Consider the following 283,391-nt stretch of genomic DNA (forward strand, 5'->3'; position numbering starts at 1 on the left):
AAGTCTTTTTATAACAGGCTTAAGTCAAGATTTTTATATATTTTTATGATACATTTTTAACAGGAGCATTTCTTTTACTTAACTTATCAACCTCTAGAAGAGCCTATTATGCCCTTTTTGAGTCACATCTTCGTTGTGCCCTTCCATTCTGGGGTACTTGCTGCGCAACAAAATTTGATCGTATTTTCAGACTTCAAAAGAGGGCAGTTCGATATTTATTGGGTCTGAGCAATAGAACTCACTGCCAGAATTTCTTTAAAAAATTCAAAATACTGACTCTTCCTTCTTTATTCATTTTTGAATCCGTTTGCTTAATCCGCAAGCACATATCTGCTATTCCCGAAAGGCCATCTCATAACTATCCACTTAGGAATGCGGAGCACCCTCTTTATCTGCCAACCCCGAGCTCAGAACTAGTTAAAGGTTCAATACTATACAATGACAAAAAAATGTACAATCATCGGCCTTTGAATATCAAGTCGTTTTCATTCTCTCCCGCAATTCGCAAAGCTCTGAAATCATACTTACTGGAGAGATATGCTACTTACTGAGAGAAATCATACTTACTGGAGACTATATGCGGTAAACGACTTTTTGTTGATGTTTAACCATGAACAATTTTGAATTTTAAAATTTTGATCATCTCACACACTGGTGAAAGGTCAAGTATTTAATATTTTATAACTCTTAAAATTATATCTATTTACAATCTTCCTATTGTAAAATTTTATTGATACGCCTTATTTTTGTGTTCTGCCATTTTGTGTCCATGTATGTTCTATTTGTAATTTTAATGACTTAATTTTTTTGAATTGTATGATTTGTATTGTATATTTTTTATTATTTGTATATTTTTTTTGTGCTTTTATTTGTTTTGTAAATGCTAGAAGAAGATAGAATTTTGTAAAATAATAGTGATGGGATAACTCGAGCGAAAATTCGCTCGAGTACTCGATTATTGATATGTTAGTATATGACATAAATTAGGATTGATTGACGTATTCAATTGTTTTCTGTCACTTCCTGTTTCACCGGACATGACTACAATTTTTGATTTTTAAATGGCACCCTCGATATTTTTTTTACTTTATTCGATAGAAAATGACTTTCTAAATAGAATGACGTATCATATGTCAACTTTTGACATATTCGCTTAAAAACAAATTGTATTTTAAATTTCAATCTACAGTGCCATGGCTGAATTAAAAACACTAATTTTTAATCAAGGAGCCTTGGAAAAATAGATTTGATCGTCTAATGTTTTTAGTGTCTTGCCCTGGCCGGTTAAAAGATGCCCAAATCGTATTTTTGATCATATCTCAATTTTTTTCAAATGGAACAAGGGTGGCTCATTAGCATATTTGGAAAAAGCATTTTTTAGGAATAATTTGATACCACACACTTGGTATTTCGAGTCAAATTTTCGTTCGAACTGCAAGTTATAATTTCAAATAAACCATATGCGAACATGTCAAAAGTTGACATATGATATGTCATTCTATTCAGAGTGTTTTTTTCTATCCAATAAAGAAAAAAAAATATCGAGGGTGCCATATAAAAATCAAAAGTTGTAGTCATTTCCGGTGAAACAGGAAGTTACCAAAAACAATTGAATGTGTCAATCAATCCTAATTTATGTCATATACTAACATACCAAATCTCGTTTTCTTATCTGAAAAAATACAAAAGTTATAGGGGTGAGCCACTTTTGAGACGCACCCAGTATATTTTTATAGCTTCGGTTGAGGAAACCCTCATTGTCGCCAAAGATTAGGTCAGTACACCAAATTTCATCCCAATCGAACGTTAGGAAGGGTTTCCAATTCAGCTTGCAAGATTTAAACCAAACGAACACGGCAAATTTAGTAAAAGATTATAAAAAATCTTCATTACAGCAAATTATACTAATTCTTCTCTTTGTTCGTACCGCCTCCACGTAGAGGGCACTTACCGGCAACAAGTGGCCGAAATAGAAAAAAATAATTACGTCGTCAAACAAAGCCTAACCATTTCCGCTGTTTAGAGCAATTAGACCTGTTGAGGGTCGATATATATATATGTTCCTGTACCCTCCTTAAAACCCCATTTAAGTTCTTCATTTGCCCGTTTCCGGTGAGAGTTACTGACCGACGCGTACAAACGGGCTTTAATTATTACAAAAGGTTTATGGCAATTAACATTTTACCAACCCCAATGTAAGTTGGTGCAGAGAGTTAAATATATTAGTTTTATTTAATCGATTCAGCCGATATTTCGCTTGTACTTATTTTAATTTCTACAATATATTGTCAAAAATATTTACTACATTTTTTGCTGTATCATAGCTTTTCGGTAACAAAAAAAACTGAATTAAGCTAATATGTCAAAAAAAAAACTCGAAAAAAATCCTCAGAACTTACGACCGAGAAAAATCAAAGATTTTTCTTGATTTAAGTAAAAACAATTTTCGGATTGTCACGAGGTTTCTAACACTGTCTGTTCAATGAACACCTCAGTAAGCTGAAGCTGAGAAATAACGGCGAATGCAGATTCTGTCGGGAAAATGGGGAAACTCCAGAACACCTTATTACTGAGTGCGCTGAGACGACGACTGTTCGTGCTATGAACTTTGGTACGGCTGATGTCGAGGATGGAGAGCTGGCCTCTGTGGAGCCGTCTCAGATAATGGCTTTTGTTAAAGCCTTGAGACTGTAGGATAAGTTATAACTCGTTATAAGTCAAGAAAGGGGAACACATAATAGATCTGTAAGATCGCGGTGATTAACCCCCCTTCTAAACATTCTACAAGCTAATATGTCGAAGGCATAGTGCCTAATTTAGGCAAATAATTATTTGCCTAGACATTTTCTAGGTAATTCCTAGACATAATAATAATAATAGCTTCCGTATATAGCGTTTAACGCCTTGGGAGTAGCAAGGTACAGCTTGCTACTACTACTAGAGCCGTTCGGTATACAAGGAAGGTAATGTGGCTAGCACAAGTACTCATTTAAAGCTGAGTCGACCTAGGTACCCAAAGTATTTTTATTTTAATAAAAATAGTCGGCTGATGAAATGCCGGGTGTGGGAATCGAACCCACACCTTGAGATTGGTAGACGAGAGCCAGTACCTCTACGCCACCGGGCACCTTCATTTTCCAAGTGCCGTGGAAAAGTGCCATTAAATGCTTAGATTAGATTCCGGCATTGTCTATTTGCCCGGTTCTACGTAGATTATCTCGAGTTGCAAGGCCAGGATGTGTGTACCTGCCCTGCAGGGAGCAGGACTAGGTTTGAGGTGTTTGGTATAACCATGCTAGACCTATCAAACCTTTGAGACATATTACCCTCGGACATAACAGTCTATGTTAAAAGGTTGGGTCGTGAGGGTGGACTTTAATGCTCTTTTTATATTAAAGAGCTTGCAGAAACTGAGCCCTCGCGCCCGCAGTGGACGGTCTCATCTGGGACCCACTCTTAATAAATACAATACAAATACAAGGCCAGGACGTACACTAACGTCTCTTTGGAGGAATCGTTAGACATTGAGGCTAGAATAGGGGCAGATATAATAGTTACGGAAAGAACTTCTCTGCTTCTTTAAAGAGTCATGAAACTCTTGAGATAATATACCGGGTGTTATTTATTATTTTTATTACGGTAGGTAATAGGAAAAATACCACTACACGCAGATATATTCCTAATGAATCATATCATAGTATTGAACATAAAATGGCTAATTTAAATTTCTTAGTTCATACATTACTTAGTTTTCCACTGTCCAACGAAAGATATGAAATAGAAAGAGATTACATTAGGAATGTAGCTGAGTGTAATGGATATTCTCCTTCACTAGTTGATAAAATAATTAGAAAACGTAGGTATAGGTTAATGATTTCTGAAAATTCGACTTTTCAAGTGGAGAAAGATACGTCAAAATATTTGTCATTACCGTTTGATAGACAGTTATCCCGTGGTCTAAAAGGAATTTTTAAGAGTGTCAATTATAAACTTGTGTATAGTGCTAATAATAAATTACAACAATTATTAGGTAATCCAAAGGATAAAACACCTCTACTGGAAAGGTCGGGTATTTATGAAATTTCTTGTAAAGATTGTGATCAGAAATATGTTGGGCAAACTAGAAGATCATTATTAACTAGATTTAAAGAACATTTAGCTCAGATAAGATATGGTAGACCTTATAAATCTTGCGTTGCCGAACATATTGGTGATAAGGAACATTGTATAGATCTTAATAACTTAAAATTACTTAAACAAGTCTCAAATTACAGGCAATTAGATGCATATGAAAGCATCAGAATTAATAAATGTAAAGATAGTATGAACAGAGCATAGATTTAGTAAGAACAGATATCACATTGTGCATTTTAACCCGATCAAACAATCGGAGGTTGACTACGTACTGTAAAAAACAACTGAGATAGAGAAGGCGACATTGCCACATCTCAAATCTACTTAGTTTGATTTGCAGAAAAGGTGACTTTAAAACCTTCACCGGATATCAATAAATCTCAATTTCTTAATAAAATTAATAGTTTATTTTTAAAGAAGCATGCGTAATAATATGTTATTAACCAGAGGATATATGCGTTACTATTAAAGAACATGTTTACTGTTTAAAGTGCTGAAACGTCTAGAACTATTGGCAACGTCGCTGCTAGTCTTCCAGAATGAAATGAGCCGTCCGTCCCACCACCCCTCGCGACGGCCCTTGGTCCGTTATAGCGTACTACGTTTAGCTTACGGTGTGTTTGAAGTCGGAATCAAGTCCGAAGTGAACTTTTCAGTGGTTTTCAGTAGTTTTTGATTTTGTTTAACATACTTTTGAATCTGCGAATTTTCAATATGGTAGGACAGTGTCAAATGTGTGGAAAATTAAGCTCAAATTACCCGAATTTGTCTTTTCACAGGTAGGTATTGTTTCCGCCGTAATCGTACATAGGCGTCCCACAGGGAGCCTCTCACAATTAAAATAATTTCTAATTATATTTGTTGAATTTTGATCTATTAAAACAAGAACGTAGTAGCCGGTAATTGAATTATAATTCGTCTCAATTACTACCCAACTGTTGTAGATCATAACAAATTTGAATATAAACGTTGCAAATATTTGAAACTTTATTATATGCCAGAAAGTGACATTTTTTTTAAATTGCGTCATATTTTGGTCATTATATACGATATTTTAAAGGATTTTGCTCAACAAATAAACAAAGGTGTTTACCCGTCCTTTTTACATTTTATTGCTTTATTATATCTTATATCTGCCCCTTCGGTCTTGTTTAGACAAGTTTTTACCACCGTACAATACAAATACCTCTTCCTAGAGTTATTTTTTACGGTGTGTTTACCTTTTTTAGAATGGGACGAACTGTAAATAATTCTTAGGCTACTAGTTTTATACATACCTATATACAGAGTGACCCAGGCCTCCAAAAAAAGCTTTTTACCTATTACGTTTTTGGTTTGTGATTTTTATTTCAATCTTTACATAAGATCGGGGCCATTGTAACGCACATTTTCAAAATATTTTTTGTCAACATACAGGGGTGATTCAAACCGCAATACATATGCTTAATACAGTTCATGAAGATTGGGACGTTTAACTAAAATTTGATTGTCTGATTAAGCTACCTAAGTAATGGATTTGTAAATAAACGTAATATTCATTATTATGCGACAGAAATCCCATACTGTAGCACACAGATTTGATACTTTTAATGATAAATGTCCTCTATTGAGAGACTAAAAGGTAATTGCCTCGTATCAGAGCCATCATAATACGAGAAGAAGACCGAAAGTCAAATCTTGTCTTATATTTTCAAAAAAACACAATTTTCTCATTAAAATAAATATTGATTTTAGGTATAGGAAGTTATTAATAATACAAGATTAAACAACTATTACACAGTACTTCACAGGAAGCTATCGATTGCGAACTAACTAAATCGTTACTAATTACTAATTTTGAAAAGTTCTTTTTAAGATAAAAAAAGGTAAAACTAAAACCTAAACTATCATTGAGATTAAACGGGAAGTTAATAATATAATAAAATAATGTTGCCTATTCTAAACAAGAAAAATTTATTTATAAGTTTTATAACACCTCTAATTAAATTTGGACGAAAAGAATATTTCTGTTTGCTGTAGGTAATTTTCTCAGAGATTAAACGGGAAGTTCTAAGTTCTCTTCTTCTCCCAGGGAAAATACGTAAATAAAAAATGACTTTTAAGTCAAAAAAGTCAAAAGGACAAGTTATTCCAAAAAGGACTGCCCTTTTCAAAAAGGACAGGTGGCAACCCTAGGTATTTCTGGAATGGAAATTTAATGGCAAATCTGCAACTTTAGTTTGAAAATATGTTCCGGCCACCTATGATTACAAAAATGTCTAAAATGTGCTTTACTATTGCCTCCATGTTCTAAAAAACAAATTGAAAGAAAAGTCACCAACCACAAACCTAATATAGAACTGTTTCAGAAGCCTGAGTCACCCTGTAAATATTCAAAAGTAACTGAAAGTTTATATAGAAGTAACTGAAAGTTTAAATTGAATATCGACGTTGGAGCGATTTTCGAAAACTACCTACTAACGTTTCAACATAAGTATATGTGGGATATTAATTATATCATTATATTAGACCTTATAACAAAACTCATCTAACGAAAAAGTGTTAATGTAGTATATTAATATGGAGTAAAAATTTTACTAATTACTTTACTTTTACTTTACTAATTAAATTCGTTCTAAAAAACGATACGCCACTGGCCATGAGAACAATCCAAATGCGCCTAGTTGCCGGCTCGGTTGCCGGGGTCGGAAATTTTAGACTTCTCTGTCTCTTCTGTCTTTGTTTGACACATTGGAATGTTTGATACACTACCAACGAGTCTTTATGAATGAGATGTTCGGTCTATCTTTATAATGTCTTTGGAACAGAGACAACGGCCCAATTCCTTTTAGTTCTTTGTTCCTACTACTCTAGTGGCGGAAATCTAACTGTTACGCTCGGTGGGTTCTGACTCGGTTGGCTAGATCTTGCCACGCCCACTCTGTGCCCACTGAGCGAGTATATAAACGCTCCAATTGTAGATTGTATTTTAGTTTATAATCATATGCTGATGATGCTAACATGGTTAGCGAAACGCGCGTCCAGTGTAAAAATAAAAGTGTTTGGTATATTGTGGTGATTTAGTGTTTTATTTTGCTGTGTAATACCAAAGGTTCCAACCCTCAACTGTAACAATAACCATCAATTTGAAGTTGGTGCAAAGAATGCCTAGAGAAGCTGATCAAATTACGCAAAAAAATAAAGCTTTCCAATCCGGGTGCCAAGGAATAGAAGGTAATGAAAAAGCAAATGATCTAGCTAGAAAAAAAGCGAACACTCCACTGAGTGGACCAGAACCGTTCTGTTTCTCAAGTGGGAACCAACTTAAACCGGAACTCAAGAACCTGGAAGACTCTGTCCGTAATCTAGAATGGGAAGACTTCTTGATTTAAGGAAGGACAATCTTTGCATTGTCACCCGTTTTTAACAGGACACTGTCTTCTCAATGAACACCTCGGTAGATTGAAGCTAAGAAGCAACGCCAAAATCCGGTTCTGTAGTAGGAATATCGAAACAAGAAAAAAAGAGTATTAGAGTATTTACCATGCAGGTACTACTACGAGGTGAATGCGGTCGCATATTGGAGAAACAAACCATCCCTAAATGTATGACGTTCGTTAAGAACACAAAAATTGTGTACAAAGATATGGAACAATGAAGTCAGGTGTTGCAAACCATGTGTAGCCCTAGTAGCAAAATATCAAGTGGTCAGAAGCTCGAGTCGTCCACCAGGAACTTCATTAGAGAGTAAACTTAAAGAAGCCGTTTTTATATCAACTAACAATAACATCTTTAGTAATCTAACTGTGGACATTTCCACAATTTGACGAACACTTATAAAACAGACCAATGCTCGATCAATGGGGTTGGAAATACAGGGTGCTACAAATTTGAGGTACGAGCATTGGTATCTCGGTAACCTTAATAGATACAAACATGGTTAAATTGGGGCAAAGTTGCGTATTGGGGTGTTCACCAAGATGCCATCAAAAAAAAATTAAAAATGTCAAGGATTGCTGAGTTTTTTGGAAAAAACTGATTTTTTAAAAATCAATTTTATTTTTTCCTGTCGTTAGTTTATAGAAAATCAAAAAACGAATTGCACATTCTCATAGCCATTTTATTCTCATAGGCACGCGCAATATGAGAGTATTTTTAGATTTTCAAATTAGCTGACAATTTGTGAGATACAGAAACCAACTTAATTTTTTTAAATACGGACCTGCCCTTTTTATTTCAGATTTTGAAAGAACTCAGTCTCCTGAATACAATGATATGCCACACTTTATACTTTTATTTTGTTCTGGATACCTTAACAGCAACAAAACTATTTAATTATTATTTAAAATAATTTAAGTCCGACTCTGGTTTCTTAAATTATTTAATCTTATTATATTCATCGCAACAATATTAAGCAGCGCTAATTAACATTGAATAAGGAAAATTGAGCCAATTGGAAGATTCAAATAAATAATATCCAGGTCAGAAATTTAAAGATATTATTTTTAATTTTTTTTATTGTGAATTTGAAATCTCAGTGTGAGATCTAATAATATACATAATATTAATCGTAGTTATTATAAATAAATCAACTTCTACAAACTAGTTTCTAATGTTCTACATGTTCGAAAGGGCCTCCCTATTGCACAAATTTATTTTTCGCTCAATTATATTTATAGCTCTTTGACCTTTTTTCTTATATTTCTGAAAGCATTTTGTACTCTTTATTGTAAATGTTGAGATAAATTGATTTCACTTTTACAGATGATGTCAAATAAAGTAGCCACTTGGCGATAGGTCCAGGAACCTCGTTGGACATTATACTGCTCTACCATTTCCAATACAACTTCCGGGAAAATGATTTGATTGTTTATATTATAATGTTATATTTATATTAATTATATTTTATATTATTTTATTGCATTTGATTTTCCGTATTCAATGTTTTACACCACGTCATTGTTAAGTTTGAAAGTTTATCAATATTGTAACGATGAATAGAATAAATATATTAAAAAAACAGAGCCGGACTTGAAATTAGTTTAAATAAATTGTGTTCAAATGTCAAAACAAAAAAAATATATTAAGTGTGGCATATCATTGTACTCAGAAGACTGAGTTCTTTCAAAATATAAAATCAAAAATGCAGGTCCGCATTTAAAAAAATTAAGTTTGCCTCTGTATCTCAAAAATTATCAGCTAATTTGAAAATCTAAAAATACTGTCAGATAGCCCTAATAAAGTGGCTATGAGAATGTGCAATTAGTTTTTTGATTTTCTAAAAGGTAACGACAGAAAAAAATAAATTTGATTTTCAAAAAAATCAGTTTTTCCCAAAAAACTCAGCAATCCTTGAAATTTTTAAAACTTTTTTGATGGCATCTTGGTGAACATCCCAAAGCACAACTTTGCCCCAATTTAACCATGTTCGTATCTATTACGGTTACCGAGATATCAAAGCTCGTACCTCGAATTTGTAGCACCCTGTATACGATGTCAAGAATATTAAAACTTGAAATATAAATATGTTTAGTTTTCGTTGGTTTTAAAGCCGATCATTTTTAACTTTCAGCATATTTTGTATGTTAATTATGGAATGTACATGAGAAAATAAAAAAATCAAATAAGTTTACTGTAGGTGCACCTGTTTATCCTTTTTACCTAGAAACACCTAGAAATGAAAGAAAACTACGACACGTCATGCCTTATGTTTGACAGTGACATACATCAAAAGTCGAATAATATGAAGAAAAAGACGCTGCTATTGAAGAAATTTTGTAATTCGTCTACTCAAACAGAACCTCGTAAACAGATTGCTAAAGACGATATTGATTGCAACACTAGGCATACTGAAGATATGGAAATTCCAGTTCGTAATAGTATTATAATTCAGCCAAAGGTGGCCACAATATCAAAACTACCCGAGTCTTATAATATGTTTGTTAATAAACTAGCTGAAAAAATGAAGGCGAATTCTACTTTAGTATTGGATCAACCAAACCAATCAATTATTAAACCAAATGACAAAGTTGAGCAAGTGATATCACTTAAAAGAAAGGTAAATTTATACAATAAAAATTCAGATCCAACGATTACAAATAAACTGTTATTCTAGCTAATACTCGTTAGCATAGACATGTACAGGGTGGGTCAAATTCGACGCTTTTAAATGGAAACACCCTTTTCTATAGGAGATAGACAAAAACTAATATCGGTGTCTGGAGCTCAATTTTTGTCAAAAGCATGGTGAAAACCGCATATCGATATCTGTTACCGTTTCTGAGTTACGGGGTGTTTTTCAAAAATATGCATTTTTAACAAATCGCTGTAACTTTTTTGTTATGGAAAATTTTGTATTTTTATGAAAACATTTCCAAAGCACATTTTTACGTAGAATTTAATGGTTTAAGTATAATTTTTTTTAAATTAATAATTCAAGAATTATCAACAGAAAATTTGATTTTTTATATGGGACACCTTGTATATTTTTAATTTATAGAAAAGAATATAAAATTACCTTTCCAAAAATATAACACACTTGATATTTTGCTCGATGCCTCTTCGAGATATAGAGTATATAAAAATTCGCCCGCTTTAAGTAAGTAGGCTTTAAACGGCACCGGCTGTAATGCAAAAAAATTCTAGCTGTGAGCATCAATTAAAACGAAAATAATATTTGCTATGAGAGATGCGGAATTTTATAACAATTTAAAATATATTTAACCAACATCAACACATTTAAACTATATCTAATAACAATAAAAATAAATAGCAAACCAAAACATGAAATTTTGCTACAGGTGTTCGACATATCGACCGTCTTCTGTTATGGACAGACGGGACAGTTTTTCAACATTTCTCGCGGATTTCAACTCAGTGGGGGTAAAAGATACCCTCTCATAACTGCTAAGTATTTCTAATTGTTGTCTAGATTATACGGAAGAATAAGGAACCTTTATTCTTCCGCAAATATATCCATAGGATTAGATCCATGGGCACTAAGTAAGGCGGCCTCGACGGCCAACGGCTGGGATCTTGGTTATCTATTCAATTATTCTTGAAATTGGCTGCAAAAATTTGCTGATAACTTCAGCGTTCAGAGGCGGTGCGTCGTCTTGCTGGAAAAATATGTTTTCGAGTTCCATTAAGGGCATATCATCAATGAGTGATCCAAAGCCTACTAGTTAAAAGTGGCGAACTTTTAAAAATTCTGTATTTCGAAAGGGATTATAACAAAATATCAAGTATGCTATATTTTTGGAAAGGTAATTTTAAATTCTTTTCAGTTAATTAAAAATATAGAGGGTGTCCCAAATAAAAAATCAATTTTTCTGTTGATAACTTTTAAATTATTAATTTTGAAAAAAATATACTTAAACCATTAAATTCTACGTAAAAAGTTACTTTGGAAAAGTTTTCATAGAAATACAAAATTTTCCATAGCAAAAAAGTTACAGCGATTTGTTAAAAATGCACATTTTTGAAAAAACACCCCGTAACTCCGAAACGGTAACAGATATTGATGTGCGGTTTTCACCATCATGTTTTTGATGAAAATTGAGCTCCAGACACCGATATTAGTTTTCGTCTATCTCCTATAGAAAAGGGTGTTTCCATTTAAAAGCGTCGAATTTGATCCACCCTGTACAGGGCCGGCGGAAGGGAAATATTGAGACCAAACGAGTACCCTATCTCGCGCCCCCCCCCCTTAGTTTTTAAAACCAAATAATTATTATAACTCTCTCTTTCCTTCAATACTATACTTTAACTACAACTAAGCATATTTATATAAATATGCTTAGCAGGATAACAATATACTTTCACTTAAAGATTCTTCAAAATTCTCCTCTTCGTTCAATCTTATTCGGCGGTTGTTGTTTTTTTCTACATCGTGTGCGTCTCGAAAGTGACTTACCACTATTATTTTAGATAAAAGAACAAGATTTGGTATGTTAGTATATGACATAAATTAGGATTGATTGACGGGTTCAGTTGTTTTTGGTCCCTTCCTGTTTCACCGGAAATTACTAAAACTTTTGATTTTTAAACGGCACCCTCGGTATGTTTCTACTTTATTCGATAAAAAATGACATTCTGAGTAGAATGGTATATCATATGTCAACTTTTGATATTTTTGCTTAAAAAATCGTATTTTAAATTTCAATCTAGAATGCCATCATGGCTGTGTTAAAAACACTAATTTTTAAACAAGGAGACTTGGAAAAATAGATTTGATAGTTTAATGTTTTTCGTGTCTTGTTCTGGCCGGTTAAAAGATTCTCAAATCGTATTTTTAATTATATATCAATTTTTTCATACGGAACAAGGGTGGCTCATTAGCATATTTGGAAAAAACATTTTTTACGAATAATTTGATACTACACACTTGGTATTTCGAGTCAAATTGTTATGAACCGCATGTTACAATTTCAAATAAGCCATAATCGAAAATGTCAAAAGTTGACATATAATATGTCATTCTATTCAGAGTGTCATTTTCTATCGCATAAAATAGAAATATACCGAAAGTGCCATTTAAAAATCAAAAGTTGTAGTAATTTCCGGTGAAACAGGAAGTGACAAAAAACAAATGAATATGTCAATTAATCCTAATGTCGTATACTCACATACCAAGTCTCGATTTTTCTTCTGAAAAAATATACAATTTATAGGGGTGAGCCACTTTTGAGATGCACCCGGTATATAGAGCTATAAGAAATAGGATTGCAACTTCGGCAGTCTCGTTCTGGTTCTGGTATAAGTGATCTTTGAAAACATTAGTATTTAGTTGCAAGCAGTTGCATTATTTTTCTATAAGAACTTTTCTTTTCTTTTTCACAATCAATTATTTCGTGCAGAATAAGTATATAATCATATTATACAGTTTTTTCGGCTTCAAAATTAGGATCAGCTAGTGTTTGAGATGCATTTCTTTGTGTTTTTTTGTGTGATTCCTTTAATGAGAAAATTCTACGATTCTGCTACCATTTTCCGTGTATTATAACATATTCAATCCGGAACAATCAAAATCACCAAAAGATTGATATCTTTCCCACTACTGTGAATAAATTAATTTAATTAATGAGGCAAGCTTTTTTTGATAATAAGAATATCGGGATCCTCTTCAGCTTCTTGCGATTGAATATTTGGCTCATATAATTTTAGGGCATATCAGCCATTAATAACAATTAAAGGGTGTGGGTAGGAGAAAGAAGAAAAAGTGCGATTTTAAGCGGTCAGTCTATAACTGTCAATTAGATATGCTGGCTGTTGGCCCACCGTTTGTTTAAAAACTTATAAAAACAAGAATTATAGAAAGAAGGGTTGTTATTTACAAAAAGTTATTAGCTTTTGAGTTATAACCAAAATACCACGAACAAATCATGTTTTTATTTTACAATCATGTTTTTATTTTATTTTGTTTAATATTCTTCCACGAAAAAATAGAGCACCCAAAAACATATAGAATAGAAGAAATCAAAACTATGACAAAGCTTTCGCGCCAAGGATTTTTTGAGCATAATTTCAGTAAACTATAATAGGATATGTCTAAGATATTGTAGTGTTTATAATGTTTAGTCAGATATTTCTTCCCTATGTGGTGTGGTAATTGCTACTATTTTAATGTGGAAATTGATAGTATCGATTAATTAATTATTGATCTGGTTATTCGTTACTACTTGTTTAGATTACTGTTTTTAAATATTTTAGTTACTGTCGTGGCGCCCCCCGCATCCGGCGCCCGGGCGGCCGCCCGGGTCGCCCAGCCCTTCCGCCGGCCCTGGACATGTAGTAATACCCCGCTTTACGTGGTAGATGTGTTCTGTAGAAAATTGGGCCCATGGTTGTGTGTTTGTTGGCTACGCGCAAATTATCTCTGCTTATTTCCTAATATCGTAGTCCCATTTCAGGTTTGGTCTTCTTCTAGGTCTGTTAATTCCTCGTGGGTACCAATTGATTTGTGGTACCATGCTGTAATTTTTGTGGTACATCTGTGATCCTTTCTTCTTGCCAGGTATCCTGCCCATTGCCATTTGAGGGATTTGACTCTGTGGATGACATTTATTACCTGGGTCTTTGGTCGTATCCACTATATTCTTTTACGGTCTCTCTTGGTTGTTCCTAGCATATTTCGTTCCATTGAGCGTGTACGACCTGCAGTTTCCTAATAATGTCCGTTTTAAGTGTCCAGGTTTCGCATGCATAAGTCATGACTGTTAGTACACATTGGTCGAATGTTTTCTTCTTTAGATAGAGTGGCATTTTAGATTTGAATATGATTGAGTTTCTTTCATAAGTACTCCATGCTAACTTAATTCTTCTGTTGATTTCTGATATAGTAGAGTTCACGAGCTGTGTATTAGTTGTCTCAAATATAAATATTCTTCTATACCCAGTGTTGTGTTATTTATTAGAATGCCTTTTCTTTCCACTAGTTCGTTGTACATTACTTTAGTTTTTGCTAAATTCATTTTGAGACTGACTCCATTGCTGGCTGTATTTAGTTCGATAATTTGCGCTTGTAGTTCTTCAGGACTATTGGCAATTAGGACTATGTCATCAGCGAATCTCAGATTGTTAAGATATTCTCCATCAGAGAATCCCGTATACCGGGGTTCAAATAAATGTGTATGTAATCTTTATAAGTTACATACTTTTCCAAAGAAGTGACAGTTAAAACCATAAAATATATTTTATTTCTCAAAAAACATATTCGTTATAACTAACATATTAATTATACAGTCTGTTGCATCGCTGACTCGGACATAGGAAATCTCATGTAAATTTTAAAAATGATAATAAGTTTTCTACAATAAAATGATTGTCCAAAAAAAATTATTTGAAACTTTTTAAAAAATTCCAAATCAAAATCGAAATTTTCAAAATAAATTCTATATCGCCGGTTCTCCATAAACATCTAACGTACAAGTGCTTTTATGTAGAAATCTAAATATTAAAAAAACCGGTGTTTTAAAAATAAAAAATAGAAGATAAAGGTCTAACACGTACTATCGTCATGAACCACCCTATATAAATAGCAAATACTAACCGCAACAGTATTTTCCCCATGACACCACTTCAAAAACACATTTTAAATTTCAATTTAGAGTGCCATGGTCATAAATCTAACGACAATTTGACTAGAAATACCAAGTGTGGTACCAATTATTCACAAAAAAATGCTTTTTTCAAATATGCTATGTAATAATTGAGATACGATTAAAAATACGATTTGGGTGTCTTTTACCCGGCTAGGACAATACACGAAAAACATTAGACGATCAAATCTATTATTCCAAGGCTCCTTGATTAAAAATTAGTGTTTTTAACACACCCATTGCACTCTAGATTGAAATTTAAAATACGATTTTTAAGCGAAAATGTCAAAAGTTGACATTATGATATGACATTCTATTAGAGTGGCATTTTCTATCGAATAAAGTAAAAAAAAATACGGATGGTGTCATTTGAAAATCAAAAGTGGCAGTCATTTCCGGTGAAACAGGAAGTGACCGAAAACAATTATTGGATACGTCAATCAATCCTGATTTATGGTGAGCTACTTTTGAGAAACACCCGGTATATGATTTTTCAATCCTTTTCAATCCAATTTTTCAATCCAGCTTTTATGAATTATTGATACATAGACAAATTAATAAAAATCCATCGATATATAAAAATCCATACCTATTTGTAAATATTATGTAATAATAGTGACAAAATCATCTTTTTATAATTTAATGAAATACTATAATAATATATTATAATATAATAACACTTTTTATAAATAAATGACAACCTAGCATTTTGCTCTTTTTATGTCTGGTTTGTGTATTTTGGGTTTAACAAGGTTTCCCAAATTAATAGGCATTTGTTTTGCATTTATCAAAGTAACATTTATTGTGCTGAATTTTGTTTTTATTTATATAAAATATTGTTTTTTTTTCAGTTTGTGAAACCAGGACCTTTATGTTACAAGAAAAAAATTCTTAATAAATATAACAATCAAGAGAGTGCTAAAGATGGCAATTCTAAATCAGGCAGTAATGTAGAAAATGTTTTGATTCAAAAGGAATTCACAGTTCCCGGGAATTTGGGAAATTTAATTGCAGATGAAAGATTTTCTCAAAATTCAGTGATAAACAAAGGTGATAAACAAACCGAAGAAAGAAGGTCTAAAGAAACTGATAAAAAATTTACAAGAAACACTTCTAGTTTGCATAATATAAAAATTACTCATTTGACATGTTCAAAATCATCTGATTCACGCGAATCACAGCATTCTGAACGGAACAGTGATTCGAATCACGCAAAAGAACAGAATTATCAAGAATATCTGCATTTTGAAGATGAAAAGTCGTTTATAATAAAAGCAGACAAGATTTATATTTATAATCACTTTTATAATAAGCAGTGATAATAATTATATTATTGAATGATATAATTGCAAGTTCTGTGCAGTGTTCTACTTCGCTATTACTTGTTTTATTGTGATTATAGCAGTATATATTATGTAGTTAAAATTATATAAAAAATTAATTATAATTTAATATCTAATAGGTGATGTTTTTCTGGTTGCATACGTTCAAATACGATAAATTAATTTATTTTGTAACGTACAAACATCACAGTTTAATATATAAAAAAATAAAAAACTAATAAAAACTATAAAGTAATACTTTTTGTAAAAAAAATCAGTATTTTTCATTTTTAAAACTTTAGACCCTCTAAATATTTGTTTAATTAATAGGTACTATAATGTCCCTGGTTACACGGTAAAAAGAGGCAATTGTTTATAATACTTTTTCTTTTTTAATTTCTAACATTATTATAAAAATGCCTGTTCAAAAATCTGTAATTTCTCTTTTTGTGATTGCTAGATAATAATTATCTACGATAAATTAAACTTAATTTTAAAGTAGTTTATTGTAAATGACAGAATATATTCAATAAACTATAAAAAATTGTGCAGGTAATTTAACAGTAGGTAGCTATTTTTGTCAGCTAAAGATTTTGAAAATGAAATTGGGACTGGGAAAAAATAAAAATATTATTAAAGATTCTTGACAATATTACGAAGGTTCTTAACTCAGTTTAAAATATGTAAAGGCATAGATAAAAAGACTAAAAAGCGATTCCTATTATCTTTCTCTTTGTGTAAAGGGTGATTAATAATTTCATTTATTTTGAGAATTACTAGGAAGTTAAATAGAAAAGTTCTCGGGAATCTTAAGACATCTAGTTTAAAATTATTTTTCAACACCCAATAAGGTGCCTCAAAAAAATGTAGCGAATATAACATTCTTTTAATATAATTAATATACTATTTTTTTATTTATTTTATTCTGCATAAAATTCTTTATTTTATTCTCCTCTTTTATATACAGGGTCCGGTAAAAGTGCGTCGGGCATAAAAAACTAGCTCCTAGAATAAAAAACTTGGGAATTCTGTTTAAATGCAAACCTCAAGTATGCACTTGGATGTATTTCAGGAAAATATTTTAACTTCTATAGGATGGCTCAAAAAACTATGAGTGGATCGGGATAATTTTTTTTAATCGGGCACCCTGTATATTATTGCATTTTTGGCTTTCTTTGAGATCACTTTACATAATCCTAAGATATGAGTAAAAATATTTCGTTAGTTCGAGAGGCATTAATAAATAAATTAAAAAAATCTATTTTTCAGACTTTCTTAAAAAAATTATTAAAAATACAAGATGAAAGCAAATCTATATTAGGTATTTACTTTAGATGGTCTGTTCTTATTTTGTTTTAAATATGGTAATTGTAAATCATACAGGATGTTCAAAATTCCATGCCAAACTTTCTAAAATGTAAAATAATTTTTTCTTCGTTTTTTTTAATGGAACACCCTGTATATCATTTATTGAATAGATGGAGAATTAAATAATGAACATTTTTTTGTATCTAGAGTGTTTCAAAATTTTTAACGGTTTCGCAGATATTCGCGCTTTTATATTTCATATGGTTCCACAGTAAAATCAAAGCCACCTAATGATTATACATATACAGGGTAGCCCATCGAAAACGTTCCGCAAGGGATAACGGCCAGGGTAATTTTTTTTTTCAGAAAATTCAAAAACACGTCAATTTTGTTTGTGAGGGGGACAATTTTTGCCCCAAAAATGATTGCAAAATCTTCAACCCTCTAAGCGGGGGTGTCATCCCCCATTTTTTTTCAAATGGGAAGGGGGGTCAAGTGGTACCGCATTGAAAAGGGCTTTCTATTCTCTATACTTTCCCGCTTCGTTTTTGAAAATCGGTCGAGCCATTGAGAAAATATGAAGGATTGAAATTTGAAAAGTTTATTTAAACATTTATCAGAGTAAATGATAAGGATAAATTCCTACGACCAATTTGCTGTTTTTTCTTATTATTTCTAGATATTTACGCATTTTTTCACTTGCCACAAGGATGAACGGGTTAGGTAGAGTGTACTTTCTTTTTGAAAGGTGTAGTTAATCGGCACAACTGTCGGTACTGGGCTGAGGACAACCCCAGGGATTTTCACGAGGTGCACACACAAAACCCTAAGAAATTGAATGTGTGGGCTGGTATTTTTAGAAATTATATTGTGAGTCCTTTTTTTCTTCCTGGAAATCTAACAGGTGATATGTAAGGTAAGTGCACTAAAAGCGGACATTTTAAGGATATATTTTATTGTTACAGCCTATTAAACGCCAGGAAAAATATTTTGAGCATGGTAATGGACAGTTTCAAGGCCTGTTTTTATGAAAAAATATTCACTATTGATTAAGTAGTATTTATACACTAAGAAATTAAAAACTAGTGAGCCACTGCGGGTTACCCAGTAATGAACATAGCATTTTCATGTTTGTCCATTAGTGGACCCACCAATAGTGAACATTATTAATGCCAACCATTAATCAACAAAAACAATAATTAATAAAATCAATAAGTTTATTTTAAAAAAATTCTAAGTATATAAAATACAATCAAAAACCTTTTTTAAAAAATATTATTACATTACATCTCTTTAACATTTAATGGATGTTTAAAAATATATCTAAATCTTTCTCCTTTAAGTAATATTTCCGGGTGTGAAACAATGCCGAGAATTTGGTTAAAAAGAATATTTGAAACATCTTTTTCATCTACCACAAATTCCTTGTTAGCGGTATCAACTCTCTTTAAACCCATCACTTGTACCATGTCGTCAACTAAATCATCTAAATTTTCTACTACGCATAAGTAAATAAATTCGGTTGTATTTCTTTTTCCTCCCATAAATTTAACTAATAATAAATCACCCTCTTTTAAATCATCTTTATTAACATTTCTAATATCTTGCGTTATTTCTTCATTATGATCATTAACATTAATTTCCTCTATTTCAGAATCATTGCTTCATCCATTGAGATAATTGATTCACTGGAACTGGATAGCTGTCTTTTACGTTTTTTCTTTTCTTCTGCAGCCATTTTCTTTTTTTCTTCTATGACAAGTTTTTTAGCTTCTCGTAGCTGCTTCCATTTTTGTTTCTCTTCTTCCTTTTTCTTTTTTAGTTCCTTTTTTTTATGCAGATATTGAATCATTTGAGGTGAAGTTACAACCGCGGGTATTTTTACCTTAACTCTTTTATTCTTAGGATATGTGTGAGCTAATGGCCAGGTTAAGTTTTTTTTAAATGGTGTTGGTATATAAACATCAGATTACACAAGACAATCTAACACTATCCCAGTGTTAGATTGTGTTATTCCAGTCGAGGTGGATGGAAAGCTTGGTGGCGTATGAGAAGAATTGGTGGAGAAGTTTTGACAAATCTGCTTTACTGGTGTATGTTGGTTGTGCAATTCATCACTATTTCGATTTTGCGGAGATGCATTTGGATGGATTTTTTGTGGTGGTTCTTCTATATCGTTGTTCTTTTTAGAATTTACTTTCATATTAGATTTTTTCCACAGTTCATATAATGATTTATCTTCTATTGCACCTTCCCAATTTTCGTTAGTTTCTTAAAAAGCCTGAACTTTCTCTACTCCAATTTGTTTTTCTAATAAATTAAGGAACGTTTCCAGTTCCAAATTGTTTGGCGCATGAGTAGTTTTCGGATTATTATTAGATGGGAACGGAAGCTTAACTTGGTTGGGTCCCAAGGAACCAACCCACATTTCTTAAATCCATTTTCTATTATTTTTGGTGTAACATAAGGTAAAATTTTTCGTAACATGAGGTAAAATTCATTTCTTAATATTTTTGGGAACTCTGCATTGTCTACCTGTTTTCCCCCATTTTGCATCCTGCAATTTTGCAATTGTTGTCGCCATACAGTTTTCATTGTATGAAAAACTGCAACATCCATAGGCTGTAAGATATGCGTAGCGTTAGGGTAGAGTGCAATCAGTTCTATTCCATTTTTGTGACAAAATTTACTTAAAGGAAGAGATACATGGGAGGAGTGTCCATCCGTAAAAAAAATTACCGGAAGGGATATATTTTCTTTTTTGACCCACGGCAAGAAAATATTGCATATATATTCGAAAAATATTTCCTGAATCATCCAACCATTTTCAGATTTCCCTATCGCCCATTCGCTAGGCATTACAGCTGCGATGTTTTATGGTATTCTGACAAAACGCTAAACTATCATAGGTGGTGCTAACTGACCAGCTGCAATAGCAGTGAGCAGCACTGTAATGTTTTCCTTCTCATCAGTTCCTGCTGAAGTATAGATATTTTTACTTCCTTTTTGAGCTAGTACTTTACTTGGTTTAGGATTTAAAAAGAAAGCAGTCTCGTCAGTATTAAAGACCCGCCTCGGGTTGTCTAAAATAGTGGTTAGTTTATTTTGATCAATATAACTTTTTACTTCCTGAAACCAGTTTGATATTTCTGCCTCTGATACTAAACGTCTACTTGTAGTTAAATTTTGACTTGTTCTTAGGGAAATATTTGGATGTCTTGCACAAAATAAATTATACCATTTTCTACCTGGAGTTGTTTTCCCGCCAAACTTAATGTTATATTCAGTTGCCAGTTTTTTAACGCTATACATAAAGGTTTCTTTGGAAAGAGGAAAACCAGCTTTTGACATAGTAAGAATCCAGTAAGCTAACATATTCTCTTGCTCTTCACTAAATGATGTTTTAGGGCCCATTTTAGTTTTAGCAGGTAAGTTTCTCTTATGTTTCCGCATAAGTGTTATTCGGGGAATCCCATGTTTTAGACACGCAGCCCTATATGACATTCCGCTTCTAACGTCCGATAAAGCATTTGTCATGCTTTCTTCGGAGTATTTTAGATTTTTTTTTAACCTTACTGGAAAATACCATCGACCCAGCCCTAACTGAAATCATAGAGAACAATCCTGGATACGTTGAAGCGGAACTAATATTTCAAGAAAACGGTGCACCTCCACATTACTCTCAAAATGTACGTAATTATTTAAACAATAACTTTCCCGTTCGGTGTATAGGACGAACGGGTGCAATTGAGTGGCCTCCCCGGTCACCCGACTTGACTCCTTTAAACATTTTTCTATGGGGACACATAAAAAGTAAAGTGTATTCACCACCCGCCTCATTAGAAGACCTGCGAAAACGAATTATTGATGTTTGTTGCGAAGTGACCCCGCAAGTTCTTCAGAATGTTATAGAACGGGTTGAAAATAATTTGTATTACTGTATGGAGGTTGACGGGCAACATTTTCAGCATTTTCTTCATTAATAAGATAAGTTTTTTTTAATTAATTCAATTTATGCGTTTTTTGCAAAAACAGTACTTTTCAAATTTCAGTCTTTCATATTTTTAAAATGACTAGACCGATTTTTAAAAACGAAGCGGGGAAATATAGAGAATAGAAAGCCCTTTTCATTGCGACGTCACTTGACCCCCCTTCCCATTTGAAAAAAGTTGGGGGATGACACCCCCGCTTAGAGGGTTGAAGATTTTGCAATCATTTATGGGGCAAAAGTTGTCCCCCTCACAAACAAAATTGACGTGTTTTTGGATTTTTCGAAAAAAAAATACCCTGGCTGTTATGCCTTGCGGAACGTTTTCGATGGGCCACCCTGTATTATTATTCTCTTATTTTACTGTTGAAAGAGCCATATGATATATTATTACGTGTATCTGCGAAACCATTAAAAATTTTGAAATACTTTAAACACACAACAATGTTCATTTTTTAACTCTCCATCTAATAAAAAAATAATATACAGGGTGTTCCATTTAAAAAACACAAAGGAAAATTATTTTATACTTCAGAAAGTTTGGAGTAGAATTTTGACCACCCTGTATGATTTAAAATAACGATATTTATAGCACAGTAAGTATAGACTATCTAATTTCAGGATAATCGTAAAAAGTAAACAAAAAATATAATATTTGTTTTATGGCGGACATCAAGGACTGTATATTATATTCTAAAGGACTGTTCGATCGCGTCAAATCGCCGCTATCGTAGTCACCGTGGATGCTTACGTCACGCAGGGACCAACGCTCCACAGTGCGGCGGTTGGTTATTCTAGCGGGACAAGATCATAGGAGCGATATTATATGGTTGGTTGATAAAAATGTATCGAAATACAAAGAATATATACGACTAAAAAATATAATTCATGCATTTTCATATCAATTGGAATGTCTATTCTTATCAGTACACATTTTTGGCTTATTTCTAACCAAACGGTTTTGTCCCGATAGATTTATCTTCCGCCGCACTGTGCGCTCGTCCGTTAAACGCAAAAATAACTGTCACTGTCTAAAATCTTTAGCGCGAACTTCAACTCGGTCCCTAGAAAACGTAAAAAAACTGACAGTACAGGAAGATAGGAATTGAACTATCCTTATCTCTATAGTATCCTTGGGCGGACATAACATTTAAAAAAAATGTTATATCGGTCACACTTTTTTGAAACACTTTGTATATTCAAAAAACATATTCTAATATTCCCTAAAACTTTTCTATTTTAAATGTTTTCATAATTCTCAAAAAACGAAGTACCTAATAAACTTTATCGTTGACTCACCCTGTAGCATACCTATACATTACATTTAATGCAAGGCAACTGCAATAAAAGTAAAAATTCAAATTGCTTGTCAATAAGATCACTGACTTATTATTATTACTACACTGTGTTTCTGTTGTATGTGGATGTGGACCTACCTACCTTTAATTCCAACCATGATTGTGATTTATGACGATGAGGTTAAATAGCAAATTGTAACTAACTTGGATTCACCTTTCATGTAAGTTAATAAATAAGGAATTAAGTACCGTGAATACATATTATATTAATGTATATAAAGTAAAAGTACTATACATATTGATATTTTTTACGTATGAGTTGCATAGGAAAAGTGAATAAGTTGAAATAGAATTTGGATACCAAGCATCGACCTAAAACCCTTCTAAAACAAAATTAATAGGAATTATTACTAAATTGGTTTAAATGTATCTTAAACTAAACTAAATTTGTTATATTATATACAGGGTGGCCCTCCTCATTCGCCTCGGTTGATTATACGAAAACGGAAAGATGTAGAAACAAAATATTTTATGGGTATATGTGGGGAGGTAATGTGCACAATTTAAAATTATTTTGAAATATGGGTGTTTCAGAACTAAGATTCCTACCAAAGTTATATTTTTTCCTATGGAATACCCGGTATTTTATTTCATTTTTGGATTCTTGGTCACAAAAAAGGTATTTATTATAAGGGTTAATATAGGATATAAGGGTATTATAGGATATGTTAGTAGTGATTTTATTTTGTGAGGAATATTGTTTCTTGGTCTGAAGGTCTTATGCTCAAAGATATTCAGAAAGGAATCTTCCTGATAGGCGTTCCTTCGAAAAATTACTTGTCCTATTTCGCAGAGCTGGTAGTGTGGTTTATAAAAAAACCTATTAGGCAGAAGTCTGTCGTTGAAAGTTAAGAAAATGAATTTGCCGTAATGAGCTCGTTAATAGAAAATCCATATATCTACAAGTAATCGTAGAATAAGTCAAATAACTACTTCCCCGCTTTACTTGATAGAAAAATGCATACTGCTATAAATCTAAATAAAATCCATAAACTAATTTCGATTTTGAAAATATACATTAACTGTCATTAGAAACTTACCATAACGACGCGCGACGTCAGCCTTCTTGGTTGCTATTTTATTGAAAAATTGCTCTTTATTCAAAATCTGAGCTAGATAGGTATAGGAGACCCTAAGTCCTAATATAGTTTGAAAGAGCATTTAAATCTGCTTCGGCTTATTTAAAAAAATACAGGGTGTTGTATTTGAAATAACAAAGTTTTTATGTAAAATAAATATTTATAATAGACCAGCAATTTTTTATACTCCTGTATACATTACACGAAGCAATCAAATTTTTCAGTAAAGTTTAGTTTTCTGGCTTAATAGGCAGCATATGAATTAATTCTCAAAACAATGTACAGGGTGTTGATATTTTTTTTTATTATAGCATGCATATTTAAATATTTTTAAATATCTCAAAAACTGAAGCCTGTAAACATATTTAACCCTTATAATAAATACCTTATTTTTTGTCCAAGGATCCAAATATGAAATAAAATACTGGTTGCCCCATAAGAAAAAAATATAACTTGGTGTGGATATTGGTTCTGTAACTGTATATTTCAAAATAATTTTAAATTGTGCGCATTGCCTTCCCACGTGTAGGTACCCATAAAATATTTTGTTTCTACATCTTTCCGTTTTCGTATAATCAACCGAGGCGAATGAGGTGCGCCACCCTGTATATTAGTCTAAAATGTCATCAAACTAAACGTTTGAAATTATTCAGGTAGGATAATAACATTTTTGTATATAAAAAAAGACAGGGAAAGGCTAAGAGAAATACCTTACCTTATTTACGATAGTGATTACTACTACCACTACTACCATTACTCGCCCAGGAGTATTTGACACGCATCAGAAGATGGTTACGCAAGGCGTTTTTTTTCATGAGCTTTTCTGTGACTGAAAAGTCCGAAACGTGATTTTATCTCTATTCCGTACTTCGGACATTCAAACATCTCATTGCTTCGTCGCCTCTTTACTTTTTGGTTGTCGCTGTAACTGAATTTACATTTTTTCTATTGTGCGTTGCTTCTTCCCACTGATTCTAGATGCTTATCCCCTTTAAGTTTTCGAGGAAAATATCCTTGTACTTTTTGAGTTGTCCACCCGGTTTCCTCCTATCGTCTACAAGCTCACCGTAAAGATATTTTGGTAGATAGAAGAGATTTGGGTATATATATACATAATGCATGCTTACTGTCGAGACGGCGCGGCGCACAGTGCTTCGTCCCATGGACAAAAATCTAAAAAAAAGTTAAAATTTACTAATATCTGAATATGTAATTTTATACTTATAGCAATGTTCAACCATCCTGTATATTATTTTTCATAAACAGCGTTATTTGTTAGCAAATATTTTCACCAAAAATAAATTTTGCGATCATTATCTTATATCAATGAAAAGAATAACATTCATAGTAGTTCTGTATATGGAGTTAAACAGTACGTACTTAGTTGACAGCCACTATGGATATTGTTAAAGAAGGTACGTACTTTAAATTTATTTCTAAACAAGTTCGTGATTGTTTAGTTTTTATTTATTTTTTAAGATGATTCTTAAATGGGTATAAAAATTTTACGTTTTCAAACTTCAAAAAGGCACTAAAAAAACATATCAAAACATATCGTATTTATTGAATATTTTTGTTGTCATATTCATACACTTTTAATTTTTGTATAGTTCACCTGCGTCTGCTTGCGACGAACTTTTTATAATACTTTTCAGATGGAGTAAAATTGATAAGCAATGCCGATCTGGTTAATACTTGGCTTGATCATAAGGACAAGAACTCAAAATTATTTGTATTTCAAAAAAGGTGTTCCTTATTAGATATTGATGAACCTTCCAGTCCAATGAAACAACCACTTGTGCCCGAAAAAGCCCATAATGTTGGAGCGAAACGTGGCATAAAAAAAGTTTCCATCTTTCAATTTATTATAAAACCTCATACCCAAGAAAACGAAAAAATAATATATGGATGTGGTCTATTAAAGAGGTAACTATTAACATCCGAACCCCTCATACCAACAAAAAGAACAGTAACAACGCGAAAAAGTAACATATTAGAAAATGATGTAGAGAAATATCTTATATGTGAGGATATTTCATCTACTTGTGATTTGGATACTATAAATTTGGAAGATTCTGTCAGCAGTGATTCTTCTGAATCAGAGTAGTGAGATCTATGCATTTTGTTGGCCTAAAGTAAATTTATAGTATCTTAAGTTTTTTTTAAAAATAAATATAGCATTAATGTTTCTTTTTCATTAAAGAAAAACATGTTTATCTTATATTAGGTTTATATTGTAGGAATCATGTTCTAATGTTATTCCAATTCTTTTTTATCACAAGGATTTATTTAATACTTACACCGTTTTCATTCTATAAATTATTATTTCCTTAGATGGAACACAGCTCCAACATTTTTATTATTTATAAGATTTTTTTTCATAAACGTGGGACTAAGAACATCATCATTTAGTACAATGAGAGTACTCATCATTTGTGTCAAATAAACCTAGTTTGAATAAATTGCCTACAATAAAAGAGAAGTTTTGCATTTTTGTCCTCTAGAGCCATATTATGTTCGAAGCACTGGCACTGTGCGGCGGCTCAACATGACAGTAAAGCCCCGTTCTCAGAACAGCGACTATCGCCAGCGACACATCAAAAGAACCAATGAGATTTGTACAAAATTCAAACAGCTGTCAATTTTAAATTTAGTACAGCTCCCATTGGTCGTTTGAAGTGTCAATCAGTGTAACTGGCGACACGACGTCGTTCTGGGAACGGGGTTTGACGGTACGTTGTTATAGTGAGAATCGCACCTAACTCAATTCAAAATTTGGACTGCCGATGCCGTTCCTTGCATAAAGATCTTGTTTTTTGTGATTTAATTAAACATATACGGCTTTCAGATTTTTCTCTTCTGTACAAATTAAGAAAGGTTTAAAAATCAACAAAAAGATTTGATATTATGACCGCGCATACTGTTGCTTAACCTTGATGATATGATTACGAACTTCAAATAATGACTATATTTTTTATCATTTAATTACAAATGTATATTATTCAGATTTTTTCCTATACTTGTAGTGTAAGAAGGTATTACTTGCCAAATTTCATAGTTCTGGGTCAAAAAAATTATTTCACAGGTTAAAAACCTGTAAATTTTGATTCCCTTGAGAGTGTAGAAATATATGTTTTTTTTCAACATAAACGCCCATTTTAATAAATACACGTCATTTTTTACGTAAACTTCAAGGGACTATACAGGGTGAGTCTTTCTTAAATTTCCAAATCTTCCAAAAGTCCAAATTTCTGGGATTTCTTTCTTGTAAATTTAATTTACTACCTATATTGCCATATTATGAAGATACTATATTTTTTGACTAAAATTAAAAAAATCTAAACATTTTTCAAAAATATTTTCAAATAATTGCAAATTTTCAATTTTTTTTCGCAAAAACCCTCATGTGTGTTTCTAGGGTCGAAATATACAACTTCTAAAAATATGTGCACTTATTTAAGACTCACCCTGTATATGTAGACCTGAGTATATGGTTTTAATTTGAACTCGATACCCTCAGGCGTTCCCGAGAATAAAGGGTCTTGACCAAAGAATATACCTAGCTAGAAAAAGAATGGACTCTGCCATACTGAAAAATGGTCCTACAGAAGTGGCGCCATCTATTGAGTAGGGCTTGTTTTAAATGGATCGAAGCGCGGGTGTTTTAAATGAGCGTATTTATTGAATTTTACTCTAAAATAATTAAATTTGATTATTAAATCTTATTTTTTACACAAATTCAACAATACTAATAACAAGTATCGTTGTGATGTGTAAAAAATAAGATTTAACAGTATAATTTATACAATTATTAAATAAAATTAAAGCCAAACATGTGTAAATATTATTTATTATTTTAAGTTTTAAGTCAAATATTTAAACATCGTTTATTATAATAAAACAAGATAAATGTAATACGCCCAAAGTTTTGTAAATGGAGTAAATATAAATAGGTACTTAATTGATAGCAAAAATAAAAGACTTACATTATATTTTTAGGGACACATACAAAAGGAATTGTCTAATAAAAACACATATAACAAATTATAGTTTGAAAAACGTTTTGATCATAGATAAAAGAAAATAATCTTCTATTAAGATAGATATGAAACTTAATAGTAAAATTTTGGGTCAAAGCGCCCCTCCGTGTTCTTAGTAGAGACTACGTTTAACCCAGCGCCTTCGCCTTTTCTGCTGTAAATATTTTTTATGTTTATATTTGATTTCAAAGGATTTAGTTTTAAAGTTCACTGATATATTAGTATATCAGAGTAATTTTAATAAAACATAAGAATATATATATTTTACAGTTTATTAAATATAAATTTTGACTACAAGGTAGAAAGTAAATCACAATATTTGATAAAACCTATAAGTATACCATTTTTACAGTTAATAAATAATAAAACTATTTCTGACTATGATATTTAAAATTTAGATAGACAGAATATTAAACAACATACCGGGTATTTGCAGACGCAGGCCCAAATTCAATAAAAACCAAAATTTTTCCTGCGAAAATCGGGCTTTTTTCACAGAAAAGATATTTTTTGATTTATCAACAATCATTGTCAAGTTGACAATATACAGGGTGTTTCCTAATTAGTCTAAAAAATTGTGGTGTGATTCCTCATCTGTTCTTAAAATAATTTTTATATAACCATTGGGTCTAAAGTACTTCCTTTCTGATCTACAGGGTGTTAAAAATTAAAAAAAAATCGATATTTTGCTTAACATAAATAGTACACTACTGCTTTTTTAAAGAAAATATATTTTTTTTCTTGACTGGCCATCCTTTTTCAACAAAATGATCTTTTGAGTTTTCTTGTTCATCAAACTGTTGCCGAGAAAAAAATAAATATACTTATTAAGAGCCCGCCTTAAGCCGTTTTCTAACGATTTTTTATTTTTTAGATTAATTAGGAAACACCCTGTATATGCATATCACAGGCAACCAAATAAACTAGTAACCTCTAAAAATTATTTTTCCTACCACTAGCGACATACCGTGTTTTTAGTGAGTACAAAATTATTTTATCAAAATTTCACCATATAAGTTTCCAGGCAATGGTTTTGATAATCATTTTTGATGATTGGCGCTATGACAACGACAATATTTATTGAGAATTTGACAATACTATGACAATGGCCGTTGGAAACTATGGAAACTACAAAAAAAATCTGATTGAACGCCATCTGGCAATAAGTAGTAGCAACTTCTTAACCTAAAAATTAATTGCACTACCACCTAGCGTCCGAGGCTGGAACTATTTTATTTGAAATTTCCGTGGAAACGGTGGAACCGTTTTTGCTATTTCACTTTCCGGCCCCTGGTCTTGACAGACAGTCGAACTGACAGACAACAAAGTGACAAGTGACCCTACAAGAGTTAACCCTAAAAACATTTTTTTATATAGAGAAAAATCCAAAAATATTGTTTAAAACTTAAGTAAGATATAAAAAAATATTAAAAACGGTAGACTACCTTTGTTGTTGCATATTTTTTTCTTGATTTGATACATCTTAAGAAATATAATACTATCTAAAAAAACGACACCAGAGTTGGCTTGAAAATAAAGATCGTTGCCATTATCTGCCATTATATGCCATATATCACACACAAAAATAATTATATGACGATGTCCTCGATAATCATTTTCAAGCCAACTTGACGTCGTTTTTTTTTCGATCGTAGGTATAGTACATATAAAGAGATTTTTTGGAGTTTATGTGCGTTTTATTGCTAAGCGGACAGCAGTCAGATAACAAATACAGAAAACATCTTAATCATCTTCACCCAATTTGGCAACAAAGAACCTGAAAAAGTCTATTACGCATCTGTAACATTAATGGAAAGGTGATCTTCGCCTACCTTGACATTTCTTCCTGCCCGATATTAATAAACCAGATCTGAAGATCTAAAAATGTCGTTCACTTTGATACGGTATGTGTTTTTTTCAACACAATAGGATGGTTTAAACGGGCCGGCATCACGTGCCGCCATTCGTTTAAGAGCGAATCCGTTCTAGCTGGGATTCACCTTGAGATGCGCGACTTTGCAATTCGAAAAATACGGATGGAAGACATCATGTGCATAACTCGGACACACCTCTAAGCAGTCGGTTCAAGAAGCTAGGTCAAATGGAATATTTGAACTTCTTCGATGGAGCTATTATTTAAAACAAGAATAAATATAGAAATGGAAAATTAAAAAACTGTTTATTTACAACCACATATATGTAATACTGACATTACTGACTTTTAAAAAATTTGAAAGTGTCAAAATATCTACATTTCTTCTCTCTTCCATTTCCCTCACCAATTTCCCTCACTCACTGTAATATCTTTATTAAATACTTATCTAACATCAACAAAAATAAACAAGAAGATTAACAATAATAATTAAAGATTTTAATACATTTATTTGTTGAAATTAATGGTCAAATTTAACTTATTGTACGCGTTAATCGATATTGTTAAGGGGCCGCCCTGATGATGAGTTTCACTCATTGAGGTTTCACTGCTGCAAAAGCTTAACTCTTGACTTGTGCCAGGTCTTCTAATGTCAACGAAAGAAGGTAAAGAGTTTGAATTGCTACAGGAAGACGATGGCAACGATGTCGTTGAAGATATCATATTTGCGTTTTTTTTTGGCCACAGATACATCCACATAACCCTCAGCCACAGCACTGGATTTCTATCCCCCTAGATGCTTCAGCTGTAAAATATCAGCTCCGCTATTTACCAGCAACGTAGCCGCTGTTCGTCTAAAAGCATGACCTGTGTAGGTTTTCGCATTGGGAAGTTTAAAAAAGCTAGCAATTTTGTACGGAAATTTAGATATATAATTGTATCCAAAGGGTTGATTTCGAGCTTTTCCTAATCGATATTGAACAAAAAATCTCTCATTTTCAATATATTTTCGTCACTGTATAAATTCTTTCACAATTTCTATCCAACTTGTGTTAGTTATCATAAATGATCTGCTCATATAAGTTTTTGAATCGGGAATTTCTATGCAAATTTTGTTTTCTAAAATATGAATATGCGTAGTTTTCATCTTCAGTAACAACAGAAAAATAAAACATTTAAAAAAGCCTTACTTTAATAGAAAGGAATTCTTGAGGTGTTTTCGTGAGAAAATCCTCCAAGTTTTGCCTGGTAAAAATGCTAGACTTCTTTGGCTTAAAACCTACATTCTGGCGTTTTAAAAAAGCGACCAGTTTGTGATATTTTGATATGTCAGTCTTTTCCCTTAATTCTAGCATTTTCCGTATCATGCTGTACGTAGCCCAAAGAGTAGATGGCTTTTTCTGCCTTGCCATGTCGCTAAAATATTCCATCAAGACTGTCTCCGATGCAATATTCTTAGCATTTCTTTCTGCACACCATTTTTCGTATACTTTCAATGCTATTTCATATCGCCCCTACTTTTCTCTGGAAGTAAACTGGCTTCTGCTCTTTTTGCAGCTTCTGTAAGTTCTGGTGGAGTACCTTTATATTGTTAATCTAAGGGAGTACCAATATTAAAGTAGTCTTCATTATCAGAACTTTTCGACAACGTTCTGGCTTTCTATGTTATATAAATTCGAAAAAATCAAAACTGTGAATGTTTGCGCCATAACAACCACTGGTACCGGTAACTATAGATATGGAAATGTCAAAACGACAAATTTTTGCATATTTATTTTTTTTTCAAAATAAAATACTGTCTCTATTTTTTAATTAATGATGTGGTTGTAAATAAAATAGTATACAAACCTCAAAGGAAAGTTCATTATTGTCCCGAGATTTAGTTAATCTCAACGCTACGTCTCGATTAACAATATCAATCTCTCGACAGTAATGAAACACTTCCCTTCTCGGTATTTAATATACTATTAATAAGTTCCACTAAATTGTGTCTGTACATTTGTGGTGGGTTTATTTACTTTCAGTTACTTCTGGGTTTTTCGCCACTAGAAGAAAATCTACAAAATAAAACGATGCTGGATGGGACTACCCCGTCCGTCATATCAGGCACCCTCTACTGTTTGTGGCCTGTGATCATATACCAGGGGAAGAGGGTGCAGGGGGGGTCTTGGCTTAACCGCCCGAATCAAAAAGAGACAACCTCACCGAAAACCTAAATCCTTTGATGGCGGGACCAGGTCAAAAGAAAGCGTGGCTGGGTAGAAGACTAGCATCTGTTGGTCTCAACCTTGGAGCACCAGGGGGCACCCCGTTGTATTCTCGTCTCCCTTACATGCGGGGCTCTGTAGAAGTGTACCGAATAACTTCTGCGGTAAAGCTGGAGAAAAACCCCCTAACAACACTGTAAACATTAATAGTGCAAGTTCCAAGAGATCAACCCCAAAGCGAACTACAGGAGAGGCAGCTGACACGCGAGACCAGTCTCCACAAGTGGAACAAAAGCTAACACCTCCTCTAGTAATGATCGAGAGCCTACCTCTAGAACCAATAGGCTACACAAGCTATCGTTTCCTCCGACTGATTCATGAAAGATTTACTCCAGAGATAGGAAAAGCAAAAACAATCCTACAAAAAAGGGGAGAGTAAACGAACCAAGAAACAGCCTGGTGTATCTCGACCAAGAGAGAGAGAGAGAGAGAGAGAGTGAGAACCTCTCATCTCTGCCCAGGCAAGAAGAGAAAAAGCCAGAATGGAAAGCCTTCCAACACCGGGAGGCAAGCCGGGACGTATCACTAGCTTTGCCAGAACTTCAATGTAAGGACAACGAGTTGGCGAGTCATCAACTCAAGGCAAGAGAGCCATTGTCAGGTCCTCACAATAGGAATTGACCTCAAATCCAAGCAGTGGTAGCTGGCGGCTGGTTCTAAAGGGCACACGGCACGTTCCGACCCACTCCAAATAAATCAGAAGATATATATATATATATATATATATATATATATATATATATATATATATATATATATATATATATATATATATATATATATATATATATATATATATATATATATATATATATATATATATATATATATATATATATATAAAAATAACATAAAAAGAAATTTATTGGGCAAGTCCACAGAAAGATTAGTCATGATACATGACTAAAACATGACTACGTAGACACTCAGTGTTTCTGCCTTCCGGCTTCATCAATACGGGAGGAATCAGCAACGATGAACTAGCGATCCTGAAAAAAGAGAAAGAAAAGGAGAAGCAAACGAGGCACAAAGGCGCCATTTGCAGCTGGTCCGGCAGTAGCTTACAATTTGAAGCGTTACTACCGAAACCGCCGCGGAGGCGTTCCAACACACCTCGCCGCTATCACCCTGGCCCCTTTGTGCCTCGTTTGCTTCTCCTTTTCTTTCTCTTTTTTCAGGATCGCTAGTTCATCGTTGCTGATTCCTCCCGTATTGATGAAGCCGGAAGGCAGAAACACTGAGTGTCTACGGGTAGTCATGTTTTAGTCATGTATCATGACTAATCTTTCTGTGGACTTGCCCAATAAATTTCTTTTTTCGTTTTTTTATAGTTTCCACGATAACTTCCTTTGTTTATTGTTTTCTCTGGGCCAGGGTGATAGCGGCGAGGTGTGTTGGAACGCCTCCGCGGCGGTTTCGGTAGTAACGCTTCAAATTGTAAGCTACTGCCGGACCAGCTGCAAATGGCGCCTTTGTGCCCGTTTGCTTCTCCTTTTCTTTCTCTTTTTTCAGGATCGCTAGTTCATCGTTGCTGATTCCTCCCGTATTGATGAAGCCGGAAGGCAGAAACACTGAGTGTCTACGGGTAGTCATGTTTTAGTCATGTATCATGACTAATCTTTCTGTGGACTTGCCCAATAAATTTCTTTCTTCGTTTTTTTATAGTTTCCACGATAACTTCCTTGTTTATTGTTTTCTCTGGGCCAGGGTGATAGCGGCGAGGTGTGTTGGAACGCCTCCGCGGCGGTTTCGGTAGTAACGCTTCAAATTGTAAGCTACTGCCGGACCAGCTGCAAATGGCGCCTTTGTGCCTCGTTTGCTTCTCCTTTTCTTTCTCTTTTTTCAGGATCGCTAGTTCATCGTTGCTGATTCCTCCCGTATTGATGAAGCCGGAAGGCAGAAACACTGAGTGTCTACGGGTAGTCATGTTTTAGTCATGTATCATGACTAATCTTTCTGTGGACTTGCCCAATAAATTTCTTTCTTCGTTTTTTTATAGTTTCCACGATAACTTCCTTGTTTATTGTTTTCTCTGGGCCAGGGTGATAGCGGCGAGGTGTGTTGAACGCCTCCGCGGCGGTTTGGTTTGGTTTTTTATAGTTTCCACGATAACTTCCTTTGTTTATATATATATATATATATATATATATATATATATATATATATATATATATATATATATATATATATATATATATATATATATAATAGCTCCCGTATATAGCGTTTAATGCCTTGGGAATAGCAAGGTACAGCTTACAGCTTGCCATACTAGAGCCGTTCGGTATACAAGGAAGGTATTGTGGCTAGCACTACGCTTCAACCGCCTATTATTACCTAAGGATTGTGAATCCCAAGTACTAATTTAAGGCTGAGTCGACCTAGGTACCCAAACTATTTTCTATTTTTATTTTTTAAAAAATAGTCGGCTGATGAACTGCCGGCTGTAGAGCTGTAACAGCTGTAGGAGTTGCAGGGCTGTAGAGCTGTACCTCTACGCCACCGGGCACCCTATACAGGGTGTCCCAGAAATAAGTGCAAGTATTTTAAGGGGTGGTAGATCTCGATAAAAGAAACATATTTTCTCTTTATCGTTTTTCAAATAAGTCCAAAACAACGGAGTTATTTTACTTTGAAAATTTCCAAAAAAATGATTTTTTGCTAAAATTTTTAGAACCACTGGATCTTTTCTGGATTTTCTTTCTTGTAAATTTAATCTAATACCTATGTTACCATATTACCAAGAAATTATGTTTTTTAACTAAAAACTAAAAAAAAAAATTTAAAAAAAATTTCGAATTTTCAAAAAAATTTTTTTTTCGCGAAAAAACCCTCATAGGCGTGTTTCTGGGATTGAACTATACTACCAGTTAAAATACTTGCACTTATTTCTGGGACACCCTGTATATCGAAAGAAATAAGTATATTATAATTGAGTGCATTATGATACTTTTATTATCATATTGCACTAATTATCATAATAAACTTTATATACAAAATATGGAAGATAATTTTTTTCTCAATGTATTATGTATGCTCACCCTCCTTCAAAACTCACGAGTCGCCACTGTAAAAAAGTAATTTTCAGTAATATTGAATATAAAACCTTGCTACATTGATCTTTCTTTGATATTGTTTATTTATTTAAAACTTTTACTATACATAATGTCTTCATAATCACGACGAGAATCCATAATAATTCACCAGATAATAATGATCTCTTCTTCTCGAGATAATCTGTCAAAAAAATCAGCCTAATTACATTATAGCCAGAAGGTCATTAAATTTTCTGTCTAGTGTCATGTGTGTACTTGCTCCAATTTTATTTAAAACAACCTTTACCTTTCTGAACTTGTATATGTACTATATGAATAACAAGATAATGGGTATCAAGGATAAAAAATATTATTACAATACCGATGACAGTGACATTTAAAAATTTGATGATGCCAGATGACGCTAAAGGTATAGAGAATGATGGTATTGTATACATGTAATAGGTTTGTTATTTGGTGATAAAGATGATGGCTTTAATTAATTCACTTCATTTACGTCGTTATGTTTGTTTAGATTCTATAGGTTACTTAATTTATTAATTTATAATTGTTGCTGTATATATTATTTTGAATTATTTTTTTTACTTTTAAAATAAAGCAATTATTATTTAATATTGATATAACATTTTCTTCTTAAATTTAATCTTGTGCATTTATTTACCGTGTATACTCATAAACAAGGCTAAAAGGATCGAAAAAAAAAACGGTGTCAGCGATGAGTATAAAATGAACATCGCTGTCATTTTATATGTAAAATCGATCGTTATTTCCAAGCTAACTGGGCGCCGTTTTTTTTTATTATACGTTAATATAATGCCATGTCAGGGTGAGTCTTAAATAAGAGCAAATATTTTCAGAGCTGGTAGCTCTAAATAAAAGAGACATATTTTCTCTTTATCGTTTTTTTCAAATAAGTCCAAAATAATCGCGTTCTTTTACTTTGCAAATTTCCAAAAAAAATGATTTTTTGCTTAAATTTTTAGAACCACTGGACTAGTGATGTAAAATTTCCAGAAACATATTTTCGGAAATATTGGAAATATATGAAATATTTAAAAAAAAATAAGAAAAACTGAAATATTTATTTATAAAAATCATAACAAAACATCGCAAAACACAAAATGAGTTATTCTTCAAAGTAAAAAATAAATTAAGGTTAAATTTGTACAAAAAAAATATTTTTGACACACTAGTCGAGCAAGAGGCATATCTTCATCGCTGTCATCAGCATCACACATAACATCTTCTTGCCAGTCTACTTCCTCAAAATCTTCAATAGTATCGGAAATAAAAATTCATCTATTGCCGTTTCCTATTTTCTTCAGCAAGTTTTCATTGTAGGATACATAGAGTAGCTTAGCGGCTCTATATCATTAGTAAGCCTGTTTCTCTTTTTTGAATGAATATGACTATAAAAGCTAAAACTGCGTTCCGTGGCAGCCGAAGGTGCTGGCATCATCAAAATTCGTGAAGCTATACTTGTGATAATGAAGATGAAGAACACAATCCTTTCCAACAGGAGATTGGGTTATCAAAACTACTTTTCCATATGAAGTTATTTCCAAATAACTTGCCACTTCTACAACGGTAATCTGCTATTTCATCTATTATTTCTTGCCCTTTTATATTGTGTTTATTTTTTGATATATTAAGTATGCAGTCTATGACAGAAAGAATTTGGGTTCACAAGATTTTTCTTTATCGTCAAGTGAGGACAATGCAAGATTATTCTGAATTAACCTTCTAATATCACAAAATGCTTTTACAGCAAAATGAATGTCGATCAGGGATTCCCCTACGCTACGACCTACAAGCTCGGTACTTCCCCGTCGAAATGCGAGGTTGCAAATAAGTAGGTGAATGCTCAAACTCGATATATTCACCATATTACATATATGTTTGTAAAACTGTTCTATAGTAAGTTTAATGTTTATAGGGTTACAAAATATGAAAGACATATTAATAAACATCGGATTCGAATCGTTGAATGACAAGATTTAAGTATTTCTAAAAATATTTCCAATATTCCCAATATTTCCAATATTTCCGAGACACGATTGGAAATTTCCAATATTTCCATTTCCATGGAAATATTTCCAACGCAAATATTGAACGGAATAAGTTTTTCATTAATTAGTTTTTAATTAAAAAACATAATTTGTTGATAATATGGCAACATAGGTAGTAGATTGTAGATTAAATTTACAAGACAGAAAACACAGAAAAGATAAAGTGGTTCTCAAAATTAAGCAAAACATATTTTTTCAAATTTTCAAAGTAAAATTACTTGGTTATTTTGGACTTAGGTATGTATTTGAAAAACAATAAAAGCAAAAATATGTTTCTTTTATCGAGATCTACCGGCCCGGAAAATACCCTGTATAGGGTTTGTAGGTATATACAGGGTAAATATATATATACAGGATGAGTCAAAATTTTGAGTCACATACATTTAAATTTTTGCTAATAAAATTGAAATATAAAATACAATAATAATTAGCGTAAAGGAACAAAATAGGATTGAATAAAATTTTGGTCAAATTAAATGTAACAGAATAAAATCATTCAGATCCACATTTTTGAAATAATTGAGGATAATCGTGGGAGTCTTTATTTATTGCTTTTAAACATCTCCGATAAATTTACATGCAAAATATAAAGGTTAAGGTTAAAAATTAGTCTTTTAAAGTTTATCTTATTTAATTATTGCGTGAGAAATATTTGCTATATAAGGGAAACCATATATCATCGATATAATCCACTTCCTATTACATTAGTATTAAAATTAAAGTGTCTTATCCTTTCAATCAAAAGTTGTTTTGTATTTATTAACTTTATCTCGTGACTAGAATGCACTTAATTATGTATTAATATATTCAAGTGTTTATATACTAATTATTCAAAATTATTTAAAATCTCAGACATCATATATTTCTCAAAATCGAATATTTAAATTAAATGTATATTTATGTTTTATAAGTATAATCCTGGGATGAGATTATGTAAATTACTGTTATAAAAGAACATTAAATTTAAACCGCTATGTGGTTTATGGCTTATAACTTTTTTCTGAGATGAAACAAGTACAGTTAATAAAAATCAGCATTCTTCAAATGTTGATATAATTTATTTTAGTATTATTTCTCCATTTAGTAGGTGTAGTAGTATCTTCTGTAATAAATTATTTGTTTCTGGTTTTACATTGCTCTTATTTTTAATTATTAATATTATTAGTATTTACTTGTTTAGTTACTATCGTAGAGCTACCACCTTCTTTTATTATTCAAAAATCCCATACCAGAAAATAAGAATCTTAAAAAAACATTTCATAAATAATGTCTACCGGGTGAGCCTCAAAAGTGGCTCACCCCTTAACTTTTTTATTTTTTTTCAGATAAAAAACGAGATTTGGTTTGTTAGTATGTGACATAAATCAGGATTGATTGACGTATCAATTGTTTTTGGTCACTTCCTGTTTCACCGGAAATGACTACAACTTTTGATTTTTAAATGACACCCTCGGTATTGCTTTACTTTATTCTGTAGGAAATGACACTCTGAATAGAATGACATATCATATGTCAACCTTTGACATTAGGTTTATTTGAAATTGTAACTTGCTGCTCTTAACGACAATTTGAGTCAAAATACCAAGTGTGTGGTCCCAAATTATTCGTAAAAAAATGCCTTTTCCATATATGCTAATGAGCTACCCTTGTTCCATTTGATTCAAACTTGAGATATGATTAAAATACGATTTGGGCGTCTTTTAACCAGCCAGGACAAGACACAAAAACATTTAGCAATGAAATCTAATTTCCCAAGGCTCCATGATTAAGAATTATTGTTTTTAACACAGCCACTCTCATGATATGTCATGAAAAATGCCTGAGTATTAACATCATTAAAAAGCACACAGATCTGTTTTACCACACACAAAACCAATGAACACTGATCAACCAACAAAAATGTGATATACAAAATACTACGTGAATGTGAGAAATTTTATATTCCACTCCCAAGTCAGTAGACCATTGACAATGATATGGCCGAGGACCGCGGTTTGGATTCCGCGTAACCGAATAGGCCCCGTCCAGATTAGCCTTAGCATGAAAAAGGAGACATAACTTAAAATATTTACGTTTGCTTTTATTTTTTTATTACTGACCGTTCTTAATTGATTCCGCATAGACTGTTTTTTCAGTACACACTGTATAGGGAAATATAAATCCTTTTTGGTGAAATCATAACAAGGCTCAAACTCATCATAAAACGAAGATACAAAAATTCGGAGAGGAATGTAATTTTAAAACCAGGAAGCGATTTGAATTTTAAGACATTTACATTTAGTATCGTGATATAAAGATTGTTATTGATTCTTTTCAAGCTCTGAAGAAAGAATGTCGTCAGTTGAGCACGAGAACGGATGTCAAAAGGTCGTTCTGTCGCAATATCGAAATTCGGAACGAATTTTAACAATAACGGATTGAGGATTACATAAAAACTATAAATAGATATGTACCAGAAATCGATGCTGAAAGCTTGTTCGGAATAAGTTATGTAAAGAGAGAAGAACAATAATATAACTTTTTTCTGAACCATTTCTTCGATGTTGGTATTTCTATTAAGATACATTTATGTAGCAGTGGCGCACATCAGATGTTTTTAGGGGAAGTATGCTAATTTCTAAATATTTTATTAAAAATATTGGTCTTATTGATTAGTGATAACCACTGCTTATTCAGTAACCAGCTACTGAATAAGCAGTGGTTATCTTAGTTTTTTTTTTGAATATTTCCGATTCTCATGTTCGGTCTTCTTTTCATACACATGTTGCTACACGTGGCACCAGTTTTGATCGTTTTTATAAACAAAGCTTCCTCCTTCATTTTGTGTTCCTCACCAAGGGATAGAAGGCAATGAAAAAGCAAATAATCTAACTAGAAAAGGGGCGAACACTGACTGGTCCAAAACCGTTCTGTTTTCCAAGGGGAAACCAACTAAAAGCGGAACTGCAGAACCTGGAAGATTTCATCCGTAACTTGGAATGGGAGCTCTCCAACGGTCTAAGACACTTGAAAAAGTTCTTCAGAACTTACGGCCGAGAAAAATCAAAGATTTTCCTTGATTTAAGTAAAAACAAACTTCGAATTATCACGGGGTTTTCTAACAGGACACTGTCTCCTCAACGAACAGCTCAGTAGGCTGAAGCTGAGAAACAACGGCGAATGCAGATTCTGTGTGGAAAATGGGAAAACACCAGAATACCTTATCACTGAGTGTGCCGAGACGACGACCGTTCGTGCTATGAACTTTGGTAAGGCGCCGGCGCAGCGCGGCGATGTCGAGGATGGAGAGCTGGAGCCGCTGTGGAGCCGTCTCAGATACTGGCTTTTGTTAAAGCTCTGAGACTGTATGATGAGTTATAACTCGTTATAACTCAAGAAAGGGGAACACACCCGCGGGGTGATTAATTACACTATAGATATTAATAGACACATTTCTCATTAGTTTTTAATTAATTCTAGCTAATTTGTCGTCCATAAAGATTGACATTTCAGTCCTAATACGTTAGGTACATGCGTTAATTTATTTACACATGAAATTATAGGGTAAAGAATATTTGAAAGGGAAAAATGGATTTAAATTGATAAGTAGTAAGAAATAAATAAACGTATAGACTTTAATAATTAAAAGGACAAGGGGAAGAAGTCAAATACTATTTTTTTAAAACTCATCCAATTCAACCAATCGATTTGCTAGTTACGGATGCAAAATAAAAACACTAAATCACCACAATACACCAAAACACTTTTACTCTGGACGCGCGTTTCGCTAACCATGTTAGCATCATCAGCAGATGATTATAAACTAAAGTACAATCTACAAGTTGAGCGTTTATATACTCGCCCAGTGGGCACCGAGTGGGCGTGGCAAAAACTAGCCAACCGAGTCAGAGCCAACTGAGCGTAACAGTTAGATTTCCGCCACTAGAGTAGTAGGAACAAAGAACTTGAAGGAATTGGACCGTTGTCTCTGTTCATACTATCTTTACATTTATTAATTCTGATGCTTTCATATGCATCTAATTGCCTGTAATTTGAGACTTGTTTAATTAATTTTAAATTATTAAGATCTATACAATGTTCTTTATTAACAATATGTTCGGCAACGCAAGATTTATCCGGTCTACCATATCTTATCTGAGCTAAATGTTCTTTAAATCTAGTTAATATTGATCTTCTAGTTTGCCCAACATATTTCTGATTACAATCTTTACAAGAAATTTCATAAATACCCGACCTTTCCAGTGGAGATGTTTTATCCTTTGGATTACCTAACAATTGTTGTAATTTATTATTAGCACTATACACAAGTTTATAATTGACATTCTTAAAAATTCCTTTTAGACCACGGGTTAACTCTCTATCAAACGGTATCGAAAAATATTTAGACGTATCTTTCTCCACTTGAAAAGTCGAATTTTCAGAAATCATTAACCTATACCTACGTTTTCTAATTAATTTATCAACTAGTGAAGGAGAATATCCATTACACTCAGCTACATTCCTGTATGTAATCTCTTTCTATTTCATATCTTTCGTTGGAAAGTGGGAAACTAAGTAATCTATGAACTAAGAAATTTAAACTAGCCATTTTATGTTCAACACTATGATGTAATTCATTAGGAATATATCTGAGTGTGGTCGTATTTTTCCTATAGATATCAAATTCCAGGCAATTATTAGCATTTCTAATAACTAATACATCTAGAAATGGTAATCTGTCGTTGTTCTCAATTTCATGCGTAAATTTAATGGAAGGAAAACGATTATTTAACTTAGAAATAAAATTATCTATGGTGTCTGAATGTGTGTCAAAAACCGCAAAAATATCATCCACATACCTAAACCAAACTCTTGGAAAATACTCAAACTGATTCTTAGCCTCCACTTCAAACCTGCTCATGAATAAATTAGCCAAAAATGGAGACAATGGATTACCCATTGCTGTACCTTCCCGCTGGTCAAAAAAGTTGTTATTAAATTGAAAACAATTTTGTTTCATACATAACGACGTAAGCTCAATATATTCAGTCACAGTTTTGTTGTCGAGACCATTTGCGTTCAGTAATTCTTTCAAGTAGCCTAAAGTATGTGGAATTGGAACACTTGGGAACAACGAAGATACATCAAAGGAGACCAAAATTTCACCTTCATGCAATGTTATATCTTTAATTTTGTTAATGAATTCAATATTATTTTTAACTGAGAAAGAAGGTTCATGATCAGGTAAATTTTCGAACTCCCTTGATAACCATTTTGCCAAATTATAAGTCGGAGAACCTACAGCCGAAACAATTGGGCGCATAGACTTGTCCGGTTTATGAAATTTTGGCAAAGCATACAATTTTGGTAATGAGGGATTGGATACTTGCAATTTCCTCTTTAAAGAAAGATCAATAAGGGTGTTACATTCTTTTAGAGTCTTTTTAACGTCTGCTACCATCTTAAACAAAGGATTCCTTTTCAAATTTATGTAGGGGCCATTATCGATTAAGTTGTTAACCTTATCGTAATAGTCTTTTTTATCTAATATAACAACCTTATTTCCCTTATCAGCTTTTAGGTACAAACAATCTTTGTTACGCAAACTCTTGACAATATTGTGCTCCTTGTTAGATTTTAATGATTTACTTGAAACGATATTTTTTGATAACTGATTTCTACAAGCCTCTCTTGTAAATACTTTAGAAGTCTCGGGCAAGTGCTGAATAGCAGATTCAACACCAACGACGATTTCCTCCAAAGCGCTACCAGAGTTGGGCAATGCAAACTTTAAACTTTTGTTTAATAAACTGAGCTCTTGTTTATCAAAAGTCTGCGAAGAAAGAATCTCTACTATGTTTATGTCACTTTGGAAAACATGTTTGTTTTTAGAGCTTTTTAATTTTTTAAACTTACTATTCAAAATGGACATTTTTTTAACAAATTTTGAATTAATAACCACAAACATATTTCTCTGAAAGAGACACCAACATTCATACTCTACATTAGTTAGCTTATAAGTAAGTTTTTTGTAAAGTCCATAGGCTTCAATTTCAAAAATTGATGGAATGATTAAGACCAATAGTTTGTTTTCTATATTTTTGCTTACATTTCGATTCAAGCATTTTCTTTATAACAGAGGGTGGCGCCGAAGTTGTGTTTTTTTAATGGACCACCCTATATATTAATTGATTTTCGGATTCTAAGAGAAAAATAAACGTGAGTTTCATTAGACAGGTATATGTCTAAAATGGTTTTAAAGTTTTTTGATATATTTATCATTTTCTAAAAATGAAGAAAAAATTTTAAATTTCAATAAAAGCTACCTAAATTGGAATTTATTCGGTACAGACTAGTATGTAGTTAAAACAACTATTGTATTTTAAATTAAGTTACAACTTGACCTTGAAAAGTTATACAACCTAACCAAATCAGACTACATAAATCATGAAGTATTCTATTAATTGGAACTAATGGAATCATGTCAATTCATTCTGATGTAGGATTAGTTCCCATTTTCGGCAAGTTACCGTTAAAAGTTTTGAAATATTCTTATACAAAAAATGTTAATTTTTTAATTCTCCATCTCTTGAACAAATAATATACAGGGTGTTTCATTTAAAAACAAAGAAAAATTATCTTATACTTTAGAAAGTTATTCTTTATACTAGGCTATATAGTATTAAGTATAATAGTAATATAGTATAATCAAAATTACCAAAGATAAATACCTTCCCATTATTGTTACGTAATTATTTAATGGGGACAACGTGTGCTTCTTGCATTAAGGATATCGGCATCCTCCTCAGCTTGATGTGATACAATTTCTGCCTTTTTTGTGTGACAGTAGGCACTATGAAATCAGTAAATAATATTGCAGCAGATTGCTTTCCTTCAATACTTGTCGATCTTTCTATGTCCTTGTTGCTTCCACAATCTTATCACAGTTGTAAAATCGCTTATTTCTAGGGCTTACTCAACCGGGTCTCACAATGCAAATTCACCTCAAATATCCATTTAGTTGGTCATTGGCAAGCACTCTCTCATTGTACATGAAAATAACAAAACAAACATTTACTGATCAGGATAAAATTGATAATTAAATACTAAGACTCACCAGGGGGTACTCCGCCCCTAACCACTGACATGACTGACATTCTATTCAATATAATATCACATTTCATATCTTCCATCTAATTCAAATATTATTCGGATCCGAGTTCGGATCTATTGGTTAGTAATCTTCAACAACTAGCTAGTGTCACCTGAAATAGTATAGGGGCTTCCCCCGGACCGGACGCAATTCTGCCGCTAAACAGATTCGCATTCCAATCGAATAAGCTAATTGGGGTAGCTCACTACCCCAACGCCGCATCGTGTCAATCGAGAAGACAAGGGGGGCCTATCAACTACTGATTCGCCTCAGGCAAGCTAAGCCTCCTCTTACATCATAATTTTACCGGATCGTAAATATTTACATTACTTGCCAATGAATCATACTATTTTTTCTAATCGACTTTAAAATAGAGTGTTTTAGCATTACTAGATAAATAAATAGAGAGTTTCCGAAGGAATGCATATTGTTTATTAGAATAGTGAATAAATAAAAGCATTATTATGACGAACTTATTTTCCAAGTTTTACACAGTAGGCATTAAAATGACAAGAGAGAAAGCGAATAGTATCTAAGCTTGAACCACAAAAATGTATTGTATGTATGTTTTATCAATTCGATGGAAAAATGTGGTTGGATTGTAATTATAGTTCTGATTTCTATTTGTACAGAGTTGTTCATTATTGCTAGGGGTTTTACTCATTAAAATTTCATATTGTAAGAATTACCACCCATAATGTGCTCTATACTATAGCTGTACTTGTACCTACACGTATTTTATATACAGAAAGGTCCACAGACTTCGAGACATAGGAAAAATCAAGTCCATTTAGCGTGTGTCGCAATTTTCACACCTTAAAAAATTAGCTTTTTATAGCTATAGCCACTGCAGCGACTATGAAAAAAGCTGTGTGGTTTTCATAGTAAATAAGGGCACATGTAATTCATTTGAGAATGTTATATATCGCTAAAAGAGGTTTCAAATCTCTTGGATTTCTATTAATATTAAATAAATTTGATTAAAAATTGGACTAAAATTGTTAGTATCATTCAAAACAATTCAAATTCTAAAATTGTATCAGTCATATTCCTTCATTTAAGGTGAATATTAAAGTAAATATAAATACAGCTCATTCTAAGCTCTACTTATCTTTAAGAAAAATTTAAATCATTGGTGCAATTGGGCCTTAATGCCATTTCGAATGAATAATAGTATTAATAATGTACATTATAATAATAATAAATTTTATATCATAGTGTGTATTAAAACTACTAAAACACTTTTAAATTGGTATTATATTAACAACTTTTGTTTTTTTAATCCAAAGAAATAAAAGTAACAAATTTTTCAATCAAAATATTTGTGGTCCTGAAAAGGACCTCTGTTCGTCAAGGTAGGTAATAGGTAAATGGTAAAAAACAGGATTGGTCAAAAATGCTTCCCTCTTGCATTAAACAATAACCCAAACGATCATAAAATCCCCTCCTCACATTGGATAACATATCAGGGGTGACAGTGTCAAAGGCATTAAATATTTTCTGCCTTAACTGCTCCAAGTTTTGAATTCCTTCATGGCCGTAAATTTTAGATTTTATGTACCCCCATAAAAAGAAATCATTCACCGAGAGGTCAGGTGAAATTAAACGTCAGTCTAAACAAAACTGTAATTTTTGAAAACTTGTCAAAATTTGGACACACGCTAAATGGACTTGATTTTCCTATGTCTCGAAGTTTGTGGACTTTTCTGTAATATAATATAAATTTGATTTTTTTTATTATCGGGGGTAATATAGTTGTTGAAATCACTGTCTATACGACATTTAATTTAAAACTAAAAAAAACACATACTAGACTTTAATAATAAATTAACAGTATTGGAATACGAAAAGTAGGTATTAAGATTGATTCTCACTATACCTTCCGTTTCACTTCCGTTTACCATAAAATATTATATCATGTAAATGAATAGGACAATGCACACTATCCGTTCCGTTTCCCTTCCATTCCATATCCTTTCCTTCCATACATTTTTTTGGCGGACGGACTGAACCGTATCAGAAACAGCGTTGTCAAATTCTTGTTTGTACCAGCTCTGTTAAAATTTTGCTGATATTTATTTATTCTTTCACCTCTTAATTAAAACTACTACCTTTTTCAAAAGATCCAAATTTTTAAAATAAAACTTTCGTAATGATATAAATTGTACAATAAAAGTGTGGAAGTGATATGGAACGGAAGCTTACGTATAGCGTAGATACAATAAAAATACGGAACGAATATGGAATGGATATGGAATGGAAACGGAAGGTATAGTGAGAATCAACCTTTAGGTGGAGATAACCTTAAAACGCTAATTTTCAACTGGCTGTTGAGGCCGAACAGTTCTTTAGAGAAAAAAACTTAATTAACAAAAATTAGAGGAAATTATATTTACTTTAATTTTCAGTAAAAAGATTATTTCCGAAAAGTTGATATTTTTAAAGTTTTAAACAAAAAAAACGCCAAACATCCAGTTTTTTTTCGACTTTTTTGCATTTTTCTCCATGTTCTGTCACGAAATTTTGTTAGCAAACATCAGATTCGAATTCAGCACCCCAAAAAACATAATAAACAGAAGAAATGAGGACTATCCCAAAACTCTCCTCCAAAAGGCTTTTTTGCGATGGATGTTTCACTTGGGTGAAAAATGTACATGTACTGCCAAAATATAATTTTACTGCCAAGCGACTTTCAATGACTTTAAAGAAGATTGCCTATGACTGCCATGTAATTATTATGGATGACTGCCGTAAGACTGCCAGCGACTGCCAAGAAAATGTACATGCAATTGCAATAGTGAAGCACCCCTCGCTTTTTTGAGTTACTCACAATGTGACCAGATTATAGCCGATAGATCATTGCCAATGATATGGTTGAGGTTTGCGATTCAGATTTTGTGTAAAAAAAAGTATGTTCTGTTCAGATTAGTCTTAGAAACAAAAAGGAGACGTTAACTGCAAATACTTTTTTTACTTTTATTTAACTCCTAACTGTTTTTAAACCAGGCACTATAGTCTATAAAATGAATAACTATGAATTTTGACCGTTATTTTTTACCAACATGGCAAATATAAAAGCCCTCTATCCAAAAAGTTACTGATATTCTTTAAAATGAGTGCCTGATCGAATCAGATAGGTAACTCTTTTTACTTTCGTGAAATAGAAAAGGAAAATAATAAAACAGGTGACAGTTCTTCCTCTTCTTGCAAAAATCAACGCCAAATGTCATAATTGACAAAAGTAAAATGTCATCAGCCTTTGACATTTCTAAATATAAGACCAATGCCGTCTCTAATAGAACAGCCTCGGAGCGAGATTTATGACGTCACGCTAGTTAGATACCACGGATTAATAAATTAAGAATACACGGAAAACATAATTATTCCTCGTATTTTTGGTTTGTATTTTAAAAATTATATAGTTTACATGAAATATATAATATACAGTTAATAAATTCAATATATATACCTATTTATAGTAATAAATACCTTGACAAATAAACCATCAAATGCATCAAATGTTTTACAATATACAAATAATGAATAGGTACATAAGATAATGGGTAAAATGTAAAATATATTTTAAATTTTGAAAATCGATCTAATTTAACAAAAAACATTCAATATCTACTAATAGTGATGTATTATTATTTGCATTCACAAAATTTATATGTATATTTTGCAAGCATCAATGTTCGAAAAATTATATTTGCACATAATACAATATCATAGAAAAAAAGGCGTCAGCGATGGCTATGCAATAAAGATCGCTGTCATTTTATATGTAAAATTGTTCTAAATTTTTTTTGGGATTTAGGTTCGGGAAAAACGCTGATTAAGTTTTTATTTGGTTTTTCATTATTTTTTTTTATTTAAAAAAACGTTATAGCTAACGTTTATAGCTTTCATCAGTATTGTGTCATATGAAAAAATAGTGTCGAATATAGTCCAAAAAATTACATATACGAGGAATAATTATGTTTTCCATGCATTCTACAACATAACTAATCCGTAGTATCTAACTAGCGTGACGTCATAAATCTCGCTCCGTGGCTGTTCTATTAGAGACGGCATTGCATCAGCATGGCCGCAAGTTGCTAACCTAATAAAATTAACACTAGAAAAGCCCGCGGGAACTGTCAGATTCAAAGTTATTCGTTTCACAGACTATACAAATAACTTAAACTTAACGTAATGTCGTTAGTAGTACAACACAGAGTATAGTTTGTTTTTTAGCTCAATTTGTTTAAATGATCAAAGCTTTATTTGAAACTAACTTAACCAGAACTATTTATATCTAACTCTTTATATTTTACAATGACCATTAGTTTGTCGTTATGTCTATTTAAGTTTTAAATCTTGCATTTTTTTTCTTTTTCATACGCAGTAATAGTAAGTCCTTTATAGGAGAAACCACTGTCGTCACTGTAAAACCATTAGATGGTAGAGGTCACATTTCTTCAAAATGGGTTTAATTAAAATTACCAATGAAAATTCCGCTGGTCTGCAGTCATCTTTTTGTTATAAATCCTTTCTTTATAGTTAACTTTCACAATAGGGCAATTTATTTAGCATTTTACGATACAAAATATGGTATTTACGATATTTAGAAGAAGAAGAATGGACCCCCGATGGGTTTTGTTTTTGCGATATTTCAATTAAAGAAAATAATCATCGTTGGAATGTTAATGTTCATCTATTAAAATTTGCCCAACGGGTCAGAGAAAATTTCGACTGACGGCCATAGATAAAAGAAACAAGTTTAGATTGAAAAGTACCCTAAAGAACAATGTAAGTACTATTTGGCGCTGTTACAACGGTCGCTCTCCAAAGCTTTTGATAATTTCGGAGCGGTTCGGCTTTTTCCAGAATTATGTCGCCAAATATTATTTATTTATTCAAATTTATTATTTTCTTTTATTTTTTTAAATAAAATAAAATGTGTTGCATATAAGAAACTTTATTTTATATAAGGACATGTATGAAATACCTATGAAACATTGGAAACCGACGTTATGCCACGATCCACGATGGTTTTTGCAGTTCACACAGCTATTTAAGTTTTTAATCCCACTTTTTCACAATTATCACGAGTTTGAGTAAATAAAACTTAAACTCACAAGATAGCAATAATTACTTAGAAAATGGACGCTTTTTTTTAAAGGCTGTATAATTTTTGAAGATTCTGACTTTGACAAGAGAAAATTATTTCTATTCTTCTTTGCACTTCTTAGCAACCGCTATAGCAGCGCCCTACAGCGTATGCGCTCCAAAACAATTATAAGGTTTGGCGGCAAGCCGAGTATTCCGATCTAAACTTGTTTCCTTTATCTATGAGTAAAGATAGATAATGTGACACTTTCAAAATTTTAAAAATTCAGTAATGTCAACAGTATACGGCGGGGTTATAAACAAAGTAATAATCTTGAGAATATTTTATCAATTTTTTTAGCAAGCAGCTTCGAATCGTTTTTAGAGAAGTTTTAAATTAAATTAAAAATTTAAATATACAGGGTTGTTCACCACATACGACACGGAGTATTGTAGCTAAACGATTAGATTTTTACAATTCGTAAGTTTTGGGTTCGTTGGAGGACTATTAGAGCTAAAATTTAAAAATATTTTTACAAGATACTGAGTGTCCCAAATAAGTAAAAAATATTATAGTTGTACTTTTTTAAATGGAACATTTGGTATGGTACTTTTTTAATTGGATTGTACGATTGAAATAAAGGTAAATTTGATTAAGGTTAATCACACTTAAACCTTACCGTTTTTGAAATATTTTCAATTTTATGAAATAGCAGTAAAAATTTTAAGGCTTTATTTCTCCAAGGGTATCAAAGTTTTAAATACTAAATATTTACTGAAGATTATTTATTGATCAGATATTGTGTTGCAATAATAAACATTTTGCTACCTTATACAGAGTGTCCAAAAATTTATATTAAATAATTACTAGTTTTAAACGGCAATAACTTGTTTAATTTAAATGGAACACCCTATATATTTTACGTAAATCAGATGCACAATGTAATTGTCTATCAAATTGTAGTATACCATGTTTTACCCATCTCTTCAAATTTTCGTAGGAAATGCATTCTCTTATAATTTAGACCTCATTTATCACTATACCCATGGAATATTGACATTTCAGATTTTTTTATAGCACTATATATGTACAAAATGCACAGGTGGTAAATATTGCAATCCCATTGGTATACAAAAAAAACTATTTAAATCTTTGTAAAAGAGTATATCAATTAAATATACCACCATTATTTCCAACCAAAAATTAGTTAATTACATACTTTTAAATTGTTTTTATTAATAAAGTATTCTACATAAATTTGGATTTGGCTCAGAAATCAATATAATAATAAGTTATGAAAATGAACGTCTCTGTTTTTATAAATAAGCATTCGTCAAAATGAAATAAAATTGGGACTTTTACCATACCGTCTAATACACCCACAAAATTCAGTTTTTTAGTATTTGGAGCAATTATTAATAGTCAACGTAAACAGTCAATTAATGTAGTTTGAATACTGGGATCATATTATTGGTCATCTTTAACAAAAAATATTTAAACAGTTTATTTTTTATTTTTTAATTGAATAAGCGACAATATTGGTATCTGTACCCTTTAGAAATTTGTTACATCTTTAAAAATAAGCTAAAATGTCAATATTCCATGGGTATAGTGATAAATAAGTTCTAAATTATAAGAAAATGCATTTTATACGAAAACTTGAAGAGATGAGTAAAAAATGGTATAATACAATTTGATAGACAATTACATTGTGCATCTGATTTCCGTAAAAAATATAGGGCGTTCTATTTAAATTAAACAAGTTATTGCCGTTTAAAGCTAGTAATTATTTAATATAAATTTTTGGACATTCTGTATAAGGTAGTAAAATTTTTATTTTTGCAACACAATATCTAATGAATAAATAATCTTCAGTAAATATTTAGTATTAAAAACTTACATACCCTTGGAGAAATAAAGCCTTAAAATTTTTACTGCAATTTCATAAAATTGAAAATATTTCAAAAACGGTAAGGTTTAAGTGTGATAAACCTTAATCAAATTTACCTTTATTTCAATCGTAAAATCCAAAAATAGAACAATATACAGGGTGTTCCATTTAAAAAAATACAACTATAATATTTTTTACTTATTTGGGACACTCTGTATTTTGTAAAAATATTTTTAAATTGTAGCTCTAATAGTGCTTCAACGAACCCAAAACTTACAATTCGTAAAAATCTAATCGTTTAGCTACAATACTCCGTGTCGTACGTGGTGAACAACCCTGTATAATGCATACACATTTGAACATTTATTTATTATTTAATAACTTAGAATGAACAACTACTTTAATAACTATGAAAAACAATTTTTTTGTTAATGTAAATAGTTAATGATTATTTTCTCCTTTCCCTCAAGATCGTTATAGGTGTAACCCATAGAATATAATATATCCCAAGCACTATAAAGTAGTAAACGATGGAAACAAAAAAAAAAAGCATTAAGTGGTTTTAATAAATGGTGTTGTACGGTAGGTGTGTTAGACAGTTAGCTCTTTACGGAACAAATCATGAGGTTTACCATGCCCCGATACCATAGAAATGTCGAATGCATATTGTGTAACTTTTAACATTGAACGGGATTCCACTACCATTTCTAAGGACGTTCGGGTAATTCAAACACAGGCAATTTAGGTGTTCATTTTCTTTTATAACAATAAGTTAAATAATATGTGGGTACATAACCTTTGTGCCGGGTATATTACTGGAGATTAACTAGTATTTTGCCAATAAAATTAAGAACTAAAAAACAAATAATACTTTTTGAAAAACACTAATATTTAGAATGCAACAGACTTAATGTCTTCTTCAGTGTAAAATCAAGTGAACTCTCTACACAAACAAAATTGAGAATATGCGATTCCAACGTCATACCAGTTTTACTATATGGCTGTGAGACATGAAGAGTGACAAAAATATATATTTATCAACTAGCGTGTACAGCGACTTCGAATTAATAATTTGGAATGGTGATGATAAAGCAAAGCAAGAATTTCCATTAACATACAAACTGGATAAAATTTTCTCACATTTATGTCAGCATGAGAAAAAACAATATGGCGATATTATTATATAACTTGGTAATATTTGAGGAGTTTCATCTCGTTGGAATTTGACTTTCGAAAAATCCGTTTGCCAAAAATAAGCTTTTTACGTCAAGCAGTTTAAGCAGAATCGTGGTTAAGAAATTGCCCCACTTTTTGGAAATGTATGATTTTTTAAAAAATGTCAAAATATGTAAAAAAAAACAAATACATTATGCTTGTCCAAGCGTTTTCCCGAAAGACTAACCGTTTTTTAAATAACAAATATTGTAATATTTGAGGGGCGTTTTCACCCTCTTGGAATTTGAGATTCGAGAAACCCCTCCTTATCGAACCTCTACACTCCACAGTCGATTCGTTTGCCAAAAATCAGCTTTAAACGTCAAGCAGTTTAAGCAGAATCGTGATTACTCAATGGTCATATTTTATGAAACACCCTGTATAAATTTATAAAAAATCTTAAAACATGTAAAACGACAAAATAAAATATACGTGTTTAAGCGTTTTTTCGGAAACTTGGCCGTTTTTTAAATAAAAAATATTGTAATATTTGAGGGGTGGTTTCGCCCTCTTAGAACTGGAATTTCGAAAAATCCCTTCTTATCGAACCTCTACACACTAGAATCAACCTGTATGCCAAAATTGAGCTTCTTACGTTGAGTGGTTTGAGCAGGATCGTGATTATTCAGTATGTCAGTCCCTCAAGGATTTTATATATTAGTATAGATATAGCCCACAGGTGTTTATCAATCGCTGCTTGAGAAAAATACTAAAATTTTTTGGCCGGACACTATACGCAATACCGACTTGCTTCATCTTACAAACCAACAAGAATTACTTAGGCACTGAAATTCGCAAAAGAAAATGGGGTTGGATAGGTCACACTTTGCGGAAACCTGATGGAAACATAGCGAAATCAGCATAGACAAGGCAAAAGAAAACAAGGATGACATGCGTTCCATACTGGATGAGCTTCAACAAATAGGTTCAAAATGGAAGGAGATAAAAACAACTGCCAGAAGTAGAACCCGATGGAGAGCTTTCACTGAAACCCTTTGCTCCGCGTAGGAGATCATCTCCTCTATATTACGTTAGCTTGAGTATTGGTGTACGAAGGTCCCAAGCTCATAATAAAACCTTCGCCAATATTCACGGCAGACCTGGTAAGCAAAGACAGAAAGACAGTCAAAGCTATAGTCTATAAGGGTATATAAAGCTATAGGGTCTACTAGCACGGCATTGCAAGCAGAATAGGCATCTAAAACTAATGGGATCGGTAGACAACTCCATATGCAACTACATGTGTCTACTCAAAACTCATCAATATTTCTCAAGACTGTGGTTTGGACAGGGGTACATTGTCATAAGCATTTTAGAAATCTACAAATAATGGTTGATTCTTACTATACCTTCCATATCAGCCCCCTTCCGTTTCCCTTCTGATTACCATAAAATATGTTATCATGTAAATGAATAGGACAATGCACACTATCCGTTCCGTTTTCTTTCCGTTCCATATCCTTTCCTTCCATACATTTTTTTGGCGGACGGACGAAGCGTATCGGAAACAGCTTGATATGTTCTTACATTTGTACCAGCTCTGTTAAAGTTTTGCTGATATTTATTTATTCTTTCACCTCTTAATTAAGTCTATTGCCTTTTACAAAAGATACAAAATTTAAAATAAAACTTTCGCAATGACATAAATCGTACAATAAAAAATACAGAACGGAATGGAAATGGAAGATATAGTGAGAATCAACTTTAATAAGGAGATCCTTAAGTTTGTTGTCATTTTTTTCTCTATAGACTGTCTTAACGTAAAGATTTTATTTAAGCACAATCTCTCTATCAGTTCTAAAATCGCTCTGCTCTTGAGTATCCCCCAGATATAGGTAGTTCTATCCATTTTTTGATAATTCGACCACACATCCTTCCAGCAGTAAATTCATAAGTTGTGTCAATATATTTTTCTTTGAGTATAAGTTAATGTGTTCTACAGGTTCTAGTGAGTTGTCTCCTTGTCCCGCAGATTTGGCATTTTTGATCTTGTATGAGTGATGAATACATGAAGTACTTATGAAAGAAACTCCATCATATTAAAATCTAGAAAGCCACTTTATCTAAAGAAGACAACATTCGACCAATGTGTACTACCAGTTATGACCTATGCATAAGAAACCTGCACACTTAAAACGGACGTTATAAGGAAGTTAGGGGATACGACAAAAGACCCAGGTAATAGATGTCATCCACAGAATCAAATCCCTCAAGTGGCAATGGGCAGGATACCTGGAAAGAAGGACGGACAACAGATGGACCACAATAATTACAGCATGGTACCCACGAGGAATTAAGAGACCTAGAAGAAGACCAAACCTGAAATGGGACCATGGTATGAGGAAATTAGCAGGGGCAACTTGGGCCCGCATAGCCAATAATAGACATTAATGGGCTCAACTACAAAGAGAGTATCTAAATAGGGAGGCTACACCATAATCACAAGATTAAACGAACTTACCTGAAGTGAAGTTCAATCTTGATTATATGAAGGTCTCGTCGAAATAAATAAGTACAATGTAGTTCCCTTTTCTCCGTGCGGCGACCACACATTTTAAAGCCTAAACAAACAAATTTCAACATGCCCCTCGCTTCCCTGCTCCCTTACCTCATTACATGCCCTTGCATCATTTCTTATTTAGTCAATTTTAAAGATACTTATTATGTTGTTGTAAATTGAGGTTGAGGGTGGGAGGGAGGGATTTATTTCGACGAGACCTTCATATAATCAAGATTGAACTTCACTTCAGGTAAGTTCGTTTAATCTTGTGATTATATAGGTCTCGTCTCCATAAATAAGTACAATGTAGATTTTAAAGTAATAACAACAACATAATCTTTTCTCCCATTTCTATATTGAAAATATATAAAGATTAATTTCTCAGCAAAACTATTCTCATTATCCATCAAGGATCTATTGTAAACAGTAGCGAGCATTCTAGAATTTTTAGACCAACCAGCAGCGAGTCTGATGGTATCAAAATTTAACCCTTTCCTGGCAGCTGCTGAAGTTACAGCATGCCGTGTACTATGAGCGGTAAAATGATCCGTATCAATCCTACTCTTATTTAGGACAATTTTAATCCAGCTCCCCAAGGTTTGAGTGGATGTTTTCTTATGCGGTTTCTTGATTGTTACGAAAACAGAAGTTATACTTCCTCTAATGCTCTCTGTTCGTTTTAGATACTCTACTAACGTGCTAGCTACGCATAAATTAGCGTCTTTCTTGAAATAAGGTAAGCGTAAAAAGGGTTGCGGCTTATTTCTACCGAATGTTTTTAATCTTGCGCTAATTTTTATATGTATTTCCCCTAACTTCCGAAAAATTTCCCTTATATCAATAAGCGATAGTGTTTGTAAACGTTGACCCGATGCTAAGGCCAGTAATGTCACTAATTTATGCGTAAGCCCCTCCAAGGTTAACTCATAATTATTTTTTATTTTTAAATAATTAAGTACTACGTACGTAGGATCCCAGGTATTTTCGGACTTGGGCTTATTAGGTCTCAACATATATATTCCCTTAAAAAACCTTTGCATACGAAAATCTTGTAAGAGGTCTGGGCCCGCTATCTGTGCTATGGCTGCTCTATAAGAACTTAATGAGCTAAAAGATGCGCCTTCGTTAAAGAGTTGAGTCAAAATATTAGAACGTTGGAACCCGAAACCGAGAAGGGATCTAAGTTCTTAACGCTACAAAATTCCCACCATTATTTAAGCCCTGAGTTAGACTGTTTTAAGGTGTTACTTGTTATTGAAGACATGCAAATTTCCAGCGCTTCTTCTGGAACATTCCCTAAGAGCAAGGCTTGCCTGATAGCCGGACCTCCCGTCAGAGAAAGATGTTGGCTAACGGGTGGGGAGATCCGCTAAAAGAAGTAAATATTTATTAATTTAAAAAAATAATCGGCTCATCTATTAACATCGCCCTTAAAACCGAATACCAAGGTTGCGAAACCCAGTTGGGTACAACCATTATACCTTCTGCCTGATCAGAAATAATTTTTTTTCTTTTTGCAGAGCCTTTGGGACCATTGAAAATGGAGGGAAAGCAAAAAATAAAATGTTTCCCAGTTTGTTGTAAAGGCATCAATGGCGTACATATCTGGGTCCCTGTGCCACGATATGTATTTCTTGCATTTAGCATTTATATGCGTAGCAAACAAATCTATTTCCGGTAAACCCCACTTATAGTGACCAATTTCCCAAATGCCCAGCTCGCTAAACTCCATTCTGTCTCGACCTTAAATTCCCTGGAAGCCCTGTCAGCTTCCTTATTCTCTTGAGATCTAATATAAGAGGCTACGATAAATAATCTCCTTTCCTCACACCATTGCCAAATTATTCGAGGGATATTGTTTAACTTGGAAATTGAACACATTATGTTCTATGTAATATAGGTATATGCCAGTGCAGTAACACTACTGCACTGGCATATAGGGTAGACAACACTGTCTACCTTGCACAAGCTAGAAACGTTAGATAAGTCATTAGCAAAGCCTTTCAAGCCAAAATAAACAGCTTGTAACTCCCTAAAATTTATGTGTTCTTCTCATTCGTAGGTAGGCCAGAGACCTTGAGAACTTATGTTATTGCAACAAACACCCCATCCAATATCTGATGCGTCAGAGAATATTTCCATAGAGTATTTACTATATGATAATAAGTTTTTGCTAATAGGTATGTTTCGAATCCACCAATCGGTATCAACACATAACTTCTTAGAAATTTTCATAGTTCCGTTATAATTTCCTTTATTACTCTTTAACGCTAAATTTTTTTCTCTCTCGAAACAATTTGGTATATAAATAACCGTACTTATGGCTGGACATATGGATATCAACTTCCCTGTTAGCCTTACAAACTCCCTTGTAGTGCATTTCTTCCATCTTAAAAACTTTTTTAAATGCAAAATTATTTTTGTGATTTTTTCCTCTTGAACAGAAATAGTCATATCCATAGAGTTTAATTTAAACCCCAAAAACGTCACAATTTTTTGTGGAGATAATACTCTTTTTATAGTTTACAATAAACCCCATATTCGAGTAGTCCAATTGTTTCTAATACATTTGCTAAACATGCATCATAAGAATCTCCTAGTAATTAAAAATCATCTAAATAAACAACTGAAACGTGAATATCTCTGTAATAAACTGATTTTTACATGGCTGTGCCTTAGAAATAGCCCCTATACTAAGCAATCTCCGAACGTTGCCCTCAATTGTCTTATGTTGTTGCACCGACCATTTATGTCTACCTGAGATTATGTTATGTGATGGTCTCGTCACAAACGGAATTTTAAAACCTTGCAACCATGCCATAATACATCTATTATCCCTATACATCTTCCCTGAGAACGCGACCTTACGCCGAAGTGTTGTATTCGGTTCCAGGTCCGCCTTTGACGTGGGCGGTTGTAGGAAGTTTCTCGAACATTGAGTCTGTCCCGTTTCCCTCCCTGCTGATGTTGAGGCAGACTTTTGAAGTTTAAATGCGGCGTGGACCGAGATCTGGCTGCATTTGATACGATTCTTCCTGGAGTACTTCTGACAGTCTTTAACTGACTGGATGACAGTTAAAGGCGGACAACTCTTTGGCCGCCTTTAATCTTCCTTCCAAATCCTCACCAAACAACCAGGTATCCAAAGGGGATTCCGTTAGAGTGGTTTTCATTTTTATTTAAATCGAACGACACTAGTTCCCTCCTCGATATTGACTCGGAATGGATAACACCAGTTATAAGACGTTCTGTGTCGTTTAGGGTCTCTATATAATGCTTTATATTCCTTTCTCCCCCCCCCCTCCTTTTTCCTCTAAAATTTTTGCCATTACTTGGCCTATAGCCGACAAACTGGCTGCTAATCTTGATATATGGCCTCTATATATGGCCTGTTTCCGCATTAAATTTAACTATGGTGGTGGCGTTCTCTGGAGAGGGGTACTTCTCCATTAATAGGTTAAGAACGGGTTCTTCAAGGCCGGTTTTTGCAATGTGTATCCATCTTTCTGCAATTTCCGGTTGAATCGGTGGTGTCGTGGTATTTTTCCCGTCTACCTTATCTCCTAAAACCGCTAATAAACCTTCCTACAAAGGTTTAGGTAGGCTCTTTCCAATACCTTTTTTAATAAGTGTACTAGCGCTTTCACCTATAAGAAAATATCATGATATGTACCAAACCAAACCAAACCAAACCAAACACATATTGGGGCTAACTCATGCTTAAGGAGTTTATAAATCTTATACAGCTAGCTTAGCAAAACGTCACTCCATAAGGACAACCACCAACGTGCCCTTATGGGACTACCAACTTTGAAAATAAAAGCAAGACAGCCATGCGATAAGTATTCACCAATAATACTAGAATAGACCATAATAGAATATACCAAGCTAGAGTAACCACCAACGTACTCTGCTGTATTAATGTAATAAGTGGGAAAAACTAGGTAATATAAGCATTCACTGAGGTATTCGCCAACAATACCTACACACCAAGCTAGAGTAACCACCACTGTACTCCGCTACAATTAACTTGAATAAATTTAATGTCCTATAAACCAAGCTAGAGTAACCACCAACGTACTCTGCCATATTATTGAAGCATAGTAATAAATTTAATGTCCTATAAACCAAGCTAGAGTAACCACCAACGTACTCTGCCATATTATTGTAGTAAGACAACCATGCGATAAATATTCACCAATAATACATATATACCAAGCTAGAGTAACCACCAACGTACTCTGCTGTATTACTGTAAAAAGTGGGAAAAACTAGATAATATAAGCATTCACTGAGGTATTCACCAACAATACATACCCACCAAGCTAGAGTAACCACCACTGTACTCCGCTACAATTAACGTGAATAAATTTAATGTCCTATAAACCAAGCTAGAGTAACCACCAACGTACTCTGCTGTATTACTGTAAAAAGTGGGAAAAACTAGATAATATAAGCATTCACTGAGGTATTCACCAACAATACCTACCCATCAAGCTAGAGTAACCACCACTGTACTCCGCTACAATTAACGTGAATAAATTTAATGTCCTATAAACCAAGCTAGAGTAACCACTCAACGTAATCTGCCATATTAGTATAATAAGACAGCCATGCGATAAGTATTCATCAATAATTCATATATGCCAAGCTAGAGTAACCACCAACGTACTCTGCTGTATTAATGTAATAAGTGGGAAAAAACTAGGTAATATAAGCATTCACTGAGGTATTCACCAACAATACCTACACACCAAGCTAGAGTAACCACCACTGTACTCCGCTACAATTAACGTGAATAAATTTAATGTCCTATAAACCAAGCTAGAGTAACCACCAACGTAATCTGCCATATTAGTATAATAAGACAGCCATGCGATAAGTATTCATCAATAATTCATATATGCCAAGCTAGAGTAACCACCAACGTACTCTGCTGTATTAATGTAATAAGTGGGAAAAAACTAGGTAATATAAGCATTCACTGAGGTATTCACCAACAATACCTACACATCAAGCTAGAGTAACCACCACTGTACTCCGCTACAATTAACGTGAATAAATTTAATGTCCTATAAACCAAGCTAGAGTAACCACCAACGTACTCTGCCATATTAGTGTAATATAAGCATAAGTGGAAAAATCTAGATAATATAAGCATTCACTAAGGTATTCACCCACAATACCTATATACCCAGCTTAGAAGAAATTTCCTACTATTCAGGTATTGTATATGTATATGTTATATGTTTATTTACCTTTATTTCTAACATCTCAAACACTGCTTCTAATCTCGTCCTCAGAATCTTGCGAATAATCACTACTATTCACCTGCCTCTCAAAACTTGTTACACTTTCCTCTTCCAAACTTGTCACTAATCTTTTTCTTTACGCGCATGTTTTTATTTTCTAATAACTTTAATCGCTTATCCATCCGTTTAAGACAATCTAAAACACTCCGCTCTACGGAGCGAGAGCCGATCGATATCTTTTTTACGCGATATTCGATGTGGGTCGTACCGCACACAAAAAAAGACTAAATAAGAAATGATGCAAGGGCATGTAATGAGGTAAGGGAGCAGGGAAGCGAGGGGCATGTTGAAATTTGTTTGTTTAGGCTTTAAAATGTGTGGTCGCCGCACGGAGAAAAGGGAACTACATTGTACTTATTTATGGAGACGAGACCTATATAATTGGAAATGATTGAATGAACTGAAAATGATTATATTATATACTATACGACATTTTTTTATTTTCAAAACATGCATACATACATACATGTTATTTTTTTTCAAAACAAATTATTGTACAGGGTGTCCCACTAAGAATAGCTCTCGGCTGTATCTCGGAAAGTATTAGTCGTAGAACTTGCGGAAAAAATAATTGTAACTAAAGAGAGCATGAGAAATTGCTGAAAATTATTTTCAAGGTTGTAGAGCGGCCGCTAGAGGGCGCAACTGCTATTAAAAATAAGAAAAAGGAGTTTTTACACAATTTTGCCTAGATAACCGATACTATAAATAATAGATTCATAATCTTCAGTAATTTTTGCATATTTTTTATTAGAACCATTTTCCCCTATCTGCTAAAATAAAGTGGTGGGGGAAGGTTAGATTTGTTTTTATTTAAACGTTAATAACTCCGGACTGGTTTATCAGAATTCAACAAGTTAGGGCTCGTTTAAAAGAGCGTTTCTTATTCTATATTATACCATATAAACAATAGAAATAAGCTTTTAACCGTAGACGCTAGGGGGCGCTGTCTTACAATTTAACAAACAACGGCGTTTTTTCGAAAAAGTTAAATGTGATAGTATATGTAATTTTAGCTGATCCTAAAGAGTAATAAAAGTTTAAAAATTCAGCGAAAACCGCATCTTGATATCTTTTTTCAAACCAAAGTTATTAGCAAAACTATAATAAATACGAAAAAATAAGCCCTTAATTACCTTTTCTTTCTAACACGGTTTCCCTAGCCCTCTTTTTTATGACCATTCTAATAAAAAATGAGATAGAAAAGATTATTTCATTCAAAAAATCGACAATGTACCAGAATACCATAATATTAGGTGTATTAATATCTAATAATTAAGATATCAATGAAAGTGACTAAGAAACGACGCCTCAGTGAATTCATGGTAGGCTTTGGAAAAAGTTGCTTTTAAAGAGATAGTTTAAACTCAAAATATTATTATATCAACAATTTATATATATTATAGTCTCAAGAGCGTTTTTTATCTTTTGATTGCTTTTCTAAAAATGCCTTTCTTAAAAAGAAAAAAAACGCTGCTAAAACTATCAAAATGTTGATTTAATAACTCTTTGACGTTTATACTATTACGTTAAAAGCATCTTTTTCCAAAGCCTACCATGACTTCACTGAGGCGTCGTTTCTTATTCACTGTCATTGATATCTCAATCATTAGATTTTAATACATCTGGTATCATCATGTTCTGGTATATTGTCGATTTTAGAATAAAGCAATCATTTCTATCTTATTTTTTATTAGAATGGTCATAATCAAGAGGGCTACTGTAACCGTGTTAAAAAATAAGGTAATTAAGGGCCTATTTTTTCGTATTTATTATAATTTTGCTAATATCTTCGGTTTGAAAGAGAATATTCATATGCGCTTTTCGCTGACTTTTTCAGCTTTTATTACTCTTTAGTATCAGCTAAAATTACATATACTATCGCATTTATTTTTTTTGAAAAAATGTGCAATGTTTGTTAAATTGTAAGACAATGCCTCCTAGCGTCTACGTTCAAAAGCTTATTATTATTTTTTATATGGTACAATATAGAGTAAGAAACGCTCTTTTAAACGAGCCCTCGCTTGTTGGATTCCGATCATCCAGTCCGGAGTTATTAATACTTATATAAAAACAGATCTAACCTCCCCCCACCACTTTATTTTGGTAGATAGGGGAAAATGGTTCGAACAAAAAATATAAAAAATTTACTGAAGATTATGAATCTATTATTTATAGTACCCGTTATCTAGGCAAAATTGTGTAATAACTCCTTTTTCTTATTTTTAATAGCAGTTGCGCCCTCTAGCGGCCGCTATACAAACTTGAAAATAATTTCCAGCAATTTCTTGCGCTCTCTTTAGTTATAAATATTTTTTTCCGCAAGCTCTACGACTAATACTTTCCGAGATACAGCCGAGAGCTATTCTTAGTGGGACACCCTGTACATACTATTTAATTATTGGCGTTGACTGTAAATAAAATAGTATAAAAATATCGGTGAAAAGTTTTCATTACTGTCTTGAAAGTTAATCTCTCCACAGTAATGACACTTCCCTACTTGGTATGAAATAGCTATTAATTTGATATTGGATAATGAAATTTAAATTCAAGCTAATAAATCTTTTGATCACTATATAAACAAACAATTATTTACGTTGCTAAATTGATGAAAATAATTTAATTTTAAGCCTTTTAAATCCTTTAACAGTGGGATAAAGAATCTATTTGAATTGGTTAGTCAAAATATCACTAAATCTAATTTTAATGAGAGATGATGTGTAGTTTAACTTAAATAAGTTTATTCTTGTGTACATTATGTTTGATTTAATTTCAATGATGATTGCATTCCTTAATTCACGTATCATATTAATGTGTTATATTATTAATAGTCTCTATTTTGCTAAAATGTTAATGGCTGTAACTCTTCACATATTAATCATATTCCTTAGAATACTAGGTATTCTATAAAAAATTCGTTTTGTATAAAGAAAGTCAAAACTGGCTTCAACAATTAAAACATCATTTAAATGATTTATCGTAGTTTATTGTTACAGTATTAATGTTAATTTACATTCATTTTTCTCTAAATGTCAATGTTTAGTATGTCTATACTTTTGTTGTAGGTTCATTTTTGCTTTCTTTGTAATATCGCCAATAATACAAAAATTTAAACTCAAAAATTTATAAAAAAATGTTTACATTATTATTTATTAGAGTCATCAAATAAAAATATAATCTTAATGCTTTAACTCTACGCTTTTATGATATTTCAATTTTACACATAACGTTTTAATTTAGATGACATTGACTAAACAGTGGTCACAATAGCAAAACCAATTATACATATTCTATTGTTACGCTAGACTAATAAGTAATATTGAATAATACTATAAAATATATGCTTTAAAACAATACGGTAGGTCATTCTCGATTCAAGAACACAATTAACAATAAAGATAGAATACTATTTATAGTATTGGTAATAAACTATGGAATATATCATGGGTCATAGTGATTTACCTATTACACTTATTACAGATTATACTGGACAACAATTTTTAGTTCATTTGTTGTAGCTACCTAATATAAAAATTTCATTTTTCTTGTTTTTTCATCACTTTTCTGATCCCTTAGGTTACAGTATTCAGTCCTATCCCTTTTGAAAAAGACTAGCAACTTGGAGACTGAACCCTTCATATAGCTGAACCCTTCTATTATAGCTCTCTGTCAATGGTCTATCATTACCGATTACCGAGAACCGCACATTAGCCAGGCTATCGCACTGACATACAATATATTCTGACATTTCTTCTTGTGATTGACAAAATACAGGGTGGCGCACCTCATTCGCTTCGGTTGATTATACGAAAACGAAAAGATGGAGAAACAAAATATTTTATGGGTATATGTGGGGAGGCAATGTGTACAATTTAAAATTGTTTTGAAATATATAGGGTGTTTCAGAACTAAGATCCATACCAAAGTTATATTTTTTCTTATGGATCACCTGGTATTTTATTTCATTTTTGGATTCTTGGGCCCAAAAAAAGGCATTTATTATAAGGGTTAAATATGTTTAAAATCTTTGGTTTTTGAGATATTTAAAAATATTTAAATTTGCATGCTACAATAATAGTAGAATTAATTTATTTTTTTAATTTAATTTAATTATAATAAGAGATATTATAATAAAGTAATAAGTAAATAATAAGAAATATTAATTAATTTTTAATTTAATTATAATAAGAATTAATTTTTGAAAATTAATCTACAGGGTGTTAATAATCTATTCAATAATTTATTATTCAATTATTAAATAATATATTATTCATTGAATATATTATTCAATTATTGAATAGATTATTAACACCCTGTAGATTAATTTTCAAAAATTAATTCTTATGCCGAGTTTAAAGGTAGAGAAATAAACTTTACTGAAAAAAGATATTTCTTCCTTAAATTTATACAGGGCTATCAAAAGTTGCTGATCTATTTTTAGGATATATCTTAAATAAGAACTTTGTTATTTCAAATGCAACACTATGTATTTTTTAAAATAAATCGAAGCAGATTCAAATGTTCTTTCATACTATATTAGGGTTTCTTATACCTATCTAGCTCAGATTTTGAATAAAAAGCAATTTTTAAATTAAATTGCAATCAAGATGGGTGGTGTCGCCATGGCAATTTTCTAGTGACAGTTAGTAACTATTTTCAAAGTCGACATTAGTTTATGGAGATTTATAACAGTTAATTTAAATTTACCTACAATAGTTTAATAAGTAAGTATTCATTATTTTATCAAGAAAAATAAAGTAGTATCTGCTGACAGAACGAATAGATATAGTAGTGATTTACTACTGATTTTATTTTGTGAGGAAAATTGCTTCCTGGCCACAAGGGTTTATGCTCAAAGATATCCAAATAGGAATCTTCCTAAAAAGCGTTCCTTTGAAAAACTACTTGTCCGATTTCGCAGAGCTGGTAGTGTGGTTTATTAAAAGCCTATTAGGCAGATATCTGTCGTTGGAAGTGAAAAAAAATGAATTTGCCGTAATTCGCTCTTTTATAGAAAGTATCTACCAGTCATCGTAAAATAAATCAAAGATCTACTTCTTCGTTTTTTTTGATAGAATAATAAATACATATTTAATAAATATTATTTATTAAACTATTGTATGTAAATTAAATAAAAGTAAACTAGTATAAATAAAAAAGCCCATAAATTAATTTCGATTTTGAAAATAGCTAGTAACTGTCACTAGAAACTTGCCAGGACGACACTAACCCTCTTGGTTGCCATTTTATTGAAAAAATGCTCTTTATTCAAAATCTGAGCTAGATAGGTATAGGAAACCGCGTAATATAGTTTGAAAGAGTATTTGAATCTGCTTCGATTTATTTAAAAAAAACACAGGGTGTTGTATTTGAAATAACGAAGTTTATATGTAAAGTAAATTCTTAAAATAGATCTTCAATTTTTGATACCCCTGTATACATTTAAGGAAGCAATAACACTTTTCTGTAAAGTTTATTTCTCTACCTTTAAACTCAGCACAAGAATTAATTCTGAAAAGTAATGTATAGAGTGTTAATAATTAATAATCTATTCTATTGTAGCATGCAAATTTGGATATCTTTAAATATCTCAAATACCAAAGATTTTGAACATATTTAACTCTTATAATAAATGTCTTTTTTTGGGCCCAAGACTCCAAAAATAAAATAAAATACCGGGTGCTCCATAAGAAAAAATATAACTTTGGTATGGATATTAGTTCTGAAACACCCTGTATATTTCTAAATAATTTTAAATTGTGCACGTTGCCGCCCCATATATACCCATAAATTATTTTGTTTTTACATCTTTCCGTTTTCGTATAATCAACCGAGGCGAATGAGGTGCGTCACCCTGTATGCAGATAACTTCGTCCGTCAATCAGATCAACTTTAGATGCCTATTGAGCTTGCAATACCACAGTTTTGCCAGATTTCTTGCCTTTCCGTATCAGGCATGCCGTTAATTTGGAAGAAAGTTCTAATATAAAAAATAAATTTTGCCTGTCTTTGTCCTGGTCAATTTTTACACTGTTCTAAATTTTTGTTTTTTTGCTCATCCTTGGCCAATAACTGCTTTTGCAACGCCGCAGAGAGGTTCTGGAGCTTTGAATGAGCCTTGAGCCACCTGAAGCAAAAGTATAGATAATGCATTATATATTATTATGTGGCTGTAAATAAATAATGCGTATTTTATAGCGCTGTAAAATGTATTTCTTATAAAACAATTTAAAAATAATTCTGCCATTTTGTATATAATCAACCACGAACCTTTATTTGATAAACAGGAATTTAAAAAAGAAATTCTAATGAAGCTATGCATAAAACCTTCCTATTATGCTAATTTAGATAATGAGATAATTATGTATGTATTATATAATAAAATTGATAATAAAGAACTATATTACGCTAAATATGGGAAAGTGTTAGATCATTAATAAATAATAAAATGACCGAAGATTTGGTTAAATAATTTAAATAACAAGTAAACAAATTATACGATATTTGCATTTATTACTGACGATAAAATCTGCTTCTGCTTTTATTGTTGTTATAAGCGCCAGTTTCACAATAATTGTTGAAAATGTAATAGGATTAACTTTTATACACTTTCCTTTCTCAACGAATATTAGTTGCCGAGTTGGGCGACGTCGAGAATGTCACGTCGACAATTGAATTGTTGACGTATCAATTATGGCGCCGATGTCCACTTCCTAAGTGACGTCGTCAATGTTGACGGCCAATACTTTGATACAAAAATTATAGCTATATTTAAAGTAAAAACTTATACGATTCAAACTTGAGACAATGGAATAAACATTCTCAGCTAAGCACACTCCACCTCGCTGAGTGACTCGAATGCTGAATCAGAATCACAAATACCAGTATCAAGATTCCTTTCAGTATTCTTACTCTGGGGAGTAAAATACAGGTTGAGTCTTAAAATAGTGCAAATATTTTCAGGGCTGGTAGATCTCGATAAAAGAAACATATTTTCTTTTTACCGTTCTTCATATAAGTCCAAAACACCGAGTTATTTTACTTTGAAAATTAAGAAAAAAATTGCTTAAATTTTGAGAACCTGTGGATCCTTTCTGGGGGGGGGGGATTAATGACTTCTCTTCTAATGACAAATCGAACCTCAAATCTGTGCATATGACATTCTCGATAATGTCGACTTCATAGATAAGATATTATAACCACATTTACTTATAGTTCTGAATTATTGTTACTAAATTTTAAATATAATTATTTATCCTAATATTTATCAATATCATCATTTTCAGCTTATTCAACCATTTCCAATTATGGTGTAGGTAGTCTCCCCCACATATTTAGATACTCTTTTTGTAGTTGAGTCCATTGTTGTCTATAGTTGGCTATGCGGGCCCAAGTTATTCCTGCCAATTTCCTAATATCATGGTTCCAACTAGGGAATGCAATCCCGCACCAAAATCTCAATCCCGCAAACCCGCGGGATTAAAGCAATCAATCCCGCGGATCAGCAAAATTGCGGGATTGTAAACAATAGTCATACATTTGGTCCTAAATGGTACAAAAGTCATTGTACATTTTGCATAGACCCACAATACATTGATATAGCGTGTATCTTAAACTAGCTGTACAGAAATTTGGACCGATGTATATAGGGTGTTCAAAAAATATATTTAATATTAAATAAACTTAAATTTTATTATAATTTACTTACAAATTAAAAATAAATAAATAAAAATATTATTCTGATGTTGAAGTTTTTTTTAAACATGTGTTAGTTATCTGCTTTTAGATACACTCTATATCAATAATTTTTTGGCATATGTAGAATGTACAAAGCTTTTTCTACCATTTAGACGTATGGCCCTAAATGCATAATTTTCGAAAAAACGTCGTATTTTCCTTAAAACAAAAAATAAATTTTAATACAGATTAAGTACGACTACTTGGTAAAGTACAACTACTTGGTAAAAATTTCGATTTTTTAAAAATTGTAAATTTGCGGTAAAAAAGATTCTTAACCAAATTTTCACACTCTCATAAAACACCCTGTATACGAGAATTTTCTAAATATATTTTCGAAAACCACATAGCATCTTAATCACAACAGATGCATCTAAAACCTGGTCCAAACCGCATCCCAAAATCTTTTTTAGTTCAAGAGATATTCAACTTCAAATTTACCCTAAAATTTTGCTTATCCCGATCACGATCCCGATAATTATGTCCGGCAGTTTATTTGACGAAATTGTCCACAAGTACTAGTTAAATGCTTTTCTTCACTTACGCACATACGCCAGAAAGAAATCTAACAACTAACCCGTTTGTTTCACTTATTTTTAATGGCTAAGCCTTAAGGGGAATCCCCCGGGTTTCTAGTGTCGGTGCATCGGCCCGGAACGAAGCGGATGACCTTAATCGAGATCGATTCGGTTACCCAGTACTAATGTGTCGATCCCGCAGATCCCGCACGGTAAATCCCGCAACTCAAGACGCCGCGGAATCACAAAGGGATACCGCATTTGCGGGATCCAGTATTTGCGGGATTGCATTCCCTAGTTCCAACTCATGTTTGGTTTTCTTCTAGGTCTCTTAATTCCTCGTGGGTACCATGCTGTAATTTTTGTGCTGTCCATCTGTTGTCCGTCCTTCTTGCCAGGTGTCCTGTCCATTATCATTTGAGAGATTTGATTCTGTGGATAACAGCAATTACCTAGGTCTTTTGTCGTATCCACTCTATTCTTTTACGGTCTCTCTTGGTTATTCCCAGTACATTTCGTTGCATTGAGCATTGCCAGACCTGCAGTATCCTGTAACCTAATATTATTTTATCCAATAAAGTTTATAATTAAAATTCTTAAGCGAATTACTTCAATAAATTTTATAATAAGCTAATTTAATTAGATTTCGTCTATTATTTACTTTTTTACTCTGAACTTTACTGCATAGTATCAGCAGTAATCCATGAAGAATTTTAATTAAATTGTGGAAGAAAAAATATTTCAAGGATCTTAAGTTTGATTTTACATAATACATGCAATTAAAGTTAACTAATGCAAAATACAAATGTTTAGATATACGTATCTAAATTTTGAGGTTTGTTAGATTTATTGAAATACAAGTACATGTAAGGCAGAAATATTGATGTATTGAAAAATTATATGTATAGCAATTAATATATGATGTGAGCAAAAACATATGTCACCTTATCGGATGTTATTTAGCTAAAAAAGTTTTAAAAAATATTCAGGGTGTTTTGGAGGTAGTACGTAATACTGAAAAGGTTGGATCAGTGGATCGATTGATTGGGAGGTTATTTAAATTTATCAATTAAAAGTGGCCGGCCGTAGCGCAAGCAGTAGTGTGTCGATCTGCGGTGCGAGAGATGGGATGGTACTGGGTTCGATCCTCAACCAGTACTGTCGCTTTCTTTATTTAAATAAAAATACGGATTTATCTAAAAAGAGCGACCAGTGAGCCGCCACCTCAAGGAAGGCAATGGCAAACCACCTTGAGTATATTTGCCTCGTACAGCCTCTCAAATAATGCCGTTCGGATTCGGCGATAAACTGTAGGTCCCGTGTACTTGTGAAACCCTGACGAGACACATCACAAGTACATGCGAGAGGTAGCCGACGCTCTGTATAGAGTATGGCCCTGTAAGAAGAAGATCAATCAAAAATCAAAACTGTAAGTAAATAAACGGGTTTTCTACATTTTCTTACATTTATTACATTTTATTCGTTTGTTATATCGTGCATGAAATACAACACCCTGTAATTTTTAAAATAAATCGAAGTAGATTCAAATGCTCTTTCGAACGATATTAGGGTTTCCTATACCTATCTAGCTCATATTTTGAATAAAGAGCAATTTTTCACTAAAATGGCAACCAAGAGGGCTGGTGTCGTCATGGCAAGTTTCTAATGACAGTTAGTAGATATTTTCAAAATCGAAATTAGTTTATGGACTTTATTTAAATTTATACCAGTTTACTTTTATTCAATTTACCTATAATAGTATAATAAAAAAATATTTATTCAATTTGTATTTATTTATTCTATCAAGAAAAACGAAGTAGTTCTGTGATTTATTTTACGATGACTTGCAGATAAATGGATTTTCTATAAAAAAAGATTTGTGTTGCCAATTACAGCAAATTCATTTTCTTCACTTTCAACGATAGCTTTTTGCCTAATAGTATTTTATAAACCACACTACCAGCTCTGCGAAATAGGACAAGTAGTTTTTCAAAGAAACGGTTATCAGGAAGATTCCTATTTGGATATCTTTGAGCATAAGCCCTTGAGGCCAAGAAGCAATTTTCCTCACAAAATAAAATCACTAGTAACATAGATATCCATTCGTTCCGCTAGCAGATACTGCTTTATTTTTCTTGATAAAATAATGAATACTTACTTATTAAACTATTGTAGGTAAATTTAAGTAAACTATTATAAATCTAAATAAAAATGTCCATAAACTACTGTCGACTTTAAAAATAGATACTAAATGTCACTAGAAAATTGCCATGCCGACACCAGCCATCTTAATTGCGATTTTATTGAAAAATCGCTTTTTATTCAAAATCTCAGCTAGATAGGTATAGGAAACCCTAATATAGTTTGAAAGAGCATTTGAATTTGCTTCGATTTATTTTAAAAAATACAGGGTGTTGCATTTGAAATAACAAAGTGTTTATATAAAATAAATACTTAAAATAGATCAGCAATTTTTGGTATCCCTGTATAAATTTAAGTAAACAATAACATTTTTCAGTAAAGTTTATTTCCTCACATTTAAACTTACACAAGAATTAATTGTGAAAAGTAATGTACAGGGTGTTAATAATCTATTCTATTGTAGCATGCGTATTTAAATATTTTTAAATATCTCAAAAACCAAAGATTTTAAACATATTTAAGTCTTATAATATATACCTTTTTTGCGTCCAAGAATCCAAAAATGAAATTAAAATACAGGGTGTTTCATAAGAAAAAATATAACTTTGGTAGGGATCTTAGTTCTGAAACACCCTGTATATTTCAAAATAATTTTAAATTGAGCACATTGCCTCCTCATGCACATATATCTATAAAATATTTTGTTTCTACATTTTTCCGTTTTCGTATAATCAACCGAAGCGAATGAGGTGCGCCACCCTGTATAGATAATCAATAGTATGTCAAAAAATAACTTTTCCTGAGTATACCATACAAGTAAATAAATGACGTAAGACCAAGTTATGAGGCTGTAAGTACGTTTACACGCCCTCCTTCACAGCAAATTTAATTTTCTTTATACATGCCATCACTAAATACTTGGGTGAAAAATATTATTTACTGCCTGTACTGCAGTATTTTATCCGTAATAAGGTTACGAGGTGCGATTTACATTTCGTACGCCCGCGTATGTGTATTATCTCGCACTGCCGCTGCTTTGTTATTGTAATTTACGAATACGAATTGCATTCAAAAGGAAAGAAACGCTCGTTCCCTGGAGGTGACTGGAATAGCAAATTCGGTACCTTGACATACAATAGCAGAGTGCATCTCTCGATTTGTTTTGTTTTATTTTAAACAAGATATCCTTAAACACTTCAAAAACCTATATTGTATAAATAAACCGTATAAAAGTCCGTAAGTGGGCATATTAACACAGTCCTCAAATTCACAAACATTTTTAATGGATATATTCAAATTAAAAGCCACTAGTTTTTAGATTATGCTATATTAGAACACATAATTAATAATACAGTAAGGTCCCAGAGCGATCTGACATAACTTATTTTCAAAAGGATGAAACCTTCTCGGAGGTTCTCAGTAGTGCTGTCATGTGCTTCGAATACCGGCGTGTTTGGGGAGTTCGCCCTGTGACACCTTGGCAGATACAGGGTGAGAAAGGTAACTAAAATTAAGAGTTACTTAACTTAAATGTGCATGGCTGATTTTTGTATAAATATAACTTTTTAATAGCTGTCTTAATAACATATGTAAAAATCAGACATGTAAAAATAAGTAAAGTTCATTTATTTTTTGTTGAGCTTTGATAAAGTATATCTTTATTAAAGATCCACTTTTTGATTTGCTATCGTCTGATAAAAGTTCAGATCCATGGAAAGTGTCTGATACTTTTGATACTACTTCACAGTAATATTCTACAATATTTATACAAAAATCAGCCATACAAATTTAAGTTAAGTAACTCTTATTTTTAGTTATCTTTCTCATCCGGTATCTGCCAAGGTGTTACAGGGCGAACTCCCCAAACACGTCGGTATTCAAAGCACATGAGAGCACTACTCAGAGCCTAAGGTTTCATCCTTGTGAAAATAAGTTATGTCAGATCGATCTGGGATCTTGGACTATAAAGAGAATTATCGGTTGATAATGGTTCAATAGATATACAGAGTGACTCAAATATAAAATCAAATATTTTTGCACTAAAGCTGTAGTTTTTTTTTTAAATTTAACTCGAAATACCAGGTGTGTGGTACCAAATTATTCGTAAAAAATGCTTTTTCCAAATATGCTAATGGGCCACCCTCGTTCCATTTGAAAAAAGTGAGTTACCTATAATTAAAAATACGATGTGGGCATCTTTTAACCGACCAGGACAAGACACCAAATCATTAAACGATCCAATTTCCAAAAATCCAAAAAATCCAAAAACTATCGAATGCGTCAATCAATCCTGATTTATATCATATACTGATGTACCAAATCTCGTTTATTTATATTGTTGCGAACCCGTGCAGACGTGTGGCATAACCTAACTAGCTAAAATGTCCCGCCCCCATAAACTGCATTAAAGAATAGACACCGTAATGATTCATTCGAACGTTCGAGAACAATCGAGTTCCACTCAAATGGAGTAGTACATACGAGAACATTCGAAACCTTCTCTATGCACCTAATGATCTATGGATTATTCGAGAATTCTTTAGCTGTGGGTATAAAAGCCGACGGCTGTGGCTTGAAGAGGACAGAAATAAATAGACGAGTACAGTTGACGGGCTAAATTCAAAATAAATTCTTTCTAGATAAATAGTTATAAATCGTTTGTCAATAGTTCTTTAAGTCTTTTATCGTTATTGTTTTTGTTAATTAGTGTTAAATAAATTGTGTTTAAATAAATTGTGACTTTCTATCTACACGGAACCGACGAAAAACGTAACAATATGAAAAAATAAAAAACTTATAGGGTTAAGCGACTTTGTGAAACACCCGGTAGAAATTCTTAAAAAGTGTTAATAATAATTTTTCCATTTATATCATTGTGACATTAGTAGAATTTTTGTAATTTTCATTGTATAATAGTATTTAGAAGTACTTAGTACTAAAGTAAATAAATCTATACAGAAAAAAGTGAAAATATTGCTTGACGACAATCAGTGCAAATCCGCCTGACCTCAACAAAATAAATATTGATGCAATTCTTTTTTCGCATGAGAACATACTTTCTTAAACGGTTAAAATAGTATAGGTACTACTTGAATATCATACTACATACAACACCTTTAAGAAGCACAGTGTGTTTAAGTATATTTAGCCCATAGCTATCTCCATAAATATGGCTTTTAGAAAAAAAATGTGTGTGTACTTTACACATATTTGAAGTGAGACTTCTTGCTCCCATCCGTCTGTCTCTGCGTCTGTGAAATCCATTCGGGTACCTCTATCCACGTGCCGATTCTGGTTCCAATCGACCCATAATTAAGAAAAATACTGATGACCCTGTGAACCGTCGCTTAAATAGCCTACCCACCAAATCTGGTCGCGATAGGACGACATCAAATTTTGACGTCTCTTACGTCATAACTAACTGTCACAGTGACAGTACGTGTCGTACACGGCCAAGTTGGCCTCGTCCAATCTATCGACATACTAAATTTCATTTAAATCGGACGATTTTTTAATTTGATTCATTGATGATGGGGTTTCGTAGTGCACGAAACGTCGTCAAAATATCACGAAAAGATGGGGCTCTTACAAGATGCTGCAGATTTGATTGAACATAACATTAATAAATATAACATAAATAAAAATTAAAATCAAATTAAAAAATAATCATACAAAAAGTTTAAAGGTTTCTGGTTTTACCTTACTAAGTAATTGTTATCAGGTAGTAATTGTGTGTGTGTTAATTTTGAAGTTTAACTTGATATAATGTCATTTTAACAGAACGTCAATGGTTCTTATAGACGTATCTGTTTGAAAAAAATAGTTTTTTCTTTGTTCTTTGCCTTTTTTGCTTCCGACGACGGGAAGAGATATACTTCCCGAAACGTTAAGCATTTGTCCGTTAGTTGTCATAAGCGTTTTGTCCGTTAGGCAAATTTGTTTCCCCAAAAAATCTTTTTTGAAGCAACTGATTTAAAATCGGATGGTACGCGCGCAGTTTCCAAGTGTATTTAATCCAAATATACTGTTACGTTTTTCGTCGGTTCCGTGTGGATAGAAAGTCACAATTTATTTAAACACTATTTATTTAACACTATTTAACAAAAACAATAACGATAAAAAACTTATAGAACTATTTACAAACGATTTATAACTAAGAATTTATTTTGAATTTTAGCGCGTCAACTGCACTCGTCTATTTATAACTGCCCTCTCTAGGCCACAGCCGCTGGCTTTTATACCTACAGTTAAAGTTTACTAGAATAGTCCATAGATCGTTAGGTGTATAGAGCAGGTTTCGAATGTTCTCGTATGTACTACTCCATTCTAGTGGGACTCGATTCTTCTCGAATCTTCGAATAAATCATTACGGTGTCTATTCTTTAATGCGATGTTAAGGTCATCCGAGGGCGGGCCATATAGTTCTTGTTAAGCCACACCTAAAATTCCAAACACACGTGCTTTAATTAAGGTTTGATTAAGATTTGCAGAGCTTCAGCATTTGCCATAAAATAGCGAGCAATTTGTTACAAAACCATATAAATTATATATTACTGTAATCACAAAACTTCAATCTATTTCCGTATTGTAACCGAATTTAAAATTATGTCTTTCTTTTCGAGAAAATTTAGTCCAAACAAAATAAGGAATATTTTGTTGATGTTTGACCATCAAAAAGTTAAAAATAAAGAAGTTGTCTAAAAATGTGCTGAGTAGTGAAATGGACTCTTAAGAGGAAAAAAAGCATAATATAAATAAATCTATAAAAACAATTATAATAAGGTCATCATGCATTCTTAGTCGATGTGTTACGCTCAATAGTCGAATTCGGGCAATGCCCGAAAAAAACACGCAAATCTAGTTTTGAGCAAGGAATATTTCTCAAACCTGGAAAACCAACCCTAACCAATGAATTAACACCCTCCAAATAACACGCTAACCAACTCGCCAAATAACTAAACCAATTCAACCAAAAAGAGTGAAACCAATGCAATCAAATTACACTATAAGCAAAAAATAATAATCGAATAATAGTACGAGCCCTAACAACTATATGTTGGGACAAGGTCATATTTTGGAATCATTGCCCTGGTTTTTCAAAATGACTGAAATATATATGTTTAATTTTTTAAATATAAACATAGCCATATATCCTAAATAACTTGACAATATTTTTATAAATTTCTAAATCAATCCATATTTACAGTAGCGGATTTTGTTCATAAAAGGACAAATTTGCTGACAACTTAATGTTGGGGTAAGTATTTTTAAATAATTAATATCATCATTGGCGGCTTTGCTATAAACGTCACAAATGTCGTAAACTGTTTACTTCAGCATTTGCAGCTTGTAAGTGACTCGATACTTTGAGTAGTGAGATTTACTATAAATAATTTTTTTTTTGAATTTTCAATTTTGTTAATTTAATTCAAAGTAATGGTCCGTGGAAAAACTACAAATCAAAAACTACGCTAAATTATCATTCGTCAATACAGTACGGAAAAAACAATTCGAAAAATTTCTGATGATTTAAGTATTCCTAAAACCACGGTCTCTAATATAACAAAAAGGCCAAAAGTTGTATCTCAGAGAGATTTGAATACGAAATTTAGTAAAAAATTGCTAGTCTGTGAGAACTGGTTTAAATATATCAAGAGAATGTTATAATATATCCATAAATGCGGTCTGGGGTTTTACAAGGTAAACTTTATTTTGTGTGGATAATCAATTACCTGAAGATTATTGATACAAATTCTTATTTAGGCCAAAGAAAAACCGCTACTGACAGAAATTCAAAAGAAAAATCGCTATAAATGGGCAAAATCTAAATTATCGTGGACACAAAATGATTGGAATAAGGTCATATTTAGCGATGAGTCTAAATATGATGTTTGCGGTGGAGATCACCGAAAACGAATAATACGAAATAAAGAAGAAGTCTTTCATAAAGATTGCTTACAGAGGGTTGTGAAATTTCCTAAGGGGATTATGGTTTGGGGTTGCATGTCAGCAAGAGGTTTGGGCAAATTAAATTTTATAGATGTCACTGTTAACGCCCAAAAATATCAACATATACTTTGAAACCTCAAACCTTTGCCTAGTGCTCAAGAATTGTTTCCAAACGAAGACTATATTATCCAACAAGATGGAGCATCGTGCCATTCAGCAAAATCAACTAAAAATTGGTTCGGTAATAATAATATAAAAGTTCTACCCCATCCTGCAAGTAGTCCGGACCTCAATGTTATAGAAACTGTGTGGCATATAATGAAGCAATATTTAAGAAACACCCTCTTTTTTTACACCCTCAACGAACAATTTTTGATTTTCGGACAAAACTGCAGGAAATTTGGAATAATTTTTCTCCTCAAATGTGCCAATCTTTGGTAAATACAATGCCATTAAGAGTTCAGGTAGTTGTTAAGGCGAAAGGTGATGTAACTCCGTATTAAACAAATTTCTTGTTGTGCTGTCCCAATATATAGTTATCAGCAAATTTGACTTGATTTTGGCAAAATAAGGTATTATCAACAGTGATTTGTTTGCAAAGTTATAAAAATATAGTAAAATTGTCTAGATCATATTGTAATGTTTGAATTTAGAATAATAAACAAAATAAATTGAGTCGTTTTAACAAATTACTATTTTTATTGCAAAAAAAGACCTTGGCCCAACATATAGTTGTTAGGGCTCGTATATTAAACGAGTTTTGAAAACGACGTTTTGCACACGAGTTCGACAGTTTGTTGGCTCGAGCCCCAGGCAAGAGCCACAAATCGAACGAGTGTACAAAGAAGTTTTTGAACGAGTTTTTACGCTATTTTTTCTACGACTACAAATTAGCAGCAAACTCACTCAGTTTTTGTCAGTTTTGTGGAATCATTTGCGATGTAATGATGACACTTTTCTGATGGCTGCGTTGCGTTTGGCGTTTCAGCTAAACATTTTGGAGGTTAAAAATGTTAAAATTGACACATCATGTCGTGTGCACTAAGACACATGTCGTGCGCTAAATCCTTAACACACGACAGTTTGCAAAACGCCAATTTCAGATCGAGTTTTCCGTGTGTCAAACTGCATTTTCTAGGCTAGTCGTAGAAAAATTAATTTTTCGGGTTTGGGAAATATTCCTTGCTCAAAACTAGATTTGCATATTTTCCTCGGGCATTGCCCGAATTCGACTATTGGGCGTAGTAGATATATCGTCGTAATCCTGCCACACAATGCCGCGCGACAACTGGCGAGTCACATACCCGACACCGCGTTCCCATATCGCACCGCGACCTTTTTGCCGATTGCCGGCGCCTCGAGCCCCACGCAAGCTGACCGTCTTCTTCTTTCTGCAGCATCTTCGAGAGTCACTTCCACTGGTAGTACCGAAGTAGTGCCAGTACCATCGTTTGTCGCGACGAACCCGGAGCGGTCTAAGTGCGAGAAGTACGAGAACGACTGTGGCGTTCGTGAATAGGACTGGAGTAAATAATCGGTGGAAAAAATGTCGTTTGGAGTTGTTTTTAAGCTGGTGGTTTTAGGGATGATGGTTGTTTTAAGAACAGCAGGGCAAAAGGTATTTTGACTTATTTTTCTTTTGAAAACAAATATAATATCGTCCCCTATCTCGTCCTTTAACTCGCATTTAGTACATTTTCTGTCAAGATAGAAGAAAATTTTAGAAAGATACGTCGAATCAAAATACTATATCACTGCCTTGATTACCATGAGAGATACAGTCACAGCACTTCGTGAGATAAAAGTTGTGCCTGTAGGGAAGTCTCAAGTGTTTTCGATTTTTTGTTACGCCTTTACGTGAGATAGGGGACGATGTTTTTGGAAATGTTGAATAATGTACAGTCTGATAAAGATGTATGCAGGGTGTTTCAAAAGAAATTCCTCACGTAAAAATAAGATTTATTTTGTTTATCAACATTGGTCCGATTCTGCTTTGTTTTGTAGCTCTACAGGGGCTTAAATTTTTTTTTCGATTTATTATAATTTTCTTCTAAAGTGCTTTTGGCGATTCGAATTAAATTTTGAGGGTAAAAGTTACTATAACTGCATCATATTTTAATGCTAAAAAAGTGTCGACATATTCATGAGGGACGTGCATATGGGTTATCACTGGAATATCTTTCTAAAAAAAACATGTGCGCCACTGACTTTCTCCATTTTCTTAACAAAATTTTGAGGACCGATTAATGCCGATTAAAAGTTGTCTTTTGATATTTTGTCGATTTTGGTCTCCTTGAGTTAAACGCAATTTTATTAATTTGCCTTAACCCAAACTCTAATAGGAACCCTTAAAAGTTTATTGTCATTAACTGGCGAAAGTGTTAAATATGTACTCATTGATTCCTCATCAAAAAATATAAAAAAAGCTCTTATAAACATGGGTGCGAAAATGCACAGTTTTAAAGTTTAAACTTTTAAAAAATAGGTCTTTTTTATTTATCTTAGGTACCATTATTAATTTGCTGTAGATAGCACCGAAAATCAGTTTTATAAATTTTATTTAATAATAAATTAGATTAAATAAATAAATCAGTAATTATAATTTTATTAATTAGGATTAATAAAATTGCATTTGTCTTATCAAGGAGATTATAACTGACAAAATATCAAGATAAACCTTTTTAAAATATGCACTTTTAGTAACTTTTACCCTCAAAATTTTATATTTATCACTAAAATCATTTGAAAGAAAATTATAATAAATCGAAAAAAAAATGAGGACGTTAACTTCCTGTAGCTACGAAACAAAGCAGAATCGGACCTATCTTCATATAAAAAATAAATCTTATTTTTATGTGAGGAATCTCCATACGAGAGATGGCACATGTTTTTTGAAACACCCTGTCTAGGCTTCCGATTTATAATTTTCAAATAAATATTTTTATCCAGTATTAATTGATACTTGCCCACATTACTGTGTACAAAAATTTTGGAACGATACAATAATTTTTTATATCTCTTGGAATAATGGTATAATATAATATACATTTTTCGCTCTATTATTTTGAAATTTCGAAATACAATTTTAAAGTAACTATCTGTGCTTTCTTACATTTTTTCAATTTTTTAAGATATTTTACTCAGTTTTCAAGCGTTACTTCTAGGTTTACCAACATATTTATAAAAATATAATTTTTAAATCTTACCCTTATTAAACTACCTAAACGAATTGATTTTTTTATATAACATCGTTCAGATAAGTAATACGAATATTGAAACTTTTCTTTTCTACGCCAAAATTCCTACTTTATTATGAAATTTTATTATCATCGTCCTGTATAAAGGAAGAACAATACACATAAAGAAGGAGACAAACACATAAAGGTTCTGAGGGTTGTTTTAGTCAGTAAGAGTCTGACACTACTTCGATTGTCTTACCAAATGATGGTTTTTTTTCCCTCAAAAAAAAACATATTTCTTTTCTATACATATTTTTTAGATATTATACTCAATTTTTGATTTTCGGACAAAACTGCAGGAAATTTGGAATAATTTTTCTCCTCAAATGTGCCAATCTTTGGTAAATACAATGCCATTAAGAGTTCAGGCAGTTGTTAAGGCGAAAGGTGATGTAACTCCGTATTAAACAAATTTCTTGTTGTGCTGTCCCAATATATAGTTATCAGCAAATTTGGCTTGATTTTGGCAAAATAAGCTATTATCTAAAGTGATTTGTTTGCAAACTTATAAAAATATAGTAAAATTGTCTAGATCATATTGTAATGTTTGAATTTAGAATAATAAACAAAATAAATTGAGTCGTTTTAACAAATTACTATTTTATTGCAAAAAGACCTTGGCCCAACATATAGTTGTTAGGGCTCGTATATTAAACGAGTTTTGAAAACGACGTTTTGCACACGAGTTCGACAGTTTGTTGGCTCGAGCCCCAGGCAAGAGCCACAAATCGAACGAGTGTACAAAGAAGTTTTGAACGAGTTTTACGCTATTTTTCTACGACTACAAATTAGCAGCAAACTCACTCAGTTTTTGTCAGTTTTGTGGAATCATTTGCGATGTAATGATGACACTTTTCTGATGGCTGCGTTGCGTTTGGCGTTTCAGCTAAACATTTTGGAGGTTAAAAATGTTAAAATTGACACATCATGTCGTGTGCACTAAGACACATGTCGTGCGCTAAATCCTTAACACACGACAGTTTGCAAAACGCCAATTTCAGATCGAGTTTTCCGTGTGTCAAACTGCATTTTCTAGGCTAGTCGTAGAAAAATTAATTTTTCGGGTTTGGGAAATATTCCTTGCTCAAAACTAGATTTGCATATTTTCCTCGGGCATTGCCCGAATTCGACTCTTGGGCGTAGTAGATATATCGTCGTTTTTACGAACATATTTATAAAAATATAATTTTTAAATCTTACCCTTATTAAACTACCTAAACGAATTGATTTTTTTATATAACATCGTTCAGATAAGTAATACGAATATTGAAACTTTTCTTTTCTACGCCAAAATTCCTACTTTATTATGAAATTTTATTATCATCGTCCTGTATAAAGGAAGAACAATACACATAAAGAAGGAGACAAACACATAAAGGTTCTGAGGGTTGTTTTAGTCAGTAAGAGTCTGACACTACTTCGATTGTCTTACCAAATGATGGTTTTTTTTCCCTCAAAAAAAAACATATTTCTTTTCTATACATATTTTTTAGATATTATACTCAATTTTTAAGTATCTAATACCTCTGAATTCTTTATTTCTACATATTATTCGTAAAATGCATTTTTAAAACTTCCCCTTAAACTTCCCTCTATTAAACTATTGAAACTAAATGTATTTATTTATTTTATTAAACTTCGTTCAGTTAAATCAATGTTGAAATGTTTTCTTTTTTGCGCTAAAATTAAAAATGATTTTAAAGTTTTATCATCGTCTGACATTTTTATATTGGGATTACAAAACATTTATTTACAATTTTCCGAATAATATTAAATAAATAAGCTTTGAACGGAATTTGACCAAAATCCTTTGTTAGTCAGTGCTTACATCAAACCAGGAGTAACTCCTACAAATTTCATCTGAATCTAGCGTATAATTTTGGAGATACCGGTATAAATAAGTGGTAAATCTTTTTTATATAGCTACTTGACGACACTTGCCTATTTCGCTGTTCACTGTCGCTGACACTGTGCCTATTTCACTTGCCTATTTCGCTGTTGAATAATATTAAATAAATAAGCTTTGAACGGGATTTGACCAAAATCCTTTGTTAGTCAGTGCTTACATCAAGCCAGGAGTAACTCCTACATCAAATTTCAACTGAATCTAGCGTATAATTTTGGAGATACCGGTATAAATAAGTGGTAAATCTTTTTTATATAGCTACTTGACGACACTTGCCTATTTCGCTGTTCACAAACATTCGCAGCAATTTATTTCTTTCTTTTGCTATATTTTGCCAGTGTTGGTGAATATTTAATTATAATATTAACAATTCATTTTCACCCTATTGCTTTAAAATCTCGAAAAATAATTTTGAAATAATTATCTGTCACTTTTGACGTCATTTACAAAAATTCCATCTGTAAAAAAATATTTTTTCTGGAATTTTAAACAACACACCACATAAAAAATTATTTTTACTCTATATAAAAATAAATTAAACTTTGTTAAGGCCAACTGGCAGTACGCAACTTTAAAAATAAAGAAGAGTATTGGTTAAATAATGACATCTAATAGTGCTTGACATCGCCAAAATAATCGATTGTCATGTGGTATGTTACTGAGTTTTTAAGCAATACATTTGGATTTAGTTGCATATTGGTAAACATGTTCTTATTTTTAAATTTTCTCCTTAAAATGGGGTCAAAATAGTGTCAACTGCGGTACTCTATATTATTTAGAGATTAACGAATTATCCTAAAATCATAATGGTAAATTTTGAATAAAATGAATTTTAGCAAGAATGATAAAATAATGATTAAAAGTACCAACAATAAGCAAAAGGAAATTAAGTGCCATTTTGTCTGATAACATCAAAAACTAGTAAAATTAACACAAACTAATTTTTTGTCTCTCTTAATTTATTTAAACAGATCATTATAGCCGTTAAAAGCAAAAACTTTAATTTACAAACCGTATAACCAAATCGGAAACGTTTTTAGAAAGGTGTTAAAATGTGCTTAATTTATTAGCGTAAAATCGAAGAATAAAAACGACAATTTTATGTAAAGAAAAAAACCTATTTGTGTCTGTCTATTATAAAATAATACGTAGTTTAAAAATAAATAATTTAGTTGTTATTTTATTGATAATTATCGGAATACTCGTAAGTCAATTCTCGTGACATTAGTATTCTACATGAGGTGAATCTCATACACTGCGTTACATGTTTCCGTTTGATGTTAACATCTCACTCATGAAAAGCAAATTAATTCAATGTAATTGTTTTCCAATTAGATAATTATAGGCAATAAATATACTTCTATAAACAACCAGAATACAAACAAGATGTTAAATAGTTTAGAACTACATTTACTATTATTTTTTTAAGTATATTTAATGAAAATTATAATCAACTATTATTATTAAAGTATTTAATAGTAAAAGTAGTCATTATTCTATTCTGCAAAAGTGAATGTTTTCATAAATTCAAGAGAATATGTCTAAAGTCTTACTAAACGGTTCATCCGATTGTATCGCACTGTTTGACATGCTTATTGCATCATATCCTATTATACCGGCTGCTGATAACTTTCCTATTTCACCTGAGGTAATAATAAAATATACTATGTAAATGTTTAGTCATACATGTTTGAATAAAACTGGACTTCTCTGTATTCACGCAATAAGAAAAAAAATTGTTGATTGCATCGTTAAGCTTTATTATAATTTCGGATTCTTACTGTCAGTTTCACTGACGCAGTTCGGCTGGTTTGTTATTAATAAAAGATGGAATAAGACGTTTGTATTCACACTTGTCATTGAGTGTTAGTTGTTGAATGCAATTGTGTATTCGGTTGGTCCAAACATCTTCATCTCGGTGATCTTGTACTAAAACATCTAGATCGGAAGTTTTTTGCAAATTCGTCTTTTATAATGCGAATTCTTGATTAAAAGTATTTTTAATATAGCGGTGCTTCAGGAAGTATCGGAAAATTTTATCAATTTTGAAATCATTTATTCTACAAGGTGATCCAAATTGTATTCGGGAAACTTCGGCAGCATATTCTGCAGATGAAAATAAATAAAAAAGTTCGTATAAATTTATGTTCTAAAATGGCTTCGTTTCGGTGATACAGGGTGTAGAAATTTCATTTTTATTTCGATTTCTTTCAAATAATTTGTGAACTATAGTCGATATTTGGATAAAAATTGGTGTCAGTATGCCTCCTACTTGTAAGATTCGCCACCTATATGTGTTTCAACTGTTTTGAAGAGTAATAACTTTTCGTCCGTACCTGTATAAACCTACCGAGAATGAAAAAATATACATATCTGTCATTTTTTACGTAAAAAAGGTCTTTTGGTAAAAATTTCTACGAGGAACAGTTTTCCAGATATTTAGCATGGCTAGGTACTGCTTGCTACTTAGCGTGCTTAGATAAATAGTCAAGATATGTCATTACACAAAATAAATATGTTGAGTAGATAGTTATTTAACTGAAATGATAAATTTGTCAAATTTTTATATTTTAAATTAATCATAAATTTTCGTCATAGAGAAGAAGAATACTCAACAGAAGTTATTATTGTTTGTCATTTCAAAAACTGCAGCAGCAATTATTTTTTTTAATAATAGCGTTTTAATTGCATATATAATTATAAATAATATTAATCCAATGCATGAGTAGGCGAATCATATTAAACATATCCTTTTTCTGAATATGTCCAGTGCAATTGCGACCACTGCAGGCCAGCTTACTTTAGAAAAATATCAAGCGTGGGTTACATAGAAATCACGACACCCACATACAGTTCAATTTCTTCAAATTCGCATAGCAATAAAGTTTACATTACACCGAACAGCATATTATAAAACGCGTATGTTTAGAGTATAAGTCTCTCAATGCTATAGTATTTAATAGGAATACAAACAAAGCTTTGCAATATTATGATATACTTACAATATAGAATCAATATTTTGTATTTTATGAAGTTCTCATATTGTAGGTTATTATGGTATAAGAGATATAGTTTCGTATACAAAATTGAATAATTATATTTTTTAGTTAACAAATTGCCCCCACTCAGTAAATAAGAAGTATTTTTTATAACACACAGGGCGTCAAAAAATAGTGTATCTAACTTCCTTGGGTGATTCTACAGATAAAAATGAGACAAAAAGTTCTTATGAATATATGCCCTAAAATGCATCTCAAGAAAGTTACAGCACTCGAAAGTAGTGATAGGATTGGAACTCGAGCGAAAATTCGATCGAGTACCCGATTATTGAAATAACCGACATCGCTCGATTATGAACGAGCGATGCAAGTGAAGAGTTACGAGCGACGAAAGCAAGCGATCCTAGAATGAAATAAATTGAAGTCCGATTTAATGTGACATACTTGATAAAAAGCTGAGCGAAATTTCTACATACATTGCAGGTAGCAAATTTATACGACGTTATCCGTTGCGTATCTGAGTAACAAAATGTTACAACGTACATCGACAATGCTTTGAAATAAACTAAATCAAGCGAATTACTCATCGCTCGTCGCTTGCCATTCATCACCGAAAGAATAGGTGCTCTGCACACGAAACTTTCTGCTTGGCGTTACGAGTACAAGCGACTGCGACGGGCGAAAAACCGTATTGTTAAATACGAGCGATATTTCGCTCGAGCAATCGCTCGATTATTGAGATCGCTTGAATCTCGAGTAAAGTACAGTACGTCTGCTGGATCTGTGTGTATGAAAGGAATGCGGACAAAGAACATTTAAATAAACAGTAATATATTTTATACGTCGACTTGACGAGTACGTCACCGCTAATCGCCCCGCCCACTCATTTTATTGGCTACTTGCAAATTTGTCGAATTTTTATTGATGGGACGCGTCGTCCAATTTTTTACGAAAAAACATCGAAAGATTATCGTTTCCCCTCTCACAGATACCCCGTAGCTACAGAACGGACAGACGTACTGTACAATTCTTTTAAAAGTTTCTCAATATGGCCGACCTAGTTACGAAAATTGGTAATTTTTTTTTAATGAAAAATAAGTCGGCGTAGGCGAATTCAGAAATTGATTTACTCTTTGGTTAGCAATAACATTTTTCAGGATTGTCAAGTTGCCGTTAAAGTTAGGTTATTAGGTGGTTGTCATAAATCATAAATAAAAACATAGATTATTGAAATTATTTAATAAGAATAAAGGTATTTTACCGCAGATCCAAAGAGATTTTACTTAAAGGTATTTTATAAACTTTCTTAGTCAGAATATTAACTCCCCTAATATTTCAGTTAAAGGGACGTAAGAACTACAGGAAGTGAATTTTTGTTTTCATGTTTTGACGATATCTGAGAGTTCCTAGAATTATCAAGATTATTGAATAATTATAGTTGTTTAATAAGTGAAATTAATAGAAGACTTGGAAATAGGATGATGCGTTTCATGTTATAGTTGATAGATCACCCATTTCTCTTAATTTGTTTTTATTTCAGTACAGTTAATCACAAATTCAATTGATGTGTGCAAAAACAGCTATATTTTCAAACATCTTATTTAAATAGTTCTTTTATATACTGTTAAACTGTATCAACTACAAAGTCTTTAGCAAAAAGTTATAAGGTAATAAATTTTGTAGATATAATTTGTGAAAATTTATATATAGAGATTAGAACACAATCCTCTGAGGGAAAAAAATACTGAAAAAATCATTAAATATACTTTATTAAAAATAACAACATATAAAAACAGTCATCCATGCAAACTGTAATAATCAGAACATTATCCACATTATACCTTTATTAAATTTGTGTTCACACTCCTGTCAGGAAAGCCAGAAATGTTTGTTTAAATATTAACTTATTTTAAATTGCCAGAAACACATCAGAATATGTCACAACCACAACTATAGGTTTGGAATCAGTACTAAATTTTATATCTAACAAGTATAGGATAAAAAAGAATTATTAATATAGAGTGTACTCATAAGATGTCCTTCTGCTTATTTATGAAATTACTTTCCTTTCAAATGTGAGGAATACCAGTAAAATATAAATTATATAAACATAATTTTTGGTTTGGTTTGGTGTTTGATATTCTAACTACATCTATTACAAACCTTAAGTGCTTTTAGTGAGTAACTGTATTTTTTATTATTGTTTGTGTATCCTGTAAAGTAAAAAAATATATATTTCAAGAAATATAAAAAACAATGCAATAGATATCAAACAGATTCATAAAAACTACTTACAATTAGTACATATTATATATTTCAAGTGTTATTTGATCTTTGGTCCCATTACCAACATTACCTTATTTAGGTCTTCTCTACTAGCTCAACTTTTAAACCTGTTTTAAACCTTCTTTATATTTTAAAACTAATTTACAACAATCTGTAATGCCCGCGCTGTTTCCTGAAATTAATATAAGTTTTAATCTATTTATTATCATATACATCTTACAAACCTGAAAATTACTGATACGAGGAAACTTCTCAAAATAATTAGAGACCTTTTTACAAACATCTGGACTAATTTATTTTCACGAATTTGTGGACGAGTCAATGTTTTCTAATACGTTTTTATGCGTTTTACACATTTTTTGAATATCTTCCAGCCTATTCCTTAGTTCTTGATCGGTGAAAAGATTATTTATAAGTATATAATTAGTACTGCAGGCTGCAGGTTAAATAAAAGAACAAAATCAGTAGAATTTGTGAATAAAAACTCAAAAAATAATGAAAATATTTAGAAAAAGGAACCGTAAACGTCAGTCAGCCAAGTGTCAGAGTTCAATTAGATTTACCACAGATTATCAATTTGAACGATTTGAACTACAGTAAGACTACAGTCAATTCCAGTCTAGAGATGAGATTTTCGTTTTTAAGCCTCCCATACTGAAGTCCGCCATATTGGGAAGTTTTAGGTAAAAACAAGTATACTCGATTATTGAAATTAATCGGTTTTCCCCATCACTACTCAAAAGGTTAAATAAAAATAATATATTTTGTTTATTTTTGAGAACATTGGTAGATCTTTTTCTTGAAATTTGGCATTCTTACACAAATTTTAATGCCAAAGCGAATGGCGATAATGTAAAATTCCGTAAAAATTACTTTTTATTAGGGTAAAGAGTGCTACTGGTGGTACTTCTTTTGTCATATACATAGTTTTGCATTGAAAAAAATTGAAATATAGTATTTTAAATATTCCGATTTTGGTGATGCTATTAAAAATACCCTTTATAGATTAATGTAAATTTTTCTACGCGGATTTGTCCTGTTGTCCTTGTTGTTTAGTAAAATATAGCTAAGTGTTAATAAAGTTATATTCACTCTAGTTAATTAACCTAACCTAACCAATGTTTTAGTAAAGAAGTAATAGAATGGCAACATCCTAGTGATTCAAATAAAAATAGTGTACTATATGCAGAATTTTATGCCGAATTCGATTATCTACAGAAAAATGGGGAGTGCAATTTAAAAAAATTAAAACTTTATCATAACTTTTTTATGTGACACCCTGTATATAACAAAATATTTTTAGGATACGCCCCTTTATAAACTTTGCAATATATGCATAAAACTTTTTCCATATCTTCGACAACGACGACGATATTGGACTTCCTCGCACTAATGGGTCACCTTGTATAAACAATATGTTATTTTATTTACCATTTTGGGAACCGTAACTTCCTCGGGAAGCATTTTAGGGCATATGTTCCTAGGAACTTTTTTCAATCACCCACCGAAGTTAGATACACTGTTTTTTTGACAGCCTGTATAGAGAAAATTCTCACTAAAATGAGTTTGAACATCTACTTAGAAAAACCGTGAAGTGTCTATTACTACATCGAATTTCACCTCGCGGAACCTATTGTGTAGGCTGCAAAAATCACGAGGTTCTAATAGTGATAATTATATTTCTGTTCTCTAGCGGATATAAATATTTATGTATATGTGAATTAATTGATGTAATTTTATACGACGTAGGGTTTTGACTTTTTAGGAGAGCGTTACATTCCGCACTTCTTGAATTAATTATAATTTTTTTAATTACTAGACTTTGTTGTTAGGTGCAAAAAAATAAAAGCAGGAACTAATTTACATAATATCAGTACGTTTGTGGCTGGTTCATTTCTTTTTCTTTCACCGTTGGAATAGTCTATCAGAATGCCAACGGCTTTAATAGAAATTTTAGTTTGTACCTAAAATATTAATATTTTCGTAGTAGTTACACTTAGATATTTTAAATAATTTTTCTGTATTCCTTTTGCTTCTCTTACCTAAGAAGAAGACGTGAGCAGATATGCAAACGTGAGCAGATATGCAGATATACCCCCCGAAACTTTAAGAATTTTTGTTTGTTAGTCAAATTTCTTTACAAGTAGGGTTTCGGAACCGGGATCCCAAATTCCCTATATTAAATCCCGGGATAGATTTTAGTCATTCAAAAATTTATGTTTTATTTATACTAAGCAGAACGTCAATATCTAAAAGTTATATTTCCATGTTTGCTATTTTTTTGCAAACAGAATTGTGTTTTTTTTTACTTACTAAATATAAATATTACTTTTTTTTGTCTATTACTTTGTTTTGTCTTTGTTTTCTATTTTCTTTTTGATATATAGCTGCATTTTTATTAAGTATTTTTTAAGATTAAATTTCTCTCATTCTGATAAGCAATCCCGGGATTTCTGAATCCCGGGATTTGAGGCTCTTATTGGGGATTTTCGAGACGTAATTCCGATCCCGAAAACTGGAATCCCAATCTACGAGTAAAAAGCCACCAACAGACTGCTTTCCTTTTGGATTCTAAATGATAGATTTTTACAAAAAATAATTTTACTTTTTTAGATTTCTGCTATAAGGATTTTGTACTTTTTTAAGGAACTACTTTGTTTATTCTAGTTCATTCATATAAAGATATCCAGCAGTATTTTGCTCTGCTAAGTTATACGTGAATAACTAACTCATCTTTACTATTAATATTAGTTCTCGTATTAGTTATTACCTAAAATATTCTGATAATTCGGGAAAACCGAATAAAACAATTATGAAAAGCCAAAAATTCACATAATGTATTTGTATAATCCCCGGTGTTCTTTGATATTTTACACAATTTTCTGAATATTTGGTTTTATTATAAGCTGACTCACGTTTAAGAAAATAGATACTCATATTCTCATACTAGTGAAGTCCTTAAATGTTATTGTTATTTATTTACAAATTTCTTTTTTCTCGTAAACTTTTACATGGAAAATACATAAAATCCGGAATAATTGCTTGACGATTTTCCAATAAATAAGTAAATAAGACATAATTGAGATACGAAAGATTTGTAATTTATAAAACTAATAGCCAACTAATCTTTGTTTTGTGTGGGTTTCTTTTAATTCTTTTTTCAGAATTATTGAAATGTTTTATTAATTTTTTTCTCTTTTTTCAGGTATGTCAGAGTGGAAAATTAAAATTATAGTTTTCTTAGATATTTTAAATAATTTTTTCTGTATCTTTGCTTCTCTTGCCTAAGAAGAAGACGTGAGCAGATATGCAGACGTGAGCAGATATGCAGATATACCCCCCGAAACTTTAAGAATTTTTGTTTGTTAGTCGTAAATTTCTTTACAAGTAGGGTTTCGGAACCGGGATCCCAAATTCCCTATATTAAATCCCGGGATAGATTTTAGTCATTCAAAAATTATGTTTTATTTATACTAAGTAGAACGTCAATATCTAAAAGTTATATTTCCATGTTTGCTATTTTTTTGCAAACAGAATTGTGTTTTTTTTACTTACTAAATATAAATAATACTACTTTTTGGTTCATTACTTTGTTTTGTCTTTGTTTTCTATTTTCTTTTTGAGAGAGAAGTTTTTGCATTTTTATTAAGTATTTTTTAAGATTAAATTTCTCTCATTCTGATAAGCAATCCCGGGATTTGGGGCACTTATTGGGGATTTTCGAGACGTAATTCCGATCCCGAAAACTGGAATCCCAATCTACGAGTAAAAAGCCACCGACAGACTGCTTTCCTTTTGGATTCTAAATGATAGATTTTTACAAAAAATAATTTTACTTTTTTAGATTTCTGCTATAAGGATTTTGTACTTTTTTAAGGAACTACTTTGTTTATTCTAGTTCATTTATATAAAGATATCCAGCAGTATTTTGCTCTGCTGAGTTATACGTGAATAACTAACTCATATTTACTATTAATATTAGTTCTCGTATTAGTTATTACATAAAATATTCTGATAATTCGGGAAAACCGAATAAAACAATTATGAAAAGCAAAAAATTCGCATAATGTATTTGTATAATCCCCGGTGTTCTTTGATACTTTACACAATTTTCTGAATATTTGGTTTTATTATAAGCTGACTCACGTTTAAGAAAATAGATACTCATATTCTCATACTAGTGAAGTCCTTAAATGTTATTGTTATTTATTTACAAATTTCTTTTTTCTCGTAAACAAAATAATTGCTTGACGATTTTCCAATAAATAAGTAAATAAGTCATAATTGAGATACGAAAGATTTGTAATTTATAAAACTAATAGCCAACTAATCTTTGTTTTGTGTGGGTTTCTTTTAATTCTTTTTTCAGAATTATTGAAATGTTTTATTAATTTTTTTCTCTTTTTTCAGGTATGTCAGAGTGGAAAATTAAAATTATAGTTTTCTTAAAAAAAACCGCAACTGCAAAACTGATACCAGACTCTGGAATAAGACTTATTCCAGTGGGTATATCCATTTATCAGGTATTTAAATATCTTATTTTATATACTCACAGATACTGTATGATTAAATAAAAATAGCGTCAGCGATGGCTATGAAATGAAGATCGCTGTCACTTTATAGATAGATAGATAGATAAAAATCTTTATTAGTTCCAAGTAATACAATTACATAAATTGACCCAAGATGGGCGTGGAACATGTTAATAAAAAACTCAAGATACTAAAACACTCAAATACTACTAAATGTATCGTAATATAAACATGATTCCTAAAATACTTTTCTGAAGAGTCTTTATACTGTATTGCATAACTATAATTTACTAGTTTCAATATTTATATAATTTTTAACAAGAAAATAAATTGAAAACACAATAATACTTACTACAAATAATATTAAATGCTATATTAACAGCTTACCCTTGTCTGCATAGAATTCATCTAGCGTATAAAATGCCTTGTCTAATAGATAATTTTTTAGGGTTAACCGTAATCTTGGTCTAGGTAAATCAGTAACTGAGAGTGGGAAAGTATGATATAACTTTACAATGCTGTGCTTTACATTCTTCTGTACATACGTGTAGTTGCTCTTGTTGGTTTGTAACATATCCCTATTTCTAGTAGAGTATTGATGTTTTAACTCTGGTTCTTTAAAGAGACTTTTATTGTCGTAAACAAATACTACCGAATCCAGAATATACATAGAGATTATTGTTAGTATTTTCCTTTCTATGAAAAATTTGCGACAACTTTCACGATAACTTAATTTGAAAATGTTTCGAATACAGCGCTTCTGTACAATCATTATCCTATTAACATCCGATGAGTTCCCCCAGAAGATCAAGCCATAGCGTATTACAGAGTTTATGTAGGCATAATATGCTGTTATTGCAACGTCTTCAGATATATTTTCAGAGATAATTTTCATTGCGTAACTAAAACGAGCTATATTAGAAACAACACATGCTATGTGATATTTCCAATCTAACCTTCTATCTACATTAATTCCCAGAAGTGATACATTTTCGGCAGAAACAATTTCGTTGTCATTATAGAGCAATTTAATAATCTCCCTTGTTCTGTTTCCGAATAATAATAGCTGTGTTTTTGAAACATTCAGTAAAAGGTCATTAGCCAAAAAGTAATCATTTAGGGTTTCCAAAGTATTAACAGCCTTTAACTCCAGTTCATAATTATCTTTCTCACTAAAAACGATGTTTGCATCATCGGCATAAAGTGTAATATATTCAGAGGATACCAGTGGGAGTTCGTTAGTATATACTATATATAAAAAAGGACCGAGAATAGAGCCTTGTGGAACTCCATGACTTACAGAAAGTTTTTTTGACCTCCATAATGTACCATGGTCGTTATATTCTATTACTTGCTGAGTTCTACCTTCTAAATAACTTCTAATCAAATCCAAAGCCACCCCCCTAACACCGTAGATTTCCAACTTTTTGCATAGAATTTGATGGTTCACTCTATCAAAAGCTTTAGAAAGGTCAATGCACATTGCTAAAGTCCTGTTGTTATTATTTAATGAATTTAATATTTTTTCTAAAGCTTGGTAAATTGCACGTATCGTAGACTTGCCCTTTCTAAAGCCATTCTGTCTGTCTGAGAGTAGTGAGTGTCGCTCAAAGAATTCAATAAACCTGCTAGATATGATTTTTTCAAAAAATTTACTGACATTTGAGAGTAAGGATATTGGTCTGTAGTTTTCCTCATGGTTTTTTTCTCCCTTTTTGTATAGAGCCCTGACATGGGCATTCTTTAACACATCAGGAAAATATCCGGTAGTAAAACAAAGATTTATCACATATGCTATAGGTGTTGAAATAATATTCGATACTTTTTAAAACTTTAATCGGTATTTCATCATCACCAACCGATGTTTTATTATTTAAGCTGAGGATAGTTTTTGAATTTCTGTTGGATTTGTAGGAAGTAAGAAATAAAGAATTGTTATTTATTTTAATCTGAAATTCTGTTTTTGTTACTATTTAATACTGTATGAGAGGAAGAAACAAAATATTCGTTTAGTTTATTTAAGATAAGGTCTTCATTATATTTTTCCGAAAAAATTTGCGAATACACTAGGTGATTTATATTCCTGCTGTGTTATACTTTTAACTAACTCCAAGTTGCCTTGGTCTTGTTATGGGCATTCAAAATAAAAGTTTTATTGAATATGCTCTTTGCCTTAACAATAACCTCTTTAAGAATTTTACAATATTTTTATAATATTCTTCTGATATTTGTCCGTTAATTTGTTTTGCATATAATTTCTTTTTAGTTTTACATGATATTTTAATACCAGATGTAATCCAATTATTATGCCTCTTATTAGAAACATTAACTTTTTTCTTTACAAATATTTGATTAAATGGAATCATAAATTCCCGAAAGAAAACTGTATAGGCTGCGTTTACCTCGTCACATTCATATACTGACACCCAAGTGGTCTGTGAGAGCTCATCATAAAAATGATTTAGTTTTGATTGGGAATATATTCTTTTAACTTGAAAGTTTATTTTATTATCTGGTTGTAAATATCTATCAATTACTAGAATTTGACCATGATGATCAGATAGCGCTGTATCAATAACAAACCCCTGAAAATCTTTGTCGTTATTGTAAAAAAAATTATCAATTAGTGTAGAAGAATACTTTCCCATTCTAGTTGGTTGAAAGATACACTGATTTAAATTAAAACTATTTACTAGATCCAAAAAACTTATTGACTGATTATCATTGGCAAGCAGATTAACATTAAAGTCACCTCCTATGACTAATTTATAATTTAAAAAAACTGTACATAAGTGTTTTAAAATTTGCTATATGTAAAATTATATGAATAATGTCATCGATCGTCATTTCCAAGCCAACTGGACGCTGTTTTTTTTCGTTCATACGGTATTTGTAAGTACATATTTAATTTTAAATCTTTTTTTATTTAATATTTGTGATAGTTGTTTAAATACGCGTTTGTCGGATATCTCGTGTGAGTAAGAGTCGATTTAGACACTCCCCAAGTCGGTAGGCCATTGACAATGGTATGGCTGAGGACAGCGGTTCCAATTCCTCGTAAACAAAGTAGGTCCCGTCCCGATTAGTCTTAGAAGCAAAAAGGAGACGTTAACTTTGAAATATTTTTTTATAAATTATAATTATGCAAGCTAGCTCTCTAGAAATATAGAAATACGTTAAAAACATAAGACAGTGTTAATTAAATTTACCAATTATTTATTCTTTGCATTGATTCAAGTAAAAATTATTATTTATTTAAAAACCCCAAAAGATATTTCAATCTAACTAGGTCCTTCTATAACATAAAATAATATGAAATATCAAGTCTTAATTCTCATTATTGCTTCCTTCCGGATATTTTTATTAAGGTGCGTATTCATTATCCGAACGAACGAACGAACAAACGAACGAATGAAAGTGCGGTATATTTAGACGGGGACCGAACGCATGCGGCCGTTCGTTCGTTCGTTCGCTCGACCATCCATTTCGAGTCGGTACATCAAAGGCGTTCGCCAACAAATGCCTCCGGTCTTCTCGTGCGGTTCTATCGTACGGTCCCCGTCCATACCACTAGCGAACATTCGTTCGTTAGTTCGTTCGGATAATGAATACGCACCTTTACACATTAATGTGTTAATCATCGATACTTATTTTTCTATTTGGGAACGTGTATTTAAATTTGAGATGATATGGTAATATTATTTATTCCGATAATTACTACGATGTTTCGAAAATAAAATAGAATTTCGATATATTATTAGATTTTATTGATAAACATTTTGTAAATAATTCTCATGCTCAAGGTTGAATGTGGGAGATACTGTGAAAATTGACAATAAAATATTTTCCTTAATTATAAACTTTACACCTTTTCCTAATTTTATTACCTATAGAATACTAATTGCTTAAAGGTACATTCAGGCTGAGAGCGTCGAGCGTCGCGTCCGTGTCGCCACGAAAAATGGAATCAATTCCTTGAAGCGTCCAGCGATTATTATTCCAGAAAGCGTCGCGTTCGGCATTGTTCTAGCGTCCGTTGAGGGTCGAGCGTCGAGCGAGATTTCTAGCGTTCAGCGGTTGTTATGGCGTCTGAGGACCAGCACCAGAGGTGCTAATCGCCGAAATACAGGCAAGATCTGCACTGTGGAATGCAAAATTGCCTCAATATAAAAATAGAAATCTGCGTGATCGACTACTTGAAGAAATAGCTACAATTCTAGGTATTTCTAGTAAGTATTTTTTTACACTACGAGTAAATATATGAGAGCTTTCGAAATTTCTTTGTGTGGGTTTTGTATACCCGCTAAAAGTATCACAAATGAAAAGGATTAATCAGGATGTTCTCTCAATTAAAAATATAAGTGATGACATTCTCCATGCAGATATCGTCTTCTGTTTATAGGGCGAATTCGTACTTTTTTGTCCATTCTTTTGAATGTAAAATATGGTGTTTCCAATAGTAACATTAGAAAACTGCTCTCCTTGAAGCCATTTCACAAACTGAAAACCTAAAGAACAAGCTCATATGACGCTCCCAGCCTGAATGTACCTTAATGAAAAAATGTCTAAAAAAGAATCTGTTCTAGGACTTCTAGGACGCTGTTTTTGGAAATTCGCTCTTGAAGGGGGTAAAATGAGGGGTGAAATTTATATACAAAGAAATTAAAATATGTCCTAGGAGTACGAAATTGTGCACAGACGTGTCTTATCTTAAGTAGCGTAATTGAACAGTTAGAAGTGATTTTCGGAAATTTATCTCCTAAGGGTTTAAAACTGGGGTGAAATTTTGTCTAATTTTTTTTTAAATTAGTCCTAGGAATGTTTTGTACAAAAGTTTTTTAAGTGACGAAAGTAACTTGTTATTATAAACGCCACGAATGATTGGGAGTGATTCATCGCTTGTTGAAATTAGAATCGACACGCGCGCTATCATTTTTACATTAACCCCTTCCGCTCCAGGCTGTTTTTTCATGTATAGGGTTCTATACCACATATTTTTTTTTATCAAAAAATGGTTTGAAGGAAGCTGTGGTTTGGAATAAATGAGATATTATCATTATTATCACCAAATTAATATTTTAAACAATATAAATTTGTTGTGCTTGCAGTGCGATTATTTATAACCAAATATATGTTTTGACAAGACTTTGACAAGTTAAAACAACAAATTACATCAGATTATATATTGATTATTATATGACTTGAAATACCACGGCACTGGAATTAAGTTTTATGTGACCTTGAGCAGATTAGTTCACATGGTAGCGACCGATGAATCACTACCAAACATTCGTGGCGTTTACTATAGAAGCGAATTTTGGACATTAAGAAATAGGGGATGAAAATTTGTTCAAAAAAATTATAAAATCAGTTTTAGATGTATGAAATTCTACCCAGACGCTCCTTATATAACGTAATTTAGCACTAAGAAGCAATTTTTGGAAATTCGCCCTCTAAAGGGGTAAAATAAGGGGTAAACTTTCTGAAAAAAATCTATCCTAGGAGTATGTAGTACATTTTAAAATGAAAAATTGAAGTATTCTATTTTTTTCTAAATTAATTCTGTATAGACAATATTTTTCGATGATATTTACAATTTTTCATTTTTCAATTCTAATTCGAAAAAGAAATCAATAAATTGTCTGGAAACTCTGTCGTGCTATTGTTCCAAGACAAGAGTGTAAAAATCTATTGACACACATTGCTCATTCACGCCGGTTCAAGGCCGGATCAGATCGATTATCTCATGATATCACCTCAATGATATTCCATATCATTTTCAATGATATGCCCGAGGACCGCGGTTCGGATTCCGCGTAAACCCAGTAGACCCTGCCCAGATTAGCCTTTGCACACAGCAGCAAAATTGAGATGTCTTAAAATAGTAGAACATCCTGTTTTATATTCTAAACATATTTTTGTCTAATTTATATTCTAAACATTGTTTTTGAATAAAAAAAGACAAAAACAACACTTAAAAATACTTAAAAAGAGGCATTAAATATAGTTACTTATGCGGTGAATAAAAGCATGCAAAATAATAGAAAATAAGTTTGCCCTAATTAGTAAATCTTAAATTAATGCAACAAATAGAAAACCAAACATTTGTTTTATTTTTGCATTTAGTGCTAAATGTGAAAAATTAATTTATGTATATTTATATATTCCTTTTTTTTATTTTTTATTCAATGCTAAATTCTTGTACCTAATTTACTAATTTAATTGTTTTATTTAATAAGGTTTATAAGAAGCTTCTTGTTTGATTGCCTGTTGATGTCTTTCCGACAATTTTAAAATTAAATTTTAAAGAAAATAAAAATTATATAAAAATCATATCGCTCTCTTAAAATAAAAGGAAGCATTAAACATTTTTGTTGGATTCCATTGTTCTCCGTTGGATGTTGGATTCTACACTGTGACATGATTTCTTTTACAGTGGCGAAATAAGCAGGCTTCTTTCAAGATGTATCTTCCAAGTCTTTACCATGTTCGAAATTTTATATTTTATAATGTAATACCCAAATAAATAAAAAGAAAGTGAAAATCTGCAAAACGAATATGTAAGATATAATATTAAATTTACACAAAAGGGAATATTTATTTTTGTTTTATTTTGTGATTTCAAAGACACCACTCTGAAGGTATACTAAACACATTTACAATAGCCTAAGCATAGGTTTGTTTATCTTATTCATTGAAATAAAAAACAATAGGAAAATTAATATTACCTTTAAAAATACCATTTTTGAGCTATTGTGTGCAAATACAACAATTTTTTTCTTAAATGTAAAATTTAAATAAAATCTCTATTTTTATACGTATTATTTTCTAGAGATGATTAGCAAGTCGGTTTACTGCTATTGGTATTATGAAGTTATCATTAACTGAATATTTTAATATGTGTTAAAATTTGCATATAAAAGTAATCAAATAAACTTCATAAAACGTAAGATAAAACGTTCATATTTTAAAAAAATATATTAAAATGTCTGTTTTGATAATCTTTTATGTTTATTGCTATTTTGTAGTTATTTTTTACACAAATAATATTTTTTTATTGAATAACTGTTTCTTTGTCAATAAAATATTCTTTTAACCCTTTATAGGATGATGGTCGCTAAATCGATCACTTTAAACTAACTAATCAGTCGCGTGGAAGCGTATTATCGCCTAGTTTGTTTACTAGGCTTATTTCTATGCGCGCCTTGGCCATTTAATCAACCATATCTATACGTTGGTTGGCACGAAAAGTTAACGTAAGCGGTTGAATTTTCGACCAGTGAGTATTAATGACACTGAGTTCGCTGTGTATCATAAAGGTAATAATTGTCGTCTAAGCATTTTCTATGCAAATTTTGTGCGATAAAAATTATAAAATGTATCTGTGACGTTTATTTCTTTTTATTTGATGTACCAAAATTACGGCTCGGATGATATTTTATAAAATCATTAAAATATCCTGTATATTTTCGATAATTTCTCATAGGATGCGAGTTTCTCAAAAAACTTTGATTTACTAGATATGGGCATATTTTTGAGTAGAGAGCTAACAGAAACAATCAAAATAAACTTACTCTTTTTTCTTACATTAGATGATACATACAGTTTATACATTATTTACATTAGATCATAACATATTATCTGTTTGCTTTAACAGTCTCTGGTTGAAAAATCGACTACCGCCACCCCACTCCCTTATTAGTTAACTTTTTGAAAAATGTTATTAAAAAGATATGCTCACTTTGTGCTAGCTTATACATTTTTGAAGTCGCTTCGATAAAACTAGAAAATAATTAGTACTACCCTATAAAGGGCTTTAAAATACTATCAAATAATATTATAGTGATTATAATAAAAGTGAATGAGAAAATCCCCAAATATTGAATTGAATAAAAAACGTCACAAAAGACACAAAGTTTCTTCTACGACAGGATCCCTGACAGTGACAGTTGTGTCTGTCATTTTAATTTACAGGCAAATAATATTATTTCTGTCATTTTCTGGATGTCGTCTGTCAAAATCTTCGCTGAATCGTTGGATACACTATACGTCTATTAAAAACCTAAACCTAAAAAAAGTATGAACATTAACATATCATAGGTGTTGGTAAATCAGTTATTTATTTTACCATCTTGTATTAAGGCAGTGCAGGGGGGGGGGACTCGGGACGACTCGCGTACTTCACAAACGTTTGTTATTGGGATACTTGCCATGTTGTGTGATTGGTTTCCTCGTGCAATTATTTGTCACTTGTAGCGCCATGTGAGCGCCAAGCTTGTTGCAAAAAAATGTTGTTTACAAAAATATACAAAATTGAAGATTACTACTTTAATTAACGAGTCATTCCAAAAAGGCGTTTTTCCAAAATGCCTTAAGACAACAATAATTATTCCTCTGCATAAAGGAGGAGATAAAGATCAAGCTTCGAACTATCGCCCAATTGCTTTCCTGCCCACATTATCTAAGATCATTGAAAGATTGATAAAAAAGGGCTTCTATCTTTTCTCCTTAAATATAAAGTACTTACTATCCATCAATTTGGATTTCTAAGTAACAGTTGCACAAATGATGCTATATGTTCAACCTTTTTAATAATGTATATTCTAGCCTGAATAACCATCACTCTACAGCTACAATTTTCTGTGATTTCTCTAAAGCTCTCTAAGCCTATAGAATATGGTGTCCTCAGGGTACAGTAGTTGGCCCCATTTTATTTCTAGTGTTTATCAACGACATTGCAATTCTAGACATTAGCGGTAAAATCTGCCTCTTTGCGGACGATACTAGTTCCACTTGGAACGGCCCAGATGTCACGGCACTATATAATACTATATCCAGTGACTTACGCACCATTAAATCTTGGTGCGATTCTAATCTCCTATGCCTCAACCTTTCAAAAACTAAAGTTTTGTCATATAAAAGTACTATACAACCTTTTGTAATTAATAACACCACTATTGACGTCGTGGTCTCTGTGAAATTCTTAGGACTTGTTGTAGACAACTCGTTAAAATGGGGCTTGCACATCGAAGCTTTATCAAAGAAACTAAGCGCTGCCTGTTTTGCGCTAAGATCAGTTTCTAAGGAACTTAACATATCAACCTCTAGAATAGTCTATTATGCCCTTTTTGAGTCGCATCTTCGTTATGCCCTTCCATTCTGGGGTACTTGCTGTGCGACAAAATTTGATCATATTTTCAAACTTGAAAAGAGAACAGTTCGATATTTATTGGGACTGAACAGTAGAACTCACTGCCAGAATTTCTTTAAAAATTTCAAAATACTGACTCTTCCTTCTTTATTCATTTTTTAATCCGTTTGCTTAATCCGCAAGCACAATAATATATGCTATTCCCGAAAGGCCATCTCACAACTATCCACTTAGGAATGCGGAGCACGATCTTTATCTGCTAACCCCGAGCTCAGAACTAGTTAAAGGCTCAATACTGTACAATACCAAAAAAATTTAGAATCATCTGCCTTTGAATATCAAGTCACTTTCATAGAAATCGAAACATCACTTGCATTGAAAAAACAAAAATGGAAAAAAAATAAGATTTTAACCTCCTGTAGCTACGGAAGGTTGATATGAAGAATCGGACCCAGGTTGATATGAAGAATTTCCCACGAGAGATTGCACACGCTTTTTGAAACATCCTGTATATTGTTTATAATAAAGTAAAAATTAGATAAATTATCAAGTAAATCGTGATAAGTTCCGTATCCTGTAAAGCTAAAAATCATTTGAGTGAAATTCCCAAAAAATAGTTACCACTTTACTGCTAATCACTTATGATTGATAAATTACTCTAATCATTTTAAAACGCCTAGATATTTTATAGACACTGAACAGCTGTCTGTTAAAAAGAAGATTCATTATTATATAAGATTATTTTATACACACATTTAATTCGTTTGTCTAAATAAATTATGCACATAATATCTTTTATTTCAACTCAATTAGAATAGAAGCGAATCTTCAGTGATGGAATATTTGCAGAAATTTTTTTTATAATCTTATTTATTTAAAAAATACTTTCTCTTATTATACAATCTCATTAAAAGGAATTAGCTGGTTATTGCATGGCGCCCAAAATTTTTCAATCATATGGATTATTTCTGTTGAATACCGGTTAATTTATATTCGTTCAACTTTGAACTGGATAAAAGACTCGTTAACATTCTTTTAAAATGGCAAAATTGCATGTCGAATGTCGTTGCATTGCGTATTGTGGTTGTAAGTATATAAATCTTTGTGATAAGTTTCCTTATTACGGAACAAGGTTTCTGAAAAATTCGGTTATAACTGTCACCAAACTAACCAGCGCGAGAAGGCTGGTTTTTCTGGTTTTGTTTGTCAATCAATGTCATTTATGTGACAGAAATCAAGGAAATATTGGAAGTTTGAGTGAAATTCTCATTTAATTTCTAAAATTTGTAATAATATTTTGTATTTACATCCAAAACCAATGGAGGTAGGCAGTAAAGGTAAATAAATTTCATTAACTAAATACAGACACCGGAAAAATCTAGGGATATAATTTTATTAAAGTTAAAAATAAATGTTTTGAATAAACAACCACATATTTGTAGGCCGATTCTTTCTACTTCGATTGAAACGAAGTAGTCACACTAGTTATTTCTAAATTTGGGATATTTGCAGAAGTGTTTGTGCATTTTTTGTCAAATTTATAAAAAGTACCTAGCATCAATTGTTCCAATTTAACATGTACTGGCTATGTTTTTATGATAACTGACCAGAATTCATTCAAATAACTCTGTTTAGTATTAAACGACATTATGGAGCGTAGGCATCTTAACAGAGACGAAATGCTAAGGGCCATGGGTATGCTCGAAGCTGGAATGCGCCAAATCGACATAGCTAGAGAATTAAATACAACGCAAAGTGTAATATCGCGATTAAGTGCACGCTACCGTGAAAGTGGTGATGTTGCTGAAAGGCACACAGGGCGACATCGCATTACTACCCCTCAGCAAGATCATTTTTTACAATTAAATGCTCGACGCCGACCAACTCTTACAGCACCAGAGCTTAGTTTAATTCTCCAGGAAACACATAATGTAACCGTTAGTCCTGACACTGTTCGCAATAGATTAAGATAGGACAACTTAAGAAGCAGACGCCCCTTGAGAGCTCAACCCTTAACGAGAGGAAATCGAGAGGTACGATATTTGTGGGCTCAAGATCATGTTCAGTGGTCGAATGAACAATGGGCCAATGTTCTCTTCACGGCTGAGGAATTCTGCTTTGGAATTCATCCGGATTCGAGAAGGCTTAGGGTATGGAGAGAACCGGGAAATCTTATTCGGTTGGATCATGTTCAGGAAGTGCACTCTTATCAAGGTGGAACAGTTATGGTCTGGGGAGGAGTCCAGTTAGGCCGAAAAACCGATCTCGTTTTTCTTGAAAGGTTTCTAAGAGGAATCACATATCGTGATTTAATTCTTGAGCCTGTCGTGTTTCCATATGCCAACGATTTTGGGAGAAACTTCATTCTCATGCATGACAATGCACGGCCTCATACAGCCAGAGTGGTAAGTGAGTTTATCAATGCTCATCAATTAAACATCTTACCCTGGCTGGCACAATCTCCTGACCTCAACGGTCCAAAGAAGAATTTTGAGAACGGGTATGCCTCGTGAAACTCGTAGGGATCTGGTTCGAGCCGTTAATGCAGCATGGCAGGCTGTACCTCAAGAAGAGATCGACAACCTGATCAGGAGCATGGAGAGACGATGTAGGGCTGTAAAGAACAGTAGAGGAGGCCATACCCTTTATTATGTAAAAATGTTTTTTTCTTTTTTTTTTCCTAATTCACAGTTTAGAATAAAAAAAATGTGTGTATTTTTTTTGAGTTCAATAAAAATCAAGGTAAATTTGAAAAATTCGGTAAATTTCGCATTTTTATTTCCAATACGCACTGTAAACTATTTGTTTATTTTAATTTTATTATATTAGAAATGCAAATAATAAAATTACTGACGATGGCTGGATAAAATTGTAATATCCCTAGACTTTTCCGGTGTGTGTAGAATGACTTTTTAGGACCATTTAAACTTATCATACAGTCTTTGTCTTTGTCTCTTAAAGTCAGGAACATTTAAAGAAAACACGAAAAACAAGACAACAAGTAATCGTGAATATTTTGTAAGCTATAAAAATACATATTGAACATATTTGTTTATTTATTATTGATCTGTTTTAATATTGGACCGTTAAATCTTCACTTAGGTTGTCTAACAAGTTTAACAGTTTATTAATAAAGTACATTTCAATATTAAACTCCATTGAAAAGAAGAAGCAAACGTAAAAGCAGAGAATAGGTACATTAAAAATGCACAAAAGATAAATTTTTTAATAGAGGTATTGAAATTTAGAAAAAGTCAAGATTTGACGTTTCCAGTGTTTTACTAAACTGTTCCGTATCAAACCGATGATTTTCAGGAACCGCTCTTTACCGTAGTTTGGTTTGGTTTGGTCTGGTTCGCCTGGTTTTGCAACGGAATACAGCCTAAAGCCGCGTCCAAGCTACTCGAACAAAACGTTCGCGAACATATATAATTCACACTATATACTCGTAGCAGCAGGTCGTAAATGACGGCACAGCACAACGCATCGGTCCCGAGGACTGAGGTGCGGGGAAGAATGCGACAACCAGTTTGCTCTATAGATCTAGGATGCACTTGGTAGTCGCTGCTTTTTCGAGTGCCCGGATTTCGAGTGCAAGCATTTTATTAAATAGATTAACCGGTAAACAGTTTAAGAACTTTTGTCGTTGAAGAATTAATATTTAGCAGGCGGAGGGTTACAGGGGTCTTTTGGTAGTTTATTCGTTATAGTGTATTTTTAAGACCTGTATTCATTTTCAGCCGATTCTACCAGGTGTTTCTCAAAAGGGGCTCACTTTTTTACTTTTTTATTTTTTCAGATAATACAACGATATACAAAGATAATACAAATATAACATAAATCGGGATTGAATGACGTATTCAATTACCTTCGGTCGCTTCCTGTTTCACCGGAAATGACTACAACTTTGTATTTTTAGATTGTATCCTAAGTACTTTTTTACTTTATTTGATAGAAAATGACATTCTGAATAGAATGACATACCATACGTCAATTTTAGACAATTCCAATTAAATAAAAATAGCATTTTAAATTTCAGTCTACAGTAACTGAGTTAAAACTATTAATTTGTAATCAAAGAACTTTGGAAACATATATTTGATCGTGTAATTTTTTTTGTATCCTTTCATGACCGCTTAAAAGATGCCCAAATCGTATTTTTAATGAGAACTCAAATTTTTCAAATGGTACGAGGCTGGCTCAGCATATTTGGAAAAAGCATTTTTTACGAATAATTTGTTACCACATACTTGGTATTTGGAGTAAAATTGTCGTTACGTTTATTTATGGCAATTTTTAAATTGAAAATGTCAAAAGTTGACATATAATATATCATTCTATTTAGAATGTCATTTTCTATCATATACGGTAAAAAAATACCGAGGGTACCATTTATATCAAAAGTTGTTGTCATTTCCGGTGAAATAGGTAGTGACCGAAAATAAATGAAAACGTCGATCAATCCTGATTTATGTCCTATACTAACATACCAAATCTCTTTTTTTATCTAAAAAATTAAAAAAGTTATAGAAGTGAACCAATTTTCAGAAACACCTGGTATATTTATTTCTAAAAATGTAATGGTAAAATTTCATTTCCGGTGTAAAACTTCCTATTAAGTAGTAATTTTTAATTTCAGAATCCCATAATAATTCCGGTTTTTAATAAAAATAATCATAAAGGTCTTTATTAACAAAAATGAAATTATATGGACGAAGTCTAGCTACATAGCTATTCACACTCAACCCATAATAAAATTAAAATTATACAATCTTTTCTTTGTGTAAACAAATTAGTTGTAAATGTTTTTCACGATCCTAGTCAATAACTGCCCCCCATTGTCGAATACTCGGTAAAAAATAAAAATCACAGATAGACGCCCGAAATTAAATGAGACCCTTCCAAGTGTCCGGTACAATGTCCGCCGAAATGCACGCCGTTCGCTCCTTTTGATTTACCGACACCCGTCGGAAAAAGAACGCGCGCGCTCTAGCAAAGGCAGACGCACGCTCTGGCGTACAAGCTAGCCGTTCGGCGCTCCGCGCTCCTTAATAGGCCTAGGCTAGCTGTACTTGTTGGCTTTATTATTTATAAATCTACCTATGTCACAATTTTCACTTAGTATCTGTTTAGTTATATATGTTCGCGAACATTTTGTTCGAGTAGCTTGGACGCGGCTTAAGGGCGTTTATACACACGCCCGCAAAATCGGTGCCGGTGCCGGACCTGAAGTCGATTGCAATATAAATAAATTAGATCTTTCACATATACTCCGATCCGGTAAAATAGTCGGGGACCGGCAAATACAATAGAATTAAATACAACTGTCGTAACGGGTGCAAAGCCGGCGCCGACTCCGGCACCGATTTTGCCGGTGTGTGTGCAAGCGCTTTTAGGGATTTATTTCATTAATATTTTAAGAAGTAAATACTAGTAGTGGGAACTATCGAATGAATACTATCGAAACATTCGATAGTTGCAATTCATTCGAATAATTCGATAGCTAGTAAGAAAACATTCGTTGAAAACTATTCGAATAAAAATATCGAATAGATGCGTCATCTGCCTTGAAATATATTAATTCGGCAGCAAAAACCATTCATTTATAAAATTCATTCATTTGTAAAATTCATTTATTCGTCAGGATCGTTTTTTTATTAATATGCTGTTGTTACACTGCAATAATACTTTTTATTTTGGATGTAGGAAAATGATTTTTAATGTTTTTAAGCAAAACTGGTTTAATAAATAATAATAACAGTAATAATTTGTTATACCTATTAAGACCAAAATTTAAAATCATTTAATATAAACATTTTTTTAAGTAGTAGCAAAATATAAACAACAAATTAGAAATAAAAATTATTTATATTAGATCCTATTTAAAAATAATATAGTCTCTAATTTTTTTGGCAACGTTGGTTTATTAAATAATAATAATTACAGAACTATTTTGTTATATTAACAACAAATTCTAAAATCATGAAATATAAACATTTATTAATTTTTTAAGCATGCAGTGTAATAGAAGAAAAATATAAATAAAAAATTAGAAATCAAAATTATATATGTTTATTACTTTTTATTACTTTGTATTAGTATTTAAAAATAATATTTGCTTTTAGTGGCATTTACTTTCAAAAATAAATGAAATATTTCTTCGCAAAAATCTACATGTAAGAGAATTAGCATAAACAAAATACAAATATCGTTAACTTTTTTTTTAAATTGGCACGTGTAGAACTTTAATCAATCAATTTAATTTTCTCATCCCAAAATTTGAGTTCGATAACCATTTACTTAACCACATTATCACATTACTTAAATATGATTATTAAGTTCAACTAATTCATATTACTAAAACATCTATAATACAAATACATATGTATTTTTAAAATTAATTGTAAGTTCACCTCATCTCTCTTAAAAATTGTTACTTCTCAAAATTTCCCATTAAAAAAATAGACCATATACCGTATAAAATTAAATAATTGAAAGATCGGAAGATCACACAAATTTTCGGAAAATTTTGACCACCTGCACACGTACACAATCGTCAATTTAAAAAAAACACTACTACTTTAGTATTTTAAATATTTTAATAAACGCAAAAATAAGCACACAGTATTTAGAAGGCAAGTTATAAAATTTGGAAGAACTAATAATGCACTGACGCAGACAAAAATCAAACGAATACTAAATTTCATTTATCTAAAGCATTCGATAGTCGTGGCTTAACGATAACCATTTAGTCGCACGGCGAGGTTGTCACATATGCTTTAGTATACAAATGAATGAATGATTTTATTCGAATGAAACCATTCGATAGTTGAAATCATTCATTCAGTAACCATTCGATAGTTCCCATCGCTAGTAAATACATATGTTTTCCATAGCAACTGTTAAAATTGCCTTATGTCTATCAAAAATAGTAGATAAAATAGTACTTTAAGCGCAAGGGTAGATTAAATGATACAGCGAGGATAGGTTAAAAACTTTATTTCTTCTAACACGTTTTTTAATTGCTTTCATTTTTCAAAATTTTGGAATTCCTTTTCATAAGTTATTCGGGATTTTAATGGAAGTAGTTTGGATATGGCGTTTGTCGCCTCAGCCTGAATATCTGTTGGTAATTTACTTATTTCGTTTTGAGCCCTTTTTCTGGCTCCAATTCAATCAGCAATCGACACGAAAGAGAATTAAAAAATATTGACCCAGAACTGACAACTAAAGAGACAGCTTTATTTATTTGTCAAATTACATAGAAACCAACGCGAACCCAGCACAATATTTTTTCTACTCGTAATAAATTCGTTGAAATAATAATTTCTGAATATATTTTAAAACGTAACTCGCTATGGAAAAAAATATTGTTTTATATACGACGATAAAATTGCATTCTCGTCTCCCGAAATTAATTCACTCGCGATTTCATCGCTCGTGAATTAATAGAAATACCAAAGTATAAATAAAATAATAAAAACTATCATTTATCTAGTATAAAAAATTTATAAGACTATTTTTGGTTTGGTTTGATTTGGTTTGGTTACTTTAACCTAGGTACTCTGCAGAGAATAATACAATGTCATCAAAAACATAAATAATTGTAAAAAAGTCTTTTCCAGTACAAAAAGTTGTCAGACCTCATATAAATTAAAAATTTGAAGTTTGTGAGATTTCTAGATGTATATGGTGGTCGAAATTCGTCTGTTTTAACAGAGAAAACTTATTTCCTGACTAGATATACCTACCTAGTCCGGTCGAACCACCAAAATCCGTGTGTTTTTAGAAGGAGGCCTATTTTTATGATTCTAAATAATTTTTAAGGTGTTAACGTTGAAATTAAGCGTGGAAATCACTTCGAAAATTTTGGCATTTGGTCGCTACACTAAATTATACCAGCAAAAAAAAGGTGTAAATAAAAATAAGATGTTTCCCCTCGAAAACGGTAAGTAGCTAAACGAGCAGTGTCGTCGAAATCGGTTTTTATTTTTTTTTCTCACACAATTTAACTAATCCACCTGCATCGATCCACGCCCAAAAATCTTTCAAATCGGAATCAGTGAAAAAAAAATTGACTGAGAAGATTTTTGGAAATTTTCGAAACACATTTAAACTTTGGGCCGATTATTGGGATCCACTAGCGGAATTCGTTGATGCCTCACTGATCGTTTAGCTAGTTACCGTTTCCGAGATATTTGCGTTTTTCGATTTTGGCAAAATTTCAACTTTAAATCGTTTACTACGAGTCTAAGTAACGAACTACTAATATAAGCAACGAAAAATAGGCCATGACAGGGAGCAAACCAAACCAAACCAAACTAAAAAAAAAACTTGTTGAAGATTAATATATATATATATAAAACCGGGTTCATAGCGTCCTACGCCTTCCGGTACCCAGTTGCCAGCCTTTCCTATTCTCCCAATCCCCTGGATGAAGGTTTCTCTCCGACATAGCTTTATGTATTCCTCCGATCCATGTTGCTTTCGGCTTTCCCTTTTTTCTCCTTTCTGATGGTATCCATTTCAGAACTTTCTTCGGTATTCGGTCCTCACTCATTCTTTCTACATGCCCATACCATACCAGCTGTCTTTTGTCTATTTCATTTATTATGGTTTGCTGGACATAATTTCCCTTATCTTTATATTCGCTACTCTTTTCATTCTTGATATTCCCGCAGATCTTCGCCAGAAGTCCATCTCGAGTGCTAATAGTCTTTGATCCATTCTACTAGTGAGCTGCCATGTTTCACATCCATATAAAACTATACTTTTAAAGATGGAATTATAACTAGTGTGTTTTTTCTCATACGAGATGTGTTTGGACCATAATACTGAGTTTAGGCACCCGATGACTTTTTTGCCTTTCAGTATTCTTTCCTCGATCTCGCTCTCTGTTCGCCCGGTATAATCTATCTGAGTTCCAAGGTAGGTGTATTTAACGCATGACCCTATCTCTATATTTCCATCCAGATGTAAAGTTTCTGCTGCTTGGCCTATACATAAGTACTTAGTCTTCGACAATGACTAAAGAATCCAAGGACAAATAACACCCGAGAGCAAATTGTGACGCTGTCACCAAACAGTGCCGTTGCACATATTTTTCTTAACCTAGCTGTTTGAAGCAATATTTATATTTTTTGATAATTGTTTTGACTACGCCTATGGTGTATCATCCTTATTAATTACGAAAAAAACGTATTAAAATGTTAACAAAAGGTACAAAACTGGTATCGACGTATAGCACATATCAAGTACATATAGATGTTAATTGAAATTGAAGAATAAATAATTATCGAATTCAATAAGAAAACGCTAAAAAGTTGGAGTGGACTGTTTATTTACCTATGAAACGTAACTCCTGGCTCTTTCTTATCGCTGCTGCTTTTACACTTGAAAGCTGAACAACTAATCACCATTGTAATAAAGTTTATATAAAGTTTACTACACACAAACTATTAAAAATCGCTAAAATTGTCGCTGGTGACCAAATGATGAGTCATTGTTTGCCACCAAAACAAAAAAAAGGTCACAAATTCTGCTGCAGCCCGTATAGGGGCGTTACATGTCCTTATATTCTTTAGTCATTGATCTTCGACGTATTTACCGACAACCCCCACTTTTCATACTCGCATAATAATAAATATTTTTATTTTGTCATGGCAACTATGATGTTTTAGCGGATAAAAAGTAAGAGTGAAAATTCAAAAATTCAGAATACCTGGCAAACTAATAGAAAAAATAAAATAGGTATATGATATACTTAATAAAAGTTGAAGAAGTTTGTAAAATCTGTCTCGAAAATATGATAATATATAGGGTGTACCATTTAAAAAAAATTGTTTTTTTTTTAATTTTAAGTAGTTGAAATTCATAAATATATTTTAAACACCCTGTAGCATTTAACTAAAATATCTTTGCATATATATTTTTCTTCATCTCTATAAAACTCTCCTACCAAATTTTAGTAGTCCATCATTAAAAACAATGGTATCCCTGACAATCGTTTGACAAACACTGAAATCTGACATTTGTTTTAAAAAAAAAACAAACCAAATTCAAATATTTCAAAAACTATTTATTTTAGGCATATAACTTTATATATAAAAAAGTTTTACAATTTTACGCAGAATCTCAAAATTAAATAAAAAATAGTGTTGTTGCAGGGAAAAATAGAGTATTGTTGCTCGTTGTCACCCTGTACTTTCTAAAATTGCCCTTTAAATTTTAATAACAAATAAATTTTAACATTCTATTTAAACACTCACTTATCTGTTACATCTTCATATTTTAGCAGATACTATAATAGAACGTACTACAAAAACATTTATAGTGTGCATTGTGCATTAGGTAGATATGTTTGTTATGCAGTACTGTCGCAACTTGCAACCCACTGGAGTCTCAACTGCACTTCGCGTTTCTTACGATCTTTAACAATCACTTTTTTGCAAAAACTAGTACCTGGTTACCCGTTTACCATTACTAAATAACAAATGGGCCTATCAATAATTTAAACGGTGTGCTAAATAGCGAACATAATAAACTAGGTAGTTTTTTGTACTGATTATCTAAACGGGTTTGGAGAATTGGTAAAACAATATAACATATTATTTTGCGCCACTTTATTGAGTAATCATTAACACATATTTGTTTTTTTGTATATTGTCGTTAATTATTTATAAAAAATGTGTGCCTTTTTTAAAACGTGTATATGGTGAATTCAGCTATATTAGCAATTTTAATGACATATCTTAAATCTTAACAAACTTCTAATAAATTTAAATTTCAGTCCTTTGTAGACTATAAGAGACACAATTATACAAGGTGAGTCTTAAATAAGTGCAAATATTTTCACAGGGCTGGTAAATCTTGATAAAAGAAACATATTTTCTCTTTGCCGTTTTTCAAATAAGTCCAAAATAACCGAGTTATTTCACTTTGAAAATTTCCAAAAAAAAATTATTTTTATATTTTGCTTAAATTTTAAGAACCACTTTTCAGGGTTTTCTTTCTTGTAAATTTAATCTACTACATATGTTGCCATATTATCAAGAAATTATGTTTTTTAACTAAGAACTAAAAAAAAATCCAAAATTATTTTCAAAAAATTCCAAATTTAAAAAAAAAATATTTCGGAAAAAAAATATATCATAATCGTGTTTCTGGGGTCGAAATATACTACCCTAAAAATATTTGCACTTATTTAAGACTCGTCCTGTATAAGTTTTACTAATTTGTGAAGTTATTGTTCTTCTGATATAGCTGTCTTTTGTTACCCTCCTGGCTAGGTCTGTTCCATAAACCGGAACACCGCTTTAACACCGGTCTCTAAATATGGGCTATCCGGTGTACCGGTGTCGACACCGGTACCGGTGTTAATTTCGACACCGGTGTTCATGTCACTACCGGTTTTTACTACGACACCAATTTTGATTTCGACACTAGTATTGATCTCAACACCGGTCTTGACTAAGACACCGGTTTTGATATCGACAACGGCGTTTGGTAAACGGGTTAAATAAGAAATAGTCTTAATTGATAAAATCTGATAATAATAATAATGACGCATCGGTGTTTTGTGCAAACTTTTATCGTTTAGTGAAGCGCACTGACTTACTTATGCTTTCAAATTTAAATATACTTTTTTTGCCAGATTAATTATTATAATAAAGTTCAATCGCTAGATAAAGAACTATAAAGTAAAAAAAACACAAAGTATTAAAATACAACAGTCGGATAGTCGGTGTCGTAAATGAACACCGGTGTCGATATAAACGCCGATGTCGATATGAACACCGGTGTCGAGATGAACACCGGTGTCGATATGAAGACCGGTGTGGAAATGAATACCGGTGTCGATATAAACACTGGTGTCGATATAAACGCCGGTTTCGATATGAACACCGGTGTGGAAATGAACACCGGTGTGGAAATGAACACCGGTGTCGATATGAAGACCGGTGTGGAAATGAACACCGGTATCGATATAAACACCGGTGTCGATATAAACGCCGGTTTTGATATGAACACCGGTGTCGATATGAACACCGGTGTGGAAATGAACACCGGTGTGTAAATGAGCAACGGTGTCGATATGATCATCACTGTCGAGATGAACACCGGTGACATATGAACACCGGTGTGGAAATGAACACCGGTGTGGAAATGAACATCGGTGTGGAAATGAACACCGGTGTGGAAATGAACACCGGTGTGGAAATGAACACCGGTGTGGAAATGAACACCGGTGTCGATATGATCATCAGTATCGAGATGAACACCAGTGTCGATATGAAGACCGGTGTGGAAATGAACATCGGTATCGATATAAACACCGGTGTCGATATAAACGCCGGTTTTGATATGAACACCGGTGTGGAAATGAACACCGGTGTGGAAATGAACACCGGTGTGGAAATGAACAACGGTGTCGAGATGAACAGCGGACACCATCTGAAACACCGGTTGTCATCTATACCTTAAACCGATGTTCAAATCTCAACACCAAAAAAGTCCAGAGTTTGCACTGTTTTTCCTGCCTCTCTGCTTATCTCCGCTCATCCATGCTGAAATAATGTTTTCACTTTTTTTATTCTATATTTTAATTTATATTCTTCATACAATTTTTTTTTATTATAAGTTTTGTAATTTTATTTATTTTTATTTTGTTTTTCGGTTTTTTAATGGGCGGTGCGATCCTTTTAGACATTCGCACTTTTATTGATAATTTATTTAATGTAATTAATTTGGGCCTAATAAACATTTGAATTTGAACAAATTCAAATTTAATTTCACTATTTTTCGTAAATACTATTATAAAACTTGTGTACATGTTTTCATTCAGGTATGTGAGTAGTAATCAAATAATAGATACAGCAGGTTTCTGTGGCTTAAAATACATTTACTTCTCATATTAAACTTTACAGTTCACTCTTATATCACTATTTTTGGGGCTTTTCTATCCCTATAATATACTGAAATTTTGAGTTATTGAATTTTGAAGAAGGTTACTTGAAATGCAGAGGCATATCAAAAAAATAAAAATAAAACTTTCGGATAAAGTTAAGATACACATTTTTAGGTATGCTCTAAATATCTGTAACACACTGTATATATATATATATATATATATATATATATATATATATATATATATATATATATATATATATATATATATATATATATATATATATATATATATATATATATATATATATATATTTAAATATCAATAATACAGCCTCTTTTAGTAAGTTCGCAGTATTCTAGTTTCATAATCGAGGTAATAACTTTTATAATTATTTACGCAATATTGTTGGTCCTTAATAGCATTAAATTGTCTTGTAAGTTGTAAGCGCCTGGCTTTATTTTTTTTGTCTTAACTCGACATCAATTAGCTAATGTAAATGTCATCTAGAGTGTGTTAAGATCACTGGGTCAATCTCAAACTCGTTATATTTTTATTTTTTATAACTAAACACTAATTTCTTTTACAAAACCTTATGTTAATAATGTCTATATTTTTTGTCTCTTGTAAAAGACGCCACCGCGCAAACTTTTTGACCAAAAAAAATATTTTTCCGAACCTGATTTGTAAAAAATGTTTTTTGTCATATCAAACTATGGAGGCGCATAAAATTTATTATGCTCTAGTAATCTAGTTGGCGAAAATACGGAATTTTATGTTAGTATCACATATTATATTTCACAATAAGCTTCATAAAGAAGTTTTAAAAAGTTAATACATTTTAAATTAACCAACTTTATTGTTGATTGATGCTTTCTAACGGACCAACTAAGTACTTTTGTATAGAGGTAAGTTCTGTCCAATGAACTTATTTTTATTCCAAAAATATGTAGCAGTTCAAAGTCCACGGAATACTGGGACGCCCTATATTTAAATAAAAAATTTTGTTTCTTTCAAAAGCAATTTTATTATTATTATATTATTATTATATTATTATATATTATATTATTTGAAGGTTATTTGAAGGAATTTATTACGAGTAGAAAAAATATTGTGCTGGTTTCTATGTAATTTAACAAATAAATAAAGCTGTCTCTTTAGTTGTCAGTTTTGAGTCAATATTTTTTAATTCTCTTTCGTGTCAATTGCTGATTGAATTGGAGCCAGAAATGGCTCAAAACGAAATAAGTAAATTACCAACAGATATTCAGGCTGAGGCGACAAGCGCCATATCCAAACTACTTTCATTTAAATCCCGAATAACTTATGAAAAGAAATACAAAAATTTTCAAAAATGGAAGCAACTAAAAAATGTGCGAGAAGAAATAAAGTTTTTAACCTATCCTCGCTGTATCATTTAATCTTTTGGTTAAAGTACTATTTTATCTACTATTTTTGATAGATATAAGGCAATTTTAACAGTTGTTATGGAAAAAAATAAATATAAATAAATGTATTACTCCTAAAATAGAGAGAAACCCTGTGTATGTTACTATACATATTTATGTTTGCTAACTTAAAATGTGTTTTCAGTAATAACATTTTGATTTATATTCAAATTTATTATAATATGTGCAGGCGTTGTAATTTGAGTACCATTTTGATTCAGTACCATTATGGCTGCGTTTGCCACTTATAGTGTCCTAGAACGCTTCTTTTGTACGTGAACACCCACTAGTCAGAAAAGTTGTCGATAAGCCTTTATAGTTCAAGGCTTTTCGGTAGGTATGAACACAAATAAAGGCATTTTACAACAGAATCATTACAATAATAAAAAGTTTTAAAGTAATTTTATACACACAAAATTCCTTACAAATGGTGTTTATTTTAACAAAAAATTGAAGATCGTAAAATATTAATAAGATAGATACCGGGTTAATTGCTTTGTCAATATCTTTTTGCCATAATAATGTAATTTTTAGCCGACCATACCAACAGGTATGGTAGGCTATTAAGATCGACAAAGAAAAAGTTTTTTTTTTAATTTCATTCAAAATGAGTTATATGGGTCATAAATGACCTAAATATTATAAATATTTTCATGGTGTCTGTCTGTCCGTCTGTAACACGATAACTCAAAACCCGCTAAACCGATTTTAACCAAATTTGGCACAAAAATACTGTGGCATCCGAGAATCTGGCCATTAGTTTTTGGTGGGGGTGGGGGGTTTTGTTAAGGGGGTATGGGAGGGGGTTAAAAATTAAAAAAAATCGTAACTCCAAAATTACAGTAGCTAGCGAAACGCGGTTTTCAATTTAAGATTAGGAATAATATTTGCAACAAAATTTGTAATAACATCAAAATCAGTCAAAGTCGCAATTTTTGAGATATTCCGTGTTTCCTTAGTCCGTTTTTGAAAAAATCCGTGTGAAGTACTCCAAACCCCCATCGGACGCGACTCCAGGTGGCGGATAGGGAAAATAACCGCGGACCAAAATTGGAAAAATTCCTTTACTTTGAAACTAAAAGAACTGCCTACGAACTTTTTATTAACATATTTTTGTTTAGTTGTATTTTATGTGCGTACTTTATAACGTATTCATATACAGGGTATCCCCATCATTGTTTCATAACGAGATCTATCGATTAAAAATATTTTCAATATGGCGGCACTTCCGGAAATACCGGAAGTTGACAACAACTTTCTTATTTTAAATGGGTGATATTAATTTTGATATTAAACACTCTATACCTAACATTAACCGTTTTTGAAAAAAATATATTTAAAAATATTGAAGGAAAAAAATTGCCTGTCAAAAAAATTTGTATAGCCTAAACCTCAAATTTAGTGATTACCACAACCACTGTGACATAAAGGGAAGACATGAGGTGATCTATTTCACAAATTAAATTGTTCAAATGTCATTTAATAAGGGCCGCAGCTGTCATGGAATTAAATGATTAGAAATTATCACAAATATTTTTTTTTCAAATGGAAACCCACTTTTTTATTTTCCTAATGAAAAGGTTTTCCAATTTGTTACTTTTTGGTTATAATTGTTCCTCTACCCATAAATAAATCGTTTTTAAGTTATTTAAGATTTAGTTTTAAAGCGTACATTTTTTTGGTTTTAACTAGTAGCCTATGACTTTAAACGTCAAGTGATGTAAAACAATAGATATGGCCATGTCATATTGTGACACCTTGTTCAGAAAGCAGAGTATGACGTCGTCAATAATCATTTCCAAGCCAACTTATTTTTTTTCTATTTTCGCCGTTTATTTGTTCGATCATACGGTATATTATTAATAATATCAACTATTAGATATCACTAAAAAGCGAAAATACGAGACATATTTTTATAAATACACTTTTTAAACTCTTAAGGCAGGCAGTATTTATAATATAGGAAATTCAAATAATTCGTTTTCTGACAGATGGAAATAAATTGTCTTATTGTTTGACACTTAATGTCAAAGCTAGATAAAATCAAGAAAAATATACGTTTTAAAACTAAATATTAAATAACTTTAAAAGATTTATTTTAGGTATAGGAACATGTATAGTCAAAAAGTAACTAATTGAAATACCTTTTCAATAGTGAAATAAAAAAGGCGGTTTCCATTTGAAAAAGATGATTTATGATAATTTTTTGATGGCTCAATTCCATGACAGCTACCGCTATTATTATATGATATTCGAACAATTTAATTTTTGAAATAGATAGACACATGTCTTTTCTTTATGTCACAGTGGCTGTGGTAATCACTAAATTATATTTACATTGCGCAAACCTTTAAAAAACCTATTTACTGACTTCGCTGTAAAATTAACAGGGGAGCTAATATTTGGACAGTTCAAAAATTGCATGGGATTTCCTATGTTTTCAAAGATGATGCACCACCCGGTATAATATTTATCTCTGGTAGTATTGTTGTTATGCAAACTTAGGGTGATATCATTGCATCATGCATAAATCGCAAAACGTTATAAATATCTAACAGGGTTCGGCCATAATAGTGCGTCGGGCATCTGTAGCTCCTAGAATAAAAAACTTGAGAATTTTGTTTAAGTGCAAACCTAAAGTATGTAGCACGATGTATTTCAGGAAAATATTTTAACTTCTATAGGGTGGCTCGAAAAAGTGTGAGTGGACCTGGATGATTTTATTTTAAATAGAACACCCTGTATATTATTGCATTTTTGGCTTTCTTGAAGATCACTTTACATAACCCTAAGATATGAATAAATAAATTTCGATAGTTTCAGAGATATTAAAAAATAAATCAAAAAATATATATATATATATATATATATATATATATATATATATATATATATATATATATATATATATATATATATATATATATATATATATATATATATATATATATATATATATATATATATATATATATATATATATATATATATATATATATATATATATATATATATATATATATATTTCAAACTTCTAACTCACACTTTCTCACACTTTTTTGAGCCACGCTATAGAAGTTAACATATTTTTCTGAAATGCATCCTGGTACATACTTTAGGTTTGCACCTAAACAAAATTCTCAAGTTTTTTATTCTAGGAGCTACAGATGCCCGACGCACTATTGCCGGACCCTGTATATAGGGACAAATTTCAAAAAGTAGATTTTAGTATATTGACAGACAACCAATCAACACACAAAGTTACATGGATTGAATACCTTTATTTTGAATAGATATCATTACTTCCATTAAAAATATCATACTTTATATTACTATTTCGCAAAAATACCAACCAACTTACTCTTTCGTTTGTACAAACGTCACATTATCATATTTTTATACGGAAATTCTATTGTTGCGTGTAATGTATTCAGCACCGTACCAGATATTTCTCAATACGCCTGTCAATCGATTAGAAAGAAGTGATTAATCAAAGTTTTCATGAAAAATACAATGAGATAATATTAAGACGGCTTGTGTTCAAAGAAAGCAGAGTTTATCGTCATTTGGTAGCGACTTATTGACAAGTGGTTGGCATTATTAGTATTTTCTTCTTTCTTAATATGAAGTCTTTACAGATTTTGGATTAGTTCGTATTTGTAGGTCACGTTAACAGAATATACGGTGTCACAGATAAAGTTTTTAAACATCATAAAAGATTTTTTGTTTGTTGTAAAATTTGATTTCAGTTATAGTATGTGCTTTGATTTGGATTAAAAATTCAAATTCAATCAAACAATTAACGTGTATTGCTCTAGGATATCTGTCAAATTTGTCATTAAGAGAAATAAATTGCTAAAAAATAAGTTGCCTGTGGAACTTCGAAAAACTTTCTTTGAAAAAGTTAAGTATTAATGAGTTTTTCGTAAGTATACTAATTACCAACTATACCAGGTGATGCATTTGTTGTTGGAAACATAGGAAATAGCATGAAAATGTGGAACTTTCCAGATATTGGCTCCCCTGTTAATTTTACAGCGAAGTTGTAAATAGGTTTTTAAATGTCTGCATATGCTGAATACACATGCCAAATTTGAAGAGTTTTGGACAAACCGATTTTAAGTAATTTAAGAAAAACTGCATCTATTTTTAAATTAAACCTGAACAGGTAACAATGCAAAACCAGGCAAATACCAACGTACCTTAAACTGTCATCCTATAATAATTTTGTCAATGTCAAATTGTAAAGATATTATTGTATTTTCTAAACGTTAGTCTTTTGACTCATTCGGACCGGTTTTGAATTAGAAAAACACATTTCAGGGACGTTGTAGTAGTGTAGACAGCACAACAAATTACATTTGACAATGATAAAATCATAAGTTGACATCTTAAGGTATGTTGACATTTGACTGGTTTTGCATTGTCACCTGCAGTTTTTCTTAAATTATTTAAAATCAAGCCAATATTTGGACAGTTTAAAATGTGCATGGAAGTCAGTATCAGCCTTCCTCATAGCAGAAGCAGAAATAAATATAGTAGCCAGTTTGTCAGTGAAACGTTTATCTAGTGGTTATAGATTATGTTAAACATTTTCTTTTTGGATGTAACCATTTAACAATTTATCCATGTTTCATCTATAATGACATATTGGTGACAAAACTTTGATAACTTGTCATTGAAAAACAGTAAGCAAACACGGTGCCCAATTTGCAGATACCTTTCTCCTATACAAATCATGTTTCATCTATAGTGACATATTGGTGACAAAACTTTGATAACTTGTCATTGAAAAACAGTAAACAAACACCGGTACCCAATTTGCAGATACCTTTCTCCTATACAAATCTTGATTGAGTATATGACAAACATGTTCTGTGGATATGCTTATGACCTCCGCATCTCTCATCTTTTTATTTCTTTAATAGTCATTTTAGCCGTGGTTGCGTAACAATTTATTTTTCTAAAGTTGTGCACCCCCAAACTATTAAACCAAGTTCTGCCACTGTGTCTAGCCCTATTTGATAAAGCTGAGCACTATTATCTTCAGTACTAGCAGTACTTGAACATCTCATTTTTTTATGTCATAGCACTGCTACGTTTTAATTCACATGCCCAAAATAACACATGAGCATGCAAAGTCCTCTAGAGATTTATACTCACTATGCGCTGATGCGTCGATTTGATTGGTCCATGCGTCCATGCACGCCTAGTGAATATTATGCGATTTGTCGATGTCGATTCCTTAGTTCGTTTGGAAATTCGTCCATTGTGTTCATGCTATTTTTTTGACGGTTCTGCATCAAGGGATAGTATGTATGGAGCTTAACATTCCATCTAAGTCGTCTTTGATTTGCGTAGGTGAATTGCTTTTCAAAAAATAATACTTGGTTACTGCTCGATACTCGATATTCACCATTTTCACAATAACAATTGCAAGGATTCACCCAAGAGACTGTCAGCAGCTAAGTATCAAAAATGGCTATAATCGTAATAGGCATTCTTCAGTTCAAAGTCATGTTTACAAGAACGTATATAGAATGAATAGAAGGGGGTGGGGGGGTTAATCACCGCGACCTTATAAATCTGTTTTGTGTCCTCATTTCTTGAGTTAAAACGAGTTCTAACTCATCATACTGTTACGTTTTTCGTCGGTTTCGGGTAGATAGAAAGTCTAATTTATTTAAACACAATTTATTTACACCAAGTAACAACACAATAACGATAAAAGACTTAAAGAACTATTTACAAACTATTTCTAACTATTTATCTAGAAGGAATTTATTTTGAATTTAGCGCGGCAACTGTACGCGTCTATGTGTTTCTACCCTCCTCAGGCCTCCGGCGGGCGTCGGCTTATATACCCACAGCTAAACAGTTTTCGAATAATCCATTAGATCATTAGATGCATAGAGAAGATTTAGAATGTTCTCGTATGTACTCCTCCATTCCACTGGAACTCGATTGTTCGAATGAATCATTACGGTGTTTATTCTTTAATGCGATATTTTAAGGTCATATGGGGGCGGGACATATAAGTTAGGTTAGGCCGAGTCCACACGGGTCTGCAACAATACAGTCGCAGTGCTTTGACAAAAGCCAGTATCTGAGACTGTTTTACAGAGTCTCCGATATCAGTCGTACCAAACTTTATGGCACGAAGGGTTATCAACTCGGTGCACTGCGTCACATTTAGGGAACAGTTACGTATCTGCGTTTTATTAATTTTTATCAGGCAAACGAAGGGCCTGGTAACGTAACAACGACGTCACCTAGAACGCATATCCCTTAAAGAAATGAAATGCTCACTGGGTAACTTCTTCTTCCTGTGCCTTGTGCTTAGCCGCACGTTGACGATTGTCTGTACTCTTCATACAATGTGTAGAGTGCCGTTTTCGGCTCTTCGAAATATGGTAGCTGCGTCGCTGATGTTACATAAATTCCGTATGTTTCTTAGCCACGAATGTTGTTTTCTTCCTGGGCCTCCCTGTCCCTCAATTTTTCCTTGTAGAATCAGCTTAGGAATGTAATATTTGTTTCCTCCAAGGATATGGCCGAGGTATGAAACTTTTCTTTCTTTAACTATATTAAGCATTTCTCGTTCATAGCCTAGATAACTATAGATCCATAATTCTAATTAAAACTACAAACATTATGAATACTTTTTTACGCATATTATTTTATAAGAATAATTCAGCGAGTATGTAATTCAACATACAACCACAGCACACATTTAAACCAAACCACAGATAACACATAATGTGATACAACCAGAGATATGGAAGTGGGAGAATGAGCTTCGACGAGTGCGCATCCAAATTTTTGTCGACGGCGAGATGGCAGACATCTTCCAGGTCTCGCTGTCACTTCCCCTCTTTAATTGACATCTGTTTGTTTTGTTTTGTTTTTCGTTTGTGTTGTTATCTAGTTAAAATTTATTATTATCTCAATTGTTCTACACACTAATTCAAAAAGGCTTGTTGTATATTCATAGTCATTCTAAGAAAGCTAATACGCCGGGAATAATGATTAGTTTTCATGTGTAAGTTTATACAACATATCGTGTTTACAGATGATTCAAAACTGTTTATTTTTAGTTTTCCTAAAGGCGATTTGTAAAAATCGTGATTGTAGTTGGGAATGGTCAAAAATAAGTGTATGATGTGGCCATTTAAAGAGGATGTTTTTATTACGTGTGGAGGAAGAAGATACTTGGAATCAATGTTCGTGCTTCTGTAAAACAGTGCACTCTTATAGTGTCCATGAAAGCACAAGTTCAAGTGACCAGAAATATATCAAATAAGATTGGTCCTTACTTGACAAGAAGATTATTTGGAGGAAAAGAAAACATAAGATAGGGTATTTTAATCGAACAGCGAAAATTTAACACTTTTATTGTAAAGTTTGTTGTCGGTAGTTGTAGTTTTGTGCTAAATATTTCTAACATTAGCAGCAGCCGTGTTCAGAGTGTCAAGAGGAGGAGAATTCAGTTAATTAGATTTATGCACAGTTACAGGTATGAAGGCTTTTTCAAACATAGTATCGAGTTCTATAGTCAACATTTTTAGTATTCCTACAACTGTAAAAACAAGGAATATTGGACTGAAAAAATGGCAAGATTTATATAGGAAGAAAGGGTATTATGCCAATAAGCAAATTAAATCTGTAGGCAGGAGTTTCTTATTTAAAAACTGTTATGGGGCATATATTAATTTGTATCTGTGCCACAAATCACTGAGAAAAATCATATAATATTCATAATTGTTAACGAGATGATATTTAAAGAGTGTTAAAAATGAGATTATTAGTCATGAAGCTTACAATGTTACTTTGTTTCAATATTACACTTTTATTCTTGTAAAATCTATGATGAAGCTCAAAAGCATTTTGCAATGGCCTTAAATTGTGAGCCAGGATTTATAGCAAAGGTATTTGATGCAATGAAACTTAATCAGGGGATTGTCAATCCCATGTTTTTAAATAGATAAAATACAGGCCAAAGTTGACAATATTACAGTTGAGAAGAAACTATTTTATCTTAAAAAAATTTTCTTAAAATTCTGAGATCATATAATCTAATTTTCTTAATAATAAATTAGGTATATGTATGTTGTACATACAGAATTTTGGTATGGACAAATAAGGATCGACAAGCTTCTTTTGTGCAAAAAATAAATTATTTTTTGTAGTATTAAGACAAACGATAATGTGTTTTACAAACTTACCGGTAACAGTTTTTTTTGTAATAAATAGGGTTGTTTATCAATATATTAATGACTTGAATTTTGACAAATTGAATTTGTATCAAAATAATTTTACGAAATATAAAATTGATGTTCTATTACAAGACTGAGTTTTTTTGTCGACAGAAACCAGGAGATAAATACTAATAATAATACCCATAATAAAATCAATGATGTTTATGTATTATAAAAATATTTGTTAGAGGACATGTTATGTAACAGTTTTTGTAACACAATTTGAAGGGACGAATAAAAAAAATAAAACAAAAACATTTTTTCTAGGTTTATATTAAAAATACAAGGTAAGTAATCATCAAAAATAATTATGAACCAAATGTTTTTTATGAATATACAACTTGAACAAAAAGTTGTTTAGAACAATTTTACCAAATTTGCAAAAAATTTTAAATTGAAACGCGTAATTCTGTACAAGTAAACATGAAATAATTGTAAATACTTATTTAATGGCATTTCGAGTGTTTAACGACGAAAAGGTCATCTGTCCGTAGCGTCTTTTGTCAGAATCAAGTCAGAATATTCGTATATTTAGTGTATTATATACCAATATTGTACAGTGCAGTTTTGAAACCGATAATTAAATAAATCATATTAATGTTAACTAACCATAATAAATGATAGAATTTCACTAAATTTAAATTGCCCCCCGTATGGTTGAAAACAGCAAATTGATATTTGATTACTTATAGATTATCACCTATATACAAAATGACACGGAGACCTGGAATATGGCGCCCAACTTGATTAGACCTTCTGCGCATGTTGAAGCTCATTCTCTATCCCTTCTATTTCTCTGGATACAACACATCTTCTACAATTATCAATTATCGGTGAGCTGTACTATTTACGTTGAAAGGTATGAATTAAACTACGTTTGACATAAGGAGCTACCTAGCGCAATTAAATTTACCATTTCGATTGAACGGCAAATTGTTCCGTAATTATCGCATCATTTGAAAGAATTCTTTTCAAAGTCGTCGATCGAACTTAAGAAAATCGTTATTAATTGAATTATTTATGTTAGTTTCCAGTGGCGGGTGGTGGTATTTTATTTGTTGGGATATTATAAATTATAATACAGGGTCGCTTTTATGTATAGAAACGGTCGATTATTAGGTAAAATAAAAAATGTACCGCAAAAAGTTAAATTCAAAAGTTATAGGATTTTAAATATCTATTAGCGAGTAATAAATTTAAGTATACAGGGCCGTTCATAAAGTCGTGGCACATCAAAGTTTCATTTTTTTAAATAGAACCCTCTGTATATTATTACATATTTCAATACTTCCTTCAATTTTAAGCAAAAATCGGAATACGAGTTATTGACTTTTGAAAATAACACTTAAACAATTCGATTTAATTAATTTCGATGTGTTTGGTTTGCTTTAATGATGCCATTCTTCCGAAACTGTGATACTGTTGTAATGGGTTTTTAAATTCCTATGAGCTACTAGTAAATTTAAGTATACAGGGAAGTATAAAAGTATACAAAGTTGTGTCACATCAAACCTTATTTTCTTTAAAAGAAACACCCTGTATGTTATTGCATATTTCAATTCTTCCTTCAATTTTACACAATAATCGTAATACACAATGTATATAAATTGAAGAATTGGAATGTTAAAAGAAAATTTTCTAATTTCCAGACTTTCTATACTCTCTACATATAAATGCTAACTTGAGGCGAACTAATGTCAAATATTATGAAGTATCACAGTTTCGGCAAAATGGCATCGTTAAATGAAACTGAACATATTGAAATCAAATTGTTTAAGTGATATTTTCAAAAGTCAATAACTAAAACACACTTTTTTATTAACACTTTTTTATTAGAAAACTAAAACAAAATGATTATTTGTTGAGGACGTAAAGGCCCCAATATAGTCGTGAACTGATGAAAAATATGTATCTACTTAATGTGAGATCATCTTTTTATCAAAATAAGCTAAAAAAACTGCGCGTACAAATAAATTGCGTGATTTGTGGAATTTACAACTAGAAGACAATCATAACCTTTGACAAGTCATTATTTTTGACAGTCGCATTATAGACTTATAATATACGACCAGTGAAGACACATAGTAAAGGACAAAAACATTTATAGTTAGAACGGAATGACCCATATACCTTCTGACCCATAATACCATAGATGCTACTGCTACTTTTAGATATTATGAAGTCAGAACAATATTGAACTCTCTGTCGGCGAAGGATGTTACAGATACCTTTCACTTAGTTAACAAAGTGTGCATTATTGTTTTTTATGTAATAGAGAAGGATCAATGAAAGGTTTGATATTATTAGTTGAATCGTTTGCATCTCGTTTTAAACGATTATTAATCTAAAGGTATATAAATAAGAAAGTAAATTATATTTGTTGTAAACCGGCACGATAAACGGGCACCTTAAAATTTTCATGTATTTTAAAGATATACATATTATTGTATTCTAGTGAACCGATTTTGATAATTTTTTTAAGCAATTTGTAGCCAAATTATTTGACTTTTTAGTACCTCTTTCTTCTAAATTAAAAATGAAAGTTGCCATCTGTAAATTATACGAGGGAAAACAAAATGTTGATATTTTGGTGAAAGTTTGAAACACCCTGTGGAGTACGTTAAAAAGCAAGGAATTTAAAAATCACTTTAACATCTAGGTGTATCTTTTCTCGATAGTTTGTTTGTTGATTCATCCCAATAGCTTTATTTTTTCTTTTGAAGAAGACACATTTTTTCGTATTTTTTACATTGTAGAATGTTTAGGAGGGGAGTTAATCACCGCGACCTTATAGATCTATTGTGTGTTCCCCTTTCTTGAGTTATAACGAGTTATAACTCATCATACAGTCTCAAGGCTTTAACAAAAGCCAGTATCTGAGACGGCTCCACAAAGGCCAGCTCTTCATCCTCGACATCAGACGTACCAAGGTTCATGGCACGAATGGTCGTCGTCTCGGCGCACTCAGTAATAAGGTGTTCTGGTGTTTCCTAATTTTCCCCACAAAATCTGCATTCGCCGTGGTTTCTCAGCTTCAGCCTACTGAGGTGTTCGTTGAGGAGACAGTGTCCTGTTAGAAACCCCGTGACAATCCGAAGATTGTTTTTACTTAAATCAACGAAAACCTTTGATTTTTCTCGGTCGTAAGTTCTGAGGAACTTTTTCGAGTGTCTTAGACCGTTAGAGGACACCCATTCCAAGTTACGGATGGAGTCTTCCAGATTCTTCAGTTCCGCTTTCAGTTGGTTCCCGTTTGGAAAACAGAACGGTTCTGTTTACCAAAATCTGGTTCAGTTAGTGGAGTGTTCGCTCCTTTTCTAGCTAGATCATTTGCTTTTTCATTGCCTTCTATCCCTTGGTGAGCAGGCACCCAGAGTCGGAGGACTTTATTTTCTTTGGCTAATTTGTTGAGCTTCTCTAGGCATTCTTTGACCAACTTCGAATTGATGGTTACTGAGTTGATCGCGTTAAGTGCTGCTTGACTATCGGATAGGATGGCAATTTCCTGTTTTCGATAGTTCCTATGTAAGATAAATTGTACGCATCTTTCGATAGCATAAATTTCTGCCTGAAGGATACTGGGGTAGGTGCCCATTGGTTCGGAGTATTTAGTTTTCGGCAAAAATACTCCTATCCCTGTCCCTGCTTTGGTTTTGGAAGCATCAGTACACCACGTGATGGTATGGTCTTTTATATGCTGAGTAAGCGTTTCTTTCTTCCAATCCTTTTTATTACTCAATACTACAGTGAGGTGTTTCTCAAAGTTGTAAATTCTTGGAATGTCATCCACTGTGAGTTGGAGAACTGGAATTTTCTTTTTGAGAGTGTTCCAAGCCCCCGACCTGAAAATTCTCCCAGTACTGTTTCCGTCAATGACCATGTGCACCGACGACAATGTGCAGTGGTGTTAGGTCTAGAATGACGTCCATTGCTGCTGTTGGACATGTTTTCGTGGCACCTGTGATGCAAATACATGTCAGTCTTTGTACTTTGCACAGGTTTTACCTTGCTGTACGTTGCTCTAGTTTTGTATACCAAGCAACTGCTCCATAAGTTTTTTACATTAAAACCATGCCTTTGCTTTTAGTCCTAGCCAACAGATCTATAAAATAGTGTTTATGCTTTATGTAATGTCACTGTCTTTGAAAAATCATACTATTATTGTCTGTTGGGCAGTTACTCTAGCAGATATGGTTTTAAGTCCAATAGTTAATTTCTACCATGATCAATTAATGCAACAATAGCCGATATTTCAGAACTTCAGAATCATCTCTACTAGCGTTTACCAATAAACAATAATAATATGACTTTTTATAAGTATGTTGATGAGAACCCAAAGTCAGTGCTGCTGTAAATCATTACTCTATTATTTAAAAGCTCCAATAAATATAAAGTTATTGAGATGAACCCATAAACAAACTATCAAGAAAAAACATATCTAGATGATAAAATGGTTTTTAAATTACTCGCTTTTTTAACATATTCCACAAGGTGTTTTAAACTTTCACCAAAATATTAACATTTTGTACCTCGTATAATTGACAGATGGAAACTTTAATTTTTAATTTAAAAAGATATATGAAAAAAGCAAATAGTTTAGCTACAAATTGCTTAAAAAATCATCAAAATCGGCCAACTAGAACAAAATATATTAAACATTAAAATACATTAAAATTTTAAGGTGCCCGTTTTTCGTGCCGGTGAGTGTAGTCTACAATAATTTAGTTTTCTTTCAGTTGTAGAATGTAGAAAGAGTAGGAGGGGGGTTAATCTCCGCGACTTAACAGATCTATTGTGTCCCCCTAATGAGGTAACTGAACATTTCATCCTAATCAGGTAGAAAATTTAATGGTATAAAAAGCTTAACATTTTTGTATATCAGATATTTTTTAAATCTTATTTAGTCTTGTCTGGTTAAAAAGAATTCCTATAAGAAGAAGGGATAAACTCCCCGGCACAAAATCCCGCCACATTAAAATTCTGGCTAAGTTTGATGTTTCATAACTTTTGAATTTGTATTTCTATTTTTATGATTATGGTATTAGTTTGTAGATAAATATGTTGGCATTATTTTTTGTTATTTTAATGGCTTATATATTTCGGTTAGGTGGGTTTATACCAGGGTAAATAAAAACTTCGTTTTTTGCAATAAATTCAAAACACCCTGTGGAAAAAATGGGACGACATTTTAGATAATAAAACATTTTCCTGTAATATTAGATGTATTCCTAATATTTCATTTCTTGAATTATCCTATTATCTTTATTCTTTTATGAGCTACACATTTTTAAATAAAGTCGTGATATTTTTACAATCTTGAATTTGTTCAAAATGGAGCTCTCAATGCTCACCGTTATATTAAGGATGTCCTCCAAGAAGTTGTCGTTCCATTTGCTCCATTAATTGGAAAGCAGTTTATACTGATTACTGATACATGATAATACCAGGTCCCACGTTGCGCGGGGTAACGAGACAGTTAGGAGTACGAGAAGTTAACGAATACCTGGATAACGTTGGACTACGAAGATTGGAATGGCCTCCTTGTAGTCCCGATCTCAATCCAGTCGAACATTTGTGCGATAAACTTAAAATAGCTGTTCGTTGTCGTCATATTCCACCACAAACTTTACAAGAGCTATACAGGGTGGTCCGAACTGTATTCCGGAAACTTCGGCAGCATATTCTGCAGACAAAAAGAACCAAAAAAGTTCGTATAAATGTTTGTCCTAAAATGCTTAGTTTCGGAGATACAGGCTGTAGAAGTTTCATTTTTATTTCGATTTTTTCCAAATAATTTCTGAAGTAACGTCAATATTTGGATAAAAATTGGTGTCTGGAATTTTTTTTAACATGAGAAACTTGATTTTGAAATCAATATGACTCCTATTTGTAGGGGGCGCCAGCTACATGCGTTTTGACTGTTTTTAAGAGTAATAACTTTTCGTCCGTACCATAAAACTACTGAGTGAAAAAATATATATTTTCGTGATTTTTTACGCAAAAATTATCTCTTGGTACAAATCACTACGGACAACGGTTCTCAAGATATTTAGAATTGAAATAGTCAATATATGTCATTATTGACAAAAAATAAACATATATTGAGTAGATTGTTATTTGACTGAATTAATAAATTTGGAAACTTTTTATTTTTTTAAATTAATCAAATTTTTCTTCGAAAAATTATGATAAAACAGTTTCTATTGAACTTTTGACACAAAATCATTTCAAATTTATGATTTCAATCTCATAACTATTTATTCAACATATTTAATTAATGTCACTGATGACAGGTAGGTATATAATATAATTTCTCTCTTTCTCTCTCGATTCCAAATATCTCTTGAACCATTACTCGTAGTGATTTTTACCAAGAGACCTTTTTACGTAAAAAATTTCGTAAATGTATATTTTTTCACTATGTAGTTTTATACAGGTACGGACGAAAAGATATTACTCTTCAAATTAGTAAAAAAATAAGTAGATGGCACCCTCTACAAGTAGGAGTCATAATGACAACAAAATCAAATTTCTCATGTCAAAAAAGCCCCAGACACCGATTTTCATCTAAATATTGACGCTACTTCAGAAATTATTTGAAAATAATCGAAATAAAAATGAAACTTCTACACCCTGTATCTCTGAAACTAAGCATTTGAGGACATACATTTATATAAACTTTTTTAATTATTTTTATCAGCAGAATATGCAGCGGGAGTTTCCGGAATACATTTCGGACCACCCTGTATATCGTAGCTCTATGGCTAGTATTAACAGAGGTTCCTCCGTTAATGATAGACTTAGGTCTTGTAAAGGGTTTTCTTGATCTATAGCTTGATGTTCATCAAAATATAGATCCAGAGAGCTATAGATCCAGAGAATAACTACCCTTATTTATTCGATTCGACGAAAACCTCGAGCTGTTATTGATGCGAGAGGTGGACATACACCCTATTAAAATCATTATAAAATTATTGTTTTTGTCAATCAAAGAATCTCTGAAATCAATACTTTACTTAAAAATGTGTAGCTCATAAAAGAATAGAGATAATGGGATAATTCAAAAAATGAAATGTTAGAAATACATTTAATAGTACGAGAGCTAGCAACGTCGGGAAAACAAGTATTTTAAGAAATCTTAATAATCGTAATATATCGTTTACTATGCTCTCTGGAACAGCATGCGGTCCGTCTGGCTGCTGGTAAACGTTGTGTTCCCTACTGCGCATTGAAAGAAGATCCTTCTTTCGAGACCCGGCCAAGGAAAAAAGTTTTTTATTTTATTTTCGTTTATATTCTGATATTAAATATTTCTGGTGGTTCAAAAAAAAAAACAAATATTAAATACTTTACTATCAGAATATAAACGAAAATAAAATAAAAAAGTTTTTGCCCTAACCCGGTCTCGAACTCTGAATCCTCGGTTCGTAGTCGGAAACACTACGTGCTGCTCTATGAAAACTTATTCGATTTATATTCAATACTAGAATTTAACGGACTAAATAAAAAAAAACTGGCGCCGGGGCGGGAGGCACGTATAGCCGCCCATATTAAAATATATGTTTTAAAAAATCTTTTATAAAAAAATTTGACAGTGATATAAAGATTTTACAATATGGGATATTTCACTATCCATTTATTCATAAAAGATATTTTATAAAAAATCTTTGATAGTGTAATGCTTATATTAAAAATTAACAATTAAAATATTCCAAAAAAAATTGTTAAAAATAATGATTTAATGAAAAAAATTGGCGCCAGGTGACACGTACAGCCGGCTTTATCTCAAAAACTACGGCTTCGACACACTTTGATATTATCTTAAGTTTTGTTTAAAATACATTTCCGAACATAAAAGTGAAAACCTTGTTTTGCTAGCTGTTTTGTTTCTGATTTATAATTTTTTAAACAATATTTCATATTTTTATTTATCTCAAAAACTGCGACTTTGACTGATTTTGATGTTACTACAAATTTTGTTACTACAAATATTATTCCTAATCTTAAATTGAAAACCGCGTTTCGCTAGCTACTGTAATTCTGGAGTTACGATTTTTTTTAAATTTTTGACCTCCTCCCATACAACCTTACCAACCCCCCACCCCCACCAAAAACTAATTGCCAGATTCTCGGGTGCCACAGTATTTTTGTGCCAAATTTGGTTAAAATCGGTTTAGCGGTTTTTTTTGACAGACGGACAGACACCATGAAAATATTTTGTATTTAGGTCATCTATGACCCAAATAACTCATTTTGAGTGAAATTAAAAAAACTTTTTTTTTGCTGATCTTAATAGCCTACCATACCTGTCGGTATGGTCGGCTAAAAAATATAAGATCTTCTTCCGATGCGCAGTAGTGAACGCAACGGGTATCGGCAGCCAAATGGGCCGCATGCTGTTCCAGAGAGCATAGTAAAAGATATATCAAAGAGCCAGCTTTCTTAAAATACTTTCTCGAAAACTTTGCTAGCTCTTATCACTATAAGATTACAGTAAAGTGTTTTTATTATCCAAAATGCCCGTCTCATTTTTTTCCATAGGTCCCGGTATAAACCCACCTAACCGAAGAATATAAGGCATTAAAATAATGCCAATAAATTTATCTTCACACTGATACCAATATCATAAAAATCGGATTACAAAATAAAAAGTTATGAATCAAACTTAGTCAAATTTTTAAGGTAGCGGAATTTTTTACCGGGGAGTATATTAATCTACATTTTTCTATTTAGAATTTTCGACCTTTGACAATTTCATTATTATATGCTAAAACCTTGAGATAACAAAGAAAATAAGAAGATTAATCTAAACTGTTTCATTCGGATAAAGTAGATTCACCCCAAGGTGAACAAAAATTGTACTAAAACCTTTCTATATTTATAAACGGATTAACAAAAAAGTTCATTGTTGTGAAGTTCGTGTTCTTGAACATAATTTTTAATTACTCAAATTACGCGATGTTGATGATGATGATGATGCGACTAAATTACGAAATTGATGGACGATGTAGTAGGTAATTGTGTTTTGGCATCTTTAGGCTAGTTAAAAATTTAATGACTGTCTTAACCCGTTAATTATAATTCAATAATCTTTTATATTACCGACACGAAAATAGTAATATTATTACTGTTTTAAAAGTTAAATAGAATAATTTGTCTGGTAAAAATGTATTTAATTGTTCTTTAAAAAATATAGATAGCTTCAATAAAAAGGTCTGAAATGATTGTTTATATTTTTTTATATCAATATAATATTCAGCTTGATCCACTTTAGTTACTTTTGTATCCCCCTTTTGTAGATTCTTATTTTGTGCCCATATTTTTCTTCGTTGTGCTGTTAGATCCAATTTTGTTCCTGCATGTTTTCCAATCTACTAATCCCATCTTTAATTAAGGCATCTCCTTTGTCTTTATATGCATTTCGAATACCATAAATAATTTTGGAGACTCATCCTTTACCATTCCGTTTCTTTTAATAGCGTGTCATTGATATTTTTATAAATCTTTGGTTTACAACGTTATACAGGGTGGCGCACCTTATTCGCCTCGGTTGATTATACCAAAACGGAAATATGTAGAAACAAAATATTTTATGAGCATATGTGGGAAGGCAATGTGCATAATTTAAAATTATTTTGAAATATACAGGATATGTCAGAACTAGAATCCACACCAAAGTTATATTTTTTCTTATGGAACACCCGGTATTTTATTTCATATTTCGATTCTTAGACACAAAATTAAGGCATTTATTATACGGGTTAAATATGTTTACAAACTTTGGTTTTTGAGATATTTAATGATATTTAAATATGCATGCTATAATAAAAAATATTTTCAACACCCTGTACATTGCTTTTCAGAATTAATTCTTGTGGTGACTTTTAAGCTAAAGAGATAAACTTTACTGAATAATTTGATTGCTTCGTTTAATGTATACAGGGGTATCAAAAATTGCTGGTGTATTTTGAATATTTATTTTACATAAAAACTTCGTTATTTCAAATACAACATCCTGTATTTTTTTTAAATAAATCGAAGGAGACTCAAATTCTCTTTCAAACTCTATTAGGGTTTCCTCTACCTATCTAGCAGATTTTGAATAAAGAGCAACTTTTCAATAAAATGGCAACCAAGAGGGCTAGCGTCGGCGTCGTTATGGCAAGTTTTTAGTACCAGTTAGTAGCTATTCTCAAAATAGAAATTAATTTATGGACTTTATTTAAATTTATACCAGTTTACTTTTATTTAATTTACCAATAATAGTTTAATAAATATTATTTACTAAATATGTATTTTCTATTCTATCAAGAAAAACGAAGAAGTAGTTCTGTGATTTATTTTACGATGTATTTTCTACAAAAGAGCCAATTACGGCAAATTCATTTTCTTCATTTCCAATGACAGGTTTCTGCTTAATAGTTTTTTCTATAAAATACACTACCAGCTTTGCGAAATAGGACAAGTAGTTTTTCAAAGAAACGCTTATCAGGAAGATTCCTATTTGGATATCTTTGAGCATAAGCCCTTGAGGCCAATTTCCCTCAAAAAATGAAATCATTAGTAACATATCCATTCGTTCCGCCAACAGATATTGCTTTATTTTTCTTCATAAAATAATGTAAGTATTCATTATTTATTATTATTAAACTATTGTAGGTAAAAATAAGCAAACTGTTATAAATCTAAATAATAATGTCCATAAACTAATGTCGATTTTGAAAATAGTTACGAACTGTCACTAGAAAATTGCCATCGCTATACCAGCTATCTTGATTGCGTGATCAAGAGTTACCCGGATCTTTTGTTTTATCCAACATAACAACGTTATACAGTTACAATTGTCCAAATATGTACAAATAATCCAGCTAAACTAAATCGGTTTAAATACAGATGAACTGACATAGTGAAGCAATCCAATTTAAGAAAAAGGTGCTCATAATTACAGTCCAATTTGAAACATTTAATGCCAACTATGGTACATCGTGATTACTGTAGTTTATAAAAGTAGACGTTATAGTTACTTATTTTTGATTAAGAAAAAATATAAATGTTTTCCCATTGCAAAACTAGGTACAACTTTATAAAATTGAAAGGCTGAAAAATAAACGTGATTACGAGTTTACTCTAAACATTTCACGCCACAAATGTTATATTGGTATTTATTTGGTATCATTTTTAATAGAACATGCACTGTTATAATCTGGTTTATATTGGAATCTAAACATGATACAGGGTGATCCAATGGTCAGAAAAAGCTTCGTAGTTTTCCATTTGGAATTTCTACTTTTTCCTTCTTCTCTTTCTTTCTTGTATTGCACATTTTAAAAACATCATTATATTTAGATATAGAAGGCGATTCATATATATGTTTACACTAAAGTTTTATTCTTTTTAATGGAATGTTGTATTAATATACAACATGGACCAACTAACCGATGATTTGCAATACAATTCCCGTTGCAAAAATATTATATTGCCTTAATTTATACCGACTGGTTTTCGAAATTCGACATTTTTTATACTACAGGGTGAGTTTTCTACGATGTTCCTTATGGATATCTCGGAAACTACTGGAGATAGAGAGTCGGTTAAATGGGGAAAGAATTACAGTTTTGTGGGGTCAAAAATATGCGCCTTTCAGATTTTTGAAAGACTTTATGGTTTACTAGATATTTAAAAAAAAACAAATTTCGGCTATTTTAAAAATGGTCCCTAATTCCATTATAATCTATTTTAGACAAAAAGTTTTGAGATAAAAGTTGTAGATAACCACATCCTTAATAAGATTGTGTTTTCCGTTTTTTTTTCTAAAGCTTGTCATTTTTGATATATGACACAAACATATGTTTTTTTTTTTAAATGGAAACCATAGTTCGCAATGATTTCATAAATAGCGTAATTTTTTAATAAGCTATAATATGTTTTTTTCGAAAAATTACCGAGTTAGGTATAGCCATTTCTTATATTTTTTGACTAATTTCACTTAGTTGGCATGGTATTCTTATTCTGTTATGATTTATAACTTCTAAAAGACTTATTTCTATTAAGAAAATGTTCAAAAAGTCCGCCATTGTTTTGACTACATATAAATGCATCTTTTTAAAACTGACTTACTAACTTTTCTCAAAGAATAGCCGGTGGACTTTATTAAACTTCTCCCGTACCGCCTCTTCGAGTGCCTCTGTTAATTCATAAGTTCTTTCTTAAACCTCGTTGTTAACCATACCGCATGAAAAAACTCTAAAATGGATAAATTAGGTAATCAAGGAGGCCCATGCAATTGGTTAGCAGGCTCTTCCTATCCCTGTATTTGCATAATTATGATATAAATAATTTTTAACATTTCTCTCATTATGAGGGGGGGGGATATCATAATTAAAGTCATGTTGGAATCACTCTATTGATACGCGAGTCTCAATTTAACTTATCTTACATGTCCTGAAAACCGTTCTTTAAAAAGCGTAAGTAACGTTCGCCGGTTAACGTATCTTTGAAAATGTATGGCCAAGAAAAGTTGAATCTATAATCCTACACGCTTTTCTTCATTTGAAAATTCATATTTACAATTTCTGTTTAATTTACAATGTTTGGATGTGACAGTTTGACATCTCTGAGAGCAACGACGTTTGAACTTGTTTCCATGGCTAACTAAGTGAAATTGTTTAAAAAAGATAAGAATTATCTTTATTATAGAATCACCGAAAAGCTTAAAAAATGGCGCTTTTTATGAAGTCATGGCCAACTATGGTTTCCATTTAAAAAACATATATGTTTGTGTCATATGTGAAAAATGACAGGCTTTAGAAAAACACGGAGAACACAATCTCATTAAGGATGTGATTATCTACAACTTTTATCTCAAAACTTTTTGTCTAAAATAGATTATAATGGAATTAGGGACCATTTTTAAAATAGCCGAAGTTTGTTTTTTTCGAAATATCTAGTAAGCCATGAACTTTTTCAAAAATCTAAAAGGTGCATATTTATGACCCCACAAAACTGCAATTCTTTCCCCATTTAACCGACCCTCTATCTCCAGTAGTTTCGGAGATACCCATAGAGAACACAGAAACTCACCCTGTATATTTTCTGTATAAAAAAAGCTTACCCGAACTTGTAAAACAGGAAGTCCTTTATTTTTTTATAATTAAAAACATGTCCTATTGGTTTTTAAAAACATGTCCTACAAATTATATATTAGAATACACTATATTGCATGGTATACAGTACACTAAAATGCCTAATCCGGTAATACTTTTTCAAACTTCCCTACCGTTTTAGAAAAAATATTAAAATTTGATTCAAAATTCTAAAAATCAAAACACTATCTCTATGATAATAATAATCATTTAGTTCTTATTCTTTGAGAGCTAAATTATTTGAACGTTATCGATGGAGTTATTTGAGTTATTAAAGAGTAACAGTATTATAAAAAATGTCTATACAGATGCGGATTCACCTCTTCAAAAAAAAAATTATATTGGTATTTCGCCACTGCAAGTTTTTATTTAATCACCTTGTATACAATATACGAATATCGATCAAGAAGACCTTACTTGGCATTACATGTTACATGTTTCAAATTGTAACTGTAATTACGAACACCTTTCTCAAAGTGGATTGCTTCATTGCGTCAGTTCATCCGTTAAAACTGATTTTCTCAGCTTATTAGATGTACGAATTTGGACGTTTCCTATAGAGTTGTTATTCGTTGCAAAAGAAAAACTAAATTATCCTTCGATAACCTTTTCGTGAAACAAAAGCAGAAGATAAGATTTAATGTCCGGTCATTAGGATGTTTAAGGTAAGACGATTTATTTTTTTATGGTCACAATGAATGACATAAAAGAAAGTGACGTAGGACGTAGACCAGTCTCCTGAGAATATCGCCATTCAAATGAACAGCTAAAAAATAGAAGCTATGTCACATGAAACACCATATACAGGGTCGCTTTTATGTATGGTAACGGTCGAGTATTAGGTAAAATATACCGGAGGTACCGCAAAAAGTTAAATATAAAAGTTATAGAGTTTATAAATACCTATTAGCGGGTAATATATTTAAATATACAGGGTCGGTTATAAAGTCGTGGCACATCAAAGTTTCATTTTTTTAAATGGAACCCCCTATATATTATTGCATATTTCGATTCTTCCTTGAATTCTAAGCAAAAATCGAAATACACACGATGTACCTCATACCAACCGTTTCCGAGTTATTGTTTTTTGAAAATATCACGTAAACAATTTGATTTAATTAATTTCGATATGTTCAGTTTCATTTAACGATGCCATTTTGCCGAAACTGTGATACTTAATAATATTTGACATTAGTTCTCAAGTTAGCATTTATAGATGTATAAAATGAGAGTATAGCAAGTCTGGAAATTATAAAATTTTCGTTTAACATTTCAATTCTTCAATTTATGTACATTGCGTATTACGATTATTGTTTAAAATTGAATGAATAATTAAAATATGCAATAATATACAGGGGGTTTCATTTAAAAAAAAAGTTTGATGTGACACAACTTTATGACCGACCCTGTATACGTAAATTTACTAGTAGCTAATAAGAATTTAAAAACCTTTTCCAACAGTATCACAGTTTCGGCAGAATGCCATCATTAAATCAAACCAATCACATCGAAATTAATTAATTCGAATGGTTTAAGTGATATTTTCAAAAGTCAATAATTCGGAAACGGTTGCTTTGAGGTATATTGTGTGATTTCGATTTTTGCTTAGAATTGAAGGAAGAATTGAAATGTTATTATTATTTAATTATGTAATAATATACAGAGGGTTCTATTTTAAAAAATGAAACTTTGATGTGCCACGACTTTATATACGACCCTGTATACTTAAATTTATTACTCGTTGATATTTAAAAATTCTATAACTTTTGTATTTAACTTTTTGCAGTACCTCCTATATTTTACCTAATAATCGACCGTTTCCATACATAAAAGCGACCCTGTATATGTATAAAAGAAACATACAGGGTCGCTTTTATGTATGGGAACGATTGATTATTAGGTAAAATAGAGCAAAATGAACTTGCTTGAGGTACCGCAAAAAGTTAAATACAAAAGTTATATGATTTTTAAATATCTATAAGCGAGTAATAAATTTAAGTATACAGGGTCGTTCATAAAGTCGTAGCACATCAAAGTTTAATTTTTTTTAAATAGAATAGTAAAAAAGTTGTTAAGACTTAGGTCGTGACTGTATAGAAGATGGTCCAACAATTCGATGTTATATTGCTTTAAAAACTCAATTGTTTTTCGAGTGTGTGAATTTGCATTGTCTTGGTGGAGGATTATTCGTTGTTCGAGGGTTGGTTTTCCTAAACTCAGCAATTATTTTAGATTAATATTGTTTTTATTTTTAGCCCTCTTTCCTAGATTTTTTTAGCAAACTGTATATAAATATATCAACTTTAATTGGTAAACTCAGTTTGTTATAAAGTTTAGTATTTGACTTATTATAGAGGGTTAGTCATAGAGTTGTTTTTTACTCTACATTTAAAACACCCTGTGCAATAATTTCGTTAGCAAATTTTTCTAAAGTATTATTTTTCGGTCGGAATCATGTCTCATGAGCACTTTATTTTTTGACACATGTCAACAAATGCCTTGGTTAATTTTTAAGAGCAAAATGAACTTGCCACAAACATTTTGCAATTTTTTCAATTGTCGTTACTTTTTGATGTTATTCTTCATAATGACGAGGTGGCTTTGGTGATTATTGTTGTGTACGATTGAATATGGTTCTTAGTGTCGAAGATTATTCAAAAGTCGTTGATCTGGTTGAAGTTGACTGAAATTATGAATATTCCCTTGGTTCTTGAAGAAGAATAAGAGAACTTAACACACTATATTTGCAGCCTCATTAACAGTACCTATGAACCGACGTCTACATACAGATATAGTAGCCGGGGGACAATACAAAGTATTTAAGTTTTAGTATTGAAAATACTTCTGGCCGCGTTTATATGGGACCCATCTTTGAAAAAACGACATGCTAGAAGCAACATGGGTTCAATAACCTGCCTGTCAACACGTACTTATGTCGATAGAGCCTGCATTGGTGAGCGAACAGGGCAAGGCCGTTCAAATCTGGACCGGCGGATAAAGAAAGCGATATTATTTTAAAAGAAAATATGTCAAGGCATGGGTTGTTAGGTACAGTTTGGCTATTTTAATCTATCTATTTCCGTAAGGGGCAAATTATACGAGAAAGAGCTGAATCACATAAATAATATATTTAGACTAATTACCATATTTTTTATATATGATTATTTTTTTAATTAACAACTTAGGACAAAGAAAAGCTTGCATGGTTTCCAACGCCAACAGGCGTTAAAACAAATGAATCCAAGGCGTTGTCAAATATTTATTGGGATAAGTTGATATGTTTTTACCGTTTGAATATTGTTGTAAATAATAATTATTATCATTTAATTAGTGCTAACTTATCAAAGTTCACAACACGGCGAAATTTCAATAAAATCGGCCAACGGATCTTTGAGATATTAATAAAAAAATGTCTATTAGGAAACATCTTGACACCCTGTATCTTTAAAATTATGCATTTCCGGACACATGTTTAAATTAACTTTTTACATTAAAAACACTCAAAGAATCACCTCCTGAAGTTGGCCAGATACTACTTGATTAACACCCTGTATCTAAAAATGGCTAGCTAGTGATTTTGTAAGTAAAGCTATGTTTATTTTAATAGAAAAAAAATACATTTCATAAAAAATAAACAACCCATAATTCAATTACTATACACTAATTAATTAACTTTAAATGTATCTAAATAGGCACTTTAATAATTGAAATATGGACATGAGTCATAGAGTATACCAAATATGTAAAAAATTCCAATAAAAATCCAATAAATGGCACATTAAAATCTGCATTATCTGAAATCAAATTATAGGTACCTAAACGGCCAATCAGCCAGACAACAGTGACAAGACGCCGACATCGATAACGCGATGAACAGTTTTTAATAATTATTCCGAGTTAATACTGCAAGTAGCATTCCTTCAAATAAATTTTAATTTAAGTATTGTTAATATAGTCATATTAATGATTATAGCCTGTATGATTTCTAAAATAAAAAATCAAGCGTGTTTTTATCAGAATAATTATTAAATGATTAAATAGAAATAGTTAATATTTATTAACTTCGTAAGTGTTACATTTTAATACCGTATGATCGAATAAAAACGGCGTCAGCGATGGCTATGAAATGACGATCGCTGTCATTTTATATGTGAAATTATATGGGAAATGTCATCGATCGTCATTTCCAAGCCAACTGGACGCCGTTTTTTTCTATCATACGGTATAATTATGGATTTAATAATTAAATAATTATCTTAAGGTTAAATTGTGGTAAACTTGTTATGAGTTTCAATCATTTATATTTAAAATCTTAGGGAGGCAATATAGATTTTAGGCAGAAGAACTCAAGGGAAGGACTGTGTAATTAGTAATTAAAACTTTACATTTTTTTACTTGCCATTTTTCTTGTCTTTCACGTTGCACGTTGACTCTTCGTTGTGTCACACACAATCTGAATTTCGGATATGATGCAGAACTGATAAATTAGACCAAATATATTAATTGCAAGGTATACAAAGAAATATTTTTGTTAACTTTGCAAATACCTAAGGCATGCAATAATTTAAAAAAAAATGACGTGAGATTACTTCATAATTCTTGAAAGTCTTGGATGATAAAGATTTTAATTATTATGGGTCTGTTTTGTTTAAGAAGCTAATAAATAATTTCAAAAACTCAACTATCAAAATATAATGGTAGAAAATGTTAATTGGACATACTGAATGTAAACTAGGTATACATAGTTGCTGCAATCGATAATATATTTTGCTGCTTATTTTACTCATAACAAAAAACCGTCAATACCGCTACTCACATTATGGGCACCTTTTTATACTTAAATCTCATAATGATTTTAAAAAATACATATGTAGGTACATATTATAAGTAGTGGTTGTCACGGTTTTTTTATTAGGTATGATGAAAAGAAGCTGCAAACTAAATTATCGTTGGAGCCAACTATATTTTAATTTATTTTTATCTACAGTAACTATGCACGGTAAGGGTTCAAAATATGCCTATACTATGAGGCAACTCAATTCGAGTATAAATTAACACTTACATTCCAAGTATCTTCTTGGTCTACCGGCTCACCCTTATTCCATCATTTCTATAAAAATAGTATCATTTACAACTTTTAATTTTTATTGAGAAAATTGGTGAAATTTTGTTGTACGGCGAATTTAAATTTATGGGCCCTCAATAAATTTACACCGAAAGTTCGAATATTAGTTAAACCTAGGAATACCCAGGTAATAGCCGGAAATATGCAAAAGAAGGGGTGAGTTTAGGTTAGAGTAGAATTAGGTTTTAGTTGGTTTTGAATTAATAAAAATATAGACTTAATCTAAACCTAACCGAAACTGACCCACTTTTTGGTATATTTCGGGCTCCTACGTGGGCAACTCTACGTTTAACCAATATTCGGGCTTTTACGGTAACATAATACTCATTCTGATTGGTTTAACCTGTCTCCATAACAAAACTGTGGGTTCGAGGTGCTATTGCAAATTAATGAAATTAATTCTATGTATGCACTTTCATAAAAACCCATCACGATAAAAATTAAATATCAAAATTATTTAACGTTGCGAACTTGTTCACTATACGTATCTGGAATATATTTGCGAATGGCGATCAGCGATACGATGGTGCGTCCAGACCTATGGAGACGAGCGCGAGACATTTCAAATTCGCTGTGTGGACGAGTCTCACGAGAGCCTCGCGAATCAACCTACAGAGCCTCGTTGCTATCCGTCCCCTGTCGCTACGTTTTTCAACGGCCGATCAAAGAAAGCTCGAAAGTCTGGACGTGTTTTTGGTAGGCTCGCCCCTACTGCGAGATATTAGGTCTGATTTATAAATTTCGACTGTTTAAAAATTAAGTAATCTCAAATTTTTAAATCGTACACTGTCTGTATTATCATTTTTTCTGATAGAATTTACAAATTTTGCGTCACTGATAATTTTTACCCTACCGAAATCCAACATTTCTTTAAACAAATAGAATTATTACAACATCTATTAATTTTAGATATATAATATCAAAAAAATGCAAGAAAAGTTACCGAATTGTACGTATGTATAACCCAATAATAAAATAAAAATAGGGTATTCCCATTAGAAAATATGTTATATCCGCAACACTTTTTTGAAGTACCCTGTATACTCTATAGTAATGTTAAAATGTGCTTCTTAACCTTATCAATAACTTTTCTATTTAACATTTTGTTCTAAAACATTAAAAAACGTATTATGTAAAAAACGTCGTGTAAGGGATAAAGGGGGAAAACAGCCAAAAGGGGAAAACCGACGATGAATACCATGTTAAAGACCGAATACCATATTAAAGATACAAAAATTTATTACTGTATGCGTTATTATTTGGCCATCGTTTGTTATATTCAATTGCAATTTAATATGTGTTTGGCTTCCTTTCACTATGATCCCACTCGGTTTGTCTCGTGGCAGGTTTGCGTAAAAAATGGATAGAAAATGTCTCGCTCTCGTCTCGCTCTTGTCTTGCTCTTGTCTCGCGCTCGGCTCGTCAGGTCTGGACGCAGCATAGTCTGCCGGAGTGCTGACGTCACGAATGTGAAATTGCTTTTCAAACAAGGTTTAGTTCTTTTATATTTCTATTGAGCTCTTCCAAATGACGTCACAAATTAATATAAAATGTAAAAAAACAACCGCCGACTTGTGTCTGGTATTTTCAATACGCCTATGATGGTTGCGCATGTTGCAAAATCTGTGAATTTTTTGTTTCTTTGTACACTTAGTTATTACAGTTATTATTTTTTTTAATATCCTTAGTTCTGTTAGTGTTACTAATATTTATTAAAACCAAACCTGTATCGTTACTGTTTAACATTTTTTTTTAATTTTAACATAGCGTTCTAATTAGTCTAGATATGATATTATGACAATAGTCATCAAAACCACCTCGTTACATTAAAAAATAACATTATAAAGTAATGATAGTTGGAAAAATTGCAAATTGTTGGTGGCAAGTTAATTTCGCTCTTAAAATTAACCAAGGCATGTGTCGACACGAAACAAAAAAGAAATTACTCAGGAGACATGGTTCTGATCGAAAAATAATGTTTTAGGAAAAGTTCCTCAGGAAATTATTGCACAGGGCGTTTTAAAGTTAGAGTCAAAAAAGAACCCTTCAATTGACCCTGTATAAATAAGCAAAATACTAAAGTTGATAGATTTATATATAGTTTGTTAAAAAAATTGTGAAAAACGGTCTAAAAGCAAAAAAAATATAACACATGTAGTAAACTATCCGTTGCGTTTTTTTTGTGTAGATACACACCAATCAGAACTAACAGTTCTTTGATCTTGTAGAGGAATTACATGACCCGCTTTTAAGATAAAAGTCGCGAGTGTCGCGACCATCTTTTTGGGAAACAGTTCGACAACGGATAACTTTCGTCGACTTTGGTTCATCTCGGAACATCCAAACAGCCGATTGACGTTCATTTTCGGATTCATCACTACTAGTAATACTGTATATATTTTTGGAGAATCTAAGAAGCAACGACGAATGCAGATTCTGTGCGGGAAATGGGAAAACACCAGAACACCACATCACTGAGTGCGCCAAGACGACAACCATAAACTTTGATACGACTGATATCGGAGATGAAGAGCTAACCTCTGTAAGATCATCTCAGATACTGGTTTTTGTCACAGCCTTGAGACTGTATGATGAGTTATAACTCAAGAATGGGGGACACAATAGATCTACAAGATCGCAGTGATTAAATTCCCAAAGTTAAACTCGTCCTAGAATACATAAAGTCCACAACAAGATGTGACTTCATAATTTCTTTGAATTTATATAGTTTTTTTATACCACTAATATAACATCTCTCCAAAAAATCCTATATGGGTATTTCATCACTGCAAGAAAATCTACAAAATAAAATAATTATTTTTTTGTAAAAACTGCTGCGTTAATCCAACGGAAACTACTTGTCAGCAGTTAGTTTAACAGATAAACAAATTTGCATAATGAACAAGAAAATGCGTCGGAAGCAAAAAAAAATACAAAGAATAAAGATAAAAACTATTTAAAATATTTAAATGCAACTATTCGAGAACACTTTAGTTTTTTTAAAACAGATACGTCTAAAAAACCGTTGACGTTCTGTTAAAATGACATTTTATCAAGTTAAACTTCAAAATTAACAATTACTACCTGATAACAATTACTTAATAAGGTAAAACCAAAAAGCCCCAAACTTTCTGTATGATTATTTTTAATTCGTTTTTAATTTTTACGTATATTATGTTTATTTATGTTATGTTCTTTAAAATCAAAGAAGCGATTGCCATACATTACTAATATAGCATCTTAAACATGAAAAATACATTAATTTTTGTCTTTACTGCCGTGAAGAATCTCTCACCTGAATATATTTTCTTAAATTATTACAAGTAATTATAATTAATACGTAAACTTTAAAGTAAATAGTCTTGTATATTTGAATTATCAAGGTTCAAATTACAGCAAGTGCATAAATAAATAATCAAATAAGTCGACTGAAACAAATGTTCGAGAAGCGCCTTTCAAGGTATCCGTAAACTTTTGTTGTGCAGCAATGTATCAATATCAGTAACGAGCTATTGAAATATCAGGTAAAATAATAGGATGAGTTTCATTTTAATTTGTAAAATGGAATCATTGGAAAGGTGGATTTATAGATTTGTGGTCTAACAGCTATTTCAATAGTATACGTTTGATATTACAAATTTACTGGTTTTTCGACTTTTTTTTCTAGCGGCACTAAAATTCTCGACCAGAATTTTATGTTGTACTATTTTAATTTTATAATATTTTAATTTTAATATAATTTTCTTTAATTTATTATTTTATAATTTATATTTTTATTTTATAATTCTATTTGTAATTTTAATTTTAAGTTGTACTATCTAAAGAAGAAAACATTCGACTAAGGCTAAAAACATAGTGGCGCGACGAGGATAGCGGCGAGCAAGCAGCGCCATATCGCGTCGATTGAGCCTCGAGGTGCGAAAACAGAGTACAGCGGCGAGGAATAGCGAGGTACTTGCAATTTTATTAGTTTCATTTGCTTATTTATTATTTAAAATGTTAACAGCAGCTAAAATTCTGGATAGTAGTGTCGCAAACATTTGATTTATTCGAAACCAACAAACGAAAAGATGTAGTGTACATGAAATTTTCAAAACCCGGAGAGATAAATTATATAAAATATACCGGTTATGGTGATTACTATTTTTTTGTCCAATCAAAACTCTCTTACAAACACTAAATCTATTAATTTTTGGAAATCCATCGTTTTCTACAGCGCGACAAAGCGACGAAAACAAAATAATTTGAATCGATCTCGCCGCTCGATCTAACCGCTCGAGCAGATCGCTTTACTATGTTCACGCGTACTTGTCTTCACAGGTTTGTTTTGGACGCGACGTCGCGCTGCTTGCTCGCCGCTCTCCTCGTCGCTCCACTATGTTCTCAGCCTAGGCTAAGAACATAGTTGATAGCGGTGAGCAAGCAGCGCGATACCGCGTCGAGCAAGCCTCGAGGTGCTGAAACATAGTAGAGCGGCGAGGAATAGCGAGATACTTGTGCAAATTTATTATTTTCATTTGCTTATTGATAATTTAAAATGTTAACAGTGGCTAAAATTCTGGGCAGTGGTATCCCAAACATTTGGTTAGATGAAGTTTTCAAAAACCTGAGAAAGTATGGCAGGTTTTATAACCTTTACGAAAATTTGTTGCCACTTCATCTCATAACTTATCTAAAATGTATCGATTATGGTGATTACTATCTTTCTGATCCCATAAAATCTCTCTTACAAATACTAAATCTATTAATTTTTGGGAACCCATCGGTTTCTACAGCGCGACAGAGCGACGAAAACAAAATTATTTGAATCGATCTCGCCGCTCGATCTAACCGCTCGAGCAAATCGCTTTACTATGTTCGCACGTACTTGTCTTCACATGTTTGTTTTGGACGCGATGTCGCGCTGCTTGCTCGCCGTTATCCTCGTCGCTTCACTATGTTCTTAGCCTAATGTGTACTACAAGTCATGACCTATGCATGCGAAATCTGGACATTAGAAGGAAACTGCAGGTTGCGCAACGCTCAAGAATAGAGTGGATACGACAAAAGACCCAGGTAATAGATGTCATCCACATAATCGAATCCCTCAAGTGGCAATGAGCGGGATACCTGGTAAGAAGGATAACAGATGAACCACAAAAATTACAGCATGGTACCCACGAGGAATTAAGAGACCTAGACCTGTGATGGGATCATGATATTAGGAAATTAGCAGAAATAACTTGGGCCAGCATAGCCAACAATAGACAACAATGGCTCTAAATACAAATAGAGTATCTAAATATGTGAGGGAGGCTACACCATAATTGGAAATGGTTGAATAAGCTGAAAATTATGATGATGATAATCCATAAGCAATTTCATTTAATATAGGTATCGATATCAGTTAGATTTAGAGAAATCCATGGGAATATTCTCAAAATGGCAAATCCAAACCACGTGTTATTTACTAAAACAATTACATTCTTTCAAATTACGTATACCTAAATTTATCACTATCGTGACAAAAACTGCGTTCCCAACCTTCACATCCAAGTGTCAATTTGAGATAAAAAGACATTGTTGGTTGTTGACAATAAAATAAGTTCACGCGGTGCGAATTTCCCTTGGTTTGCTTTTTATGGCCAATGACACCGACGCGCGACGCGACGCGAGCTCTCGATGATTCGATAGCAAGAATAAAAGCGATTGCGTACATTAAATTCTAAACAAATTTAACTACTTCATTGATTCATTATTGAAAATATGGTATTGAACAATTTTATGACATTACAAAATAATGTGTGGCACAATATAAATAAATATTTTTTTCATTCTTCATCATTTTAACTGAATCATAGATTTCAACTTTGTATGTTTATTACACCTTTCGATATTAATTGGATATTAATATATTATGAGTAATTAATAGACATTTATGGCCATGATAGGCGTGAAAAATCCTTATTTGAATAATTTAATCGGACTAAGATGGATGTTTAGAATTATTGCCTATAAGACATATTTTAGTACAGCTGAATTTGCGAAAGCTGCGTACAATTTATCTTAGAGAGGAACTATCAAAAACAGGAAATATCATCAGGTCATCTTATCCGATAGGCAAGCAGCAATAAAAGCGATCAACTCAGGAATGATCAATTCGAAGTTAGTTAAAGAATTCCTAGAGAAGCTCAACAAATTAGGTAAAGAAAGTCCTCTTACTCTGGGTGCCTAATCACCAAGGGATAGAAGGCAATGAAAAAGCAAACAATCTAGACTGAACCAGAACCGTTCTGCCGGAAACCAACTTAATGCGGAACTCAAGAATCTGGAAGATTCCATTGGTAAACTGGAATGGGAATCCTGCAACGGTATAAGACACTCGAAAACATTTCTCAAAACTTACTACCGAGAAAAATCAAAGATTTTCCTTGATTTAAGTAAGAACAATCTTCGGATTGTAACGGAGTGTCTAATAGGATACTGTTTCCTCAACAAGCACCTCAGTCGATTGAAGCTGTGAAACAACGGCGAATTCAGATTCAGTAGGGAAAATGGAGAAACACTAGAACACCACATCGCACTGTTTGCGTCGAGACGACAACCGTTCGTGCCATAAACCTTGGTACGGCTGATGTCGGAGATGGAGAGCTCTATGTGGGGCCGTCCCAGATACTGGCTTTTATCAAATCCCTGAGACTGTATGATGAATTATAATTCTTAAGGTGCCATACAGATTCCTGCGTAGGCGTTCATCTTTTTCTTCCTCATCAGATGGTTCTATTAGTTGCAGCGACTTGGAGTGCTTAGAAGTCCTGTATGCCTGTCGAATGACGAATACTTCTCAGCCAAGATAGCTTCCTTTGGCCTATTCCCCTTTTGCCACCTCTATTTTACCCTGGAGAATCAGACGCTGAAAGTGATAGCGTTCTCCACGTAGTATGTGTCCCAAATAGGCTATTTTCCTCCTCTTGGTGATTTCGAAGAGTTCACGTTCTTCTAGACCAGCTCTTCTGAGAATGTCTTCATTCCTCACACGCTCGACCCAGAACACTCTTAGCATTCGTCGTAGGGTCAATATTTCGAAGGTTTCAATTCGGTTTATTGTTGCTACCTTCAGTGTCCATGCTTCCACACCATATAACAAAATGGACCAGACATAGCATTTCACCATTCTGTATCTAAGGCCGAAGTTAAAGTTTCAATCTGTGAGAAATCTACAAAGTTTCAGAAAAGTAGATCTTGCTTGTTCGATCCTGCATTTGATCTCCTGATCTGAATCCCGTTTCGTTAACCATGCATCCCAAATATTTAAATTGTGTGACCTGCTTGATGACCTCACCATTTAAGTAAATTCTGGTTTTCGGAATGTTGTTTTTGCTAACAGCCATAAATTTAGTTTTTGTAGTATTTATGTTTAAACCCAGTCTTTGGCTTTCATTGTTAATCTTATTTAGAAGGATTTGGAGATCATTTTGGAGATCGTCTGCCAATATCACTGTGTCTTCCGCATATCGGATATTAATAATTGGAATACCATTTATTTTCAAACCAATGCAATGGGACTATCGGAGATTGACTCAGTGAATGCTCTTTTCACATATAAATTGAACAACATTGGAGACAGAATACACCCTTGCCTTACCCCCTTTTTTTATTTCAAAATCTGCAGTTACCCCCACGTATGCGAATTTCAGCTTTTTGGTTCCAATACAAATTACTGATGAGCCTTATATCTTTTCCGTCAAGTCTCAAGTCTCTGAGGTATGATATAAGGAGGTTATGTTTAACATTTTCGCACATTTTTTTCTATTTAGGGATAAATAATTGAATCATTTTTCAAGTCTTTCTGAAAATGACTTAAATCTTAAGTCCAGCATTCAAAAAATAACTTAAAATTAAATGGTATAAGTCAATAAAATTATTTAAATAAAAAAAATAATATTTCCGAGAGATTGCTGCTCTGTATATCTAAGATATCTATTTTTATTTGAGACTTAAGAATGCTTTAACATAATATTTATTTTTTACTTTTGCCAATTAAAAAATTCCCTACAATTATAACAGTATCGGATATTAGACATAGATTTATTTCCGTTTAACGGTTTCAGATCTGAAAGCTGAATCTCACGAATCTTACGTAATCTATACGCCTGCATTATTTGTTTCGAGGTGTTGGTATAATTGATTATTTAATTTTTGCAACTTCTGCCTTGTGCAATAAATAACGATCGATGCTATTTATATAGACATTTTTATTTTTCGTCTGGTACATACCAGTCTTGTATGCTCTTCGATTACTGTTGAATAATTGATAAATATCGTTAGTAATCATGATATATCAGTTTTTGATTAAGCGAAAGATTATTGAATTTGATAACGTGCAAATTGTTCTTTCTTTTATCTTTTTTCTTTTTTTTTCTCAATGGTGCTAAGCTTCAATCGGAAATTCAAACCTAAGACATTTGCTGTCGAGGACGAAAATGGAGAAGTCTTGTGGAACAACGAGGACATATTGCAACGATGGAAACAATATTGCGAAGAACTATACAAGGACGAAGCAGACGTAGTAATCGAAGTTCAAGTACCTCACATAAAAAATGAACTGGAACCAAATATATTGCAGAGCGAAGTGGAAGAGGCCATAACTCAACTCAAATTAAACAAACCCCAGAAACAGACAGCGTCTCAGCTGAAATGATAAAGTTGATAAGAGAGGAAGGTGTCAAAATAGTACATAACATCTGCAATAAAGTATGGCAGTCTCGACAATGGCCTAAAGATTGGACTAATTCTGCTTTCATCCCAATTTACAAAAAAGGATCCACACAAAAATGCCAGAATTATCGAACAATGTCCCTAACGTCACATGCAAGCAAGATCTTACTTAGCATAATTGACCGAAGACTTCAAAGGTACTTGACGCCTGAAATGCCTCCTGGACAAGCCGGATTCGTGAAAGGAAGAGGAACGAGATCAAATATGTAACATACGCCAACTCATAGAGAAATCCCGAGAATTTAGGTCGCCTATGTTCTTGTGTTTTATAGACTACAAGAAGGCTTTCGATTGTGTGAGGTGGAAAAGCCTATGGAGGGTTCTGAGCGAAATGGGAGTTCCGAATCAATCTAGTGGCTCTTATTAACAATTTATATGACAATAATACTGCAATTGTCAACCTAGATAACAAAACGTCGGAATCTTTCAAACCTAGAAAAGGGGTACGCCAGGGCTGTATACTGTCACCCAGATTGTTTAATGCCTATGATGAATAAATCATGAGACGTGCTTTGGAGGGGGAGGGCGAGGAAAGAGGAATCCTAGTCAACGGTAAAATCCTAAACAACCTCAGGTACGCGGACGATACCACCCTGATAGCGAAAGGTGAAGAAGAAATGGACCGGTTGCTGGAAAGAGTTACCATCGAAAGCAATAAATCTTGGTCTAGAAATAAACACTGATAAAACCAAACTCATGCTGATTGATAGAAGTGGTGCAGTTCGATTACACCCTCCTCCCTAATATAGAAAGAGTAGATCAATTTATATACTTAGGGTCTTTAATAACAAATAATGGGGGCTGTGAAGCAGACATAAGAAGGTGTATAGCAATGGCACGAACGGCTATGATGAGCCTAAGAAAAATATGAGCAGATAGGAACATAACTAAAAACACCAAACAGACCCTTGTTCGATCTTTGGTGTTCTCCATATTCCTATACGGGAGTCATGGACGGTCAAGAGCGCTGATAGACACCGTATAGATGCATTTGAGATGTGGTGCTGGAGGAGAATGCTCCGTATTCCACGGAACAGCTCGAAGAACGAACCAGTCAATTCTCAATGAACTCGGTATCACAGATTGATTATCCACTATATCCCGAAGACGCATCGTGCAATACTTCGGTCATATCACTTGCAGAGGTGAAGAGAACCTTGGAAAACTCATAGTACAAGGCAAAGTAGAAGGCCGAAGACCCAGAGAACGATCACCATCAAGATGGCTTGACCAAATATCAAATATTACAGGTCATCCATTTCAATCAAATCTCCGAGAGGCGGAAGATCGCCAACGATGGAAGATCAAAATCACCAGCTGCACATAGCCATAACCATTCTTCAGACATGAAGAGACGAAGAAGAAGCTGAGCTTACTTAAATCTTGAACAGCTGTTTCTTCCTTTTGGAATGGTTCATAGTTTCAGTGAATTGGAAAGAGTTATTATCAGAATTTTAGAGGTCCAGAGTGTGCTAGCTGATGTTCCAGCTGATGCTGCAAATTTAAGAGTCAGGTTCTAAAGATTGGACTGTTAATGTTAAATGACACTGTGATAAAGACGCAAATTCTGACTGATTTGGTGTATCAATCCTGTTTGTGGTTTGGACACCTGCTTTTTCCTACTGATGAATGGATTCACTTAAACAGATGAAAGAAATGCGTGCCCTGGAATAACAAAAGTTTTAATGGGATACATTTTTGTTAAAACCGAAAGAATTTCGGACTTGCACAACGTTTCGGTCAGAAATATCACTGACCCTTATGAATAATCTAAATCCTAAAACTACTGAGCTTATATACTAGAGCCGAGCATTCACCCGTGAAGAAGTTGGGTGCAATCAAGCAAGAGGTTGTCCACCGAGAATACCTGTATTGAAGCGTTTTATGAGTGGTTGCCATATTGTTAAAATGTCCATACTTGGATTGCTAAAGATTTTATTATTGCTAGATATGAATAAGCCCTCCATAAATTTGTGCTTTTTCCAATGTGGTTCTTTATGGACAACCCGGGCTTTCGACCATTTTATGTTGTGGTGCTTGGACAACACATGATCTGCAATGCCCGACTTAATTTTTTCACCTGCGTTTTTTATGTTCGTCAAGTCGTACATGTAGAGTACGTTCTGTTTCTCCAATATACGACTCATCGCACTCGCGAGATACCTGGTAGATGACCTGGCTAGTTGCCTGATATTCTCCGATGTTCCTGTCACATAACATAGAATCCTTAGAGAGAGCATCCTCCTCAGGCTGGTGCATCAATGAGTCAGACTTGTAATTGTATATAACATTTTCGAGGGATTTTGTAGAGTAGCTATTCTGAAGCAAATCGGTTTTAATATTACTTAGTTCAGAATTCAGAGATTCTTGGTTTGAATGGCATATAATGATAGCTCGATGACATAGTGTTTCCTCTACCTCTTTTGGATGCTTCAGAATGGTTCGACAGAGAATTGAAATATTGTCCCGTGTGTGTGGGTTTTCTATACCATACAGCAGTGCTAATGGATCCATTACTTCTACTTCCGCTTCAAATTTTTGTTGTTCGAAAACCTGGATACTTGTTTGGGTAGCAGTTGTCGCACTGATAATGTGTATTCGGGTTGGCTCTTACAAATATGCTCTTTAAAAAAAACTTTAATCAAGAAGACGTAAAAAATGAGTTTTTTGCCTTCGTCTTCTGTCCTGAAGCGTAGAGATTTATCTTTAAAGTAAGGGACAGATGACGCATCTGATTTAACTTAAAACAAACGAAGTAAACAAAGCCCTCTAGTATAAATGGGTAGGTGATTATATGGATGAATGAATACCATGGATGGGAAGCCTCAAAAAGAAAGTACGAATCGAGAGTACGAAAGACTCTATCGAGATTAGCACTGGCAACAAAAAGTGACGCTACACGAAATCATTTACATTTACTGTTTGAGAAATATTTAGAAATTTGGCAAAGTTATTTTGAGCAAATTTGAATTTTTTGTTTAATCCCATCATTATAGTACATAATATATGTACCTCTGTGGTGGGTTTATTTCTTGAAAATAAGATTGGGTATTTCGACAGTGAAGCAAGGATGAAGGGATATACCATCTAAAACTTTAAGAATTTTTTCACGTTTGACTTTGTTTTCGAATAAAAAGCCATATTTGGATTGCGGTATATTTATTATAGCTAGATATATGCATTGCATTGTACTATCTAAAGAAGAAAACATTCGACAAATGTGTACTACCAGTCACGACAAATGCATGCGAAACCTGGACACTTAAAAGGAACATCATAAGAAAACTGCAGGTCGCACAACGCTCAATGGAACGAAATTTGCTGGGAATAACCAAGAGAGGCCGTAAAAGAATAGAGTGGATACAACAAAAGACCCAGGTAATAGATGACATCCACAGAATCAAATTCCTCAAATGGCAATGGGCAGGATACTTGGCAAGAAGAACGGATCACAAAAATGACAGCATGGTACCCTCGAGGAATCAAGAGACCTAGAAGAAGACCGAACTTGAGATGAAACCATGATATTAGGAAAATAGCAATGATAACCTAGGCCCGCATAGCCTACTAACTATAAAGAGAGTACCTAAATATCAGAGTACCTAAAAGTCAGGGAGGCTACACCAGAATTGGAAATGGTTGAATAAGCTGAAAATGATGATGATGATGATATGCATTGAATAAAGCATGACAAGCTAGTTTCGTTTGAGTTAACACAGTGGGATTTAAAAAAAATATTTCTTATATTTCTCTTTCTTTGTAAATAGGTAATACATATCATAACTCATTTTAACTGATATTAATTTAAAACCTATTTACTAACGAAAATTGAAATTAGGGAAGAAATTAATTATAAAGCAATTTATTTTGTGTTAGTGCATATTCATATCGCCATTGGCAAAAATACATAATGCAATGAAATTAGAGATATTTCAATATGGACTGACATATCACGTTAGTTTTTTAATACAGGAAATAATATCTCTATTGCAAGAGAAAATATAAATTAAAACATTTCCTATAAAGTACAAAATTTGAGTGTTAAAATATGTGAAAAAGATCAACGAATTTTTTAACATTTTTAGAGTTGGCACACTTATGTTTAAAAATGAATCAATAATACATTTTCTTTTTCTAAAATAATAACCGCCAGGAAGACCTTACTACTTTTAAAGAAAGCAATTTTCATATAGTTACTAAAAGAGTTATGGATGATAACTGTTAAATACAGGTACAATTAGCATATGTTATTATGCTCTGCTATTTTTAGAAGTCTGAGATGACTTTGCAAATTAACATCTGGCTGGTATTATTGATTTGTAGACTCATTCAAAATAGTAAACGCATGTATGTTTGTTAAATTATAACTGAAATCGTTGATGGCCTTTTATAGAGATCTTTAATATCTAGTTTAATCTTCTTTTGTTGCATCACTACGTGTATGATTTTAAAATTATAAAATCAATCAGTTAGATTACATATTAAGCAATAAAAATTTATTGGTTAAGGATTTTCAAGTAATATTCAGTAAATAATAACTGTTAGCTCTGAAAATATCTACATGGCCTAAAAATCACATATTTTTAATTGTCGTTTTTTATTATTATTCAGTCGAAAAATCGGATCAATATTTGTTTTTTTTACAAACTCTGCGAAATGTCAAGTATAGGTCGTTGCCATGGATACCTGAAGAATTCAAGAACAAATCAGCCAGCTAGGCTGAAACATAGTTTACTTCTTCGATTATCGAATGATGATGGCATTGAATGCAGATTGTTTTCAGATAGCATTTTAGAGCAGAAAATTCCAATATCTGTTATACACTGACGGGCATCTTAATATTTTCATCTACTTTAAAGTTTTGATATGCTTTGTTCTAATGGGCCCATTTCGGTGATTTTAAGCAATATTTGACTTTTTAGCATTTTTTAACCTCAGAAGAGTAAAGTAGATTTGTGTAACAATAGGTATTCCGTTGTTGTCTGCTGTGTTTTTTTATTAAGTTTAGTCTAAGTTTTATAATCTCAATGCTTCTGTATACCAGGTGCGTCTCAAAAGTGGCTCACCCCCAATAACTTTTTTATTTTTTCAGATAAAAAAAACGAGATTTGGTATGTTAGTATATGATATAAATTAGGATTGATTTACGTATTCAATTGTTTTCGGTCACTTCCTGTTTCACCGGAAATGGCTAAAACTTTTATTTTTAAATGGCGCCCACAGTATTTTTTTACTTTATTTGATAGAAAATGACAATCTGAATAGAATGACATATCACATGTCAACTTTTGACATTTTCAAATCTGATTTATTTGAAATTGCAACATGCGATTCATAACCAGAATTTGACTCGAAATACCAAGTGTATGGTACCAAAATATTCGTAAAAAAACATTTTTTCCAAATATGCTAATGAGTCACCCCCTCGTTCCATTTAAAAAAATTGATTGATTATTAAAAATACGATTTGGGCATCTTTTAGCAGGCCAAGACAAGACACTAAAAACATTAGACGATCACATCTATTTTCACAAGGCTCCTTGATTTAAAATATGTGTTTTTAACACAGCCATGGCACTCTAGATTGAAATTTAAAATACAATTCTGTTTTAAGCGAAAATGCCAAAAGTATATATGATATGTCAATCTATTCAGAGTGCCATTTTGTATTGAATAAAGTAAAAAAAAAATACCGATGGTGTCATTCAAAAATCAAAAGTTGTAGTCATTTTCGGTGAAACAGGAAGTGGCCGAAAAAAATTGATTGCGTCTATCAATCCTAATTTATGTCATATACTAACATACCAAATCTCGTCTTTTTATCTCCAAAAATAAAAAAGTTATAGGGGTGAGCCACCTTTGAGACGTACCCGGTATACAGAAGCACTGAGACTTAGACTAAACTTAATAGAACAGCACAGCAGACAACAACGGAATACCTATTGTTACACAAATCTACTTTTCTCTTCTGAGAAAACAAATAAAGAGTAAGCAGTTATCTAGAACACGAAACAATTAATCTGTGCTTTATTACACTCGCGAATTGGGTCGGCGAAGAAAGAAAAATGCATTTAAACGGGCTCCTTTTTTCCCATAACGTAACCTTACCAACCGAGAGTGAATCTTTTACCATTACGTATTCCATCGCGTTGCCTCACGATCCGGCAATTGTTCTTTTCCTAACACAACTTACGTTCCGTCGGTCTACCGTTTTCTGAATTTTAAGTGATCCGCAAATATTTGTCAAATACGCGCTTTTTTTCCGAATATGGCGATGAGTAAGTTAAATATTGACGTAAGAAATTTTTTCAAATAATGCTCAAAATTTCTTCAATATTATTGATTCATTTCCTCTTGGTATTTCAGTTAAGGATCTGGTTTTACCATATCTTCGTGAAATAAAATTTTATGTCTTTTTAGCGATTTTATGTTAGAGATGGGTAAATGCAAAACCAAAGTCAAGACTCTCTTGGCCTTGGTCTTGCAGTTAATAAGTAGTGTTGGTCTTTTGGTTTTGGTCTTGCAGAGTTTAGTCTTAGTCTTGCTGCAAAACTTTAGCAAGTCGTACATTTTTTAATAGATTTTTACTAGAGGCACTTTTTACATATAAAATTATATTTAAATATTAAATAATAGTTATTTATGATATAAGTGCTAAAAGTGGTATTTAATTTTGTGAGAAGGGAAGCCTGGGACACTCCGCCTTATAAAATCACTTTTAGCACACATATCATACACTATTTTTTCTAAAAACAAGTTTATTCTCGTATATATCAAGGTATTATTACTTTTTACGTTAATGAATAATTCATAATATGTCATTCTGAAATCAAATTAATTATGAAGTTTATGGTTGCTAAGCTAATTCAAAGATTCCAAACATTCGATCATTTGTTGTCAACTAATGTCAAATTTGTGCCTCAACTCTTGTAAAATGATGGAAAGTGATCAAGAAACTGAGTGTTTCCCAGCAGAAATTGAAGAAGCAGCTAATAGAATTACTTTTCATTTATTACCCAGCAAGTCCAAGGATCAGTACGAGTTTTCATATAATCGACATGGAATAACTTATTCCAATTGCATGTAATTTCACTAATTGTACATTTAATTTGAGTAAATAATTATTTTATGTTGACTTGATTTTTCTTTTTTTTTTCAATTATCGCTTCAGTGTTAAAAGTACATCACGTGACTTACTTTTAGCACCAGTACTAAAAGTAAATGACTTTGAAAAAAAAATGAAAATATTTTGGTTGAAAAACCCGCGTTTATGTATTGAAAATTTATTCTCGTCAAACATAGAACAACAAAAATAAAAATTCTTATATAGGTACTGAATATGTCGTATGATCGAAAAAAGTCGTTAAGTTTGGGCTTGGAAATGACGATTATTCACATTTACCATAATATTTTACATATGAAATAACAGCGGTCTTCATTTCCAAGCCAACTCTGACGCCGTTCTTTGTTGTGTCATATAATACAAATATTAAATTATTTAATGATATAAAATCTGTATTATTAACGTACTGTAACGAAAATCCATAAATCTACGGATTTATCAGTAGTTCTGTCAACACTGTCTCCGGCAACCACTTATTCTGTCGATTGAAAGCGGAACTACCGACGGTACAGTGTTGCGCTGTAAAGGATTGTCAGCGCGCAGCGGCGCAGAGCTAAACTAAATCTCGGACAGGCTGTCGGTAACGCCAGCTACATCTCGGACAGATTTTGTGCCACAAAATCGCTCATAAGGTTGCGCATCTTCTTATTTCAATCAACGGTATCCATGGGTAACAGACAGTAGGGAAGACCACCCAAAAGATGGACAGACAGTTGATAGTCCATCTCCCAAGCTTCTAGAGAGACAACCTTAAAACTAATAGTTCGACTAGATTTCAAATAAGTAGAAAAAGACGAAAAGCATTTTTTGGGTATTCAAACCTGAAAAAATAAAAAATATCAAAAATGTATGTTCCCATACAGCCACGGTACGTACTATGTACGTACCTGGTACGTAATGTTGGGACGAACGTCAGGTCCCTGGTACGTACAAGTACGTACAGGTACGTACTATGTACAAATCGCGTGTACGTACATTCCAGGTACGTACATTTTATGTTTTGTTCCGGACCAAAACTGGACTTAAAATGATCGAAAGTACGTACTATGGACGTACATTTTTCAACGACGTATACGACCTAGGAATTTAATTAGAAATAATTCAATGGAAGTCAGCTTAAAATATTTATTAATATAAAAACTCAGGTACAGGGTCATCCCTTATGTCTTGATACACCCATGAGTCTGGCTTCGGTCCGGCAACTACACCCTTAGCGCACTCTGTCTTTTATTGGATGTTGATAGATATTTTATTTTTTTATTCTCGAACTGCTTCTAACTAAAAAATACAAAAAGAAAACTAAGTATTCAAATATCTAATTCTTGCCTCTGTTTTGAAAAAATTGAATGAGCCGATTCTCAATCATTCGAGGTTGTGACTGTGCTAGGTGAAATAGTCACATTATATTATTACACTTTAACTTACCTTGAAACAACGAGCAACGAAGGCAACGACAAAAGAAAACAAGGTGGAAGCCAAACAACTTACGGCCACCATGACACACAACACAATCGAAAACTGGATCGGAGACTTGCATCTATATCTAAACGTGACTCCGCATACTACGCAAGCGCTATCCCGCACGTCGTTTTACGATTTCGTCTTGGCGCCTTCTGATTATAGTTTAATTAACGAAAATAATAACAATATTCAACCTAATGAGCACAAAATTATTTCCAATCATTTATTGGACCGGAAGGCTTTAAGGGACTCAAAGGAACTTGAAATATAATATATGTATACTCTAATGATGTATGTATGCCCCTTCGTTTTTGTTTAAACATAGTATTATTAAAAAATAGAGTTTTATTTCATTTTCTTAGTCTATTAGACAAAAATATATATATTTTATTATTTTATTCTTTATTTGTTATGTTTTAATTGTGATACTAAAAGTCATAACTACATTGCTCAACAATTGCTGAGGATCAACATTAGGATTTTTCCGGGTTTTCGGTCATTTCAGAGTTCAGGCTTAACTTGAAAACGTTTAAAACTATTATTCAAGCACGTGTAATAAAGTGAAACCTGTGATTAATGTCATTTGGAAATGCGGCACAAAGACATAACAATGCATTTCATATCCAACAAATTATTCATTAAAAAAAATTAAAATTTGATTTAACTGGAAATAGGTGAACATTTTGATTTTTCATACATTTTTTTAAAATAAATTCGTTTTTTTTCCTGGACTAGTTTTTAACCCGATTATTTCTAAAAAAATCAAAAGTTACACATTTAAAAAAATGGAACTAAAAATATATCGCGATATAAGTTCGTGATCCTTATCAATTGTTGATCAGTGTATTTACAAATGACACATTTTGATTTTTATGTATTATGTCCAATGTTCCTTAATATTAACGTGAACATAATAATTGTGTTAATGAAATAATTACCTATTATGTGTATTATTTAATAGAGAATTTTAATTCACATCAAAATGTACATACATATTGTATTTCAGCCACAAAACACAAAAACTATGATTCACAAGTAAAATAATACCCACTACATAACGAAACTTTAATTCATAACTCGCGCGAAAATATATTGGCGCTTGCGTGGTATGCGGAGTAACGTTTAGATATAGATGCAAGTGGATCGAAGTAGGTGCGCACTCAGTGTATTGTTGTTTTTATTTTTTACGTTGATTAATAAAAGATGGAACTACACTGAGTGCGCACGTGCGCTCTAGCTCTGCCAATCGAAAACGCCATTAGAAACCGCCCGACTTCAGATTCCGACAAGACTCGAATGTGAACGAATAACTTAGCGGGAAATTTAAACATAGGACTGCATAATTTTCCTGTTAGGCTTGATTGCATAATATATTGCATTTTTAACCCATCAGATTTCTTCAAAGGCTGTCATGCATTATGGTCATTGGATAATTTAGGAAATCATTTTTTATAGCGGTCGGGTTAGATTTATTAATAAAAGAAGTAGAGGTATGTTAGAGTGACTTGAATTAACGTTAGCCTAGAAAAGATTCACTGATCCAGTCCATTCATTATTATTGGGTATATCTGACCAAAATAATCCAGTCATGATATTAAAATTAAATAACATTTTGTAATGCGTTTTCAAAAATTTTCAAGATACGTACGTAGTACGTACTCACATGTACGTCCCTGGGACGAAGTGTGCTGTATGGGTTAAATGTCAAAAATACAAACTTCCTACTAAGAAAAAGACATACCTATGCAAATATGCAGATGTGGTATTTATAAAAGTTATGATTGAGATAATAAAGTAGAGCTTTGTCTATTTAAAAGCAGGAAGTCTGTCACGTTAAATAAATATTGTATAATTAAATTTTATTAGTTTTTAACTAAGCTTAAATGTCATATTCTTAATTAATAAGACATGTTCAAATATTAAATTTAGAAAATATTTATCATGTGATATAGGTATTTTAAAATAATAAAAGGTACATCATTTGATGGACTAAAATTAATGCTAAAAGTCTTTAACCATTGTGTTTATAATATTGATTATTTGTAGAATTGATTGTAGTATTTTCATAATTTCCATATAACAGAGCATGCAAAAAATGAAAAAAAAAATGTTTAATATAGTAAATAATTGTTTTCAACAGATATTCCAAATTTTGTTTAAATATATCTAATACAGATCAATATATTGTTACGTTTTTTTCGTCGGTTTCGTGTGGATAGAAAGTCACAATTTATTTAAACACAATTTATTTACACTAAGTAACAAATAATAACGATTAAGAAAACTTAAAGAACTATATACAAACTATTTATAACTATTTATCTAGAAAGAATTTATTTTGAATTTAGCGCGACAACTGTAGTCGTCTATTTATATCTGTCTTCTTTAGGCCCCAGCCGCCGCGCCGGCTTTTATACCCACGGCTAAAGAGCTCTCGAATAATCCATAGATCGTTAGGTGCATAGAGAAGGTTTCGAATGTTCTCATATGTACTACTCCATTCCAGTGGAACTCGATTCTTCTCGAACGTTCGAATGATTCATTACGGTGTCTATTCTTTAATGCGATTATTTAGGTCATCGGGGACGGGACATACAGTTAGGTTAGGTCGAGTCCACACGGGTCCGCAAGAATATAAAATAATTTATATTTTTAGCCGACCATACCAACAGGTAGGGTAGGCTATATTAAGATCGGCAAAAAAAAGATTTAATTTTACTCAAAATGCGTTATTTGGGTCATAAATGACCTAAATACAGAATATTTTAACGGTGTCTGTCTGTCTGTCCGTCTGTCGGTAACACGATAACTCAAAAACCGCTAAACCGATTTTAACCAAATTTGGCACAAAAATACTGTGGCACCCTGTAGATTCTCTGGCTATTAGTTTTTGGTCGGCGGTGGGTGTTGGTAAGGGGGTATGGGAGGGGGTTAAAAATTTAAATCGTAACTCCAAAATTACAATAGCTAGCGAAACGCGGTTTTCAATTTATTATTAGAAATAATATTTGCAACAAAATTTGTAATAACATCAAAATCAGTCAAAGTTGCAGATTTTGAGATAAAAAAAAGTTCGAAAAATTCCTTTACTTTGAAACTAAAAGAACTGCCTACCAACTTTTTATTAACATATTTTAGTATGGGCGGCTATACGTGCCTCCTGGCGCCAATTTTTTCACAATTTTTAATAGGTATTTATAGCAATGATTTTTTTTCTTAAAATATTTTTTTATAAACTACTGGGATTTTTTCTAAAGAAGACTATAATTTTCATGGTTATTTTTTATAATGTTGCGTGTTATATGTTCATCATTTCATTGTAATTAACACAAGATAACATTTTCTAAACGTATCTATGGTAAAAAAATATGTACGATTCTATCAGTTTTCTTTCAATCTTTAATGACATCAAGGCCAAATTCTGTATAATTTTCTAAGTAAGTAGTATGTAATTATTTGCCAAATTAACATTGTTTTAATTCATTATTTAAAAGAAGTTAATCGCTAATTTACACCTAAGTTTATGTATGTTTTTGTAGCTTCAAATTTGTATAAGTAATTTTGTTTTAAGTAAAAAACAGTAGTAACAGTAATACATTTTCTGTTAAAAATAGTAATAAATTCAGTTCAGTAACAACTGTAATATATTTTCTGAACATTCATACTTACATTCGTAGTCAGCATTCAAATTATTTACAAAATCTGGTGAAAATAGGGATTTTATGTCAGTTTGAATTTGTTGTGGGAATGACAGGGGAATACAAAGAATCAGATACAGATAGAATGCCGGGTACAGACCAAGGCGACAGAAAGTGAACACGATTTTAAGACAAATCTGCAACAAAAATGAGAAATTGAGACAAGACAAATTTGAGACAAAGTGTCTATACCGCGAGGACAAAAGTACAATAAAGTTCAATATATGCGAATCAGTTTTATTGATCATGTGGCCTTTCCACCAGGAAGAAGATAAGGATATATTACTAGTAGTCAGTAGTGTTAATTGTCTTTGACTCGCCATCCGATGTTGCAAAAAGAAACCCCAAATATTTTTGTTTTTATTTATCTATATACAAAAAAAAATAGGTGACCCGTATTTTTTATTTTTGGCCAGTGGCCTCCCTTTTCGGATTTACAGCCCCCTGAATTTCGCCCCTAAAAAGAGTTTTTTTCTCAGGGCCCTGTTGGACGAAAATCACTAAATTTGGTACACGTTGTTTTACCATGAAATGAAATATTTTGATGCTATTATGTTTTTTTTATTTTCATCAGTGGCGTCCATACGGTATTTAAACTAAATGTTATTGAAGAAAAAAATGGTAGGCCACTGTTTTTTTAAATAAAAATTATTTTTAAAATCTACATTAAATTTGGAACAAATTTGATCTCTTGACTTTTTTTTTGGTACGACGCACCATTTTCGCGTAAAAAAATAAAAACCATTTTCATACATGACCAAATCGCTAAAATTTTAATGTAAAATTTCATAGGAAAATTTAAAAAACGGCAATTTAGGTTTTTGGACATTTTGGTTCGCATTTAGGTAATAAAAACAAGATTTTGGAAAATAAAAAATTATTTTAAAGTTAAGTTTGCCATTTTAAAAATTTTGCCATTGAAATTTACGGTAAAATTTTAGCAATTTAGTAATGTATGAAAATGGTTTTTATTTTTTTACGCGAAAACGGTGCGCCGTACCAAAAAAAAGTCAAGAGATCAAATTTGTTCCAAACTTAATGTAGATTTTAAAAATGTGCCCGTTGGCGTAGAGGTACAGGCTCTCGTCTACCAATCTGAAGGTGTGGGTTCGATTCCCACACCCGGCATTTCATCAGCCGACTATTTTTATTAAAATAAGAATAGTTTGGGTACCTAGGTCGACTCAGCCTTAAATGAGTACTTGGGATTCACAATCCTGAGGTAATAATAGGCGGTTGAAGCGTAGTGCTAGCCACATTACCTTCCTTGTATACCGAACGGCTCTAGCATGGCAAGCTGTACCTTGCTACTCCCAAGGCGTCAAACGCTATATACGGAAGCTATTATTATTATTTTAAAAATAATTTTTATTAAAAAAAAACAGTGGCATACCATTTTTTTCTTCAATAATATTTAGTTTAAATACTATTTAGGCAAAACAACGTGTATACTAAATTTAGTGATTTTCGTCCAACAGGGCCCCTGAGGTATTAAAAAAACTCCTTTTAGGGGCGAAATTCAGAGGGCTGTAAATCTAAAAAGGGTGGCCACTCGCCAAAAATAAAAAATATGGGTCACCTATTTTTTTTTCAAGAATCTATGACCAAATTTTGTTGCGTTAATTTCCGGACACCCTGTATAGCTATTAATATTTCTTATTTTCATCTTAACAACAAAAACCGAGTTTATATTTAATGCTAAACAAATTTCCTCTACTGCACCAGCTCTCTTGTAACAATTTTTGTAGTCCTTGTTTTTACCCTCCCATAATAATAAATGCGCTCTATAAAGCTCTATTAGTTTGCAGGTATTTTCCGTGTTCCACTTTCTCTCTTCTGACATTTTTTTTATAAAGATGCACTCCGACATATACTAACATCATATATTAGCAGTACCAGCACTCCACAATACTAAATTTGTGTAATTTTATTGGTTTTCTACTTTTTTGGCAACGCACGACATCCACACTGCGCCGACAACTTGTCGTAAAATACACGACAAAACAGAGCCCCTTTGAACTTGACCGACTTGAGACGGGACATTCAAAAGTCTCCGAATTTGGAAACAAAACAAAAATGAGACAAAAATGTCGCAGAAATGTATTGGATTTGTCGCAACTTTGTCGTAAAACATGCCACGCCCTTTCTAATTTGAAGTTCAATGAAACACAAGTTTACTTAATGCAGAATGAGTTACATAGAGGCCACTAGCTTTTTAATTTTAACAGCCGGGTGGTCGGGGTTCAAAGATATTAATAAAAGGGCGCCACGAGATTATACTCTATGAACTCGGCATAAAAGATGTTACTATTAAGTAGACTTCAACACTAACCTCGAACTGTTAGGTGCAACTACCATGAACGTCAAATATTACTATAATTCGTTAAACTTAAGTGACTCTAACTTAACTATGAGACTAGACTGTAAATAATACTACTAAAAATAATTAGGCAATTTATTAAAATATTAAAAAGTTAATATATAAATAAAAGAGAGGAAGGAAATGTAGATGATTGAAAATGTAAATTAAATCAGAATTTAAATCAATAAGAAATAACTAAATCTATGACGTCAAACCCCCTTAGCTAACTTATACTAGATACAGTCAGGGTGGTTTATAAATAGCAAATCTAAATCTAAACAGTCTTACTCTAATCGATGTACAATCTTGAAACAACTCGGAAGTTCCTCCGACTGAGCTACGGTGTATAGATATGGGGTGGCTACAGCAGGTTACAGCAGCTCGGTGTACTGTCACTGGAGCCCACGGATGTCAGCAGACGTACAGATGAAAGGCAAGTTGTTGAGGTTTCAAATGGTGAACATAAAAACCCTAAATCATATTGGTTGTCTTAGAAAAGAGCCTCAATTATAGAACAAGGACTAGCACAACGTGTAGGAGATAATAAAGGTAATAAAGAAGGACTAATCAAATCAGAACTGTACCTCAACGAGGGTTTATGATGTCCAACGGGTAACTCTACACACGGGCAACAGGAACGGATGGAATTCTGGACTGTTCTGTGCTGTACGGTCTGGATCGGTTTTCTTGCTCTACAATTACGAACAACCAAATAAGACTTAAGAAAGATAACACTCAACTAATCTTTCTACACCCCGTGGGCGTGGAAAAGTCGAAAACCAGACAACAATATGAACAAAAATCAGTTGAGCATTGACTTGAATAGGCAGAAGAATTATAGCATACCTTGGAACTATTCGGGGACTTCTTGCGCATGTGGAATCGGGATATCGGTCGGAAAAATTTGGCTATTTAATCCCTTACGGAAATTGGTCTGTGGTTCATGTAAACTCAACAAAATCCAACCACGTCTCTGACCAAATGTGTTTCGGAAGCCTTAATCCTTCTTTACGAAGACCTACTATTCACCAACAGGGAATGCTTCACGAAACTCCAGCCAGTTCTTCACGACGATATTCTCGGTCGGGGAGTACACAAGAAGTGATCCAAGGATTCGATTTCCTTCACAAAATCAGATTTCAACCGGAAATCTCCCTTCAGGATATAGATAGAGAACTATATATCTTGACTAGTCCAACTCACAAAAAGGCATAAATAAAAAACGATGTTCTAGAATATTTTCTCCTCAGCCATATTCCATATCCGCTCAATGAACGCACTTAACTCACAAATTCCCACAATTAAATGAACAAATTGCACGCTGCGATCCACATCAAAAATAAACGATTTAACTATGAAATTTTATCGGATAATTATAAAATTTCAATAACCAAAACAAAGGATAAATAAATCCAAAAACATCTGATTTGATCTGACAGTGACAAGTGACAAGTGATGACCAAAGATAAAGAGAGGTCAACAAAAATTGTAATGCTGGGCCAGTGACAATATTGTGGAGCTTGCATATCGCGGTGTATATCGGGTTGCATAATCGTAAAATTTAAATAAAATAATATTTAACAATAAAATTATAGTAAACATGATGCAAAAATAATAGTTATTTGCGATAATTTATGAGCTAGCACACAGAGGTCGTAGCGAGGAAATTTGACTGTTACAAACATGAATGTTTCTGTCTTGTCGCTGTTTTGTCTGCTTGGTCTGGACCCGGCTTAACGCACTGCCTATATAATAACGAATTATTTATTTAATTATTTCGTTTTGTCCTCACTAATTAATTGAATTTTATTCAATTTTATTGTGACTGTTGTTTTTCAAATTACTTTAATTTCAATATCGCTCTTAAACTTTTATTTCAAATAATTCATCATTTATCAAATGATATCTCAGTTCATTAAAAGTATTTCTTTCTTACTACAGAAATAACTATTTAGTAATAAATTTAATCAATATACACAAACAACTTCACCTTCATTTACCTCATGAATTCTTCTGTTTTTATGTATGTATTCGATTTAGATCTTTTGATATATTTAATTGTACTAATTAGTCACAAAGGAAAATAATTAATTTTGATATTTACGTTTATTATTTTCATGAGTATTGCGTGCATCTTCCTTATTTTCTTCTTTGTAACATTAAATTAATCATTAGTGGTACATAAGGTCAGTTAAAGTTTTTTTTACACTTCGAGTCATGAATTGGACTATTAGTAACCCATTTCCGTTTGTTTTTGTCTCGGTTTTTGTATACTGAGAAATTAAGTTTTTATTGTTTTTATAATGGATGTTGTTGAGATTTGACAATGTTTCTTAAATTGAGTTTAATTGGAATGATAAGTAGAAAATTATATATTTTTTTAAATATATTGATGATTGAAATAATTCTCATCTTTTTGTTTGTTTTTATATTATGAACTATCCATTATACAGGGCGGTTCGAACTGTATTTCGGAAACTTCGGCAGCATATTCTGCAGATAAAAATAAGTAAAAAAAATCGTATAAATGCATGTCCTAAAATGCTTAGTTTTGGAGATACAGGGTGTAGAAGTTTCATTTTTATTATGATTTTTTCTAAATAATTTCTGAACATCAAAATTTGGATGAAAATTGCTGTCTAGGTTTTTTAACATGAGAAATTTGATTTTGATGTCAATATGACCCCTATTTGTAGAGGACACCACCTACATGTGTTTCAACTGTTTTAAAGAGTAACAACTTTTCGTCGGTACCTGTATAAAACTACTGAGTGGAAAAACATACATTTTCCTGATTTTTTACGTAACAAATGTTTCTTGGTAAAAATCGCTACGAGCAACTGCTGTCAAGATATTTAGAATGGAAATAGTCGATACATGTCATTATTAGCAAAAAATAGACACGTTAAGTAGATGGTTATTTGACTGAAATAATAAATTTGGGATTTTTTTTAATTAATCATACATTTTTCTGCGAAAAAAATGACGATAAAACAGTTTCTGTTGAACTTTCGGCACAAAAAAATTTCAAATTTATAACTGAGTCAATAACTTTGTTTAATTTATGTCAATGATGACAGGTATTGATAACTTAGATTCCATCAAATATCTCAAGAACAATTACTTGTTCCGGTTTTTACCAAGAGACCTTTTTTACGTAAAAAAACGTCGCAAATGGATATTTTTTACTCAGTATTTTTATACAAGTACGGACAAAAGTTCTCTTCAAACCAGTGTAAAAATATAAAGGTGGCGCCCTCAACAAGTAGAAGTCATATTGACATCAAAATCAAATTTCTCAAAAAACTTCCAGACACAAATTTTCATCCAAATATTGACGTTACTTCATAAATTATTTGGAAAAAATCGAAATAAGAAAGATACTTCTACACCCCGTATCTCCAAAACTAAGCATTTTAGGACATACATTTATACGAACTTCTTTACTTCTTTTTATCTGCAGAATATTCTGCCGAAGTTTCCAGAGTACAGTTCGGACCACCATGTAGATTGTAGATTATCAATCTACAATCTAAAAAATACATACCATGTGTGTTGTTCTAAAAAAATTTGGTCATAGAGGTTTATTAAACTGAAGGGAATATGTAGAATCGCAATACTTCTATTATTTCTTGTTTAGAATAATATCACATATTTTTATTATTTTCGGTATTGCATGTAGATCTGGATTTTTAGTTTACTATTCAATGATCTGCATTACTACGAAATAAATTTTGATATAAACATAGAATATCATTCGATGATTTTTGAGAAAATTAGTCTACTTGGAGAATTCCATATCATTGCTATTTAGTGGTCAATAACTGAGTTATAGTACAATTTCTAGCTGCACTATACCAAGTTGGATAATATCGGATAATCCAAAACAATCAATCTTTGAATATAAAAAAGATTGAGCTTGTAGAGAATGTAGAATGTAGAATGTATGGAAGGGGCCCAAGCAGCATTTGGACGTCGGGACAACGTTGTGTCACGCGACCAAACGTCGTGGCGCAACGTCGGCATAACCTCGTGCCAACCCTAGTCAGCACTAGTTTGGAGAATAATTTTTGGGTCGAAACGACGTTGGATACCGACGTTGGCTAGAAGCCTAATTTAGTACAAACTGCAACGTTGTTTAAAATCCTAATTCACAGAAATACAAAACTAGTATGGCGTCTAAGTCGCGTTTTATCCTAAATTGGGATAATTATAGTAAAAATATTATTTTTATGATTTAGTTAGAGACATATGTCAGATGGCAGTGAAGGAAAACAAAACAAAAGTATTTAAGTGTGGAGGATGTTTGGAGATCATAATTATTGAAACACTTTAACCGACTCTGTAACTCGTTACCCAAGACAAAAAAGTTAAACGCAAACAACTTTATTGATAAATGTATTGTTTCTACTTTGAAAAATACTAATGGGCCTTAAAATTAAAGAAGTTTTAAAAATTATCTTGAATTTTTTTTTTAGTAAAATGAGAATAATTTATTCGCAGTCGAAAAAATTGTTTCCGCGTGTTTTTTAGGATCAAATATTTCAAGTTAATGTATTCAAAAAGCAGGAATTGCTATTTTAGGAACGAAACATTTTCTTATTTAACAACATGGCGGCTTTCACTTTGTTGTTTTGGAGATTAAGATGGAGTAGTTCAAGTAGTCCGGCCTTAACAGGTAGTATACTCGTCGCAAGATTGCCTAATTTAGTCATCCTAGAGTCTAGCTTGTGCCGCACTCTATAATCTAAATAAACGAGGGAGTGGATAAACTATCGGTAATATATGTCGATGTATATTTAAATTTAGTTTTATATGTACCTTTCTTATGTCCCATTTTAATTAAGTTTTTTTTTATAAAAACAAAACAGCACTGAACTGTCTGACTGAACAGAACAATGAAGTGAAAATTTAAGATTTAAGGTTATGGTTCAATACAGTTGCAAAAAGGTAGTGACTCGACGTCCTACCAACGTAAGAATAAGGAAATCTAAACAACGTTGGAATTAGTAAGACAGACGACGTTTGCATAACGTTGGAATAGGTCCTGAAACTGACGTGGGAAAACTATATATTGTCCAACGTTGTAACTACGTTGTCCGAATCACCTAAAGATCACTTAAGCAAAAAAGGTTAGAAGACAACGTTTATTCGACGTCGCAGAAGCTTCCTACTTTGCTGTAGTACTAGTCCAACGTCGGCACAACGTTATAAAAACGTTTAAACTTATTTTAATACCCAAGGTAGGGAGCTAACTATTTTTTGTAACTAATCCAACGTTGTGTTTAGTAAACATGTGGTCGCAAGTCGTGAAAATGCTACTTGTGGGGGTTAATCAACGCGATCTTCAGATTTGCGTGTGTCCCTTTCTGAAGTTATAACGAGTTATAACTCATCATACAGTCTCAGGGCTTTGACAAAAGCCAGTATCTGAAACGGTTTTGCAGAGGTTAGTTCTCCATCTGCGATATCAATCATACATCATCAATCAAACTTCATGGCATGAATAGTTGTCGTCTCGGCGCACTCAGTGATGAGATGTTCTGATGTTTCCCCATTTTCCCCAGAAAATCTGCATTCCCCGTTTTTTCTTAGCTTCAATCTACTGAGGTGTTGGTTAAGGAGACTGTTCTGTTAAAAACCCCATGACAATCCGAAGTTTGTTCTTACTTAAATCAAGGAAAATCTATGATTTTTCTCGGTCTAATGTTCTGAGAAATTTCGTCAAGTATCTTAGACCGTTGGAGAATTCCTATTCCAGGTTAAGGATGAAGTCCTCCAGGTTCTTGAATTCCGCTTTAAGTTGGTTTCCACTTGAGAAGGAGAACAGTTCTGATCCAGTTAGTGGAGTGTTAGCTCCTTTTCTAGCTAGATCGTTTGGGTTTTCATTGCCTTCTATCCCTTGATGAGCTGGTATAATATTTCCGAAGTCAGTTGAAAATATTTAGACTCTTAATTCCGTTGTCCCCACGATACCGACAAAGGCGCCGACAAAAACAGTGCCGAAATTAAGTCTAGTAGAGATAGGTATAGGGTAATAAGAGTCCCAATCCATTTAAACTGACTTCAGATAAACTATACCCAAAGCAGGAGGAATATCTTTGCAAAATTTGTTCAGCTTCTCTGGCCATTCTTTGACCAACTTCGAATTGACAGTTACTCAGTTGATCGCTTTTAATGCTGTTTGACTATCAGATAAGATGTCTATTGCTTGGTTCACCTTTCCCATCATTTTATTTTCAAAAATAGATAAAATAGTTTGTAGCAAAAAATTTATTGAATAATACAGGGATTAACACTTCGAACATCCATAATTTAGGAAATTCATGAATACTGGCATTTTTACCATTGTGTTGCCTTTTGACGGCCAACTTTCTAACTAGTAAATAATTTACAACGATTTCCCTTAGCTAATTTATCCATAAGTATTCTTTTCCTTCGGCTCTATCTTCAGCGATTCCAAATCTATATGTCGAATACGATCATCTGTTATTTGACCACCACGTACACCAAAACAAGCAGTGTCATCAATTTAAATTTTAATGACATATTTGGCACCATCATGAAATAATAAAGAATAAAATGGGCGTTGCAGATATTTAAATGTTAGACCAAATACCAAAAGATGCTCTTCCAAAAAGAGGTGTAGTCAATTTTTTTCTATTTTTATTTTGTTTTGTCCTGAATGCGGAAGTTTGAAAAAAAAGATAGACTATCGCTACGACAAGGTTAATGGTATGATTAGGCGCATTATTTTAAGCTAATAAATATTTCCTATAACATCATTAAGTAGATGAATAGATATTTGGAGTTGTTTTTAAGAACTTGATTTAAGAAAATTAGTCTTATTTAATAATTTAATTATTGATATTTAAAACGTAGAATATGATTCGTAATTGATCCCAATGACTCAATGGCAGAGTTTTTTTGTAGGTATCAAAAATTGGTGATTTATTACGAGTAGTTTACCTTAATTTGATATTGATATGATATTTTATATTTTTTAAACGTCACGAATAATTATTGTATTTTACTTTTAATAATAAGTCTTAGTCTTCCTTATACAGGCTTTACCCTCTGTTGTGAAAATTTTCGGAAGATTCTCTCTCTGAAGAGACTTTAGAAATAGATTTGTATCAACTTATCTAGAGTATGTCCCCGGGTGGTCTTGAGAGAAAAAATTAACATTTTGAGAAAAACGCACTCTTCATAAAACGTTTGTATTAAAAGGGTTAATACCATTATATTTTTTTCAAAGTTTCCTACCGTTTCAGAAAGATAAATACGCGTCTTATATTATAAAATCGTTTTGTTTATATTCTATTAGTTTATATAATATTATATTTTGTTTATATTATAAAATCGTTATTGTTTATATTATAAGTATTAGTAGTGATGATTGGGCTTTTAAATGACCAACAAATCTATAAGGCAACCTATGTTTTATAATTTAATCAATCAACAAATATGAGTAATAATATAATTAATAATGAACAAAATCGACAATTTTTTTACCTCAATTAACCAATATCCAAAAACTTTTAAATAACAAAAATTTCGTTTAGCGACTCTTGATGCAGTATAATTATGATATGTTTCCTTAAATTTTTCAACAACTCGCCTATAACTATTATCAACTCGCCTATGAATATTGTATGTATACAGCGTGTCCCGAATTGTCCGAATGTTCTGTTATTTTTTTATTAAAAAATTCAACAATATTTTCATGTTTTTCTTAATTTTCTCTAAAACGGTATGAAAATTTGAAAAAGTATAAACGCGATTAACCATTTTAGAACAAGCAAAAATTTTTATGAAGAATGCATTTTTCTCAAAATGTCAATAATAAAAAAGTTTATCCAAAAAAAAGGCACTAACACATTAGACGATTAAATATATTTTTCCAAGGCTCCTTAATTAACAATTAGTATTTTTAACACAGAGCCATGGCACTCTAGATTGAGATTTAAAATACGATTATTTTTTAAGCGAGAATGTCAAAAGTTGACATATGATATGTCATTCTATTCTGAGTGTCATTTTCTAACAAATAAAGTAAAAAAATACCGAGAGTGCCATTTAAAAATCAAAAGTTGTAGTCAGTTCCGGTGCAACAGGAAGTGACTGAAAACAATTGAGGGGTTCCTGGCAAAAACCCCATTAGTCAGATATTTCAAAATTTGGAAAAACTATAAAAAACGTATATCTTGCTCCCAATTAAATTTAAATTGTCGTTTTTTTTGTGTGAGCTCTGGTTATAATCTGAAATTACAGAAAACTAGTTTTCTTTAACAAATTACTGTCGAATAGCGCCATTAACTCATTTTACCCATTTTTAACTAATGGGGTTTTTGCCAGAAACCCTTCAATTGAATACGTCAATCAGTCCTAATTTATGTCATATACTAACTTACTAAATCTCGTTTTTTTTTATCTGAAGAAATAAAAAAGTTATAGGGGGTGAGCCACTTTCGAGACGCACCCGGTATATCCTATATGTTGATAAAAAAATAATTATATTAAATATGATATTTTTTGTTGAAAATAATATAGTTGTGTGTAAGTATAATTTAGCAGTAAAGTATAATGTAAAGTTGCTGCCACATAGGACAATAACAAAAGGACGCACGCCAGGCAATTAAAATAACAGTAAATAAAACAAAGATAATAACAATCCACATCATTGAATCAGTTACGGTACAAGAAACACACACATAGACAGACATATCTATACAAATTTCCGACTAATTATTAACAAACTACTTTATTTTTATTTTTAAGATAAATATCTGCAGATCTATGTGTGACCGAGTCACAAACCGTAAAAAATTACGTAGTTATCTTCATTTATTATCTAACGAACGTAAAATTTATTTTAAAATAATATAATTGATATAACTTATTTTAATTGTCAATTATTTCGTATTGAATAATAAATTATTATAAAGTAGATGTATCTCCTTTATTAAAATATCATTCCCATGCATTGATTTCATTATAACTAAGGACTTTTGCTTGTTATAAAATCAATATTAAATAATTTTAATATTTTCTGGATCAAGATAACATCCTTTTTTATTAAGAATTAGGGTTTTCATGCGTCCAGATTTACGACTGTTGGTCTTTTATATTTTATTACTGTTGTCTTTTATATTTTGCAGAAAGAAAAGCATTTTTTTGCGTAGAAAAAAGCAGCAGATAACTTTTAAACACTATTGTTTTTAGAAGTATTCTACAAGAAGAGGAATGTATTTTTGAAACCAATTATTCCACTCGCTTGTTGGTACCTTGGTACCTTTAAAATTGCTTTTTTGAACGCGCTGACTGCAACTTCTGGGGACTGGAACCTTCGACCATGCAGTTCATTCTTAAATTTTTGAAAAGTAAAAAAGTCGTTATGACTTTTAGGTCAGAACTGTATGGCAGATGGTCCAACAATTCGATGTTTTCTTGCTTTAAACACCCAATTGTTTTTCGAGCTGTGTGGGAACTTGCATTGTTAATTTTGGTGAAGGATCATTTGTCATTGAGGATGAGTTTTTTGAAACTCAGTAATTACTTCTGGCAAACAAATAGATATATGTACCAATCAACAGTAACAGTTTTTTAATCTTTGCCACATGACCCGCTTATGAGACAAATGTAGCCACCATCTTTTTAGAAGCACTTCGAGAACGGATATCTTTCGTCGGTTTTGGTTCATCTTGGAACACCCAAACAGCCGATTAACGTTTATTGTCGGGTTCATAAGAGTAAATTTAGGATTCATCACTACTGACAATACTGTATATATTTTTTGAGTTTCCTGTGTTAAGCCAGTGTAGAGTTTTTGACACCAATTAACTATAAAAATGACTCTAAGTACTTTCTGTTTTTCTGTCAACAGATGCGGTGTTAAAGTGTGTAGTAGTAACTAATAAAATGCTCAAAAACGAAACTTGCAGTGTACCGAGCAATAATAATTCCTACCATGTTATACGGCAGCGAAACCTGGATGCCGTACCGCCGACACATGAACGCATTAAACAAGTTGCAACAGAGACACCTTAGACAACTTTTAAGAATCAAATGGTTCCATCATATCTCAAACGTATCGGTCCTTAAAAAAGCTAACTGCGAGAGTATTGAAGTCATGGTTACAAAATCCCGCTTAAGATGGGCTGGTCACGTATGCAGAATGCAAGAAAACCGCATACCAAAATCTCTGGTTTACGGTGAGCTTATAGACGGTAAGAGGAAGCCGGGTGGACAACTCAAAAGGTACAAGGACATTTTCTACGAAAACTTAAAGGGGATTAACATGCAGAATCATTGGGAAGATGCAGTTCACAATAGAATTCAATGGTGAAGAATTGTAAACTCAGTTAACAGCGACAATCAAAAAGTAAAGAGGCAACAAAGCAATGAGATTTTTGAATGTCCGGAGTGCGGTAGACAGATAGATCACGTATCGGGCTTTTTAGTCACAGAAAAGCTCATGAAAGAAAACGCCTTGCGTGACCATCATCTGCATGTCAAATACTCGTCAGCGAGTAATGGAAGTATATGTAATTCATTTTTATTTCTTAAAATTATTTGATTAGAAAAAATAAGTAAAAGTGGGCAACGTGGGCAACGCTGTGCCGGTCAAGCTTAATCACGTGACTAAAAGTTTATTTGCTATGATCTATAGCTAAATAAATTCATAATTTATTTTTCGACAATCGATGTCCAGATTTCAGAACTCACTTGGCTGAAATTAACAAAACTTATTTGGAAATCCTAAAAAGAATCGAATTTCTTATTATATTCGTCTATACTGCACCCACAATATGTATTGGTAGTGTTGATATTTACTTTGAGATTTAAATTACGCAGAGTATAAAAAGTGTCGTTAAAATAAAAAGAAGAAGCACGGAATGTGAAGACTTTCGTTATATTGTAGACGCCGTAGAAAATATAGATAAAATAATAAGTCAAACATGTGAAGTATAGGTCAGAATCTACATAATTGTTCTACAAGTACTAGAGGTAGAAAAAATAAAATATCAACGCGATAACAATTGTATTCACGAATACTGGTGATCAGTTTCGCCATAATAACTTTATGATTGTTTTTATATGATTGACTGTGACATTTGAAACATTATAGTCTCAAATGTTTAAATTATCGCATGTAAAGCAATGGTAAATTAGTATAGTAGATATGTATAGGGTGGCCGTATTTGGTTTAATTTTTTGATAGTTTAGTTTAAATATGTTCTAAACTTTTATATAGTTTTAATATATTACCGGATAAACGGGGAAACATAAAACGGATATCATTAGGAAACTGCAGGTCGCACAACGTTCAATGGAACGAAATATGCTGGGAATAACCAAGAGAGACCGTAAAAGAATAGAGTGGATACGACAAAAGACCCAGGTAATAGATACCATCCACAGAGTCAAATCCCTCAAATCCCAATGGGCAGGACAGACACCTCCTGGCAAGAAGAACGGACAACAGATGGACCACAAAGATTACAGCATGATATCCACGAGGAATTAAGAGATTTAGAGAAAGAAATCAAACCTGAGATGGAACCATTATATTACCAGGGATAACTTGGGCCCGCATAGCCAACAAGTAGAGTATGTAAGGGCTACACCATAATTAGAAATGGTTGAATAAACTGAAAATCTCAAGAAAAATATAAAATTTTCAATATTTTTTTTCGCAAAAAAAATCTCATGGGGGTGTTTCTAGGGTCGAAATATACTACCAGTTGAAATACTTGTACTTATTTCTGAGACACCCTGTGTAGTTCGTCGGATTTTTCGTTGCCTTGGATGCCTCTATGACCTGACACCTAGAATAGTACCGTTTTATTAAATTGGAAATGATCATTGTAAACAAAATAATGAATAGACGATTTTTTATATAAAAACCATGCAACAATGCAAGATGAAGAAGGTGCCTTTATGTAAAAATCCAAATTTTCATTATCACCGGTTTTTCATAAACGTCTAACGTCCTATCGCATCGCCGTGAAATCACCCTATACAGGGTGTCATTGAAATGGTGTAAAAAAAATCGGGGGGTGATAGTACTCCTAAAAATAGTAAAAAAAGTTCCCATAAGTATAGGGCGGAAAATGCATATTAAGGGAATTAGGGGCACTGAAAGGGTGAATTTAAAAAGCGGTTGTTTTGAAATTGTAGGGTTAAAAAACGAGATAGAATTTCGAAAAAAAAAAATCCTCTGCCATAAATTTTGACCCTAAATCAAATAGTGATACTGAAAAATTATTTGGAAAAGCGGAAAGGGTAGTTTTAGCAAGGGTTGGGAGTTGTTTCGTGAATAACTTTTTTGAGGTTATTTTTTTGCAACGTGGGTTCATTTTTTGAAAACTACATACTTTTTCCTACAAAAAAGGTACTCTTGTTGCACATCGTCCAGAGCGATGGTTTTCGAGAAAATTGAAGGCAAAGAATTTACTATGATGGGTTGCTAACTGGTTAATCAACATAAACTTATGAAAGTTATGGCGGTTCAAAAGTAACCAAGTAGTTATTAAATAATTAACTGGAAAATCAAAATTTCATGATTTTTAAAACATCTTATTGCTTTAAAAACGAAATAAACTCTTTTGGTTTTAAAAAAATTTGGTTTACTCAGTGCCGATTAATACTGAAGAGCAACAACGGCAACGCATTATTGACTGTTCCAATCAAATTCGGACAACACCAAGGATAGTCCACAGGGTACGCAGATCGTGGAGAAGAATATCAGATGTCTACATTGAGATGAATGGTGGTCACTTTAAACATTTACTATGAAAGAATTAAGGAATGCATTATTTTAATATGAAATTTTGGTAATTGGATTATTTGCAAAAACTATACCCTTTCCGCTTTTCCAAATAATTTTTCAGTATCACTATTTGATTTAGGGTCAAAATTTATGGCAGAGAATTTTTTTTTCGAAATTCTATCTCGTTTTTTAACCCTACAATTTCAAAACAACCGCTTTTTAAATTCACCCTTACAGTGCCCCTAATTCCCTTAATATGCATTTTCCGCCCTATACTTATGGGAACTTTTTTTACTATTTTTAGGAGTACTGTCACCCCCCAATTTTTTTTACACCATTTCAATGACACCCTGTATTGTGCCAAATATTCCATCTGTAGAGATTTTGAATTATCTGCTCTTAAAAAAATGTACAGTGAACCCAACGATTCATTGAAAATTTTGACAGCGAATTAAAAACATACAACTGTCATTGTCATGTATTTTCTCGTTAAACAGGCTTTATAGATTTAATATTGGCAATGAAAAACAGATGGTTTTAGCTAAAAATATCGCTGCTTTATCGATGTCAATGTTAAAGAGCCTCGTCTATAAATTCCTAACAAATCGTGTTTGTCGCGCCTCAGAATTTTAAAGCAATTACTATTAAGATCTAGATACCCTGCAGTTTCAACAATGTCCGTCTTGAAGAGTCTGTTAAAGCTGTAATTATCAGAATTTTCGTAATTTAAAATTATTTTAATGTGTTTAATATCTACAGTTTTATTCTCTTATTAACATAATTGTATACTTAGACCGTTTAATGTCAATTAAAAGTTCTCTTGATATTTTGTTGATTTCGATCTCCTTGATGAGATAAACGCGACTTTAATAATTTCAATTAATGAAATTAAAATAAAAAAAATATTTCTTTGATCTACTTTATTATTCAATTTTATTAAAATTTTTATCACTGATGTTGAGCAAATTTAAAAAAAATGGAGTTTAAGATAATTACAAAAAACTTATTTTTATTAAAATCTTAACATCCTGTATCTTTAAAACTATGCATTTCCGCATCCATGTTCATTAGCGTAACCATCTATGGTGGGCCTAAGTCTTTTGTTTTTTTTAAATGAAGAATAATTTAAAAAACACATTTTTTGAATAAAACTTTTACATGAATTTCTCTAGCAATAAATTTCATAGACTTGGATATCAAACCGTGTTCCCCTAGATTAGTTAAATACCCATAAATTTTCTAAAAAAATAAAAATTAACACATTTTTTTTAACACAATAAAATAATATTAACTAAACAAAACTAAAAAAACGTAATTTTTACTACATCACAAGCAAATAAAAATTATTACGTAGCCAAGAGTCATAATTGAAGATTTCTCTGGGGGACGCCCAGCAGTACCTGGGGGGGGGGGCTACACCACCGGGCCCCCCGTAGTTACGCCAATGTCCATGTTTATACATAGAAACTTTAGTTCATATTTCTTCACAAAGAATCAATGAATACTTAGTGAATACTTTGGCCAGTTCATGACACTAGATTTTTCTAAAGGTTTCTATTAGACTTGGATTAAGGCAGATTAATAAAATAGTATTTATCTCATCAAAGAAACAAGGATATCGAAATCGACAAAATATCAAGAGATAATATTACCATTGTGCTAATTAGAGAATAGAATAGAAGTCAGTGGCGTACAGTTTGTTTTCGAAAAATATTCCAGTGAGAAACTATATGTACGACCCTGGTGAATCTGTCGACACTTTTTTATTATACCCTGTATATTAATTATTATTTATATTATAAAGGGAAAATTCAGACGTATCAAAATAACTAAGGTCGAGTACGATGTGGACCAAAAATGGCCGACTTAAATTCCGGTTTATCAGTGCCGTTCTAATTTTATTCAAAACGGCTAAAAATATGATGTAGGGTAGGCTAAAAAAGGTAGGGTAGTTGTTATAAAAATATATTCTTTATATATATATATATAATTCCAATAAAAATAGTTATAGTTAAATTATCATAATTATGTATACACACATTCGATGCGTTACTGAAACAGGTAAATCAAATTGACGTATCTAAATTCTATGACAAGTAGTAAATTAAAGCAAACATGCAAGAAAAAATATATATTTATAGTTTACAGTTGGGGGTTGGAACCTTTGGTGTTACACAGCAAAATAAAACACTAAATCGCCACAATAAACCAAAACACTTTTATTTTTACACTGGACGAATAGTGTAAGTGTAAAAGTCCAGTGTAAAAGTAAAAGTGTTTTGGTGTACACTCTTATACATCTGCTGATGATGCTAACATGGTTAGCGAAACGCGCGTCTAATGTAAAAGTAAAAGTGTTTTGGTGATTGTGGTGATTTAGTGTTTTATTTTGCCAAAAAATATATTATTAGTTAATTTTAAGTGAATTTCATAAATGATCGGTTTACTACACGTGTGTATATTATATAGTCACTTAATAGGAAAAAGTCATTCCATTATTTCCCTCGATTTTTGATCGAGATCTACCGCACGCTACACCAATTATTTTAAGTATTTTTCGATAAATTACAATAATGTCACTGTTAATTTAAGTTCTGCCACAATTTCTTTAAATATTTACTACCTCTAAACAACTACCAGTTGTTGAATAAATAATAAATAACATAAAATAAGTTCAGTAAAGACTGAGATATCCACAAAATTTCAAATCAAATTCAAATGCTAAGGCCCCACTCCGTCTACCATGGATAGCATTAAACTCCTTCCTTAACCTTTTAAGTCAAAGATTCATATGTATTTCTTTGATGAATTATTGAAAAAAATAGAGTTTAACCTTATGGTGCGCTCACACCGGCTGCGCCGCTCCGCCCAAGACCTTTTTTTAGCCTTTACTTTTGAAGTGTATTTTTTTAGCGCGCACAAAAGTATATGTTAAAAAAATGATTTGCGTGGAGCGGCGCAGCCGCTGTGAATGCACCTTTAAAAATAAATATTTCATGTATTGGACAAAAATTAAAAACAAAATTTGAATGAATAACACAAAATAAAGGAATTCAAGATTGTTAAGCCATATTTAACTCATCACTGAAATGTACAGAATTGTATAGGCGGCCTCTTAATATGGTGCGCTCTCATCCGTGCTTAAAAGGAATAAACTAGATTATTTAATTCTCGCGATGTTCTCGTGACTCGTTACGTCACGAAGGCCGCCAATAATAATTTAAATTATTCGGATTTCTGTTAATAACGAAGAGCGTAAAGAGCAACCGATTTCGCAGTGGGCGATGATTTTTCCAAATTAGTCAAGAGGACAGGCTTGTAAATTGACTGCTAATGTAATGAGTACTGACAAAACCTACATCAAGCGGAATGTATATAGTATACTTGTATTCATTTAAAACTTCCCAATATGGCGGACTTCAGTATGGGAGGCTTAAAAAACGAAAATCTCTAAACTAGAATCGACTGTACTTCAAATCGTTCGAATTGATAATCTGTGGTAAATCCAATTGAACTCTGACACTTGGCTGACATTGACGTTTACGGTTCCTTTTTCTAAATATTTTCATTATTTTTCGAGTTTTTATTTACAAATTCTACTTGATTTTGTTCTTTTATTTAACCTGCAACCTGCAGTACTAATTATATAGTTATAAATAATCTTTTCACTGATCAAGAAACGACGAATAGGCTGGAAGATATTCAAAATGTGTAAAACGCTTAAAAACGTATTAGAAAACATTGACTCGTTCACAAATTCGTGAAAATAAATTAGTCCAGATGTTTGTAAAAAGGTCTCTAATTATTTTGAGAAGTTTCCTCGTATCAGTAATTTTCAGGTTTGTAATATGTACTAAATGATAATAAATAGATTAAAACTTATATTTCAGGAAACAGCGCGGGCATTACAAATTGTTGTAAATCAGTTTTAAAATATAAAGAAGGTTTAAAACGGATTTAAAAGTTGAGTTAGTAGAGAAGACCTAAATAAGGTAATGTTGGTAATGGGACCAAACATCAAATAACACTTGAAATATATAATTATGTACAACTGTAAGTAGTTTTTATGAATCTGTTTGATATCTATTGCATTGTTTTTATATTTCTTGAAATATATATATATATTTTTTACTTTACAGAATACACAAAGAATAATAAAAAATACAGTTACTCACTAAAAGCACTTAAGGTTTGTAATAGATGTAGTTAGAATATCAAACACCAAACCAAACCAAAAATTATGTTTTATTTTACTGGTATTCCTCACATTTGAAGAGAGTCATTTCATAAATAAGCAGGACATTGTATAGTACACTCTATATTAATAATTGTTTTTTATCCTATACTAGTTAGTTAACACATCACTTACTAGGTATAAAATTTAGTACTGATTAACCTATAGTTGTGGTTGTGATATATTCTGATGTGTTTCTGGCAATTTAAAATAAGTTAATATTTAAACAAACATTTCTGGCTTTCCTGACAGGAGTGTGGACACAAATTTAATAAAGGTATAATGTGGATAATGTTCTGATTATTACAGTTTGCATGGATGTTTTTGTATGTTGTTATTTTTAATAAAGTATATGTAATGAGTTTTTGAGTATTTCTTTTTCCTTCAGAGGATTGTGTTCTAATCTTTATATATTATAAATTTTCATAAATTATATCTACAAAATTTATTACCTTATAATTTTTTGCTAAATACTTTGTAGTTGATACAGTTTAACAGTATATAAAAGAACTATTTAAATAAAATGTTTGAGTATATATAGCTGTTTTTGCACACATCAATTCAATTTGTGATTAACTGTACTGAAATAAAAACAAATTAAGAGAAATGGGGTGATGAAAAGCATCATCCTATTTCCAAGTCTTCTATTAATTTCACTTATTAAACAACTATTTTTATTCAATAATCTTGATAATTCTAGGAACTCTCAGATATCATCAAAACATGAAAACAAAAATTCACTTCCTATAGTTCTTATGTCCCTTTAACTGAAATATAAGAAACAGGGGAGTTAATATTCTGACTGAGAAAGTTTATAAAATACGTTTAAGTAAAATCTCTTCGGATCTGCGGTAACATACCTTTATTCTTATTAAATAATTTCAATAATCTATGTTTTTATTTATGACAACCACCTAATAACCTAACTTTAACGTCAACTTGACAATCCTGAAAAATATTATTGTTAACCAAAGAGTAAATCAATTTCTGAATTCGCTAACGCCAACTTATTTTTCATTAAAAAAAAATTACCAATTTTCGTAACTAGGTCGGCCATATTGAGGAACTTTTAAAAGAATAGTACTATAGTTGTGATGAAAGAAGTTGTAGCTGGAGACTGGAGAATCTCTTAAGAAAGGTGCTTTTATAGGTGATTCATAAGTGAAAATATTGTCTACTCAGATATCATCTGAAATATTATTGATCAGAGTAAATATGAAAATAAAGAAAATCAGAAAATAAAAAATTTCAATATACAGGGTGAGTCTTAAATAAGTGCAAATATTTTCAGGGCTGGTAAATCTCGATAAAAGAAACATATTTTCTCTTTACCATTTTTCAAATAAGTCCAAAATAACCGGTTATTTAAGATAGAAAATTAAAAAAAAATGTTTTTTTTGGAAAATTTTTGGTTTGGTTTGGTTTGGCCACCGGATTTTCTCTGTATTTGCATCCCTTTTAGTGCCGTAACCATAGAGTAAAGCTGTAACTATGTTAATATCAGAGATTAAGAATTTATACCGTGAGAAAACTTGCGGTGAATATACAGGGAAATTTAAAAGAAAATGCACGATTTTCAACATCGTTTTTTTGCGAAAAAAAACTCATAGACGTGTTCCTGTGGTCGAAATATACCACCGCTGAAAATATTTGCACTTATTTCAGACTCACCCTGTATAAATAATGACATTGCCTGGCCAACAGCAAAATTTTAAATTTCTAATATGAATATATTAATTAAATTAAAAATTATTATTTAAATATTAATTATTAAGCATTAAATCGTTTTTATTTTTTCTTATGTTATTTGGAGAGATATCCTAAAATAAATGCCACTTTACCGACACAAAAATTTAATCGATATTTTGTTTCAGGTTTCGTCTTTTTCCTGCAATGGAAGAACAGCCGGATATTACGCTGATGTATCAACAGGTTGTCAGGTAAAACTAAAATGTTAATTTTTAAACCACCAACTTTGTTGCAATGGCCCATATACAAAACACTTTCAAAGTAGCTTTATAGAGTTTCTAAATAATCTGATACACTATTCTGAATAAAAAAGATAATAAGTTATTACTTGGTATGTGGTAGACAATGATTCAGTATTGAAACTAAAAGAATTTCGGACTATCATTGTTTTTATTTATTTTGCTCACACAACGTTTCAGTCAGAAGTATCACTGACCGTTTTCAAGTGTGAACTAATATAAATCCTAAACCTACTGAGCTTAGGTATACCGACCGGGTGGTGCATCGTCGCTGGAAACATAGGAAATCCCATGCAAATTTTGAACTGTCCAGATATTGGCTTCCCTATTGATTTTATAGCGAAGTCGTAAATAGATTTTTTAAGGTCTACGTTGGGTAAACACACGTGCCAAATTTGAACAATTGAAAAAAATTTAATCGATTTTTAAACTAAAACTGAATAGGTAACTATCAAACACCAGTCAAAAACCGATTATACCTTAAGTTGTCAACATAATTTCAAACACTATGTTCAAACATAACTTAAGTTTTAATATGCAGTACTAGCAGGGCCGGCGGAAGGGAAATATTGAGACCGGGCGAATACCCCACCTGGCGCCCCCCCCCCCAAATAGTTAACATGTTACCATAACAACTAAGCATATTTATGCTACTTTAACAATAAAATTTCACTTAAAGGTACTTCAAAATTCTTCTCTTCGTTCAATCTTAGTCCGCGGTTGTTTTTTCTATACCGGGTGCATCTTAAAAGTTTTATTTTTTTAGATAAAAACCGAAATCTTGTATGTTAGTATATGACATAAATTAGGATTGAACGACGTATTCATTTGTTTTTGGTCACTTCCTGTTTCAACGAAAAACTATTGATTTTTAAATGGCATCGTCGGTATATTTCTGGTTTATTCGATAGAAAATGACACTCTAAGTAGAATGACAGATCATATGTCAACTTTTGCTCAAATTTGACATTTTTGCTCAAAAAATCGTATTTTAAATTTCAATCTAGAGTGCCATGGCTGTGATAAAAACACGCATTTTTAAACAAGGAACCTTGGAAAAATAGATTTGATCGTCTAATGTTTTTCGTGTCTTATCCTGGTCGGTTAAAAAATGCCCAAATCGTATTTTTAATCATATGCCAATTTTTTCAAATGGAACAAGTGGCTCATTTGCATATTTGGAAAAAGATTTTTTTATGAATAATTTTGTACCACACACTTGATATTTCGAGTCAAATTGTCGTTATGAACCGTATGTTACAATTTCAAACAATCCATATGCGAAAATGTAAAAAGTTGACACATTATGATATGTCATTCTATTCAGATTGTCATTTTCTATCGCATAAAGTAGAAATATACCGAGGTTGACGTTTAAAAATCAAAAGTTCTATTAATTTCCGCTGAAAGAGGAAGTGATCAAAAACAATTGAATACATCAATTATTCCTAATTTATGTCGTATACTAACATACCAAATCTCATTTTTTCACCTGAAAAAATTGGAATGAGCCAATTTTGAGACGCACCCGGTATATAAATGATAAGTATAAGTGATCTTTAAAAACATGCAGAATCAGTATAGGTATGATCAGATACAGTTTTGTCGGCTTCAAAATGAGGATCAGCCAGTGTTTGAGATTTCAGATGCATTCATTTGTCTTGCTTTAATGATAAATTTCTACGATTCTGTCACCATTTACCATGTACGAGGGTGGTCTGAAAAGTTTCCGACCTAATAAAGATACAAGACATTTTTTCTGGATATTTGATTTTAATTTTCAACATAGTCACCTTGTAACTTTACACACTTTTCCCAGCGATGCTCCCATCTCTGTATCCCGTCCAAATAGTACTCGGCGTTTTTCTCTGCAAAATAGTGGTTCACGAAGGTGATTGCCTCTTCATTTGACGAAAATATCTGTCCTCCGAGCGCAATTTTTAAATGAGGGAACAAAAAGAAATCGCTAGGGGCTAGATCTGGTGAGTAAGGCGGATGGTCAAGCAGTTCAAACCGTAATTCGTGGATTTTCGCCATGGCAACAGCTGAGGTGTGAGACGGTTTGGTTTGACACACCGGTAGGTGCGTAACACCGGTAGACGGTGCGTTATCTTGATGAAACAGGATTTTCTTTTTCTGTAAATGTGGCCGTTTTCCGCAAGTTCTGCTTTTAGCTTGTCAAGTAATGATGCGTAGTATGCTTCTGTGATGGTTTTTCCTTTTTGAAGAAAATCAATTAAAATAACTCCATGACTATTTCAAAAAACAGTTGCCATCACTTTCCCAGCCGAAATAACAGTTTTTGCTTTTTTGGAGCCGGTTCTCCATTTGCCGTCCACTGTTTGGACTGTATTTTTATTTCTGGTGTGTAGTGGTGTATCCAAGTTTCATCTACAGTAATAAATCGATGCCAAAACTCGGATTTATTGCGCCTAAACTGCGCCAACATAACGTTGGAAATGTTCATTCGAACACGCTTTTGGTCTAACGTGAGCAAACGCGGCACCCAACGCGCGGACAGCTTTCTCATGCCTAAATCTTGATTTAATATGTGACAAACACGTTCTTTTGATATGTTCATAATCTCTGATATCACTCTCACTTTAATTCGGCGAATTAATTTTGGACGTCCCGAACGTTCATCGTCTCCCAAGCTCTTACGGCCACGTTTAAATTCAGCTGCCTAAAATTTCACTGTGGTAAATAATGGCGCAGAGACCCCATACACAGAATCCAACTCATGTTTAATTTGTGTAGGCGTATTGCCTTTCAAAACCAGATATTTAGTGACAGCTCGATACTCGATTTTGTCCATTTTCGCAAAAACACTCACATCAACTCGCTCAAACGGCTGTTACATAACAATTGCGCATCCAAAATGACTGAAATTTTGGTGAATAACTGTCAACAGATGAACAATGAAAATTCACTAGCTTTTATCTACGAGTGCTGCCATCTTCACGTTGAGGTCGGAAACTTTTCAGACCATCCTCGTATTACTACATATTCAATCGAGAAAAATGAAAATCACCAAAAGATTGATATTTTTCCCACTACTGTTAATAAATTAATGAGGCAAACTTACAAGCTTTTTTTGATAATAAGGATATCGGGATCCTATTTAGCTTCTTGCCAATTAATATTTGCCTCATATAATTTTAGGGCAGATCAGCCATTAACAAATAAATGGTGTGGGTAGTACACAAAGTGCAATTTTGAGCAATAATAAGCAGTCTTGTTTAGAGAAATTAATTATTTTATTTAATTATAGAAAGAAGGGTTATTTACAAAAAGTTGATAGCTTTTCAGTTATATGTAAAATACCACGAACATTTTTTTTTAAATATTTTAGTTGCTGGCGTGGCGCCCCTCACATTAGGCGCCCCGGGCGGTCGCCTTATTGTTATACACGTAAAGAAAAAGTGAATATGATAAAATGGTACTACGCGGGAAATAGCTTAGACAGTGTATCTGACGTGTTTCGGTTTATTTCTCCCGAATATTAAAATTAAATTAGTTTTGATAATGACAAAATCATAGTTTGTAAACCTAATAAATATATAAAAATTTTCACTGGTGTTTGATTGTTACCTGTTCGGTTTTAATTTAAAAATAGATGCAACCTTTTTTATTACTCAAAAGCGCCTGGTCCAAAATTTGGCATGTGTATTCACCATTGTATTGTATTGTATTTGACTAAGAGTGAGTCCCATAGGATCCTCCACTGCAGCCGCGAGGGCCTATTGTGGCTCAGTTTCTACAAGCTCTTTATAAAAGGAGCGTTAAAGTTCACCCTCCAGACCCAGTCTTTAAACATGGGCCGATATGTCTCCCAGGTCTGATAGGTCTAGCATGGGTTTGTTAAACATCTCAATCCTGGTCCTGCCCCCAGCGGGGCAGGTGCACATAACGTGCTTCATTGTTTCGTCATCCTCCATACAGAGTCGGCATTCGGCGTTTTCCACCAGTCCCAACCTCTGTAGGTGTGATCTCAGCCGCCAGTGGCCCATGTCTGAGAGGAGTTCTCCTGTTCTATGTATGGATGGCCCTGCTAAGATTTTCTTGGCATGTTCCATTCCGGGACTGTCATTCCAGTCCCGGAACGTCGCACCCCTAACCCATACGCAGAGCCTGTCTCTTGCGAGATTTTTTGGAAAGCTAAGTGTCGGTTCATTTCCCTCTAGGCCGACATGTCCCGGGATACCGGAATGGAACATGCCAAGAAAATCTTAGCAGGGCCGTCCATACATAAAACAGGAGCACTGACGACAAGACACTTTGTTCCTATCTCCTAATATATCGAGTAGTTTCTTACAATGAAGAATCGTCATAGACGTGCTTTTCGTTGCCTCAAGTGGTCCTATTCGGAAACAGGAGGCTCACAATTTTTGAGCATTTGCTCAATCCATTCAGTTATGGTTGCTTCGACTCCTCGGGCTTTTACAGCTCCTAGGAGCGATTGAGGGGTAACATTGTTAAATGCTCCCTCAATGTCTAAGAATAACCCTACCGCAATTTCTTTGCGATCAAAGGTACTCTTAATTTCCCCTACCAAATTGTTAAGGGCCAGCTCTAGAGTATACGCTGAGTAGTTTTAGGATTTAAATTAGTTCACACTTGAAACCAGAGCTGCAACAAGTCAGTTTTAAAAAGTCAATTTAAGTTATTTAATTCAATTGATAATAGAGTTCGTTGTTTCTAGGTATATCATATGTGTGATGGACTAGGAAGGCAATTCAGTTACAAATGTCCCAGCAAAACGTTATTTCAGCAGAGAATGTTAATTTGTGATCACTGGTATATGGTTAATTGTAGTAAAGCTGAACAGGATTATAGGTAATTACATCAGAGTTCATACCCATTGCAGTCCATTGTTAAAGGCCTTGCATTACCCCTCCCTAAAACTGCGATTGATTGTATTCTGTGAAAATTAGATGCTAAAAATAAAAAAGGTTATATGATATATGGTGTATATATGTATGTGCTTTTTTACTGGTGAGGAACCGTGTTCAAAAAAGTAAAAAAACAATACCAAAGAACAGCTTTCCATCTTCTACGCCAGCTGTACCAAAGTTTATGGTACGAACGGTTGGTCGTCGCGGCGCACTTAGTGATAAGGTGTTCTGGTGTTTCCCCATTTTCCCCACAGAATCTGCATTCGCCGTTGTTTCCCAGCTGCAATCTTCTGAGGTGTTCGTGGAGGAGGCAGTATCCTGTTAGAAACCCCGTAACAATTCGAGGATTGTTCTTACTTAAATCAAGGAAAATATTTGATTTGAATCTCGGTCGTAAGTTCTAAGGAACATTTTTGAGTGTCTTAGACCGTTGGGTGATTTCCATTCCAGCTTAGGGTGCAAGATTTCTCCCATATATTCAATTTCGAAATGTAAGATGCTGTTTCAGTAATTTTTATGGAATTCAAGTTGTCAGTTTGTTTTCGAAACTGAAAACATGTTTCTATTTCTGTTTTTATAAAAAAAAATAGTTGTAATTGAGTCCCGAATTGAGTCCGTTTTGGTGGAAATCCGTCTTTATATGTCTTTAGGTTGCAAAAAGGAATCAATAATGCATCTTAAATATTTACTTAATGTTTAACACTGTAAAACAAACAAAATTAAGTTCTCATTCGTCACATTAATTATTAATAAAAAAAACCGCACGAACATTCATAGTATAATTGTTATTATCGACTTGGTACTTTATTTGTCGGAAATACCAGAACGCAATTCACTTAAGATTATAGTTTAGCAACAAGACATTTACATTTTTTTTTTCTTTTACTATATCCTGAACATAATTATATACATTTTAGGAAATTCGACAGATATTTAACCACACCGAAACACGTTATTATTCGTCTAGAGATGGTAGACAATGGTGGAATTTATAATAAACCCGTATTGTAAAACTTCCTATTGTCTTTATTTTGAAAGAAATAATACTACGTTTCGAGTAGTGCAATCTCCAACCGTCATCGAGTTTATAATATTAAAATTACTCTAAACTACGTCTTTTCACAAAGTGGCTTTATTGTCCTTTAAAAGCTCCATACCTATCTGGTTTTCTGCTAAATTTTGAATTCTAAAGATTTTTATATTTTATGTTCAGTGCATTTGTGCGGCATAGATATGACGAGATGCAGTAGTAGATGTAGTTTTAGAAAAGCAATCAAATGATAAAAGACACCGCCTACCTGCTGAGTCTTATCCAGGCTCAGAACTCCAATGTCAAGGACATCTAGTTGGCGAGTCATAAACTCGAGGGAGGACGGTCGTGGTCCTCACAATAGAAATTGACCTCAAATCCAAGGAGGCTATAGAGAATATAGATACGGGACACGGGGACAACACCAGTATCAGGTCTAAGGAGAGTCCTAGTCAAAGAGGTGAAGGAAATGGAGACAGATCCTCCAGCCTCCACCTCATGGGTACCTCAGCCGGAGGCAAGCTCCTTGACTGTTAAGGGCACGGGGGGCCAAACTCCAACCGTTGAAGGGTGTATACCCTCGGAGGAAGAACATCTTTTGTCAGAGGAAGATGGAAAATACCCTGTCCCCCCTACAACAGGAAAATGCATGATGGGTTATAGACTGAGTGATGAGTTATAACTCAAAATAGGGGGGCACAAAAGATCTTTAAGGTCGCAGTGATTAACACTCCCCTCAATCTACATTCATTCTACATTTTATTATTTATTAGAATGGTCATAATCAGTAGGGCTACTGATACCGTATTATAAAAATAAGGCACGTAGTTACGGGCTTATTTTTTCCTATTTATTATATTTTTGCTAATATCTTCGGTTCGAAAAAAGATACGAAGATGCGGTCTTCGCTGACTTTTTAAGCTTTTATTCCTCTTTACTATCAGCTAAAATTACATATAATATTGTTTTTATTTTTTTTTTGAAGAAACGCGAAATATTTGTTAAATTGTAAGATAGCGTCCCCTAGCGACTATTATTAAATGCTTAATATTATTCTTTATATGGTCTAATATAGAGTAAAAAATGCTATTTTAAACGAGATCTAGGTTGATGGATTCTGATTACCCAGTTCGGTGTTATTAACTTATTAGCAGATAGGGCAAAATTGTTTAAAGAAAAGAAAATCCGAAATTTGCTTATGATTATGACGCCATTATTTATAGTACCTCTTATGTAGGCAGAATTTTGTAAAAATTCCATTTTCTTATTTGCCGTAGCAGTTGCGCCCTCTAACGGCCATTCTAGAAACTTGAAAATTATTTCCAGCTATTTCTCTTTTAGTTATAAATATGTTTTTCCGTTATAAGTAGTTCTATACGTGAAATATGTGTATGTATTTAGTTCAAACGAACAAATCGTATTGAATGGTATGAATCGAATCACTAAAATGAATCGTAGCGCCCACCACTAATATCGAGTGGTTTTTGAAATATTTTTAAATTAAGTTTAGAAGACATACAGTGCAAGTTAAAACTAAATAGTGATATTTTGTATTGTAAAATTCTTCTTTACTACATTACTACATTTGTTATATTTGGAAATTATAGAAGTTTTTGTTTGTTTCTAGTGCAAATCTTCTAATTGGTCAAAGAGGAAAGGCATTTGTGGAAGAATTAGAATATAGTAGAACGCCACGTCCAGACTTGGTAGATCCAAACAACTCGGATTTCACCACTTATAGACTAAGTTTTGCTGATTTGCCTGCCGGTAAAACAATCGTAGGTATGAGATATCGTTATGATTGAAAAACATCTTTTTGGAATAAGAAAATATATATATACATATATATTTTAATGAGATTTATTAATCTATAAAAAAAATGAAACAATTTATAGGCACAAGCAGCGATGATTATGACGAAAATCAAGACAGATCATTCTCATCCCATAATCAAGTAACCGAATCGTACGAGCAGTCTACAGCATCGTCAAAGAAAAGGCAGGAAACAGGTACCCAAGTCCAAGGCTTCAACAAACAAGTGTTCTACAGAACGAACTACGACAGTGCTAATCAAAACGGGAGACCCAAAGGCAAGAATCTCGCATTCAATTCCTTTAACAGGAACGGTAAGATGTATTTATATTATTTTATTTACTAGACTAGATCTAAACGATATGAACTTACCCAAGTAGCATTTTTGGACACATTTTAGATAATGTTTCTAATAATCGTGGCTGTTTCTTGACACAAAATGGAAACGGTATGCCACAAATAGGAAAAAATTTCGAAACCTATACATTTTATATAGCTTTATTATTTATTACCATTACCGTTTCCTAACCTAGCCGTTTCCTGAAATGTTTCGATGCGGAAACGAAACTTTTAGAGGAAATGTTTCGAAACATTTTCTGCAATTTGTGTCCAAGTTGTTCCCGTTTTCAGCAGCCACTGTTTCTAAATGTGAAGGAACAAAATACCAAACTGGATTTCAAAATGAAAACAACCATCAACAATGTCGACCTCCGCCATAATTTTTTTGTCTTAAACTCTTTGTTTTTAGGTTTTCTTGCACAAAAAATGGCAAAAGCAAATTCATAATTTAATTTAATAATGTACTTTCATATTTTTAATGCCCCTTCTATATATCATTAATTGTTACTACAAAATATTTTTGTGTTTCAAATATAGATTTTTATTTTTATTTCTATATCATGGTTCTGAAAATAAAAATATATAAATGTAAGTAGAACGCGTTCTTAAGGTGCCGTTACACGGCGCGTGGATCGCCGAGCCTGCAACAAAAAATTTCGCGCCGCGCTCTTTGTGATTGGGTCGGCAGGCCGATCTTCGGGCCACGGCCGGGTATATGTGCAGTTACACGGCGCGTGGATCGCCGAGCCTGAAACAAAGAATAGGCGCCACACGCCATGTGAATGGGTCGGCGCGCCGATCTTCGGTTGACGCGTCCTTCCCGTCGACTGGCGGTAAATTTCAAAGTAAACGCGCCGTGCGAGGTCTTCACCAGTAATTCTTTTAAATTCAGTTAATTTTATTTGTTACATACTTCATTTAAATAACTCCATTTAATGCAAACATACATATTTTAATATTAGCTTAAAAAATCTATAAATATCATATTAATTAGGTATAAAAATTACTGATAAATACAGGGTATACCAATGCTACCATGTTATTGTTTAAAATTATTATTTATTCTAAATGCTGTATAAATGATCGTATATATAGATATAGTTTATTAGTTCTAAGGGTGTAGAACATGTTAAAAATGTTGACTATTACTAGAAGGGTGAGAAGCACCATATACATTTTGCTGAGGTGATTTATGTACTCGTATGTGTAATAATTGTATTTGATACTTAATTTATACTTCTAAATTTTACAGCAGCTATAGAAATATTAATTCATAAAGTTTTGTGCAATTATGCTATTTAAAGTTTGTATAGCTATACTAATTTATTGGCGGTAATTTGAGCGGTGGTAATTGCCGATGCTTATAACAATATATTATAGGTACCAATTTACCCCTCAGTGCGATTAGTTCAATCACAAATGAACTGATTTATAGCCGGCCCGGTATTAATCGGTACGACAAAAAATTGTTTACTTTGAACACAGTAGGTATGTGATACATTTGATTATGTAACCTACCATATCTATCGAAAACCGGAGATTCGAAGAATAATTGATATTTTACATATTTCGAGACAACATGTTTTGGTCGAACGAGACTATATCTGAATTTTTACCCCTATATGAAAAGGAACAATTAACTTGGAACTCCAGAAATAATGCACATAAAAATAGAAATGAAATACAGGACGGCTGCCTGAGAATACATCAAAAGTTGAGTATCAATAATCATTGCACCATGAACGAATTAAAAAACTAATTAATTAAAGAATTAAAAAAGAAGAAGAGTTGTTCTAGTCTTTTTAGTTCCTAAAATACAGGACGAATTTTAAAATGTTGCATTTTTCGATTCCATCGTATATCGGTTATCTTATAACTTATCGAAAAGGTGAAAACTCAATCTCGTTTAGTTTTTTACGTAGAATCCAGTGATGTTAACTAGTTTCGCTGATGGTTTTCATTTTCGAAATCTGACTTCTATTTTTTAAATGAGACACCCAGTATATTATTTTTTATATTATTTGCCTTGTTATGGGCTTTCTGAAAATATTATTATATACTCTAAAATTATATTTTCATAAATAAGGCAAAAAAATATTATTTAACTTTTGAACATAAATAACCCTAGTTAAAAAAGTATTATTATCTTATTTAATTTAATTTTACCAGATGATTTTGCTTTCCATCTTGTTATCTTAATAAACTGCACTCTGAAAATAAAGTTGCGGAATAAATTATTTGATTGTATGAATTTAAACCCAATTTAAACCGATAGTCTATGTTAAAAAGTTATATAATGTATTTTTTGTACTCTGTCTCTCGGTCGGCCGTGAGATCGCAAGTGCAAAAATACGCATTGGCGCGTCCTGGCTCGGCGATGCGCGCGCCAGGCGCGTGGATCGGCAAGCCACACGCCGTGTAATGGCACCTTTATGGGTTTAAAAACTCAACAGCCGATAAAAACACATACTTTCATTTAAAAAAGCTATCACGAGCCAACATGGCGGAATTTTAATTCATTATTTTATAAAATTGACATGGAGTCGTACACAAATCATCTACATTATATCATATTTGTGTTGAAAAAGAGAGAAACTCGTGTTTCGAAAATGAATCGACAATCAATGACAACCTTGTTTCCAAAATGTTTCGATTTAGCGCTATCTGTGTAGAAATTTCGAACTAGTCACCTGTCAACAACGCCAATCAAAACTTCTGGTCAAAATAATTAAAACATTTTTATTTACTTATTATAACACAAATAACACATAAAAACATTGTGGAAAAAAGAGAAAAAAACGTTTGCTGGTAACATAATTATTCGGTTTCCTGTTGGGTATGGTAGCTGTTATTACATTTATTCCTAAAACAAATCATCTCTGCAATGCATATAATAAATTATTATAAAATCGCATAAGAAAGATATCTGTATTTGTACTCATCATATATATTCTTTCTTCTACTTTTTGAATTATAGTATTATAAAAACTTGAAGAATGCTTAAATGCAAAAACTCCAGAACAAAATCCAAACAATGAGTGAAGGTTGTGTTCTCATATTTCACAGAATATTAAATAAATTATGGAAATATTTCGGGCACAAAACGGGTACAAAATCTGTAAATGTGAGCCACATCTGTTTCTTAAAATTTTCGAAAAATTTGTGACACTAAGATCTTTATTGGTATAGCTTATGTAGCTGAACATATTTGGTAAAATGTTTCGAAACAAAAAGCCATTTATGTTACGAAACATATGTATCAAAAACCGAACCAATGGGCACCTACCCCAGCATCCTTTAGGCAGAAATCTACGCTATCAAAAAATGCGTACAATTTATCTTAGATAGGAACTATGGGAAATATCCATCTTATCCGATATTCAAGCAGCACAAGCAAAAGCGATCAATAACCATCAATTTGAAGTTGGTCAAAGAATGCCTAGAGAAACTGAACAAATTAGGCAAAGAAAATATTGTCCTCCTACTCTTGGTGCCCGCTCACCAAGGGAGAGAAGGCAATGAAAAAGCAAACGATTCAGCTAGAAACGGAGCGAGTACTCTACTAACTGGACCAGGGGCGCTATTCTGTAAAATCGTCGGTATCGGTAAGTTACCGACAGCTATCGGTACGTATTTGTCGAGGGGTGTCTCACTATTGGAATTACCTGTACATTTTCTTGGCAGTCGCTGGCAGTCATTGGCAGTCTTATGGCAGTCGCCTATAATAATTACATGGCAGTCATAGGCAGTCTTCTTCATAGTCACTGGCAGTCGCTTAGCAGTGGAAGGATATTTTGGCAGTACGTGTACATTTTTTACCCGAGTGAGACACCCCTCGGTATTTGTATATAGTAAACATGTGTTGATTGTTGTTGTCATAGTTACCGATCGGCCCTATGTCAGATATCGCAAATTTGTACCGACGACTCTCGGTATCTCTACCGTGAGGTTGACAAGGGCACGGTAGAGATACCGATTTTCGTCGGTACAAATTTGCGATATCTGCCATAGGACCGATCGGTAACTATGACAACAACAATTAACACATGTTTACTATATACATATACGTATCGAGAGCTGTCGTAACTTACCGATACCGACGATTTTACAGAATAGCGCCCCAGAACCGTTCTGCTTTCCAAGCGGAAACCAGCTTAAAGCGGAACTGAAGAACCGGGGGGACTCCATCCGTAACCTGGAATGGGAATCCTCCAACAGTCTAAGACGCTCGAAAAAGTTCCTCAGAACTGAAGACTTTTTCCTTGAAAGAAAAATTTGCTTGATTTAAGTAAGAACAATCTTCGGATTGTCACGGGGTTTCTAACAGGACGCCTAACGTAACTCAACGACCACCTCAGTAGATTGAAGCTGAGAAACGACGGCGAATGCAGATTCTGTGGGAAAAATGGGGAAACACCAGAACACTTTATCACTGAGTGAATCGAGACGACAACCGTTCGTGCCATAAACTTTGGTATCGCTGACGTCGAAGATGGAGAGCTGGCCTCTGTGGAGCCGTCTCAGATACTTGCTTTTATCAAAGCTCTGAGAGTGTATGATGAGCTATAACCTGTTATAACTCAAGAAAGGGGAATAAACAGTAGATCTGTAAGGTCGCGGTGATTAACCCCCCTCCTAAACATTCTACATTCTAGGATACACGCAGCATGGCGTTAAAGCGGGTTACCAATATCTGATTGAGTGTCCAACTCTCGAAGCTGTAGGAAATATTTTGCGAGATGTAGTAATAGACTGGAGTAGACTGGTGAAGAGATTTGAAATGAAAATAAAACAAAAGTACTGTCTGACCCTTCGATAAAACCAGTTATGGAATCGCAAGCGTGAGACCTACCTTAGCCCTACTTTATAATTTAACAAGTTTTAAATAAAATTAGAACATCACTAACAACCCGTAATTGGTCAGCTAGCTCCGTAGTAAAGCTCCATAGCGGTCGCGCTAAATTTGTTGATCTAATTTCGTTTCTCTTGATCTTTATATCCAATCTGAATTATTAAACAATATTTTTTTTCAGATAACCAATTTGCGGCCACCACTCCGAAACCATTCAACGGCAAAGACTCAGCCTTCAACATTAAAAGAATCGACACTGGACCTAGTTTCGAATTGTCTCCTTCTCAGTCTCAGAACCGAGCATCAGTAAATACGAACAACGCAGTTAATTTCCCGTCAAATTTCAAAGCCACCACGCCAGTCTATCCGAAAGAAGTTGACGTTGATCAGTCGAAGTTCTTCGAATTCAGCGATCCTTTGAGCGAGCAGAAAAACGATGGCGAAGTTGATGTTAATTTTCCGTCAAATTTTAAAGGTAATATTTAGAACAAAAAAAATATAGTTATCTGGTATCAACCCAAAAAAGTACCAAGAAGTAGAAAATATTTTAAAATAAAAGTACAGCTGAAACTATCTTTAACCTATAAATAATTCAGAATTGTTGATTGATGTATCTAAAATCCCTGTATATGTTACAGTGAAATTCGGAAATCCAGTGAATGTTAACAATCACTAGTAGTGAGACTGGTCTTCGTCTTGCATTCTGTGCACGACCAAGACCAAGACTAGCGTACGGCATTAACAGTATCAAATAAAGTATTTTTGTATAATTGTGATAAATTAGTGTTTTATTTTCTATTAATTATTACAAGAAAAAAATGATTTATTATTCTTAAACATAACAAATACCAGGTACGTATCAGAAGTGGCTCGCCCATATTTTTTTTTTAATTTTTCAGATAAAAAAACGAGATTTGGTATATGAGACAAATTAGGATTGATTGACGTATTCAATTGTCTTTGGTCACTTCCTGTTTCACCGGAAATAACTATTGATTTTTAAATGTCAACCTCGATATATTTTTACTTTATTCGATAGAGAATGACACTCTGAATAAAATGGCATAACATATAAATATCAACTTTTGACATTTTCGTTTTAAAAAAATCGTATTTTAAATTTCAATCTAGAGTGCCATGGTTAAAAACGCTAATTTTTAATCAAGGAGCCTTGGAAAAATAGATTTAATCGTCTAATGTTTTTCGTGTCTTATTCTGACCGGTTAAAAGATGCCTATAAGTCTTTTTTTTAATCATATCTCAATTTTTTCAAATGGAACAAGGGTGGCTCATTAGCATATTTGGAAAAAACATTCTTTACGAATAATTTGGTACCACACGTTTAGTAGTTCGAGTCAAATTGTCGTTATGAACCGCATGTTACACCCAAGCAGCATTTGGACGTCGGGACAACGTTGTGTCACGCGACCAAACGTCGGGGCGCAACGTCGGCACAACCTCGTGCCAACCCTAGTCTGCACTAGTTTGGAGAATAATTTTTGGGTCGAAACGACGTTGGACACCGACGTTGGCTAGCAGCCTAATTTAGTACGAAGTGCAACGTTGTTTAAAATCCTAATTCACAGAAATACAAAACTATAATAATATGGCGTCTAAGTCGCGTTTTATCCTAAATTGGGATAATTATAGTAAAAATATTATTTTTATGATTTAGTTAGAGACATATGTCAGATGGCAGTGAAGAACATTAAAAAACATTGAAAGTATTTAGTATGGAGGATGTTTGAAGATCATAATTATTGAAACACTTTAACCGACTCTGTAACTCTTTACCTAAGGCAAAAAAGTTAAACGCAAACAACTTTATTGATGAATGTATTGATTCTACTTTGAAAAATACTAATGGGCCTTAAAATTAAAGAAGTTTTAAAAAATTTCTTGAATTTTTTTTTTAGTAAAATGAGAATAATTTAATTTTTTTTAGTAAAATGAGAATAACGTTGTCCGAATCACCTAAAGATTTCTTAAGCAAAAAAGGTTACAAGACAACGTTTATTCGACGTCACAGAAGCTTTTACTTTGTTGTAGTACTAGTTCAACGTCGGCACAACGTTACAACGACGTTTACATTTATTTTTATACCCAAGGTACGGAGCTAACTATTTTTTGTAACTCATCCAACGTTGTGTTTAGTAAACATGTGGTCGCAAGTCGTGAAAATGCTACTTGGGCAATGTAAAATAAACCATATTCGAAAATGTCAACAGTTGACTATGATAATATGTCATTTTATTGTGTATCATTTTCTATCGAATGGAGTAAAGAAATTCCAAGAGTGTTATTTAAAAATCAAAAGTTGTAGTCATTTCAAGCGAAACAGGAAGTGACCAAAAACAATTTAATACGTTAATCAATCCTAATTTATGTCATATTCTAATATACCGAGCCTCGTTTTTTTTATTTGAAAAAATAAACAAGTTATAGGAGTGAACCTCATTTGAGACGCACCGTGTGTATAACATCTAACATTCCAGTGATATTATTACTTAATTATTTTTATTTCCTACAGCGACCACCCCAGTGTATCCGTCACGTGTCGATATCGATCCTTCTAAGTTGTCAGAGTTTGATATACCGATTAACGAAGAATCAAAATTTCCATCGAACGTTAATTTTCCTTCAAAATTTAAAGGTTTGTTGTTTACTTTGGCATCAAAATTCACTCGAGAAAGCGCACAACATCATTTAGAAGCAATCAGTAACTTGTTCACTAGCACATACTTTAACTACATCGAATAATAGCACAAAATATAACTTAATATGTAAAATATATACTGGATATTTTCATGGGTATCATCATCGTTGGAAACATAGGAAATCCCATGCAAATTTTGATCTGTCCAGATATTGACTCTCTTGTTAATTTTACAGCGAACTTGTAAATAGTTTTTTTAAAGGTCTGCGTATGCTAAATAACATGCCAAATTTGAAGAGTTTTGGACAAACGGATTTTAAGTAATTTAAGAATAATTGCATCTATTTTTAAATTAAAAGTGAACAGGTAAAAATGCAAAAGCAGGCAAATGCCAACGTACCTTAAGTTATCATCCATAATATTGTCAATGTTAAATTGTATTTTCCAAACTTTAGGTTTTTGCCTCATTCCAGCCTCATTCGAAACAATTTTAAATTACAAAAATACATTTCGGAGCAGTCAGCGTAGAGGTACTATAAGGTAGTAGCACAAATTATACAGATTATAAACTTATCGTCAAAAGCATTGTTTTTCGTGGTTCCAATTTTCGGAGTCGCGCACTAGTTAGGCGACTAGTTTGCGCACAAGCACGACCTCTAAAATGGTGCACAGCGCCTGACCGGCCCAGTTATTACGCTGTTTAAACGGGAGTTTATTTTTGCGCACAAAAAATTTACTCGTTTGCTCATCGTCATAAAAAACAATTTTCGTACCACGAATTAGGGACAAGCTTTTTATCTGTATGCTTATAGGATACCTAATCTGTGGTAGTAAGGTGCTAGTAGTGTAGACAGCATAACAAATTACATTTGACAATGATAAAATCATAGGTTTACAAAGTTATGTTGATATTTGACTACTTTTGCATTGTTACCTGTTCAGTTTTAATTTAAAAATAGATTCAGTTTTTCTTAAATTAGTTAAAATCGGCTTGTCCAAAATTGTTCAAATTTGGCATGTGTATTCAGCACAGACAGACTTTTAAATACCGTATTTACGGCTTCGGTGTAAAATCAATAGAGGTGCCAATATTTTGACAGTTAAAAATTTGCATGGGATTTCCTGTTTCAATCGTCGACGCATCACCCGGTATATAATTCTAGAGTGTCTCGCTAAAGTGCAGAGTATTTTTTTTCAGGAGATATAATCATATCACTTCCATGGAAGAGAATTTTCATATGTTTACTTCGTATATTTTTATAAATAGTTCACCACCATATTTGTTTTTAATTGAACCAGTCTACAATAATTGATATTTTTCCCACAGCAACCACACCAGTTTATCCCGAACATATCGATATCGATCCGTCCAGATTATCAGAGTTCGATATCGAGGTCGATGGCGATTCCGACATTGTTTCCATTAATTTTCAGTCAAAATTTAAAGGTTTGTCATGGATTAAAGCAACACAAATTAACATTAACATTTGGCCCAACTACATTATATTATCTGTTATTTATTGTAAATAGCAAAGTTTAATAGTAATACCTGTGGTAATACCTAACAAACTTGTATATATAACAGCAAGGATAACATCTATAATTTATAAGATGTTATACAGGTTGTTAATTTGTTTATTACTCGCGGCGACAGCTTTATGATTGAAACATGGCAACCTCGGCCCGCTCGTCGAGAGACGACGCGACCGGATGAGTCGGCAGCTTAGCTTAGGCAGTGTTGCCATTCTGCTCCCCAATAAGTAATCGTGGAGTTAACAACCTGTATAAGTAATTAGTTACCTTAAATCTGTGGTCTTTTTATTTTCGCATATGACAGAATGATGAGAGTGAGATATGCCAATGATAAAATCAACCATATTACAAGTGACAAAAAGTGAGTTGACACATTTCTACTGTGTTATATTGTCGCAGTTTGTGTCAAGAATTTATAATTGCCCAAGTAGACTGTTTCTGTATGTCTGTCTAATGAGTCTGGGAAGAATTTGACAAACGAAATACAAAAAATGACAGACACAACTGCCACTGTCATGTGTCCTCTCGATTCACAGACTATATAAACCATTATTGATCATTTGAATTTGACTAGTTAGTTGTAATAGCTTCACATTCTATTTTACTTCCACCCATCCCATTTCTCATTTTTAACTATATCTACGCACGTACAAACTTTTAACGCTGCACAGATATGCACTTCTATAATTTGTGTTTCTGTCTATCAGACGGCTATAACTTATTTTATCTTTGTCTTATGCGTTAAAATAGAAATCGCAGATTTAAGATGACCCAGTAGTCAAATATATCTATTAAATTCTACCAAACTGGTATGGGATGAAATACAGACAAAACAAAATAACTATTGTACAGAAACACTACCGTATTTCTAAACACCCCTGTACATAATAATAATGCAATTAATGTAACTAATTAACATATACAAGTTTTTTAGAAAATATTAAATTCAATACATTTTTTCAGCCACTACTCCCGTTTATCCTAAACACGTCGATGTAGATTTGTCAAAGTTTTCCGAATTCCAAGAACAACCTCCAGAAAAAAGCTCGCAGGAAAATGCGGTGGTTAACTTTGCTTCAAATTTTAAAGGTTAGTAGACCCCTAGTAGTAAGTCCCCGCTAAGCTTTATTAGATGAGATTCTCGTAGTACCTAACATCAATTTACATTACCAATTTATTATTATTTATTTACAGCCACAACTCCAGTATATCCAAAACAGGTTGATGTGGATCTAACTAAATTTTCCGAACCAGTTGAATTACCTTTCGATAATAATAAAAACGAAACGGGTAAGTTTGAATTAAGTTATATTAAGTTTAAGTTTAGCTTGATTTTCATGCATCCGTTGTCCGACGATACGATGATATTATATTAATTTTATTGGTTGAATTTACAGTTACTTCGGTTGGGTAGAAAATTACGCAGTTTTTAAATTTATTGCGTTTTCATGCCTCCGTTCATCGGATATACAATTTGCTTGTGATTGGTGCCATTTTATATTTTCATTTCCATAATGATTTCGCTGTTTTACTAATAGTCTGAGAGGTAGCAACGTTTTCGAAAGAGAATTTTAAGAAAGCTGGTTTTTAATATATCTTTTGCAATGCTCTCCTGAACAGGAGTGCGGACCGTCCGGCTGCCGGTAGACGTTGCGTTCACTACTGCGCATCATATCTGTATTCAACATCTGTTCACTACTGCGCTTCACAAATTCGCCCTGTGTTTCAGAAACTAAGAAGGCTAGGACAAACCTATGTGTAGCATATTTAGTTTCATAAAAAAGTAGCAAAGTAATGTGAAAATTGCATCACTGTATCTCTACTCATAAACGAGAAATACCATAAAACACACGAAAATGGGATACACTGTACAGATGTGATGCGCAGTAGTGAACCGCAGAAATTTACGCTATCGAAATTATCGAAAATTGGAAATAACCATCCTATCCGAAAGTCAAGCAGCACTAAACGCAATCAACTCTGAAGTTGGTCAAAGAATGCCTAGATCACAGAATATACTAACGAAAAAGAAGCCCAAGTTCCTTGTAATAAATCGGTTCCATTTTCGTAACGCTATCTCTTGACAAAGCTGACATTTACAGGTTAGCTAAAGGGGTGCGGAGCCGGGGGGAATTGTAAAATACACTTTTTTATTTTGATTATTTTTATTCGCTATTTGCAATTTTATTTTTAAAACATATTATCTGAAACAATCACATAATATGTCTTAAAAATAAAATTACAAACGGAAACAAAAGGAATTAAATAATCTGAAAATCTACAAAGTTTATTGATAAAAAAGTTAGGCTATGCAAATTGATATATTAAGTATAACCTCTTTGGTGTAACATTGTTAAACAAACATTAACAAATCATAACATATCAGATCATAGAACTAAAAAAAGTACTATTACATAAAAACAGGTGATACAATACTTCAAAATTAATTTTAACATAATATCAAAATCGAAAAATCAAACTGCAAACACAACCACACTTATCACAACAGAAATTAACACACACTTCCGCGGCAAATGTCCAAGAAAGACTGATCCATGACTGATCATTCTGATTGGTCCTGGTCCGGTCGTAGCTCACGTCGTATTGTCGGTAAGCAAAATCCCTGTCCAAAAATCTTGACGATCAGCGCCATCACCCGTCATAATTGGGAAACTTTTGCTGGAACCATTTTGAATAGGTATTTCACTTACATGGCCCTGACCTAGATGTTAGGCGTACTCAAGTGTAGTGCGCATGCCTGGATTTTGAATTGTCGATCGAATAACTAGACCAATAAGAGACTAGACGCTAGCAGGAGCTGTTCATTCGTACGGCTTCGTCCAACTTCTTACGGCTTTCGATTGCGCTCCCGTTCGACAATTGACCAATCCTCAGTGTTAATTGATATTCGGAGTATTGGAGTTGCGCCATTGCGCCAGTGTCTGCCTAACAGACGAACTTATGTAAAATATACATGGACTGGTTATCTAGTTGTCCCTAACTCGGCTTCAACTCCATCACATTCCAGGGATAGGCTATAATCTGTATAGAGCTTATAAGTATATGACTTGGGAAAGTACTTGCTCTTCTTTTTTTATTCAGTACATCTTATTGTACCTATTGAGCGTATTGACTATACTCTTCGTACACACGAAAATCGGCACCCAAAGTCAGAAATAAGCTATATGTAAAAAGAATTTTCAACAACCCTAAATCGTACTTAGCAATTTAGTTGAAATTAATTTAAATGACTTTAATACAACACTAAAAATACCCTACCAACAAAAGAAACAAAATTAATAGAAAAATCTTGTAGGCTCAATTTCTTCATCGCAAACCGGCCAGTCAAAGCCCCCAGTTCAGCTTGGAACAGATCTTTTGCCACCACTAAATTCGAGAGCTTCCCCTGGATCCAATCGAGGACATTCTGAATCGAATCAAGTAAACTTTGGATCAAAATTCGAAGCCACAACGCCAGATTATCCAAAGAGTGTGGAACCTACCAGTCCAGATCCAAGTAACGTTGGACTATTGCCACCATTGGAAAACGGTAAAATAAACTACTTACTAAATTTGATATTTATACATTTCATTTCATTTTACTATTGACTAAGAATATTGAGACTACTAGTTACTCTGAAATACACATATTCCTAGAGAGGAGAAGAAACTTGTTCTCAATTTTTTCCTTCATACTGTTCTGAAATTTTCTCTAAATTCTCAATTTTCTCGAGAATATTAAGAAAAAAAAAACGAGAAATTCCGAATAAAATTTAAAAAAAGTGGCCGATTGATTTTTGATAAATTTTTAATTTGGTTTCATTCATAGAATTCGGTATTTACTGCAGTATGATGATGATTTTTCATGATTTTTCTTATTTTATTTTGTTTATAATTATAAATATTTGTGTTTTGTTCTTGGACTAATAATATTATATTAACCTTTAATAAAATATAACTCTATATTTATATTGCCTACTTATCTTAATCTGATCTTTGAGAACTTTATTTATATTTTGGCATACGCCTGGTATTATTTTTGAAATGCTTTGCTTGGAAGGTTGCAGGATCACGAGCAACGTTCGCGCATCTTAAGATTCACAATAATCTTACTGTAATTCATGTCCTCACAGTATAAAAAAAAGCTGTTTTCAACTTCAGCAGGCATTTTTTAACTTCATAGCGATACATGTTTTACCGATTTAGATTACTTTCTGGAAAAGTTAACAGAAAGAAGGTATTTTCTCATACATCGAACAATAATAACGTATTAGAATTGATAATAAAATTGATAATTTACTGTTTCCAGGCGCTTCAAAATCTCAACAAAAAGGCATCAATCTAGAACAGAATAAATTCGAGAAAACCTTCAACCGAAGAATAGATGAAGAAGACCCTCTAGTCCTAGGAAACACGTTTAACAGTAGACAGCTCACTGAATTCATGTTAACCATGAAACCCGAACAGCTGAAAGACTTAAAAAATATGTGGCACATTCCAGATTACGATTTTCCACTGGAAAGCGTCTCTGGACCTAATTACGGTAGTGAACTAAGTTCGTTTCAGGCCAAACCCTCCAGGAGGAGGTAATTTATGATGTAATTTATTAGAAAAAATACCTGTGAAAAGAAATTCATGATAAAATTTGAATGATGAAGGATGTAATTTTTTAGAAATTATATTATTTATCATATCGCATCTAACTGTATAATGTACATAGTAGTTTTAGATATTTAAATAGCTGAATGTATGCGACGAACTTTAAGTCCAGGATATATGCAACTGGCGAATGTTACCATTCGTTCACAAAAAAATCCAGATCTTGTAAAGAATCCACACCTGAGAAGGATTTCTTAACGGATGCGAACGAATAACATTCGTCGTGTATCCTCGGCTTTAGAATTAAACCAAAATGAAATATATTGCCGATGACCTTGATGTATGTGCCTTTTTAAGGCGTCTAAAAAGTATAAATTTCAGTGTGGTTAGAGAAATTTAAATAAGGATAAAGGAATTAAAAGAAAGATTCAAGTGTGGCTAAGTTGCTCAATCAGATTCAAGCAAAAAAATTCAAAGTGAAAATATTTCATATTTTCAACCAATGACTAAAGAATACAAAGACACGTAACGCCCATATACTAGCTGGAACAAGGTTATTATAGGTTCGTTCCAACCGAATCGAGAACCGATCCTGGGACAGTAATTTGTAGTCGCCCACTCATTGTTTGAAAAGTTTGATGGTTTGTCAAGATTAACAAATGAATTGACTGATAGGAAATTACCGTTTTAGGATGGTTCTCTCGTCCGGTTGGAAGAAACATTATGTTAAACAGGTTGCCTCGTAACTTTGGACCAATCACAGTAGTTGGCGCGATGACGTCAGCTAGCGTGATATTTAAAATAACTATTAACAAAATGTTTAATATTAATAACAATTACACAAGTTAAATTGTTTTTCTATAAAGTCTTTATTTATTTTTCTCTAATTTTGCTAACATTTAAAATGTTTAAGCAATATTTGTATTCGAAAAAAAATAGTTTTAGCTTTTTACCATGTTAAAATATCGCGAGCTAGTCGAAATAATTTATTATACATATACGTCACTCAGCAACAACAATACTGAACATTATAGGCTGTTACAGGTAGGAACGATCTCCATTTCTAAGGAAAATTTGATAAATGATTTTAAAAAACTATCTAGTTCATCAATTATAATACGTTAAGTACACTAAAACTTTAAAAATATATTATATCCACTAAAACTGTCCTATAATCCACTCAAATGCACTTAATACACTTTTTGAAAACTTTCGGAAAACAATGTAAAATTATTGGTAAACAAGCTGAAAACTGCTGAGTACTAGACCATGTACTAGACGATGATGAGTAATATGGCGGCTAATGTCAAGTTACGAGGCAACCAATGACTAAAGAATCCAAGGACAAATAACGCCCGAGAGCAAACTGTGACGATATCACCAAACAGTGCCGTGGCACATATTTTTCTTAACCTAGCTGTTTGAAGAGATTTATATTTTTTGACAAATGTTTTGACTACGCCTAGGGTGTATACGTTGGTATCATACTAATTAATTACGAAAAAAACGTATTTAAATGTTAACAAAACTAGTATCGACGTATAGGATACATCAAATACATATAATATCAGAAAAATAATTATCGAATTCAATAAGAAAACTAAAAAAACGCTAAAAAGGTGGAGCGGACTGTTTATTTACCTATGAAACGTAACTCCTGGTTCTTTCTTATCGCTGCTGTTTTTACACTTGAAAGCTGAACAACTAATCACCATTGTAATAAAGTTTATACAGAGTTCACTACATACAAACCATTAAAAATCGCTAAAATTGTCGCTGGTGACCAGATGATGACTCATTGTTTGCCATCAAAAGAATGGTGTCTAAGGTCACAAATTCTGCTGCAGCCCGTATATGGGCGTTACATGTCCTTATATTCTTTAGTCATTGGAGGCAACCAATTTAATAACCTTGACGCTGGAATAGAATGTGTGTTGTTAGACGCCATTTTTTTTGAGACAACGGATGTGTCACCAGCGACAATTTTAGCAATTTTTAATAGTTTGCTGTGTGTAGTGAACTTTGTATAAAATGTATTACAATGGTGATTTGTTCAGCTTTCAAGTGTAAAACGATAAGAAAGAGCCAGGAGTTACGTTTCATAGATAAATCAACAGTCCACTCCACCTTTTTAGCGTTTTCTTATTGAATTTGATAATAATTTTTGTGATATTATAATATGTACTTGATATGCGCTAGATATCGAAACTAGTATTGTACCTTTTGTTAACATTTTAATACTTTTTTTTTTAATTAAATAGTATGATTCCACCTAAATAAGCAGCATACGCCAGAGGCGTACTCAAAACATTCATCAAAAATATAAACATCTCTTCGAGGAGCTAAGTTAAGAAAAATATTTTTGGAGACATGGTAAGAATTTGGTCTCAGGTGTTATTGGTCCTTGTATTATTTACTCGTTTACAAAACATTTAGGCTTTTTTCCAAAAACATTTTGCAACATAAAACTCTTAACTTGCTCAATATTTTCACTTGTAGTACACTTCAAAAATTCGGACCCTTTGTGCAGGAACTATTAAAAATAATTGGGTTGGCATAATTGGTTGGTTTAATTTATAAGTATAAAAGGCATATACAAAGCCCAAATTTTGAAATTAAAATTCAAGGTCATATGCCACTTGAAAATGGACCAATCTAAATATAGTTGCATATTTTTAGTATAGAACATAATCTAGTTCCTTTTATTATATTGTAAAAAGTACTAATGAAGAATTTTAATTACAAAGAAACACTGTGCCAAAAAATAATTATTATTATAATACATTATAATAAATTTTCAAATAATAAAATGCCATTTACTACCTCAGCAAGATATGTTTTTCTGATTTTCTTTTATAGCTCTAGTTCTCTGTGTTTCTTTTTAATTAAATGAGAATCCAAAATATTTAGTATGATATTATAGGTTATGTATTTTAATTAATGAACTGAATTCCGATTTTATCACAGAATTACTTACAGAGAAGCGACAGTGGCGATCTTTTCCTCGACTCATTTTTAATGCGCATTTACAAAACAAGCTTTAATATTTGTTCTTTTATCCCCTTGTAATCACGTTTATATTTATTCTATTGTAAAATGTTTTCTTTTTGTTAATTTGTATTTATTAAATTTAGTAACGTCACAATAAAATAACAAGCATTTCTGAAATAATAATTGTGACTGAAGGATAGGAAATCTGGCTGCACTTACTTCAAAAGAGTCGACGCTTAATGTCGCATCTGTAAACCTAAAGTCTGTTCAACGAATCAGGCAAAATTTTGACAGACGACATCCAGAAAAATGACAGACATCAACTGTCAATGTCAGGTATCCTCTCGTTGACAGATTTATAATGTTATTCTATGGTCTTATCTATAATAATGGATAGAGTTACTAAAAAAATAAATGATACATAGTTAGTGTTTGTATGAAATTCGCTCAGTGTTATTTTATAAATTTAATATGTACTATAAAATTGATTAGGTATATCAAGTATTTCTAAGCAATTAAATATTATTAGAAAAATCTATTATTAATAAAATTACATTCCAAGAAACAATTCCCAATAATAAACTCGACTACAACGATCGTTCATCGGTACGTCATAATTATTTATCTAATATCCGTTTTAGAGATCAGTTCATATTGTTTAGAAGATTTAGACAGTGCGCAAACTCAAACTCTCTCAAACTTCCCTCCACTCTACTTCCTACGTAAATAATAGTAGTTCCACGCAAGGTTCAATAACAAACAATAAATAATAAATTTGATATGGGCATGTTTGGCCTTTCCTAAGTGTTTCAATTTATAACTTTAGGTGTACATACCAGTGTTAGTAATAAACAGTTTAATAACAAACGGATTTATATATTATTTCATAGTCGTTGATATTTTATTTTAAATTTTACACCGATCGATATCCCTCAACACAAAAATGAAATAACTAGTTACTAAAAACAATGTACAGTGATTGACGAAATACCTTAATGATGTCTACAATCTGTTTCATCCCGTTTTCACGTGAAAGAAAGAGTTTGATAATATATGACGTAACGTTGAACGGTAGTTGTACAGACTATACATTAGTGCGTTCTAAGTGTTTTGAATATTTGCGACTGGTAGTAATATAACACGGGTTTTATCTATAATTACCTTTAGAATAAATGTAATTAATTTGTACCATTCAAATGTAAAATATATTTAATAAATAATTCCATAATTACCACGAGTTATTTAATTCTTTTTTTTTAATCAAATCAAAATACTAGTAACAGAAATTATTTCGTTTCTTGGCTTTAATAGTTATATTATTTAACAATCATGATATTATAGCTATTACCTACCAAAGAACTTCATAGTGTTATTTTTTTCCTATTACAAAGCATGTCGCGTGCTTGTGCAAAGCTTTTGTGCGCGTTTTTGATAGGTACGCTAACTTATGTACGGTTTTTCGTACGCGGTTGGTATTTAAAGTTGTTTTTAGGTGACCCTTTCAATTTTAGTATTGTCTCTGTGATTGTTTGGGTTCCAGTAGCAGTTCAGAGGGAGATTTTCTTATTTTATGTACAGGGTGGTCGAAATTGGTCTGTTTTAACAGAGAAAACCTATTTCCTGACTAGATAGAGCAAAACCGACATAGATGTCATGGGCTTGATTTCCGAGATACGTTTAATGGCGTAAACCGCCTGTTGATATTTTCACTGCCAACTGAGATACGGGGTCTTTTTGAATTTTTTACCATTTGGAAAATTGCCCATAACTTTCGTATTTCCCGGAATAATATAATTCTGTAAAAACGTTCTTAAGGCACTTTTTTAAGCACAATCCAGTGGCGTACTCAGTTTTTTTCTATGCTTGCTCTTTTTGTCAAAAATAAATATAATTTTTTAAATGGAAATCATAGTTGGCTATGAACTTAAAAAAATGCTGACATTTAACCCTTTCCAACGATATAAAGTTATAGGTATCTATTTCTAAGAATGAGAGAAATATTAGGTTTTTTATCTTTATACTGAAGCGGGCTTTGATTTTGTGTTGACCTATTTATCTAATTATTTTTTATCACAATTTAATATTCTATATTATTATTTATCTGCATAATTAAAGACTTTTGAAAAAGTAAATTAACATTCTATTGTTAGTAGTAATGGTAATTATTAGTATTAGTAATTACAACTGTGTGAAATCGGTACAATAAGCAAAGAACAAAACTAAAAAAACGTATTTTTTGCGTGACGAATATAGTTCTAAAAAAATCAAAGATGTTCAAACTGAGCACCTCCTTGTTGAATACACAATAAACATCTTTTGAGCACAGGGTTACAACAATTGATTAGGCAAACTGGCGTAATAAGTCCAAAAGCTTGCCTAGTAGCCTTCAGCAATTATTCTTCTCTCGTCTCAATGGTTCTTCCCTTATATATACGGTCTTTTAATTCCCCCCATAAAAAAGTCGGAAAAAGGAGTTAAATCGCAGAACCTAGTAGGCCAAGAGCAGGCACCTTGTTCCAACCCAATTCTCCCTAAATTCTCCATTTAATAGTTCAGTTGTAATCCTGGCGTTTTAATTGTAACTGGTAATACTGTTACGTTTTTCGTCGGTTCCGTGTCACAATTTATTTAAACACTATTTATTTAACACTAATTAACAAAAACAATAACGATAAAAGACTTATAGAACTATTTACAAACGATTTATAACTAAGAATTTATTTTGAATTTTAGCGCGTCAACTGTATATTTATAACTGCCCCCTCTAGGCCACAGCCGCCGGCTTTTATACCTACAGTTAAAGTTTACTAGAATAGTCCATAGATCGTTAGGTGCATAGAGAAGGTTTTCGAATGTTCTCGTATGTACTACTCCATTCCAGTGGGACTCGATCCTTCTCGAATCTTCGAATGAAGCATTGCGGTATCTGTGCGATGCTAAGGTCATCCGAGGGCGGGCCATATTGTTAGGTTAGGTCGAGTCCACACCGGTCCGCAACAATACTAATATAGAATGTTGATTTACCTTTTCAAAGGTTTTTAATTATGCAGATAAATAATAATATAAAATATTAAATTGTGATAAAAAATAATTAGGCAATAGGTCAACACAAAACCAAGGCCCGCTTCGATACAAAGATAAAAAACCTAATATTTCTCTCATTCTTAGAAATAAATACACATAACTATATATCGTTGGAAAGGGTTAAACGCCAGCATTTTTTTAAGTTAGTAGCCAACTATGATTTCCATTTAAAAAATTATGTTTTTTATTATTTCTGTCAAAAAGAGCAAGTATAGAAAAAAACTGAGTACGCCACTGGATTGTGCTTAAAAAAGTGCCTTAAGAACGTTTTTACAGAATTTTATTAGTCCGCGAAATACAAAAGTTATGGGCAATTTTTCGAATGGTAAAAAATTCAAAAAGACCCCGTATCTCAGTTGGCAGTGTAAATATCAACAGGCGGTTTACGCCATTAAAAGTTTCTCAGAAATCAAGCCCATTACATCTATGTCGGTTTTGCTCTATCTAGTCAGGAAATAGATTTTCTCTGTTAAAACAGACCAATTTCGACCACCCTGTACAACATTATAGACATATATTTATAAAGTAACCATATTGTCTCCAAACTACATTCTGTGAAACCGAGCCGGTGAAATGGGTATATAAATCCCATGAAGGAATTTGCATAAGTCGTTCAGTTAGGCCTGCTCAAGCGTAGTGCGCAAGCCTGGATTTTGAATTATCGATCGAATAACTAGACCAATAAGAGACTAGACGCTAGCACCAGCTGTTCATTCGTACGGCTTCGTCCAACTTCGTACGGCTTTCGTTTGCGCTCCCGTTCGACAATTAGCTAATCCTTAGAGTAAAGGCTAATCGACGTTCGGAATTTTGGAGTTAACGCTATTGCGCCAGTGTCTGCCTAACAGAGGAACTTATGTGAAATATACATGGACTGGTTATCTAGTTGTCTCTAACTCGGCTACAACTCCAACACATTGTAAACATAAATTTAATCCATTGCACGGTTTTTCGGCGCGCTTTGCCTAAGTGCGCGACATGCCTAAAGCTGAAACTGAAACAATAGTTTTATCTACTGCAACATAGATTTTAACCAATCGAATGTTAAACATCAGTGGTAATAAAAAATTATGAGTAATTACCAAAAAATAACTTTATAAGAGCATTTACCTAGACATCCAAATTATAAAATAAACGTTTATAAAAACAAATTTTCTTCTGTAGCATTACTCTCGTCCAAAAAAAAGGCATGAAAATATTTTAAAAAATATGCATTTATTTTCTTTTGTGCAATTTACAAAATAAATTATAAATAATTTTTAACACGAACTGGACGAAAATATTAATGTATTAAAATAACATAGACTTTACAGTACTTTTTAAACAATAAATAGAACTATATAAAACGCATAGAAATATATCCTGCCTAACTAGACTTGTTTAACTTAACTAAATTTTCTACCAAAAAAATCCAAAAATTTGGTGTTTTCCTACAAAGTTAAAGTTTACCCAACGAGTCAGGAAAGATTTCAACAGAAGATATCCAAAAATGACAGAGAATACAATTTACCTGTGACTCAAAATGACAGACAACTGTCACTCACAAGAATCCTTTCTTTGGTCAGGATTATATGCTTATATATATGGAATCAATCAGAAACATCAATATACAGGGTGAGTCAAGTGCAAATATTTTCAGGAGTGGTATATTTCGACCCCAGGAACACGTCTATGAGGTTTTTTTTCGCAAAAAAATGTTTAAAATCATGCATTTTCTTTTAAATTTCCCTGTATATTTTTCGAAAACTTTTTAGAACTGCCTGTTCACCGCAAATTTTTCCATGGTATAATTTTTTAATCTCAGATATTACCATAGTTACAGCTTTTCTCTATGGTTACGGCACTAAAAGGGATGCAAATACAGAAAAAAATCCGGTGGCTCTCAAAATTTTACCAAAATAAATCAATTTTTTTTTAATTTTCAAACTTAAATAACTCGGTTATTTTGGACTTATTTGAAAAATGTTAAAGAGAAAATATGTTTATTTTATCGAGATCTACGAGCCCTAAACATATTTGCACTTATTTAAGACTCACCCTGTATATTTCTGTCTTAATTTGTAACAGGTTTGTCAGCCAAAAAAAGTAAAGTCATGTGTTGTTAGTAAAATTAGAGCTGAAAATATTGACAGGTGTCTAATGAGTCTTTTAACTTAATATTCAGATCTAATGGAATAGTAATAATGAATTTTAATTTTTTCTGACTCATCATCAGATTTAATCATCTGCTGATGATGCTAACATGGTTAGTGAAACGCGCGTCCAATGTTCAAAATAAAGTATTTTGGCGTATTATGAATTTTTGGTGTTATTTTGCTGGCTTATGTTCAATTTTATTTGCTGAATCGTGGTTTCATTTTGCTCTTGTAACACCAAAAGTCCCAACCCCCCAATTGAATTTTTGATATTATGCCGAATTTATTCCGAGTTAGAGAATTACAACGTGTATAAGCAAATAACTTTGTAAGAAGAAAAAACTGAAACTTGAAATGAAATGAAAAATGAAAACCCCCTTTTTTACCATCACCGCCTGAATAGTTTCTCACATACTCACTTGTAACAGAAAAATAATCCTTTTTATAATAATCAGGCAGGATATATTACTAAAACCCAAATTTATACCTCGCTACCTTAAATACTGCATTTTTTTCGTCGTCGTCGTGGGCGTGCTCAAGTGCTTCACCACCTTGGGCATCAGTTGCATCTTGTCCATGATCGATTTGGGAATGCTGTCCGTGTCCAGGTAGTTCGCCGTGCGACCGTCGGGGTACTGGTAGCGCACGTGGTGCTTTCCATCGACCCACAGCTGGGATCCGTCGTTGTATTTGACGCGGACCTCGCCGTTGGCCAGTTGGATGGCCGTACCGACGCCCGGCACCGATACTCGTTTCTCTTTGGTGGAGCTTAGGCCCAAGGAGGTGCCCGGAGTGGTGCTGTTTATTGACATCGTGAACGGAGTCTGGAAAATAACAACGCAATTTTGAAGAGAGTTTGTAAGGTTTCGCCTCATTATTGTGAACGACTTGATAAGAAGACAGGAAGGAGAAAACCCACCGCATTTTGAAAAACCTTCCACACCAGTTTTGTTTGGAATTTTCCTTGATAAATTAAATTTCTATTGCGTTTGGTGTCTAACAAAAATATATACGCGTCGCATGGTGCGACATCAAATTTGCACTTTTTTTTTCAACTACATTGTATCGATATATTGAATGATGTAGATTTTTTGAGTTACCAATAGTTACCAAAAAGTAGTAAACAACTTTGATGCTGAAATGTTTGTAGTTTCCCTGCTCATATTTATTTTTACCGGCCGTTGTCAGACTGGTGAAAAAAACATAATTTTTAGTAGTCTCACACCGGTTCAGTCGCCAAGAATTTGTTGAAGCCCTCAAGAAAAAAGGTGCTACAACCAACATCCAGACCAGTTTGACCGTTATGTGGGATGTTGTGTTGCAATTCTTAGATCTCAACTCTCTTAGTGACGATGAAAAGAAAGGTATTGAGACCCAGCTGCGATAATTTTTCATTGTTTCATATCGAAAGTGGAAAAAAAAAGATGCTTTTGCTTAAAAAAGTTTCGCAAATAAAATAAATCGTAGCTAGAAGGCATTTTATTAGTCACAGGTACTGATGTTAATATTTCGGAAACTTTTGATTGTTGCAGGAAATTTCCGAAACTTTCGGAAACATTCGGAAATTTATGAAATTTTAGGAAATTTTACAATTTTACATATTTTTTGTTGATACAATGAATAAATTAGATAGACATTTGTTACCAACATGTAAGTGAAAAAAAACCATAAACATAATATTAGTTGTTATATTTTTAATAAACAATACATAACTCCTAAAAGTCATAAACATAACATATAACAAAAATTATTTGGTAACATTTGTACTTTGTACATAAACCATGAACTATGACTATGAACTTAAAAAAAACAAAAAAGCACGAAATATAAATTTAAAAAACGTAAAACACAAATAATTGAATTATTCTATTCCGGAATACTTTCAGGCGCCGAGCTGGCGGTGGGAACCTTCATAGGGTAATATAGTAGTAGTAGTAGTAGTACTGTCTTTGTCAGTTTTTATTTCCAAATCAGGTATATTTGATGTATCATCTGGTTCTGATTGGATGGACCTCTACCTCTACGGGTTCTAGTCTAGTGGTTCTGGAGGAGTTTCATGTTGTTGCATATCATGTTCCATATCCACTTTTTGTTTTTGTAGTAGGTAATAATTTATTGTTATGAGCTACGAACATTATTTTGCCAGTTCTTTGTGCAGTTAAGCGATTCCTTTTTTAGTATGGATAAAACTGTAAGTACTGAAACTTCTCTCAGTGGCTGCAGATGACGTTGGTAAAGAAAGCAGAGCAACAGCTAAATATTTCAACTGAGTATTTTTACATATTGCTTGCCACCAACTTAGACAGACTACATTTTTAACTGACATCCAAACGTAGTCGAGAGCCCATAAACCCGATTTGGCACAATAATTTGTTACATCTGTAAAAATGGCTTCTTTATTATTGACAAACTGAGGATGTTTGTTGGTGATATTGTTGATAAATTCCATAGCGGCTATGTGTTCTTCATTGTTACAGTGCTCTCCCAGGAAACAGAGGGGGCCAAGAGATTCGCGGTCAAATGCATTATTTTAAGAGCCATACGTTTTCTATTTTGTAAGGCGGAGAAGCATTCTTTTTCTTCTGATTTAAGAATAGGCATACTTGATACACTTTCGTTAAATTTTAGCTCAATGTCTTGAATTTTGAAAAGAAATTTCTTGCAAAATTCGGATTTTTGCGAATATTCGCGATTTTGGGACCGAATATTTCGGAAATTTCTGAAATTTCCTGCAAAATTCGAATGGAAATATTCGCTACCAACATCACTAGTCACAGGGAGTTCAAGTTTAACCCCCAAATGTTTCATTTCAATCGACTAGAATAAAAACGAAACTAAATCTCGTTAATTGGTTAATAGAAGAGCATTCAAAGGAAAAATTGGGTTTTGCAACTACTATGAGTTTTAGAGCTAGTGGGAGTAGGGATGCTGTTGTAATCGTTAAAACCTTAACAGAAATTCTATCGAAAAGCACTGAGTTGAAAAAATCAATGAACGGCACCAATATTCAATTCGGCAATTTTTCTCCTGATGAAGCTCTGGTTGTATTTGCGGATTTGAAATGAACACAAGCTCATTATCAACTTCTTACGAATACGTTAAAATTAAAAGGTCGTAAAGATGTGTTTCCCAGTTACAAGCACATTTTGGCAGCTAAGACAAATTGTTATCCAAATGGCATGACAATTTCGGATAAGGTTTCAGAGATTAATCTTCAATCATCACTAAGATTGATCACTTCAATCATCACTAAGACCTCATGAAGATTGACAGTCTCAAAAAGAGATATTATCTTTTTTTGCATCAAATGGCGATGAATCTCCTATCAAACATAACTTCTATGTTAAATGGGGTGTTAATGGTAGTGGCGGTAAAAATTATTTTAAGCAACATTTTGAGTATGAAGTTTTTGATGATACATGTATATTAACAACTTGCCTTGTTCCATTACATCTAACTCTTGATAAAAATGAACAAACAGTTTTCTGGAAAAATCCAAAAATGTCATCTACTAAATTTAACTATATGGTTGCTATATATTAGACAACTTGCTACCTTCTTAGATTTTATTTAAGTCCCAAACATCGCTTCTGAGGTTTTGTCCCGCTAGAATTACTATCTGCTGCACTGTGCGTAGGATGCAGTTTCCTCACTCTGGATCACCTTTAGTTTTAGACCACCTTTTTAGTTACAAGAATGGCCGTCAAAAAGTGGGTGGATAATGAGAACAATGGAGAAATTCACCAGTACAGAGACTAGGGGAAAACCGGGATCCCGTTGTATGTTTATCGTCGAAATCCCGATATTAAATCCAAGGATCCCGAAAAAGTAGAAAGAATTAAAAGCCCAATCTAGTCTTTCTAAGATCATCTTTTATTTATACTAAGGAGAACGTCAATGTCTAAAACTTATATTTCCGTGTTTGCTACACTTTGTGTGTTTTTATTTTGCAACAAGAAATATGAATGTTACTTTGTTATGTCTATTTTAATAAAACTCTTCTTATTTTCTTTTTGATATATGCTGCATATTTATTAAGTATTTCTTTATATTAGATCTCTTAATCTGAGAGCCAATTTCGGTTAGGTTGAATTGCCCCTCTGTATTATCCAGATTTAGATCCTATCAAATTGTTTACATAGAAGCTGAAAGTTACCCTCAGAAAACGGAAATTTCCGTCGTTCCTAACAGTTGTTTTACTGACATTAACGTCAACTACTATTAGATTGGGTTGATGAGGTGGGAGCATCACATTTTAAGTTTTTAAATTTATCAAAAAAGTCAGGATAAAAAAGCCTTTAAAAATGAGTTCGACAGTTTGTTGGCTCGAGCCGCAGGCAAGGGCCACAAGTCGAACGAGTGTACAAAGAAGTTTTTGAACGAGTTTTTTACGCTATTTTTTAGCAGCAGACTCACTCAGCTTTTGCCAGTTTTGTGAAATAATTTGCGATGTAATGATAACACTTATCTGACGGCTGCGTTGCGTTTGGCGTTTCAGCTAAACACTGGAGGTTAAAAATGTTAAAATTGGCACATGTCGTGTGCAAAATGGCACATGTCGTGCGCTAAATCCTTAGCACACAACAGTTTGCAAAACGCCAATTTCAGACCGAGTTTTCCGTGTGTCAAACTGCATTTTCTAGGCTAGTCGTAGAAAAAGATAATTTTATAATAATAAGGAATGTTTAGGCTGCATGTATTTTAAACACATTTCCCCAAACTAAATAAAACAAAATACACTTAATTATTGTATATCCTTAAATATATAAATAATTCCTCAAATAAAACCTCCAGTGATGTTTCTATTTAATTGCTTAAAATCACTTTTTATAAAACGCTTTCTGTTCAAAAATTCTAAATTGGCGCCCCCAGTTCGTAGGATATCAAAGAATAATACCTAGTTATGAAAGTATATAAGTATAAAAACAACGTCAAGTTAACCTGGAAAAAAAAACTTCCCCTAGGAGATGCAAGACCACGTCGTTGGTGGGGAAGCTCCTGGTCAGGTGCTGGGGGGAATCCCCTCTAGCACTTGGCTTGGTCTAAGAAGCATCTCACTCATCGTCTTGTCCCTGACTGTAGTGTCGTGGCCAGGGAATTGCACCAAGACATATAACGATACCGGGCGGGGCTACGGACGGCCTCAACCTTGCCAGGGCACCGGGGGCACCCCATTGTATTTACCCCTTACTTCTACTGCGGGGCTCTGTAGAAGTGGACCGACTGTCCCTAGCGACTCATAGGAACACTATGAGATCTGGTAATAATAGTAATAAAAACATCACCGGTGAAGCTGTGGGGAAACCCCCTAGCGACACTGGGAACAGTAACAATGAAAGTTCCAAGGGGCCAAACCCAAAGAGAACTACAGGAGAGGTGGCTGACACTTGCGTGAGACCATCCTCCGCAAGTGGCATACAAGCTACCACCTCCTCCAAGGGTCGGGAGCCTACCTCCTACCTCTAAACCCAACAGGCGACACAAGCTACCGTTTCGTCTACCCGGCCTGGGTCGTAGCTCCTCGACTGTGAAGGACACGGGTCTCCGTAGGAAGTCCTGGGACTGTATGATGAGTTATAACTCAAGAAAGGGGGACACAATAGATCTCTAAGGTCGCAGAGATTAACCCCCCTCCCACTTATTCTAATTCTAACCTGGAAAACCATAACTAATATTCCTATTACAATTTTAGAAATAAAATGACAGCAATTATCATTTCCAAGGCAACTCTGCGTCATAGCACAATTTTTTAACTCTTATAAAAGCTATCAAATATTTTAGCAAGTTAATAAAAAAATTTACTTACCATGATAGATCTGGACACATTTTCTTTTGCATAAGTAGATATTGTGTTCGTTGGTCTCCTGCCGACAATAATAGGAAAATTGGTACCGTGCAGTTTTGACAGTGTATTTTCCAGCATTAAGCAATGCTCAAAGCACTCCTGGGTATGCGTCCACATGAGTTCAAGTGTCCCGTTCAAATTGTGACATTCGCTGTTGGTCCGAAAATTACACTTGTGACCGGAAGGATCGATAAAGGTTATGCCTTCGGTAGTCGATCTTGTAACCTTTCCACCTTGAGTAAAACAAGAATGATTATAAACATTTTTTAAATAAATAAAAACAAAATCTAATCCTAGGAATACCGAAAATTTTCCATTTGTCAAAATATTACAAATTGTCTTATTTTTTCTCTCATGGAAACTTAACTGTATTTTATTCTAGGTACTAAATAAAAGTACAGGGTGTCCCATTTTCGAGCGTTTTATTTTTTTATTGTGGGTTTCTCGCTTATGAGTAGAGATACAAAGATGCGGTTTTCATATCACTGCTACTTTTTTATGAAACTAAACATGCTACAAACAACATTTGTCCTAGCCCTCTTAGTTCCTGAAATACTACTCCCCTCGTATCTCGGTTATCCTATAACTTATCGAAAAGACAAAAACCGAGTTCTGTGGAGCTATTCACGCTTTGAATAAGAAGACTAAGGAAGCAGCATATCAAAAATCTTTGGTACACTGCGATGAGCCTCAAATATGGCCGACTTAAATTCCGGTTTATCAGTGTCGTTCTAATTTTATTTAAAAAATGTAAAACTATGATGTAGGGTAGACGTGGGGTAGACTCAATAATTTGTTATTTTATTTTACGTTGTGAATAAATGTTGGTAGTTATTAAAATTGTTATAAAAATATATAATTCTAATAAAAATAGATAAGTTATAATAAGTATTTATTAACACAAACATCCGATACGCTACTGAAGCAAGTAAGTCAAATTAACGTATCTAAATTCTTTGACATCTAACCTTTGACAAGTAATAAATAAAAGCTAAAATGCAAGAAAAATATATAATTTAGTTAATTTAAGTGAATTTCATAAATGATCGGTTTACTACACGTATGTATATTATATAGTCACTTACTAGCGAAAAGTTGTTCCATTATTTCACTCGATTTTTGCCGAGATCTACCGCACGCTACACAACCAACTATTTTAGAGTCTTTTTCGATAAATCGCGATAGTGTCACTGATAATTTAAGTTCTGCTACAATTTCCATCTAGATTTACTACCTTTATACAACTATCAGTAGTAGAATAAATAATAAATAACATAAAATAAGCTCCGTAAAGACTGACAAATCCACAAAATTTCAAATCAAATTCAAATGTATCAAATGAATCGTCAAACAGAACTGTCAAGGATCCCCACCCTAGAGTGCTTTTTCCGCCCACCATGCATGAATACATGGATAGCATTATGCTCCTTCCTTAGTCTTCTTATTCAAAGTATTCACGTAGAATTTCAGTGGCGTAACTATTTTTTCGCTAAAAGCTGTCATTTTCGAAATATGATTCAAACTTATGTTTTTTTTTAAATGGAACACCATGTATATTATTTTTTAAAACCCCATAAAATACATGAAAATGGGACACCCTGTACAATATATAAAAAATGTAAAAAATTGCAAACTACACTATTATCTAATTTAAATATTGCCCTAATTCAAAATAAATACCGTATAATCGAAGAAAAACGGCGACAGCGATGGCTATGAAATTACGATCGATGACATTTCCCATATAAAATGACAGCGATCTTCATTTCATAGCCATCGCTGACGCCGTTTTTATTCGATCATACAGTACTTGTTAGGTAGAACTGGAAACGTCGCATTGGATCTTGGCATAAAATAAAATATAAACAGTTCCCTGTCATTACAACCTACCTTCATAAAAGCATACTTCAAAGTCAAGTAAATTCTCCATAAGTAGGCATTTGGCTTTGTCACTGTACAAAGTGACTTTTGGCGTTTTTGCTCTCACCAATTCCACAAACTTAAAGGCGTACATGTACTTTTTCCAGTGTTTTTCTGGCAGATTTTCTATGCTGAATATCTGATCTGCACCTTGAGCTGGAAGGGGTGGAGGCTCTTGGGCGGGAGGCAGTCCCCTACCACCTTCAGGTTCGTACAGAATTATTCTGAAATGTACATTGTAACAAAGTCAGTCAGAAAATTAAAAATTATATAAAACTAACACAAAATTTAAAAAAAGGCAAATCTAAAAAAGATTTGCTAATAAATATCTACTTTATGACCAATATTTAACAGTTAAAAATAAAAATATAAAATACCTTAATCCGTCAGGAGATATTCTCATAACCTCACATATTACATCCTTCTTAGCCGAGCCCTTCTTTTTTATGAATTCCACTACAACTTCGCCTCCATTTAAAATGCTTAAAATGGCATTTTTAGTCTGATGTCTGGTAGGAAGCAGTCTTTGCGAACAAAGCTGGACCAAATTCTGCGTTTTCACGATTTTTTTCGTGCTCTCATTGCCGTTTCTTTTTTTGAGTACGTTAGGTGGAATATCATCGGAGATGTGTAAGTTGTTTAAACTGATTTGTGAATTCAGATTTCCAGTATTTGATGTCGGAACCTGGTAACTTTGATTTGAGCACTCTGATAATAATGGAGGTGATATTGTGGGAATACCATTTAAAACTTGACCTATAATAAAAAAAATACTAATTAATTTTCTGTTGCATTTTCTTTGAAAACAAAACACATGAGTTACTTTCACTTTTTCTACTATACCGGGTGTTTTTCAACAGTGAAATTTAGTATGTTAATACATGACATAAATCGGGATTGATTGACACATTCAATTATTTTCAGTCACTTTCTGTTCCACTCGAAGTTACTACAACTTTTGATTTTTAAATTGTACCATCAGAATAATTGTTTTACTTTATTTGATAGAAAATGAATGAGATTCTGTTTGAAAGAAAATGAATTGACATATGTCACCTTTTGATATTCTTAATTAAAACAAAACAGTATTTTAAATGTCAATCTAGAGTGCCATGGCTGAGTTAAAACGTAGTTAGTAAGGTATGTAGTAATTTCCAGTGAAACAGGAAGAATCCTAACTTGTCATATTATATAAAATACCTAAACTCGTTTTGTTATCTGAAAAACACCCAGTAAATGTTTGCCATTAAAGTAAAATCTAACAATATCCACACCAAAAATTAAACATTAGTTGGAATTAAAATTCAAAATGTTCATTCATCAAATCATTATTCAGAACATTGGATATTGGATCACTCTGTAAAATTTACAATCTTACCTCCTGGATCACTGGGATGATAATGATGGTTGCTGTACTGACTCACACTCACATGATTGTCTTGATAGTGTGAATTAGTTCTCAGATCACAATTAGATCCATAATTGGGAAAAGCAGCTTCCTTAGCGCCAAAACTACACCCACTGCAACCATTTTCTTGCACAGAATTGCAATTATTTCTGCTATTCGAGCAATGCTTTGCATACTCCATACTCTGAGTTAACCGCCCTGTCCCACACACAGGTTCCACTGGGTAGCAATCGCTGTTTGCTTTTCGAGAATGTATTAAATTGGATCCACAAAAGTTATGAGATAGAACACCGTCGCTGAAGGCACTGTCTCTTCGGCTTGACATCGTATGAATGCCACTGTCGTGAGTTAAATTTGAAATCATAATCTAAAATTAAAAAAATATTTATAGTAAATTTACTTTTCCTTCTAAATTCACTTACTTGATTCCTTTTGATAAATGGATGTTCTAATATTTGGTCTAAACTAATTCTGTCTTTTGGATTCTTCTGTAGCAAAGAATTTATCAGATCTTTTGCTTCGGGAGATAAATGACTAGGTAGATTGTAATTGGCCATTACAACTCTAGTCAAAGTACTTTTAACAGCTAAAATATAAATAACGTTTAGTAAAATAAAAATAATTTAATATATCAAACTGTATTATATAAATTAAAAACACTTACCTTGGGTGTCAAATGGAGGGGACCCTACTAAAAGAGTATATAATAAACATCCTAAACTCCAGACATCTACTTCAAGACCATGCGATCCTCTAGTGGCAACTTCGGGAGAAATGAAATTGGGAGTACCACACATTGTCATGTGTTTTTCATCAGGTCTGCTCAACTGAGTGGCTAATCCAAAATCAGAAATTTTCTAAAGAGAAAAAGTAATCCTAATTAATATATAAAGCTAGAAATTTGTATGATAAATACTTTTTACAAAAATGTTATAAAACTATATAGTCTACATTCAACTTTAACTTACCACTTGCATGTCTTTTGTGAGTAATAAATTAGATAGTGATATATCTCTATGTAGGATATTGTGAAAATGAAGATATCTAATGCCCTCAACAACCTGCTTCATAATAGTACTAGCTTCACTTTCAGTAAGCATCTAAAAATTATCAAAGGTAAAAACTAATCATATTTTTTTAAATATTTCCATATAGGCATATTGCATAACTTACTATACCTTCTTTTTAATATATTGTTGTAATTCGCCATTATGGCACAACTCCAAAATCAGATAAACATAGTTCGCATCCTCAAAAAAGGTATATAGTTCCAAAATAGACGGATGCTTCAAACGGGAATGTATGGATACTTCTTGTTGTACTCTACCAACCATTCCTTCAGCTTGCATAATCTTTTTGTCTATCTATAACGAAATATAAGCTAGTAAACTATAAAAAAAATAGAGACCATATTAACTTACCATCTTAATGGCAACATCAAGACCCGTTTTGCGACATCTGGCCTTATATACCGAGGCAAATCCACCTTTTCCCAATAAGTTATGAACTTCATAATCCTAAAATTATAGTTTAGTAAAATATCTAGAGCACAAATTAATTAAAACAAATTATTTTCACTATAAACAATTCAAAATCTAACCTCAATTTTGTCGCTCAAAGAGTTTCGTCCGTTCATCTTGTACTGGAATAACAATAAGCTATGACCAACGAAGCACTTAATTATAAATTAGATTGCACTTAGCATTTTTCGTCTCTCGACTTTAGAACAAGTGTGAAAACAATATAAAATTTAGTTTAATATTTGAAAAATTGAAAAATCCACCCTCCGTTGACATATTGCAAATTCCAATGACGTTTGCTCTCTTTCTCTTTTTCACTTGTGTGGTTAAATGGAGATAGCAGGGAGATAGCTATATTAAAATAAACGGAAATTTGTTTGTATAGGTGGCGCTTTTGTGTATATTTAGTTGCCTAAGATAAAATGATAGAAACATCACAGTTTATTTTTTAAGCAGCTAGTCGATTTTCCTAGTTTCTGATATCCTCGCTTTACCTCTTTTTCGTACACCACATGCAGGCAGTCAGCATCAGAGTCGATAGTATTTATTATTTATCAATTAAATAATAAATAACGTATATGGTATACATGGGGCTTGGATGGAGCTCAGAATCCGACTTGTTACGTAACATAAAATATCTAGATAGTGAGTTCCAGGTAAATGAAGGTAAATCGACTGCAATCTAATGAGTAGGCACTTAGGCAGTGGAACCAAGTGGAACTATAAAGTAGTTTTTGATACATTTATTAAAAAGTACAAAACAATAATTTATATAACTTTATATACTAAAATCACTTTTGAATTATAACATGGCAAATTGTTTTCTTCAGTCTTCCTTATTTACCAAATGGCGAGCAAGCTCTATTGGCAGCTATTTTAACATCTAAAATATGAAATAATTCAAAAATTATATTAAATGCATTTTAAAATTACATACTTTTACCACATTTTACCGCGCATTTGTATCTCTCTATATTGCTATAAGTTATATTATTATCTCCACAAACTGGGTTGTACTGGGATGTAGTTAAGCATCTTGATTCACAGGCAGACATTGTGGTACCCATTCCAGGAATTGGTACAGTAGTAAAACCTGAAATAAATAGGTATATGATTAATATGACACTAATCAATAGAAATAATAAACTATTTTAGTTTGTAATAACGTAATTTACCTTGTGGTCTTGATGTGGATGACTGAAATCCGAAATTGTTAAAATTATTCTGGAAATTGTCATTTTGCGATTGAAATCCAAAATTATTCAAATTATTTTGAAAATTTCCATTTTGGGACTGACCACGGAATCCTCCAAAAGGGTTCTGAAAATTATTGTTTTGTCTTGGAAATTGCCGTTCTTCAAAACTGTTGAAATTGCTGTCGTCATTGAAATAAATCCTGTCTTGTATATTAACTAAAAGAATAGAATAATACAGTGTATCCCAGGTCCCAGGATGGACCTAACTAAAGTCTGTTCAATGAGAGTATATCCGACAGTGACAGTTGATGTCTGCATCATTAACATTCACAAGTAAATTAAATTATCTATCAGTTTCTAGATGGTCATCTAGTCATCTATCGAAATCACTCATAAGTCGTTGGGCAGAAACCTACTTAAAAATTTTGTTAATTTGCATTTGAATTCAGTAGTTTCGGAGAGCTAGAGCTAGAACCGCATAATCGAGAAAAACGGCGTCAGCCAACTGGACGCCATTTTTTTTTCGATCATACTTTATTAACTATGCCCATTTAATACTGTAAAGTCTGTCCAATAGTCATAAAAGATTACGACAGATGTTATCCAAAAAAATGACATAATTTAATTTGTTAACTATTTATTAAATAAAAAATAGATTTTAGCATTAGTGAAATCAGGAGATTAATTTATTTAAAATTTCTTAACATTTTATAATTTCACTAATATTAAAATCGACGAATCGTAATCTTTAAACGCAAATATCTTGAAAACTTGTTGAAAACCATTCACCTTTTCGAACTAAACGAAGAGCACCTTTTTCATGTAAAAAAATTCTAGCTTTTTATATTATTTGTTGAAATTACTCTATCTATAAGGGCAAAAGAAGTACCACTAGTAGAGTACTCTGTATTTTAATGGAAAGTACCCTTTCAGGGCTGTTACGAAATTTTACACAGTCGTCATTCGCTTTGGTGTGTAATTTAATCGTCATTCGCAAAATGTGTGTAAGAGTACCCAATTTCAGGAAAAACAGTTTACCAATGTTGTTAAAAATAAACAAAATACCGGGTGCGTCTCAAAAGTGGCTCACCCCCTATAACTTTTTTATTTTTTCAGATAAAACAACGAGATTTAGTATGTTAGCATATGACATAAATTGGGATTGATTGACGTATTCAATTGTTTTCGGTCACTTCCGGTTTCACCGGATAATAATTCGGATATGATAAAAAACCGGATATAATTTCCGGCGAAACCGGAAGTGACCGAAAACAATTGAATACGTCAATCAATCCCAATTTATGTCATATACTAACATACCAAATATCATTGTTTTATCTGAAAAAATAAAAAAGTTATAGGGGGTGAGCCACCCGGTATATTAGTTTTATTTAGTTTAGCGTTAGAGAGCATATATATGTTTATAGGAGCTTTTTGTTTTATTTTTATCTGTAGAATCATCCACAAAAGTTGATACACTATTTTTTGAGACCCCGTATACAAATCTAAATAGAGATAATTTATTGTAATCAATAAATAAATTCTATTCGATATTTTTACCTTGTTCTTCTGAATTGCCGCTAAATCTAAACTGCCTCTTTATTCTGGACTTTACCAATCCTCTTTGATGTCGACTATCAGAAATGGTTAGGGGGTGTACTTTTGAGGTCACTTCTTGTATGCATATGAATCCAATAAAATATCCTGCAAAAAACAGTAAATATTATATTCTTTGAAATACATTTTTTCTACTTACTACTTAAAATATGTTTTAACTGTTCTTTTAACATTTAATAAATTGTGTTGAATGAACTTATTTTGATTCCAAAAATTCGTAATGTTCAAGTACAATGTCCACGGAATATTGGGACACCTTGTATATTCTAGATTTGAACAAATTACACCAAAAAACAAATTGGAGAAAGGAGTTTTTTTGATTGTTATAAATACAAAATAATAATTCAAACTTTTTGGAATAGTATATTACATATCGAGGAGGGAAGTGTTTCATTACTGTCGAGAGATTGATATTGTCAATATACGGCGTAGCGCACAGTGCTTCGTCCCATGGACAAAAATCGAAAAATAAGTTAAAATTTACTAATATCTGAATATATAATTTTATACTTATAGCAATGTTCAAGCATCCTGTATATTATTTTTCATAAACAGCGTTTTTGTTAGCAAATATTTTCACTAAAAATAAATTTTGCGATCATTATCTCATCAGTGAAAAGAATAACATTCATAGTAGTTCTGTATATCATGGAGTTAAACGGTACGTACTTAATTGAAAGCCACTATGGATATTGTTAAACAAGGTATGTACTTTAAATTTATTTCTAAACAAGTTCGTGATTGTTTAGTTTTTATTTATTTTTTAAGATGATTCTTAAATGGATATAAAAACTTTACGTTTTCATACTTCAAAAAGGCTTTTAAAAAAAACATATCAAAACATATCGTATTTATTGAATATTTTTGTTGCCATATTCATACACTTTTAATTTTTGTATAGTTCACCTGCGTCTGCTTGCGACGAAGTTTATTTTATAATACTTTTCAGATGGAGTAAAATTGATAAGCAATGCCGATCTGTCTAATACTTGGCTTGATCATAAAGACAAGAACTCAAAATTATTTGTATTTCAAAAAATATGTTCTTATTAGATATTGATGAACCTTCCAGTCAAATGAGACACCACTTGTGCCTGAAAAAGTCCACTATGTTGGAGCGAAACGTCGCATAAAAAAAGTGCCCATCTTTCAATTTATTATATAATCTCATACCCAAGAAAAGGAAAAATAATATATGGATATGGTCTATTAAAGAGGTAACTATTAACATCCGAACCCCTCATAGCGACAAAATGAACAGTAACAACGCGAAAAAGTAACATATTAGAAAATGATGTACAGAAATATCTTATATGTGAGGATACTTCATCTACCTGTGATTTGGATACTATAAATTTGGAAGATTCTGTCAGCAGTAATTCTTCTGAGTCAGAGTAGTTACGATCTATGCATTTTGTTGTCCTAAAGTAAATTTATAGTATCTTAAGTTTTTTTTTAATTAAATATAACATTAATGTTTCTTTTTCATTAAAGAAAAACATTTTTATCTTATATTAGGCTTATATTGTAGGAATCATGTTCTAATGATATTTCAATTCTTTTTTATCACAGGAATTTATTTAATACTTACACCGTTTTCATACTATAAATTATTATTTGCTTAGATGGAACACAGCTCCAATATTTTTATTATTTATAAGATTTTTTTTTCATAAACGTGGGACTAAGAACATCATCATTTAGTACAATGAGAGTACTCATCATTTGTGTCAAATAAACCTAGTTTAAATAAATTGCTTCCAATAAAAGAGAAGTTTTGGATTTTTGTCCTCTAGAGCCATATGTTCGAAGCACTGTGTAGCGTCGAGATTAACTAAATCTCGAGACCATAATGAAAACTTTCCTCCGAGGTTTGTATACTATTTTATTTACAACCACATCATTAATTAAAAAATAGGAACAGTATTTTATTTTGAAAAAAAAAATAAATATGCGAAAATTTAGTTAGTTTTAAATATGCGAATATTTAATTATCAAGAAAATAGACATCGCACTATTGAACAACCCCGAGAAAAAGAAAGAGATCAGTTCTAAGATCGAAAAAGAACTAGAAATAGTACCTGTACGGGAAGAGGATGTCGAAAAGACATGGAATGATTTAAGAACTAGAATAACAAATATCCAAGAAAAAGATATTGGATTCACGGCAACCAACAAAAAGCAGGAATGGATGACACAGGAAATACTAGACCTCATGGATGACAGACGGAAGCAGAAGGCAAACCCGATAGAATACAAACGTTTAAATGGGATCATTAAGAAAAAGTGCCGGGAAGAGAAAGAGATCTGGATGTCAACAAAATGTCAAGAAATAGAGCAACTACAAGCAAAGTATGACACCTTCAATGTTTATAAAAAAGTGAAAGAATTTACAAACAGACACAGAAAACACCAAGAAACAATCCTAAGAAACGATAACAACGAGATAATTCTACGAGTAAAGGCTAAGCTTGTGAGATGGAAAGAATATATCGAAACACTTTTTAATGATGACAGACCCTGTTCCCCACCACCGATAGATCACATACTGAATGAAAAGGCTCCAGCAATAACCAAAGACGAAGTTGTTCATGCAATAAAAGCGCAGAAAAGCGGAAAAGGTACCGGTCCCGATAAAATAAACGTTGAAATACTTAAACTCATTGCAGATAACGAAAGCAGAAGTCTAGATTTGGTAACAGCATTATTTAACAAATTATATAGCTCAAGCAAAATACCGTCAGATTGGCTTAAATCAACATTCGTAACCCTGCCAAAGAAACCCAGTGCCTCACAATATGATGACTATCGGATGATAAGTCTTATGTCCCATGTCCTCAAAACCTTTCTTAGAATCATCCACATTCGAATCTACAAGAAGTGCGAAAATCAGATGGACAACACCCAGTTTGGCTTCAGAAACGGACTCGGAACGCGTGAAGCACTCTTCTCCCTAAATGTAATGACACAGAAGTGTAGAGACATGAATGTGAATGTATTTGCATGCTTCATAGACTATCGTAAGGCGTTCGACTGTGTTAATCATCAGAAGATGATCAAAATTCTAAGAACAACCGGAGTTGACGAACAAGACCTACGTTTCATATCAGAACTTTATTGGTATCAAACGGCGGTAGTTGAGATGAAGCAGTCAACATCGGAAGATATACAAATCAGACGGGGTGTTCGGCAGGGTTGCGTCTTGTCTCCGCTCCTGTTTAACCTGTACTCGGAGACTATATTTAGAGAAGCACTGGATCGAATCCAGGGCGGAATCAAGTTTAATGGAATCCCAATAAACAATATCAGATATGCCGATGATACGCTTATAATAGCCAACGATATACAAGAACTGCAAAGCATTATAGATTCCGTAGTCCACCACAGTGAGATGTTTGGACTGCATCTCAATGTCTCCAAGACCAAACTATTGGTCTTTTCTGAGACTCCAATAAATGCACACCTGCGTGTCAAGGGACAAACATTCGAACAAGTGACCTCAATAAAGTATTTAGGAGCTGACATCAATAGTCAGTGCGACCCAAAAAGAGAAATATTTTCAAGAATTGAGCAAGCGAGAAAAATCTTCGTGAGAATGAAATCATTTTTTACAAGAAGAGACCTCAGTGCGGATCTCAGAACTCGAATGGCCAGATGCTACGTCTTCTCTGTGTTACTCTATGGATGTGAGAGCTGGACACTGGATTCACAGACCGAGAAGAGAATAGAATCCTTCGAAATATATATATACAGACGGATGCTGCGAATCTCATGGGTACAAAAGATCACCAACAATGAAGTACTCCAGCGCATGCAGAAACAAAAAGAGATACTGAACACCATCAAGGAAAGAAAAATGCAATACCTGGGTCATGTGATGAGAGGTGGTGGATACGAAATACTGCGCCTCATAATAGAGGGCAAAGTGTAAGGGAAAAGATCAGTAGGAAGACTCCAGAACTCATGGCTAAAAGATTTGAGGAGATGGTTTGAACGCTCGTCTGCGGAAATCTTCCGGGCTGCAGTTTCCAGAGCCACAATTGCCATTTGGATCGCCAACCTTCGGCAGGAGAGGGCGTGATAAGAAGAAGAAGAAGAAGAAGAATGCGAAAATTTGTCGATTTCTGTTTTGGCATTTCCATATCTATACCTAGTTACCGGTATACCAGTGGTTGTTATGGCGCAAACCTCCAACAGCAAAATAAACAACAAGTAACAGTTTTGAATTTCTCGTTCACTTTTTCGAATTTATATAACATAGACAGCCAGAAAGTTGTCGAAAAGTTCTGATAATGACGACTACTTTAATATTCGTACTTCTCCAGAACTTACAGAAGCTGCAAAAAGAGCAGAAGCCATCAGTTTACTTCCAGAAAAACGTAGGGAGCGATATGAAATAGCATTGAAAGTATATACGAAAAATGTTGTGCCGAAAGAAATGCTAAGAATATTGCTTCGGAGACTTCGAGTCTTGATGGCATAGGTATTTTAGCGACATAGCAAGGCAGAAAAAGCCATCTACTCTTTGGGCTACGTACAGCATGAAGCCCCGTTCTCAGAACTGCGTCGTGTCGACAGCGACACTGATTGACACTTCAAACGACCAATGGGAGCTGTACTAAATTTAAAATTGACAGCTGTTTGAATTTTGTACAAATCTGATTGGTTCTTTTGTCGTGTCGCTGACGACAGTCACAGTTCTGAGAACGGGGCTTGATACGGACAATGCTAGAATTAGCCCGTGGTTACATTGAATGCGTGTCCGTGCGTTTTTTTGGTCGTACGTTCTCGGACGTGCACGCAGCAAAAAACAAACAAATGGTATCTACGCAGGCGGTTATATTGCATCGGAGTTTGCGCGTCCCTGCACGTACGTCGATTTTCGTTGGTCGGATGAAAACAAACTTGTTTGTTTTTTTAATACGTGCACGTCCGAGTGTTCGAATTTTTATATCTCTGGGCCCAATACATTCCCGAAAAATTTGAATATTTTTGAATACCAGGTTTATTTTTATTTTAGATATATTAATGTTGTTGGAAACACTCTAAAATATTCAAAAAATTTCACCGGTTGCTGTTTTAATTCACCAAATATTTTACTTATTCATTTTTTTCCCTTTTCTTGCATATAAATAATTTACCTAACATTTTCTTCTGTTTATAAGTACCTAGTTATTTTAAGATTAAATCCTCAGAGAGCATCAAACCCACAAACAAAATAATATACCTAGCAGGTGCTCAGAATAAACTTTTTAGGTATAAGGATATTGGAAATATGTTCTGAGCATGTGCTAAGAATTACACTTATATATTCTGGGGATGTGCTCAGCATAACCGCAAGTAGCATGTGCTATGCACTTGGCTTAAGAATATTCTAGGAATATTTTAAAATATGCTGAGAATATTCTTGTTTTTTTACGTATTGCATATGTGAACATACTTTAAAAAATTAGGGAGGTAAATTTCGTTCAGCCCAGTTAGACAGTTACGTCACATCATGACATCTTTCTGTAAAATATCCAAATACATGAGTAAAGAAACTGTCTACCTGTGCTGAACGAAATATACTACATTTTTCTAGGTATCCAATGGAAATTTTAAATAATAGGAAATCATATACTTACAAAAACATTTATTTGAAAAAATAAACAGCATTTAAATATTATAATGTTTATATATTCTGCTCCTCCTGATTCTCAGCCAATCTAAAAAAGTATACTTATACCGTCTTAACCTAACTATGAATAATAAAATGAAGCTAACAAACTTTAACACCTAATACTTACAAATCATTGATGAATATTTAAAAAATTACAAATGAAACAAGGCTTAATAACCTGACGCTACGAACTAAAGACTACTTTAAACCTGTTCGAAATTCAAAACACTTAAGCAAGCAAGACTAATGTAACAACAGTACAAACAGCACCCCTGTATTTCCTTAACTTTTAAATGTTGAGTACACACAGAACACTATTATCCATATAACGTTAAACACAAACCAGGCAACAGGAACACATTTTAATACAAAAATCAATCCCGAGATCAATCCCAATCGTAAATTTATAAGCAACAAAATGCAATTAAGTTCGGACGGTTCCACGGGACGCGGTTTTCCTTTGTATCATGGCGGCGACGCACAGTGGTCTAAATGTAAAAATTACGGGGACATTAGGTGGCAAGTTTGTCTTCACTGAAGATTGATAGTATGTATAATTTTATAAATAGAATAAAGTCCCATGTTACTTGTATATCAGAGTTTTGTATTTTGTGGATCGGAATGCGATAAAATAGAGGACAAAGTAAACAAAAATATAAATGTTCATTTATATAGAATTTGTTCTCGAGTATCTTGAAGTTCGTTTTGGTAGTTGTGTTGAGATTAGAATATCGTGGTTTGTTTTTTTAATTCAGACATATCTGCTCATTTGTTAGGTAAGTTTAGTTACTTATTTCGAAACACGAATATTGATATAATTAGTTGTCGAAGAAGTATTTACAATTTTATTAAAGTTTAAAGAATGGAAGGCTCAGAAAAAAAACGACCCTTTTCTTCACCGTCAAACTAAATTTATTTTAAAGCTAGTATATCTGCCTATCATGTAACAATATACTGAGCTGCTGATAGGTGCAGTCTTGTGAAATTTTTATTTTTTTCTATTTTGTACAGTTCTCAGACTCACGCCCGAGAGTCGAAAACACTTATTTGAGCTTTTGAATGAAAATGGCTGGATGGGAAATGCCACTTCTTTAGTTGTCATACAACGCATCCCTACTGCTGACGATGATGACCTAACCAACAAAATATCATGGTTTTCAACTCAAATTGCTTTACGTTGGAAAAGGTGCTACCGAAATAAGAAACACTTTTTAAAGAAACATGTAATTTGGCTTAACGAATATGTTTATAAATCTAAGTAACAAAACACCTTTCAGCAACATGCAAAAACACCTTCGCGAAAGAACTCAAGAGAATTTACTGCTGTTAGTACTAGAACTAAGAGAAGACGTACACAAGAGTTGATTTCTCAATATGTCCTGCTGAACTTGCGTTTGCTACTCAGACTGGATATACAAGAAAAGGAAAGAGAAATGTTGCTTTTGCCATCAAAAAAGCTACGATTTCTAGTCCCGAAGAGTTGGCAAAAATAAAAAAATTTAGAAAGGTTAAACAACGAGATGCGACCATTTCCTCCAGAGGAAGCCTTGATAAAGATAACATTTTGTAGATCAGTAAATACATTCAGTTAAAACACCCAAGTAACACAATATCATTGTCAACATTGTTTTAAGTTGTAATATTCACTTGTAAATTCAATAAATAAAATGACAAAATACCATCTTGTTAATATCCTGACGCAATAAAACAAAATAATATTTCAAAATAATAAAGTACTGTAAATGTTACAGAGCGTCAAAAATAAAAATGGCTGTAACTTTTGATACACATAGTATAAACCATTCACCCCTATATCAAAATGCTGGAAAAAGTACCAGGAATTGAAATCTTTAAAAATATATAGGGTGTTTTATTTAAAAAGTTTGGTCTGTAACACTTTTCTGACACACCCCGTATAATTAAAAATATTTTAACAAGAAGCAATTTATTATTACTTATAACTTTTGTATTAGCATTATTTTGAAATTCTTAATAGCAAACGAGATACTGGACTTTATCGCACTAATTGAACACCCTGTATATAAAATAGGAAGGTAAAAATGTAAAAAATATTTTTGATGAGTGTGATTTTACATAAAAACATTATACTTAAATAACAATTATTTCCTTTATTTCAAAAACAAAATTGAGTGTCCCCGTAATTTTTCCATTTAGACCACCGTGCGACGGCGGCGAGTCGGTGGACAGCGTTGCCAGAGTTGTTTTATCTAACGTACTAAACAAGATCATTACCTACGAAAAGTACTGTGTTTCATAAAAACGTACTAGATAATATTTAAAAAAATTAAAAACCCATGTTCCATCAACAAAAATTAACGTAAACATATCCAAAACGTAGTAAATCTAGAATAATTATACTAAACTGGCAACACTGTTTCGTATTAATCGTGTTGCAGCTTCGAAGAGCCGCGGCCAGAAGGCGCTGAATTCCGCTGTTGTATATATCCAGCAAAGTATATTGAAGTGTATAGCTAAATATTCCTAGTATGTGATAAGAATATATGCACAAGAATATACTTTAAAGAATATAGGTGGCACATGTCAATTTATTCCTGGAACATGCTCAGAATATAAGTATAAGGATATAAGTTCACGCACATGCTAGGTATATGCTATAGATATGAATATGCTTTTCATTTTTAATCTGTTCTGTGCTTGTCATTGCTATGTGGGAAGTAATGGCGTCCGTTTTGATAAACTCGACACACAGGACACCATGAATGCGCATCTAATGTAACCACTAAAATAAAATAGTCGTGCGAGTAAATTCCGTTTTGCGAGCGAGCTCGCACGTTTAAAAAAAACGCACGGACCCGCGTCCAATGTAACCGCGGGCTTAAGGGAAAAGACTGACATATCAAAATATTACAAACTCGTCGCTTGTAGGTTTTAAGCCAAATGTAGGTTTTAAACCAAAGAAGTCTAGCATTTTTATACTTTGAACAAATAAAAATGTATTAAAATCTTCAATTATTATTGTTAATCTTCTTGTTTCTTGTTAATCTTCTTGTTTATTTTTGTTGATGTTAGATAAGTATTTAATAAAGATATTACAAGAATATTTTGCTTAATTAAATGAGGCCAGAAATAAGAAAAACCGAGTGAGAAAAATGGGCGAGGGAAATGGAAGTGGGAAGAAATGTAGATAATTTGACACTTTTAAAGTTTTTAAAAGTCAGTAGGTGTAGGTAATGTCAGATGTCAGCACAAGATGTCAGTACCTATTACATATCTGGTTGTAAATTGTAAATAAAATATTTAACGATACGTAGCTATCTGTATTTTGTGTTGTCAAGATTTTTTAGTTACTTAATTACAATAAAATATAATCAAAAGGCATTATAGATTTTAATGATCTGTAATATGAATCATCATAAACGTTGTAGAGTTTCGAGTTTCGATAACGTATTTGGTATTCTAACATGTAATAAGAATGCATTAGTATTTAATGAAGTACAAAACAAAATAATTTATGCATCTATTTGTAGAAGAAAACAGCATGTTACAAAGCACGTAAACAATTTACTAAATGGAAAATACGACAAACATAGTAAAAATCTAATTTTTCAATTAGTCATCATTAGGTATGTATGACACTTGATATTGGTAGCTAAAAATGCTGTGGGCAATTTTTACACAGTAGCCTGTGGTTTGATTAATTTCCTTTAGATAAATATTCATAAATTCTTACGAAAACTACAGTTATTCTTGTACTATGAATAGGCTTTGCTATGAACGTCAAATATTGCATATCATATCTAAAAAAAATTAGGTATATTCTGAATTCTAAGGTAAATTCAAAGTAAAGGTGGTCAAGATTAAGATATACAGGGGCCGGCAATAATGCGTCGGGCATCTACAGCTCTTAGAATAAAAAACTTGGGAATTTTGTTTAAGTGCACACCTAAAGCACAACCTAAAGTATGCATACCTAAGTATGTACTAAGATGTATCTCCGGAAAATATTTTAACTTCTATCGGGTGGCTCAAAAAAGTGTGAGTGGATCGGAATGATTTTTTTAAATGGAACACCCTGTATATTATTGCATTTTTGGCTTCTTTTCACTCTTTTCAGATCACTTTACATAATCCTAAGATATGACTAAAATATATTTTCAGATAGTTTCAGAGATATTAATCAATAAATAAAAAATATATATTTTTCAGCCTTTCTTAAAAAAAATATTAGAAATACAAGAACTCTCCTGAAATGAAAAATATATTAGGTCTTTACTTTAGAACATCTGTACTTACTTTTATATTTATATATGGTAATCGTAAATTATTATAGAGGATGTTCAAAATTCTCCGCCAAACTTTCTAAAATATAAATTTTTTTTTTCGTTCGAACGCCCTGTAAATGATTTTTTCAATAGATGGAGAATTAAAAAATAAACATTTTTCGTATTTAGAGTAGCATATGATACAATAAAAATTAAATGATAGAAATTAAAAAAAAATACTTTGTGTTTCCAAATCTAAAGAATTTTTAATCTGTTTTTTTATGTAAATTACTATGTTATATTTCTAATAAAGTCAAAACAAAACAAAATTTGCATAATTTTTGAATAGTCAATGACCAAAACTGGTGGAACTAGTCAGAAAAAATCACAAGGCAAGGCTAAAAACTAATTAGTATGCATCTTGATAAGTATTCTTAAACTAATTCCTGAATTATTTTTCCTGAATTACCTATATTGTACTATCACAATATACAGATCTTGATATTTATACTTATTGTAATGTTTTTTTTTTCTAGAAAGTGGAGAATATAGTAAAATATATTTAAATCGCAAATCTTAAATCAATATGTGTTTGGCATTATTAACTTAAATATTACCTTTATTAAATAAAATGTTTTCTTGACTGATTTATCCTTAATATACAGGATGTCCCATGTCCCAATATACCGTGGACATAGAACTGCTACGAATATTTGGAATAAAAATTACGCTATTACTGATCAGTAGACGATAATCATCTAGTTGGCAAAAATTTGGAAAGTTAGGTCAGAGTCACAAATGATCTTTGACATAGACTTCATCTTTATAGGTTTTAAATTAATAAACGTTTAGTTTTGTTTAGTTTTGATTTTTGATGACAGTTGTTTGTTTTTGCATCGTGTATTATTCAGTTCTTTGATTTAGTGAAATTCGAGGTGAATTCGGTCGTTTGTCGATATTGGATGGGCTTAAAAATGACTGAAACTAAGAAAACTGGTTGAGTTTGACTTAGTTTTTTCTTATACTCCTATGAGTATAACCTCCATCTAGCCTTGTATGATAACTCCATCTAGCCTTGTTCTAGCAGAAATTCTATCCTAACCTCAACTAATGTCGAAAAACGACGAACGACTCAGGGTCTCACAATGAAAAATTTGTAACAAAATTATAAGTGAAAATTTGTTGAAAAGCGCTTGTTCTATATCCTTAAACTCATTTTCGTGTTTGATCTATTCAAACAGAAATCCTATTTTTGTGTTTAAATTGTGAATTTCTGGAATGTGTGGTGTTAGAAATGATACCTGTATCCTGTGTGTAACTTTGATGTAAACTGTTGCTGCTAGACATAAACTGCTAGACTCCATAAAGGGTAGTATAATCTGGTATAATACCATACGATCGAAAAAAACGGCGTCAGAGGTGGCTTGGAAATGAAGATTGCTGTTATTTTGTATGTAAAATTATATGGGGAATGTCATCGATCGTAATTTTCAAGCCAATTGAACGCCGTTTTTTTTTCGATGGTACAGTATAAATTGAAAGCTCTTAAGTCATACAAATAAACTTCTAAATTTTGACGCAAAATTCATTGACGTAATATGTAGGTATATTTTAGAGCTGTTAATAAAAATATCCAATGAATAACGTCAAAATGTGGCTAAATAAAACTAAATCGCGAACGTTTTTACTATAAACTAAGGATGAAGTAAGTATTGTCAAATAACAGTCCTCGTATAATGTCCTAAAAATATTCTATAATGCTCCCAACATCATCCTTGTATTATCCTAGAAATATCCCTAATAATCGTAAAAGGCTTGCCTAGGGATGTCTTGAAGATGACATTTTTTGTCCCATCTGGATATCCCATAAATATCCTCCTCTGGTTTTTGGATATCCCTAAGATATTTACTATATCCTTGGTGGATATCCTCAAGATATCTATTGGATTGTGTTGTGTTATATGGGTACATTATTTGCAGCATGCCAAGTTCTTCAAACAGTTCTGTATGAAAATTAATATTATTATTGCGAATGGATATTTTATTTGAGACAAAGAAATACCCACAGAGACAAAGACTCACCCAATAAAGACCACCACATATTCATTTTTTACGACACTTAAGTATTTTAGAATATCATTGATATTGAAGTCTATTTTTTAGGCTAGGTATTGTTCGTCAGGGTTATTAGTCATGGACAACACGTTATGGATAACTAATAACTAACTAAACATTGAGTGATAAAATATCAAAACAGACCCAAAAAAGCAAAAACAATTCAAAACTAACAACACCAAACAACTAGAAAAATAGATAAGTAGGTATGTAGTTTTTAAAAATAGATAAATAGCTTAGTAGTGTATGTATTAATTTATTTTATAAAATTCAAAACAATTATCATTTTTTTCATCAGTGTTTCATCAGAAACTGGCCTTCTTCCTACCATATATTGAGGATATTCACATACCCGTATAATGTGGGTTACTGTCAACTCAACATCATAGTCTATGAACATTGGAGTGTGAATACATAGTGTGAAACTCATAGATTTAGTATGTCTATGGTGAAACTTAAGGATGTGGTTGACGGATCCTGTTTTATTGCGCGAAGCTTCGAAGGCCCCGTGCCATCGTGCCACTCATCGTGCCATTCCCTTTCCGTTCGTTTATGTAGTAGTTCTTTAAGAGCATATTTACTAATGTAAGGAAAGTCTTAAGGGTATCTCTTCTAGCAGCTTAATCTGCCATTGTGTTACCAAGGATATTATTGTGGCTTGGGATCAATACAAACGTGAATTTAGTTCCCTTTTCGCTGGACATTCGAATAAGAGTTTGAATTTTTTGTTTCAGAGGATCTTGGACAATTGTGTCATTAATTTTAGACACAATCTCTAAAGAGTCAGAGACAATTATCAATCTATAGTTTAAATTAAAGTCCATTTAGCATATCGCAACGATTCTATTGACTCTTGTATAAAAGTTAAAAGTAAAAGCCCCAACTAACTTAATTCTTAATTAAAATAAAATATTTTAAAAGCGTTTGTCCGTTATTGACTTAGATGATAATCAAACACTTAATAATCATTTGCTGATGCATTTTAAAGTAGTATTATAGTATTATGGTATATGGTATAATTTTGCATTAATCTTAATAATAATTGCATTTTGCGTTAAATATGTGCATTATTCGCAGCCCCCCCAGTCTAAGATATTCAAAATTTTTTCTATAAAACATTTTTTTATTATTACTTCGCATAATATGAATTTTGTTAAACAAATGAATAAAGCATATATAAGTGCCTGTACTCACCCAATAAGGACCACCATATATTCATTTTGTACTACACTAAAGCACACACTGTTCAAGCTTTAAGTTCCGCAGGTATACCTGTCCACCTGATGACAACAACTAATAAAAACACGACGAGTGGTCAGCTTTTAATCTTGCAGGACTGGATTATTTGCGGTCAGTCCAAGGAAGCAACGTCGAAAGCACGGATCTAGTATACAGGATGTACGATAACTGATGGTAAATTTATTTTGATTAAAGAGATTATTTTTTTTTCTGAAATACCAATGGTGTAGAATTCTAATGGTTTATAATGAGTTTGTGAGTGGCCTTTGACTTGTAAAATAACTTTAATAATAAACAATCTTTATTTCAAATTAAAATTTATATAAAGATAAATATAAAGTGAAATGATGTTACAAATTAACAAATCCGCATTAAGCTTGCATATTAAAATATTCTGTAATATTATATTTATATAATATATTTATATATTATTATATGGCTCTAAATTTATCAGTAGATTTTTTATTTTTGTCTTAAATAAATTTATCGTTTTATTTTGGCGGAGCTTATTAAATAATTTAATGCACATACAAGGTGGATCATTAGTGCGAGCGAGTATCTAATATCGTCGTTATTGACAAAGACAGTTACATAATAATAATTATTAAGTTATTAATACAGTTGTTATACAGGGGGAAGGACATTTTTCTGTTAGTGACAGTCTCTATGCTATGGATAATCCATATCCAGTGTTCTAGTTTTATATTTGTATATTTGTGAATTTTGTCTGTTTGAAAATAATATTGGTGGTGTTTAAAAAGAAACATAAAGGTGCGTATTCACTATCCGAACGAACGAACGAATGTTCATTCGTTCGTTCTGTAGTAGCACAGCAGTAGTATGGACGGGACCGGATTTTAGAACCAAACGAAAACGCCTTAACCCATTCGTTTGCGAACGCCTTTGATGCACCGACTCGAAACGGATGGCCGAGCGAACGAACAAACGAACGACCGCATGCGTTCGGTCCACCGGCCAAATATACCGAATTCCATTTGTTCGCTCGCTCGTTCGTTCGTTCGTTCGGATAATGAATACGCACCTTTAGACACATATAAATGTAATACCCCATTTTTATGTGTTTTACAGGTTTTCTCGTTTATGAGTAGCAATACATAGATGTGGTTTTCATATCACTGTGCTACTTTTTTTATGAAATTAAAGATTTGTAATTGTGTTTGTCCTTTTAGTTCCTGACATACAGGGCGAATTTGAAAATGTTGCATTTTTACCCCCTTTGTGTATCGCGGTAATCTAACAATTTCTCGAAAAGGTGAAAACTCATTCTCATAGAGTTTTCACGTATAATTCAGTGGCGTAACTAGATTTTTGCAAGGAACTGTCATTTTTGAAATACGACACAAAATTCTACGGAGATATCCTGTATACCGTGTGGGAGATAGAAAATTCCATGTAAATTTTGAAATTTGATGTTCAAATATTATTTCCCCAGATAATTTTCTGCAAAAGTTGTATTAAACTTTTTTGAAGCGGCGTTTAAATTGTACTTTTCTCTTGAATTTCGTTTTCTTTGGAATAGGCATTTAAAAGTTATTTGCAAAAATCTACCTTCTTCAAGTAGTATATGATTAGGTAGTCAAAAAAAATCAAATAATTTATTCGACATATTCAATTATATTCGGACACTTCCTGTTTCACCGGAAATTACTACAAATTTTGATTTTTAAATGGTACACGGAGAAAACGAGTCTCGAAAATATAGTAAAAATTACAATATTTTATTAATTTTTACTAAACGTTTTGGAATGTTTACAATATAAAATGTTAAAACCTTTGTTAGTAAATTTTACTAAAATATCGAAATTTTGACTATATTTTCGAGACTCGTTTTCTCCGTGTACCTTGGTATTATTTTAATTTATTTGATAAAAAACACATGCTGAATAGAGTTACATATCATATGTCAATAATTTTATGACATTTTCGCTTAAAAATATAATTTTAAATTTCAATCTAGAATACAATGGCTGTGTTCATAACGACAGTTTGACTCGAAATACCAAGTATGTGGTAGTAAATTATTCGTCAAAAAATGGCATTTTCTAAATATGCTAACGAGCTACCCTTGTTCTATTTGAAAAAAATGAGTTATGATTAAAAATACGATTGGGGCATTTTTTAACCGACCAGAAAGAGTCACGAAAAACATTAGACTATCAAATGTATTTTTCTAAAACCCCTAGATTAAAAACTAGTGGTTTCAACACAGCTATTTTTAGCGAAAATGTCTAAAGTTGACATATGATATGTCATTCTATTCAGAATGCCCTTGAGAATGCCATATTCTATCAACTAAAGTAATAAGAAATATTGAAGGTACCACTAAAAAATCAAAAGTTGTGGTCATTTCCGGTGAAACAGGAAGCGACCGAAACTAATTATTGAATACGTCAAGCAATCTTAATTTAAGTCATACGCTAACATACAAATTCTCGTTTTTTTATCTGAATAAAATATAAGAGAAAACCACTCTTAATGAACACCCGGTATAAGCTGTTAAAATTTTGCTAAAAATTAATTAACCATACTGTATATAGATAAGGAAGTAGGGGAAACCGGGGGAATCTCGCGCACGGGAGAATACCGCGCACGCCACTGTAGAAAAAACTACAACTAGTAATACACAGGTGTGAGGCTGGAAGTGTTGCATAAGCCATATGAAGTTTGCTCCAAAAGTTTAGAATAATTGCCGGCAGTCGTTAACCAATAACGAACATTTTAGTGCTAGATGGGTTTTTCATCTATCTTTTCGGCAATTTAATCTGTTGATAATTAGTAGTTCGTGTGATTATTAAAAGCAGCTTGATTTTATTTCCGCTTACCAGTGCACCTATAAGTGTTATCGCAAGCGATCACCAATAAAATGTAAGTACTTTTAAATAATAATTTTTGCCGTTTTTTTACCTAAATTTTTAGGTAAAAAAACGGCTCCCGGGGAAATACCGCGCAAAAACAAAACAAACAATAACGCGCTGAGCGGTATTACCCCAAATGTACACTCCACTTGTTTATTTTTTTATAGCTTGCTTCTTTTAGTTTATGATGCCCAGAACATACCAAAGGGCATCAGAGAAAGGCAAATGGTCAGCGGATGAACTAAAATCAGAATTGGAAACTATAGAAGAAAAAAGAATAGAGAAAAGAGAAAAAAAGAAGCAAGTAATGTAAATATGAAGGAAAAGAGAAGAGACATAAGGCAGAAAAGAGAACCAAATATTGTATTGAAAAAAAAACTCTCAACAACTTTAGAAAGTAAAAAAATCAACAAAAAGCCAAAGCACATTCGCAATATTAAGTTCGATGACGATGATACTGAACCTGAGAGTTATTCTGAAAGCGAACTTTGTGTTGATGATGATTTCGACGAAGTTGATCCTTTCCCAACCCATGAAGATGACATCTGTTTAATTTGCGGAGAGTTTGGAAGGGACAACGAGGTCTGGTATCGCTGTAATTCCAGCTCAAAGTGGGCTCATGCTGCTTGTAGTGGAAAGGAGAAAGGAAAAATCTAGCTTTGTGACTACTGTTGCTAGGTAACAGTTTATTTTTTATATAAATATCTGTGTTAGAATGTGTTTTTTTATGTTAATATACAATGATGTAATGGTGCCGGGTGGCGTAGAGGTACAGGCTCTCGTCTACCAATCTCAAGGTGTGGGTTCGATTCCCACACCCGGCATTTCATCAGCCGACTATTTTTATTAAAATAAAAATAGTTTGGGTACCTAGGTCGACTCAGCCTTAAATGAGTACTTGGGATTCACAATCTTGAGGTAATAATAGGCGGTTGAAGCGTAGTGCTAGCCACATTACCTTCCTTGTATACCGAACGGCTCTAGTATAGCAAGCTGTACCTTGCTACTCCCAAGGCGTTAAACGCTATATACGGGAGCTATTATTATTATATTACAATGATGTATCTTTACATTTGTTCTCACTATCATCTTTTTTATTATTTGTGTTATCTATATACCTGTATTTTATTTACAATAAAGTCTAAGTTAAACTGCCTTAAAATACCTGAATGCGTGCCATTCCCTTAGACCATGCGCAGTATTACCCAAAAGCCCGGGTAATACCGCGCTGACACATTTTTATTTTTTTGTGTTAATAGGTACAACAAAACAAAAATGTTTAATTTTCGATGTTGCAATAGTTAGTATATTGTATCAATACTCTTTAGACAAAAAATTACCTCATAAAAAAAATTAACATCAATCTAGGAGCTATTTTGCTTATGTGCGCTGAATTCTCCCGGCTTCCCCTAATACAAAACAATATCATTAATTTATTCAAAAATAACCACTATACCCTGTGTTTATTAGTAAAACAAGAACGACTCTATACTCTATTATTCTTTATATGACATAATTTACTCAAAATACTTCATGGGTACTGCAGGTGACTAAGTACTTCAAAAACCACTTAGTTTATGGAAATTTAGTGACATTCTCGTATTTTCGCACTTCAGTTTTTATAGTTACATTTCTATGAATTTTAACTACTAAAAATAACAAGAAATATGTAGGTATAATAAATTATTTATTCTTATTAACTAATTATAAAGGGTTGTTCACCACATACGACACAGACTATTGTAGCTAAACGATTAGATTTTTACAAATTGTAAGTTTTGGGTTCGTTGAAGGACTATTAGAGATACAATTTAAAAATATTTTTATAATATACAGAGTGTCCCAAATAAGTAAAAAATATTATAGTTTTATTTTTTTTAATTTTTAAAAATCACCCTGTATATTATTCTATTTTTAGATTTTTGATTTGATTAAGGTTTATCATACTTAAATCTAACCGGTTTTGAAATATTTTTAATTTTATGAAATTGCAGTAAAAATTTTAAGGCTTTACTTCTCCAAGGATCGTCAAAGTTTTTAATACTAAATATTTCTCTTCTTCTCGTCCGTTAACTCTCGAAAGAGTATGGTGACATCATGTCTCAATTGCTCGGATCGTTGTTCTCCATCCATCTCTATCTTGAGCGGCTATAGAAGCCTCTTGCAGGCCGTGACCAATAGTTTTTTTGGTTTGGTCCACCCAGTGCGTCGGAGATCTTCCTCTTGGTCGTTTGCCCATTAATCTTCCCTTCGATTATGATTTTTTCCAGTCCATCTGTTCTTCTCGAAATGTGCCCGAAGTACCTAAGGTATGACTGGTTTATTTTGGTTGAAAGTCTTGTGTTAACTTTCAACTGCCTTAGAATTGATACGTTGGTCCCTTGTTGGTCCGATGTTCTGTGTATGAAATTCGCAGCATTCTTCTGTAGGCCCACATTTCGAAAGCATCTATTTTTCGTCTATTTGTAGTTTTCAGAGTCCAGGTTTCTGATGCATAAGTAGCGATAGGAAAGATCAATGTGTTTACTAATTTTAATTTGTTGTGACGGGATATTGCAGAGTCTTTCCATATTCGTGTTAGTTTTATAGTCAAGTTACGAGCTATTGCTAGTCTGCGTTTGATTTCCTCGTCACAGCCTCCCTTGTTTGTTATGAGGGATCCGAGGTAATTGAACTTTTCAACCGCCTTAAAACCATCAATCTCCCAGATTAGTTAGTATAGGTTTTCAGTCTATTATCATGACTTGCGTTTCCTTTTGTTTAGCATAAGGCCATGTTCCGCACTGATCTTGTAGAAGAACGTAGAATGTTGAAGGCTTTAACAAAAGCCAGTATCTGAGACGGCTCCACAGAGGCCAGCTCTCCATCCTTGACATCAGCAGTACCAAAGTTCATGGCACGAATGGTCGTCGTCTCGGCGCACTCAGTGATGAGGTGTTTTGGTGTTTCCCCAAATTCCCCACAGAATCTGCATTCGCCGTTGTTTCTCAGCTTCAGCCTACTGAGGTGTTCGTTGAGGAGACAGTGTCTTGTTAGAAACCCCGTGACAATCCGAAGATTGTTTTTACTTAAATCAAGGAAAACCTTTGATTTTTCTCGGTCGTAGGTTCTGAGGAACTTTTTCGAGTGTCTTAGACTGTTGGAGGATACTCATTCCAAGTTGCGGTTGGAGTCTTCCAGATTCTTCAGTTCCGCTTTCAGTTGGTTTCCGCTTGGAAAACAGAACGGTTCTGGTCCAGTTAGTGGAGTGTTCGCTCCTTTCCTAGCTAGATAATTTGCTTTTTCATTGCCTTCTATCCCTTGGTGAGCAGGCACCCAGAGTAGGAGGACTTTATTTTCTTTGCCCAACTTGTTGAGCTTCTCTAGGCATTCTTTGACCAACTTCGAATTGATGGTTACTGAGTTGATCGCGTTTAGTGCTGCTTGACTATCGGATAGGATGGCAATTTCCTGTTTTCGATAGTTCCTTATCTAAGATAAATTGTACACATCTTTCGATAGCGTAAATTTCTGCCTGAAGGATACTGGGGTAGGTGCCCATTGGTTCGGAGTATTTGGTTTTCGGCCCAAATACTCCTATCCCTGTCCCTGCTTTGGTTTTGGAAGCATCAGTATACCACGTTAGGTATGGTCTTTTATATGCTGAGTAAGCGTTTCTTCCTTCCAATCCTTTTTATTACTCAATACTAGAGTGAGGTGTTTCTCAAAGTTGTAAATTCTTGGTATGTCATCCACTGGGAGTTGGAGAAGTGGAATTTTCTTTTTGAGGGTGTTCCAAGCCCCTGACCTAAAAATTCTCCCAGTACTGTTTCCGTCAATGACCATTCTAATCATTGTCGCATTGGCATAACTACCGACGACAATATGCAGTGGTGTTAGGTCTAAAATGACTTCCATTGCTGCTGTTGGACATGTTCTCATGTTTCACCTGTGATACAGATACATGCCAGTCTCTGTACTTTGCACAGGTTTTGCCTTGCTGTACGTTGCTCTAGTTTTGTATACCAAGCAACTGCTCCATATGTAATCATGGGTCTTACTATCATGGTATACATCCGGCGCAAAATTTTAGGGGCGCAGCCCCACCTGTTTCCCGCCAGTCTTCAGCATATCATCAGAGCCTTTGTGGCTTTGATCTTGACACTGATCTTACTCAACCTTCTCATTATTTGAACAAGTTCTTCCTCAGAGCACGCAAGAATTAAGGTGTCATCGGCATACCTAAGGTTTGTGACCTTTTTTCCACCTATCGTTAGTCTGCCTCGCCAGCCCTGTAAGACTTTTTTCATTATGTACTCTCCATAGATGTTGAAGAGTATGGGTGATACTATACAACCTTACTAAATATTTACTGAAGTTTATTTATTGATCAGATATTACGTTGCAATGATACAAATTATACTACCTTATACAGAATTCCTGTCCAAAAATTTATATTAAATAATTACTAGCTTTAAACCGCAATAACTTGTTTAATTTAAATGGAAACCAGATGCACAATTTAATTGTCTATCAAATTGTATTATACCATTTTTTACCTATCTCTTCAAGTTTTCCTAGAAATGCATTTTCTTATAATTTAGAACTCATTTATCACATGGAATATTGACATTTTAGATTATTTTTAAAGATGTAACCAATTTTCAAAGAGTACAGATACTAATATTGTCGATATAGTTCGCTTATTTTAATAAAAATAAAAAAATAAAAAAAAACTGTTTAAATATTTTTTGTTAAAGAGGACCAATTAATATGATCGTAGTATTCAAACTACATTAATTGACTGTTTACTTTGGATTAATAAAAATTGCTCCAAATAGACAGTGTGGTAAAAAGTACAACTTAACAAGTATAGTTAGAGACGTGAGAAATATAAAATAACACGCGACCAGTGCTATCCTCAAGTCTCTTCCTATATTTGTACAATTGCAACACCTTATAAAATATATTTCATTTTTTGACGAATGCTTATTTATAACGACAAAGACGTTAATTTTCATAACTTATTATTATATTGATTTTTAAGTCAAATCCACATTTATTTAAAATTAGTTATTAATTAAAACAATTAAGTATGTAATTAACTAATTTTTGGGCGAAAATAATAGTGGTATATTTAAATGGCATACTCTTTTACAAAGATTTAAATAGTTTTCTTTTTGTAAACAAATGGGCTTGCAATATTATTATTTTTACCATCTGTAGATTTTGTACATATACTTTAAAAAAATCTAAAATGTCAATATTCCATGGGGATAGTGATAAATGAGGTATAAATTATAAGAAAATGCATTTTCTACGAAAATTTGAAGAGATAGGTAAAAAATGATATAATACAATTTGATAGACAATTAAATTGTGCATCTGATTCATGTAAAATATATAGGGTATTTCATTTAAATTCAACAAGTTATTGCCGTTTAAATCTAGTAATTATTTAATGTAAGTTTTTGGACACTCGGACTTAAGAAAGTATAATTTTTATTATTGCAACACAATATTTGATCAATAAATAATTTTCAGTAATTATTTAGTAATAAAAACTTTCATACCCTTGAAAAATGAAGCCTTACATTTTTTACTGCAATTTCACAAAATTGAAAATATTTCAAAAAAAGTAAGGTTTAAGTGTGATAAACCTTAATCAAATTTACCTTTATTTCAATCCTAGAATCTAGAAATAGAATAATATACAGGGTGTTCCAATTTAAAAAATACAACTATAATATTTTTACTTATTTGGGACACTCTGTATTTTGTAAATAAATTTTTAAATTGTAGCTCTAATACTCCTTTAACGAACCTATAATTTACAATTTGTAAAAATATAATCGTTGAGCTACAATAATACTCCGTGTCTATGTGGTGAACAACCCGATACTTAATTTATTCTTATTACTACTCTTAATTATTGCCTACAATTTTTTTATTTTTGTTCTTTAAAAATTTCTAAAGCAATTTCAGTTAGAACACCCCCACGCAGGAAATATAAAAGGAACATATCAGACTCCCCATATAATTTACAAAATAAAAATGCATTATTGTATCAATCGCATTTTATTTACTTATCATCGAATATCTGTCTCATGGACTCCACAAAACGTACATACAAAAAAATAATAATAATACAAATACAGTTATGTAGGTGATAGGTATATGCAAATAATGTAAATTAGGAGTTAAATCACTAAGTCACTACTTACTAAAAATAAGCACAAATACTAAAAGTCGTATACAAACAAATAAAAATTAAGTATATAATTAAGGTGCCTGTCTAGCTGAATACTGCTAATTTTCTTCTTAATGTTAAGTTGCCCGAGTCGTCCCAGGTGTCGTACTCATGGTCTTGATATTCTTCTTCTGCTGCTGCGATTCTTCGGCTCCTGATGCTGCTATTAGCACTCGCCTGGTTTCATCTCGACGTACACTGAAAGAAAAATAAATAAAATTAGATACACTGCAAAAAATAAATTGTAGCTAAGAGTTTTTTAGAAGCTAATTTTAAAATAAATCTGAATGTTTAAGGTTGTAGATAATTCGAGAAGCAGTTTCTTTTAAAATTAATTTTTCCTAAAAAAAGTATGTACTTCTCAATTTGCTTATTTTTAATACAGCCACATTTAAATTTTATATCTTTTTAAACTCTATATTAAACACGAAATACCATCATGTGGATTATGTTTTAACGGGTGTTTTTAAAAAGTGGTTCACCTCTATAACTTTTTATTTTTGCGGATAAAATAACGAGATTTCGTTTGTTAGTATATGACATAAATCAGGATTGATTAACGTATTCAGTTTGTTTCGTCATTTCCTGTTTAACCAGTTCCTTTTTAAACAACTTTTCTTTTTATACACGTACCCCTCAGCATTTTTTTACTTTATATATACAGGGTCATAGGTGCGATCTTGCTTTGTTTCGTAGGTACAGGGTGTTAATGTCTTAATATTTTTTCGATTTATTGTAATTTTCTTCCAAGTACTTTAGCGTTTTGAATAAAATTTTGAGGGTAAAAGTTACTATAAATACTGTCTAATAGAAAAGATCATTCTAGAATGACAGAAGTCAACTGGAAAAATTGAGTTATATAAATGAGAATACCTTTAGGGCATCTTTTAACTAACTAGAAAAAAAAACGAAAAACATTAAACGATCGAATACACCTAACCAAGGCTTCTTGATTAAAAATTAGTGGCTGTTTTAACACAGCTATGGTACTCTATATTGAAATTTAAAATACAATTTATTAAGCAAACATGTCAAAAGTTGATACATAGATAAATGAAACAACTTTAGATTGGAAAGTGCCCATAAGGACAATGTAAACACTATTTGGCGCTATTCTTGCAACGGTCGCGACCCAAAACTTTTGAAAATTTCGGAGCGGTTCGGCTTTTTCCGGAATTATATCGCCAAATATTGTTTATTCAAATTTATTATTATTTTCGTTTAATTTTATAAATAAAATACAGTGTGTTGCATACAATAAACTTTATTTTATATAAGGACGCATGTATGAAATACCTATGAAACATTGGAAACCGACGTTATGCCACGATCCACGATAGTTTTTGCAGTTCACAGTTCACAGCACAGCTTTTTAAGTTTTTAATGCCACTTTTTCACAATTATCACCGGTTGGAGTAAATAAAACTTGAATTAAACTCACAAGATAGCAATAATTACTTTGAAAATGGACGCTATAAACACTTTTCGGAATTTCTTTAATGTGAGAGGTTTAGATTTTTTGAAAGATTATTATGATTTTTGAAGATTCTGACTTTGACAAGAGAAAATTATTTCTGTTTTTGTTTGCCGTTGTTCTTAGCGACCGCTATAGTAGCGCAGATCGCGTATAACGGTCGCGACCCAAAATAATTTCGCGACCTAAAATTTTTACGGGCTTTCCAATCTAAACTTGTTGCATTTATCTATGAGTTGATATATGATATGTCATTCTATTCAGAATGTCATTTTCTATCAAATAATGTAAAAAGTTACCGAGGGTATATACCATTTAAAAATTAAAAGTTGTAGTAATTTCTGGTGGAACAGGAAGTGAGCGAAAACAAATGAATACATCAATCAATCATAATTTATGTCATATACTAACATACCAAATCTCGTTTTTTTATCTGAAGAAATAAAAAAAATTATACTTCTGAGACGCACCCGGTATAGCTTAAATATTCATTATTTTGTATTAGGTTAGTGAATTTTTGAAAATGAAGCATTAAACCTGTAATTATAAATTTTATTTAAAATGGCACATTTTTAACGTTAAAATAGCAATCCAGGAAATAGATACATTCACTGAATTATGAGTGAAGCAAATTCTATGTCATTTAGATTATATTTATAAAATGAATCTAACTTCATCAAAATATTAAATATTATATGTTTTTTAAGATTAATATTAAAAAAAGCAATCCATTTATAACATATTTTGATTGACTTTGAGTGTTAGATAACTAATTTTTTATCTTTTTTTAATTTATATTATATGTATTTTTTCATTTTTCGTTGGCATTGTTCTTCTTTTTTAGTAGGTATTGATTATATTTGTTTCTTTTAATTTTATTCTTTTTTGTTTTATTTCATGCTGTTAAACAAACTTTTACGAAGGATTTACAAGAAAATAAAGCAAAGCCAAAACGAATGTGGTATTTCATAGTTTAAATAAAATTTTGCAGAAATATATCATATTTTTTTATATTAGTGATTAACATGTGGTTGTTAAACAAAAATCAACAACCTTTCAAATTAATGACTAAGAAAATAAACTAAAACCTCAACAACCTGCAGAACTATTATATTTTGTAATTTCCAAAAACCCTTATGTGAAAGAACATAACAACTAATAACGGAATTTTTGGTTTGGTTTCGTTTTATTTAATCATCAATAATATACGTCAATACATAAATGTGTAACAGTTAGATGGTGGGAAATATTTTAAAAAAGGAATTCCTAGTATTCTTTTTCTTTCATAATATTTGTCTATGCCACAAATTTAATAATTGATTTGTCTGTAAAAACCAAACCCCTTCTTAAAGAATATTATGACTAATTTCAGTAAATTCTGTTAAAATTAATTATTGAATATTGAGGTTAGAATTTACTATGTACGATTGTTTTTTATTAATAAACCCACCATGAAAATAAAGACATTTTGTATCTCTGTTAAACAGTATGTCCCTGGATCGTCTTTACAAGAAGAAGTTTTTTGCATTTTTAATTTCTTGAGATAAATTCATTCTTCATAAAAGATTTTGTCCATTAATCCTATTTCTTCTGATAAAAACTTCTGAACAGAATGGCATATTATAGTTCAAGTTTTGACATTTTCGTTTCACAAAACATCGCCCTTTAGAACTTTTTCTGTAATGGCAATAAGCGGGAGTAAAAGGCCAACAGCCCGAACAAACAATAGAGGCGCCACTGGTCATCAAATGGTGTAAAAATTGCGAAAATTTAATCATCTAATTTTGACACAAGAGGTCAGGCCAATGAGGTGTCAGGCTTAACTTTTTTAAGTTTAATTCAATATTCATTGTTTTCAAACTATATTATTAGACTCTTGTATTTTGTGAATGTGTAAATGTTTTCTTAGTACAAATATAAGTTGCATAATATTAATTTAAATTATATTACATGTATATTTAAAATTCAAATATTATGACATAAATGTCAGTTGCCGTCAAAATGTCATCTTGATAACAAAAAGTTAGTTATTGTCAGAAATCGTTAAAATCATGTTAAAATATTAAAATTTACAAGTTATAATTAGATATTTCATATTCTTTCAAAAACAAAAACATAATGGTACAGCGTAATGTTGATATGCAGGTCCAAAACAAAAAGTGCCGTTATATTTTTCAGTTTTCGTTGTCAGCCGCGGAAGTTTCAGTGATTTTAGTGTTGTTTTTTTTTTGAAAATAGTTTTCGGTTACTTCCTGTTTCACCGGAAATGACTACAACTTTTGATTTTTAAATGGCACCTTCGGTATTTTTTTACTTTATTCGATAGAAAATAACACTCTGAACAGAATGACATATCATATGTCAACTTTTGACATTTTCGTATATGGTTTATTTGAAATTATAACTTGCGGTTCGTAACAAAAAGTTGACTCGAAATACCAAGTGTGTGGTACCAAATTATTCGTAAATAAATGCTTTTTCCAAATATGCTAATGAGCCACCCTCGTTCCATTTGAAAAAATTGAGATATGATTAAAAATACGATTTGAGCATTTTCTAACTGGCCAGGACAGGACACTAAAAACATTAGATCATCAAATCTATTTTTCTAAGGCTCCTTGATTAAGATTTACTGTTTTTAACATAACCATGACACTCTAGATTGAATTTTAAAATTCTATTTTGTTTTAAGCGAGAATGTCAAAAGTTGACATATGATATGTCATTCGATTCAGAATGTCATTTTCTATCTAATAAAGTAAAAAAATACTGAGGATGCCATTTAAAAATCAAAAGTTTTAGTCATTTCCGGTGAAACAGAAACTGACCAAAAACAATTGAATACATCAATCAATCCTAATTTATGTCATATACTAACATACTAAACCTCGTTTTTTTATCTGAAAAAATAAAAAAGTTATAGAGGTGAGCCACTTTTGAGACGCACCCGGTGTACAGGCATTAATTGAATTTTTTAGCGTTTTTAGCGAACAAACACGAGAAGCGCTTTATTATTTACTTTTATTTCTTAACATGATAGACGAAGTTCTAAAGGGGGATGTTTTGTGATATGCGGTATTTGATATTGTAACATGCGGTTCTTGACGACAATTTGACTCGAAATACCAAGTATTTGGTATCAAAATATTCGTAAAAAATGCCTTTTTTAATGAGCTAATGATTAAAAATACGATTTGGCCCTCTTTTAATCCGCCAGGACAAGACACGAAAAACATTAGACAATCAAATCTATTTTTCCAATTTTTATCAAGGCTTCTTGATTAAATATTAATATTTCCTATTTCACTCTAGATTGAAATTTAAATACGATTTTTAAGCGAAAATGTCAAAGTTGACATTATAATATGACATTCTAATCAGAGTGTCATTTTCTATCAAATAAAGTAAAAAAATAAAGAGAGTAAGATTTAAAAATCAAGTTGTAGTCACTTCCTGTGAAATAGAAAGTAACTGAAAACAACTGAATATATCAATCAATCCTACTTTATGTCATATACTCGTACTAACTTTGAGAAACACCCGGTATACTGATAAACTGAATCTAGCTTTTTTTTGAAAATATATAAAAAAGTTATAGGGGTCAGACACATTTGAAAAACACCCGGTATAAGTTTTGTACTTTGTAGTAAATATATAAACAGGATGTGCCACCTTAGAGCTTAAAAAACTTTTATAAAGAATGACTTCTTTTTCTCAAAATAAGGGTTACTAATAAAGAGGGTTTTCCTCTGTCTGTAAAGATTAATCCGGGAACATAACATTACTTTTTTCTGTTCTATTTAAAAAATTGTTATTAATTAAATTATCATTATAATCTGTTTAAAAGATAATTAAAAACTTTTTAGGACAATATGACAAATTGATCCAAATTAACATAATTATCAAAATAATTATGCCAAAATTATGGCGCGTGTATAATGGTAATCTAGATCAAGCTGTTAAACAATAATTAAATCCTGCGTCAATTTTTGCATAAATAATGAGCGATAATTTTTTAAAAACATCATTTCAAAAATGTGTTTACAAAAACACAAGATAAAATAGTGTCATAGGTCCATCTCTCAATTTAAAAAACAAAACTTACCTACTTAACTGAGATTATTTACTTGAAAGTAAGTATGTTGTATAATATGACATATATTAGAATTGATTAATGTATTCAATTATACTCGGTCACTTCCTGTTTCACCGGAAGTAGCTGTAACTTTTGCTTTTTGAACGGTATTCTCGGTATTTTTAGCCGACCATACCAACAGGTATGGTAGGCTAATAAAATTGAAAAAAAAAAGTTTTTTTTAATTTCACTCAAAATGCGTTATTTGTGGTGTCTGTCTGTCGGTCGGTCTGTCCGTCTGTCGGTTTGTAACACGATAGCTCAAAAACCGCTAAACCGATTTTAACCAAATTTGGCACAAAAATAGTGTGGCATTCGAGAATCTGGCCATTAGTTTTGGTGGGGGTGGGGAGTTGGTAAGGGGGTATGGGAGGGGGTTAAAAATTTTAAAAAGTCGTAACTCAAAAATTACAGTAGCTAGCGAAACGCCTGTTTTCAATTTAAGATTAGGAATAATATTTGCAACAAAATTTGTAATAACATCAAAATCAGTCAAAGTCGCAGATTTTGCGATATTAACATATTTTGGAATGGGCGGCTATACGTGCCTCCCGGCGCTATTTTTTTTTTACTTTATAGATACTATGATGGATACTTTATTTTATATATCGTCCTATTGCTGCCAAAAGTCACTAACTATCATTTTTCCGAACAACCAAATTCAATCACTAACTATATTTTGAAGCGGAGAATCGATTGAAAAGTCATTAACTACGATTTCTGGCTGTTTATGTTTTATTTTAATACCGAATAGTTACTAACTATAACATCTTTATGCAATGCAATTCATCTTTAAACGCGTTTTTCTCGGAAGTAATAAAAAGTAAGTTAGTGACTTTTGGCAGCAATGGGATGATATGATGATTAGAACGACATTTCATATGTCAACTTTTTACATTTTTGCTTAAAGAAAATAGTATATCAAATGTCAATGTAGAGTGTCATTGTTCATAACAAAAATTTGACTTGAAATAGCAAGAATACCGGGTGCGTCTCAAAAGTGGCTCACCCCTATAACTTTTTATTTTTTCAGATAGAAAAACTAAAGTTGGTATGGTAGTATATGACCCAAATTAGGATTGATTGACGTATTCAATTATTTTTGATCACTTCCTGTTTCACCGGAAATGAATACAACTTTTGATTTTTAAATAGCATCTTCAATATTTTTCTATTTTATTCGATAGACATGAAGAAAATGACACTCTGAATAGACTGACATATTATATGTCAACTTTTGACATTTTTGCATATGGTTTATTTGAAATAATAACATGCGGTTCATAACGAAAATTTAATTCAAAACACACCATATATGTATGCTAATGAGCCACCCTCGTTCCATTTGAAAAAATTATAATTGAGATATGATTAAAAATACAATATGGTCATTTTTAACAGGCCAGGAAAAGACACTAAAAACATTAGACGATCGACGATCAAACCTATTTTTCCAAGGCTCCTCGATTAAAAATTAGTGGTTTTAAAACATCCATAGCTCTCTAGATTGAAATTTAAAATACAATTTTATTTTAAGCGAAAATGTCAAAAATTTCCATATTATATATCATTCTATTCAAAGTGTCATTTTCTATCGAATAAAGTAAAAAAATACCGAGGGTGTCATTTAAAAATCAAAACTTCTAGTAATTTCCGGTGAAACAGGAAGTGGCCGAAAATAATTGAATACGCCAATTAATCCTAATTTATGTCATATACTAACATACCAAATCTCGTTTTTTTATCTGAAAAAATGATAAAGTTATAGGGGTGAGCCACTTTTGAAACGCACCCGATGCAATGCACCATCTTTAAACGCGTTTTTTCTCAATAGTAAGTTAGTGACTTTTGGCAGCAATGGGATGATATGATGATTAGAACGACATTTCATATGTCAACTTTTTACATTTTTGCTTAAAGAAAATAGCATATCAAATGTCAATGTAGAGTGTCATTGCTGTGTTCATAACAAAAATTTGACTTGAAATAGCAAGAATACCGGGTGCGTGTCAAAAGTGTCTCACCCCTATAACTTTTTTATTTTTTCAGATAGAAAAACTAAAGTTGGTATGGTAGTATATGACCTAAATTAGGATTGATTGACGTATTCAATTATTTTTGATCACTTCTTGTTTCACTGGAAATGAATACAACTTTTGATTTTTAAATGGCATCTTCAATATTTTTCTACTTTATTCGATAGACTGTAGCATAATTAATAAAATATGCGGGAAATATTAGATATAATGCATTAATTTAATATAATAGTAAAACAGATTTCTGGATCTTAACATTAGGTTTCTTATAAACTAATATATAGATGGCCCTGGTAGTTTCAATTTATAAATTTCTGCTTTTTTGCAATAATGGAATTCGGGTGATCGCCATTTCATTTATAACGCCAAGTGCTAACAGCCTTGGTTTTGGATTTATTATCAAATATATTAGATTTCTTATTATTTTGACGTATAAACCTGGTGTTAGGTAAGAAATTGGATGGCTAAACTCTTTAACTGGGTTCCCTATTAATTATAGTTTATTTTAGAATTTTGTTAGAACTTTTATAAACCACCCCTACAACCATCAGCGTGGAAAATAAAAAGCTAGTATTTCCTGCAGCAATTTGTTTTATTGACAGTCTTCAGAACCTACGTTACATCTTGGCGCCCAACTAGCGGACTGGTCACAACATCCTGGTTTTACATCCAGAAAACGAACGTGGAAATGGAACAGGACACTCCTGCAGGAAGTGGACCGGCATTCTCGGTTGCAAAGACGGTTCCAAACCAGCAGAATACAGCTCCACCGAGACAATCGGAGGACAGCAGGGAGAGAGCAACTCTCCAATCCCGTACCTACAACCTCCATCTTTACATCAAGGTAGGATACATCCAACTTTTCGTTTTCTGCACCACTTAGCGGTGTACCAGCATGGGGAATTTGTCAGGGAGGCACCACAACCATCTGCCCCACCTTTAGTCAATATGGCAGCTCCTGAACAACGAACTATGTTTTGTAGAGCCGAAGATTTAAGCCACATAATAACAAATGTAGTCCAACAGTTAAATTTAAATAACAGTAATAATAATTTTTCAAAATAGCAATATTGAAACCAAAGTCTGATTTTCCTATATTTGATGATAGAAGTAATTTACATCCGGTTGATTTTTTAAACAAATTGAATCTATTTATAGTGCGAAGGAATTCCAGTAGATCAATTTATTTTGAATGGAATGGGTCATTTATATTTTAAAAATAATGCTAGAACTTGGGCAGATGCATTTCTATCAACATTTGTAAATTTTAATGATTTTAAACATCATTTTTTATCACAATTTTGGAATCACAGTCAACAGCTGGAAGTTCGCATAAAGTTAGACTCTAATGTATATAGAGAAAATAGCGGCTTAAGTTTTACAGATCATTTTAATAAATATGTAGCTATGGCAAAACATTTGGAGCCCCCGTACACCGAAAGACAACTTATTCAGATAATTGCTCGACACTTTCCTCCTAGTGTATCTTGCACCTTGGTAGGAACTACAACTTTTCAAGGTGTATTGGAACGCTTGCGCCAAGCAGAATATTATTTTGGTGCAACTAAAAAATTTTGCAGATTTTCTCCTGATGAAAGTTCATCGACAAATAGTCAGACCCCGTATAATAAAAAAATAGTAAATCATACGAATTATACATATAAAAACGCGACAAAAAATGTATCAAATATTCAAACACCTGATACAATCTTAGACGGAGAAAATCCGGAAAACTAAATATGCTATCGCAATCTGGCTCGCCTGTAGATAGCAAAAGTAGAGCCATTCATTTAGAAAATTATCCGGTGGATGATTTGTTGGACGATGGAAATTGTAATTTCGATCATCTCAGTGTATCAAATCGTTCGCCTATTTTAGAATTAAGTTTATATGGATTTTCCTTTCCTGCTCTCGTTGATACAGGTAGTGAAATCTCAGCTATTTCGGAAGATGTATGGAATCGTTTTCCCGAGAATTTAAAAGCAGATATACCATGTTTTCCATGCACAGGTGTAAGAATAACAGGAGCATTTAAAAGTAAACAGAAAAAAATTCAATTACAATCTCTTATAATATTTTCTTGTAATGGCAATCTGTTTAAACAAGAATTTTTTCTGGTTAACGATCTCATATATCCTATTATTTTAGGTATAGATTTCTTAAGAATATATCAAGTTACAATTGATTTAAAGAATAATTTTTTAGCTTGTATGTTGAATGGTAACATTGTTAAACTGCCTGAGAAAAAATATTTTCATGAATACGAGGGGTATGAAAAAATTAACTTAAGGTGTATACCCAAATATGAAGTATTAGCTTGTGCTACTCTTTCGGTGGAAAAAGATACTGATTCAAATAACACTATCAAGCATTTTATTTTAAGTCAAACTGAGCAAGAAATTTTTCAAAATTTATTAGACAAAAATAAGTTTGTTTTTTCTAATGTGCCAGGTTGTGTAAAAAATTACGTACATGAAATTCGAATGATTGATAAAAATCCCTTTTTTATTAAACCATACCCTATACCAGTTGCATATAGAGTGTCGGTAAATGAAACGGTTAAAGAAATGGAGCGTCTCGGTATTATCGAACGGGCCGCTACTTCGTATATCTCCCCCGTAGCTGCAGTAATAAAAAGAGATGGTACGATACGACTGTGTCTAGATGCGCGACGCTTGAATAGTCAAATGGAGAGGGATCATGAGGCGCCGCGACCGATAGAGCAAATTTTGAATACACTTAATTTTGATGGAACTACGAATCGTAAATATTTTTCGCGTTTAGATGCGACGAACGGCTACTGGCAAATACCACTCGCACCGGAGTCAAGGAAATATACCGGTTTTATGATTGACTCTAAAACCTACGTTTTTCGCGTTCTTCCCTTCGGTCTCTCTACTGCGTCATCTTCGTTTGTGCGTATGATTAGTCGAGTATTTGGACCGGAGTTCGATTCATTTTTAATTGCCTATATTGATGACATTTTGATAATATCTAATTCATTTAATGAACATATTAGCCATTTAAAACTTGTTTTTGACCGGTTAAATGAAGTAGGATTAACGCTGAAGCTTAAAAAATGTGCATTTTTTTGTACGGAATTACCCTTTCTGGGATATATTTTAAATAGCGAAGGAATTAAACCGGATCCAACGCGAATAGAGGCAATAACCAGCTATCCGCGTCCTAAAAATATTAAGCAGTTACAGAGATTTTTAGGGATGTGCAATTTTGATAGATCGTTTTGCCAATCTTTTTCGGGTTTTTGTGAACCTTTGTCGAGACTTTTAAGAAAAAAGATAAAATGGGAGTGGAAAGACGAACAAGAACAAGCGTTTAACAAAATAAAGCATGAATTATCTCAAGCTACAATTCTGTATCACCCAAACTTATCATCCGACTGGCATGTTAGTGTTGATGCTAGCGAATACGGACTGGGCGCGCATCTTTTTCAAATTGTTGAAAATCAACAACGCACGGTTGCGTGGGCTAGTCGTTTATTATTGCCGAGAGAGACTCGTTATCATAGTAATGAAAAAGAAGTACTAGCCTGTATTTTTGCTCTTACTCGATGGCGCATTTATCTTTTAGGTCGTCACTTTACGATACATACCGACAATAGAGTTCTGACTTATATAAAATCTTGTCGTCTTCTATCGCCACGAATTTCTAGATGGGCACTTGCGCTGCAAGAATATGATTTTTCCGTCGAGTTTCTTCCAGGAAAGAATAATATAATTGCCGACGCGTTGTCTCGCGATGCCTTTACTATCCCGGAGTCATCTGACTCGAGATGTTTTAAAATATTATCTACTATCAAGTTACCTCTTGATTTTCAGCGCAAACTAAAGTCTTTTTCTAAGCTGCAACGCGAGGATAAAAAATTAGCGGATATTATTTCACAGTTAGAAGTAGATTCGGAATTGCAGAAACGTTTTCTGATCCATGAAGATACGTTATATAAGCGTCAAGCAGCGGACGAACCATGCTTAGTATGTGTCCCTAAACATTTACAGCGGGAATTTGTTGAAGCTTTTCATAGCATGTTGGGTCATTATGGAGTGTACAAGACTTGGTCGGCACTGAGACACGAGGTTTGGTGGCCAAACATGCATTCTACTATAAAGCAGGTACTACGTTGTTGCGACTCTTGTCAAAAATCAAAATCGTCCATCATGCCAAAACCACCGCTTAATCCTGTCATTCCTGAAGGAAAGGGAGATCTCGTCGCGTTAGATTTGTATGGGCCATTACCTAAAAGTCGTGGAGGTGTATCGTATATTCTCGTAGTGTTGGATGTATTTACGAAATACGTTGCTCTTTATTCACTTAAAAAGGCTACTTGTCGTGCAGTTCTTAATAAATTGATTCTAGACTATTTTCCCAAGAACGGGCGCCCTGAACGAATCTTATCAGGATCACGGGTCGCAGTTTACCGCTAAACGGTGGCGGGAAACTCTGAAGCCCCAGCATCAAAGTTATTTTTAGTTCTGTTCGTCATCCGCAAGCAAATGCATCCGAGAGAGTTATGAGAGAACTCGGCCGTCTTTGTCGTGTCTACTGTGCGGGACATCATACGCGCTGGGCGTATGAAATACAAAATTTTTCGGAACTAATGAACTCCGTAGTACACGAATCAACAGGGTTTTCTCCCAACGAGCTTCATCGAAATATTACGACTCCAAATTATTTGCCAGCTACTTTGGTACATACTCCTAATGTGGGTAAAGTGTCTGATAAAAATCAAAGACTTTTATTAGCCAAAGAAACTCTTATAAGTCGAGCTGCTAGAAGGAAGATAAATCACCCTCATCGACCATATCCTACATTTAATATCAACGATTTGGTCTTGTTAAGAGCCAATACGATTTCTTCAGCGTTAAGCGCGGAAACTAAAAAGTTTTTATTGCTATTTGAAGGTCCATTTAGGATAAAAAAGAAAGTAAGTTTTGATACGTATGTTCTTATGGATGACAAAAACGTGGAACGAGGTACTTTTCACGTTTCTCATTTGAAGGCATATCATTTTCTACCGCCCTAACTTTCATCGAATAAGCTTTATGCGAGCTTGCAGTGTTGTTAACAACGACTTCCAGTTCGCAGGGAGGCAGATGTAGCATAATTAATAAAATATGCGGGAAATATTAGATATAATGCATTAATTTAATATAATAGTAAAACAGGTTTCTGGATCTTAACATTAGGTTTCTTATAAACCAATATAGATGGCCCTGGTAGTTTCCAATTTATAAATTTCTGCTTTTTTGCAATAATGGAATTCGGGTGATCGCCATTTTACTTATAACGCTACAAGTGCTAACAGCCTTGGTTTTGGATTTATTATCAAATATATTAGATTCTTATTATTTTGTGTATAAACCTGGTGTTAGGTAAGAAATTGATTTACAACCCTTTAACTGGGTTCCTATTAATTATAGTTTATTTTAGAATTTTGTTAGAACTTTTATAAACCACCCCTACAACCATCAGCGTGGAAAATAAAAAAAGCTAGTATTTCCTGCAGCAATTTGTTTTATTGACAGTCTTCAGAACCTTACGTTACAAGACATGAAAAAAATAACACTCTGAATAGAATGACATATTATATGTCAACTTTTGACATTTTTGCATATGGTTTATTTGAAATAATAACATGCGGTTCATAACGAAAATTTAATTCAAAACACACCATATATGTATGCTAATGAGCCACCCTCGTTCCATTTGAAAAAATTGAGATATGATTAAAAAATACAATATGGTCATTTTTAACAGGCCAGAAAAGACACTAAAACATTAGACGATCGACGATCAAACCTATTTTTCCAAGGCCTCGATTAAAATTAGTGGTTTTTTAATATTATCCATAGCTCTCTAGATTGAAATTTAAAACATAATTTTATGAAGAGAAAATGTCAAAATTTCCATATTATATATCATTCTATTCAAAGTGTCATTTTCTATCGAATAAAGTAAAAAATACCGAGGGTGTCATTTAAAAATCAAAACTTCTAGTAATTTCCGGTGAAACAGGAAGTGGCCGAAAATAATTGAATACGCCAATTAATCCTAATTTATGTCATATACTAACATACCAAATCTCGTTTTTTTATCTGAAAAAATGATAAAGTTATAGGGGTGAGCCACTTTTGAAACGCACCCGCCATAAATATTTTGAACACACTGTCCTAGAAGAACCTTTTCTCTGTTATTTATTAAGTATTCAAAGAACGCCCTGTGTATTAGATTAAGAAAGGTATTTACAGGATACCAAAACACTTAATCACTTAATTACTTTTTACCAAAATAAATTGGAAAATAAACGAGAAAATGTGAACAGGTCAAAACACTGGCGCCTGTACCATCAATCACGTTATCTATGTATTCTGTGTCAACAATACATTATATTACGTATTTTCTGGCGTATATATTATCTAAAGTTAAAAATCTAATGCGCATTTAAAAAACTACATCATCGTCTTGGCGTAATTTCAAAAATTTTATATTTATTATTGTTGCGCTATGATGAGCGATGGTTTTAAATTGTCGCTTAAATGAAAAAAAAAATACGTATGATTCAGATTTTAAGTTTGTTTCCACTCGGACTTTTATATGCATTTTCCAAGTAAAAAGTTTCCATGTTTGAAAATAACCTGGCAAATTTTCATTGCTATTATTTTTTTGTATAGTTTATATTTGATTTTCTGTGAACACGGCTAATGATGGAAATAAAACACAGTAGGCGTAGAATAACATATCAGTTTTCAGAAGCTTTTTTCGTTTTCCTGTTATTACCGATTCTGAACCGTCCTAGAACACTGCAGCGCATTCGCAAATGAAATAATGTCTTCATATTTACTTCTGCGCATACGCGTCACAGTTCTAGGACGGTTCAGAATCGGTAATAACAGGAAAACGAAAAAAGCTAGAGACTCATTATTTAAGCTGTATTCATTCGAATTTCGGAAACTAAAAGAGATACCCGTAGTTAGTTCAATAGAGGCAAAGATGCGTAATTTGATGCTAAGTAAAATATCACTTTAAAAAATTAAACTATACACCGGGTGCGTCTCAAAAGTGGCTCACCTTAATAACTTTTTTATTTTTTCAGATAAAAAACGAGATTTGGTATGTTAGAAAATGACATACATTAGGATTGATTGACGTATTCAATTATTGTTTTCGATCACTTCCTGTTTCACCGGAAATGACTACAACTTTTGATTTTTACAGTCATTTTCTATCGAATAAAGTAAAAAAATTGGGGTGCCATTTAAAAATCCAAAGTTGTAGTCATTTTCGGTAAAATAAGAAGTGACATCAGAAAACAATTGAATACGTCAATCAGTCCTAATTTATGTCATATACTAACTAACATACCAAATCTCGTTTTTTTATCTGAAAAAATAAAAAAGTTATAGGGGTGAGCCGCTTTTGAGACGCACCCGGTATCTGCGATTTTATTTGTATTGTTTATGACTTTATTTCAATAGATATAATAAAATAAATTTCACATTGCTTCTCATTGCTATCCCTTTTCTTCTACAATATGGTGCTATCCGATTCTCAAACCGACGTTTCATATTGGAGCCACCATCATCAACTTTATTTTATATAGGATACGATTTGAGAGCATCTAAGGCACCAAGTTCAATGATCTAGGTAACATTTTCTATAAGAAAACTCATGTGTTAGAGAAACACAGAGAAGTTTTAGTATATAGATGTTACTAGAATGTTTAGGATCTTAAAATCTTAAAAGCTCTTAAAATTCTTAATAAAAATACAGGGCCGTATTTAAAAAAAAAGAGTTGTTGATTGCAGCTCAAAGACGAAACATTGGTTAGAAAATCTGATAACAGCATCTTGTAGAACAAAAAAGTAGCAATGAGAATGAGAAATTTATTTTCTTATATCTATTCAAATAGAGGACGGCTCATTAGTATATTTCTAACAAGCATTACGAATAATTTGATACCACACACTTGGTATATTTCGAGTAAAATTGTCGTTATGAACTACATGTTACAATTCACTCTGAATAGAATTAATTATACAGGGTTGTTCACCACATACGACACGCAGTATTGTAGCTAAACGATGAGATTTTTACAAATTGTAAGTTTTGGGTTCGATGAAGGACTATTAGAGGTACAATTTAAAAATAATTTTACAAGATACAGAGTGTCCCAAATAAGTAAAAAATATCAAAGTTGTATTTTTTTTTGGAACACCCTGTATATTATTACATTTTTAGTTTCTACGATTAAAATAAAGTTAAATTTGATTACGATTTATTATACTTAAACCTTACCGTTTTTTGAAATATTTTAAATTTTGTGAAATTGCAGAAAAATTTTAAGGCTTCATTTCTCCAAAGGGTATCAAAGTTTTTAATACTAAATATTTACTGTAGTTTATTTACTGATCAGTTATTGTGTTGCAATAATAAAAATATATTACCTTATACAGAGTGTCTAAAAATTTATTTTAAATAATTATTAGCTTCAAACGGCAATAACTTGTTTAATTTAAATGGAACACCCTGTATATTTTACGAGAATCAGATGCACAATTTAATTGTCTATCAAATTACATTATACCATTTTTTACCTATCTCTTTAAGTTTCCGTAGAAAATGCATTTTCTTGTAATTTAGAACTTATTTATCAATATACCCATGGACTATTGACATTTTAGATTATTTTTAAAGATGTCCCAAATTTTTAAAGAGTACAGATACTAATATTGTCGATATAATTCGTTTATTTCATTAAAAAATAAAAAAAAACTGTTTAAATATTTGTTAAAGAGGATCAATTAATATGATTCCAGTATTCAAACTACATTAACTGACTGCGTTGATTAATAATAATTGCTCCAAATACTAAAAAACTGAATTTTGTATGGGCATTAGACAGTGTGATAAAAAGTAACACCTTAAAAATGATATTTCATTTTAATAAATGCTTATTTATAACAACAGAGACTTTAATTTGATAACTTATTATTATATTGATTTCTGACTCAAATCCACATTTATTTATAATAATTTATTAACGAACACAATTAAGTATGTAATTAATTAGTATATGGGCGGAAATAATGGTGTTATATTTAATTAATGGTATACTCTTTTATAAAGATTTAAATAGTTTTCTTTTTGCATACAAATGCAAATTTGTTGCTTTAAAAACAATCTAAAATGTCAATATTCCATGGATATATTGATAAATGAGGTCTAAATTATAAGAAAATGCATTTTCTACGAAAACTTGAAGGGATAGGTAAAAAATGGTATAATACAATTTGATAGACAATTTAATTGTGCATCTGATTCTCCTAAAATATACAGGGCATTCTATTTAAATTAAAGAAGTTGTTGCCGTTTGAAGCTAATAATTATTTAAAATAAATTTGTAGACACTCTGTATAAGGTAGTATTACTTTTATTAATGCAACATAATAACTAATCAATAAATAAACTTCATTTAATATTTAGTATTAAAAACATTGATACCCTTGGAGAAATGAAGCTTTAAAATTTTTACTGCAATTTCACAAAATTGAAAATATTTCAAAAACGGTAAGGTTTAAGTATAATAAACCTTAATCAAATTTACCTTTATTTTAATCGTAGAAACTAAAAATGTAATAATATACAGGGTGTTCCATTTAAAAAAATAAAACTTTGATATTTTTTATTTATTTGGGACACTCTGTATCTTGTAAAAATATTTTTAAATTGTAGCTCTAATAGTCCTTCAACGAACCCCAAACTTACAATTTGTAAAAATCTCATCGTTTAGCTACAATACTCCGTGTCGTATGTGGTGAACAACCCTGTATATCATACGTCTAAAGTTGACATATGATATAATATAATTCTATTCAGAGTGTCATTTTCTATCAAAGAAGTGACCCAAAATAATTGAATACGTCAGTCAATCCTGATTTATGTCATATACTAACATACTAAATCTAGTTTTTTTAGGGTGAACTACTTCACTTAGAAACACCCGGTATATTATAGGGTGACCAAGGCTTCAGAAAAAGCTCTATATTAGATATTTTGGTTTGTGATTTTTATTTAATTTTTTTTTACATAGTATAGGGGCAATGGTAACGCACATTTTGAAAATATTTTTATCAACATACAGGGTGATTTAGACATATTTGCAAACTAAAGTTTTATATTTTTAAATGGAATACTATATATTTTCTTAGCTTAGTGCATTTTCCATTAAATTTACATTCCAAAACTACCATAATGTTATATATTATACCGAGTGGTTTTTAAAATATAACCTTTTCATACTAAATTTACTGCTTAATTAAAGCCATCTCAAAATTCTAAATTCGAAGAATTTAGAAAAAAAAAATAATGGCAAGTATTATATTTCCCTCTTATTCTGAATAAAAATTGAAATAAAAATGACAAATCAAAAATTCAATATAGAGCTTTTACGAAAGCCTGAATCCCCCTGTAGCATCCGTGTCAATCGGAATCGGACTTAAGATATCACTAGTTAAGCACAATACATCAACACGTTTCATTTTTAAAATAGGAGATTAAAACTCTGCAATTTGCATCTAAAGAACAATAATTCTAATGGATAATTTACGAGAATTAATTTTGATTGAAATGGTACTTACAGGTGCCCCTTCTGCAAGACTCAGCCAACGCCATACACTTGTTCTCGAACGTCTTGACTCGTCCCGTCTCGTCAATACCGCACACAGGTGCCGAACTCAGGTCGCACTCCTGAGCTTCCGACATCATGCAGGCTGGGTTGAACCTCGGGCTCCTGGGAGCGCAGCGCGCTAACGCCACCAGGCCTAGAAGATACGTCAAGTTAGAGTAACAATGTCAAAACGATTTAGATTAACAAACACCTTAAGAAGGTTGTAATTTATTTCTATATTAAATAAAAATGAGTTTTAAATTTAAATGGTGTAAGCAGTTCAAAATTCGACAAAAATATTTTTTTATATAGATTTCTGTGTATGGAAACGTTATAATATCCTTTTTTAATCTTGTTATAATTAGTGTTATATTTTTAGTATTAAGTTTTATGTCAATAATGTTTAGTAAATAATGATTTTTTATTTTTCAGATAAAACAACGAGATTTGGTATGTTAGTATATGACATAAATTAGGATTGATTGACATATTCAATTGTTTTCGCTCACTTCCGGTTTCACCGGAAATGACTACAACTTTTGATTTTTAAATGCCACCCTTGGTATTTTTTTTACTTTATTCGATAGATTAGACTCTGAATAGAATGACATATCATATGTCAGCTTTTGACATTTCCGCATATGGTTTATTTGAAATTATAACATGCGGTTTATAACGATAATTTGACTCGAAATACCAAGTGTGTGGTATCAAATTATTCTTTAAAAAATGCATTTTCCAAATATGCTAATGAGCCACCCTCGTTCCATTTAAAAAAATTGAGATATGATTAAAAATATGATTTGGGCATCTTTTAACTGGTCAGGACAAGCCACTTAAAACATTAGACGACTAAATCTATTTTTCCAAGGCTCCTTGATTAAAAGTTAGTGTTTTCAACACAGCCATGGCACTCTAGCACAAATTAACTACAACAGATGCGAAAGAACACCGAATTACGCGTTCAGGTTTCTGTGACCTTCAGAAAGAGTTCATAGACAATCCGCATCAATGTATAATTTGGGTTATTATTTGTTTGGGTGAAAATAATCTGCACCAATATGTTATCGAGGCATACAAAAAGGTCCACAGACTTCGAGACATACGAAAAATCAAGTCCATTTAGCGTGTGTCGCAATTTTCACACCTTAAAAAATTTGTTTTTTATAGCTATAGCAACTGCAGCGACTATGAAAAAAGCTGTGTGATTTTCATAGAAAATAAGGGCACCTGTAATTCATTTGAGAATGTTATAAATCGCTAAAAGAGGTTTCAAATCTCTTGGATTTCTAGTAATAGTAAATAAATTTTATTAAAAATTAAACTAAAATTGTTAGTATCATTAAAAACAATTCAAATTCAAAAAATTGTATCAGTCAAATTCCCTCACTATTTAAAGGTGAATATAAAGTAAATATAAATACAGCTCATTCTAAGCTCTACTTATCTTTAAGAAAAATTTAAATCATTGTTGCAATTGGGCCTTAATGCCATTTCGAATGAACAATAGTATTAATAATGTACATTATAATAATAATAAATTTTATATCATAGTGTGTATTAAAACTACTAAAACACTTTTAAATTGGTATTATATTAACAACTTTTGTTTTTTAATCCAAAAAAAAGTTACCAATTTTCTCAATCAAAATATTTGTGGTCCTGAAAAGGACCTTCGTTTTCCCATGTTCGTCAAGGTAGGTAATGGGTAAACGGTAAAAAAACAGGATAATGAAATTTAAAAAATTACAAAAATTGTTCAAAAGTGCCTCCCTCTTGCATTAAACAATAACCCAAACGATCATAAAATCCCCTCCTCACATTGGATAACATATCAGGGGTGACAGTGTCAAAGGCATTAAATATTTTCTGCCTTAACTGCTCCAAGTTTTGAATTTCTTCATGGCCGTAAATTTTAGATTTTATGTACCCCCATAAAAAAAATCATTCACCGAGAAGTCAGGTGAAATTAAACGTCAGTCTAAACAAAACTGTAATTTTTGAAAACTTGTCAAAATTTGGACACACGCTAAATGGACTTGATTTTCCTATGTCTCGAAGTCTGTGGACTTTTCTGTATAATCTCGCAGTAATTTAATAGATTGTTCGTCATATTATATCAGCTCGTAGGTGATTAGGAAAAAAAAGATATTTATAGTATAAAAAATTAATTTATTTAACAAAATTTAATTAAAGATGTGACAAAATAGTTACATTTCTATTGGTTCTATCGGACTTTTTTCAACTATATAAATCTTTATTTTTTGTAAACTTTAATGAATAAAATATTTTCAATCTAATAAATAATTTAATGATGTAAATAAGAGGAAATTTCTCACATGGGTGGTCAAATTCTATAGTTTTCATTATATCAAACAGCCTCTGAACGTTTTCTTCAGTGCAAAACTCATCAAAATTTAATTTAAATAATTTTTCCAGCCTGTAAATAAAATGAACAAATTTTTCCACTTTCATGATCAAAGGCTTTTAAATGGGTAAATAATTTCGAGTTATCCAGAGATTCGGATTTTTTTGCAAATTTTAGACAAATATCACATTGATGTATTTGAACACCCTTTTTAATGATGTAGTCAAACATAATTAAAGGCATTTTGAGTTGAAAACATTTCTCAGAGGCTGTTTGATATAATGAAAACTATAAAATTTGACCACCCATGTGAGAAATTTCCTCTTATTTACATCATTAAATGATTTATTAGATTGAAAATATTTGATGTATTAAAGTTTACAAATAAAGATTTATATAGTCAAAAAAAGTCCGATAGAACCAATAGAAAGGTAACTATTTTGTCACATTTTTAATTAAATTTTGTTAAATAAATTAGTTTTTTTACTATAAATATCTTTTTTTTCCTTATAAATAAACACATTTGCATCCCATTTTAAATAAGATATACAAATTACCAAAACTTAGAAATAACAGTTCAAAAGTTCAACAAAAATCCTACACGCGTTTTTAAAAAGAAACATGTAACCACGCACTATGTCATTCCAGCAAGCGAATACGACAAAACATAGGTTTCCGGACTAAACGACTGGTGTATTTACACCACTCAATAGGCGTGTTGGGTTTGCCGAGCGGTTTCCGATGCAGTCGCTTTCTTTCGCATCTGTTATAGGTAATTTGTGACTCTAGATTGAAATTTAAAATACAATTTGTTTTTGAGCGAATATGTCAAAAGTTGACATATGATAGTGTCATTTACTATCAAATAAAGTAAAGAAATACCGAGGGTGCCGTTTAAAAAACAAAAGTTGTAGTCATTTCCGGTGAAACAGGAAATGACAAAAAACAATTGAATACGTCAATCAATCTTAATTTAAGTCATATACTAACATACCAATCTCGTTGTTTTATCTGATAAAATAAAAATGTTATAGGGGTGAGCCACTTTTGAGACGTACCCGGTATAATCATATAAAAATTGACCTTCTTCTCATTAAATATGCAATACACCCAAAACAATATCGATCTTTAGTCCAAATATTTCATAGACAGAAATTTCGGATAAATATAAGAAAATAATATGAAAACAGAGTTGATAAGAAAATTAAAGAAAAATTAGCTTAGAAAACTTCAATAATATAAAGTTAACATCAATTATCGACTAAAAACTATTAAAAAAGAAAAATTAAAAACTAACAATAGTGGTTAAACAAAGATACAGATACTCAAAATGTTGAACTTGATTTTCGAAGCTAAAGTCAATCTGTCTCTGATTAAGAAATATCAAATCTTACTATGGTATAGTAGCTATTTCGTTAAAATTTCATGTTTTTCGGGCACAATAACTTATGAGACTACACTAAAAGGACAAAAAAATGCAAAAATTTCAAATTAGATATTTCAAAATTATACTTAAATTAATATTAATTTCCTTAACCAATAAAAAGGCCACTTTTCTGAGCTTAGAAAAAGGTGTAGATAGGTAAAACATAAAACAATTAAATAGTGTCTAAAATAGTGTTTACAGTGTCTACAGTATGTCCCCCGGATTGTCTTTCCAAGAGGAAAAAGTTTATTATTATTGACATTTTGAGAAAAATGAATTCTTCGAAGAAAAAATTTGCTTGTTCTAAAATGGTTAATCCCGTTTATACTTCTCCAAATTTCCATACCGTTTCAGAGAAAATTAAAAAAAACATGAAAATGTAGTTGAATTTTATCCCAAAAACTCTAAAAGTGCTAAAACTCAAAACGCGTTTCTATAGTAATTGGTAATATAATTTATTTTTCATTCTTTATTAGATTATTATTGACAGAATTTTAATTAACGTCATATTTTTTGCTGTTTTAAAATGTTAAAGAAGCGCAAATTTTATTTGGTTCAATGCTACGGAAAGGGTGATAATCGGAAAATGTGATATTTTAACAACATCAAGAAATGTGACCTTAATCAAAATTAATTATAACAATTTATCAAAGAGTGAAATCGAAATTATATTACCATAGAAAACGCCTTCTAATTTTTATGACTAATGATACTAACTGTGATACTAATGTGGACTAAAATACTAATGTGTGGCAGAAATATAATCCTGTTTTTTAAATTCTCTTGCATTCTTTTATTACATCTTAATTAGGCTTTTCCAGATGTAAGAACCATATCTAAAGTATGTATGCAATGCCATTAAAACTAAAATGATTGTATGATATGCATCTCAACCGTAACAAACAAGCGTAAGTAGCAAAGTTCAGTTCTTTTAAAAATAAATAAAGAAATAAAGGTCACAAGAAACATAAATATGAAGAGAATCAAATATATTAAATAATATATAATTATTGTTTATAATGATTATTTTGTCTAGAAATTACTGGTTAAATAAGAAGTTATGAATGTCATTGAAGGTTTAACCTCAGATTGTTGTAAGTTATATAAAAAAATTATAATATAATATTTAAAATTATTTTACATTATGTTAAAATAATACTTGGACAAAATTTTAATTTATTCAAGAAATTTAAAACGAGTAAAAATATTTAAACCAAGTTTTTTAAAACAAATATGCTGCTAAAAAACAACTGAAATTAAAAAAAGCATCTTAAGAATTTATAATGATAAAAAATAAATAATGGAATTTGGAAGAAAAAGCAAGAACATGGAAAAAAATCTCGCATACCATCAAATACCAATACATTTTTTTAATCTACCTATGGTTAAAATATTCTCTAAATAAATGTATATTATAATATTATCTACTTCAAATTAAAAATTTTATGTTGAAATGTCAGAATGCAAATGCATAAAAATAATTTACAAAAGAATTAACAAAAATAAATTAGGCATTTCAAATGCATACATTATTTTTGTTATAAATATCTTAATATGTATCTACATTATATTTTGATATAGTGCAAAATAAAGTATTCATTCCGGTTTACTAAAAATTTCCAATTAAATATTACACGTTCTAAAAATATAAATAAAGTTTAATAATAAGCCATCCCACAAAGAAAATTAATAAAAAAATAAAGTAAATCAAAAGTAACCTTAATTTATGTACAATAATTATTTTTCTTTATTTTAGTACACCGTATGGATTGTTAGAAAGATTATTAGAAAACTAAATTTAAATAAAATATACTTGACGGCAGAGGCATTTGTAAAGGACTATAACAAAATACGTATATAAAAAATATTGAAGAATTAAGCTTTGATAAAACCTACACAGAAAAATCTGATTCTTAGACAAATTTTTATAACGTATATTTAACGTGTAGACTCAAGTAAAATGGTCAAAATAGCGAGAGCTATACAGGGTGAGTCTTAAATAAGTGCAAATATTTTTAGGGGTAGTATATTTCGACCCCAGGAATACGTCTATGAGTTTCTTGTCGCGAATTTTTTTTTTTTGAAAATTTGTATTTTTTTTTCGGTTTGGGTTGAGTTAAAAAACATAATTTGTCGATAATATGGCAACATAGCTAGTAGATTAAATTTACAAGAAAGAAAATTCAAAATTTAAGCAAATAACATTTTTTTGAAAATTTTCAAAGTAAAATAACTCGGTTATTTTGGACTTATTTGAAAAACGGTAAAGAGAAAATATATTTCTTTTATCGAGATCTACCAGCCCTGAAAATATTTGCCTTATTTAAGACTCACCCTATATAACCAGTAATAGAGAAAGGCAAAAAAAATTGAAATATTAAACAGAATATACTTAAAAGAAGTAAGATTTAGCTGTGATGAAAAAAATCTGATTCTTGGACCATTTTTTTAAATTAAATGTGTCTACTTTTTAAGTAAAATGGTCAGACATAGCCAGTAATAGAGAGATACAAGAAAATCTTGAAATTTTACCAATTACTAAGAGAAAAAAAATGAGATTAAGCTGTCATAAAAAAATCTTCTAAAAATAATCCGATTTTTAGCTAAATTTTTTGAATTAAACGTGTCTGCCTCATTAAAATAGACAGAAATAGGCAGAAATATTTAAAAATTTCACCGGGTACTAAAAAAAATTAATAAAAAAATCTACTGTTTTTCGACCAATTTTTGTGATTAAACTTGTATAGTGAAGTAAAATGGCTCAAAAAAGCAAAGGCAAACACAAACAAAAAAAACATTAAAACGCTACTTAAAAAATACCTAAAATTATGCGTTGTAGAAACAAATACAAACTCGAAAACTAACGCAATAATATTGGGCTAAATAGAGAGTAATAGAAATAGACAGATGGAAAAGAATCTTGAAATTAAAAAAAAGTAAATTAAAAAAAAACACCAAATACTAAAAAATTAAGATTAAGCTTTGATAAAAAAAATATTTTCAATATAATCTGATTCTAAGACAAATTTTTTGATTTAAATATGTCTACTTAAGTAAAATAATTAGAAATAACGAGAACTAAATAGCCAGTAATAGAGAGATACAAAAAAAATATTGAAATTTCACCGAATATTAAAAGAAATATAAAAAAATCTACTAAAAAAAATATTTTTCGACCAATTTTTATAATTATTAAACTTTATACTTTAGTAAAATGGCTCAAAAATTCAATAGCAAACACACACAAAAAAAAACAGTAAAACACTAAAAAAATAATTAAAATTACACTTTATAGAAACAAATACAAACTCGAAAACTAACTCAATACTATTGGGCTAAATAGGCAGTAACAGAGATAGAGAGATACAAAAGTTTCTTGAAATTACAAAAAGTAAATTAAAAAAAAATAACCAAATACTAAAAAAAATAAGATTAAGCTTTGATAAAAAAATGTTCTCAAAATAATCAGATTCTTGAACAATTTTTTTGAATTAAACGTGTCTACTTAAGTAAAATAGTCAGAAATAACGAGAACTAAATAGCCAGTAATAGAGAGATACAAAAAAAATCTTGAAATTTCACCGAATACTAAAAAAATTATAAAAAAAATCTATTCAAAAATTATTTTTTGACCAATTTTTATAATTAAACTTGTATACTTCAGTAAAGTGGCTCAGAATAGCTAAGGCTCAAACGCAAACAAAAAAACACTAAAAACCTACTTAAAATTACGCTAAATACTAGAAAAAATAAGAACTCAAAAACTAACGGAATACTGTTTGATACTTACACACAAGGGCAAACACCAACGAGATTCTTCGGTTCATCTCGATCCAAACTTCTTCTCTTCCACCCGAAATTCCTTACTAGCACACTCTTACCAAATACTAAAAAAATTAAGATTAAGCTTTGATAAAAAAATGTTCTCAAAATAATCTGATTCTTAGACAAATTTTTTGATTTAAACGTGTCTACTTAAGTAAAATAGTCAGAAATAACGAGAACTAAATAGCCAGTAATAGAGAGATACAAAAAAAAATATTGAAATTTAACCGAATACTAAAAAAAATATAAAAAAATCTACTCAAAAAAAATATTTCTCGACCAATTTTTAAAATTATCAAACTTGTATACTTAAGTAAAATGGCTCAAAAAATCAATGGCAAACACAAACAAAAAAAAACAGTAAAACACTACTTAAAAAATAATTAAAATTACACTTTATAGAAACAAATACAAACTCGAAAACTAACTCAATACTATTGGGCTAAATAGGCATTAGCAAAGATAGAGAGATACAAAAGATTCTTGAAATTACAAAAAGTAAATTAAACCAAATACTAAAAAAAAATAAGAATAAACTTTGATAAAAAAAGATCTCATAATAATCTGATTCTTCAACAATTTTTTTGAATTAAACGTGTCTACTTAAGTAAAATAGTCAGAAATAACGAGGACCAAATAGCCAGTAATAGAAAGATACAAAAAAATCTTGAAATTTCACCGAATACTAAAAAAATTATAAAAAAAATCTATTCAAAAATTATTTTTCGACCAATTTTTATAATTAAACTTGTATACTTAAGTAAAATGGCTAAAAAAAGCAAAGGCTCAAACACAAACAAAAAAACCCTAAAAACCTACTTAAAATTACGCTAAATACTAGAAAAAATAAGAACTCAAAAACTAACGGAATACTGTTTGATACTTACACACAAGGGCAAACACCAACGAGATTCTTCGGTTCATCTCGATCCAAACTTCTTCTCTTCCACCCGAAATTCCTTACTAGCACACTCTGATCAGATCTCTTCGCCGCTATCACTGATCGATCGCCGGGTTCAAAATGTGTCAGGACCGCTTGACCAAACGTTTAAAGTACCGACCGCTCGCACGCTATCGATCTATATCGATATCGGAACAATCGATCTAGGTGGTCTCTGCCGCCGCCTCTTCTTTTTTCCTCTCTTCAATTATCTCTTCTTCTTCTTCTCTACTCCTCTTTTTATTGACCAAATTGTTGTTAAGGCCGTATGGTTCGTTCCACGAGACTCCTCTTCACCGGCTGCGATCGAATGATAATAAAATATTTTATGTGTGCGTTTGTGTATTTGGTCCGAGCGGCGGATGTGATATGTATATGTTCGATGTCGATCGATATTATTTTTAGAATGTGATATAATAGCGGGACGATGATTTTTAAGCGATCCGAATGTCGCGCTATCTATTTAGACTAATCGAGACGATTTTAAAACATTTTTATTGCTAATTATTATGTATGTGTGTTGGTTTTTTGTTTTGGTTAAGCAGAGGCGTAGACCTGTTCGGTGTTGAGATTTCAACACCGGTGTTAGGTGTTTATGACCACTGGTGTTTCAGTCGGTGTACCGGTGTCAACACCGATACCGGTGTTTATCTCAACACCTGTGTTCATTTCAGCACCGGTGTTTATCTCAACACCGGTATCGCGATGCACACCGGTGTCGGTATCGATGTCGATGGTGCCGTTTTTTTTTTCTAATTTAATAATTTTTAGTTTATTTTACAGCTACGAATTTATGTTTCTTTATTTTTTTTGTTTGTTGTTTGTTTTTGATTAAACAATTTTTTAATTTATAGTTATTTATCTGACGCTTCCACTTTATTTTAGTGATTAGTCTGGCAAAAAAATATATTTAAATTTGAAAGCTTTAAGTTAAAGTCGGTGCGCTTTAATAAACGATAAAAATAAGCACCGATACGACATTATTATTATCAGGTTTATTTTGAACTTATTAATTAACATTATTTCTTCTTTATACCGTTTACCAAACATCGGTGTCGATATCAAAACCGTTTTCATAGTCAAAACCAGTGTCGAGATGAACACCGGTGTAGAGATGACCACCGGTGTTGTAGATGAACACCGGTATCGAAATGAACACCGGAACACCAGATAACCCATATTTAGCCACCGGTGTCAGCCCAACACCGGTGTTAGAACGGTGTTCCGGTGTTTCATTAACATTATTTCTTCTTTATACCGTTTACCAAACATCGGTGTCGATGTCAAAACCGTTTTCATAGTCAAAACCAGTGTCGAGATGAACACCGGTGTAGAGATAACCACCGGTGTTGTAGATGAACACCGGTATCGAAATGAACACCGGAACACCGGATAACCCATATTTGGCCACCGGTGTCAGCCCAATACCGGTGTTAGAACGGTGTTCCGGTGTTTAGAACAGGTCTACAGAGGCGTGCCACTAAAGCCTCATACTCCAGCGGCGTAGCGTCAAGCAAGGAGATATAATAATAAGGGGTGAAGTTTTTTTTACTTGAAATCACTTAAAAAACAACAACAAAACCTCCAATCTATAGAAGCCTCCCCAGACACAAAATCAGTTACATTACATCGTGTTTCTGTTTTCTAAACACTTTTCTTGTGTAGTTATGAACTTAACCTAGTAGATACTGTAATTTAGACATCAATACCGTACCGAGAATAAACAAAAGTAAACAAAAATGAACCAACAAACCAAAGCAAACCAAAACAAACCTAACCAAATAAATCAAAACACGCTGTAAGCCAAAGCGCGTCTATTTACGAATTCCAATTGCCGAGTACTTTTCAAATCTTGTGCTATATTTTACAATATTTTATCAATAAATGAAAATGGTATACTTCCCCAAAAAGTTTTTTTGCGTGCCTATGTTTAGAAAAGTTTCTAGAATGAAAAACAGAAAAGTGTTTTCATGTAGCTATTCTGTAGTTGAAAAACTGAAAATTATGCATATCCGCAGAAAAATTTTTGTGACATATTATTCAAAAAGGTTCCAAATACTAAATAAACAAATATTTCTTACAGAACTGATTTCAAGTAAACGAAAGTAACCCTGATTTCAACTATTCTAAAGTTGAAAATCTCGAAAAGGTTGGATTTTCCAAGAAATTTTTTTATGACATATTATTCGAAAAAAAAATTCGGTTTCAAGTAAACGAAACTTGAGCCGATTTTTTCTTTCGGTTAAGCAAAGACGTGCCACTAAAGCTCCATACTGCCGACGACGTAGCGTGGCGTCAATACACGAGGATGTAATAATAAGGGGTAAAGTTTTTGAAGTGAATCTTCTTTACGCTCGTTGGGACTAAAAAATAAAGGCGGTGACACACGGCCTTGAATGACGGTCGCGAGACACATGCGAGACGGCCGCGGCCGTGACGCGCGAGCTAGAGAGAGAGGAATGGTGATAGCGGCAGTGTTACCACAGCTACCCCATTCGGGGTAGATCTACCCCTGTGTAAATCAATTTAACCCCGTTATCTCGTGATAATCTACCCTGACGAAAAATAAGCTTGTGGCAACACTGGGTAACGATCAGTGCCATATGCGGCTAAGAAAATCACTATAATAAACTTGAAACTGTACCAACGTTGATTTCATGCATATTTTCATCGATAGGTTTGTAGCTTCTGAATAACGGTCTAGGTAAAGCATCTAGCTCATTTGCCAGCTCAAAATTAGAATTGAGAGTTAGTAACTCGCATTTTTATTTAAGCACACATATTTATTTGAAAGCAATAATCAACGAGAATATTCCTATAATTTAATAAAATTACTGTAAATCAGTATAAAAAAAATTGTTTGTAATTGAGCTGTAATTTCTGTAATATTATTCTGGTAAATGATGGAGATAAACAATTGTGATTGATTAAAATTTTATTTCAAGATGAAACTTTTGTTAACAACATTCTGATAATTTGAATAATGACAAAACAAGTGACATCTGTCTAAAAAAGACAGCGATTTACAGTGACAATTTGGTTATGTAAAATTTAGATTAACTATTTTGATTATGCAAAAGAAATACTGGTTGCCTGACGACTAACATTAATTTAAAAATAAATCCCCAACATGAATAATGTACAGTGTGGGAAATTGGACGCTTTTAAAGGGAGACACCCTTTTTTATAGGAGATAGACGAAAACTAATATCGGTGTCTGGAGCTCAATTTTTATCAAAAAATGATGGTGAAAACCGCACGTCGATATCTGTCACCGTTCCGGAGTTGGTCCTGGTTTTTCAAAAATGTGCATTTTTAACAAATCGCTATAACTTTTTTGCTATGGAAATTTTGTATTTTTATGAAAACATTTCTAAAGCACCTTTTTACGTGGAATTTAACGGTTTAGACATATTTTCAACAGAAAATTTGATTTTTTATATGGGCCTTTCCTCCCTAAACGCCAACAATCTTAATTGTAATTCAGAGTATAGCCTGCGCACATCTACAATCAGCTCGATGTACTTCCTTTGCTTATTCTCTTCTAAAAAACAAAAACAAAAAATTTAAATTTTAGATAGTTTCCCATGGAATTTTTAACACCTTGTATGGTTTAAGATTACGATATTTTTAGCAAAGTAAGCACAGACCAACTATAGTAAATACATTGTTGGTTTTGATTTCACGACATTTCTTGTATTTTAAATATTTTTTTCAAAAAGGCCGAAAAGATATTTTTATTATTTATTTATTAATATTTCTGAAACTATCAAAATATATTGAATAATATCTTAGGATTATGGATTATGTAAAATGATCAGGAAGGAAGCCAAAAATGCAATAATACACAGGGTGTTCCAATTAAAAAAAATCATTCCATTCCACTCACTTTTTTGAGTCACCCTGTAGAAGATAAAATATTTTCCTGAAATACATCCTAATAGATACTTTAGATTTGCACATATACAAAATGTCTAAGTTTCTTTTTTATTATAGGAGCTACAAATGCACGACGCCTTGTCGCCGGACTCGTATAAAGCAGTGGAAAAAACTTTGAACCGTGGCAACCTATATGCGGCAACTTTTTGATTGGTACCCTGTTAAAGTGTACTCCCTTAGTCATAAATATACTTAAAAATTAGGTTTCTAAACCTAACCTAACCACCAAAATAATTGTAGACCTGTATTATCATTGTATTTTTGACAACAAACCCTATGAAGATTTAACTTCAACTTTGCTGCAAAATTTCAATTTTGAGCTTTCTTTGCTCTGTTTTACGAACGACTTACAGTAAATGTAGATATTTATAGGTCCCTTCAAGATAAAATGAAAATATTTAAATTAATTATATTAAAAAGGTGCCCGGTGGCGTAGCGGTACAGCTCTCGTCTACCAATCTGAAGGTTGTGGGTTCGAACCCTACACCCGGCATTTCATCAGCCGACTATTTGTATTAATATAAAAATAGTTTGGGTACCTAGGTCGACTCAGCCGTAAATGAGTACTTGGGATTCACAATCCTGAGGTAATAATAGGCGGTTGAAGCGTAGTGCTAGCGACATTACCTTCCTTGTATACCGAACGGCTCTAGCACGGCAAGCTGTACCTTGCTACTCCCAAGGCGTTAAACACTATATACGGGAGCTATTATTATTATTATTATTATTATATTAAAAATTGTATTATACTTATTTTATTAGCCTCGTCTCTCCATTCCAAAGATATTCTAAAAACACTCATATTCATTTATTATCAGTCTCATATTCATTTGATTCTCAAAACTGCAGGATAATAAGAAATCCGGCTAGAACTTTATCGTTACAAAACAAACTATTTTTACATTAATTATATTAAAATTTGCTTCACTAGTCAATCAAGCACGCGATTAAAATTATACAAGCATTCGCAAGAAACGTGCTGAGATTATTAATAAATCCATTATAACATATGTATATAAAACCTCAGTTAAGCAGCTGAACCTGAGCTAGGTATACAGGATGAGTCTTAAATCATTCATCATTCTTAACTTATTCAACCATTTCCAATTATGGTGTAGCTCCCCTCACATGTTTAGATACTCTCTTTGTAGTTGGTCCCATTGTAGTCTATTGTTGGCTATGCGGGCCCAAGTTATCCCTGCTAATATCCTAATATCATGGTCTCATCTCAGGTTTGGTCTATCTCTAGGTCTCTTAATTCCTCGTGAGTACCATGCTGTAACCATGTACCATCGTTTACTTGTGTCTTTTGTCGTATCCATTCTATTTTTTTTAGTTATTCCCAGTATATTTCGTTCCATTGAACGTTGTTCATGCATAGGTCATTACTGGTAGTACACATTGGTCGAATGTTTTCATCTCTAGGTAAAGTGGCATTCTATATTTGAATATGACTGAGTTTCTTCCATAAGTACTCCATGCTAACTTAATTCTTCGGTTGATTTCCCGAGCTGTGTATTAGTTGTCCCAAATATATGTATTCTTCTACTATTTCCAATTTGATGTTATTTATTAAAATGTCCTTTCTGTCTAGTAGTTCGTTGTACATTACTTTAGTTTTTGCTAAATTCATTTTATGATCCACTTTATTGCTTGCTGTATTTAGTTCATTAATTTGAACTTGTAATTCTTCAGGACTATTGGTAATTAGAACTATGTCATCAGCGAGTGGTTAAGATATTCTCCATCTATTTTTAATCCTTTGTTGGTCCAGTCCAGTTGACAGAAGGTTTCTTCTAATGTTGCTGTAAACAGGCTTTGGGGATATCGCGTCTCACTGTCGTACTTTTTGCAAGTTAAATGATTTATTATGGTTACTTTAATATTAGCAGTTAGTTATTTTACTTTGAAAATTAAAAAAATATATTTTTTGCTTATATTTTGAGAAACGCTGGACCTTTTCTGGGTTTTCTTTCTAGTAAATTTAATCTACTGTCTATATTGTCGTATTATCAAGATACATAGGTACACAACCAAAATTATTGCATATATCGTTTAAAATATACGGAAAGGAATTTAAAGAATCTTTTTATACATAGCTTTGGTAATCTATGGCAAAGCATTTTGTTTAAAATAGATATTAGACCCAACATTATTACAAATTCTTGCACATTTCGATTTGTGGTCTTTTGGGTTTCAGAAGAATCTTGACCGGCCTGACTTGTGCCAAAATGCCTAGAAACGTTATTTCACAGTTTAATAGAGTTAGAATAGTAACAGTGTCTCGCTTGGGGGCTATAGCAATGATACATGGCA

General features: G+C 32.3%; 6 protein-coding genes across 9 annotated transcripts; 3 read left to right on the forward strand and 3 right to left on the reverse strand.

Annotated features, from left to right (window-relative positions):
* The first annotated feature begins 9,816 nt into the window (after window positions 1-9,816).
* On the forward strand, window positions 9,817-16,669 carry LOC115890658. Its single transcript, XM_030910956.1, has 2 exons — window positions 9,817-10,171; window positions 16,064-16,669. The coding sequence occupies exons 1-2, from the start codon at window positions 9,821-9,823 to the stop codon at window positions 16,529-16,531; spliced, it is 819 nt and encodes a 272-aa protein (XP_030766816.1). The 5' UTR covers window positions 9,817-9,820; the 3' UTR covers window positions 16,532-16,669.
* A 4,068-nt stretch (window positions 16,670-20,737) lies between these two features.
* Window positions 20,738-21,379, reverse strand: LOC115890689. The gene has a single exon (XM_030910991.1). It carries the CDS (start codon window positions 21,377-21,379, stop codon window positions 20,738-20,740), a length of 642 nt encoding a protein of 213 aa, XP_030766851.1.
* A 57,017-nt stretch (window positions 21,380-78,396) lies between these two features.
* LOC115890644 lies at window positions 78,397-207,667 on the forward strand. 4 transcript variants are annotated; one of them, XM_030910939.1, is made up of 12 exons: window positions 78,398-78,678; window positions 184,341-184,406; window positions 189,157-189,290; window positions 192,007-192,161; window positions 192,275-192,505; window positions 197,564-197,857; window positions 199,913-200,035; window positions 201,366-201,485; window positions 202,535-202,660; window positions 202,766-202,861; window positions 204,888-205,121; window positions 205,881-207,667. In XM_030910939.1, exons 1-12 carry the CDS (start codon window positions 78,607-78,609, stop codon window positions 206,159-206,161), a joined length of 1,932 nt encoding a protein of 643 aa, XP_030766799.1. In that variant the 5' UTR covers window positions 78,398-78,606; the 3' UTR covers window positions 206,162-207,667. The 4 variants fall into 4 exon arrangements, with proteins under 4 accessions (XP_030766801.1, XP_030766799.1, XP_030766800.1 ...); XM_030910941.1 differs by lacking the exon at window positions 199,913-200,035 and having other exon boundaries at window positions 78,397-78,678; XM_030910940.1 differs by lacking the exon at window positions 201,366-201,485.
* A 6,508-nt stretch (window positions 207,668-214,175) lies between these two features.
* Window positions 214,176-225,381, reverse strand: LOC115890645 (serine/threonine-protein kinase PLK4). The gene is made up of 11 exons (XM_030910943.1): window positions 225,154-225,381; window positions 224,975-225,070; window positions 224,732-224,917; window positions 224,522-224,653; window positions 224,218-224,410; window positions 223,976-224,139; window positions 223,524-223,920; window positions 222,523-222,901; window positions 222,116-222,369; window positions 220,187-220,458; window positions 214,176-215,204 (listed from the first exon to the last, which is right to left on the reverse strand). Exons 1-11 carry the CDS (start codon window positions 225,187-225,189, stop codon window positions 214,872-214,874), a joined length of 2,442 nt encoding a protein of 813 aa, XP_030766803.1. The 5' UTR covers window positions 225,190-225,381; the 3' UTR covers window positions 214,176-214,871.
* Window positions 225,382-225,769: 388 nt separating this feature from the next.
* On the reverse strand, window positions 225,770-241,272 carry LOC115890646. Its single transcript, XM_030910945.1, has 5 exons — window positions 241,099-241,272; window positions 227,830-227,973; window positions 226,249-226,485; window positions 226,011-226,166; window positions 225,770-225,956 (listed from the first exon to the last, which is right to left on the reverse strand). Exons 1-5 carry the CDS (start codon window positions 241,121-241,123, stop codon window positions 225,910-225,912), a joined length of 609 nt encoding a protein of 202 aa, XP_030766805.1. The 5' UTR covers window positions 241,124-241,272; the 3' UTR covers window positions 225,770-225,909.
* Window positions 241,273-262,376: 21,104 nt separating this feature from the next.
* Window positions 262,377-263,451, forward strand: LOC115890647. Its single transcript, XM_030910946.1, has 2 exons — window positions 262,377-262,835; window positions 263,342-263,451. Exons 1-2 carry the CDS (start codon window positions 262,422-262,424, stop codon window positions 263,393-263,395), a joined length of 468 nt encoding a protein of 155 aa, XP_030766806.1. The 5' UTR covers window positions 262,377-262,421; the 3' UTR covers window positions 263,396-263,451.
* The last annotated feature ends 19,940 nt before the right edge of the window (window positions 263,452-283,391 follow it).

The sequence above is a fragment of the Sitophilus oryzae genome, unplaced genomic scaffold (assembly GCF_002938485.1).
Source record: "Sitophilus oryzae breed Bouriz unplaced genomic scaffold, Soryzae_2.0 scaffold_907_pilon_pilon, whole genome shotgun sequence".
Classification (NCBI taxonomy): domain Eukaryota; kingdom Metazoa; phylum Arthropoda; class Insecta; order Coleoptera; family Curculionidae; genus Sitophilus; species Sitophilus oryzae.

Coding starts and splice junctions, on each gene's coding strand:
- LOC115890647 (XM_030910946.1), top strand. CDS start 262,422: ATGAGAGAACTCGGCCGTCTTTGTCGTGTCTACTGTGCGGGACATCAT. Junction 262,836..263,341: donor CATTTAGGATAAAAAAGAAA/GTAAGTTTTGAT, acceptor AGTTTATTTTAG/AATTTTGTTAGAACTTTTAT.
- LOC115890658 (XM_030910956.1), top strand. CDS start 9,821: ATGTTTGACAGTGACATACATCAAAAGTCGAATAATATGAAGAAAAAG. Junction 10,172..16,063: donor TGATATCACTTAAAAGAAAG/GTAAATTTATAC, acceptor TTTTTTTTTCAG/TTTGTGAAACCAGGACCTTT.
- LOC115890644 (XM_030910939.1), top strand. CDS start 78,607: ATGTCGTTTGGAGTTGTTTTTAAGCTGGTGGTTTTAGGGATGATGGTT. Junction 184,407..189,156: donor ATGTATCAACAGGTTGTCAG/GTAAAACTAAAA, acceptor CGTTGTTTCTAG/GTATATCATATGTGTGATGG. Junction 202,862..204,887: donor TAATAATAAAAACGAAACGG/GTAAGTTTGAAT, acceptor AAAATCTTGTAG/GCTCAATTTCTTCATCGCAA.
- LOC115890645 (XM_030910943.1), bottom strand. CDS start 225,189: ATGAACGGACGAAACTCTTTGAGCGACAAAATTGAG. Junction 224,411..224,521: donor TCACAAAAGACATGCAAGTG/GTAAGTTAAAGT, acceptor TTTTCTCTTTAG/AAAATTTCTGATTTTGGATT. Junction 222,370..222,522: donor ATATCTCCTGACGGATTAAG/GTATTTTATATT, acceptor TGTACATTTCAG/AATAATTCTGTACGAACCTG.
- LOC115890646 (XM_030910945.1), bottom strand. CDS start 241,123: ATGAATATATGGTGGTCCTTATTGG. Junction 226,167..226,248: donor ATCCACATCAAGACCACAAG/GTAAATTACGTT, acceptor TATTTATTTCAG/GTTTTACTACTGTACCAATT. Junction 225,957..226,010: donor CGCGGTAAAATGTGGTAAAA/GTATGTAATTTT, acceptor TTCATATTTTAG/ATGTTAAAATAGCTGCCAAT.
- LOC115890689 (XM_030910991.1), bottom strand. CDS start 21,379: ATGACAAATGCTTTATCGGACGTTAGAAGCGGAATGTCATATAGGGCT.